Source organism: Astyanax mexicanus, chromosome 21 (genome assembly GCF_023375975.1).
Source record: "Astyanax mexicanus isolate ESR-SI-001 chromosome 21, AstMex3_surface, whole genome shotgun sequence".
Lineage (NCBI taxonomy): Eukaryota > Metazoa > Chordata > Actinopteri > Characiformes > Acestrorhamphidae > Astyanax > Astyanax mexicanus.
In genome coordinates, this window is record NC_064428.1 from 4133235 (window position 1) to 4421592 (window position 288358).

Consider the following 288358-nt stretch of genomic DNA (forward strand, 5'->3'; position numbering starts at 1 on the left):
TTTATATATAAAAAGGGTTGTTATAAATGCTGTATAGGCAGAACCAAGTTAAGTAGTAGTGAATGTGGAGGTGGGGCTTCAGATGGGAGCAAGGCTGCACCTGTGAGTAATTAAGAAGGAGCTACATGAGTGAGTAGGCCTGGTGGTTATTTAAAATACTTTTTGTGGTTTAGCACTAGTATCAGATTTTTTTAAAGTGATCTTTGTAGTGGTAATTTCTTAACCTAACGTAAATATTAATTCTGTAAGTGAGTGTGCGGGGTGTTTTTAGATTTCTGTGATTCCTGTGGGTGGGATATTTTTCTGGGCTTCAGGCTGTGCATGCCATATATACCTGAACCCTAATTTTCTAATATTAGGAAAATGAATAAAGATTCATTTATTTTATGACCATACTGGGTTTCAAAGATGGTGGCAGCATTACGCTACCGGCTCAAGCCAAGTTTTTTACAGTATATTAGTCTGGCCCTTTAAAACTGTTCCAATTTCTCATGTGGCCCCTTGGGAAAATGAATTGGCCATCCCTGCACTCATGGAGTTTCTGGAGTTTCTAAACCTGCAGAACAGTAGCCCTCTGGAGGCCACTTTGTAGGGCTCTGGCAGTGCTCCTCCTGTTCCTCTTCACACAAAGGACCAGATACTGGTGGACTGCCTTTGCCAGAAACCAGAAAGGTATACCAGTAGTGACAAGGACACTAGCAAAACCCAAAACTACAGAAGAATCAGTCACAAAGGATTAGTCTGTGATCACTGCAACATCATTTCTTTATTGGGTGGTTGTTTTTCTGTGCTGTTGTCACTATCATTTGCACCAAAGCAGCTAAACTTGATTCACAAGCATTTATGCTTCCTAAGCATTTGTGTTATACTATAATGATACAGGCTGTAAAGAAATGGCTCCTTACTCCCTCATTAATGTGGTGCTATACAGGGAGAGACTATGTTCACTAAGTAGTGATGAAACAAGTGAACTTAGACACAATTTCATAATTATCATGCACCCGCTCTGCTCGCTTAAACACGAACACCTGAACGGCTGAACTGTGTTTAAAAAACTGAGCTCTGAATTAAAGTTAGTAAAGCTCTGAGCTGATCATGGAGTAAAGATTCTGACTGTTACATTTATCCTGTTTAGAAACATTAATCACATTAATCAACTACATGGAGAAACATCTAAGATTAACAGAGCACACCGGCGGGCAATGTGGCCATATTGGGTGCTTTTATGCCAAATGTCGAGTTGTGTTTAAAATTGTCTGAAGGAAACACTGAGTTTTGAAGGGTGAACAAAACTACCAAGTGTTAAGACTCATCAGTGATGTAGATCGCTAACGCTAACCTTGCAGAGACAGCGAGCCATTTTGGAGCCATTTTGGTCACAGCCACAGTGTTCCCTTTTGTTTTTATTTTTGAGCCTGTTTTTTTATATTTAAACATAAACTAAGTGTACGCTAATTTGGTCAGAGCCTTACTTGCACACAACTGCATCATATTTTATTATAAAATCATAATAACTCAGTGTTTTGCAGAAATGACAGTGGATTGTCCTATAACAATGGGGTCTCAGAGGCCTGAATCATCATTTATTTATTGACGTCTTTGTTCTCCGCCTTCAGAAGATTGATGTGCTCTCCCAGAGGAGACAGAATTAGTAACCAGAGAAATGAGAACATGTCAGGAATGGTTCATTACTGTGCTTTATTCATAAGCAGGCAGGCTTACAGAGGCCAGGAAAAGATCATACAAGCTCCATGGAGTCTGGAAAAAATCATCTATAAATACTATATTTTATCTAAATAGAAGTTATATAAATACTACACAGTAGATTACGAAGATTCAAAAATTCATTTTTAGGCAAGTTGTTAATTATGGTATAATTCACTCACTTGACACTTTATTAGAAACTCCTACCTTGTAGCTTCATCTTAGTGCATAGTAAAGATTAGTTTGTCTGTATTTATTTTAAATATTTATTCAATCTCTGTACCTTCTTCCTCAACCTCTACCAGTGTTTCTCAGTCATAGTCCTGCCGCTACCTGCCCTGCAAATTAGTGACTTTCCATTCTTCCATTCTTGCCTTCTCTCAATACAACTTTCGCACTATAAAGCGCACTTAAAATCCTTTAATTTCCCCCAAAAAAGATAGTACGTCTTATAATCCAGTGCACCTTATGTATCATTTTATTAGTCAGGTTGTAAGGGGCCGTAAAGCTAGTTCACTGAAATGCAGCTTTATACAGGAGTTTTAGTGAAGTTTCTTCAGCACAGAGGCTAGAGCAGTATTAGCATTAGCTGCTAACAGCAGCACTAGCTCTTTCACTCTATAGAGTTGAGTATTATTGGACTGTAGTTTGCTTGTTTTCCATGTTAAAACCAAGCTACGTGGGGCGAACTGCTAGCTGTTAGCGCCCTGGGTTACCAGAAGACTCAGGATTCCTCAGTGTAGCACTGTTGGGCTGTTAGCGCTAGCGGTTAGTTGCAAATGATAATATTGCTGCACGCAGCCCTAGTGGAAATCTAAAAATCTAAACGTACTGTAATTAAACAGAAGTGCTTTACTCAGATTAACATCCAGTGCTTAGAAAGACTTTAAAAGAAAATGTTTTTTTTTAAATTACAGTTTTGTTTACTTAACTTAGCTTTACTTAACTTAGTTACCAACTGGGTGGTGCCCAGCAGTGAGACCTGCTGAATTAAAAGGAAAACATGGCGACACCCCTGTTCCTTACTAGTGTCGCATAATGCGCCTTATAATCCGGCGTGCTTTATGTATGAACATAGACCAAACACTAGACGTTTATTGATAGTGTGCTTTATAATCCGGTATGCCTTATAGTGCGTATGTTGTACTTGTGCAGTGAATTTTGGGTAATCAAAGGCTTTTAAATATCTCTCTGAATTCGACTGGGATTCACTGGTGTAGAGGGTGGCTGACAAATTATGTATTAGATGCTCTAAGATGACAATAAATACATTTGTAATTAATGTAACAGGTAAGTGTTTGTACACTGAAGAAAAAGAATATTTGAGCAAGGGAGAAATATATTTAATCTTGTAAACCTCAATATAATTTTTGGATTCATAGGATATTTTTATATTGTATGTATATTGCAGGATTGCTAAACTTCTTCCTAGATAGTTTTCTTGATTTGGGTGTTTAAGGCATAAGTTGAGATTGAAATTTAAATTGATCTTGTTTCAAGAAAAAAATAGTAATTGAATAAAGACAATTTCACTACATACAGTTACTTTAAAACATCTGGAAATATGTTAAAACATACAACTCAAAATGAGAAATTTCTGAATATGTCGACTAGATTAAAGATTACATCACATTCGCTAAAATATCATAATAAGTGTTTTAGTTTAATTAGTAAATCTAAAACCTGGACATTCCACCTTCTCTTCTAGCTTTTCTACCATCATGATTGAATGAAATGGCTTTTAAAGTCAAAGTTATATAAATTATAGATATTCTGCATTTTATGGGTCTTCTTTCTAATGTAAACAGTAATAATAACAGTAAGAGTGGTAACAGTCTGCTCTCACTGGAAGGCTTTGTTACAGTAAGATATATAAACTCTCATCGTCTAAATAATAGCTCCACACTGATGGAATAAACTGACAGGAATGAAACTTGGTGGGATTGTTTGATATTGTGAGACATGCAAACGTTTCATGATTCACGATCGGCCATGCACGTGACCCAAGCAACGAGAATCATCATCTCTGTACCTGACTGAGTATTTAAGCTCACCCAGCATGTGCAGAGTGACCCAACAGCCATGACTGCATCATTCAGACAGCAGTGTGTCTTCCACTGCCAGACGACTGCACCAATACAATGACTGCGCTCAGTGGGGTCATGCCCGACTGTCATAGAGGGACTCAAAAATGGCAGAGATGACCAATGAATCTGTGTAGGAGAAACTGTGAACGGCTTAATGCCACACGTCCATAAGTCCTGGTGTTATAGAGTGGGGTGCAATTTTTTATGATGCCAGATCACCTTTGTCCTTTATTACAGGCACTCTGCTCTGTATAGCCCACTGCTATGTTAATGAGGTCCTACAACCTTCCTTTTCTGAACACACACTCGTGTGCACTATTTAAACCAGACAATGCTCATGCCCAAGACACAGATACTACTGTATATTGTGGCCAGCTTAATATTGTCGCCAGACCCCAGATTGAACATGTGTGAGATACTGTTGGATGTGTTATCAGCACATCATCTCTACCGCACAATCTGCAGGAACGGCTCGATAAGATTTAAGATTAATGGGGTGGAGCCTGGCACAGATTGCATGGCACGCATTCAAGATGTCTACAAATCATACAGAGATGACTGATATGTTGCTTTACACATGCATGACACACTACTACTGTTCTATATATTACTCATATCAGTCTAAACCAGTCTAATTATTTATTGTGAATAATGCTTCGAATAAATAAATATTAAGGGTATTATATGAGTAATGTTAGGTGACTAAAACAACAAACATACCTGCATAGGAGGAAAATATACTATTTGAAGGACAAATACATAAGAGAAGTCTGGTCTAATAAAATGGTATTATTGCTGTAATTAAACTAATCCTATAAAAACAGTACAGCCTTGTGCATGTGACGAAAAGGTGAATGTGATGGGAAAGGTGAATAAGGGATAGTGCAATTCAGCAACATTTCAGTTGTTTGGTATGAGCCTAGATTTCAGGAAATGATATAATAAGGATACAGTAGGAGTTCTGAGTTGTAGCTCCATGCTGTGTATGACTGAATGGTAACAGTTACCTAACATGTAAATAATGTATCATGTGTGAAGGACTAAATCTGAGCAGCAGTTCCGGTGTTGGTCTTTCCAGTGTTGGGCTGAGCCTTTCCGTTGTCCTCTGCAGTTTGTGTCACCAGTGCCGGCGAAGGGCTTGAATGTCGCTGACGACGCATGAACGGGAACACACTGGATACACACATGCATAATGTAAAGGACTACATTCCTGCTTTCACCCCAGTTTAAGGCTGTAATGGAACATTTCTACGGCTTTTTCTGCACCTACCTCTTCTTTGTCTCCTGCGGAACCACAGCCCTCGCTAATAAATTCTTGTACAGTTCAGACTTCAGGTAGCGAGGATACGAGTCCTGTGGATATTAGAGATCATCAAATCAATTCTTAGAGCAGCTGTAGTCACTATACTGTTTCAGTTATACGTATAAAGTCACTCAAAACTGAATCACAGCATTAAATACAACCGAATGTCATAAGAGTGCCTCCGCCATGCTTCACATATGTGTGGTACGCTTCACATCATAAACTCTTTCTTTTTTCTTCATACTTAATAGAATTGAGATTTTATAAGTTAAAATTAGTTTTTTCTATTCGAGTTTGTTCTATAGATGTTGTAAAACTAATTGTCTTTTCACACCTCTGCTTCTCACCAGGGACATTAGAATCTTTCAACAGACAGGAGTCAGTCTGAATACAGTGAATGTACCATTTGTTAACCAAACTAAGTCTGAAGCCTGGCAACAATGAAAAATTAGCATATTTTGCTGAGAGAGGTCTCCTGAAAGAAAGGATGTTTTTAAATGTTGGATCTGAAATGTATCTTGTTCATATGAAATGTGAATGTATTCATTTTATTTTTTCTTTATGAAGAAATGTTAAAGATAACCTACTTTTCTGAACTTTGGGAGAAATGTCTTCATCCCCATGATGGTAAAAGATATCCATATGTAAATAGGGTCAAATTTTGATTTACATGTAAATACAAGATGTTCTGCTCTGCATGTAACCACTATTTTAATCACACTACATGATATTCTTAACTGTTATCTTATTTGACTTGGTCTTCAGATTACTTTAGGAATATTGTTTTATTGATTGTGTGTCTATGTAGGTCACAATAAATTGTTAACCTTTAATCTGAGATTCTTTGAGTTTCTAGACTTTTATAGTTATATAGTGAGTTTCACTGGGTGCTGTACCATGCTCTTAACCTCTGAGGGAAACAGATAAGATTGAGTGTTATGTTCTGTAACCGCTAGTATAGACTAAGTTCTGACCGCTGAACAGCTCAACCCATGTGCTGGGCTGTTTCCACATGTTATGTTGTACTGTTCTGTTGCGTTTCCGCACATATATCCCATCACTGATCTATTTAACCACACCTGGTTTTGTTAGAGAGAACCTGTTTTTTACTAGGTGTGCTACTGATGGGTATTAAAACTGTTCATTTTCACCTAGTTGGTTTTTATTAATTAGTGCCAGATGAGTAAAAAATATTATCTCACCTAAGTCTCATTTAAAGTACCGTAAAGAGCACTTTAAATGAAGTGCTCGGATTAGGAGGACAAGGCTTAGGCCTGTTGTCTCCTCTTCTGCAGTGTTGTTTATTTTTCTTACATTGTATTTCTTTAAACAGATCCTGAGCTCTCTTGATTTGGACACAGTAAAAGCTTCTTCATCTCGACTAAATTTTTTCAGCCTGTGACAACTGGAGGACTGGAATAACTTCAATCACACCTCGGCTGCTTAATTAAAACAGTGTAATTGTCCAAATTGTTACTGGCTTTTGGACCTGACTGTAGCTTTGTATAATATTTAAAGTAAACTGTAAAAGAACGTCCCCATCCCAAAAGCCCTCTTTATTCTAATAGTTTGCACAGAGCCTGACAATAAAGTTTTACAAGTATTTTTAATTTTTATGGTTTTATATTTCAAATATGTTCTAAAATTCTTTGCAACTTATTATGCGTTAGGCTTGGGTGCAGTATCCCAAACACCTTAAACAAAAATGCTTTGAGCTACGAAGACCAAATTTTACGTGTAGTTGTGATCTAAAACACAGCACAAAGCATTCCATTACACAACATGTGCAAGCTCTGTTCTCTGTGTTGCTACCATTCCAGTTCACATTTTAAAATAAACTGGTTAAAACTTCAGTTTACACTTAATGAAATCAACTTTTAAACTAAGTTCACAGTTCCAAAACTAGTTAACTAGTTCAAGTTCATTTGGGTTTTTAGGTTAGTTTTTGGGTTAGTTGCTATTTTTATTTTGGGCTTTTAGCCATTTAGCTCCATTCACCGTATTCACTTTGGACTTACTTGCGTGCTCCCTCTAGCGGTTGGCAGTATTTTTTTTTTATATAAACCGGTTTCGCTCAGTGTTCGTGCACCACAGTGGTTACAGAGGCAGCCAAGTTTCTTGTAAAGTCAAAATGCTTTTTTCCTTTTTACAGACACTATGATTCCTCCCCCACCTCAGAGTGTGTTAACTGCCACAGTAATGTAAAAACTCAGGTTGAGTTTGTACAGCAGTACCCTGCTTTGGCAGAGCATTGGCCAGACACTGGCATTTACCTTCTTCATAAGGAAGTAAATGTGCATTTGTGCATCATCCATGACAAAGCGATGAGGATGCTTGATGCCCTGTAAGGTTTTCTCCATCGTCTTACTGTCAATGTTCACCCAGCGACTGGCTCCTGGTGCGAGGAACTGCCTGTGAAAACACAATGTTCACAAGCTTTCAAACTTTCATCTGTCTGAAATTTTACATCACAAACAAACATGGACATAAACATGATAATACTGGTCTTACTTACAACACATTTCAGCCTTTACAATTATATTTAGTTATATTTAAAATTTGGTTCAATGTCCATCAGCAAGTTGCATTTCATCATTTTTTATCTTTTTTTATCTTTTATATTTGTTGGCACAGATCCGAATTCTAACCATTGTCCACATATTGATGACAGGACTTGCTATTAGTTCTGTGATTAGCTCTGCCAAATGTGGTAGCTGTTTCTCAAAAAATGTGACCTGTATAGAACATTATTGAATGAAAGGTTTATAAACATATTTCATGCATCCCTATGGAAGAGTTTTGCCACAAAACAGTTTTTGGACTCTTACAATATGAATACCACAGAACTCTTTCAAAAGCCGTCTGTAGTAGTGGTGACAAAAAGAGGGGAGTAATGAAGAGGAAAAACAAAACAAAACACAAGAAAAAAACAATGCACAATTTGTTGTTTTGTTGCACAATGACCAAAAAACTGCAACATATGTAAGTATTTATATCACTGTACATATATATATATATATATATATATATATATATATATATATAAGCTCAAAAGCTGCATGCAGAGGATTCTTTCTACATTACAATCTGAAAGCTAGGAGTTCTTACTTGTAAACCTCGTCCACTTTCTCTGCGATTTTGGAGGCTTCACCATGTCGCACCTCTTCACACGCCTGCCAGAATAACAAGTTCTCCGCTGAGAAGTAAGACAGGAATAGAAGAAAAGGGTAGAGCAGGAAAGGAGAGAGAGTAAGAGGGAGAAAGAGAGAGATTGTGAGGAGAAGAGAAAGAAAGGAATGAGGGAGTAAAGAAACACAGGGAGGTGTTACATTATTGATGATTTCAGAAAGTGCGATGGGATGAACCAAGCTCCCCTCTATCTCCCAAAAACACTGCAGTAAACGCCAAGGTTGTTTCAGGTCAAGCTATAAATTACCATATCCGTATCTTTTAAGCTTATAAAGATCTTGTTAAAACAAAATGTGTGGTGTGCAAAAGTATTCATTTTCTCTGAGTGCAACCAATTGCATTCACAAGTTGCCTGATCACTGCTAATGACTAAAACTAGTCCAGCTGTGTGTAATCTAATCTCAGTACAGTTTAAGATGCTCTGTGACGGCCTCAGAGGTTGCTTAAGAGAATATCAGGAAGGTCAGGAATACGGTTGTGGAGAAGTTTAAAGCAGGTCCCAAGCTTTAAACATCTCACAGAGCACTGTTTAATCAAAACTGTAAACCTATAAGGAAAGCACTGATCAGAGATGCAGCCAAGAGGCCCATGGTGACTCTGGACGAAATGCAGAGATCCACAGTTCAGGTGAGGGAATCTGTCCACAGGACAACTATTAGTTGTGCACTGCACAAATGTGGTCTTTATGGAAGAGTGGCAAGAAGAAAACCATTGTTAAAAGAAAACCATAAAAAGTCCTGTTTGCAGTTTGTCAGAAGCCATGTTGGGTACACAGCTAACATGTGAAACAAGGTGCTTTAGTCAGATGAGAGCGAAATTGGACATTTTGGCCAAAATTCAAAACACTATGTTTGGCGGAGAATTAAAACTGCACATCACTCTAAACACACACCATCCCCCCTGTGAAACGTGGTGCTGGTAGCATCATGCTGTAGAGATGCTTCTCTTCAGCAGGGACAGAAAAGTCGGTCAGAGTTCAGGGGAAGATGGATGGAGAGCCAAATACAGGGCAATCATTTAAGAAAACCTGTTGGAGTCTGCAAAGGATTTGAGACTGGTGTGGAGGTTCACCTTCCAGCAGGACAATGACCCTAAACATAAAGCCAGAGCTACAATATAATGGTTTAAAACAAAACATATTAATGTGTTAGAATGGCCCAGTCAAAGTCAGACTTAAACCTAATTGAGAACTTGTGGCAAGATCTGAAAACTTCTGTTCACAAATAATCTGACTGAATTGGGCATAAATGTCAGTCACTAGATGTGCAAAGCTGGTGGAGACATACCCTAAAAGACGTGCAGCTGTAATTGCAGCAAAATGGGGTTTCACTAAGTATTGACTCAGGGGGGCTGAATACTTAAGCAGTCCACACTTTTTAGTTTTTTATTTGTAAGAAATGTTTTGAATCATGCATCATTTTCTTTCCACTTCACAACTATATAACACTTTGTGTTGGTCTTTCACATTAAATTCCAATGAAAAATATTTATGTTTGTGGCTGAAATGTGACAAAATATGGAAACGTTTAAGAGGTATGAATACTTTTGCAAGCCACTGTATGTGTGTGTTTATGTGCAGAGTGTGTGTACCACTGAACTCTTTCTCCAGGTAAGTAAGGAGCTCTTTCTTTCCTAAAGGGTCGTTTAGCAGCTCCATAAAGCTGAAGGTCCAGCGCTCCACTCGCAGCTTGGTTGGCATGGGCACCCTGGTCACAAATACACACAGATCACAAATACACTGACATATAGAGCTATTTTACATTGTACAAAAGTAAAAGCAAATGGGATATATGTGTGTGTGTGTGTGTGTGTGTGTGTTTGTGTGGCACGACTCACATTTCAGCGTTCATGTTCCAGTACATGATGTCATCTGTGATCCAAGGGTTGCTGGGGAGGCATCCTTGCATTATAGGGTCATGGTCTTGGTACTGTTCGCAGTACTTAACAAAACTACACACACACACAAACACACACACACACATCTGGTTTGAAGACATCAAGCATTACAGTGCACTAAAGCCTCACTCTACTGCTCTAAGGGCTGAAGGCTATAAAGTGGTCCATTATGTAGCCAGGCACTGTGAGGTAACACACAATAGCAGGCCAGTGTAGCTATGCAATTTAAGACACACACACACACACTGACACACACACACACACACACACACACACACACACACTGACACACACACACACAAGAGATGTACAGTACCTTTCCAGACAGATTGACGACTTAATTCGATTCCGTCCAAGACTTTTTCTGTTGTGCTCAATCTAAGGTATATCATTTCACACACACACACACACACAGCGGCATAAGGCATTTGTTATTTGTTATTATTACATAACATCCTGAACACATTTCTGTACACTCTTAAACCTATAGGCCCTATCTTACACTCTGCTGAAGGCACATCACTCTGCTCATTGCTATTTTACACCCCGCCAACTCTCTATTTGCACCTTCCGCCTGCATCGTTTCAATAGCGACAGTGAATATATCTACACTGAGGTGTGTTCAGGTAAATGTCTGGCATGTTAAAGTTAAAAGTTAACATTATCAACAGTACAGCGCAGTGCGCATCCAGTTAGTAAAACAGTGGGATAAAATAGAAGATCTGGGGTCAGAGATTCATCATTATCATTTTATTTTTACATTCATTTCAGGTTCTTTATATAATACATCCTCTCACACATCTGAGGCATAAAGGCATAAAACATACGTCTCATTTTCGTTTGTCTGGTGACGTCAATGTACTGTTTATCATATTAAAAAAAATATTTATTTTATTCAATCAATCAAAAATACCAGCATTAGCATTGTGTGATCATTTTATAAGTGGACCAACAAAAAAATAAATCAAAGGCATTATTCTAAACACTGTAGTAAAATGTACTTTTATTAGTTATGATAACATTCTATTTATATTAATGGAATGAAAATACAATAATTAAATTTTTATAAAAAAGATAATAATGTGTTTTCATTTTATACATTTCCATGCATTATAAAATTAAAAAAGTAAGATGCAGTTACCTCTTTTTTGTAGAATTCGACATTCTTTACTGAAAGTCAGAAGAAAGAAAGCAGACGTTAAAATTTTACATAAAACAGTTCTGACTGTTTAAAAATGAAATTATTAAACATGAAAAGCTCTACCATGCTTTAATATAGAAAATGTAAACACTCAGTCAGAGAATAGCAGAAAATTACTTACTTTAGAATGAGCACATCAAAGAAAGGAAAAGACACAAAAAAGAGAAAAATGTTGATTTTCTTTCAGAAGTAGTGAAATTCTCAATAAATGTGCCTCACAAAACTGTGTCCTGATATTTGTCCATCTGTGAGTCCAAACAGATTCTAATAATATTAATAAAGATATAAAATTTATATACCAAAAACACTCTAAAATGAACAACCACTATGTCTGTAAGATAATGTTCACACAGCAGCTAAACCTCTGTTACTGAAATCTGAAACATATCTGAACAGCCATATCCTGACACTCTCAGTCTGCCCACTCATAATCCTAAACTTTCCCCCATGGACTCCATTTCCCAGAATGCACCCACTGATCACTTGACACTTTGTCATTCCTGTTCACCCAGTTACTGATTGCACACACCTGTTCTTGTGTGTCTGTATACCCCTTAATTCCACTTTATCCCTGCCGAGTATTGCACCTAGTTATCTAGCTCTTACAACAACGCATTTCCTTGCTTTTTCTTATTTTGGATTTGCTGTGTATGACTCTGGACTGTCTCACTCCTCCTGTTTGTACGGTGTTTGTATATGCTGACTTCACGTCAAGCATTTCTGTTTTCTGCTACTTGTTCAGACGAATAGTTCACATTAAAAAGACAGTGTGAACAGCCTAGAAAATATCAGATTTGGTGTGAAATTCTGGTTTGGGCCACTTTACCTGCTGTGAGATCTTAGACTATGACTAATATATGTACATATCTCTGATCATTATAGTATTAGAGATAATATTGGTGTGTGAATAAAAACATAACATGGCATAGACCTGTCACGATAACTGTTTTTAATGGACAATAAAATGTCCCAGGAATAATTGTAATAAATGATTTTATTGAGTGTGTGTGTGTATGTGTATGTATGTGGGTATACATATACACACACATACTGTTTTAGAATAAAGTTTGAATAAATATCAGCAACCTTGCAAACTCAGGGACCAGAATGGATCCTGATACTGGAGTCAGGGATCAGATTAAGTGTACGATGTTCCATCAACAGCAAATCTGTGCTGTGTGTGTGTGTGTGTGTGTGGGGGGGGGGGGGGGGGGGGGGCTGAGGTCTCCTCCCTCAGAGCAGATGGGAGAACAGAACAGTGTTCCTGGTTTAAAGTATTTGCTTAAAGCACAACAATAATAACAAGGTTGTCAAAAATGATGGGTTCATATGATGGGTTGATGACATATTGTGATAGACCTATAACGGCACAATGGGAGCCAGGGCATCTACAGCACAGGTTTCCAGTATTCCACTGACCAGTTGTACTCGTGTGTTCGCCCCATTCCTCCTCTCCGGCCCCTCCTCCAATATGTCCATTACACCTGGCTAAAAAATAAAGATTATTACTACCAGTAAATATTAGAACAATAGTTATACTGTTATACTCTGCTCCTCCTCCTTAAGGGATAATTAAACAAAACTTTCTCAGCTGCGTGATCATGGCAAATGAAGGCAAAACAGAGAAAAGGAAATTTGAAGAGGCGCCGTCATCTTATAAATCCACTGTTTGGGACCTTTTTGGCTTCAGCGTTGAGTTTGATGAATGTCAGTTTTTTTCAGCATCATGCAGCTGTAAGTACAGTGCTGTTAGCCTAGCATCTCCCATTTAACACTAAAGAAACACACAGTTTAGATACAGTCCCAATCAGTCTTAACTGATCTACTGTAGCAGGTTCATTAATAAATCATGTTCTTTAGATTTTTATGGACATTTTATGGACAAGTAAATAATGAAAAAATTATTCTCTTTTTTATCCCATTTTTCTCCCAACTTAGCTATTCCAATTATTTCACCTTACCAGTTTCACTCCCCCTATGACTATCAACACCTCAACACCAGGAGAGAGAAGATCTGCACACGCCTCCTCCGATACATGTGAAGTCAGACTCTACCTCTTTTTGAGCTGCTGCTGATGCAGCATTACAGAGTAGCCAGTGCGCTCGGAGGACAGCGCAGCGACTCGGTTCTGATACATCAGCTCAGATCAACATCCCCCTTTAGAGTGATGCACCATCTACCCACCCAGAGAGAGCAAGACCAGTTGTGCTCTCTCTGGACTCCAGACACTGATGGCAGGAACATTATCTAGGAGTCCATAGTAGCAACGTCTTAGTCACCTGAAGCCCAGAAATGATTTTTAATTAGAAAATCTAAAACCTTCCACCAAGAGCTAAAATGTAGCATCTACAGTGGAGGCAGATCTGAATTTATTAAACTGAATTAGATTTTGTTTAGAAGTAGACGGACATCATTTATTCTCACGCTGCTTCTATTTTACTTAGACATGTACATTTTGTCTCCTCACACATTCCACAGTGATGTCTGCCTGCTGGATTTACTGTTTATCAGACATGACCCCCCCCCCCCCCCCCCCCCCCCACACACACGTGTAAATGTGAAGGAATGAAATGGCCTCTAAATCTAGCCCAGATTAGACCCTCAGTTCCTGGATAATGTTTTCACTGTTGGTTGCGTGTGTATAGGTGCCTATTTCTCTCTTAGTCAAATACACTCAAACACACACACACACACACACTCACACACACACTCACACACACACTCACACACACACACACTCACACACACACACACACACACACACACACACACACACACACACACACACACACACACACACACTTACACACACACACACACACACACACACACACACACACACACACACACACACACACACTTACACACACACACACTCACACACACACTCACACACACACTTACACACACACACACTCACACACACACACACTCACACACACACTCACACACACACTCACACACACACTCACACACACACACACACACACACACACACACACACACACTCACACACACACACTCACACACACACACACACTCACACACACACTCACACACACACTCACACACACACACACACACACACACACTCACACACACACACACACACACACACACACACACACACACACTCACACACACACTTACACACACACACACTCACACACACACACACTCACACACACACACACACACACACTCACACACACACTCACACACACACTCACACACACACTCACACACACACTCACACACACACACACACACACACACACACACACACACACACACACACACACACTCACACACACACACACACACACACACATACACACACACAGGATATCTCAATAATGGAATCCTCTTAAGCTTTCAGGCAGAAGATGGAACCATTAGAGAGAAAGCCTTGGTCACATGACCCTGCCAGCCTAAACACACACTCGTTTACACACACTCACACAACATACACTCACTATTCTGCATGTGTGAGTGTGAATGTGAATATATGTGAGTGTATACGTTTGTGTGTGAGTATATATGTGTTTGTGTGCTTTTGTAAAGAAACTCAAGTTCCCTCCTGTTACTCCCTCCTTATGTTTCACCCCCCTATTACTCCCTCCATCCCTCTCTCTGCACTTCTCTTTCCCCCTCCTCCCATCTCTCCCATCCCCCCGGTTTTAAACACCAGCGATGCTTTTAACAGGCTGAGTGAATATTTCATACGCAGAGCTGCATGTAAACATAAGAGCATGTGTAGGATTGTGCTGAAGAGACTATACCACCGGTTAGACTGCGCTGCTCTATATATCACACTAAAGTTTACAGTTATGAAGAGTTATAACTGTGTACAAGCTATTCAGCTAGTTTTATTACAGCTGGAAGAAATCTGTAAATGAATCCTTCTTGGCCAGATATTGCATTTATAACACATAAAAGGATAAAAATATAAGATTATAATATTTGAGATTTTATAAAAGTGACTAAATCTAAAACATTAGCATTACAAAAATAAAAACATTACAATAATTATGTGGAGATTTAGAGAAAAAAAAAATTTGTTGGAGATTTTATCAAGAAACTATTAATTTTACTGTAACATAGTCTTTAAACAGTCAAATAATTATATTAATTCTGTATTTTTTCAGCTAACTACGTTAAGTAAAGCTAAGCTAAGTAAATAAAACTAAACTGTAATAAAAATAATATTTTAAAGTAAACGAGCACTGGGTGTTAATCTACACAGATTTCTCTCCTACAAACTGTTTATTTGAGTGAATTAAGCGCTTTTGTTTATTTACAGTAAGCTTTTCCAGCACTGGAGAATTAGCCGCTCCAGCAGGGCTAGCCGGGGTTAGGAGCGGGCTACGGGCTGATAATACTATAATAAAAAAACAGCAAGCACGGTTAGCTAATGCTAATGCTATGCTAATGCTGCTCCAGCCTCAGTGAGCAGGTCCTCCCGTGTAGGCTGATTCCTGATCTTTCTCAGAATCATCCATGATGTGAGAACTTGCATGGAGCCACAGACAGAGGATGATTGACAGTCATCTTGTGTTTCTTTCATTTTTTAATAATTGTTTCAACAGTTGTTTCTTCTCACTAAGCTGCTGCTAGTTAAAAAAACTTACTTAAAAATATACATATCTTAAATACTTTTTCCCCACTGTATGTGTACATGTTAGCAGTTTTCAAATAACAAAAAACTAATATAATAGGTAGAAGAAGTATGGAAATGCAAAATAATTATATTTATAGGAGTTTTTTTTTAAATAGATGTATGAATAAGTAACAAGTAATTCAAGTCATTCTATCATAATCATATTTAGATAGTGTAACAGATAAATATAAAATAAAATAATAGTAAAATACTTTATATTGGACACTATATATCATAACTATATAACAACATAAATAAAGATTTAAAAAAAACTACAAAAATATTTAGAAATAAATTCAGATTTTTGACCTGTACAGTCAGCAGAGAATTTCAACCAACTTTTAAAATCTCTAATCTGTTAACTCCATAAGATAAATAAAAAGATTTTTATTTTTTAAATATTAAAATATTATTTTACTCTACGTTATTTTGGACCATTGCTTCAGCGTGTGATGTACAGGGTAGCAGTAAAGAGCAGCTGGTGGTGGTAAATGGTGTAAAAGTGTAAACTGAACTCACAGGAGGTCTGTTGATTAGCCAGAAGGCTTGTTCCTGACACTCCAGCACAATCCGGTCAGACTTCCTCCGCTGCTTGGATGCTCTGATTGAGAAAAGAGTAACACCACATTTAAAATAATATAAAAACTACAAACAGATCTTATTTAGCCCTATTGGTACGAGATTAGATTTATGTAGCATGGTGGGGTAATGCAATTTTTACTGAGTTTCTCACAGCGCGTTCCACCAGAAGAAGTAGAACCAAAAGTTAGTAGAACCATCAAAATGTCACATCATATGTCACCAACAGAGAGCGTTGCTCCTGTATAAACAGACACGCCCACAGATCTGCAGGTTCCCACTGCAAACAATCGTTTCTGGTTCTGGAACCCACTTTTTTTAGTGTAAACCCAACAAACCAGTTCAAAATTAGGTTGTGAACCAGAACAGTGCCAGTTTCACAGGAAAAAGCGCAGTGATTTTAGTCCTGTCCCAATTCCGTAATTTTCATAATTTTTATTAAAAACTTTGAGCTCCAGTGTCAGTTAGAGGAGCTGTAAAAATGACCCCAGATTACATTAATCCTGTTTAAATTAACATGTGAGTAAATATACTGTCATATACCATGGAAACAGATGAGATCAACCACATTAAAATCCCGAAGATTAGCTCACCCTGATAGCAGGGAACACTGAATACCATTATTTTTTTGGTTGCATTACATCTTTTAATGTGGATGATGGAAAAAAAAAACTTTAAATAGCCTTAATTTAACATTATCTTAAATGCATTAGTGTTGAATTTATGATACTGAATTAACATTTATTTAAGGGTTGGGCTGAGCTCTTATAAACTCACAGTATAGGCTATAGGAATAGAATATAAACAGGACATACAGTACTGTGCAAGTTTTAGACACCAAAGCAAATTACACTAATCCATTTATCTCAGCAATATGTTTTTACCTAAAAAACCACATATACTTTAAACAGATGCAAATAAACAGAAATACAGTAAAACGTAACAGGAATTCTGATTTTTAATTATAAGTAAGTTTATATATCCCGTGAGCCTAAAGCTAAAGAACAAAGTGTAGAGATTCCAGATTTCTCCTGGATGCTCCTCAGCCAGCATGTGTATATTATGTTCAGTTCCGTCAGCAGCTCACCTGATTTACCACATTTACCAGTAATTTACCACCAAACCAGGTGTTAATTAATATAATAAGAACTAGAAATAACTCTATTAAACTCAGATGAGGAGAGATTAGGAGATGTTTTAAGGAAAACAGGGCTGTAAAAGCTGCTCTGCTTTTTGTAAAATGACTGTTTGTATTTATTGTAATGCTGTAATGTGTTTTACTGAGCTTGTAAACACTTACTGCACAGATAAGAAGCTTTTTCTTTACTGAAATGCCCACAGGTGCCTAAAACGTTTGCACAATACTGAATATATTTAACTATATTTAAGAATAAGTTTAATATAAATCATACAATACACTACAGCTCACATGTTCTCCAGTAGCAGGGCTGGATGAACCAGATAAGCTTGTTTTTTATTTTTCATATCTGAGTAATGACTTTAATATTACTGCCCTTCACCTGTCAGACCTCTAATTCTTCAACATTAGCTACAGATACAGCCATTGCCACGTGGGTCAGTCAGACCAGACTCTTCCTGCACCAGTTTTCTCCAGTTTACTAATCTTTTGAAGGTGTAGGAAACAGTGTTTACTGCTCTCTGACACACAACAGCTGTCTGTTCAAATGAAATGAAATGAAACATGTTTTTCCTTGTTGTATTATACTCACACCAAATCATTATGTTTAAACCAGAACAGAATAGTGATTTTAATGTAATGTTACACCCCTACCTAGAACTACACAAACCCAGTGTATGCTATTACCTAAAGATTGATCTTTATGTGTAATGTTTCTTCTGATGTGTGCTGGCCTGTATACATACACATGTGAATATATATCAGCGTTTGAAAGTTTGTGAACCCTTTAAAAATGTCTATAAAAATGTCTAAAAATGTCTATAAAAATGTATATATTAAATGTCTATATTTCTGCATAGATATGACCTAAAGCATAATCAGATTTTCACAAAATATTACTTGGTTCTTTATTTATTGAGGACAATGATCCAATTTAACATATTTGTGAGTGATAACAGTATGTGAACCTAGTTTGAAGTTGAAATTAGAGTCAGGGGTTTTCAATCAGTGGGATGATAATCAGGTGTGAGTGAGCAGAGCCTGTGTTGTTTAAAGAACAAGTCTGCTCTTTTCTGGAAGTGCATTCTGTTATAAACAAAAGAGATTTCTGATTTCTGAGGTGTTGATACTCATCAGGCTGGAAACGAGTTTAAACTCCACCAATCCAGTCAGCAGTGATGGGAGTTACTTTTTTCAGTAACGAGTAATATAACTAATTACTCTGACTGTAACTATAACACCGTTACCATTTCCCCATTACACCCCGTTACTGCACCTTACTTTAGCTGCTCAATGAACTGTTTTTTTTAAACTGCGCGCAAACAGACAAAGGCGCAAGTGTGTGTGTGTGAGTCACAAGGGAAGGAAGGATGGACTGATGGTGAGACGGTCGCTCTAACCCTGGAGCGTTTAGGAAGTCGTTGGCCCTGGTTAACCCCTCCTCTTTCAGGTGAACTTGACCTTCTGGCCGCTGGGCCTGTGGGTTTAGGTGTGGTTTAGCGTGGTGAGGTGAGGTGAAGTGGTGAAGTGAGGCACAGTTTTGCTGTGCTCTAATCAGTTCAGTGATTGGTGTGGTAGTGTTGTGCCGGGGTCTGAGGCCTTCATTCGGTTTCTGCTGCGCATCTCTGTAGCTTTATCTTTACTCTCTTATGTTTTTTTAATTATTAGATATGTGTAGAATTTTAGAGGTTAATGAGAGAATTGTTGTATTCTTTTCAGACTTGGACGGGCCGAGTTCCGTTTTAAGGACGTTAGGCTCTCTTTTTAGCTGCTCCACTTTCTCTTTTCCTCCTTGGTGAAGCTGTTTGATCCATCTGTTAAACTCTTATATTAATACAATTTTAATGGTCATTCGATTGTTGTTTTTGTCCATTATTTTGTTTTGTTTTTATATACATTTTTCCTTTGAGTGTGATTTGGTTTGTTAAATTTCATCCCCAGACGCTTATTTGTTTTTTCCAGGGGTATTTTTCAGTATAACAAATCTTAATAATTTTCTTTGGTCGTGTGGAATTTTTCATTTCTTTTTTTTTTTATTTGTTAGATTATATTTTTGTCAACATTGTGGGTTTATTTTTGTTTGTTATTTTTCTAATAATGATAGTAATTTTTTACGGGGGGCAAGTAACACAAAAGTAACGCAATAATTACTTTTAATGGTAACTAGTTACTTTAATAGTGGAGTAACTATAACTAATTACTTTTTTAAAGTAATGTGCCCAACACTGCTAGTCAGACAGATTGTGTACAAACGGAAGAAATTCAGCACTCTTGTTACCCTCCCCAGGAGTGGTTGACCAACAAAGTTGACTCTAAGAGCAAGACATGAAACAGTCGGAGAGTAACTTCTAAGCAACTGAAGGCCTCTCTCACACTGGCTGATGTTAATGTTCATGAGTCCACCATCAGGAGAACATGGTGCGCACGGCAGAGTTGCAAGTAGAAAGCCACTGCACTCCAAATTAAAAATTGTTGCCCAAAAAGTACACAAACAATGAATTTTAATAGAAAATGTCATGAACTGAAGCTCAATTGAAGGTAGCTCACACAGCAAGCACACAAGTTGTTCTACCAAATAATGTAAAGTTTAAGTAGAATAAAGTTAATGTTTTGGAAGTCCTGACCTTTATCCAAATGAAATATTGTGGAAGGATTTGAAAGGAGCAGATAAGCCACCAACTTTCCAGAGTTTAAGCTGTTTTGTTCGGGGGGAATAAGTTACATTTTCTCCAACCAGTGAGTTATAGTGATTAACAGTTATCAGAAACATTTAGTTATTACTGCAAGTTAATACTGAAGTCATAGCTTCACATACTTTTATCACTCACAAATATAAAATTGAATCATTTTTCTCAATAAGTAAACAACCAAGTGTAATATTGTTGTTTCATTTGTTTAACTGAGTTCTTTTATCTACTTTTAGGACTTTAGAAAAGTGGATGATGTTTTAGGTAATATTTACACAGAAATATAGAAAGGCATCACTGTACTCATGTGGATATAGTCTCTGGCTGCAGTCTGAATTTTCCCGTCTCAGGGAAAGACGAGTTCACTTCCATACATAATGAAGCAGGCCCGAGCGGGATGTGGAGTGCGTCTGGAGTGTGCTTGTGGTGGAAAATGGCAGTTCACCTAAGCTGCTCTCTCGCCTGCATCACCACGAAGTCCCAGGTGTGATTGATCCTCTTATGTAAAGCATTATAACACTCCTACCGGAAACAGAGGGAAGCAGAGGAAGAGTCATGGGACCGAGAGGAGAAGCAGGAGAGAGATATTTTCCAAAATAAACAAATGGTCCAGTAAGCATTTATCACACCTACCTTCTCATACTCTATCAGCTCCCCTTGTTTCCTAATGTTCTTCCTGGCCAGGTAAATTGCTGCGGGTGCAAAACAAGAGCAGAGCAGTAAACAACTGTGAATAGTTCATTGAGCAGAAGATGAACTAGAAAAAGAAAAGGATCACCATGAAAAAGTTTCAGTCCCCCAATAGATTCAAGTTACTAAAATATATTTTAAAGATTCCAGATGTTTTAAATGCTTGTTAAAATGTTTGTTTGTTACGAGACTAGAGATTAGATTTCCCACTACTTTCCTCAGGTCGGCTCAAGAAAATAATCAGTGATGTAGGCATCGTTTTTTTAATGCCATTTTTATTTTATAAAAAGCTATGGGGTGATAATCACAATATAGCAAAATAAAAAAAACTTTTTTAAATTACAGTTGCACAAGTGCACACTACACTTACAGTGCCCTCCATAATTATTGGCACCCCTGGTTAAGATGTGTTCTTTAGCTTCTCATAAATTGAGTTTTGTTCAAAATAATATAGGACCACGATGGAAAAAAAGAGTAAAATACAACCTTTAACTCAAGTGAATTTATTCAGTAGGAAAAAAATCCCACATTAAGAAATAATTATTTAACATCAAATCATGTGTGCCACAATTATTAGCACCCCTGATGTTAATACTTTGTACAACCCCCTTTTGCCAACAAAACAGCACCTAATCTTCTCCTGTAATGTTTCACAAGATGGGAGAATACAGAAAGAGGGATCTTTGACCATTCCTCTTTGCACATTCTCTCTAAATCATCCAACGACCTGGGTCCTCTCCTCTGCACTCTCCTCTTCAGCTCACCCCACAGGTTTTCAATGGGGTTGAGGTCTGGGGACTGAGATGGCCATGGGAGGAGCTTGATTCTGTGTGCGGTGAACCATTTCTGTGTAGATTTGGCCACATGTTTAGGGTCATTATCTTGCTGAAAGACCCAGTGACGACCCATCTTCAGCTTTCGGGCAGAAGCCACCAGATTTTGTTTTAAAATGTCCTGGTATTTTAGAGCATTCATGATGCCATGCACCCTAACAAGGTTCCCAGGGCCTTTAGAAGAGAAACAGGCCCACAGCATCACTGATCCCCCGCCGTATTTCACAGTGGGCATGAGGTGCTTTTCTGCATACTCAGCTCTTGTGTTACGCCAGACCCACTTAGAGCATTTGTTGCCAAAAAGCTCTATCTTTGTTTCATCTGACCAAAGCACACGGTCCCAGTTGAAGTCCCAGTACTGCTTAGCAAACTCCAAACGTTTGCGTTTATGATTGTGAGTGAGAAATGGTTTCTTCCGTGCATGCCTCCCAAACAGCTTGTTGGCATGTAGATAGCGCCTGATGGTTGTTTTGGAGACTTTGTGACCCCAAGAAGCTACCATTTGTTGCAATTCTGTAACAGTGAGCTTTGGAGAACTTTTTATTTCTCTTATCATCCTCCTCACTGTGCGTGGTGGCAAAATAAACTTGCGTCCTCGTCCAGGCTTGTTTACCACTGTTCCAGTTGTTTTAAACTTCTTAATAATTCCTCTGACAGTAGATATGGACAGGTGTAGGCGAGTAGCGATTTTCTTGTAGCCATTGCCTGACTTGTGAAGGTCAACACACATCTGCCTCACTTGAATGGTATGTTCCTTTGTCTTTCCCATGTTGAAGATAAATGGCCTCTGTGTCACGTCATATTTATACCCCAGGGAAACAGGAAGTTGTGAATTACTAATTAAATTTTCCTACATACTCTGATCAACTTCGTAAACTACTGTAGAAGTGACAGAAATACTTTTATTAAATTTATTTCCTAAGAATTGTTAGGGGTGCCAATAATTGTGGAACAGGTGATTTTATGAAGAATAATTATTTCTTAGTCAGGGATTTTATTTCCCCCTTAAAATTTACTTGAGTTAAAGGTTGGACTTTACTTTTTTTCCCATCGTGGTCCTATATTATTTTGAACAAAACTCAATTTATGAGAAGCTAAAGAACACATCTTAACCAGGGGTGCCAATAATTATGGAGGGCACTGTATCTGTATTATGCACTTGACATGCAGCGCAGTGCAGTGCATAGACTTATTACTGTTTTTTTGTGTTTTTGCACATTATTTTCTATTCTTAAACCATTTTAAATTATATATGATTAAAGGAAAGTCATTCAGACATCATTTTTGTAGCCTAATTTACCAATGTTTAGGCCAGTGATCATTGTTCAGATTGTTCGTGTTTTAATCTTTCAGAGATCTGTTCCTAATAAACATTTTTCATATGGGTCTTCTTGAGGCATTACTAGTGATAGGGGGAGTCCTAATGAGTGGGTTGGTAAAATTGAGGAGAAAATGGGGAAAAAAATAAAAAAAATTACATAAAAATAGGTCTTCTTTAGTGTTGCACTTTTATTAAACATCATTCCTCTGGCGGGTCGAGCTCAGGCAGAATGAGCATGGGCAGGATTTTTTTGGCCCGATCTAAGATCTACACAGGAGACAGGGCGAGGCTGTGCAAGATGGAGATTCATATTAAACACTGGGAAAATGCAGACAAACATTTTTTATTTATTTTGTTACTTGTTTTCACCATTGCATGAAACGTGTTTTGGTATAGCTTTTTAAAGAATTAAATTAATTACAATCTAAAATTTAAAGAAACAATCAGAACTAAATAAGAAATGTGTGAAAATTGGCTATAGCCAATATGACCATATTTATGAACATTTAGGTTTGCAATGATTTTTTTTATTGTTTGCACATTATACACCAGCTTGCAGTCATTGGGCTAAAGGCAGGAAACACCCTGGACAGGCCGTCAATCCATCACAGGGCAGCAACACGAAGTTCATTATCCCAAAAAACCCACTGGTTTGAAAATACACACTGAAATTACTACTCAACATAGTGTGGAACTTTTGGTTCTTTAGCTACCGTTAGGTATCTTAAATGCTACATGACTTGATAACCCAGCTGTACATGGGCCAATGCTGCACTCAATTGTTGAAACTACTTAAAATGCCCGTCCCTAATGTGCTAGTGGTGGTGTTAAATTTCAGCTATGGTTAAAAAACCCTCCTGAAGCACAGTGATTACCTGTTTCAGTAGCAAAATAGAAAAAAAAATTGTAAAGTAGCCAGCTCGACTGTTTCCATGCATGTTTGCTCAATACCTGATGATACTGAAGAAAATATAATGCTTTGAAATTATTTATTGAACACCAAACATTTTATATTCCAGCAGATTTTTATGAAGCATCATGAAACTGCAATTACAAAATGCATCTGAGAACTTTTAACATGAAATAAGCAATGCAGACACGGTAGCCGATGCTGAATGCTGAAAGACACAACGGCTAGCCTCGGCTGGGCTGGAATGGTTTAGCTGCAGTGCTGGTTATACTGATGATGGACTGAAGTCCTTGTGTGACCTCAGTCTTCACACTGCGCTGTGACTATGGGCTGTGGCCCTCCTGTCTGTTTTTAGATAACTCTAATATCTTTTTGGCTCTGTTTTGTGTTTTGGGATCCAGTAAAATGCTGCCACTGCTAAAAGAAATCCTAGATTTCTTATTGGTAATTTATTGGTAGACCAGCACAAAGTTATACACAATATATTTGTGAAGCGAAAAGATGAAATATAGGTTTAAAAAATGTTAAGAAATAAAGAATCTGAAAAGTGTGGAATTATTCTGTCTTTTTACGTTTTGAAAAATATTATTAAAAATAATATTGCCATCTTGAAATTAATTCACAATAAGATTAATGATAAATGATGAGCACAAATGAATATATTGGACAGGGGAACAGACTGCAACATTTATTCTGTGGCTATTGTGTTGGGAGCATCAGCTAAAAGCGCTGTATTTCAGGATGCTATGGGGGAACAGAGGTCCGTACTCGTTATCATGTTTACCTACATCACAAGTTCCTCTTTAGCCATATACAGAAGTGAATCAACTTCTCTGGGCTCAGATGAATTTGGGATAGACCATCACATAGTGGAAACACAGTGTATTGTGGTCAGATCAGTTAATATTCAAAAAGGAACATCCAGATATTTATCACTAGTTTTTCATGGTGTAGGGTCAGGGGGTGTCATGGTAAAGGGTCAGGGGGTGTCATGGTAAAGGGTCAGGGGGTGTCATGGTGTAGGGTCAGGGGGTGTCATGGTAAAGGGTCAGGGGGTGTCATGGTGTAGGGTCAGGGGGTGTCATGGTAAAGGGTCAGGGGGTGTCATGGTAAAGGGTCAGGGGGTGTCATGGTGTAGGGTCAGGGGGTGTCATGGTAAAGGGTCAGGGGGTGTCATGGTAAAGGGTCAGGGGGTGTCATGGTAAAGGGTCAGGGGGTGTCATGGTGTAGGGTCAGGGGGTGTCATGGTGTAGGGTCAGGGGGTGTCATGGTGTAGGGTCAGGGGGTGTCAGGGGTCAGGGGGTGTCATGGTAAAGGGTTGTGTGTGTAGATTCTGTAATGCAGCATTAATGTTCAGAATCACACAGATCGTAGGTCTTGGAGCAGAATATATCACATCTTTTCAGGAGTGTCCATTAGTTTTTCAACAAGAGAATGTAAAACCACATGCTGCACAAATCCCTGTTGCGGGATTAATAAAGGATCTTATTTTATCGTATTACACATGCATTCCTGCAGTCCTGAACTGTTCCCAGTCAGGAATGTGTGGACTCACCATAATCCAGCTCAGACGCAGGCCAGCGGGTTGAGATCCAGTAATATGGTGTCTGGAAGAAATGAATGAAGAGAGGTACATGAGATAGATTTAAAAGAAATGAGGTGTATCGCTGGATTTGACTGTGCATACACAACAAGTTTTAAAGTTACATTTCTTGCTTTATAAGATGAATTTTTAAGCAGGTAAAACAAGTCATAGGCTATGTACACACGGCAGGTACATGATATTATATGATAAAACATACTTTATTGTCAAGTTTCTCTGAAATTTGCCTTGCATCAAATTTAAATCAAATCAAATTTATTGTTTAGCGCTTTTTACAACATGGCTTTACAGAACCATGATCACAGGATACACAAGATACACATCATCATATACACTGGCATCACAGCAGCTCCAGTTAATGAGGGTGTTTTACAAAACAGACATACACAACAACAACAGACACAGCAAATCTGATGTTTATAGGCTGTACTCAATCATTTAATTATAAACTATATCCGATATTTGTCTAATAGGTCACGCAACTGATGCAGGATATGATGCAGATGCGTAACAGAGCATCACGTGAAGTTTCAGTTTCATCTTTCCCAGTATCACGAGATAGCACGGATTACTTTTACCGGCTATGTATATCGCTGATATATTGCACTGTGAATGTATACCTGAAAGCGATAGGGTGTTTCGTCTTGTTTTAAGCACAGGTTCCGAGGCTCCTTCAGCGGGTAAATGTAGCCGTATTTCACCAAGAAGTTTCCTGTATGTAAAGCCTCTAAAGAACACAAAAACAACACTGAACATTAGTTAGCGTTAGCATTTTAATAACAGTAGTGCCACTGGATTGTGTATTGTCTAACGCAGGTCCATGCTATACGCTACGCTTTCATCAGGTCATTTAACCCTTTACTCTTACACAACACCTGCATCCAACTGAACATTTTTTAAATTGTATAATTCAATATTCGACTTTTCGCTGTTCATTTTTCTTATTTAATAATAAAGCAATCAGAAAATCCCAGTGCTTGAATTTCAGTGCAGATTCCCATTATTAATAAGTTTGCAAAGTCATTGGAATGTTTTTTATGCATTTACTAAAAGATCAAAGTCTAATTTAACTACAGACATATTTAATAATGAGACAGCACACATATTTATGTATAAAGTAGCTCGTATGCCTAATATTTTTTTTATTTTACTTTAAACATAAAAAATCAATTAACAAATGAATAACAATATGACACAGTTTCGCTTTATGAAATAACTAATGTCTCTTTATAAACATGATAAGACTGCTTTTTCTTTCTCTTAAAACATAAAAATCTCACAAATACTGTAAAAAACTGGCTGTAAAATAAATGGCTGTAATTACTTAATGGTTGTTGCCAGTTTTTGTTAAACATCTTTCATTAAAATGGAAGTCTTTGACCAACCACCTGAGATACCATAGCAACCATAATCTAGAACTACATGGAATATCACAGCAACACCACTGTCTGTCATACCTCTGATACCACAGTAACCACTTAGTAACTAACCACCCAGCTACACCACTTAGAAATATCTGTGATACCTGTGATACCACATTTACCACTTACTAACTACCCAGAAACAAAAACCACCTTGCAACCACTCTAGAAAATCATTTAATAACAGTGAAATATTTTGATAAAAAATTTCCCACTATTTTACACTGAAATAATAAACCTTTTAAACAGAAACCCTGGGCCGGACTCTGAACTGCACATGCTCTCTTTTCTGGAGCGCATTAAGTCACTGTGGAACTCTCTGGAGTCTTGTTTAGGACGTGTACACCTGCGTGATGCCCTAGATGTTTACCAAAGCTTACGAAGCACAACAGGGGTGAACAAAAACACAGCTCTGAGCAAATATTCCCACTTTCATTACCCAGCATGCCCATCACATCACTCTAATGCCTCTCAACTCCTGAAAAATACAGTATTACTGCTGTATATTTAGAAGCACTATCAGATTAGAAATGAGCTCTGCTCTAATTGCTGACAGTTGCCATTACCCTAATTCCTGCTCTCTGCTCTCTCTCTCCCACAGCTCAGATAATCAGAATGCTCTGTTCTTTACAGCCCCTGTTTAATATAAGGATTAGTTTGGTCTCTGCAGTTACAGTGTAATAAGGGATGCACTGAAATGATTTTTTTGGCCATAACTAAACCTGAAGAAAATAAAACATTTAACTGAAACCCAAAAACCAAATTCTGAACAGCTGTTTTCATGTTTAAATTCAACAATTTCGTTCTTTTCTTTAGCAGTGAATACTTTAAATAGCTAAAATGTATTTTTCTCTTGCTTATAGAAGAAAATATATTATTAAACTACAATTAAAAACAGGACTACAACTAATGATTATTTTGATAATCAATTAATCTACTGGCTTACTGCCCCACATCAGGGGGGGGGGCGACAGCCTTTTTGTGTATAATAACATAGACCCAACTAATTCATTAAAGATTAAAGACTAAAAGTCTTTTAAATGATTTGGTTGCTAAATATTCTGCCCATCCCTGACAAGAGATCCGGCCCAAAGATTTCCGCAATTAAAGCAGAATTCACATATAAATACCCAGAATTAGAAAATGTACTGTAGCCTGGTGCTGGTGTTCTGATATTCATTACTAAAGACCAGAGTAATGTACAAACATTATATACATATCACTCAAATATATCAATCCATCTGTTCTCAAATATCAGCGATTAAATCAATTAGCATTGCACCTAACAACACTGTAGCAGCCACCTAATCTAGCAAACACCATAGACACCAACTCATAACTACCTAGCAACCAAATGGGATGTCACAGCAACACCATATCAAACACAAGAGATACCATAGCAACTATGTAGGAATACCACATCAGTCATTGTGGACACCATAGAAACTACCTAGCAAACACCATAGACGCCACCTCGTAACCACTTAGCAACCCCATTGCAAGCACATGGGATGCCACAGCAATCACCAAGCAACACCATAGCAACCACCTGGGATACCATAGCAACCATGTAGGAATTTCACATGAATCATATTTTAAATAGCAAAGCAACTACTTAGCATACACTTAAGAACACCATAGCAGCCACCTAATACCAACCCCATAGCAACCATGAGGGGTGTCACAGCAACCTCCAAGCAACAACATAGCAACCACCAGGGATACAACAAAAACCATGTAGAAACACTACATTAATCATATCGGATACCATAGCAACTACCTAGCAAACATGCATGCCAGGCTAACAGTACTAACAAACACGGTACTATCACCAGTTTTATTAAAGAGCTCACCTAATGAGAAAAAATAAAACACTAGAAATGACTGCAGCAATGTGTAAACAGTTTATGATAAAGGGAAAATGTAACTGCAGAACTGTACCAGGCCTAGTGGTGAGTGATTGGTGATTTAGCCTAAATGTAACCATTTAATAGCAATAAGCATAAAGAGTCATATTGTGATGTACTGTGGGTGTGTTTTCTGGACAGGGATTAGGTCTAGTCTGGGAATATAATCTTTTATTAAATGTGTAATCTCTATTGAGAATGCTGCGTCGTCCAGGACTAGGCTTAATCCCGGTCTGGGAAACTGGTCCTTAAAGTGTCCTGTTCTCCATATGACCCCGCGTCCTGACAAGGCATGAATACACGCGCGTGTGTGTGTGTACTGCAGGAGTCCCACAGGATCACCCAACAAGAATCATGATCTCCTTAGAGACTCTATCTGGAAACAAGGCACAACCAACCTGCGTGAACCCACACACACACACATACATACACACACACACACTCACACACGCACACGCACACGCACACGCAAATACACACGTGTTCCTACCTTCTTCCGTTATGGAATACTTCTGAATCAGCCAATCCACAATATCTCGACCTGGATGAGCAAAAACAGGAAAGCATCAGCAGATCGTTCACAGTAGTGATGAATGGAACAAGATGAAGCTGAACTTTATCACAGGAAGTGGTTCTGAATAAATCTAAATCTGAAACTAGTTTATACAGTCATGGTGAAGGCATGGGCCTGTAGCTTGTTTGTATTTGTTTTACTGTGAAGTTTTTAAGAGTATTTTTGTATAATTATTTAAGTGTGCAGAAGAAGAAGAAGAAGAACAAAAAAATGTTAACATATATTTTGTTGCAGCTGTAAAATCTTGAAATTAATTCAATATTTTTTTATGTTTTGCCACATAATCAAAAATACTGTTATTGCGAAACTATTCAAAACACCCTAGGTAAATGTATAAGGTGGAGCTAAAATGGACCACTTTTTTTAAATTACTTTTAAGACCATCACATAAGCATTCAGCTTTACACTTTGGCTGAAACTCCACCCTCTTTGACTAGGTCGGCCTAACAACAGAGTGATCTGTATTCTGATTGGCTCAACAAGAGTACATTATAATATACAGCCGATGGATTGGCAAGCGTGAGAAATACTTGTGTGGCGTGTGAACTCGCTGAGGTGTCAAAGCGTGAGACTTGAGAACACTGCCAATACTGAAAAATATCTCAATACTTTGTCATTAAAAACGGCACAATATCCCGTTTATTTAGTACAGGCACCATGACCCAATCGGCACCAGGATTTACTGGTTAGAAGGGGCTCTTCTCTCAGTTAACTATCAAAGAACATTTGTTCTTACTTGAAATGAAGAATAAATATCATCACATTGTTAATCTTTTCTGTGTTCTTTCTTTTATTATTCAAAATATTTTTAGTTTTATGTTTGATCTTCTATTAATATTTTTATTTCTGAAGTTTAGATTTTCCTCCTGCGCTTTTCCTGGCTACTCGGTAATGCTGCATCAGCAGCAGTTTAAAAAAAAGGAGAAGTCATGTTCTAGTGTTTACCTTCCTTGTGTTGTAGCATTACCATGACTAGCAGCTGAATGGATGGGATAAATGGCTTGGCTAAATTGGGAGAAAAATTGGAGAAATGTATAAATAAATAAATAAATAATAAAAAGTTGCAGGCACAGAGTGGGCTAATTGGCAGTGTGGCCAGTGTCACTTTTTCCTTTTTGTGCATACAATAAATACATCAGCAAGTATTGATTTGAAATTTAATCCAAAAGGGCAGATGCCAATGATCAGTTATCAATTTTCAGTCGATACCAGACAGATTCCATCATGCATCCGTACAAAATGGCCATGTGATTTGTACCAATGCCTTTTTACTATTAACACCACTGTAAATGGATGCAAGGGACCATCATCGGGAGAATATGGAAAAAAATCTCCAGACTATGAATTCCAAGAAACTCTGGGAAGAAAACAGCTACCAACATGAACTCTACCAAAAAAACACTACAAGTTGTAGATGAACTGGCTAAAGCAAATGTGATGAATGGTTTTTATAAACGATTTGATCTCATGATTTCTCTCTAGGAAGTGCTACACTGATTGACAGTATTGCTTTTGGAGATGCTGATAGGCTAGAGATTAATTTTAAGTCTGTCAATAAGATATTTAGGCAAATCAATGCTAATAAGGCTACTGGCCCGGATGGCATCTCAGCTTTTTTATTGAGAACATGTGCAGATGAACTTACACCTGCTTGGGGGCCTATTTTTCAGTGGTCCATGAATGCACATACTGTACCAGCGCTATGGAAAAAGGCAATAATAATTTCAAAGAAATCTTGCCCCCAGAGTAACAATGATTTAGACCTATTGCTTTAACATCAATTGAAAAGAAGTGTATGGAGAGGCTTGTAGTGAGTAAGCTAGAGGTGGCAGTAGGTACAACTGGATCCATACCAGTTTGCGTGTAAACATCAAAGAGGCACTGACAATGCATGTAATAGTTTAGTCCATCTATTAATTAAACACCTAGAGTATCAGAATGCCTATGCTAGATTACTTTTTGTTGACTTTAGTTCAGCATTTAATACTCTGCAGCCCCACATTCTCCTGGCAACTCTACAGAGGATGAATGTAAACCCTAACCCTAAATCTATCAGAGATCATGCACCAGTGAATATACATGGTCAAAATATAGCTCAAGTTAACTCTTATAGATATCTGGGAATACATACTGACAATAGAATGACATGGAGTGTTCAGGTAGAAGATGTTTGCACTAAAATACAGCAGAGACTGCACCTTCTTTGTAGGCTGAAGGTTTTTGGAGTTAATCAGAGAGTGCTGCTTCTTTTCTATCGCTCCGCAAATGAAAGCATCCTACGGTATGGCATCTCAACCTGGTTTGGAAACCTGAGTGTACAGTTGAGAGCCCAGATCACCAGGCTAACACAGAGAGCTATAAAATCATAGGAGTCAGGCAGCATATCTCACTTCAGTCTGTCTTTGATGAAACAGTCCTTAGGCAGGCTCAAAAAATTATCTCAGATCCATCACATATTCTTTACCCCGAGTATCAGCTTCTTCCTTCAGGTAGACGTTTTAGAGTCCCTAAGTGTAGGCGTAACCGCTTTAAGAACTCCTTCGTTCCCCTGTCCATCAAAGCCTTAAATGACAATCATATTATAGGTCATCATATGTAACTCTGTTCTGAATGTTGAGAGTTTATATTGTACTGTGAACTTAGTGTGTATATGTGTCAACTCTAAATTATATTTGTAACAGCAGATGTTTTGTGTCTGTCCAGGACAAATTTCCTTCGGGACAATAAAGTCTTATCGTCGTCATCGTCGTCGTCGTAATGTATACTAAGTGAAAGGTTTCTTTACAACTACACATTTCACACCAAATCCACTCCAAATGTACTGAATTATTAAGAAATCAAGTTCATGCATTTTAATTATTAACTTTTCTCATTATAATTAACAATATGACATTAGTTTGAGATATCAGCAAAAGCTGGATTTTTCAGCAGGGTTATGACATGCACATAGGCTGACCACCACTGTGCAGATGGGAGAAGTGAGGTCAGTGTGGGTTCATAAGGTTGTTTATCATGAACATCTGCTCTAAAGCACCTACCCACTGACTACCCATTGTGTGTGTTCTGGGGCAATAGGTTTTCTAGTCATATAATGATCATCCATGGTAATCAATAACACACTACGGCTGCAGCAGACAGGGATTAGTCTGAAACACTGGAGAGTATTCCTATAGGTCCATTAGTGAGCAGGAGAAATGCCATGTGAGCATTTCTGAAGCCAGTAGATGATGCTGCAGAAACTACAACCTGTGCTTCTGTCACATGACATTTTAGACAGAAGCAGAGGTAAAGTTTGTTGGTTTGATCTGAATGGATATAAAAATTTGAACTTTCTCATGTTAGGCTGTTGTCACACTGCATTCGATTTTAAATCAATTTCCAATCAACTGGTGTGAAGAAAAAATAAGTTGATTGGAATTCTTATTCACTATAAAATAATCTAAAGTACTGTTCACCAATTTACAAGATGTATGTTCTTGACACACTCTCTACGACGTCTACCTCCTACAAACTCAATTTACTACATTTCCCACAATCCACCTCTGAGTCTTCTGTCATGTGCCCATCTCCAATCAATAATAGACAGTTTCTATATTCTGTATAGAAAAGACTTAAACTTATTTTTAGTTACAGAGTTCTCTGTGTTTCTGTGTGAGTGTGTAAGTGTGTAAATGCTGCAGTAACATGATCTGTTCCAGCACTGCTTTACCAAAAAAGACAAAGGCTTTTTAATAAACTATTTCCAAAGCTCAGTTTATTTCCATTGACACTGACCAACTGTAAGCTGTTAGTCACCCTATCTTTTCTAAACATTATGAGATATTCTCAGTTTTATATAAGATAACAAAACGTTGGCCTCATAACTCTACAGTGACGTAAGATAAGGTAAATTAGGTGTATTTCAGCCCAACATGGCTAAATAAAAGTGAATCAGATTCTGACTCTGTTCCAGCTCTCGTTCTCTTATGCAAACCTGGCCTCCTCTGAGAGAGTAACACTGCAGACTGCTGTATAATTCATCACCGGGAAATGAACTTTGGGGCCAGAAAGCATTCAGTGCTGCCTGCTTCCAGCATACAAACACTCTTATATAGGAAGCAGTTCTCTTTTTGCAGAGCTTCAGAGATGCACATAGAAAACTGTCTGTTTTGACATGTGGAAAAATGTATTATTCAACAAGGAACAACAAAGAATTCAAATGATGTGCAATAAAAGTGAGTTATCAGAGTGATCACAGCTCTTTTGATACATTTATCATTTAAACTTCAGTAAGGCGTCTACAGATACATATTAATACGATTACTGCAATCCAAAACTGCAGATAATAAAAAAATAGCTCAATAGATCAGTAATTGGCCAGTAATCACACAAAATAAAACCTGATGTAAACATCACGTAAAACCCAAGCTTTGTTTTGTGTTTCTGTTTGATACATCAAGCTGAAATTGTTAGGGCTGCAACTAGAGAATATTTTGATGACATATTTATCTGTTCATTTAAAAGCTAAATTTAATATTCAGCATTCCAATAAACAAACCAAACTTTCTTTGTGCACATTTGCAGACTGAGAAATCCCAGAATACTTTTGTTAAGAGTATACATCATATCCAGGTGTATATTTGGATGGTTGATGTTTACATGACTACTTAATCTGTTTTAAAAGAATTAGAGCATGAAAATATCAGATATATCACCTTTAACTGAAGCAGTTGGTTTAAGGTGAACAAGCAGACTGATAAATGTAAAATAATGACTAAATAACAGGCACTCAAATTGTCAAAAGAACGTTAAAGTTAAAATGAAAGAATACCAGACATCAGTTTTTTTTGCCTTCTACTCTTATCAGTCCCAAAACCCTGATGGTCTCATGCCACACCATTCTCATACACATAGTAATCACAACAAGGAACTATTTATGCCACTCGCCACCAACACCAACGCCTGATCGTGTCATGACATGTAGCAGTAAAGAAGCTGAGTGGAACAATCCACTATAACCCCATGTGGGAATATGTAGTGGATGTAAGGGGAGCTTCCCTTAACTTCCATTAACTTTTGAATATGAGAGAGAGAGAGAGAGAGAGAGAGGGAGGGAGAGGGAGGGAGAGAGTGAGAGAGAGAGAGAGAGAGAGAGAGAGACGGAGGGAGGGAGGGAGAGAGAGTGAGATAGAGAGAGAGAGAGAGGGAGAGATAGAGAGAGAGAGAGAGAGAGAGAGGGAGAGAGAGAGAGAGAGAGAGAGAGAGAGGGAGGGAGGGAGGAAGGGGAAAGTGAGTGTCTTACCAGTCATGGCATGAGGTATAACAGTAATAAGCAGCCTCTGGTTTCGCATCTTAATGCCCATGTCAGGATCCTGCATCGACACAATCACTCGCTCCATCTACAAAACCAGAGGAGAGCAAACAGCACACTTACAGTGGGTTTGATATGCAATATATGGACAAAATATTAGGACACTTGATCATTTATTGTTTCTTCTTAAATCCAGAGTATTGATAAATAGAGTATGCAGTTTATGTTGGAGTAACTGTCTCTTCTGAACAGGGAAGACTTTCTTCTAGCTTTAATAAAGTATTGCTCTAATTACTTAACTGCATTTAGCAAAATGATTGTTAGTGAGGTCAGAATGTTGATTGTTCACAATCCCACCTCATCACCAACCTCCCATCTCACCCTATTCTAAGCTACTGGATGCAGCATCATTATTATCCTCACACCAGGAATCATTGAGCATTGTGCTAATAGTTTCACATTTATCTGCTTCAGAGAGTTCTAGTCTGTTGGCAGAACATCTCTACATGGACAATAGATAAAATGTGTGTGTCAGCAATGAGTTTATGACACTTCAGCCACAACTTGTTTATAGTACAGCTAACAGCACATTGTTTTTTTCTTTACTTTGTCAAGTGTGGACAATAAAAACTGGAGAATTACATCCTGAACAATAGAAATAGTGTCATAATTTTGTTTTCTTTAAAAAACAATGCTAAGCTATAGAGGTGTGCCAAAAAATCGATTCACATAAGAATCTTGATTCTCATTTACTACGATTCAGAATCGATTTAAAATGTCCCAAAATCGATTCTGAGGGGCGGGTTTTAGACTGATTTTGGGCTGGGTATTTTTGTTGGACCTGGCAACCCTGGGGATAGCGCTTGTCCTTTAAAACGGAGATCTTCCAGACACACACAGAGCGTAGGTGTTTGAGAATCACCGGTAAGATGGCAGAACAAGCACTATATTACATTAGATTAACGTGTAGTTTCAATGTTTTATGGCAGAATGCTTCATAACAAGCATAAAAAAGATCGCTAGTAGTTAGTTTCAGTAACTGTTAGCTAGCTAACTAGCTAACTTTCCAGTTCCACCTTAAATAACGCTACAGGTGGCAGCGGGCTGCAGCATTTAAGGCGGAACGGAAAAATACAATAAGCTAATCAGAGCTAATTTCAGCTCCTCATCACAGAGGAATTAAGGAATGGATCATATGAATTAATTTCTCCACCTCCTGCCCCCTTTCTGAAGAAATACAACGGCCTAAAATTAACTAGTTAATCAGCAGCTGCTCCTGAACTTTAGCGCTCCACTGCTATCATCACATCAGCCCAGCAGCGTCACCTACACACCACCGCTAGTAGCCTGGTAATAAAGCAGTGTTATTTATTATTTATTTATTGTTCATTAACGTCATTGTGATATCCCAGTGATTCCTCTGTCACTGAGGACCCACATTCCTGCACATTTTATTGTTTTTGTAACACATTACCTGCTCCAGGACCAGTGTATATTATGGAGGCTTTTTTTTCAATAAGATTCATAAGCCAGAAGCAGAAATTTTTATAATTCAAATCGTTTTGAATCAAAAATCGATTTTGAATCGAATCGTGGCCCCCAAAATCGGAATCGAATCGAATCGTGAGATAGTAAACGATTCCCACCCCTACTAAGCTAATGGTCTGCACCAGGCACCCAAATCTGTATTGTCTCAGCTGATGACATTGTATTAGCTTTGAGTTCATTCTGTGAGTAATAATCTATACTAAATTGATATTTTTCACTTATAGTCAGATTTTATGATAGATAGTGGCTTTATTGGTCCACTGCAGTACAGCTGCAATGATTAGTCAATATAATCAAAAACTTGTCTGCTCCACATTTCAGTCCGTATTTTTCGGACAATAAGGCACACCTAAAATACTTTATTTTTACCAAACATTTAAACAATTAAAAATAAACCAGAAAATAGATTTATTTATTGACAATGCACTTTATAATCCAGTGTACCTTAGTCCAAAAAATAATCAAGGAAATGTAATCATCAATGTAACAGCACCACATTACACAGAGTGCTGGGGACAGAAACACAGTGTGTCACAGAAATCAATTTAACTAACTGATGAATCCAAAAAATCTGAGTACTAAACTATAAAAACAATCAGCCTTATACTTCATACTATTGCCTCCCCCTGAAAATAGGGCTAAGGGCCACTAAAGAAAAACCCTGGCATCAATTAAATACTGTAGCCTGAATACATTTTTGTCAAAGAAAATGCAGTTAACATTTATTGAACATTTTAACATCTCAGCAGACATTTTAACATTAAAATTAATCACTCACTGCTCAGTATAAATTATTTTGTCTATTTGCTTATTCAGCTGAACACTGAAAGTGCTTATTTCTATTTTCGGCTGAATAATTTTGGTTGCCAAATATCGGTGCATTCCTAACCTGCACTGTTCTCAATTTCCCAGGTATATCAGAAATAAATTATATGTGCCCATTATAATATATTTTACTTCTATTTTGGTTACGTAGACTAGACATACAACATTATTAATATCATAACATTTTGTCTCATTGGCTTTTGCTGAAGAATATATAAATTTTATTGCATTGTTAGTTTTGTTTCAATACCCTGCAGACCCAGTGTAGTTAGTAAAGTTTGTTGCTCCTTCTTTATTTTTATTGTTTATATACAGTACTAGTCAAACGTTTGGGCACACCTCTTCTCATTCAATGTGTTTTATTTTGTATTATTTTTTTACATTGTAAATTTAATGTTAGACATTAAAACCAGGAACAAATTAGAAACTTTAGATTCTTCTAAGTTTCACATTTATCTTTGAGTTCAGATCTGCAGAATCTTGCTGAGATTTTAATCTCAGTATCTTCATGAGGGAGAGACCCCTGGAATAGTTTTCTCAGCATCTTGAAGGAAGGAGTTCCTGGAGGTGCTGAACAATAGCTGCTGCTTTTCCTTCACGCTGTGAAGCTCCAGCTCATCCCAATTAAATCACCTCAAATCACCATCTCAGTTCATTAGGTTTAGATCAGGAGATTAATGTGGAGGATAAAACACTTTTTTACTGTTTACTGCATAATTCTATATGTGTCCCTTAGGTGTTTTAATGTGTTTAATATTAAATTTACTATGTATAAATAAATTAAATAAAGAAAACGCTGAATGCGAATGAATGTGAGCTTTGTTTACAGGGTGTTTAGTGAGTGTTAGAGAAGTTGTGCTGGGTTGTGGTTTTAATTCTCGTACCTTGGTCAGGCAGGGCATCTGCTCTCTCTGCACTCCGGCGGGGGTCAGCGTGTTGATGGTCATGATGCTCCGCTGCTCCTCACACTCCGAGTGAAGCTCGAGCGGCTGCGGTGCGCTGTGTGTGTGAGCTGTGTGTGTGTGAGCTGTGTGTGAGCTGTGTGTGTGTGCGGAGAGGTTATAAGGAAGAGAGAGAGAGTGGAGTAAAGAGCCATTAAAATTTCCACTCGTTTTCTGACATTCTTCACTCTGATTGGCTGTTGGTTCAGGCGCACAAATATTCAGACTGCAAGTGAGCAGGTCCAGAGAGCCAATCATAATAGAGGAAGGGGCGGGGCTTGCCGGAAAACGGGTAGAAAAAATCAGATTCTAGTTTATCTTATTTTTCGTTTTTTTCATGTTTTGATATTTAAACTTTATGATTTTTTTACATTGTGTCAACATTTAATGATGGACAGATTATTAGAAACATTGTTTTTTACATTGACTAATTAACCCTTTGATGTGCAAAACATGCCCCCCCCCAGCTGGCATTTTAACTTAATCAACGATGAATTAACGTTAATTAACGTTACCTTAACTATATTTCAACCACATTTCAACATTAAAGGTCGGCTGTGTGCCAGCTGGGCCTCTAATTTACAGCATGGGTCTAACATGACCTGCATTCAATTTCCAGGTTATGGTATTAAATGCTGGCTGAGTTTTTCTTTGTTTAATATATTTACATTAATTTATTCTATGACTGATTATCCCAAGTATTCTTAATATATCTGGTATTTGAATATCACTGATCATTATTTTTATTTTTACTTTAATTTTTAAACAATTTAAACTTTTTTTTATTACTACATCAAATTTACACAAATGGGTCAAAATGATTCATTCATTCCAGTGTGATATAAAATAAAGTTAATTATTTTAATAATTGACTTATTAAATTTACTTACTATATAATAATTGACTTACTTTAATTTTAGTTTGGACTTGAAATTTAAACATTTATCAGTGGTCCGCTTTCAGCCCAGAGAACTACATCTTCTCTCATCTGTTGGCTCTAAACATGTGGCTCCTGCAATACCTGCAGTCTGAAGGGTCTGAATTACATTGAGAACTTTAATCTTTTGTGATGTAATGCACCTAAACAGATGTGGGGCAAAGGTGCTGAGAGAAAATCTTCTCATTGCCCTCTATCATCTCCCAGCTTCCTCTGCTAAAGGAGACACACAGACCTCTTTCCTCATTCTGGATGAACTAGACACTTCATCCCAGCCCCTAATCAAGACCAACCGAGGGGATGTGGTGCTACTGTCCAATAAACCTGCCCCTGCTACCCCCCAGAAAGATTCTCTATTCATCAACATCCAACAGAGGAAATACTGCCTCACACACACAATTACTGTTTATAAAATAAAGCTTCACAGATTTATTTTGTTTTTACTGAATGTTTGAAACTGTTATACTGTACAGACCAATACAATTTATTTTATTTAAGTAGTTTATTCTTTAAATTAATAAAATATTTCCTGTTTTTGTCACCATGAGTATTATCACAAAAATACCCTGCAGCTAAATAGCCTACGTAGTAAGCTAACTACAGTAAATTTAACTAATAAAGAATATGTCAACAGCTACCAGCTAATAATATGAATTACTTTATACTTTATAATAATTACTAAATAACTTTTTGACAGGTAATATAATCACTCTTAAGGTAACCTAACCTAATCAAATATTATGTACAGTTATCTTTCACTACTATCATTAAATATTTTCTAGATTAATTCTATAGTAAAGTTGTAACAGTTGAAAAACAGTACTCAGATGTGTGAGGGAGCTGTGCTGAGCTTTGAAATGGTAAATGCATATGGGGCCGTGTCTGAACTATGTGTGTAAAACTTGATGCAGAAATACAAAATACAAAAGCTGTCCTTCTTCAAAGTAATAAAGGAAAATAAAAATAAAGATTTGTGCTAACCAAAAACAAGATATTTAGTGCATACTTGGCATAGAAAACGAGTAATGATTAAATTATTTCATATAAACTATATGATAAATATATCATATAAACACTCAGCCAGACATTAGGTAACATAGAAAATGAATGTGAGTCATTTTTGACCCATGTTGTGCATTAGAGGGGAAGTGAGAGATAAAGGGATTTTATTTAAAATGTAAAAAAGGGGATATGATTATTAAAAACAACTTAATTCAATACTGAATGTTGACTATATAAAACGTAAATAAATAGCAGTGCTACATTAATCTCTGTAGTTTACTGAGAGATTTGGGATGTGGCCGCAGTGTAGGAACGAGGTGCTGTAGCGCCCCCTCTGAGTGGTTCTGTTCATTGTGGTTTACTGCAGTTCTGTAATCAAGGCGATATTTCTACATTCTTTTAATCTGGTATAAATACACACCACCATATTCATCTGAGTAAATCATAAATTACCTTATTATCCAGTTGGATCTGAAGACTCGACTGAGGTTTAAACACAACATATAACTCCACCGTTAGTCAAGTCAAGACATTATCAACCGCTTCATCCATTAAGGGTCGCGGGGGGGTGCTGGAGCCTATCCCAGCCGGCATCGGGCGGAAGGCAGGATACACCCTGGACAGGCCGCCAATCCATCGCAGGGCAGACAGACACAGACAGGCACAGACAGACACACAGACACATTCACTCACACACTCACACCTAGGGGGCAATTTTGTATCCAACTCCAGCGTTACCAACCAGTGAATGCCACTTACACTGTTAAAAACCTATCCTAAACAACAGGGCAGTCCTGATGAATGCCTTTTTCATCATACCAATTTTGATGGTCCATGAATCTGCACTTACTTTCAAAGTCCGTTAAATATTTATATATCTGATTGACTGGCCTTCATTTCTTAAAATATTTTTTTCTTTACTTAGTTAGTTCTTGCCATAATATGGATTGGAACATTATCCAAACAGGGCTAGTATTCACTGTATACCTGTAACTCTACCTCTTCACAACTCAAGTAATTAACTCTTGATGTGGCACAGCTGTTAACTGAAAGCCATTCCAGGCGACTCTACCTCATAAAGGCTTCTTTAAATTATCTAAAATATAAAACATATTTTGGTTTGTTATCCCATATATTATTCTTCGCAGTTTGGAAGAGTTTAGTATTAATCTACAATGCAGAACATCTTTTAAATATATTTATATTGGAACCATGGTCCAGAAGTGTCAGATGTGCTTGATATTAGTGATAGTAATTGAACTAGTGTGTAATGTTGGGACTTTTCTGACAGTGATGGTTTATAGGTAAATAAGATGGTGCCCTCTCTGTAACACGATAAAGATATATTATAAAAATATATTAAACATTATAGTTTATACACCATATAATGTGCCTAATTATCAACATATTAATAATAATAATAATCATAATAATAATAATAATAATAATAATAATACGCACTTTAATTACATTGTAAATGGAGATTATGAGAAACTGTCTGTGTTTTTGTGATTTTATGTTACTGAGGGAAGAAAATTCATATTTATTATGTTGATAAATTTGCCCCTTTCTTTGCTGCTTTAAACCGGATCGTACTGCAGAAGTGTGTCCTGGATGAGCCGCCGTAGTTCTTGTTTCCCGGGACGCTGGGTCTGTTGTATCTGCTGGGGAATAAACTGAATTAATGGAATAAAGCGGAGTTCCGCAGACAGGTGGGAGCTGGGTCTCTGTATATCTCTGTGTTTTAGTTTTAACTGAGTGGAACATTAACGCGTTTTCTGTCTGGAAGCTTTAGGCTCAGCTCCTCGGCGGCGGCGGCGCTAGCTTTCAGCTAAGCTAACAAACAAACTGACATAGGATAGCACAGCTAAGCTAACCTAGCGTAGCTAAAAGCTTAGTCTGCTATTAATCATAGCCAGCTGTTTTTTCTCTTTATTTTCTCGTGTTGTTGAGCGCACTGGGTTAAACTGTGTCTGAATTGTATTCCTCCTGTTTGTACATAAACATTACGGCTCAGTAGCTTCAGCTAGCTAACTGTTATAGCGTCACCTAATAGAACCTAACCGGGGTGTTCTGACGGGTTGTGCTACTCATCTATATGTGCTACCTACCTGCACTGCGCATGCGCTGATGCACATTTTTTTTTTTATTAACCTTCTTTTTTCCTTTTCTTTTCTGCAATATAACTACAATCTAGGCTCACTGTTGTTGTTTAGGTGCGTGATAAATGCTTGTAAGTTGCAATGCAAATGAAAAATGCGTATCGTCTCAGTTACTTAATTTTTTTACATTATCTGAAAGTGATTTAACCCAGCTGAGCTATTTAAATATACTCTATATATTCCGGACGGGAGCATTTTTAAAGCTATTTGTTTGCTTTTAGTTTATCGCAACAGACCACCCGCTGTTTAATTTCAGCAGCTTTAACTGTAGCTACGGTGTGGTGGCACAGTTTTACAAGGTAGCACATTTTGGCGGACACCGGCAGCTCTAGCTAACTCTAGCAGGGTGAATCGGCCCGAGCACGTATTCTGTGGGAAATATCGTATTTACGAGATGAGAGCACATAAACGCCACCACAAACTCGTATTTACCATTTATCAGAAACTCGGATTTTTAGAGTTTCCCCGTTGTTGGCGTGTCAGTAATAAGAGGTCAATACATCGATGCAGACAGTTCGTATTGTAAACTGCTTACATGTCAGTTATACCTACAACACGTGAACACTTGCAGGTTGTTATAAGATAACAAAAACCTAAAAGTCTAGTATGATTTCCGCTTCTAATGGGAAAAAACATCATTCACCTAATGCATGTCTTATTCACTTATTCTCACGGAATAGATACATTAAATAAATCTCCTGTTTTTTTATAATTATAGAACAAAATTATACAAACGTATAAAAAGTATAAACAAAAGTATATTCAATTATGCTGAGTTCGGTCTATTCTTAAGTTATGCTGTTTTGAAACCACTAATTTGTACTTAATTACTACTTGTAAACATGCACTAAATTTACACAGTGTACTGTATTTAATACAGTTTAAGTAAGTTATATTTGTGTGAGCTGTCCAACTTAACATTAAAACATATTAAAGTGTGATGCAAGTATATATTTAACATCAGGTTCATTTAGAGGATATCTCCCTGCTGCAGCATTAGCTATTAAAGTTATTTTACAGACACTAAACTAACTAAAGTAAAGTTTAAGTTTTACAGTTTTAACACACAAGAATCGTCAGCAGTTTGCTCACTAATTTGACTGAAGTACAGTTTTATTGCAGAATTATTAAAATACTTAGTAAAAGTATAGTTTTATCATGAAAAGCTGTTTTATAAAATAATTATTATATATTTGTATTAAGTACATCACCAGTACATCATTAGGACATACAAACAATGTATGTTTTATGTATACTGAAATGCATATTATTTAGGTAAAAATGAAAGTAAGGAGAAAAAGTATTCTTTAATTATTCCGCATATAGTGCAAGTACATTATTATTATATTTAAACATACAACTTTTTTACAAGGAAATGGATTGTCCTTAATGGCGTCCATTTTCACAAGGAAAGATTATTATTATTATGTTATTATATTCATTTTTCCTGAAATTCTTATTGTGAATAATATGTTCAACTAGAAAAGTGGAAAATTTGCTGAATGGAAATTTATATATATTATTATTATTCTCAGCCTCAAATGTCAGAAAACTGAACTGATAAATGTTATGTCTGAGTCAGTGTTTCTCAATCCTGGTCTAGGAGACACCCAACCCATTTTAGTGGTGTCCCTGTTTTATCATAGCCTTTGAAGTGACTGCAATGAGCTGATTGAATCAGGTGTGTTGGGAGTAGGAAGGTTGAAGGGGGCCGCCTACTATTATAATATATATTATTACTATATATAATAGTGCTGTCTGTTTACAAAAAACTAAAGTTTCCTGAAGGTTTTTTAAGAACTAAAAATCGTAATTGAGAATCGCTTGTATATTTGAAGAATATAGTTTTTTTATTTAAATAGACAATATCGCTTAGTCCTAGTTGGGAGCAGATCAAGCTGTAAACTATAAAGAACAGGGAGTCTCCAGGATAATTGTGGAAGGTTTAGTGACTGCTGTAAGCAATAATGAATCATCCATAACTGCTGTGAATTATTCAGTATAAAATAGTTAATGATCTGATTTTGATAATATCTATTTAAGAATCTGTTATAAATGATTTAGTAATTGATATGAATTATTAAATGACAAAAATTCTGATCCCAAGCCCACTTCTTTAATCTAACATTTATGCCATTTGCTTGTGCACCTTTGGCTTTCTCAATATTCACATAACCTGTCAATAAGGAAGTTTAGTATATTTTATATTTATCTGCTCATTTAGACTGGAGAAATGTACTGCAAACATTCATTCAACAACAGGTTTTTCTATTTTCCAGCAGCCATGAGTGACATTCGTCATGCCCTGCTGCGGCGGGACCCGCTGAGTGCAGCCAAGGAGGTTCTGTACCACCTGGACATATCTCTGGGCAGCGCGCTGCAGAATGCTCCAGGAGCCACACCAGGCCTGGACAAGAACACCGTGGATCTGGTGGAGGAGTTCATCTTCCAGGTGCCCAAAGACAGGAGTGTCCAGCGGAAGGTGAGGAAGGTGTAGCTGTAGAACACGAACACAGTTATTAAATCTGATATTCTTACTAACTCTATTTAACTATGCTGACTTTATTTAACTCAGTAAAAGCAGAAAAGCATTTAAGATGAAAGTTACTTCATGTTACAAATAGCTGTCTTTAGGGAAAAAATCTAAATAATTATGTCTACAGTTTTATTGTGGTAATACAACACATTAAATAACTGAAAGCTGTGCTTGAGTGTAAAAACTGGTTGAATTCTTTTGAGAAATATCCATAACCTGTTGTAACAATTTTCTGTATATGTATTATAACAGTAAAACTCTGGACTACTCTACAGCATTGTGTATTTCTAGTTGATTCCTTGTGTTGTTCTGTTTTCAGAGAATGAGCTGTGTTCAGGAGCTGCAGCTGCTGGAGATCATGTGCAGTTACTTTCAGGAGCAAAGCAAAGATGCCATCCGGCAGGTCATCTTCTCAGCTCTCTTCGGCCTTCAGGGCAACAAGGCTGACGAGAGCCGCATGGCCATGCTGGGCAAGCTGGTGTCCATGGCTGTAGCTGTGTGTCGGGTGTCCATCCTAGAGTGCGCTGCCACCTGGCTACAGGTGGGTCTGTTCAGCCAGTCCTTGTTTCAGGTTTTTTGCTGCTGTGTTGCTCCAATTCCTTTTTGTCATATCGGTTTGGGCCAAGTAATCCTGTCTCAGTATTGATTTATCACACATTACATAGTCTCAATCATTTTTGTAGACCTCAGTATTGCCCATATTGTTTTTCTTAGCAAAAAGAGCCCATAACCATGAATGAGTCGCTATGTTGGCTCTGTTTAAGACAGTCGTTTTATTTTATTTATGCTTTATTTGTTTAAGATATTTAAAAATGTTATAATATTTAATGTCTGAATTATTATTGTTGCTCTTTAAAAGTATTGTTCAATTACAATGTTTATACACAAAATGCTGTGTCTTTAAATAATAATTTTTGGAACAATATATTGTCCAGATAAAATGACTGACAAGCCAAGTAATGGCATTATTATTATTATTATTATTATTATTATTATTATTATTATTATTATTATTATTATTATTATTATTATTATACATTCTATTTTTATAGTGCTTTTCAGGAAACCCAAAGACGCTTATTATTATTATAATTATTATTATTTTTATTATTATTAAAATGGATAATTGATATTGGTATTTTTAACAATATCAATTATAACAGTTATTTATTGTTGTTATAAAAAGTAAAGCTAGTAAAATCACTGAATAGTAATATAGTGCTAATACATTGTTTTCACTTGTTCTCATGTGCAGCGCTCACATTCTGCCTGGTGTGTTCGACTGGCGAGGGTATTGGTGGATGACTACTGCACCCTGGTGCCCTGCTCCATCTCCAACCTGCAGAACATCTGCTCCGCCAGCCCTCGCTTCTGCTGTCAGCTCATCACTGCCGTCACAGCCCTCTATGATCTTTCCTCAGGTACCTGCATTTGCAGTGTGCAATTGTGTCTTAGAAACAGACATGCATAAAGTACTAGAGATCCAGACTTGAGTAAAAGTACAAGTACTTTATCAAAAAAGTGACTTAAGTTGAAGTGTTCTGAAAGCATCATACTTAAGTAGAAAGTATTCACAATTTTTTTATTCAAAGTAGTTTATCTACATTTTTTCTACTTAAAATAAAAGTATTGAGTTGTGTAGTTATTACAGAAAGAAGTCAGTAGTTTGAATATCGTTTATATTATGTAAAATGTTTTGACTACAGGACACTTACAATTCCTTTCAGTAAGTTTTTGGGATATTTTAACAAATAATGCATAAAAGGTCACTAGTTGGTCTATTACTATTGTAAAATCAGATAAAGCTGTCACAGACCAGGGGATCAGATCACCTTAAAACACTGAGCTCTTTATAAAGAACAACAGATCAACTATGTCCCTCCACCTTTAAAACCTTCTCTTTCCCACCCCAACAAATAAAACATGGACTCTAAGTAGGACCAGGGGTCTTCTTCCTTACCTTCACCACCACCAATACTCCAAGTTAAAGGTGTTTTTCCCCAGTGTTCAGAATGCAGGCAGGCAGAGGAGTAAAGGACAGAACAAGACCGGTGTGGCCTTCTTAGAAGATCAGCTTGATCACTTGATTCGCCAAGTGACACACTTGGACACACATACACACACGCCCCTTGGACGTATCAGGAGTGAGACTGTTTAATTGTATCATAGTACCCTATAATACAATAGTACCCTATATATATATATATATAGGGTACTATAATATGTTAATTGTTGTGTTAATAATGCGCAAGCTGGTGTTATTGAGTGAATATTGGTAAAAACAACAATCAAAAACATCTTTATTTCATGTGTTCACAGTCCTGCTTAGGATAAACTGCTGCTCATTAACTCTTCCCTTAACTCAACATATTTCATCATTAAAGCATCAAAACTAAAAAGGCTGTAGTCTCCCCGGCATAACACACTACACTATAATTACTGTCCCATCACAATCATACAGGAAAATATCAGAATTTAAAGAAACTGAATCATGCTTTTAATTATGATTAATCACAGAATATTGTGGTGATTACAATTTTTTTAGTGATTGACACCACTAATTATATAATTTTGGCAATCTAACACTGATTCTTTTATTTACATTTAAATACGTATTATTAGAAGCTTAAGAAAATCTGGTAGGTCATGGTTTACACATGCACACACTGTTTAAATTCAGCAGGTCCAATATCAATGTTTGTGTTTGTTTCAAGGAAATAAAAAATGCTTTAAAAATGCTTTTCCATTAATGTATTTAGCTATTTAGCTTTTTTAGCAATTGTAAATATCCTTTATAAAGAACAAGCTAACACAATATAAGACTTTTACAAACACATTTTTAAATAATGCAAAATAAAATTTATTATTTTTATTGTCAAAATTACAGAAATTATTGAGATGCCTTTTTATTGTCAGTATTGCACACCCCTGCTTATACTCTGAAATGCCAAATAACACAAGGTTGGTGTTGTGTCCCATGACTTGTGTCTTAAAGCTAAAGAGCATTGCATTAACCTGTGTGTCAAGTAGGGTTGGGCGGTATGACGGTATTTCGGTATACCACGGTATTTAAATATGGTGACGGTATTGTTAAATAGTGACGGTATATTAACCACGTGACGTGCCAAACCTGAACTTTGAAAAACAGGACGTTTAAGACATTCTGCGCATCCACAATGAAAGAGCAGTGGGAGGGGTAAGCATTTGGAGCTCCCCTTCGCGAGCAGAAACGGCACAACACCACCCGCTGTTAAGCTGCTGTAGTGGATACAGTGCTTATAAATAAATTAACAAACACAAAAATTAGGGTATTCAATCTGTAATTTCTGTTCGTTTTATTTTTTTCTTTTAATCACCGTTTTTATTAGTTTCAGTTAAGGGGAACTTTCACTTTCAGTTTTCGTTATTTCGTTCGTTTTCGTTAACAGTAATACGTTGTTATACGGTGATTATCAGCCCGTAGCTTTATATAAAATAGAAATAGTATTAAAAAACAGATGACTATTTCCTGGAGCCTGGACTGACCCGAGATTTTCCATTACTTTCCTCGGGCCGAGTCTCGTCCTGAGAAATAAAAATCAAAGTAATTTAAAAGAATTACCCGAGCGTGAACCCGAGCCTGAACCCAAGCGTGAACGCGAGCTCATCCGCGCGTTTAAAGCTCCGCAGCATTTAATAAAAACAGATTAATAGATATAAAATAGGAAAATAACTAACTAAACCTAGCTCAAAATGGTAAAAGAAATATAATCTAACGAATTCTAAAATAATGAAAAATAAATAGTGTACACACAGGTACAAAGCTAAAAAAAATACATAAAAAATAAATTAATCGTCCGCGTTTGAAGCTCCGCAGCATTTAATAAAAACAGAAAAATAGATATGAAATAGGAAGGTAACTAACTAAAGCTTAAAATGCTAAAGGAAATATAATCTAACGAATTCTAAAATATCAAAACACACAGGTACAAAAATAAAATAATATAAATCCTTCAATACCGCCCAACCCTAGTGTCAAGTCAACCTTATTAAATGGGAATTTGACACATACTGGACAATATTCAACTGCATTCACCAAATAGCACCTCACAACTTACACAGGTGTGGACATTCTCAAGCTGTTCCCTAAGAAAACACTTAATAATCAATTTCGATACTTTCCCAAAACCTTTGGCATGTCAGTCTACAGTTGCATTGTAGAGTTTGGGAACCCTGGTCCAAATTTTTGCATCCCACTGTGTGCCCCTCTACTGTGTGCCCCTCTACTGTGTGCCCCTCTACTGTGTGCCCCTCTACTGTGTGCCCCGCTACTGTGTGCCCCTCTACTGTGTGCCCCTCTACTGTGTGCCCCTCTACTGTGTGCCCCTCTACTGTGTGCCCCGCTACTGTGTGCCCCTCTACTGTGTGCCCCTCTACTGTGTGCCCCTCTACTGTGTGCCCCTCTACTGTGTGCCCCGCTACTGTGTGCCCCGCTACTGTGTGCCCCTCTACTGTGTGCCCCTCTACTGTGTGCCCCTCTACTGTGTGCCCCGCTACTGTGTGCCCCTCTACTGTGTGCCCCGCTACTGTGTGCCCCGCTACTGTGTGCCCCTCTACTGTGTGCCCCGCTACTGTGTGCCCCGCTACTGTGTGCCCCGCTACTGTGTGCCCCGCTACTGTGTGCCCCTCTACTGTGTGCCCCTCTACTGTGTGCCCCGCTACTGTGTGCCCCTCTACTGTGTGCCCCTCTACTGTGTGCCCCTCTACTGTGTGCCCCGCTACTGTGTGCCCCTCTACTGTGTGCCCCGCTACTGTGTGCCCCTCTACTGTGTGCCCCTCTACTGTGTGCCCCGCTACTGTGTGCCCCTCTACTGTGTGCCCCTCTACTGTGTGCCCCTCTACTGTGTGCCCCTCTACTGTGTGCCCCGCTACTGTGTGCCCCGCTACTGTGTGCCCCGCTACTGTGTGCCCCTCTACTGTGTGCCACTCTACTGTGTGCCACTCTACCGTGTGCCCCGCTACCGTGTGCCCCGCTACCGTGTGCCCCGCTACCGTGTGCCCCGCTACCGTGTGCCCCTCTACCGTGTGCCCCTCTACCGTGTGCCCCGCTACCGTGTGCCCCGCTACCGTGTGCCCCTCTACTGTGTGCCCCGCTACTGTGTGCCCCGCTACTGTGTGCCACTCTACTGTGTGCCACTCTACTGTGTGCCCCTCTACTGTGTGCCCCTCTACTGTGTGCCCCTCTACTGTGTGCCACTCTACTGTGTGCCACTCTACTGTGTGCCCCGCTACTGTGTGCCACTCTACAGTGTGCCACTCTACAGTGTGCCACTCTACTGTGTGCCCCTCTACTGTGTGCCCCTCTACTGTGTGCCCCTCTACTGTGTGCCCCTCTACTGTGTGCCCCGCTACTGTGTGCCCCGCTACTGTGTGCCACTCTACTGTGTGCCACTCTACTGTGTGCCACTCTACTGTGTGCCACTCTACTGTGTGCCCCTCTACTGTGTGCCCCGCTACTGTGTGCCACTCTACTGTGTGCCACTCTACAGTGTGCCACTCTACAGTGTGCCACTCTACTGTGTGCCACTCTACTGTGTGCCCCACTACTGTGTGCCCCTCTACGGTGTGCCCCACTACGGTGTGCCACTCTACGGTGTGCCACTCTACGGTGTGCCACTCTACGGTGTGCCCCTCTACGGTGTGCCCCTCTACTGTGTGCCCCGCTACTGTGTGCCCCGCTACTGTGTGCCCCGCTACTGTGTGCCCCGCTACTGTGTGCCACTCTACAGTGTGCCACTCTACTGTGTGCCACTCTACTGTGTGCCCCGCTACTGTGTGCCACTCTACTGTGTGCCACTCTACTAATATCTGTACATTTTCACTAAAGCATGTTTGTATGATGTGTGTCTGTAGATGAGCTGACTCCTCCCCCTGCTCTATTGGAGATGGTAGTTGGTTGGATCACTGAAGACCCAAGATTACTCCTGCTCACCTTCATCAACATGCCCCTGACCTCAAGCTTACCGATCGGCTGCCTTGAGGTCACGCCCCTCATGGGTCTCCTCCGATGGTGTGTGAAGGCACCACTGGCTCATCAGAGAGGCCGAAAGCAGTCACTAACCAATGGCCACGTGGAAACTGAGAAGGTGCCTGGATGTGAGGAGCTGTACTCCAAACTGCACCTGAGCGTTCTTCAGGTCTTCCTCATGTTACAGGTACAGCTCATCAGTTTTGTAATCTGATTTTAGAAAGTATTTATGTACTCTGAAGGAATCTTGGATTTAATCAAATCCTTCATTGATTCATTAATTATTAATTCATTTATTTATTAATCATTTATTTTAAAAAAGGTTCACCTTACAGAACAAAATCTGCTGGGACGACTAGGCGTGCTGCAGGCAGAGTCCGTCGCAACCCTCGTGGAGGAACTGGGCCGCTCAGTGGACGAGCTGAACCCTCTACATGCTGCCAACCAAATTCAGCTGGCTCTGGACAGACTGGCCCAAGCCCTACAAGTTGCCATGGCAACAGGAGCGCTGTTGTGTACCAGAGGTGGGTGAGATGGATGTTTTTTATGTGAATTTAATACTAAAACGCATCAGCAGATATAGGAAATGATTATTTTGTCTGTTTGTTCTTCAGAAGATCTGCGCACACTTTGCTCAAGACTGCCTCACAACAAGTAAGTTAAAAGAGGGTCAAACTGAGACTGTGACCGAAACAGCTTCCTGTTTACTATTTAGGGCACTATTGAGTACGTCCGCCATGTGATTCGTGTCTGAATCGTAAAGTGAATTTCGAACATGATTTTGAGGGCGCTATAAACTCCTATAATGCATCATAATTTATAGTAAACATCCCTGCTTACTAAGTGAGCTAAAGGTTTACCAGAATGCATTGTGAGTTTCCCTACTAAGCAACAGACAGCCGTACAAACAGAGCGGACAGCGAGCCACCAGGGTTGCCAGATTAAAAGTGAGACACAGATAAAACCAATTCACTGGGTAAAAAGTGTTTCAAATCCGCCAAAATACAGAGAAACCCGCCCAAACAGCTGATGTTCATCATATCAACAATATTACAGTTTTTATTACAACATGATCTTAAATAAAATACCTTAAATATCATGACTTTATCTGCATGTTTCTATTATGTATTTTGTGCATTGCAAAATAAGAAACACGAACCAAAGAAAAGTAATTACAGTACATAAAAATAAACTCGCAAGCAATAAAAGAAATAAATACTCAGTTACATAATAACCAACACAAACACAGCTTATTCAAATTTCCATCAGCAGGACTAAAAGCTCTGTCTCTGCCAGGTTAGCTGTCTAACTACAACTACACCCATTACCACTGACAAATAACTAGAGAATGAAGAACTGAAAGTGTGCAGCAACAGATTCAGACCTTCTGTCTCTGCAGAGCAGCAAGGTAGTGAACAGACTGTTTAAAAACCCCAGCAGCACTGCTGCTACTGATCTGATTATACCAGCACATCACAGTCTAGTAACATATATCACCATGCCATCCAGTATTGCTGCAGTGCTAAGAATGACTCACCACCTGGTCCTGTGGTGGTCCTGGTCATTAAAGGACAGGGTTAAAGAAGATTAATACTGTATGCAGAGGAAAAAAATACTACATTCTGTAATTAGAGAACTACAAAGTGCTCCTATAAGCCCAGTGGAGCTGAAAAAAAAATAGATAATAGGCTTAGAAATAAGAATATGGTAATAATGTTGTGCCTGAAATACACACAGTACCAGTCAAAAGTTTGAATACATTGTAAATTAATAGTGAAGGAACACATAAGGAATCATATAGTAAACTTAAGTGTTAAACAAACCAAACCATACTCTTTGAAGCATTTAGCTGCTTTTCTCTGGGGTGCTGTTAACTTGCTGTTTCTGAGGCTGGTAACTCTGATGAACTGATCCTGTACAACAGAGGAAACTCTTCCTCTTCCTGGTATTAGAACATATTACAATATGTATTCGAACATTACTCAAATATTCACTATTCACTGTATACCTGTAACTCTACCTCTTTACTACTTTACTTTAACTGATGCTCTCAAACACTTTAAGAGACAAAAAATTCAAGTAATTAACTCTTGATGAGTTCAGCACAGCTGTTAACTGAAAGCCTGAATTCCAGGTGACTCTACCTCATAAAACGGACTGAGAAAATCCAGCCAAGATATGAAAAGCTGTAATCTAAGCAAGAGGTGCTACTTTGAAGAATCTAATATATAAAACATATTCTGGTTTGCTTAACACTTTTTGGTTGACTTATATGTTGAATAAGTTCATGTTTCTTTCTTTATAGTGTGAATGACTATCAATTTACAATGCATAACATTTTACAATGATGAAAAAACACTGAATTTAAGGTGTTTTATAGGAAGAGCTGTCTATGTGTGTGTAATGCGTGTAGCTAATATAGGTATGAACAGGTGACTGTCAGGGTTTTAATCAGTTAGTGGCGCACCTGTGTTTTCTTCTGCCAAGATAGCAATAAGGCAGAAATGTACCTGAACACACCTCACTTCCAGAGCACCACGCCAATCAGCATAGCTATATTCACGAACTCCATCGCTATTTTAACCGTGCGGGTGCAAGACGTACTAAAAGACGTGAAGTGAGAGAGCATTGAGCAACGCGCCTTGCTCAGGGCCTTACCTGGAGTGTTCCCATTATCTGATTACACAATTTTTTGTAAATGTATTGATCAGATTCTTATTATCTGCAGTAATCTGATTTATAAAGAGCGTGTAATTTGATTTAATGATTTCTGTAAACTCACCCAGTTCATTTGTGACATTTTGTGATTTTTGTGTGTAGCTGTGTTTGTGTAGTGGCTCACAGACATTATTGTTAAGAATAGCTTGTTTGTATTTGTGTTCTTACTATTATGGTATGTCTTTTACAGTCTGTTACAGCTGGTCATGTCCGGTCCTGTCGTCCAGCCTCCGCCGCACAGCGCCCCCTTCCAGCCAAGCCTCTACCCCTACATCCACCCGGCTCGACCCTCGCCTCTCTCACCACACGCCACACACCAGGCGGCCCTGTCCTCTCCACACGCCGCCCACCCTGCTCTCTCTCCACTCCCCACACACCCGGCTCTCTCACCACACTGCCCCTTACCCCCACACACCGCACACTCCCCCCTCACCCCACACGCCTTTCACCCCGCCGCCATGGCCTTCCCCTACCGGCCCATTCGCTAACCCAGCCTGCCAACAGGCTACATGAACTTACCGCCCGCTCTGTGGTGAAAAATAAATGGCTTTTTTGAGGGGAGGATTTATATTATCGTATAAAACTTTACCTTATAAAGAACCGTAATAATAAGGATCTAACTGATAGGTTGAGAATAAACTGTGAACTTTTTAATATCAGAAAGCATTCACCATAAACATCCCCAGTTCAGTACAATATTTTTAATATCAATTTGAAGGTGTCATGAATTGAATACCCTTTTTTAATTTCAGTGTCTTTGGATAAACTTAATTATGCATACATTTGGAACATTGATCCTGTCTTTCGTTGCTGATTCTGCCATGTTTGAAAATGTTGTTTTTGTCTCAAAATGGCTCTTGTCTTTTATTCTTTGTGAAATAACAGCACTAACAGTTTTTACACATTTACTCAGACAAACTGCTATTAATATTTTTGGCAGAGACTACTGAACTGCTGCCGCTGTCTAAAACAGTTCATATTGGTCTGTACAGATGCCTAAATGGTCCACATTTTTCTCAATTTGTAGTTAAAAGTAGGCCTGCCATGATAAACAATATTATTTCATTTTAACACGATTAAATGCCACTGACATAATGATAATATAATAGCTTATCATAGTTTGGAAAATACTCTTTTGATCTACTCTTGATCTACTGCAGCCAATGCCCTCTGTGTGTATGGAGTCACAGTTATTAAAGCATTGGTCATTAGATGACTGGTTAAATACTGTTCACGGTTATGTATATGTATATGTATATTAGCTGTTTATGTAGCTTGCCATTGTTTACCGGAGCCCTGAGAGAGCACAATTGGCCTTGCTCTCTCCCCACAGGGCGTCTGTGAGCTGATGTATCAGAACCGAGTCACTGCGCTTTCCTCTGAGCGTTAGCGCTGTGATGCTACTCGGTAATGCTGCATCAGCAGCAGCATGAAAAGAGGCGGAGTCTGACTTCACATGTATTTGGAGGAGGCGTGTGCTACTCTTCACCCTCCTGGTGTTGAAGCATCACTAGTAATAGAGAATTTATTGTACAATAAGTCTTTAATGTAAATATCATGATGGGCCTAACTGAAGGTCAACATACACTCATTATGGAAATAATGAAAATTGAAAAAAAAAAACAATATCTTGCGTTTATTTGGAGAACCCAAAAATACTTTGTTTTGTCTGCTCAACTTCAGGCATTATTCTAAATCAAACAGGTAAAGTCAACAAATTATTATAATCATGACTTGGTATAAAAGCAGTATCTACAAAAGAGTCTTTACAGAGCAAAGATTAGCAGAGGATCATTAAAGAAAATACAGGTTCTGGCCAGTAAATTAGAATATCATCAAAAAGTTGAATTATTTCAGTAATTTCATTCAAAAAGTGAAACTTGTACACTGTATACTTTCCTTCCACACAGACTGATATATTTCAAGTGTTTATTCATTTTAGTTTTGATTATTATAACTGACAGCTAATGAAAACACCAAATTCAGTATCTCAGAAAATTAGAATATTTTGAAAAGGTTCAGTATAGAAGACACCTGGTGCCACACTAATCAGCTGATTAACTTAAAACTCGCCTGACCTTAACCCTCTATAGAAAAGCGGTGGGGTATTGTGAAGAGGAAGATGCAGTACACCAAACCCAACAATGCAGAGGAGCTGAAGGCGGCTATCAGAGCAACCTTGGCTCTCAGAGCACCTGAGCAGCGCCACAGACTGATCCACTTTTTTAGTTGGTCAACATTTCTAAAAATCTTTTTTTTCCCATTGGTCTTAAGTAATATTCACATTTTTTGAGATACCGAATTTGGAGTTTTCATTAGTTTTCACATATATATATATATATTAAAATTAAAAGAAATAAACATTTGAGACACATCAGTCTGTGTGCAATGCATGGATATAATGTACGTTTCACTTTTTGAATGGTAATTACTAAAATAATTCAACTTTTTGATGATATTCTATTTTACTGGCCAGCACCTGTAGTTGATTGTTTAAACTGGAAGTGCTTTGCTTATGTCTCCCATTTCAGTGCATGATAATCATTAAATGTGAGAAATGGCAGGAGCACAAGCTTAAGCTGAACATCAGTGATCCTTCAGACAGAACTGTGTCTAAGCTCCATCCATCCATCCATCCATCCATCCATCCATCCATCCATCCATCCATCACTTAAGTTTAAACAGTGATTCTGGAATTCCAGCAGCTTCCAGGTCAGGACAGTATTGTGCCTTTGCTGGTTTTTAGGTTGTTCTTGAGAAAATGAATCTACTGATATTGGAGTTCAGTATATCAGTCAGTTCAGTGAGTGCTGTCAGAGAAACACCTGTAGTCCATCATGATGACTAACAGGCCGTTACGAGGCTGTAACATTTTACAGCTTTTAGCACCAGTGAATGAATCATTTAAGAGGGGATGTGTATATATATCAGTGGCGATTGCTCTAAGACTGCAAGGGAAGCTCAGCTTCCCCTAAAATGTAAAAAAATAAGTGATTAAATATATACTGTTGTGTGTACATGTCACTGATTAAATATGAGCTACACCGCGCTGAACTTAGTTCAGAATCAGCTTCTTATCACTGGTAACGCCGCGGCTCTCCTCTCACTCATTCCCGCAGCTTCACAGCGCTGCTTTAAACAGTGCACAGACTTCAATAGCGGAGCAAAGCGCGCTGCCAAACCAGACGAGTCATTGGATAAATGCTGGGCTTTGTCCCGCCCATCGGACGCTCAGCGTCTCTGGGGGTTTATGGGGCAGTGGGCTGGCCTCGGCCGGCCCGGACGCTCAGCTTCTGCGTGATGATTGGATGATCTGTCTGAGGCGTAGTCCCTTTTTGATTGACAGCGAAATGAGCGAATCAGCGATCTTTTAGTGTAAAAATCCGTTTGATAGTCTTCCATAAGAAGAAAAACTTAAGAGATAAACAGCAGCAGGGCAGATCAACTGCTCAGATTAATTTAGTTTAAAGGGGACATGAAACATTTCAGTTTGTACAAGTTTTCTAAGGTATTAAATATAATGTAATTTATTTGGGGGGGATTTTTTTATATAAAATGTTTACACACTAAATTATAATATATTTATTTTTGTTACGTTTGAGCTAGGGCGCCGCCATGTTGCCCGTGCAGCACTGGTGACGTCACGAGGTTGGTTGGTTTAAGATCCCAGGCATATAGCTAGAGGAAAAGAGCTTGTTGTTTGTCGAGATTATGGATGAAGACGAAGCTGAACTAGGCTAACATGGAGCATTTACTCAGAGATCTTTCCTGTATAAACCTGAGCAGAACTTTTCAGATGCTTTTCTGAGAGCGAGACGTTTTGTGAGTGTTTATTCTCTCTCTACGTGGAGCCGTGCAGAAACCTGCAGCGCGTCCACAGCAGGTACTGCCATCCAGTTAACCAGCTATTTTATATACATTTAGCTATTTAACATGCAAAGTCCAGAGTTCATTAAGACTGAATGAAACGAACATGATTTAAGTGGATATTGAAACATCCAGGCGCTGTTTGGTTGATAAACCGTTCAGTTTAGAAGTTAGAATGCTTACTGGGTACTTAGCTTCATCTAGTTAGTGTTAGCTAGTTAGCTAGCGTTGGCTAGCTAGAATAAGATAGCTAGCTAAGTAGCTAACGCTAGCTATGTTATCTTTAAATTGTCAATTTATCTAGATTTTCGGTAACGGTACCTCTCGCTGCTCTGCTGGGTGGGCGTGTTGTTTGGCTGGTGCGGCTCACAGCTGCTGCTCTCATAGTAACGTTACACATTCGGACGGTCTGTACATTCCAGCTGATCAGAGGAAAAATAAAAAACGGAGGAAAAAAGCCTCGGACTGCAGCTTATTTATCCGGCTCTAATGCTCCTGACTCAAACCCCTCTCCTTCACATAGTCCTGGTCTAGAAAGTGCTCGCCACTAACCCCTAGCGTTGCAGCTAACCGGAGGATTCTCACGCTTCAGCGCTGCGAGCCCCCGCTGAAGGTATGAAAGTGAAAGTGAATATTTCTCATTCCTCACCCTATTAAAATTCACTACTCCCAGTATTACTACACACAGGGACAATACAAAAGTGCCCCCCGCTCTGCATTGAGTTTTGGTTTGGATTTTATTATCTATTGAGGAGCTAAATTACGGTATTCTTATAGATTATAGTAGTGAGGCGTGCGAGAACCAACCTCGTGACGTCACTTTCAGCGCTGGGACAAGATGGCGCTGCCCTTACTTAAAAAAATGACATTTAGATTGCTTATTATTTTAATTCCGCTTCACTGACAACTGTTAAACTTATAAAATTTGTTAGAGTGAAAATACATCTTGTGAATTAAACTAAATACTTGAAGTGTTTCATGTCCCCTTTAAAAGGTGGGAAAAGTAACAGGTATTTTCAGCTGTTCTGGGATGATAAAGTGAGCTGGGTGACTGGAAGTGCTGTAACAAATAAAATGTATTGATGGCCATTCCTCTTGATGAAACTATCTCAGGACATAAATGAACAGGGGCCAGTAGTAAGTATTGTGTTATCATTAAAAATAATTTAAATTAATAAAGGGATTATTTAAGGAAATTAAAACTGTCCAAAAAGGAAATAAATTTACCTGCATTTTTTTCTTTACCAACTTTAAAGATTTTGCATAATGTTTTTTTTACTGATTATTTTATGTTTATTCATGTCATAGCGTCTTTTTATGTAATTGTTCAATGTAAAGAATGGGTACCTTTTTGTTGTGTAGTGAAAACTTGAAAATAATGCCTTTTCGTTTACAAAAAAAAAAATCTCAGGGAGAGAAGAATTTACGTATAAATAAAACTACACATGTTAAGATGTAGGCCGAAATTGAGCTTCCCCTCCTTGAAAGACCAGCATCCGCCACTGGTGTATATATATATGTATAATATGGCAAGCCAAACAGGAAATATATAATAAAAGCTGATATATATATAATGAAAGTCGATATATATATAATAAACTCTGATATATATACAATGAAAGCCGATATATATATATATATATATATATATATATATATATATATATATATAATGAAAGCGATATATATATAATGAAAGCCGATATATATATAATGAAAGCCGATATATATATAATGAAAGCGATATATATATAATGAAAGCCGATATATATATAATGAAAGCGATATATATATAATGAAAGCGATATATATATATAATGAAAGCCGATATATATATAATGAAAGCGATATATATATAATGAAAGCCGATATATATATAATGAAAGCCGATATATATATAATGAAAGCGATATATATATAATGAAAGCGATATATATATATAATAAAAGCGATATACACTGCTCAAAAAAATAAAGGGAACACTCAAATAACACATCCTAGATCTGAATGAATGAAATATTCTCATTGAATACTTTGTTCTGTACAAAGTTGAATGTGCTGACAACAAAATCACACAAAAATCATCAATGGAAATCAAATTTATTAACCAATGGAGGCCTGGATTTGGAGCCACACACAAAATTAAAGTGAAAAAACACACTACAGGCTGATCCAACTTTAATGTAATGTCCTTAAAACAAGTCAAAATGAGGCTCAGTATTGTGTGTGGCCTCCACGTGACGTTGGTGGATGGAGCGAGACATGATGTCCCAGATGTGCTCAATCGGATTCAGGTCTGGGGAACGGGCGGGCCAGTCCATAGCTTCAATGCCTTCATCTTGCAGGAACTGCTGACACACTCCAGCCACATGAGGTCTAGCATTGTCCTGCATTAGGAGGAACCCAGGGCCAACCGCACCAGCATATGGTCTCACAAGGGGTCTGAGGATCTCATCTCGGTACCTAATGGCAGTCAGGCTACCTCTGGTGAGCACATGGAGGGCTGTGCGGCCCTCCAAAGAAATGCCACCCCACACCATTACTGACCCACTGCCAAACCGGTCATGCTGAAGGATGTTGCAGGCAGCAGACCGCTCTCCACGGCGTCTCCAGACTCTGTCACGTCTGTCATGTGCTCAGTATGAACCTGCTTTCATCTGTGAAGAGCACAAGGGGCCAGTGGCGAATTTGCCAATCCTGGTGTTCCCTGGCAAATGCCAAGCGTCCTGCACGGTGTTGGGCTGTGAGCACAACCCCCATCTGTGGACGTCGGGCCCTCATACCATCCTCATGGAGTTGGTTTCTAACCGTTTGTGCAGACACATGCACATTTGTGGCCTGCTGGAGGTCATTTTGCAGGGCTCTGGCAGTGCTCCTCCTGTTCCTTCTTGCACAAAGGCGGAGGTAGCGGTCCTGCTGCTGGGTTGTTGCCCTCCTACGGCCTCCTCCATGTCTCCTGGTGTACTGGCCTGTCCCCTGGTAGCGCCTCCAGCCTCTGGACACTACGCTGACAGACACAGCAAACCTTCTTGCCACAGCTCGCATTGATGTGCCATCCTGGATGAGCTGCACTACCTGAGCCACTTGTGTGGGTTGTAGAGTCCGTCTCATGCTACCACGAGTGTGAAAGCACCACCAACATTCAAAACTGACCAAAACATCAGCCAGACAGCATAGGTTCTGAGAAGTGGTCTGTGGTCCCCACCTGCAGAACCACTCCTTTATTGAGTGTGTCTTGCTAATTGCCAATAATTTCCACCTGTTGTCTATTCCATTTGCACAACAGCAGGTGAAATTGATTGTCAATCAGTGTTGCTTCCTAAGTGGACAGTTTAATTTCACAGAAGTTTGATTTACTTGGAGTTATATTGTGTTATTTGAGTGTTCCCTTTATTTTTTTGAGCAGTGTATATATATATAATGAAAGCCGATATATATATATATAATGAACTCTGATATATATATAATGAAAGCTGATATATATATAATAAAAGCTGATATATATATATATATATATATATATATATATATATATATATATATAATGAAAGCTGATATATATATATAATGAAAGCTGATATATATATATATATATATAATTAAAGTGATATATATAATGAAAGCGATATATATATAATGAACTCTGATATATATATATATATAATAAAAGCTGATATATATATATAATGAAAGCTGATATATATATATATATATATAATAAAAGCTGATATATATATATATATATATATAATAAAAGCTGATGTATATATAATAAAAGCTGATATATATATATATATATATATATATATATATATATATATATATATATATATATATATATATATATATATATATATATATATATAATGAAAGCTGATATATATATAATGAAAGCTGTTAAGACCCTTTAAGAGGTAAACAGGTGGTCCGCACAGTCAGCCTGAGAGACTGAAGGTGGCGTTGTGGTTCAGCCGGCCGCAGCTCCTCGCGCAGGGGAGGCCGACCACCGGCATGCAGCGCGGCGCATTCTCTCCACGGAGATGCAACGCGACCGGCCTCGGACTGGCTTTAAAGTGTCAGGGGGCGAAGGTGGCAAAAAAGCTCCGGCCCGCGAGCTGCTTTCCCCGAGCCGGGGACGGTCTACCAGCGTTCACTATATATATATCAGCTTTCATTATATATATATATATATCAGAGTTCATTATATATATATATCGGCTTTCATTATATATCAGCCTTCATTATATATATATATCAGCTTTTATTATATATATATATATATATATATATATATATCAGCTTCATGGTTACTTCCTTTTTCTGATTATTTAATTTCCTGTTTCTGTTTTTTCCCCCCAAACGAGCTGTTGTTAAAACGAGACATATGCTTCTCTTTCAGTATAATGGAAGCTGGTGATATTCAGCAGTATTTTGCAGAATTACACACCTTTCTTATTAGAGCTGAACAACAGTCTATGGATCTGAATATTTTAGAACAAAGATCAAGATATTTTGAAGATCATCTCATGATGGTCATGGCGTTCTTAACAGCCATGAACCAATTTGCTCCAGTAAATCTGTTACTGTGATGTATCTCTTGAACAATATATATGTAGTTCTTAAAGACATGCTAAATAATGTCACCAATTGAATTTGTTGCAAGGAACAGCCATCTGCAACAACACAATCTGGTAGTTGGTGTGCACCGATCAATTTACCCTGGAAGACCAAGGTAGGCATCTTTCTAACATATAAATGCCTAAAAATTTAAAAGGAACAGTATGACAGTTGTTAATTTTTTCCTGTTTGACCAAAGAGTTTAAATTAGCTATCAGTGCATTGTGTTCACTGTATTTCCAACTAATTTTGTCCAAAATATATTAGATTTTGGCCTCTTGTTAACTGAAAATTTAGCTTTTTAAAAATGTGTTTAAGGTGAAACATTTAAAAATTAAATAAAGTTATTAACTGTTTTGTGGACAGGGAAAGTGGAGACTTATGAAAATGCTGAAGTGACAAAGCATGCATAATTATAACACTTTATGCACATAAAGTGTACTTCATGCAATTTTAGATTTCCACATAATGAATAAATTAAAACTCTTTGTAGACATACAGTTAGTAATGCCATTCACAAATGAGATTAAATATGTATAATGCAATATATCTTCTAATATAAATTAAATTTCTAATATAAAAAGACCATTTACTTATCTAGACATTTGTTGCCCCATTCCCAAACGTAAAATGTCTCACTCTATGTTCTACTTAATGAAATATTAGTCCATGTTATTTGCAAATTATTTGCAACTTATTGGAGTTGCAATTGATACATTCTTAACAATGATGCAATGAATGCTAATATACAGTATTTACAGTATATATGTATTAGACTGTTGTTTATTATTATTTATTTATTTTATTTTATTTTTTTAGATTTCACATACCAGGTTACCAACTTGTAAATCTGCGGGATTTAGGATTCAGCTGGATAGCTCCATCACGGATGCTTTCTGTGAGTGTCCGCACTTTGTTTAATCACAGAAGACAGCTGGGTCTACTAGACTATGGCAGTCACAGCTCTCTGTCAAACCCTGATCTGGACACGCTAATTTCCCAAGTACTTGCAATGACGCCAAATGCTGGAGAAACTTATATCACAGGGAGTTTAAGAGGAAGAGGTATGAGAGTGCAAAGATGGAGAATTCGCGAACGCTTGCAGATTTTAGATCCTGTGGGAAGAGCAATAAGAAGAAGACGGGCAATCAGGAGGAGGGTCTACAACGTTCAGCAACCAAACCAACTATGGTAAGTAAAATTAACTGTATTATGAACTATAAATAGTGTATATGAATTCAGGTGCACTATATGTACAATTGTTTGTGAAAATCCCTCCTAATAAAGGCATTCAGCACAATTAACCCTATGATGCGCAGCATATGCACACCCCCTCTAAGGGGTTGGTGCTTAAAGTTGGACCTGGGTGCTGGTAGAATATTTCAGTGAGAACGGGGAGGTGTGCTGGTACAATATTTGTGGTAGAATAATTCAGTGAGAACGGGGGTGGGGGGGGGGGGGGGTGGGGGATGCTGGTAGAATATTTCAGTACTTTGGGGGCAGTAAGACTCAAACGGGCAGGTGTTCAAGAACGTGCCTTACAACTGACTTACAACAATTAATACTTAATCAGTACTAACAGGTTGTCAGGGTTGTGAAGCGGGTAGATGAAGACACCATGGACAGAGTTTATATAAAGCTTCTTTAATATAATGTTACAAGTAATTATGATTATTAGCTAGTTGTTGATATTAGTTAGTTAGTAAATCTACTGTAGTTAGCTAAATATAACTAAAAATTTACTTTTATTTATAACTACTTATATAACTTACACTGGTGTTTATTAAGGGAAGTAGCTAGCTTTTAAAATAGTTTTTAACCATTTTAATTTGTATTTGTTTTGCTATTTTCTGTAAAGCTTTATTATTATTATTATTATTATCATCATTTACAATCTGTGTATAAAAGTCAGAATTTTGTTATTTACAAAATCTACAAATGTTTAAAATTTTTTGGGTTTATACGTAATGTTTGAAACTGTTATAATATATAAACTTTACTATTTATTTTGTTCAATGAGTTTATTCTTTAAATTAATAAAATATCAGTTATTGTCACCAAGAATATCATTATCACAAAAATACCCTGTAGCTAAATGGCCTACCAATGTACCTATCTAAGCTAAAACATTAGTTAACTAACTACAGTAGATTTAGATCAACTAAAATAGAATGTCAATAGCTAATAATAATTATTTGTAACTTCCTGACAGGTAATGTACTCACTCTCAAGGTAACCTAAACCTAATCAAATATTATGTACAGTTATATTTCACTACTAGCATCAAATATTTACTGAGCTAATGTTACTGTAAAACAGTACTGTGTTGTGAGATGGTAAATGTGGGTCATGTCTGACCTGTGTGTGTAAACCTGATGCAGAAATACAAAATCTTATTCATAAAGTAAGAAACTAAATAAACATCACAATTTGTGCTACAGAAACATTCAGACATATATGAAGGTATATAGAAACTAGAAAAAAAAGGAAAAAGTACAACATAAGCAGACATCGAAATAAAGATTAAATCATCTTATTCACTGTGACTCCAAATAAGTAGAAAAAAAGTACAAGGTGTGTGTCTTATATTGGCTAATGAGATAAAGGCAAGTACTTAAGCGTTTATCTATTGTTATACCTTTAACTTTATTCATCATTGCAGTAGTCTGTTGTAGAGAAACTATGTCATAAAGGAATAACAGCCATTGTTTTGAGAGTCTTGTTTTGGGATTAAACCAATTAAATATTATAGTATTTTTAGCTGCTGTTAAGCCAGAAAAGATTAGTCTCTTTTGAGCATGATGAATGTGAAAGAATGCTCAATTAATAAACATAGATATGGATTTTTGTCGGTTATACTTGGAGATTATCCTAATGACATCTTATTTCTTTCCAGGCATGTGGACACCAACCACAAATTAAATGCATGGGGCTTCGTGCTTCATGGCTGTGTAGACGGCTTTAGCAGGTGTATCACTGACCTAAAATGCTGCACCAACAACAGAGCATCTACAGCCCTTGAACTTTTTAGGGATGCTATAGTACAGTTTGGACTTCCCAGTCGAGTCAGAGGAGGTGCTGGAAGTGAAAACATGGAAATTGCACACATGATTGTAAACCGAGGGCTCAACAGAGGAAGCTTCATGGTTGGCCCCAGCGTTCACAACCAACGTATTGAAAGAGTCTGGGGAGAAGTAAACAGGGTGGTCTCATTTTATTTCAAACACATTTTTCTGTTTATGGAGAGCATCGGAATTTTAGATGAAAATAACCACATCCATATTAGAGCCTTACAATATATCTTTCTGCCAAGGATTAACAGGGCACTTGACGAATTTGCTCTACAGTGGAACAATCATAGTCTGCGAACAGCTGTAGGACTGTCACCACTACAGCTATGGGCCACAGGAATGGGGCAGATTCCAAGGCCTTCACCTCACCAACGTGCACTGCCAAACATAATTCCACACATCAATCCCTTGACAGATGACGGAAATCACGGCATTGAGTATTTTCTGGCTTCATGTAACTTTTGGGGAAGTTAGATCTTCTTCCTTATCAAGGATGCACTGTGTTGATAGCCTTCCCAAATATTTTTAAGACAGGAATACTGTGCACAGGGTAACCCACACAGTCACACAGAGGAAGCAAAATTAAACAGGAGTACCCAATTAAAACCTAAATGGACATGCCCAGATTGCATTAAACTCCTCACTGGAATGGAACCCACATCCGCCGCCTTTATTTTTGTACAGTACAATTTGTAATTTGAACAGTAAGTATACATTGGCCAATCACTTGAGATCAATTGTTTTACTTGATGCAATTGTGTTCTCCATTTGTTAGCTTTGACAACAATTTGTGTTTGATTAAACTGGCTAATGCAAATAAAATAATGCAAAAGGCTGTACATGAAACGCATACATCAACAGTGGTGAGAAAACTTTATTTGATGTCAAATTGTTATTTCTAAAGACCATGGATTTTTCACCATGCAAACATGAACACCAATAGTGTATAAAAGAAATGAGGCAAATCTTTGTTTATTAATAAGACAAAGACATGTTTAAAAAAAACAAAACAAAAAAAAGCAAAATGTGTCACGTATGAACTTTGAATTCACTGAATTTTAACATCAGTAAGACATTCAACAGTATTTTTAGCCATGGGATAAAATTAGAAGTAGGATTTCCCTGCGTATGATTTTATATAAAACTAACAATTTGACAATCTTTATATATATATAAAACTTTATGCTGCCAAGTTATTAAGTGTTTTTTTTTGTTAGGAAACAAAAATACACAATTAAAATCAAATACACTGAAAATATGCACATATTGTGCATTGTATTGGAGGTCAAAGATCTTACTTATTTTTCCTGAATCCCTGCTGCATTAACAATGCTGAAAAACATGGCTATTTTAAATATTTGTATAGAATTTGAGTTTATACCTCAAAAAATTATGATTTGTACCAGTGCACTTCTCCAAAACTGTTTAAAAGCATGCATCACAAAAACAAACCAAACACGTTGCAACATAGTAGATATCTCAAACTCTGGGATCAGATATGAGGCAAAAAGATCTTGCAGAACATAGTAGATAATTATCGAGTAACAGAACAAAATAACTGTTAAAACAGCATTAAAACAATCTAACAATTCCCAATAACTAAAAACACAACATAAACCCTACTTACAATATCTAAATTGAAATGTTTTAAGGCCTAAATAATAGGTACTGCACTTCATGTGCACATTTTGGTAAATTATTTGTACTTTTATTTTACTTTGCACTGATATACAAATACATTGTAATTTTCTAAAGTGTGTTTTGTCTGCTTCTGATTTTAAATAAAAACTAAATACCAGACCTAATTTGACAATTTTTCTCTACATAAAACCTTTTACTGTTTCTTCAGTGACTTTTTTTTTTAAACAATAATAAACAATTTAGTAAAACAAACTGAAAATTTGCACCAATTGTTTTGTAGGTCACAAATTGTATTTATGCTTTCCCAAACCCTGCTGCATTTTGAATGCCGAAATCCATGGCTAACTTAAAATCATTGTATGTGCTTTTAATTGGTACCCTGAGGATGTTGTCACAAGTATTGGCTGTTGGATATGCAGAGACTTCATCAAACTCCAGTGAGGGCAGAGGGGAAAAGCCCAGGGGAGGAATGGAGTCACAGCCAGTAGTGAAGACAAGGATTTCTTCCAAGGTGACAGCCTCTAGGTCAACTAAAATATACACCAAATAAATAAATAAACCCAAATTAAAAACACAAGCCCAAAAAACGGTATAATTTAGGACCACAATGTCAATATTTAGAGAATCTCTTACCCTCTGCATCTTGGAGATAATCTACTAAATTACTAAAAAAAAAAAAAAAAGATTCTAAAAATGTTTACAGGTCTGTGTGGACTCTTTCTTGTTAATTATAACAATATCATCAGACTTACTTCAAAGTCCTGAAATTGGTCTCAGACAGGGAGCTTGCAATTGCTTCCTGAAGGCCTGCATCTTCTGGTTCGTAATCCTCTATCTCCAGCAAATTCACGTATTCACTAAAATGTAGATTAAATCATATTTGTAAAGAGTTCTGTAACAAGTCCTAGAATATATGCATAAACCTCGAGTATAAAAAGAATGGTACAGTACAAGAAGGTGTTTCTTATTTTTACTTTTATTTGACTTCAGACAGTGTGAACCCAAGATATTTATTCTTGCAACATGATTAAGTAAATAAGTAAACATAAGCATAAAGACTTATCATACCTGGCACATCTAACGTATGCACGCTGGCAGTGCTCCATGTCGTGTAGAAGGTGCCTTTTCATTTTTCTGCACCTGCACTATTTGTGGATTTGTGAATACTGATTTGCTCAAAATCATTATAACAATCACTGGTTGACATTAGGAGTGTGCTATATTGTATCATACGTGATAATATCGCCAACATTTTTGAATATTGTGAACAATATTATACCCTGAAATATGGTGCCATATCACCCACCCCTAATTATCACATCAGGGTACTACTGTTTTTTCTTGTTTTTAGCAAAAGACAAATTCACAATGTTCTCATTTCCCATTAAATATCTACTAGAGACAGATTATATCTGTGCAGTATCATTTATTTTACTTTAATCCTGAATATATGGAGATATATGGAGTCCATTATTATTAGTATCATTCTGGATCATTAACTTCAGTTACAAATTGGATAAAACTTTAAGGGTGTGATATATCATATTGTATACAATAACATAACATAACAATAACATTTAATTTTCATTTTGTTGCAGTAGTGTATTCTTGAAACATTTTTTTAATGAAATGTTTTGTCATATCGCCAAAAGTATCGTTTTCGCCAAAATACAATGAAATATCATGAAATTATTTTAGGGCCCACTACTAGTTGAAATCACATTTTTAAAATCACATCATTTTGTTTTTTATTGTACATGAACTGCCCACCTTTTTTGGAATGTTGCATTACATTCCTCATAAGTAGGAATAGATGTCTATTAATAAATTAAAGGGTTCATACTGTCTGCAATCAAGTAAAGGTTTAAGTATATGTAAGAAACACTGCATTTGTTTTTCATGCTATAAAGATTGACCAATCACAAGTTATTTCTGTACATATCAAGACATCTAACAACCTAGGTGTCAGGGTGACAAAATATCTGCATTCCCTACATTATTATTATATGTTTTGTATATGTAAGTGCAATTAACAAATGAGCTATGTAACTCTGATGAAGAAAATTGAATGTTCTTTTAATAATACTATGCTAAAACACACCTGTAGAATGTGGTGGTTCTGACTGTCTCACTTGGAGATGATGCGATCAGTATCACATCATTGTCCCCCTCTGGAGTGTCAGATGTCAAACTGCTTCCCTCTGGCTGATCCATCACATGTGGTAGATGTTGCTGAACTAGTTTTTCACACAATTACAAACACAATATGCATCATTATTGAATAATCTTACACATGAACCTGATATTGTTTATATTTTTAATGGAATTGATTTGAAAAATCCCGTTGAATCATCTTAGGGGTGTAACGGCAAGTGTATTCTTTTAAATGGTTTGGCTCACGCAATTCCACTGATAATGCACAATACAGACAGCATGCAGAAGCATGCAAAAACTAACATGAAATGAGCACCATCTGTCTATGTAAGATGCTCTTAATTGTACAATGCTTTCAGGAAACTTGGTCAAGATTGGTACACAATTTTATTGCCGGATTCCTGTTGTAGGGTAAGATGTATTTGGTGGCATCATCCAGAGACTAATATAAATTGTTTTGTTTTTTTGGAGCTAATGGGCATGTTTTATAAACTTTTTGGAAGATTATGGGCTAAGTTTTGTTTAATCTAGCCTACATTAAACTATTTATATTAAGAGCTGAATTTCAGGCAAAAATAAAATGTAATATGTAATTTTATAATTTCAGTAATAAAATGTAAATAAGTTTACATCTCAATGTTTAATTTAGTACAGGCTGTATTAACTACTTCAGGAGGGAACATATAACACATGGATCAAACTCCACCCTGTGGGGTTTATACCGTTACACCCTAAACTATGGTGACTCTTACGGTAGAAATTAACAATAAATAAATAAAACAGCAGCCAATAAAGTGCAACTACTGCTAATATATAACAGTTTAATACAATAGACTTTTAATGCAACATATCATAAGATATTGAATGTTAGGTTAGTTTACGTATGTTTAGCATGTCAAAGCCATAGTGCAGTCGTTTCTGTCATTTGACAATATAACACCTACAATGAATATGTACTTACCTACAGTCTCATTCTTTGAAGAAGCATCTGAAATTCCAGGCTCACATCCAAGACTTTCCTCCTCACTTTCACTTGACTGAAGACAAAAAAAAGACATTTTATGCAATATTTGTCTCAGACAATATTTAGATTCAAATGTAAAGACCATACAAAGAACATACTGAACAGACTTAAAAGGGTACATAAGCAGTTTAATTTAAAACCTACATCTGCACTGGTAAATAACAGTGAAATGGTACGCTTACAGATTGGTCTAGCAATACTTTGTCAGGCTGCACGTGTACAGAGCGTTGGTGGAAAACCTTCTTTAACATACGTCCCGTCATTTCTTGATGGGGAGCTAGAGATGGTTTCACAAGTTTGTTGTGGCAGCCCAGTAACAACTGCAAACTATACAGACAGGTTAATAAGACGATGTGTTTGTGAAATAATTAAGAAAAAAAAAAACGATTACAAGGTACTATTTACATGTTAATATTTTACAAACCTACCTACAACCTTCAACCTGTGGCATAAAAGCCTTCCGAATTGTGGACATCACCTCTGACTCACACCATTCAACATTAAATTCAACTGCAGATTTCACATGCCCATTTTCAAACAACCATGCTTTACTTGCTCGGCGTGGTACAAGAGTAGTCGTGTTGTCCGGAAGAAGCACAAACTCCTCTGTAAATGTCTCAAGCTGAGGAAGTCCTTTAGCAGGTCTATTTCCAAAAACAGAAGTTTTAAAAAGTTGAGGAAAGAAAAAGAAAGAAAAGAAAGAAAGAAAAAAAAACTGTTAGAGCAATGCAACACTTCCTCTAGAACGGATCACTGGTACAGTGACCTACCATATATTATTTAATATATATTCACACATAAAAACAGTTCTGATAGCCTCCTCAATAAGGTCAGCACAGTCGCAATTTGGAAATCAGAAAAAGACGTACCATATCTGTTCTGCAGCATAATTTAATTAAGTACATATTCTGTGGGGCATATAATGTACTTAGGCAAAAAAGGCTTCAGTTTCTTCTAATTAGGAAAGTCAAATGCAATGAAGTTATAGAAACATATTTGGGCTGAGATTTGTGAAGTAATTAGTCAGACAACAGCATGCACACATTTGTTTAAAATAATATGCTTGTATGGTAAATGACAACTGAGACAGTTCTATAATAATTTTAATTAAATAATGTTTCATCTTCAGTATGATGAGCCTTTTATTTCCTATTCCTTGTTTTCAGCAGGTTTATTAGGTGACTGTACTTCTCTTTAAAGGTCTCATTCCATCGTTTTTTCATTCATTTTAAAATGTCTGGTTGTGGTCTCTAATATGAATGAATGAATGTGAGCTGTTTCTTGTGGAAAAAAAAAGTGCTCTGGTGTTTCTATTTAGCCCTGCTGCTTTAGATCACTGAATTAGAGGTCTCTGAAGAAAGACAGGTTTTGGCTCTTGCTCATGAATATTCATACATAAAAACATATCGCCTCTGATTGGCTAACAGCACCGCAGTAAACAATGCCTACCTGCCTTCCCCCACAGTCAATTTTACAGCTCTAAAACTCAGGACAAAATGTTTTACACAGAGATACAGTTAACCCTTAAACTTCACTTAATGTCAGACTCGAGCGACCCCGCAACCGAGAAATGCTCTCAACACCCCGAACCGAACCCAGACTGCCTACCCCGGCCAATCTCCCTCCAATCCCCCCACATCCCCACCCTACACAGCATTCATAGCGTTTCTTTCAGCTAGACTAATGCTACTACACCCTTATATTAAACTTGGTGATTGGGTGTTTGGGCAGTTTTACCATATTGAAGCCCCAGAGTTCGCTCTATATCATAAAATCTAACGTGAACGGCACCCACGGTGTTCTGTCAAGTTGTGCTGCCTTTTTTAAAACCGTGCTTCCCTAGTGTTTATTTAAGGTCTCTGTAAAAACGTTGAATTATTCAGAGATTTGATTTAAACCTACACAAGGTAGCTAATGTTAACTAGCTCTGTAAACTCTGTGCTATGAACTCACTGGTTGACGTCGACATTTTACATCTCTCTGATCAACTCTGAGAATTTTCTTTGTCTAGCTACTGCTGACAATGGAGGCTGAGGAAGAGTTTCATGTGCAGCATGCATATACAACTCAGAGAGCGCTATAGTATTTCACAAAGAACAAGAAAAAGTGGATTTTAGCAGTAGGAGACTTTTAAAAATAAATAAATCTAAATATAAATTATTGATTAAAAACATTTGAAATTATTGTAACTAGGGCTGTTATGTGTTCTGTGCTTAATTAAGCTAAATTAAATGCATTTAATGGCATTTATCCTTTTGATAAGAAAGCATTTCCATATTTTCTGTTAAATTTAGCTTAAGAGCAAATAAATTCATGAAAGCTGGAATAAACTTGGAAGCTACCTGTAATGAACATCTGTCATTAGATGCTGTAAATACTGTATATCTTTTACAACACTAGACCATTTTTTCTAGTCTAAAGCATATATTTATTCAACATATTTTTCAGCAGTTTGAACTTCCTTTATTCTGTTAAGTATTAAACTAAGTAACAGAAGATGAGTAAAATAATAATAATTGAGATGACAGTATTTAATTTATTTGGAATTTAAGGATTTTTTGAGATTTAGATATTTCTGTTAGAATTCCATAAACGCAATGCCAGGAAAAACAACGAAAGATGTGTTTTACAGCAGCACTGAATATTTCACTTCTGCCAAGTTTTATATATATGAAGAGTTCATTGGGTAAAACAGATACAGATGTTTTTGTTTAAGAATATGAACCATTTTTGCAAAAGACCTGTTCTTTTTGTTTATAATTCTTAATTAAAATGTCTGTGCATTTTATGTGGTAATAAATATCACGACTGGAAGAATCTTAAAAACCTAAGCAAGTAAAATCATCTTACATCTAGTTTAAATATCTGAAATATCTTATTTGTGAAAAAAATTCTACCTTCCCATATTTCCCCAATATAATGCGATCTACTGAAAGTGTCTTATTCCACTGACAAATATTTTGACTTTTTAAGTATTATTTGACAAAAACTAATTAAAGCGAAATTATGCCAATATAAGATTCATTTAGCTTATGAAAACAATTAAAAGTACCAAAAAAAAAAAATATCATAATTAAAATTATCATAATTAAAATTCTAGCTAATCATACTACACTTAAGAGTCCTTGACTTCCCAATGTCCTTTTTACAGTGTATACAAATTATTTTATTATACAGATCTATTAAAATGTATTATTTTTTAAATATTTTGTTTACTCTGAAAGTAGCATTTATAGCACTTAAATGCTGTAGCATTTAAGGTGTAATAAAAAATAGCTAAATGTAAGTTACTAAATGAAATGAATCTTGTGCAGCTAGTATAACTTGAACAAAAGAAATAATTAAAATATATATATTTTAATAATATTATTATATATATATCATTATTATATATATATCAGAGTTCATTATATATATATCAGAGTTCATTATATATATATCGGCTTTCATTATATATATATCGGCTTTCATTATATATATATCTCTTTTATTATATATATATATATATATATATATATATATATATATATCAGAGTTCATTATATATATATATATCGCTTTCATTATATATATATATCGGCTTTCATTATATATATCACTTTTATTATATATATATCAGCTTTCATTATATATATATCGGCTTTCATTATATATATATCTCTTTTATTATATATATATATATATATATATATATATATATCAGAGTTCATTATATATATATATATCGCTTTCATTATATATATATATCGGCTTTCATTATATATATCACTTTTATTATATATATATCAGCTTTCATTATATATATATCAGCTTTCATTATATATATATATCAGCTTTTATTATATATATATATATCAGCTTTCATTATATATATATATCAGCTTTCATTATATATATATCAGCTTTTATTATATATATATATATCAGCTTTCATTATATATATATATCAGCTTTTATTATATATTTCCTGTTTGGCTTGCCATAATATATGTATATATATATATGTATATATATATACATATATATACATATATATATACGTATAATTCCGGCCCTGTGTTGATTTTAGAAACCACTCAAAAAGGTTTTATTTCTGTTAAATTACTGGTAATGGAATTATTGAAAGCCCATTACCATTAAAATGTAAATATCTGACTATGAGTTTATGCTGGGATTTGAGTTAACAATGTAGTAATTTGACTGCATTTGTTACTGCAAATTTACAGCTGTTTTTAATATATTGTCAGTTTCCTCTTAATCAGACAGGCCTCAAATCTGCTACTGTTTTTATCCTGAAACACATTCCAAAAAAGTTGGGACAGTAAAGAATTTACCACTTTGTAATGTTTTTATTTCTTTTCATCACATATAAAATATTTTTTGGCACTAATGATACCAAGCTAAGATGTGTTTCAGGTGATATTTTGCCACATTCTTCTGAAAGCACATTTTAAAATATACACAAGTACAGGTTTGTTGGCAGGCTGGTCCTCTACCCACGCCCTCTAGTTCTGCTCTTTTTTGTAATGTGTGCAGCATGTAAAAATGCGTCCCTGAAAAGGTGCCTCTAATCTTTATGCCCTGAAATGTATACAGTTTCTTAAACAATTAATTCATATGCATTGAAGAGGAATAAATATGCAAATCCTTTCCAATCCTTCTTATAGTTAATAAAAATATATATATTAATAATGTTTCTTAAGCATTTGCTTACAAACTGGTCTGAACATGTCACACTGAGCTCCTCGAGTTCTCATGGGGACAGAGAGTGAGCAGTTTCACAGTTTATTTAAAAAAGAAGTCATTCAACAGATTGCATATTCTGTACATTCACTGAACTGATATAACCTGTTCCTCCAACATGTAGTATATATTATTTTTTTCATAATGGTGTTAGAACAATAATAGCAGTTCTGCTGTACTTTTATGACATTTGCAAGCAAACATAAACACACAGATGTTTAAAAGAACCAGGTACATTATTAAAAATTCAGTAACAATAACTTTATACAGCATTAATTCATCCACACAAATCCCATAAACTAGTTATACCTTTACCTGTCCTCAGACCCGCAAGACTAACCTTTACTACAGTTCCATATACAGTAAACCCATAAAAATCCTCTCACTGGTGAAATATTACCGTCAAATACACCTTAATATAAACCAACTGAATTATTTACTACTGCAAAAAATCATTATAAAGACATTATAAAGTGTAAGTCAGGTTTAAGAAGTCTTAAAACACATTCAACTTTAGCATCTATGATTTCTCTTCCAAATAAAAGTACCAGTTTAGTAACAAGTGTGCTTAAATCTACTTTTATTACCCTCACTTATGTAGCATAGAATTAGTCATGTAACTGAGGATTCATCAGCACGTTATATTAACCATTTCCAGTGTGTGTGTGTACACACACTTTCCAGTTAAACGTTTGGACACGTCTTATCAATATTTAATATTTCATTTCTACACTGTAAATGAACACTAAAGTCATTCAGATTATGAAGAAACACATTAGGAATCATGTAGTAACTTCAAAAGTGTTAAACAAACCAAAACATACTCTGAAGCATTTAGCTGCTCTTATCTGGAGAGCTGCTTACTTGCAGTTTCAGAGGCTGGTAACTTCCTGATGAGAGCCAGTTTCATCATAACATTTTTTAATGGTCTTTGCAGCTGCCCTTGAGGATACGTCAAAGTTCTTGAATTTTTTTCAGATTGATTGACCTTCATTTATTAAAATAATTTATTTTAGTACTTAATTGAGTAGTTCTTGCCAAAATATGGATTAGAACATTCCCTGAAAGACATTCCAGGTGACTCTACTTCATAAAGCTGACTGAGAATCTTAGGAGGAGGAGCTACTTTAAAGAATCTAAAATATAAAACATTCTAGTTTGTTTAACACTTTTTGTTCTTTCTTAATTAATTCCATGTTTTCCTTCATAGTTTGGATGAGTTTAGCATTAATCTACAATCCAGAACATTTTAAATAATGAAAAAACACTGAAGTGTGTTTCTAACTGGGTTTCCACTGTAAACAAACCAAATACACACCTCACTTAAAATTAGGGGTCCAACAACTATTTAGCTTGTCAATAATAATCAGTGTGGTTTAGAACCACTTTTAACTCCTAAATACAGAATGTGGAAGACGCCAAATTACCCTTATTGTAGATTTTATTAGCTAATGTTCTATATAAAGAATCATTAGCTATGCTAACAAACATTCTGATTGCTGTTAAATGATGGAATAGTACTACAACTACAACTATGATAACATACTTTATCCTTTACTTTAAATGCTTGAATATGGTCTGACGTGGTTTTACTACTTGCCTTCTTAAAAACAGTTTATGTAGCTGTTTGCTTGATTTTTAAGGAATTCATTTAAAGATTTCCCTGTATTAACAGAAAACACAGTGTTTGTTAGCATAGCATAACCCGTTCTAAACTCTAAAGAAGCTGAATGTCTTGGTCGATCCGCTGCATTTTGAGTAAGAAATAAAACAGGTTAATTTTTTTTTTTAAATCTATTCCTTAATGACAACACTAAAATTTGGAAGTTTTATTACTAAAAGTAGCTTTAATGCTAAACGGCTCCTGATTGTATGGATTCAGTTTTTCAGTAACATAAAACAAACCTAAGCTGTTTTCACACATCAATGTGGAAAATGTCCTGATAATAAAGTTCTGATATTATCAGGAGTTCTCCTTTCACACAATCTAGTTATTACAGCTGGAGAATGAGGCATGAGGTGATGCTGTTAAAATAGTGCATGACCCGGACACACCATTTGTGTCCTCTTCACTATACACTGCTCTACTTTGGGTTTCTGACGTTTTGTTTTGGTGTCTGAAAATGTAGTGGCCAATTTTCCATTTACCATAATATATAACATACAGATCACATACTAAATCAAACATGGAATACCCATAATTCATTCATTCTTTACATGGTTTGGTTTGCAGATTTACACACAGCTTTTCTTCGAGACAGACGTTCAGATTGTTCATGCGATGCAGTCTGCTGTCACACGGCAATGACCTGTGGTTAATAGTGAATAAAGCACGGGTTTGTACACAGCTCTTCCAGGTATTGTTCAGGCAACTGTTCATGTCTTGTTAAAACTAGGGATGCAGTTCAACTTTTCACCCTGTATCAAACAAAAATTTAACATTAGGCTGAATAATTAATATTTAAATACCCAACATGTTTTTCTGCAGTTTACATTAATTTTGCCCCCTTTTTAACTATGCGTATATCAGTCTAAATGTATTTTTGTCTTGCTTTTTAAAAAAATATTTATTTTTAAATAATTATTTAATTATTGAACACTGAACTTTTTTTTTAATATTCGAGCAGACAGCACAGTATGTTCAGTATAATTCATTTTTTGCATTTTTGCCAAATAATTTTGTTTGCCAAATATTTGACGCATCCCTAGTTAAAACCAACCTAAACGTCCCATCACTCCCAAAGACAAATAATAAAAAACAATAACCTCACCGCTCACAGCTCTTGCCCACGTGAAAAACGCTGCCCCTTAAAACCATCTGATTCATTTGCGTTTATATTTATGCTCAGGGAACCAACCGTTGCTGTGGTCTGTGTCGCTGCAACGTCAAGTTATACTTCTGTACTTGGAGTTGTGCATCAGGATATGCCTTAGGGTATTATATGAAGATTACACATAGACTATGGCACAGATTCTCAAAACAGGCAAAAACCCTGGATTTTCCAGTTAAAAAACATGCTTTCCTTCATCCCTCTGTGCAACAGCCGACATGACACACATTAAATAAGATGCGCTTCAAAGTGAGGACATTATTAAATCAGAACTCTTGTCGGTCACTGATTGGACAAGGGTGGGACAAGGAACAAGGACAAACAAAATGAGCATGAGTTCTGATGAAGTTCTGATACTGTATCTGAAGTTCAACACTTCTCTCAGTTCCATCATCATCATCATCATCATCATCATCATCATCATCATCATCATCATCATCATCATCATCATCATCATCATCCTTATCTTCATCCTCCTCATCATCATCATAATGAGTTTAAAGTCTTAAAAGAACCAGACTTCTTGAGACTTCTTCCTAATATCCATATTTGTAGATCAACTTCTCAATTACAGGTAAAACAAACAGATATACGATCAGTAATGTGACGGCTGGAGGTCACAGAGGGTAAATCATACAGTACAGACGTGAAGATCACAGTTCTTTGGTAGAACAGGGTTGATTGTGGAGCTCAGAGGAGATGAACAGGACGTCTCAGCTGAAGAAGAGTTCCTCACAGATCCGCTGTGTGTCTTCAGGGGACGTGACTTCATGGCCGATCGTTCGGGGGTCCGCGTAAATCTCATAGTCGTTTCCTCCCTGGGTTTAAGAGAAAAGTGTGCCAGTTAAAGGTGCACTAGAACAGAAAACAGAACTTCTAACACCACTGATGCTCTTGAAGAAAACTCAAAACAGGAAATAAAAAGCTTAGGAATGAATGAGGTTTTGCCCCCTTTAAATGTCACAATGATACAAATACACTAGATAATAAACAGAAACCACATCAAACTACCCATCAACCAACAGGGAGGTGCATGAGCTTGCTGCAGTCACTGTTTGTGCTGCTATTTGTGAAGAAGCAAACAACAACAACAACAACAACATTTAAAGGTTGGGTAAAGTGGTGGGTGTTCAGCATGATCTCTTCACATTACACAGAGCTGTCTGCTTTAAGCTAAATGCTTTTGCGCACCGCTCAGAACTGGAAAAGGCTAGAGGTGGTATTAAACATGCTGTCGAGCTCTGGCCACATCACATTTTAGAGCATATTAAAGCCCAGCTGATCCAACTAATGAACAAACTGCCCTCGCAGAGGCGAGCTGGGTGTGTTACAGCCCAGAACCAGGCTTAAAAACGCTGCAGCACACTTTACCAGTGAGGCTAAGATAAGCGCTATACTTGTTTTAGTGTTTTCCTGTAGTAATGCACCTCAGATATCCTTAGCGAGGGCTTGTTAGTTCATTGGTTGTTCTGTATGGGGGGGGTTCTGTATTTTTTATGTTTAATGTTTTGTCTTTAAGTAAAACTCAAGCTAAGCTAAGTAAACAAAATATTTTCTTTTAAAGTCAAACGAGTGCTGGATGTTAATCTACACAGATTTCTCTCTTAAAAACTGTCTATTTGGGTGAGTAAAGAGCTTCAATTTATTTACAGTAAGCTCAGATTTCCACTAAGGCTGGGTGCAGCAGCATTAGCATTAGTGGATACCACTAGTAAATGCTGCCCGGCAGAGCTACACTGAGAAATCCTGAGTGTTTCAGTAAGCCAAGGCGATATTAAATAGCGGTTAGTCCTACGTAGCTTGTTTTAATACGGTAAATATACAGACTACAGGCCGCTATACTCGCCTCTGAATGGAAAAGAGCTAGCGCTTTGCGCAGTTAGCGGCTAATGCTAATACTGCTCCAACCCCGGTACTGGAGAACTAAACTGAAACTCCTGTATATTCCTGTGAGACTTTACTGCTCCTCAATACCTGACTGGTTTAATTCATACATAAGGAGAACCGGATTATAAAACACACTGAAGATCTTTGGGGAAATGAAAGGATTTTAAGTGTGACTTCTAGTGCAAAAAATACGCTACTTTAATGATCATCAGAATAATAAATCAAAACTTGATGCGACGGAGTTCAGTGAGTCTGCTCATATTCTGTGGAGCTGTGTTTGATTCCACTTAAAGATCTGACTGTAAACAACACTTGGAAAAACTGGACCTGACTTACTGGTTTAGTTTTGTCCCCAAAGAAATGAATGGTTTGATACGAGTCCTTCTCCACAATTCCCAAACAATAGCGCTTATCCCAGCCTTCCGGAAACACGTCGAAGCTGATCTGCCCTCCTACAGTAAAACACACACAAATAATCCAGTCCTCACAGGTTCCACCAATATACAGAACAAAACAAACACAGGAAGCAGTAACAACAAGAACAATACATGTCCACTGGCACTGTTCTTCACCGCACGTCACTATGCAGGATCTCTCGACTTGCCTTGTGGGCGTGTCCATGAGGTTTTAGAATTCAAATTAAGAAAAATACAGAAGATTCAATCATAAGCTTAAGATTTAATTGATGTAATCTATAGTTCTATAAATCCATATTCCCCCATTTTCAGCTTCTCTTCTGAGGTTGAAAGGCTCCTGTTCAGTGCGATGTGGAAGCTTGCTGTTCCCTGATTGGTTGGATGCGATGCGGCGGACGGATTCATTTGAATAAAGTTGAGCTCTGCTGAACTTTTTTGCCAGTGGGCGGGGGCTGCATCGGTGCTTAAGTGCCAGTGGAAACATACCATAATAACACAGTAATGAACTCACCAATAGAAAAGGCAAGACCCTTCCCAGCAAATTCTTCCTGTAGAACGGCCACAAACTTCTCCCGGATCTTTTCTTTCTGCAACGGAACCAAAATAAGATTAATAAGACCGACTCACGCAGTGCAGATTACAGATACACTCTATATGATAAAATAAAGTGTTACCTTATCAAGTTCAAAGAACTCGATTCTCTCCTGCTGACTGCAGCTTCGACCAATGGGAGAAACGTTCAGCATTCCATTCCGAAACTCAATAAATGTTCCCCTGTTCGTAAAACAACATTAATTCCAGAGACAAGCTCATATACTCATGCACATCTGTGTTTGATTTACTTATTATAATAACTAAAAATATTCTGAACTGTATATTATGTTTTATTTATTTTAAATGTGACGTATCTTCCCTTCTCTGGGGGTCTTGACTTTTTTCCACTGACCTTTTTTTGGGCAGTTTAATCTTTGCCATGTAATTTAAGCAGAAGTTGATGAAGTCCTGTAAAATCTCCTCTCCCAGATATGCCTGAATACTCTGATCAACAAAAACAAGTACTCAGTTAAAATTTACATTATTAAACAATATGCTTACATTTTTAGATGATCAAATAAACTTTAATATCAGACATAAGAGAACCTGAGTAAATATAAAAATCAGTTCTTAAATTATAATGTCGTTTATTAAGTAAAAAGCAATCCAAATCAAGTAATTGACCCTATGAATTAGCTGTGAATATTTTTTTATTTTTTTGCAGTTCAATTTCATTAGTCAGACCCAGGCCTGATTACTGCCAGACCTGTAGAATCAAGAAATCACTTAAATAGATCCTGTCTGACAACATGAAGCAGATAAAAGATCTTAAAAAAAACAACATATTATCCCTTTAATCGAAGAAATTCAAGAAGAGATGAGAAAAAGTCACTGATATCTATCAGACTGAAAAAGGTTACAGAATCATTTCTAAAGCTTTAGGACTCCAGAGAACCACAGTGATTCACTATTATTCACTAATGGAGAAAACACGGAACACTGGTGAACCTTCCTAGGAGTGACCGGTCTACTGAATTATTTTGAAAGGGCATGAAGAACTCATCCAGGAGGTCACAAAATAACCCAGAACAACATTTAAATAATTGCAGCTCTCACTTGCATCAATTAAGGTCAGTGTTAATTAGGGGTGGGAATCGTTTACTATCTCACGATTCGATTCGATTCCGATTTTGGGGGCCACGATTCGATTCAAAATCGATTTTTGATTTAAAACGATTTGAATTATAAAAATTTCTGCTTCTGGCTTATGAATCTTATTGAAAAAAAAAACCCTCCATAATATACACTGGTCCTGGAGCAGGTAATGTGTTACAAAAACAATAAAATGTGCAGGAATGTGGGTCCTCAGTGACAGAGAAATCACTGGGATATCACAATGACGTTAATGAACAATAAATAAATAATAAATAACACTGCTTTATTACCAGGCTACTAGCGGTGGTGTGTAGGTGACGCTGCTGGGCTGATGTGATGATAGCAGTGGAGCGCTAAAGTTCAGGAGCAGCTGCTGATTAACTAGTTAATTTAAGGTCGTTGTATTTCTTCAGAAAGGGGGCAGGAGGTGGAGAAATTAATTCATATGGTCCATTCCTTAATTCCTCTGTGATGAGGAGCTGAAATTAGCTCTGATTAGCTTATTGTTATTTTTCCGTTCCGCCTTAAATGCTGCAGCCCGCTGCCACCTGTAGCGTTATTTAAGGTGGAACTGGAAAGTTAGCTAGTTAGCTAGCTAACAGTTACTGAAACTAACTACTAGCGATCTTTTTTATGCTTGTTATGAAGCATTCTGCCATAAAACATTGAAACTACACGTTAATCTAATGTAATATAGTGCTTGTTCTGCCATCTTACCGGTGATTCTCAAACACCTACGCTCTGTGTGTGTCTGGAAGATCTCCGTTTGAAAGGACAAGCGCTATCCCCAGGGTTGCCAGGTCCAACAAAAATACCCAGCCCAAAATCAGTCTAAAACCCGCCCCTCAGAATCGATTTTGGGACATTTTAAATCGATTCTGAATCGTAGTAAATGAGAATCAAGATTCTTATGTGAATCGATTTTTTGGCACACCTCTAGTGTTAATGATTCAATAATAAGATACAGACTGGGTAAAAATATTTCCCTGGTAGAGTTCCAAGGCAACAAACACTTCTGATCCCCAGGGTAAATATATATAAATATTCTTTGGACTGGTGTGACAAAAGGGAAACTTTGTGTAAGGTGTGTGTCCCGTTACATCTGATGTAAAACTAACTCAAAATTTCAAAAAAAGAAAATCATACTGAACATAAAACATGGTGGCGGTAGTGTGATGGTCTGGGGCTGTTTTGCTGCTTCTGGGCCTGAACAACTTGTATTTAATGGAACTATTAATTCTTCTCTGTACCAAATCCTGAAGGACAATGTTCGGATGTGATCTGAAGCTCAGGTGTACTTGGGTTCTGCAGCAGGACAATGATCTGAAGCACACAAACAAGTTCACCTCTGAATGTCTCAATAAACTAAATGAAGGTTTTGGAGTGGCCTAGTAAAATTCTGTGAGATGCTGTGGATGATCTTAAACTGTCTGCTTATGTTCAAAAAGCCCCCAATTTGTCTGAATTAAAATAATTTTGTAAAGAAGAGTGGAACAAAACTCCTCCAGTGTGAAAAATGTAAATAACTCAATTATATTATTTTAATTTTAAGTGTCTTGAGAGAGAGTTTAATGCATTGAAAATGAACACAACACACAATACTGTAAACAGAGAGTGTTCATTATTACCTGTACAGAATGGAGTTCCCCAAATCTGTAGGCGACCAACCCGTTCTCAGCAAAAACGTAATCCGCCTGCTGGATTACTGAAACAGACGACAGGAGGATTATATCAGACACGCAGCACAGACACACCAGCGCTGTGTTCAGACTGTTTCTCAAATCAGATCTGCTGAGACGACTGTGCGTGATCAGATTGAATTTGGGTGGTGGGACATTGTTAAAGTATCTGCTGTTTGGGTTGCTGTGGTATTGAGCTCTGCATCAGTAACTAACCTTTGGGTTTGGGTTAGAGACACATTAAACCACACTGTCTGGAGCGTTTAGACAGAGGCTCTATATATCTGATTGCAATACAATTACAACCTACCTTCAAACGTGATTTGGATCCAATGTGTCCAGTAGGGGTGTAAGACATAATGTACATATCATAATATTACTATCATGATAGTATTTTATGTAATACTTCATAGACTTTCAGAAAACCAATATGCTTTTTCCCCACATTTTAGCTCTTCAGACGATCCTACCCACACAGCTATATTCCCCCCTTATCAGTATCCTTACCCTAACACCAGGAGGGTGAAACTAGGGGTGTCACGATTCTCTAAATCCTCGATTCAATTTTATTTCCGATTTTAGGGTCAAGATTGGATTCTCGATTTTCTTTTTTTCTTTTTTTTTTTTTTTTTTTTTTTACAGCAGAGAGGCCTATGCCAGTTTTAGATTAGTCTATGGTCAGTCATTGGTTTGATTCATCACATTTACAATATCTTATTTCAAAAGGTGGGCTTGATATAAGTGATGCAAAGTGATACAAGTGATCTGTAATACACCACATTAGGCACTAATGGTCAAATTTAAATAATTTAATTAAGATATATATGTAATGCCATCTAGTGGCTTTTTTCGGTAGCAGCAGTGTGCACTATTAAAACAGCAATGTGCAACATAACAAAATAAATAATAAATAAATACAGGAACAGTCATGTACAAAATAATAGAACAATTAGAGCCTTAACAAACTGAACTCTATCCTACTATAACAGCTAAACATGAAAAAATAAGACTCGGTCCCTGAGAATGAGAAGTTTTTTTCTTTAATAAAGATATATTATTAACTTTATCTGAGAGAAAGATGCTCCTTAAGGTACCAAAACTATTAACATATTTGAGGCTAGACTAAACAACTTATTTTTATATTTTGAAGTTTTTCTTTAAGAAGATGAGAATGTGCACATTCTCTGGAGAAAGAGCTGCTCTTTCAGCTACAGTGTGCTGCACCGTTTACGGGAGGAATCGTCAATCCCCTTTTTGACTTCGGGGCTCGAGACCATGACATAATTTCAATGGATTTCGGTGAAATAACAAATCGTGACACCCCTAGTGAAGACCAGCACATGCCTCCTCCGATACATGTGGAGCCTGTCTCCGGCTGCTTTCGATCTCAGCATGACTGAGATTTGAACCAGCGATCTCCTGATCATCAGTGGCAGTGCTTTAGTGCACTGGCCACTTGAAGCACTTAATAAATAGTGTACATGGTAAAGACTGTGATCAGACTGCGGGTCATTTAGTGTAATGTTTAAACCCTGAGTGCAGTGGCAGTGTTGTAGTTTTTCTTCAGAGCTCGTCACAGACTGTCAGAGTGAAAGAATTTCTACTGCTGTGGCTCAACATTGCCATAAGTGATATTAGCCCCTTTTTGTTCTTTTATGCAAATTACTTAATCTATTTTGATTTTTGTACCATAAAAAACTCTATATTTATCTTTATTATCATGCTATTATTATTTATATCATTAGTCTTTGTCTAATTAAAAACATGTATCTCCAAAAACATCAACTCTACAGAAAGAGATAAATTCTTCTTTCAATGGAAGTTAATATAAAAAGAGTTATTTCGGGTCATTTTGGACAGTTTCTACTGATCAATTCATCAATATATTTTGATAAAAGGGACAGTTTGTGCGTTCAAAATATTTTATAAACTAACAAACAACAAAAATGAAGATATCTGTTTTTCATTGGAGAGCAATGTTTTATTTTAAATGCCAATGAAGACAGTTTTAATACAAATCTAACGCTTGTTTCTTGTTAAACGTACAGCACAGTAGAGCAATAGTGCAATAAGAATGCACATATTTTCTACATTAAGCTAACAGCCACTGGGGAAATCATTTATGGAAATGAATGCTTTGCCTCAAGATAAACAATAAAGTTTTAAACGTAAAATGATATAGATCTACACTTGTGTTGACATCTCTTTGTTACTAGAAAAAGTCAGTGTGCTTATTACAACAGACCTAGTTATGAATGGATGAAAAAAAAAAATCTTTTTTTTTTTTTTTTTTTTAACTTTCATTCCTATTTTGTCCTGTTTTTACACTAATCTGTAAAAAAATCATCTTGCTAACAGTATAGCAAAATATCGCAGTTTATTCTATCTTGGGGGTTCCTTTATGATTTTATTCCCGTTCAGAATGACCATGCATGTGCCCTGCTAATTTAAAAGGCTCAAAGTAATTAGATATTTGATTGTTAAGAAGTTTTATTGTCATTTCTAGATTGTTCATTTGTTGTTTCATATCAGATTATCTGAAGTTGATTCCAAATGATAAATATGAATTCTCTATTAATAATAATTTAATAATATAAACATAGAAGCAGTTGGATGAATTTTGATGTGTATGGAGCTGTACTTTCTGCTCTGAAAAAAAAAAAAAAAACAGCTAAAAAAAAAAAAACTACTATTGCTCACCGTCTTCACCCAGCTGTTCTTTGATCTTGCTCAAGTCTGAGCCTCCGACCACCCCGACTCGTACTCTCTGTCTCAGTTTGGTTAAGAACTGCTGCATCTGTGGAGTCACTTTCTAAAACAGAGGGGAAAAAATAAAATGCAACAATGAATTCTATGTGAAGAACTTTAATCACTTAATAATAGGTAACAGTATTTTACATGTATAAGACTTCAGACTACACAGAATACATTTTCAGCATAATTGCAATTGCTTGGCTGCACTGAAAATGAGGATCACCCTTAAACCACAGAAAGATTTATTAATTGATTTAAAGTGAAAGTTAACATTTCTCTATATTTGAAATAATGTGTTCATTCTGTGTACATCTTGAACAAAATGTTAAATATAGTTTACATGAAATTTAAACAACTATACTGCTAACACAAAAGGCATGCTTTATTGATATTGACTGAATAACAAGTTACACTGCTTCCAGCTCCTGTCAGCAGACACGCCCACATTCCAGACTGACAGCTGTAGGGAGTCTGACCAGTGCGAAAGGTGGATCACTGGGATACTTTTACTAACCAGTTAAACAAGCCAGACCACAATCCCAGTCCTCAATCTGGAACAGCAGGTCTCATGTGAATGCACCCAGTTCACTTAACAATGAATATATATATATGAATAATGATATAAACTCATCCTAAACCAATGCAGTAAATCTCTTTTCACAGAACTGATACTATAATCGGGGTTTTAACTGATTTAACTGAGAGATTTAACTGAGAGAGTACAATCATCCGATATTTTATGTTAGATATTAAATGAGCTTCAGAGAACTGAAACATGTGTTACTGTGATTATGTTGCTTGGGGTACAGTTCAGAACAGCTTGAGAAGGTTCTCAGGCCAGGTCCCCCCACAGCTAGCTGATGAAGATGAGGGTGATGATGGAGTGGAGGTGGGTGCAAGGTCAAAAGTCACAAAGTGAGGAGCACCTCGGAGGTAGGACTAGGGGGAGGAGCTCAGGAAATTGAGGCGTGGTCCATATCCCAAAATGTTGTTAATTCTTAACAACACTAATACTTGAGTGCCACTTCTGATGGCATCAGCAGTTACAGCAGCTTGTGTATAAATCACTGTGTCTCCAGGTTAAACTATTTTTCTGCTGGTTTTCTTGGTTGACTAAACAGATCACAAAGGTCATGACTCTCACCATCCTCCTAAATATCTCAGCTGACTGACTGCATCTGGTGTCAATGATTAATCATGTTCTTTTCCCAAACGCAGGTTTAGACAGAAACATGCTCTACTTGGTGCACTATGTAGTCAAGAGAGGGACAACTGAGACTCACTTTGGGCTGCGTTCAAAACCACATACTGCTACACTAGTTTAACAGCATTAGGGCCATTCCAGCGAATGGGTGCCATTCGCTTGTTGTTTAAAAACAAGTCCACTTATTCCTTATGTTTTCTCTCAAGAAAGTATTTATTTTAAAGAAATGTTTGACTGCATGTTCAAATAATAAAATAAATAATAACTCCTGTTAATGCACTCATTCCTGTTACTGGAACTCGCTCCTGTTAAAGTAACAGGAATGAGTTTTTAGCATAGAATTAGCAAAAACATGAAAAAGAGCTAAATGGCAGATAAGGGCACTGGGCACATTTAAGTACAATAAAATTAAATATACAGAAAAACAAATAATCTTAATTTTGGTCTTCCCATAGTCTTCAGAAGAACCAGCTGATGTCACTTCCTGTTGTAGATGTGACTTCCTGTTGTAGAATGTTCCTGATGTTTTAGATGATCAGGGTAATGTGGTACAGTAACAGGACTGAGTGAAACCCAGCGACACAAATAAAACGTGTATATTCAATATTGTGGATTTATTATATATTAAAAAAAAATAAAGTATAGATTGGATTTGGAGTCACACAACAATGCAAAAAAAAATACATCTCCGAAGGATTTTAATAATTATAGTTAGAAAGTGGGGACAGGTAACAAATGCTATTTTTTCAATATTCTAAGTAGTTTTTTGTTAATGTTTTTATTACATCTTACTTTGCAATTAGGTCAATGACTTGAACCGGTTGCTGACTGTGATCTTTCTCAGCTGCTTGTTGTCGCGAGCAGAAGTTTTTCGGACGCCGGAACAGTTGGTGCGCTTGCTGCAGTTTTTCTTGAGAGCTTTGCAGACGGAAGACTGGCTGATGCCGAGCTGCTCAGCAGTTTTAGTTTGGGTCAAGCCTTGTTGGCGAAGGGCTTGAATTTGAGCCACTATTCCGGTTGAGAGGTCGCGCTGCTTACCCATGATTGATTTTACAACTTAGAAATTCTACTCAACCCTGACTTTATACTGCACAGTGAACACTCTTCGGAGAAAACAAAAATTCGAGCATTTATTCTAATTCAATGAAACGCTTTCTCCATTATTCTAATTCAATAAAACAACAGTGTCACAGTTAAATGGCCTAAATGGGCCTTTTGGAAAGCTCAGCTGAGCAAATTGTTTTCCAGGTAACGAGTTCTGTGATTAGTCTAACGAGTAGGACAGGTGCGGTGAACACCTGATTTGCTTTCTGCACAAAAAATGCATTCAAAGAATTTCATGATTGCACTATTTCAAATTATTCTAATTCGTTGACCAGCACCTGTATTTTGTTATTCTGTGTGCACATTTATAAATGTAGTTTACTGGGGACAGAAATGGCACCCATTTGGTGGAATGGCTCATTACAGTCTATTTACAGTCTATTTTAGTCTGAAGACCAGCTTCTGCTGGTAGCTGGTTTTGGAAGGTCTAAGTTGGTCTTTGATTGATAAGGTTTTTGAACTGCTGGTCAGTCTGGTGAAAACACCCACTATAATTGGGAAGCTAGCTGGTTAACTAGCTTTTGGTCAGTATAGTAGTTACATGTTGCATTTGATCACACTTATTTGATAATGCTGGTTTACCAAGTGGTCTTAGTTGGCCATGCTGGTCATGGTGGTTGTATACTTTGGAAAGGCTGATCATAGACCAGTTAAATCATCATATCCCATCCTAGTCTTATTCTAAAAGGTTGAATCAGCTCAATCAGCTTGAGATCTGAGCCTGCTGTTTGTTTTCAGCAGGGAAGTGCACTATATAGTGTGCACACATGGTGACAGTTGAGACTCACCCATCTGTATTCAAAACCTGATACTAAGTTACTACAGTAGCTAAAGCATTCATATACACTAGAGGTGGGTAACCCAGGTCCAGAACATAAAAATCCAATCCATGGTTTTGTACCAACTGTGTGGGCAGCTCTGATGATTAAGCTCAGCTTCAGCTGAGCAGCACGGGCAGTTGGTACAAAACCCTGGGTTGGATTTTTACTCTCTGGAGCTGGGTTACCCACCGCCAATACAGCTCCTCCGCAGATGAACACACTACAGTTAAAGTGAGTGATCTTACCTGCCGAGCTGCTGTCAGGGTCCCGTCCACGTCGAACAGACAGAGGGTGGAGGTGTCTGTTTGCGGGGGGCTCATCTTTAGATGATAAAAGGATCAGTGATACTCAGAGAGAAGTGAAAGAAGTGAGAGAACAGACAGAACAGCAGAACTCAGCAGAGCAGGAAGCAGACACGTCCTCCACATCCGCGTCACCCACTACTACAGTTCGGCCGCGGAGGAAAGGGAGGGGCCTATTTTTAGTTTTTTTATATATATATTTTTACATATTTATTTATACATTACAAATGTTACAGAATCATGTTGGTGCTTAAAAACATTACAAAAATATAATAATACAGTAATGTACAAATCATAAACTAGATACCTTTCAAGCTCACAGGGGGCGGGGCCTGAGGAATGTATGAATGGGATTTCCCTTAACGCCAATCAAGGAGCCCGTTTATGAATAAAATCCCGCCCTTCAACAAAAAAGAGCCATACAGTTTACTAAGTACTAGACACAAACCTCATAAGTAATAATAATATTAATACTGAAAAAAAAGGGAGATTATGAAAAAATAATCATTATTATAAAAAAGATAAGAAAAGAATTAAAACAGATTTAAGATTAATCAAGTTATAAAAGCACTTAAATGTAGCATGTAGCAATTTTTTACAAAGATGTTTACATTTTTTTCTCAGTCCTTTTACCAAAATTCATGTAACATTTAAAAAGCATGTCCACTAATTCCTTTCATTTTCTTTTAAGAAAGTGTTTATTCTAAAGTAATTGTTGACTGCATGTTTAAATAATTAATATTGTTGACAAACAAATACTATATATGAACGCACATTCTATTTTTCTAAAATATGCAAAGTTAATTTATTTTAGCAAGAAGACCCAACCCTGAAACTGATCAAATTTATTATCATCGCAATTTATTAACCAAACAGAATTGGACAGGGTGTTTAACATTAACCAATATTTACACTAATAAATCACTAAACGAGAGGACTCTACTCACTCCTGTTACTGGCGCTCACTCTTGTTGCTGGCGCTCACTCTTGTTGCTGGCGCTCACTCCTGTTATTGTCACTCACTCCTGTTATTGTCACTCACTAAGGGTTCTGTATTGTATGCTCAATGTTGTCTGGTTCTGTGTTCTGCGTTCACATTTATGTAAAGCTGCTCTGTGACATCAGTTCTAAAAAGCGCTTTATAAATCAATTTGATTTGATCGAAATGCTCCAGAATCTAGTAGAAAGTCTTATATGAACAGCAGAGACAGTTACTCCTAAAGAAGCAGGATAAACTATTTTACGCTTAAATTAAATGAGGCGGTGTCCCATTATTTTTGTCCTCAGAGTGAACGCCGCGTCCCGCTCGTTAGGTGGCGGACTCGGCCCGCTGTAGGGGATTATCCGCTCCGGCTGAGCATAGAGGAAGAGCAGCAGCAGCTCGGAGCTGGAAAGGAGGGAGATTCAGATTCAGAGCTGAGCTTCAGACTTCAGGCGAGCTTATCTTTTAAAGATTTAAACTTTACACGGAGAAAAGCTGGAAAATGCACCGTGTGCGATTCGGGTCGTTTTTGACCTGTCTCTGCTTCTACCAGCTGATAGAAACGATGTGGAGTCTGCTGGCTAATTTGTTGTGGCTATAAAACATGTGTATTGGTGTTGGAATTATCCGGTCCACCTTAAATATTTTATCAGTTTGGTTCAGATATATGATAGTTCACTTATACGCACTGACGGGTCATTTAAGGTGGACTGGAACGTTACAGGAAAAATAACTAGCTAAAAGGCGAATATAGTTAGTTAACCTAGTTAGCTAACTAGTGTTTCTAATTCTGTTGCGTTTTGAATTCGCTAGCTAACTATTAAACTAGCGTAATTATTTATTAGCTAACGCGAAATGCCTTCAAGTATTTCAGTTTCTTTTCTGGAAACATTAGCTAGCTAACTAGCTAAGCTGTTTTCAAGATGAAGCAAGTCAGGCTTCAGTGCGCTAACTAACTAGCTAACATTGCGGTAAGTTAGCTAGCTAGCCTAGGTTAGCTAACTACAGCTCAAACTAAAAGTTTTTACCGCGTAAATTTAGTTAAAAGTTAGGGTTAAACCGCTGTTTTGCCTGAAGTAAGTAGTTTTAGCCATACAGCTAGAGTTAACTAGCTAAATAAACTAGGTAGGTTAGCTAGCTAATTAGTTACTCAGTTAGCAACTCCGTGTGAGGCCTGTGTAAGTAGCTTAACCCCTTAACAGGCCAAAATGTTTGTAAATTTTCTGCCTGATATTACGCACCTAAATCTTGAAGATTTATATTCAGGCATTACATAATAAGGTTTCATGTTTGATAATAAACGTTACTATAATTGCTAATTGTAGCTGTAATAGAAAGTATTTAAAAAAAGTAAATATGCAACTTTACAAATATAATGAATAACCATTATACATTTGGCACTTTGTCCTCCGAATCCTTGGTTTCGTTATGTTTGTCTAGTTTTTATGTCTGTTTTTAAACCTGCAGAATTTGGGTTGATTTCTGTTACTGATGTGGAAGTGTAGAGAAAAAAGGGCAGCTTCTCCAAATGTCCTGTAGGAGATTACAAAGCCCACACATTTTCAGAATGTAAATAACGTATTTTACTATTTGAAAAGGTGGGCCATTTGGGAAGCCCACCTGGGTCCCAGTAACACTTCAAACTCACCACGTAGCCCACATTCCACCCATATAAGCCCCACAGATGCATGCAGGCTGGGAAGCTACCAACAATTTCTTTTAAAGGCAAGACTGTGTCATTTACTGTGTGAGATAGGGGTTGCCTATATTGCAATAAAATATTATCACAGTGTTTGAGGGTATTTTTGCGATAACTATTGTGCTGCCTTGTGCCGATTGATCACCCTTTGGAGTAATAAGGAGAAAGAGCATCATCTACACACCCAGAGAGAGCAAGGCCAATAGGTAGCCGATGACAAGCTACATGAACAGGATTCGAACTGGCAATCTCCTGATCACAGTGGCAGCACCTTAGCCTGCTGGACCCCTCTGAGCCCAACATTTGAAATTAATTTTAAGAATATTCTACTGCAAAACAAAATATAAAAGTTTATGTAGTATGAATTAATTTCATAAATACAGTAGAAACTAAAAAAATATATAAACAGTCTATTTTGTAAACAGTAACGAATAATATGTGTAAAATAGTAATCTGGCAAAATTAAAAATATTTAAAAAAGTAATCGAACAACAATATTCAACAAAACTAATGTGTACAGCAAATAACACAGTAATAAATACAGAAAATAGATAAATAATAGAGGTGTGCCAAAAAATCGATTCACATAAGAATCTTGATTCTCATTTACTACGATTCAGAATCGATTTAAAATGTCCCAAAATCGATTCTGAGGGGCGGGTTTTAGACTGATTTTGGGCTGGGTATTTTTGTTGGACCTGGCAACCCTGGGGATAGCGCTTGTCCTTTCAAACGGAGATCTTCCAGACACACACAGAGCGTAGGTGTTTGAGAATCACCGGTAAGATGGCAGAACAAGCACTATATTACATTAGATTAACGTGTAGTTTCAATGTTTTATGGCAGAATGCTTCATAACAAGCATAAAAAAGATCGCTAGTAGTTAGTTTCAGTAACTGTTAGCTAGCTAACTAGCTAACTTTCCAGTTCCACCTTAAATAACGCTACAGGTGGCAGCGGGCTGCAGCATTTAAGGCGGAACGGAAAAATAACAATAAGCTAATCAGAGCTAATTTCAGCTCCTCATCACAGAGGAATTAAGGAATGGACCATATGAATTAATTTCTCCACCTCCTGCCCCCTTTCTGAAGAAATACAACGACCTTAAATTAACTAGTTAATCAGCAGCTGCTCCTGAACTTTAGCGCTCCACTGCTATCATCACATCAGCCCAGCAGCGTCACCTACACACCACCGCTAGTAGCCTGGTAATAAAGCAGTGTTATTTATTATTTATTTATTGTTCATTAACGTCATTGTGATATCCCAGTGATTTCTCTGTCACTGAGGACCCACATTCCTGCACATTTTATTGTTTTTGTAACACATTACCTGCTCCAGGACCAGTGTATATTATGGAGGGTTTTTTTTTTCAATAAGATTCATAAGCCAGAAGCAGAAATTTTTATAATTCAAATCGTTTTAAATCAAAAATCGATTTTGAATCGAATCGTGGCCCCCAAAATCGGAATCGAATCGAATCGTGAGATAGTAAACGATTCCCACCCCTAATAAATAAATACAAAATAGACTGGTTTCAATAAGTTTATTGTTTTATTGTTTTAGAAATGTCTGTGATAGTTTTGAACAATACAATATGGCACACCCTTCATGTGATTATTTGCCGATTTCTAAAATGTTACAAATGGTTGGATCAAATTGAGGCTCTGTGATCTAAACATTCCACTTTAAAGCCTCTTTAAAGTAAAGAGCACTATCAAATCAAATCAAATCAAATTTATTTTTATAGCGCTTTTTACAACAGGTGTTGGCACAAAGCAGCTTTACAGAAACAAGCAGCTTTACAGAAACAGAACACTACATTGTAGAGGTATTTAAGCTCTATTTTGCTCCAGACCTCTTCTAAAGAGGTTTTCCTTAATTGGTTGGGTTGTCAGTGTTAAAATAAAATATAGATTTTGACCTAGACCTCTGGTCTCTGTTATGTCTGAGTACCAACACAACTAGGCCTTTGTGTTATTGTATTTATCTGCGTTAAAGCAGCACTAGGTATGATTTTCTTGATTTTTGATCTTGTTAAAGAAGTAAAACTACAGCTTGAAACTCACTGCAGCGCTGCATTGAGGTGTAATAGGAGGAATAGCGGTGCTCTCGTGTCTGTGCCGGAGCTCCTCTGAGCTCAAACCAGACTCGGTAAGTTTTTACGAGGCGGCCGCGACCAACGCTCGCGAGAACTGCGACCTGCTTTCCGACCTTTAGTTCTAACAGTTCTACAAGGACTACTGGTTCATTCTTTACAAACTAACATACAGACACTCTGGCAGAAGCTGGAAAGAGACTGAATATGTCTGGGAAAGCCAGAAAACGAGAAAGAGAAACTAATCCGCCTGAAACATTTATTACACTCTACAACTGTAGGGGGAGCCCACAAGCACAACATCTCAATCCTACCTAGTGGAGCTTTAACACACTGGCCGTTTCTCAATACACAAGTACACGAGTCTGTACTCCTGTACTTGGCAAGTACGGACTTGGAAAGTTCGGATCGCGAGTGCGGACTTCCGAGAACGGGAGGACTCGGGACGGTTGTTCTGTAATTGGAACAGCTGTCTACTTGACGTCACCCTCTTAGAGGAGCGGAAAGCGTTGTTCCGAAAACAGAGGAGCACGTTTTCACCCAGCCGCTTTCTTAACAAATAAACCACATATCTGAAGTCTAAACCCATATATTCTCCCCTAAAAATAACTTAAAACATTATTTTAGCACACAGCAGTACTGTTTTGAAAACGATCTTCTAAATTGGAACAGTACTTGGGCTGCGACTGATGACGTTTCCCGAGTCCACATGAACAAAAGTACAGACAAGAATGCAGATTGAGAAACAGCCATACTGTTTGAGATTTAATTCAGTTTAATGTAAAAGCACAGTCCTATATATGTTAAACATGAATTGTGCTTGTTTTTAACACATGCTTTTCCTCTCTACAGGAAAGGAAGCCTAAAAGATTTGCCAAAATGAGTGACCTAGAGGATGACACCACTATCTTTTCCACTCTAAAATCTTTTAAGAGTTTAATTGCCCGTCCAGAACGTTCTCTGCATGAGGTTGAACCTGCTTATGGGAGGAGTGACCTTCAGAAGCTCTATACCCAGAGGGTGGAAGTAAGTCCCAAAAGAGCCCCAGTGGCTCAATCTCCACAGCTCTTTTTCATAACTATATTACCTTACATTGAATTCTGTAGATTTGATTGTGACTCTTCAGGTTGATTTTACTAAGACAGTATTTGCATCAATTGTAATAGAAAGACAGATAGATAGATAGTGTCTTCATGAAGGGATGTCTAGAAAGTCAATATAATTACTTGTAGTTGATGGTTGAAGTTTGGGCCCTTGAGCAAGACCCTTAAGACTCTCTCTGTTTCAGAACTGCCATATTCTGGCTGATGGTGGGTTCTGACCTTTGCCTTTCTCAGGTGTAATATGTGAAGAGAATATATTTTAGTGTATATAAACTATAAATATAGAAACATGAATAACATTAAGAACCTTTGTTACTAAAAATCACTCCATAAGGTTATTTAGATTAAATGGCTATTTATTTTAACCTGCATTTAAAGTTTGTTTCCCTTCAATAAAAATCTGTATTGTTTTAGTAGACAGTATACTGTATGTTTGGAATTAAGTCATTTAAAATCTAAATACAGTTATTGTGTTAAACAGTCACTTTGCAATTTTCTTTTTTTCTTTACATCTAATGACATTTTCTTTACAAGGTTCTGACTGAGCTCTCTCCACTTAGAGTTACTCTACTGACTAAATGTAAAACTGTACTGATCAGAATTACCTGTTCTGAAATGAGACTGCACCACAACTCACATTTTAACAGTACTCTTCTAAATGCTCAGTACACATTTTCACCAGGTTTAGAAAGGGTTCTTAATGTTGTTGTTTTGATAGGTTGTATGTGTTTGTGTTAACACAGTTAACTTATAAACTTATAAAATGTACCTTTAAGTCAGACTGTTCGAGGCCAAATTTCCTCCCTTCATCTGATTAGCTAATGCAGTTTCTATCTTGCTCCTCTGTAGATGGAAGAAGCAGCTGAACGAATCCGTTCCCATACCAGCCTGCTTCAGCTCACTCAGGAGAAACAGCAGATGGAGCTCAGCCACAAGAGAGCTCGTATAGAGCTGGAGAAAGAGGCCCACAGCAGCTCCAGGGACTTGCAGGTGATTTACAATATGGTAGTTTTATATCTTTTGATGGGTGTGGTCAAAATGATTGTTTCTGTAAGTTAATGGATCAAACACTGTTTCAACATTTTATACAAGTTTAAAGGGGTGTCACGATTCTCTAAATCCTCGATCCGATTTTAGGGTCATGTTTCGATCCGATTCTCAATTTTCTTTTTTGTTACAGCAGAGAGGCCTATGCCAGTTTTAGATTAGTCTATGGTCAATCATTGGTTTGATTCATCAAAATTTACAATATCTTATTTCAAAAGGTGGGCTTGATATAAGTGATGCAAAGTGATACAAGTGATCTATAATACACCACATTTAAATAGTTTAATTAAGATATATATGTAACGCCATCTAGTGGCTTTTTTTGGTAGCAGCAGTGTGCACTATTAAAACAGCAATGTGCAACATAACAAAATAAATTATAAAAAAATACAGGAACAGTCATGTGCAAAATAATAGAACAAGTAGAGCCTCAACAAACTGAACTCTATCCTACTATAACAGTTAAACATGAAAAAATAAGACTTTAAGACTTTTTCAGTCCCTGAGAATGACGAGTTTTTTTCTTTAACAAACATATATTATTAACTTTATCTGAGAGAAAGATATTTGAGGCTAGACAAAACAACTGTTACTTTTAGTTTTTCTTTAGGACGATGAGAATGTCCACTTTCTCTGGAGAAAGAGCTGCTCTTTCAGCAGTCACAGTCCTGTCCGCAGTGTCGGCTACAGTGTGCTGCACCATAAGCGTAGCTTAGAGGGAGGGATCGTCGACCCTCTTTTTGACTTCGAGGCTCGAGACCATGACATCATTTTGATTGATTTCGATAAAATATTGAAATCGTGACACCCCTAGATCTTAGACAGCTTTCGGAGATCCAGTATTTTGTGCACTTTGCCGAGGCATGCCTTGTGCTTGCAGATGCTTTTTCCACCGTTGTTCAGGTTCAAAGTAGCTCCACACTTCATTGATAGAATCTGGAGATCCCTGACATTTAAAACAAGACATTTATAACTTTGAAACTGCGCAAGAAGTTTATTAAAAGCCACTGTTTACATCCCGTAGTGTAGGTAAATCTCCAGGCGCTGCCATCTTAAATTTAAGTTGCAATAAATCAACCGTTGAGCCCGAATGAATAGATAGGATAGTTGAGCAAATTGCTAAATTAATTTCTTGAAAATGCATGAATTCCAGCTTTTGCTGTTAATATCTGGTTACTGTCGATATTAGAATGCAAAGAACCAACAACAAATGACATAAACATTGCTCAAAAAGTTATACTATTTGTTCTCGATTGTTGACTTATTCTGACTTAAATTTAAGATGGTGGCGCCCAGAGAGTTTCCTACGCTATGGGATGTAAACAGTGGCTTTAAATAAACTTCTTGTGCAGTTTTAAAGTTCTCAATGCCTCGTTTTGAATGTCCGGGCTTACTGGATTTTACCAATGAAGCGTGGAACTACTTTGAGCCTAGATAACAGTGGAAAAAGCAATTTATCTGCAGGTGAAAATATGCCCTATCTCACTAATTCTAAAAGCCTGTTTGGGTAAAGTGCAGAAAATACTGGGTCTCAGAAAGCTGTGGGAGAACGGAGGAGGGCTACTCAACAAAGGTAAGTACTTTTTATCATATTTTCACAACTGAGTCCATTTCACAACTGAGTTCTCCTTTAATGTTTTGTATATTCTAAGAGCACCATGCAAACACCTCAAGAAATTTAATCTCAGATAATTACTACCAAGGTCTCAGTCTGTAATTAGTAGTGATGTGCCTGAATGGAGGTGCACTGTTCTAATATTATACTGAGAAGGGACAATCACAGTTATCTTCTGATGTTTCTGAATGGGTTATTTTAATGTTTAATCAAAGCATTAGAGATTTCCGCTTTTTAATATTGCTTTATGATTTCTCGCAGAGGCAAATGGACCTGAACCAGGACTTGCTGACTAAGCTCAGACGGCTGCAGGAAAAAGAAGGAAAAGCCAACCAAGCTCTGAATGACGAGATGGAAAACAAAAAGGCCCTAAAGCGGAGCCTTGAGGAATTTCACAAGCAGGCCAATGATAAGGATAACAGACATGCTGAGGCCAACCAGGTATCCACTTTACTCTAACAAATCCACTTTTAATAGTGTTTTATCTTCCTCTGTTTGTGTTAGAATGCCTGGTAAATTCATATCGGGTGTTTTTTGGTCGTATCATATTTATAATGAATTCAGTCTAAAGTAATCTGCTGTGGACAAGAATCTGCTTATGATAACCCAACGTTACGACATGCTGCCTAACATTTTTATAAAGATATTTACAGCATTACAGCAGCCTACTCCTTCTGCTTGTTTATGAAGCTCTGGTAAAGCAGCACATTTTTGTTGGGTGGTGGTGGTAATAAGTTATATGGTGTCCCACAGCAATGCAATCTTTTTGTGTTTTGTTTATAACACTGCTGTTGAGGGTAAATTCTACTTCTCTCTGTTATGGTGGCATCGTCTAACTGAGGATATTATCTCTGTGGTTGTAATCAATAACAACGCATTCCAATATGTTGCAGTGGAATTTCTAATGCATTGTAAACAAACATGGTACCCACGTTATCATCATAGAAATAATTATGAAGTGAATAAGAAGGGGGAAATCTATTATTATTATTATTATTCCACGTATTATAGATGAATTTACTTCCCTGTGTTTGTCTCAGATGGTGAGTGAACTCAAAGATGAGGTGAGAACACTGAACCAGAAGCTTCAGATTCAGGAGTCAAAGTTCTCCACTCAGAACCTGGAAAACCAGGCCCTTCAGGAACAGCTGGAGATGCAGCGCAAGTATGAAGAATCACAGACCTGGAGACTGTTTTAATGTTTAAACTTTATAAATAATAATCATTTTCTTACATTGTGCCAAATTTAACTCTTGTAGGAAATACCAGGAGGTCAATCAGAGGTACCAGACTCTACAGTCTTCTCAGCTGTCCAACACAGAGAGTGAACTCAAGATTAAGGTTTGTTATTAACTTGTTTCTTGTATTAAAAGGAATTTTCACAGTTACCTTGTTTGGTCCAAACTAAAACAGCAGGTGTTTAAGGTGCCACAAACCATGAACCAGAGCAAAGGACTAAAATTTGTAGTCTCTGTTTAAATTAATTTTCTTTACATTTTACTTGTTTTCTTGTTTAAATAAGTTATATTTTTAAATTCACAACAAATTGCAAATACAAATAAATAAAACACAATAAAGAAATAAATACCACAAGTAAAAAATACATTTTATTACATTACTTTCAAATTTGGATTTCTTGTAAGTATCAAATATAGGGTATTAATCAATAAAAAAGGCATAAACATTGTCTTTGTGTTGTGCTGTTCTTAGCTTCTAAACAGCAGAGACGTTGCCAGATCTGCCAGTGTTGGATAAATGTGCTGCGTTCTTTTCCACCAAGCCGGTTCTCCAAAATATATCAGGACCTGTGGAATAATTGTGATACAGAAGTATTAAAAATTTTGCTTTTTTTTCTTTATTTACTTTTTGGACTACTTGGGTCTAATAACATCACTAAGACTAATAGGTCTAATAATAAGTTCATGGCCGTGCATTTATGAACGCATTGGGGCACATTAGGCACTAATGGTAATTAATATTTTAGCCAGTGTCTGAATTTGTATTTTTATCTCACCGTCCAAATGTCTTCGTAGATGAAGAAATCATGCATTTAATGTTAGTTTCCAGCCAAAGTAACTTCAGTTTGGCTAACTTTAACATGTATTTAATGTTTATATTCTGAACTCCACAGCCCTGTGTTTACTGTTTACATAAAGCATGTATTAATCGAGAACTTGACTCTGTTCTAATAAACTAACCACACATTATAGACAGTGTTCCTATTAATTCACATTAATGTTAATAAGTCTCATTGATTTATTATAAGTTATATTTACCTTCTCTCTCGGCGTCCTTGCATCTCGGGTGTCCTCAGCTCAGACGGCGCAGCATTAAAACGCGCTGTCTTGGGAGGCAAGGACGCGCTGCACCGAATACATGTCACAGTTCGAACATAAAATTTCTCCCCAATTTACACGGCTCCGATACATCAGCTCACAGACGCCCTGTGCTGCAGACGTCACCGCAGGAGTGATGTGGGGAGAGAGCGCCATCTACCCACCCGGAGGGAGCAGGGCCAATTGTGCTTCCTCTGAGCGCCGGGGGCTTGATGGCAAAGCTGCATGAGCTGAGGTTCGAACCTGCGACCTCCCGCTCATAGTGGCAGCGCTTTAGACTGCTGGACCACTCGGCGCCCCGCTCTTGAGTTTTTTAATTAAATAAACGATTACTCGAGGCACAGAAAATTTATCGATCATTTTTTTTAATCGAGTATCTCTATTTACTCGAGTAATCGTTTCACTCCTAGTTTAAATCTCCTGAAGCATGGTTTGGTTTGTTTAAATTGTGAATTACAGAAATGTAAGCCACTCTATCCTCACTGTTTAAACAGTAGAAGAAGAAAAGAAAATTAATTTTGTTTCTGGTAGGGAGATAGAAGTTGCCGTAACACTTGAAAACGCAACTTTCCAAATAAGTTGGCGCTAGACCCACAGTCTTCCAAATAGTGTGCGTTATTGGTAGATGAAGCTAATGTACTGGAGGTGATGACAACAGGACATAGCAAGGTTTTATAGGGTATTTGCTAAACTACAGTGCAAAAATAACTGGACCAAATGTATACAATTAACTAAAACATTTAACCTTTTGTTACCTTTGGGATTTGTTTGTTTTTAAGAATATAATTTTCTGATGGTATCTTATTAGTGTACGTTGTGTATGTGTGTGCTGTAGGAGCTGAAGAGGCGGCTGGCGCTCCAGGAACAGGACTCTATAATTGTGAAGAATATGAAGACTGAGGTGGCCAGGCTGCCAGAGCTGGAGAGAGAAGTTAAACGCCTGCAGGAGGAAAATCTGTATCTCAGGTATCTTTTATTCCTTCTCTGTTCAGTAGCTTCGTCCACAGCAGTCATTAAAGGGACACTGGTTATGTGAGATTGTTTTAAGCCCAGCAGACCAGAGAACACAAAGAAAAGGGTTAAAAGTAAAATACAATCAGAAAAAAAAATCGAACCATTCTAGACAGACACACCTAGTTTTTTTTGTTTTATGTCGAGTGAAAGTGAACATCCTCACTAGACATTAAGCTATCCAGTAACAGACCACATTAATGTAAACAGTCAAATATCCATCTTTACAAACTAGAGCTAGCTCTTTGTAAAAAGCTATTCAACAATTTTTCTATAATAGGTTTGAAAATAAAGAAAACTTAAAGCTAAAAAAATAATAATAAAAATAAAAAACTGCTCTTATAATAACATTTAACAACACGGCAAAAAACTGATTTATGTAATTTACGTAAAAATAAAGTTATTTTGAAAAAGCAGCAGAAGTTGTTCATTTGTTGGAGTTCATTTGTATAATTTCTAACATATTTAGAGTGTTTTTTTACTCAATTTTTTCTCTCACAATGTTAGTCCTTTACAGCTTCAAAAACATTTTTTAACATTTTTTGTATTATGCAAACTAGGCGATGACGTCATTAAGCGACTTTTAGGAGATTTTAGTAGGGGGAAAAATCGATTTAAATAAAAAAAAAAAATCAGATTTTTTTTTTTTTTTTTTGGGCCATATCGCCCAGCTCTATTACAAACTATGAACCTTAGTGAATGCACAAACAAGCACAGAAAGAAAGAAATCCTTCCATTGTTACACTTCAGCCTCATTCTGAGAAGACTTAAATGAGGTCCACCTGTGTGCAACTCCTCTCTCTGTCAAAAGCTCTGGATACAGGTGAGACTCATGCTGGTGAAGTGTAAAACGAGACACTAAGAATTTTGAAAGTGTTTTACTACACCCCAAGTCCATTTCACACAAGAGTTCTCCTTTAACTCAGCCTAATTCACTGATGGACTTATTGTGTATATCCCACCAACATTGTGATTGAGTTTAAATGTGTGTCAGGGTCTTCATTATTGTGTTTTTTTATTCAGGGAGACTAAAGAGAACTGCAGTCTACTGAAAGAAGAGACAGAGGGGTTGAGGAAGAAGCTGGAGAGAATGGAGAAAGTGGTGGAGGAGAAGTTAAAACTGGAGTTGGAGAAAGAGGTAACGTAAACCTACAGAACACATGTTAAATTCCTTCAGGATGTTTGTGCTGACTATGATGAAGCTTAATTATAATCATATATTTGTTAATCATGGTATATGATTGTGTATATATACACACCACGTCTCATGAGACTCATAATAGTGTCATATCCCTTGACTTTTGCCATGTTCCAGGGCAGGTAATGAACACTGCAGTGAGCTGTGGGATGTAGGGTGGGAATCTCTATAAACAGATTATTGCCACAATATTAAATCCAGGTACATAGAAAACACACAACAATGTGATTTATAATGTTATGGCTGACCAGTGTAATATATACAGAGCTGTGGTTGATCTGCATATGAATAAAATATTGTGCGAAGTATATAATTAATTATACAGTTTAATAGGCTTTGTAAAGATTAGTTATATTTTTGCATATTTTATGTAGATTTTAAATATAGTGGTGTAAAACGTTTTTGCCCCCTCTCAAATGTTTGTTACTCTTCAATGTTTCAAGTTATCAAACAAATTTAAATATTAATCCAAGACAATATAAGTAAACACAAAATGCTGCTTTTAAATGAAGATTTTTTTTATTATTAAAGGAGAATAAAATTTAAAACTACATGACCCTGTGTGAAAGTGTTAGTCACAAACTGATGGTGGGACATCATTCTCCTTCAGGATCTTTTGGTAGACAACATAATTCATAGTTCCATTTATCACAGCAAGTCTTTCAGGCCCTGACGCAGCAAACCAGCCCCAGACCATCACTCTACCACCACCATGTTTTACTGTAGGTCAGTGATGTCAGTAACGCGTTACTTAGACTTCTGTTTATGCGACACACACACCACGCAGCGACACATGGAGGCAGGCGAGAGAAGCGCGTTTTGTAGCCAAGGTTTAAGAAGCTTCTGTTAATGAGGTACAACTACTGGTTTACTCACCTCACTCCAATGTTTTACTCTTAACATGTGATTATAAAATAAAACCAGTAACAAAAGTACACATGAAGTCAGCCTAGACCATATACACAGTTTTGTTTTATAAAACCACTCCTTGCTGCCCTGCTGAGAACAACAGGTTCAATGTTCAGTTTTACAGTGTTAAATATTTCAGGTCAGGAAATACTTTCTTTATTTTATATTCTTTATAAAAACAAGTATTTATGTTAAAAGAAATCAAGAAAAAAACATATTTTATTTTTTATACAAACAATTATTAATGTTATGGTCTTTTATTTTTATAAAAACTTATTTTTTTCAGGAAATAGTTAAACTTTAAATGTCTAGAGATACATTGTTGCTGTTAAAAATGCATTTTCCAATAAAGGGAGTTTTGGCAAAACTGGTTATAATGTTTATGTTAAGGCGGCGGGAGGTGGTGTCTGCAGCTGCTGAAAGTAACTAATAAAGTAACTTGTAAAGTAGCTTAGTTACTTTATGGATTACTTGATTTTAAAAGTAGCATAAGTTACTTTTTAAAGGAGTAATCAGTAATCAGTAATTACTTTTTCATAGTAACTATACCATCATTGCTGTAGGTATAATTCTATTTTTCTAAAATGCAATATTACTTTTACCCCCAATGTTATGGGGTACACAATATTTTTTGCTCAGCAGTGTTTTTTTTGCCTTTTTTTTTTTTGTTTTTGTCATAAACGCTGACCTTAACCTTAATATAGGTTTTGAATAGTTTGTTTTCTCCTTTTATATAAAAAACCCTCATTTAAGAATATATTGGCGTAACTGAGTGGGATATGTCAATAGCACAGAACCAGGCGGCATTTGGGTTGTGCCATTATCTTGTGTCTCTGTCTGAGACGCTACACTTCCTCACTTCCTGTGTCGCGTCATCATTAGTTTTTCAGTTATAACTAACATCTAGAAAATCTGATTTGGTCATTTGTAAATAGATTTAGACTTGTCCATGTCTGAACTGAGATGCATCTTAGGCCCAGTCCACACGAAGCCAGATATTTTTAAAAACTGAGGTTTTCGTTTCCGTTTTTAAGAATATGTTCGTCCACACGGAAACGCCATACCACTCAAAAACGCTGAAATGAACAGCGATTCTCTAGACATTTGGACGTTTTCTCGTCACTCCCCACCAACAACTACATAATTTTTTTAATTGTCCCACCAATTTTTTACCGTTCGTGGTAAGGGTTGTACCTCCGGACAGGAGGATCTGAAAAAACTGCACACAGCGCATTTCAGTGTTCAATGTGAGTCCCTGTTCCAGGCTTTACGCTCACTGGTTTATACTTATTACAACACACCTGATCCAACTAATTAACTAACAATTTATTAACAACTAACAAATTAACTATCTACTAACTATCTGCCCTGGCTGAGGAGAGCTGAATGATACAGCAGGAAAACTAGCATTACAGTGTTACTCCAAAACCACAGAGCTAATCCAGCTAACTGAAGAACCACAGAGTCTAAAACACTTAAAGTAAAAATGCTTAATGTGGGGTTTCTTTCCACTGAAGCCTGTTATAAGGACGAATCTTAACGTGGCTTAATGTACTAAAACAACGAAAAACAAACAAACATCTTATTTTTTCACTGCATCATAAACTTTATCAGAATCTATAAACAAATCACTATAACCCACAGTACTGACCTGCTGTAAAATCCAGAGATGGGGGAGTAAACTGGATGGATGAGGAGCTCCAGTAACAGTAAATGATGTATTTTGAGTTTGCTGGTGTAGCTGGTCTGTCAGTGTATCCAGGGTGGTGTTGGATCAGTATAATTAAAGCTCATACTGATAGAGTAGTGTGTAGAACAGTTAAACACGTCACTATCAGCGCTCTCAGCTACTCAGGTAAAACGTGTTACAGAGTTTAAAGCTGGTTCTGGGTAATTCTGCGCTGTTGGGTCAGAGAGGGCAGTTAGATCATTAGTTGGATCAGCTGGCTGTAATATGCGGCCGGAGTTCACTGGTGTTGTTGCACCGAAAAGAGTCCCCTCCCGATCGCTAAGCTAATGCTAAACAAAAAGCAGACAAGCGCAGACTCGCTGTGTGACGTCAGCGTTTGCAGAAAGATCCGTTTACCTGTCCACACGGCTCCTGTTTAAATTTTTTGTTTTTAAAAATACCCGGGCGCCTAAGAATCAGAAATTTCCCCCACCTTTAGTGGGATATGTGCGTAGGACCTCCTGCATTGAATGAGGGTTACTCGTCTGTTTAAATGAACAATTCTAGCTATTTGTTGTGAAATAACATGTAAAAGAGACACCTTGGTCATAAATAACTCCTCTCTGATCCCGTTACTCCGTAGTAACACGCTGAAATGAATGCTTATAGGGAGGTAATTACATTCATCCAGTGTAAGTTTCTCAAAAAAGATTTGTAATATTAAAATGACATTTAATGATCAAGAGTGTTGTAATGCTGAGGCTACCATTTAAAATCCATTTTTAATTAAGGTGCTAAGAATCAGCATATTAATACATAATAAAATGTTGCTAAATGCAAAAGTGGTTACAAACCACAACCCTGCAACTACAACTCTAAAATAAAAATTAAGATGAAAAGAAAAAATAACAAGGTAGGATTTTCATGATTTTTAATCTTTTTAAAGAAGTAAAACTACAGCTTGAAGCTCACTGCAGTGCTGCATTGAGGTGTAATAGGAGGAATAGCGGTGCTCTCGTGTCTGTGCCGGAGCTCCTCTGAGCTCAAACCAGACTCTGTAAGTTTTTACGAGGCGGCCGCGACCAACGCTCGCGAGAACTGCGATCTGCTTTCCGACCTTTAGTTCTAACAGTTCTACAAGGACTACTGGTTCATTCTTTACAAACTAACATACAGACACTCTGGCAGAAGCTGGAAAGAGACCGAATATGTCTGTGAAACCCAGAAAACAAGAAAGAGAAACTAATCCGCCTCAAACATTTATTACACTCTACAACTGTAGGGGGAGCCCACGAGCACAAAATCTCAATCCTACCTAGTGGAGCTTTAATGTTTTCTTTACTGAGTAAAGAAAAAAAAAGTTTTTTAATGCTTTATGTACTGTTCATAGTGATGCTTACATCATTAAACTGAATATTTTCAATACAGAAACTTCCCTTGTAACAGAGCAGTGTGGTATAAGTTATTTAATTTCATTATATAACATTATAAATATTCCATTTTAATTATATTTATAGTTGTTTTTTTAACGCTAGGGTAATACTCTGGTACTGTAATAAGTGTGATATTTTCTGACATGGTCGTCATACCTTAAAGTTATTGCCATCCTACTAATCTGATATTAACTCAACTTTATACTGGTGTGGTCATTCCAAAGGTGTCCTGAGTTAACCATCACTTCATGCTCAGTTTATATACTGCTGTTACAGGACTGCTGGCATGTTGGTGTGTATGTTGTCTCAGGATTAGGTGATGCTGATAATTGTGAGGCTGTGAAGGGCTGGAGGATCAGCAGGGGTGTTAAACTGATTTATGGAGAGAGCTCAGTCACTCATAGACCGCTCTTATTTAATGATATCACATCCATAAACATATCTCAGAGTATAATCTGACAGGGAGATGAGATGGCAGTTTGAGCGTCATCATTATAACCTCTCAGCTCATTAAAGAGTGAGTGATATAAATATCTGAGAGGCCCTGCTTCACAGGAGGTAGTCTTGCTAAAGTTTTGCGGGAATCTAAATGGCTTCTAATTCCCTTTGTACTGTAGTTGTTTTTACTTCAAAACCACAAATACAGCATGAATTATTTTGCACAGTGCCATGGCGATATATCATGCATTATTTTTGTGTACACAATTTTTTGTCAGTGAAAAAGTGCCCATATAATAGAAGCTTTTTCATAAACTCTATCCCAAAGCTCCACACTACTTCCCTTCCATCTTCCTGGAGCTGATAAAAATTGTGCAGAGGATGAGAGAAAAGTTTCTTTATGATGGTTTTGGGACGACGAAGTTCAGGCAGTAAAACGTTAAAAGCAGTTGTAAATCAGGAAACCAGTTTCCCTTTAAAATTAATGTCAACATGGCGTCTGTTTATTGATAAAGTTCAGCCCTTTAAAAAAAAAAAAAAAGATGAGGATCTAATGTGGAAGGTTCCCTAAAGTTTGAGCAACTGATTTTCAGACAAAATACACTGGTATTTCTCTAATTAGCCGATCTGAGAGCAAGTCAGATTGTATTAGTGAGTTGAGGTTTACTGCAGTGCTGTGTGCAGGAAGCTGCACTTCCTCGTTCAACCATTAGATGAGATTCTGGAGTCAAAGCTACAAACACTAGATCGGGTCCAAAAAATCCGACCCAACTCGCCCCATAAAGTGACATTATAAACCCAACGTTTAAGAAGAGCATAAACTGAGCTTTTTAAAAACATTTTCAGAATGCTTTAATGAGCGAAATCTGTTCAGAATGATGTTAGTTAACATTACAGCACTGAAGAAGCATAGGCCTGTTATTTACGGAAAATGTTTTATTAAGAACAGCTGCACACCGCGCTGCTAGTCAAGTGTGTAATGCAGACGAGCGGAGGAGCTCACGTGTGCGTGAGCCTCAGAGCTGCATGATTTTTAGCATTCTTAATTGTGCAAGTTTGATTTTAAAATACAGGCCAATTTTACTAAATTTGCACAAAAAAATTAATGAGGCATTTGGCACTGAAAGACGACCCCAAAGCACTGATGGTCATAAATATAATAATATAATAGGGTGTCGTCAAATATATATATATATTTTTTTATTATTAAAACTAAGACAGGCGCTCTAAACTCCCTAAGATTTACCCCCCAAATTTAACTTACTTTAGTGCTGTCATGTGGAGCAAAGAAGCAGTAACTAATCAAACGAATAGGGAAAACCTGCAGTGAAGAATATCGGTTGTGAAATTCTGTTTAACTAGCACCAATAAACTCATAATCCACTCTCCACCACTAGTCACAAGTATATAAAATACTCGTCATAGTCAAAGCTGGAAGCTGATAAACACAAACCTTTAAACAAAACAAAGTATTTTTATTCTTTTGAAACCTTCTGAGGTCTTCTTAAAGACTTTTGCATCAAGGCGCACTAACCATCTAGAGAAGAACCGATTTGACAATAACCAGTTAATATACATGAATGTAATGGAAAAATCACCACTGAACCCCACACTAAAAAACGTATCTCCTTCTGGCTTTTGCTCTTTAGTTCTTTAACAAGCTGCACTGTGGGGTTAACTCAACATGTGCTCAGTCAAAGACATGAACAGAGCAATAATGTCATTAGTTTAGCTGAGTTGAATTTGTCTATAATTCTGTCTTGGATTAGTATATTAATAAGTCTCATTTTAATAGCATTTAATCAAATTTTGATATGTCCTTGTAATTAATTTACTTTTTCATGCAGCTGGATAGTGTAATAGTGAATAGCGATCTACACGAAAAGCTTTTTAAGCACAGCTTAGATTAGATTGTTGAAGAGCAGGAGGGAATTGCTTACGCTTCATCTCTGAGAATATGTTGCTTGCTCTGTAGTCTTACTAGAGTTTCTTAAACAATAATATCTCTGTTACCAGATAAATAAAGTTAACTGCTGAAGGCTGCAGCTTTACAGTGATTAATGGTTTAGTGACTGAATAAAGCAGCAGCTATTTATCTTTGCTCTGTAAAAGTGTTTCTGCCTCTGACAGTAATGACACCACTGACCACAGGACAGCAGTATAGAATCACTGGAGTTTATGCTGCTAGAAAATTCAATTTAATGACAAAGTTCCCCTTTTCCCCTTTTAAACTCTCTGATCCCTGGCACAGGCTCAAAATCTGTATTTTTATTTATGTCTTTGAACAAGAACATGATGCACATTGTTTATGTTTTTTCTGTTTTTATGAAATCAAAGCAGGGGCAGAATTCTACACACAGGGTGTAAAACCTGTAAACCCCTTTTGGATTATTAATTCAGTGTTGCTGAATGTCCTGTAATCTCTAATCTTGCCATAACTAACAACTGTTAATCCTGTTAATCTAGTATCTTTTCTGTCTTCATCTAATTTATTTATTTTTTATTTGATTTAAATGTACAGTGCATCTTAAATCTTAAACAATTCTGACAGGTCTGGCCACTTTGCTAAGACCTGAAAGAAGACCCAAACTGTCTCCACAGTTTTAGAGGAAGTTGCTTTAGATGGTCAGAAAGAACCACACAAAATCATCCAATTTTCATTGTTGGGTTTTGTCTCATGCACACAGGAAGAGCTAGGCAGTATATTGACATTTCAGTGTGTTGTGATACATTTTGTTATTGTATTGGAAATCTACTTACATCCATGGAATACATTTGCATATCTGAATACCCAGAGCAGTAGAAATAAATAAAAATAAAATACATTTATACATAAAAGAATAGATCCAATCCTTATAATACCTTAAAAAAAATCAGGGTTTTAGCTCAAATTACATCTTAAATGTACATTTCTAACAAGTCATCTGGTCTAATATATACTTTGTACATTTATAGACAGAAGACAATAGTGCAATAGTGATGAGAGGTGAAAATATAATATAAAATATATAATATAAAAGAATGGGAGACACTATATGTACAATACACAAATAGACAGAAGACAATAGTGCAATAGTGATGAGGGTGATTAAGATGGAATGACAGTACAAGTATAAACAGAACTCATATAAACAGTTATATATCCTGTATATAGAATATAGCCTAAATACAACATCTTGCAATCTAAAGGGAGGGAACTCAATTCTAAATATACAGTGGTGTGAAAAAGTGTTTGCCCCCTTCACCTGCCCATTTCCTGATTTTTTGCATGTTTTATCACACTTAAATGTTTCGAAACATCAAACTAATTTAAATATTAGTCAGACAACACAGGTAAACACAAAATGCTATTTTTAAATGAAGGTGTTTATTATTAAGGGAGAAAAAAATCCAAACCTACATGACCCTGTGTGAAAAAGTGATTGCCCCCTAAACATAATAGCTGGTCGGGTCACCCTCAGCAGCAACAACTGCAACCAAGCGTTTGTGTTAACTTACAATGAGTCTTTTACAGCGTTGTGGAGGAATTCTGTCTCCACTCATCTTTGCAGAATTGTTGTAATTCAGACACACTGGAGTGTTTTTGAGCATAAACTGCCTTTTTAAGGTCATGCCACAGCATCTCAATCAGATTCAGATCAGGACTTTGACTAGGCCACTCCAAAGTCTTCATTTTGTTTTTCTTCAGCCAATCAGAGGTGGACTTGCTGGTGTGTTTTGGATCATTGTCCTGCTGCAGAACCCAAGTTCATTTCAGCTTGAGGTCACGAACTGATGGTGGGACATCATTCTCCTTCAGGATCTTTTGGTAGACAGCAGAATTCATAGTTCCATTTATCACAGCAAGTCTTCCAGACCCTGACCCAGCAAACCAGCCCCAGACCATCACACTACCACCACCATGTTTTACTGTTGCTATAATGTTCTTTTTCTGGAATGCAGTGTTTAACACCAGATGTACTGAGACACACACCTTCCAAAGAGTTCAACGTTTGTCTCATCGGTCCACAGAATGTTTTTCCAAAAGTCTTTGGGATCAGGATGTGTTCTGGAAAAATTTAGATGAGCTTTAATGTTGTTTTTGCTCAGCAGTGGTTTTCGTCTAGGAACATTTTTGCCCAGTCTTTTGAGCAGCCGGTCACTCCTGGGAAGGTTCACCACTGTTCCATGTCTACGCCATTTGTGTTCAATGGCTCTCACTGTGATTCACTGGATTCCCAAAGCTTTGGAAATGGCTTTATAACCCTTTCCAGACTGATAGATCTCAATTACCTTCTTTCTCAATTGTTCCTGAATTTCTTTGGATCTCTGCAGGATGTGTAGCTTTTAAGGATCTTTTGGTGGAGATCTTTCACTTTGTCAGACAGGTTCTATTTAAGTGAGGTCTTGATTGAGAACAGGTGTGGAAATTATCAGGCCTGGGTGTGGCTAGAAACAGTGTACTCAGGTGTCAGAAACCACAGTGACGGTATGTTTTAACAAGAGGGTAATCACTTTTTACACAGGGTCATGTAGGTTTGGATTTTTTTTCTTCCTTAATAATAAACACCTTCATTTAAAAATAGCGTTTTGTGTTTACCTGTGTTCTCTTTGACTAATATTTAATTGGTTTGATGTTCCGAAACATTTAAGTGTGAAAAACATGCAAAAAATCAGGAAATCAGAAAATCAGGAAGGGGGCAAACACTTTTTCACACCTCTGTATGTAGAAGAGCCTCCAATGTATCGTCCCAATTTTTTTTATATATTTGGACACACCCAAAATTGATTATATTGTTTTTTTCTTCTTGGCATCCACATTTACTCCAACACACAGGAGTAGAGGATTCCATGTGGACAATCTGCTTTGGTGTAATAAAAAATCGAATTAAATTTTTCCAACAAAATTCCCTCCATTTCAATGATTTGGTGCTTTTCTATTAAAATTCCCTCCTTTTCCCATTTTTGTTTGCTAAATGCTGTTGAGTGCATAGATATACTTATAAAAGATTTCTAAATCTTCATCTAACATGCTTCATCTTTAGATGGGTATGCCTGGGTCATCAGATCTATAAATGCTTGTTCCCATACTTTGTCTTTACTTTTTGATTAAAGTAACTTTTGATTTGATGGTATTTGTAAAAGTCTTGGTTCTCTTATAAATAAGAAACTTTGTTTTAGTGTTTGAAAAGTCATATTTTCCATAATATCCAGTCTATTTGATGGAAATTCTGAATCATATGCTATTCATGTCAAATTCTTTGTTCTATTATGAGTAAAATATGGGTGTTAGAATTCATTGCATTCTGTTATACTTTATATTTATTTATACTCTACACAGCGTCCCAGCTGTTTAGGAGTTAGGGTTTTATGAAATCCCTCTTAATATTTTCTTGTTATTAAATGATTTTTTTTTATGCTGTGCAGAAACTGGGGCAGGAGCTGCAGGCTTGGGAGAATATTGGCCAGACCACTGGATTGAACATTAGGTGAGTACCTGCGGGATATGTGGGAGTTTTCTTAGTTTGAACCTTTAATCTGTAGTTTGAAACCCAGTTGCTTGTGTAGTAAATGTTTCCAGGTCCTGAATACTGAAGAAGTGTAGTAGTTCTGTCCATGTTTTATGTCCTTAACAACTGAAAGACAAAACAAATTACACATACTATTCAGTATATTTGAACAATATTGTGTCTGATTGTGTAATGAGTCTATTAATGTGAATCCAAATGTTATATTTATTCTATTAGATTTTATTTATTTTAGATTTAGGCTGCCTGTCATGATAATAATTACATTAATGACAAATCGTACAATATATGGAGAAATGTGCTGAACTTGGCCAGAATATCAGCTTTGTTTTAAAAACAGCAGTTTTATTTAATTTAATATTATTACTGTTAGTGTGTGTTATAAATGTAGTTTTTTTATCTCTTTTTCTGGTGCGCACCATCTGAATTAGCCTTTCTCGCTTTATTCTCCGACTGCAAATCAGTTTGGGTCCGCATTGGACAGCGTCTGGGTCCGGACCCGGACCACGATCCGTGGTCTTCCTACCTTGGCTTAGCGCGTTTAGCGGCTAATGCTTCTTTAGCAGTGCTAGCCAGAGTTAGCAGCAGACTACAGTCCAATATACTCACCTCTGAATTGCAAAAGAGCTAGCGCTTAGCAGCTAATGCTACTTCACAGCTAGTCGTGGTCTCTGTACTGGAGAACTAAACTGAAACTCCTGTATATGGCTGCACTTATAACGCAGAACACTAGCGGAGTAGCTTTACTGCTCCTTAATACCTGACTGGCAAATTTAGGGCGCACTGACGATTTTTGGGAACACTAAAGGATTTTAAGTGAGCCTTTAGTGCAAAGAATACGGTAAATAAAAAGTAAGGAGTTTGTATATAAATTGTGATAATATAAAATTGTAAATATAAAGAATATTTAGACATTGGAATTGGTTTATAAAAATGTTCAAATATCCTAAAAAATAGGCAAATGATGATGTATAGTAACAATACAAATATGTTTTTTAGCAATGCATATCTACATACATAGAAGCAAGGTGTCAAATATGTTTAGTGTGATTGTTTCATTTTTACATTTGTATATTCATTCATGTTGAATAACTGCTTTGCATTTTATTGAAATGTTAATATTATATTATGGGGCACAGCAGTTGTTAATATAAAATCTTAAAAATGTTTTCATTTATGGAACTCTGTGAGCTGAGTCTGGCCAGAATCTATCAGAGTTGGTATCATATAGCATCATGTTGATGGAAATAAATAGTATTTGACACCATGAATTATTGAGGTTATTGATTTAGGGGTCATGTCATTTTTCTCCTGCGGTTTTGCAGAAATGGGCTTAAGCACTAGAGGGCGCTGTGGTGTAGAGAATGATCTATTGAGCGTGTGCTGCTGTTCACATTATCACACCCCTCAGTTAGTGTTGTAGGCCTTTGCTGGAGTGCTCTATTTCTCACTGATCTGAGTATTTTGAGCATCATGGCTTTTGATAAGCTCAAGGTCATCTGGTCTCCAGCAGGAAACGGCTGCCCTGTATTTGAAGCACTGACCGCTTTTCTGGGATGTGCATGAAAAAACATGGCTCTGCTGAATTCTGTGTGATGCTGATGTGCTTCAGAACTCAAGTGAGGGTCTTGCAGCCAGCAAAAAATTCTAAAGACCCCTTAGAGCTTCTAAAGCTTTTCATTACTATTCAAACAACCCAAAGATTATTTGTAATCAGATTTAGGTAATATTACTGAGTCTGAAAAAAAATCAACATTTTTAGCTTTTGCCTGAAATTAACTTGAAACACCCTGATTTTAGTGAACTGTTGTAGCCATTACAAGAGCTAGAGATAGACGTGCTCAAATGCAAAATAAACTGTTTTTTTTTTTTTACTTTTCTTACCTTTTGTTGGCTTTATCACTGTGCTGTTTGCATTACAGCATCACACCATCGAGTGCAATGCTTGTTAGAAAATAGTAATAGTAAAGTGAGAACTGGAAACAGCTTAAAATTTATAGCAATGCATTCTCCTTGTAGTTCTCTATGCAGAAAGAGTCCTGACTGAGGCTGAAGCACTAAGCACTATTATCAGTAAAGCACAAAATGAGGGGCAGAGTTTTTACACTGAGCTTATTTATAATAGCTTTGGGGGCTTAAATGCGATGATTTGGATGCAATAAAGTAAATAATTCCACAGCATTATCCATGTAACCCAGTCTGGGAGTGTTCCTGTTAATATTATATATTTTTTCTTCCAGGAACAGTGCCATGAAAATCTGCTACAGGGAGCAGATTTCTGAACTCTTTACTCTGCTCAGGAGCTGTAATGAATATTGGTTGTATCTCTAGCAGACAGACATTCAAATGCTTATTTTTTTTTATTATTCTTTGGAAGTACTTCAGTCGAATACAGCTTATTTTACAGCTTAGCAGTGCAACTATCTATTCAGCCTTGAAACTCACTGATTCTTAAAGATTTAATATCAGTATTGGACGTGTAAAGATTGACACACAGTATGATATTTAGTCTCTGCACACTATTAAAAATAAAGGTGCTATTAAACGTTTAGAGATGCCGTAGCTGAACCTTTTTAGCTTCCAAGGCATTTTGTTCGAATACAGATATGCGTGTGATGAACCTTATAAAGGTTTAAAAGACGTTTCCTTTGGCAGTGGACTGTTGGAAGTCCCTCACCTCCGATAAGTATTGAGTCATTCTGAACTTAAACCTCACTGTTTTTATCTGTCCAACGGGGGAGGGGGGGGGGGGTTGGGCGCGCAGGTTTTGTATCTGTATCTAACGGAGGGGTGGGTGCGCGCAGGTGAGAGCGTGTGAACTCGCTGAAATGCGTGTGTCAGTGTGACTTGAGAACACTGACTATAGATCACAGTGAGGTGGATTAAAAATCTTAAACTTATAATTGACTACACCTGTTGCTTTCCATTGAATTAAAAAAACATCTTTCTCTTAGATAAAGTAAACACAAGCGTGTTTCTGACTAAAATAAATGCTTTTCAGGAGAGATATAAGTTATGTGTAAATATTTATAAGACAATACCCACATCACTTATCTAACTAGCCTGTACTGATTTCTGCCCCCCAATAATGCTTTCAATAACCTCTTGTAACCCCTGGGAGCCAGGGGTTACACTCTAATAGCCTTTAATAGTCTTCAGTAGCCTTTAAAAGACTTACCTGGCGGCCGTGGTGTGTCCACTAAACTCCGTAGTTATAAACATCCTGAGGTTAGCAGCGCGCTAACTGACCTGTTTATAATGTAATCCGAGCAGTGCCTCCGTGTCGGCTGTTCTAACCTGCTGCTGTTAGCTGCTTGGGCTGAAAGATGAACTGTAGTGAGCTGTATTATCCGGTTAGTGGGGTTAAAACCTTTATTTGTTTACAGAAACAGTAAAAACGGACTGGCTGAGCCCTGTAGCCCGTGGCTGGGCTGTACTGAAGTAGTGACTGAGTGAAGAGAGCGGGGCTTGTGCTGCTGCTGCTAGTGGTTGGATGAAGAACTGCAGCTTCATGTAATGAGCAGTTTCACCAGCCATCCACACACAGCTCTGATAAACTGCTTGTTTTAATAGTGCACACTGTTGCTACCAAAAAAAATCACTAGATGGCATTACCATATATATCTTAATAAATAATAATAATAATATTTATAATATTTATAATAATAATAATAATAATAATAATAATAAATATATTATTTAAATTTTATGAGGCATAAAATAATAACAAGAAAAAAAAAAACAAGAAAATCGAGAATCGAATCGAATCGTGACCCTCAAATCGAAAATGAAATCGAATCGAGGATTTAGAGAATCGTGACACCCCTAATATATATATATATATTTTATCATTGTTTTCTGATCATTTCTTTGTGAGGTACTTCATAACATCCTTTCTTTTGAACTTTTCTCATTTCATTCTGTACAAATACTAGCTCTGTGCAGTCTGCTCCTAACACTGTTTCCGCAATAGTGGATGACCATATGGGGCAAGAAGAAAGTAAAAGTGTAAGATTAGCTTCAGCTTTTGGTTTAAAGGTCTCCTTCTGCTGAAATCCATTTTTTCTTGTTCTTTGTAAAATACAATAGACCTCTCTGAGTTGTATATGTATGCTGCATATAAAAGTGTTCAACCTCTATTGTCTGCAGGAGCTAGTAAAAGACAATAGAAAATAGTCAATCAGGAAAAGCACCGTGTCTGTCAACCAGTAAGTTAAAGCAGCACTAGGTAGGATTTCCTTGATTTTTGAACTTTTTAAAGAAGTAAAATTACAGCTTGAAGCTCACTGCAGCGCTGCATTGAGGTGTAATAGAGGAATAGAGGAATAGCGGTGCTCTCGTGTCTGTGCTGGAGCTCCTCTGAGCTCAAACCAGACTCTATGTTTTCCGAGGCGGCCGCGACCAAGGCTCGCAAGAACTGCGATCTGCTTTCCGACCTTTAGTTCTAACAGTTCTACAAGGACTACTGGTTCATTCTTTACAAACTAACATACAGACACTCTGGCAGAAGCTGGAAAGAGACCGAATATGTCTGAAAGCCAGAATACGAGAAAGAGAAACTAATCCGCCTGAAACATTTATTACACTCTACAACTGTAGGGGGAGCCCACGAGCAAAACATCTCAATCCTACCCAGTGGAACTTTAATGGCCTCGCACACCTTGGCTCGGGACCGCCCACAGACAGAGCAAAAGCTGGGCTGCAGCAGAGCCGACACTGTCTCTTTAGCTTAAGAGCTTACAGATTCTGTTTACACCAACTAGTTAACGTTAGCTATCTTGTGTAAGTAATTATAGGTTTAAAACGGATCTCCGGTTGATTACGCATTTTACAGAGACCTTAAATATAACTCGACAGAACACTGGTCAAAGCAGGCGCCGTTCGCGTCGGATTTTAAGATATAAAGCGGACTCTGGGGCTTTGACATAGTGAAACTGCCTCACCCAGTCTGAGGTAAGAGTTTAGTAGCGTTAGTTTAGCTGAAAGAAATGTTATCAATGCCGCTGGGAAAGCAGCACTGCGGGGGTTGCTGGAGTCAGAAGATTCACATCTGTTTTATAAAAACGAAGTTCTTCTGCTATGTTGTCAAATTTTCAACCAGAGTCTGGGCAGTAGAGATTAGAGGTGGAGTCAGACTCATTTGAAAGGCCTGCCCACTCCCTACAGACTAAAGCATCTCATACCATCTTCAATGAGTTTACAGTGTAGCCTAAAGAAACAGAAACAGAGAGCTTTAAACAGAGAGTCTGTTATTGGGACTAGCCCTGTGTTCACACTGGAACGCGACGAGTCGCTTGTGTCGCCCAGCGTTTGTCGCTTGTGGGCGTGTCAAGCTCAACACGCTCGTTTATCATGGTCCAGCCTCCGACAACAAAAAAGGCACAAAAACAGAATCGCTTGGCCACTTTATTCTACAGCTGTAACTCCCAAACTTGCTGGACTCTTGGGCGTTTCTGTGATCTACCTGCTCTGGAAACGCAGCCGTTCCCGCAGATCGATGTGGGTCCACCCTGTTCAAGAGAATGAACAGAGAAAGAAACCAAAAATTAGGGTAGGAGGTTGAGGACGTCGGACCGCCTTGTTTGTGATTAGTCCAAAGAAAAGCTAGGGGCAAATCGGGTTAGAATGTCGCTTCACCGTGTCATTCATTTGCATAAAGTTGAGAAAAATTCAGCTCCGTGTCACGTGTCGCTCTGTCGCTTGTCGCCTTAAATGAATGGTCGCCTGTTGCTTTGTCGCTTTTCAGTGTGAACGCAGGGTAAGAGCATGACACCACCTGATCAATAGGTATTTATAATTAGCAGTTGTGTGCAGTGAGGCCATTCTAACCCTTCAGGAAAGCGGTGACAATAAGTGCATGTAAATAATTACATCATTTTTAATCAGGAAATATATATTAGAGTTATTGTATTGGACTTATTTTATAAATGAACTAAAATAAAAACAGCAACTAATTCAAAACATTAGTCTGTGTTTTTCAATTGCTATAGAACTCTTATCTGACTGACAGCAGTACTGACCAAAAATCAAAGCTTTTTAAAATGGCTTCTGCCCCCGTGTGTCTGCTCGTGGACCCTTCTCCTGATTTTGAGAAGGATGTAGTAATGAGTCTGTTAGCAAAGTCATAGGACAATCTAACCAATCAGATTCATGATTTTCATTTCGGGGGCGGGGCTGTGGCTGCCTAACCCCTTCTGAGCGCTGTGCTGAAGGGGTACACGCTGATTAGTCGGCGGATGGTTTGCAGAAGGGGTACCCACTATATTTACTGCACACCACTGATAATTAGTATGATTAACAAGCCTTACAGCTCATCTACGACTCAGTTACTCCATGTAATAAATAAAAAGATCCTGCAGAAGTTCTGGTTCAGCCAAAGCTGTCAATCATTCCTCGAGTCCTGAGCGTAACCCACCTTATTAATAATATTAATATAGTATAGTGGAACAGCTATAGGTTAGGCACTGAAGAGAGGAAGAGTGTTTAAAGAAGAAAATGAAACATTATGAAATTAAAGCTACACATCATTCTGCCTCCAGCCATTACATTAGACCTGTAGAGCTTCACCTGTAGAGACCTGTAGAGCTTCACCTGTAGAGACCTGTAGAGCTTCACCTGTAGAGACCTGTAGAGCTTCACCTGTAGAGACCTGTAGAGCTTCACCTGTAGAGACCTGTAGAGCTTCACCTGTAGAGACATGTAGAGCTTCACCTGTAGAGACATGTAGAGCTTCACTTTTAAGAGATGGCAGTTTAGAGGCAGTTTAGAGGCAGTGTGGCTAGCTACCAAAACGAGACCATGATTAACAATGAGGTCTGTTTACAGCTTTTTTTTTTTTTTAATTACCTTTAGAATTATTTTCTACATGGAGTCAGTTTCCCCAAACAGGGATTAGGCGAAGTTATTGATTTATGTAGATTTTCTATTGCCAATAAAAATGCAGTTCAGTGTCTTGAAAGTGGGCTTATGAGGAATGTGGTGTAGATTTGCTTTGAAGGTTTAGTTTTCCTTTCTTTATCTCAGTATTGGACTATCAGGGTTAGAGATTTGTTTAGACCTGTTTTTATTAAAAGCCATCTTGTGACACAATCAGCAATATGTATACAATGGCGTAAAAAAGTATTTGCCCTCTACATAGTCCTTGTAATTTTGCATTTTTGTCATACTTGCATTTTCATATTATGCAACGAACTTTAATATCAGACAAATATAAAAAGCACTTTTTAAATAATTTCATTTATTAGGGGGAAAAAATATCCAAACCAATATAACCAACCAATAGTTTTGCCCCCTTATAAATTAACTGTAATTAATCACAGTAATTAATGTAATTAATCAGAGTTCAATTTGACTACTAACCACAACCAGGCCTGATTACTGCCAGACCTGTAGAATCAAGAATCACCTTAATATAACCTGTCTGACAACAAGAAGCAGATAAAAAAAAAGATCTCAAAAAGCAACACATTATATATATGAAGAAATACAAAAACAGATTAGAAAACAAAGTCATTGATCTTCAGTCAGTATGGAAAAGGTTATAAAGTCATCTGTAAAGTTTTGGAACCCCAGCAAACTATAGTTAAAGCTATTATTCACTAATGGATAAAACATGGAACACTGGTAAACCTTCCCAGGAGTGACTGGCCGACCAAAATTACTCCAAAAGGGATGGAGAACAGTCACAAAAAAACCCAGAACAAAATTTAAAGTACTACAGGTCTCACTTGCCTCAGTTAAGGTCAGTGTTAATGATTCAATAATATTATTTGAATCATTATTAAGTGTTATTAAGTGTTAAGTGTATTGTGAATAGTGTTTATACTGTAAAGCTATCTATATGTCTCATTTTACTTCTTGTAAATATTATTCTTTGCACATTGGTGGGAATCTGCACCCATGTTTTTCACTCATCTGTACACCTGTACTCTGTGACGTGACAATAAAAATCTTCAATCTTGAATCTTCAATAATAAGAGAGTTAACTAACTCTCCCATTGAGACCAGTTTCACCCAGTCTCTCTCTCAAGGCAAGAACACTGCTGATCAAAAAGAACACTTAGGCCCATCTCACATTTACCAAAAAAACAGTTTTTTTTATATTAGTTTTAGGGGGCAAATACTTTTTCTCACAGGGCTTAATTAGTTTGGATTTTTTTAATCAACATTTAAAAAGTGCTTTTTATAATTTCTCAGGTTATGTTTGTCTGGAAAGGTAAATGTGGCTGTGCCCTCTGTCAGTATCCACATCTGCAGTTAGTGTCATGAGTGAATCAGCTCATCTGTAGTTTTAATATTTTATCAATCAGTAATGTATCACAGCTCTCTGGAGAACTTGGTTCTACAGGAATATTCTAGATAACAGATTGATTGCTTTGTTTTTCATGCTGTGCTATACAGCATTGCTCCCATAATATCCATGTGGAGATCTGTCTTCCTGCAGAGTTCACCTCCAACCCAGGTTTAACACACCTCATTCAGTTAATCATGCTCTTCTGCAGGTCATTAGCTGGGTCAGGTGGGGTGGATTAGGGTTGGAGCCAAAATCTGCATAAAGGTAGATCACAGTGGGGTTTAAGATCTCTGCTGTACAGAAGGTGAGAAACACTTACGATAATTGTTTTTATTAGTGTTCAGACTTTTCATGAGGGGAAATGCATAGAGTTAAACCCCAAAAACTTATTAAACTAACTAAATAATGATGATTCTAGAAGTTCCTCTAAAAGTTAATACCCTGAACACAAGGTTAATCATACCTTTATAAATCTTATTGCAGAAACTGTTGCAGAATATTTGGTAACAGTTTGGATTAGACTGTTGTGGAAACACAACTATTTTAGTTATGATTTTATGGGATTAAAGAATTAAAGCATGGGGTTCAATAGACAGGGTCCAAGGGGTAAATAAATAGATAACTTAATAAAATATCTTATATCAAGCAGGTTATTAGGGTGGTTGTAGATACATTCAAAACATACAGTCCAGACACACTTTCTCATTCACTCATTTTTGTTTAGTTTTTTTCTACATTGTAAATGAATACAAAAACTCATCCAGACTATGATGGAACACATAGGGAATCATGCAGTAACAGAAAAGTGTTAAACCAAAAAGCATTTAGGTGCTCTTATCTGAAGTGCCTTTCCTGGGGTGGTCCTGATGAGAGCCAGCTTCATCATAATGTTTTTGATGGTCTTTGTGACAGCACTTGAGGAAACTTTTTAAAGGTTATTGAAATGTTTCAGATCTACTGACTTTCATTATTTTTACTAAATTGAGTACCGTATTTTTCGGGCTATAAGGCGCACTTAAAATACTTATTTTTTCCCAAAAATCGTCATTGCGCCTTATAATGCAGTGCGCCTTGTGTATGGATTTTGCTTGTGTTTACTGACCTCGATTTTATGTGGTACACGGCGCTCTGTTGTGCAGAATTCCTCACCCACGCCAGAAAAAGATCCCCCTCTTGGGCTAGCGCGCGGTTACCTTTGACTGCCATACTGCCTCTCGGCTGTGGTTCAGGGTAGCTAGTTTCCACTGTAGCTCCGTGGCCAGAACAAGGTGCCGGTAAACTTTCCTTTCCACCCGTTCTGGGGTAATAGCACAAACTGTTTCTTTTAAGCGCCCACTTCTAAGTAAAGTTAACCTCTTAACACGCGCTGGCCCACCGGCGGGCCAGAAATATTTAATATTTCATAACTGGCTGTGTTTCTGAATAGTTATGAACAGTTACAGGTTCAATATAGACATCCAATATACCATTTTAAAGCTTAGAATCTCTGCTTTTGAGCTATTTAGCCTATTTAGCGGAATATCCTTTCAGAAAATAAACATTTAGGGCGAAATATGCCTTGGTTATGATTTTAATAATTCATAACTCTCATATTTGCGTTTATCGTTCGTCCATATTTCATCGAATGCGGTCATGTCATACACCATTCGAACCGTCTGGCTCTCCGGATTCCAGAACTGTGCTTTTACTGTAGGATGTATGTTTCATGAATTAGAGCTGCGTCAGAGCGCATGTTTCCAGTAATAAAAGGCTCTCCTTTTGTCCTGGGGTAACCTCCGGTCACTGCCGCCACCCCCCGAACACACCCGCGCTCAGCCACAGGTCCTACCTTCAAAACGCGTCCAGACTAAAGAGAATCCATCAATCCAGTCTCCTGTAATCCACAGTTATATCCAAACAGCGCTGGAAATCACTTCATCCAGAAATGAAACTTATCCAATCTTTATCTCTGTTTTAAAACCGTTTTATTCACCGAATTCGGCACAACACGCTATTATAGTCAGAAGCCTCGCGGAGTAATGCGGTACTTGCTGTGCTTCAACATAATATTATGGTCTGTCGGAGCGTTGCGGCTACCGTTGTCAGGAGCCTCGCGGAGTAATGCGGTACTTGCTGTGCTTCAACATAATATTATGGTCTGTCGGAGCGTTGCGGCTACCGTTGTCAGGAGCGTCGCGGAGTAATACGTACTTGCTGTGCTTCAACATAGTAATATTATGGTCTGTCGGAGCGTTGCGGCTACCGTTGTCAGGAGCCTCGCGGAGTAATGCGGTACTTGCTGTGCTTCAACATAATATTATGGTCTGTCGGAGCGTTGCGGCTACCGTTGTCAGGAGCGTCGCGGAGTAATACATACTTGCTGTGCTTGTTGATTTATTGCTCAGAGATGTTGTTATTTTTCACAGATATTGTGAAGGATTTATTGCTCAGAGTTATTGTTACTGATATAAATAAAGTTTCATTTAGTGCTGTTAGAAATTCGGCCTTCAGGAACCAGGTGTCCGATTCAGGAGTCAGGAGACGGCTTCAGAGTTGACTTGAGTTTATTGACACACACAGAGAGTATGGGTACAGCTCACAGTCGATCAGAACCAATCTAACTAGGGATATTTTGAGGGGGCATTATATACATTGGAATCCTGCTTTGAACACTGCAGGGTGGTTACTTTAATGGGGGGTATGAGGGTCCCTGCAGTGACAAATGGTCAGATAAATTAGCATATAGACGATGAGGGTCCCTGCAGAGACAAATGGTCAGATAACAATCTGGGTCCCTGCAGAGATGAATGGTCAAGTTTTGTAGCAGACATGATGGAGCCACAATTGGGGGAATAGGAGAGGGTGAAAGAGTTAAAGTATAATAGGAGAGGGTGAAAGAGTTAAAGTATAATTTGTTATGGGCAGAATTCTATCAATTCCCCCTTTGATTCTCCCAAATGGAGAATCACACAACTACATTATTATTCAAAATTCGAAACATATGTACAATAAAAAATCGAAAACTAAAGCAAACAATAAAAATGGCTATAACTGTGCAAAGTAGAACCAAGCCTATCTCTACAATGTTATGCCATAAAGGTCCAAGAAGTCCATGTAGCCAAGTTTCAGAATTGTTCATTGTGGATACTTGGTCATGTAAATTTCGTAAGTCTGTGATTATGTTTGAGAGGTCTTCCTTAGGATTCATGACATCAGTGCAGCATTCAGGACCTACCACTGAGCAAGTTCCACCATGGCTGGATAGTAGATAGTCCAGAGCAATGCGGTTCTGCAGAATCATCATTCTGTGGGAAGCTAAGGCAAGGCTGATGTTGTTTAAGGCGAAAACAGTGTCATTAATTAATTGATCCATTTGTCTTGAGAGGGTACGGATCTGATCCAGTGATTGCATGACACCATATGATGGAATTAGAGCTCCAAGAGTGCGAGACCACAGAGTCTGTTGACAGGTTAAACCAGGAATGCAGGTATTACTCTGGTCAGTACTGCCAGCTGTGAGTTGTAACTTCTCTTGTTTACTCCTCATGGATGGATACAGGTATGCGAGTGTGCATCTGCCATTAAACCTGGAGGGCAATTCAGACCATGCAGTAGTTCCACAGAGCCAGTATGTACCTACCGGAGCAGGTAGACGACATATCTGAGTCAAAGCGAGTAGATTATGCCAGTGAGCACCTTCTTTTACGCAGTCTTCATCATCAACAGGCCCCTGGAGAGTGATTTGAGAAGGCAGTTTTTGTGATATCCTGGATGAGTGTCTGTAAGCGGTGCCCTCATCATCTAAGGCATAGATTTCAGCACATGCTTGTTTGGGAATTTCACCTAGAGAAGGTGATTCACCTGTACTCTCAATACACCAGGGAAAATGACTGGGTGTGATAAGCTCTGTGACATTGGTTTTCGGAAGTGAGGTGGTGTTGCATGTGTTTTCACCAGGGACACAGCAGCTAGTGACCACTGGAACTGTGACGTTGTGACAGGAGACAATGTTAACTGGATTGCTATTATGTGATTGTAAGACAGAACATGTGTCACATTTGGAGATTGAATGTGCAGTCCATGAGATTCCTCCAGTTACGCTGACAGGTTGGGGAACACACACAGGCTGCTCTCCGAAAAGTTGAGTCCTTGTCAGTGAGAAGAGATGGGAAAAAACATTCTCTTTTGGGTTAATGCTTGGAACTTGGTTTCCCCCTTGGTTTATTTTTATGTCAGTATCTACATAAAGCTGATGATACCGAACATGTTCGCCACATTTGCATCTGTACGAGCCTTCATTTTCATACCTTATCTTGTTAAAGAATAAGGTGCCATTCTGGTTTAGAACAAATAGGTTATTTGTTCGTTGGTTCACCAGTACAAAGCCTGCTTTTACCCTAAAGCTCACTATTAGTGAACTTGGTCCTAATGTTTCTGATTCTTCATTGGTACAGAAGTGCCAGAGACATATACTGTTTTCAGGCAAAGCTTGTTCATGAAGGGTGCAGGTCAGGGAGCTTGGGTGATTTGCTTTTGCATGGTGAAATGTCAAGTATTCAGTAGGCATGCGTGTGCAATCCCATGTATTTACACCATAGATCATTGCTATGATCATGCACATAATTGCATTCATGGTGTTCTGGTAAACTTCACAGTGTGGGTTGCTTGAAGTTGTCTTCAAGGTCTTGTCTTTGTCTTCAAAAAGCTACACAGATTTTCTTGGATTCCTCAGCTATGCAGATTTTCTTGAAGGTTCTGAAGGCTGTGCAGATCTCTTGAAGATCCTCAGCTGCGCAGACTGTCTTGAAGCTTCTCAGCTGTGCAGACTCTCTTGAAGGTTATCAGTTATGCAGATCTCTTGAAGATCCTCGGCTGTGCAGATGTCTTGAAGATCCTCCGCTGTGCAGATTTGCTGAAGATCCTCGGCTGTGCAGATTTCCTGAAGATCCTCGGCTGTGCAGATTTCCTGAAGATCCTCGGCTGTGCAGATCTCCTTGAAGATCCTCGGCTGAGCAGATGCCTTGCAGATCCTCAGCTGAGCAGATGTCTTTGCAGATCCTCGGCTACGCAGACTCTCTTGAAGATGAGCTTTCATGAAGATGCATCAAATCATCCAGAAGTCAATGTATTGTCCTAAATGGATGGAAACAAGAAGACATAGGCAGTGAACTGTTCATAATTGTCTACCTTTTGTTATTGTTTTTGTTGTTGTTGTTTTTATCCTTATACAGACAAGGTTATCACCTGCTCTTTACTGTCTGTCCCTCAGAAGAGGCTATTATGGTAATGTACAGTGTTGTAAAATCTTCATCCCAAAGGGTAACCCCCATGAAAATAGAAATCATGGTTCTTCCTCGGGACTCTGTACAATTACCCACCTCTTCTTTTACTGACCCTCAAACTTATTTTTGTGGAGCAGGCACAACCTTACAATGTGAAACATGAATCCATGTTTTCTTTCCTTCACATTTCACTGCTGAATCAGTAATCAAAAGAACCTGATATGGACCATCCCATCTGGGTTCTAGAGATTGTTTATCATGTCTTCTCACCATGACCCATTGACCTGGAATAATTGTATGTCCACCTTCAGATGGTCTGCCCCAAGCGTTACTGACTTGATTCTGAGCTGCCTGTACTGCTTGTGTTAGTGTTTGACAGTAATTGAGGAGTGCATCTGACAATAAATGCACGTCTGCTTTGCGAAGATCGATCAGCCCTGGAACCAGCATCGGCCTACCTGTCACAACCTCATAAGGACTAAGTCCAACAGTTTTGTTGCTAGTTGCCCTAATACTGCAAAGTACAGCAGGCAAGGATGCAGTCCATTTTACTCCCTGATTATGGAGTTTTGTAAGCCGTTCCTTGATGACACGGTTTGCACGCTCTACTTGCCCTGAGGCTTGTGGTCTGTACGGACAGTGAAGCTTCCAGTTCACCTGTAAAAGTTTACAAACTGCTTGTACTACCTGTCCGGTGAAATGAGTACCTTGGTCAGACTCAATTTGTTCAGGAAGTCCCCATCTGGGAATAAAATCTTGCACTAGCATTTTAGCTGTATGCGTGGCAGTACCCTTAGAAGTTGGATAGGCCTCAATCCAACGAGAAAATTTATCAATTACAATTAAAACATCTTGTTTGCCCTCGCATTTAGGCAATGTGATGTAATCTACTTGTAAATGACGAAACGGACCTGGAGGAGCCACTGTTCTATTGGCAGGAGTTCGCAATTGAGGTGCAGCGTTAACTTGATTACATGCAACACAATTCTGAACAACAGTTCTAGCCTGTTCCCTGAATTTAGGATTCCACCAAGAATGTGAGAATTGGTGAACCATTTTTTCCATCCCAATGTGACCCAAAGAATGCATCTGTGTGGCTAGGTACGGAAGTAGTGATTCTGGTGCTACAATTTTTCCCCCTTTGATCCATACACCTTCTGGATCAACTTTTGCACCTGAATCCAACCATTTCCAGAGTTCCCAACTTGGAGACTCTGACTGTAGCTTTTGAATTGAAGAAATTTTATTAGTATTGCACTCTGTGCTAGTAAGAGATGCAATGCTAGCTGGTGGTAAAAAACTTGCCCTTTTTGCCGCTTCATCTGCAATTCTATTGCCCTGTGCTTCAAAAGAAGTACCACCTGTGTGTGCTTTAACTTTTACAATGGCTAGATCTGTGGGTAATTTGACAGCTTCCAAAAGATTCTGTACCAGATCAGCATTTTTAACTGGAGTGCCAGCAGCTGTGAGGAAACCCCTGTTCCTCCACAAGTGTCCAAAGTCATTTGCCACCCCAAATGCATATCTAGAATCTGTATAAATGGTTGTACTTCTCCCTGATGCAAGTTTGCATGCTTCAGTCAAAGCCACCAACTCAGCCTGCTGGGCTGAGTAGGAGGGAGGAAGACTACCACTGGCCAAAGTTTGAAAACTGTCAGTCACTGCCCATCCAGATCTACGCTGACCATTAGTGTAAGTTGAGGAACCGTCAGTAAAAAGAATCAAATCAGGATTATCTAAAGGAATGTCTTTGAAAACAGGATGAGGAATGGACAATTCAATGCAGTCATGATCATCCCCTTCCTCATAAGCATCAGTCAATGAAGACATCATAAAGGAGGAGGGGTTGTTCATGGGTGCATTCTGAATCACCACATTAGGAGCTGTCAACACTGCAAGCCAGTTTCCCCACCTGGAGGCTGTCACTGACAATACACGGCCATTATTGAGTAATGCTGACACAGAATGAGGACATTTGACTGTGACTATTTGTTCTAACGTACGTGGCGCAAATGACAACAAAGCAAGATAAGTAGCCTGTACTGCTCTTAAACATGGACCCATTCCACATGCCACAGCATCTAACTTAGCTGAATGATAAGCTACTGGACGTTGCATACCACCATGCTCCTGAGTTAGACAGGATGTCATAAAACCACAATCTTCATGCACAAAAACAGTAAAAGGTTTGTTTGGATCACAAAGGCCAAGAGCTGGTGCAGATACCAATGCTGATTTGAGTTTAACAAAGGCAGATGTGCTATCATCTGTGTGTACAACAGGGTCATGTTGTCCAGGGTTACCCTTAAGCAGATCGTATAGTGGTTGTGAAATTGCAGCATAAGAATCAATCCAAAGTCTACAGTAATTGCATAGACCTAAGAAAGCTCGCAATTTGTGCACTGTGGTTGGTATTGACATTGCACTAATTGCTGAGCTTCTAGCAGGCAAAATGCCTCTGGAACCCTGAGAAACCCATTGACCCAAATATTGTACACCAGTACAACACAGTTGAGCTTTATCACGACTGGCTTTGTGTCCTTTGCTAGCCAAAAAATCAAGAAGCGCTTTTACATCCCTGTCATGTGTTTCCTCACTTTCACTACTCAACAAAACATCATCAACATACTGAACAATAACAGATGACTGCAAAATATGGTCTGCCTGTGAAAGATGATTTCTGAGTGCTTGATGGTAAATACTGGGACTGTTATGAAACCCCTGTGGCAGGCGTGTCCACTGATACTGCTCATCCCCCACAGTAAACGCAAGCCATGGCTGGCTTTGTGATGCTAATGGAACAGACCAAAAACCATTGGCCATGTCAACAACAGAAAAAACACTGTGTGCTGTGGGAATACCATCAAAGATGGTAGATGGGTCAGCAACTAAGGGAGTTAGTTTGTCTATATGCTGATTGGCTACTCTGTAGTCCACTGTTAACCGCCAAGTTCCATTAGCTTTGCGAACTGGCCATACAGGACTATTGGATACACTTTGTGTTTTGACCAAAATACCTCTTTTCACAAGCTGTTCAATGATGGGCACAATACCCTGCAAAGCTTCTTTGTTGATAGGATACTGTTTAGTACAAGGGGGTTGACTACCTGTGAGTATAACTGGCTCCATATCCAAAAGACCACAATCATCCTTATCATCAGACCAAATAGGGTGATCAGCTAAATCAGATTGTTTCAAAGAGGCAATGTTCCAAACACAAGAATCAGCATTAATAGACAAAGAACAGTTCAGTTTCCTCAGAAAATCCATCCCAAGAATGTTTTCAACCTTTCCCACCCAAAATTGCCATGAGATTGTTTTAGGTCCTAGATTAACATCTACTGGTGCAGATAGAGATAATGAAATACCAGCATTACCTAGTCCCTCAGCTGTGATGTGTTTGTCTGTTAAAGATAATCCTAAAGATGTGCAAATTGTTTCTGAAAGAGTAGTGACCTGAGCTCCTGTGTCTACAAGAAATGACCAATCCTGTTCCCTAATTTGAATATCAACAAAAAGACGGTTCTCAAAAACTCTACTGATAGCACACAGGTGGGCAGAAGCGGCTGGGCAAATTAGTTTAAAGAATGGGCAGATGGGACTTTTGACACCTCTGTGCATCCCTGTACGGCCTTGATTATCATAGCCAATTGGTCCTGTGAGATTCCCTGGAACACATTGTTTGATAGTCCTATGGAACTATCCTGTGAAAAGTTCCCTTGGCTATTCTGTGTATTTAACCCCCTTTTGAGATTATCGGCCTGTCTCTTACGGCAATCCCTTGCAAAATGACCAGGTTTGTGACAGTAATGACACTCATTTTTTTGACTAGTAACCTTAGGATTGTTACTTGAGTTAGAGCCATTGCCTTTTAGGACGTGTATCGATGCTGAGACATGGCCTGGCTCTAAATCAAGGTCCAATCTGTCTAGCTCAATTTTAAGTTCACCCCATTTAACCTTACGCCAGTTTGGAATCGCTGTCACTAGGGCCTGTCTAAGTTCTGGTCTTAGTGAATCGACCAGTTGTCCAAAGTGTGGACCGTCAGAGGTGCAATCTATAGTGTCACTTTTGTAGGAATCTATTCCACAATGACGAAGGAAAATCCGTTCAAACCGGTCACAGTATTCAGCAGCTGATTCCCCTTTCTTTTGCTTGCAGTTACTTATCTGCCCCCAATCAGTGGTCTTGCGGCATTTCTGGCTAATCCAGTCTTTGAACACCTCCCACCCCTTGTTAATGTCCTGCCCATTATCACCTAGACTGTCTAACACCTTGTTGGCAAGCTTTCTACTGTCAGTGATATTAAGGACTTGACTTGCTATTGCAACAGCATCATTAGGGTGTAGTGAATAAAGATGTCTCTTTTTTTCAATAAGGTCAATGAAGTCAAGGCCCATTTCTCTTGGGTGTTTAAACTCTTTGGACAGTCTGTCCAAAGTGGATGCATCCAATGGAATGTGGCCAATCTGTACCCTTGTTTCCTTGACTTCACCACCCTTATTAAGAACCTCAGCTGACCTGATTGTGACTGGTCTCATCTGAAAAACCTTGTTGTGTATGGGTTCAGAATCTTCATCAGAGAATGAAGACTCTGATCCATCTGAGTAGAATGTGTTCAAGTCAGGATACAGTCCAGCAAACATTGGAGCTTCATCCTCTGTATAGCATGGCTGACCTGGAGGAGGAGCTACAGGTGGGGGACGACACTGGGGCTTAGGTTTGCAGTTAGCATGTTGCTGTTCAACCTCAGTAAGTGATTGTTGCAGCTTTTTACACGATTTTTGAGCATTTAGCAAAGCTGTTTTGTGCTTTTTGCATTCATTGGTTAACTCTAAGACCTTCCCTTCCGCTTCTTTTAACTTTTCATCCATAGATTTCAATCTGCTTTCCCAGTGTTGATTAATAACAAAAAAGCATTCTTTAACTGAGTTATGCTTGATGCCTAGACCTAAAGCTGTTTTGCACTCATCAAGAGTCCATTCTGTATCAGCAGGGAAACCTTTGGATGAAAAGTATTGAATTCGCTTTTGTTCATTTGTCTGCTTATTTACTATGTCATTGATTAGTTTTTCAAACTCAGAGTCAGACCACTTAGGCATTTCAGACCCCCCCGTAACTAAGGTGCTGTTTTTATAGTTAAGAGGTTTCCAGGAATCTTTAGCATTTTTCTGAGTATTTTTGCCTTTAGAGATCATGGTGAGATAACTAGTGACAAACAATCCAATCAAACAAAGCCAAAAAACACCTTTAACAGTAATAAAACACCAGGTTTTATCAGTAACAAATGACAATTCAAAACGCTAGGTTTTAACAGTGACACAAACAAACTTCCCTCAAGCAGAAGATTACAGCCACAAACACTAGGTTTTATCAGTAACAAACAAAGACTACAATTCTAACAGTAACAAAACAGTACAGTTCCCTCAGAACAGAGGATTACAGCCACAAAACGCAAGGTTCCTATCAGTGACAAAACAGTACAGTTCCCTCAGAACAGAGGATTACAGCCACAGAACGCAAGGTTCCTATCAGTGACAAAACAGTACAGTTCCCTCAGAACAGAGGATTACAGCCACAGAACGCAAGGTTCCTATCAGTGACAAAACAGTAAACGTCTCTCTTTACAGAGAGGATAACAGTTACAGTAACAGTAACAACTCCTAGAGTATCAGTAACAACTCCTAATCTCTAGAGAGGCTAAACTTTACTGACTCCTTAGTCTTATAAAACCAGAATTTCTCTCCAGTTCAGGATGGCGTTTACTCACCAAGTAGGTTTCAGTATGCCATCCGGGTCACGGCACCAAGTTGTTAGAAATTCGGCCTTCAGGAACCAGGTGTCCGATTCAGGAGTCAGGAGACGGCTTCAGAGTTGACTTGAGTTTATTGACACACACAGAGAGTATGGGTACAGCTCACAGTCGATCAGAACCAATCTAACTAGGGATATTTTGAGGGGGCATTATATACATTGGAATCCTGCTTTGAACACTGCAGGGTGGTTACTTTAATGGGGGGTATGAGGGTCCCTGCAGTGACAAATGGTCAGATAAATTAGCATATAGACGATGAGGGTCCCTGCAGAGACAAATGGTCAGATAACAATCTGGGTCCCTGCAGAGATGAATGGTCAAGTTTTGTAGCAGACATGATGGAGCCACAATTGGGGGAATAGGAGAGGGTGAAAGAGTTAAAGTATAATAGGAGAGGGTGAAAGAGTTAAAGTATAATTTGTTATGGGCAGAATTCTATCAGTGCGCCTTATAATCCAGTGCGCCTTGTGTATGGACTAACACTAAAAATAGACCGTTCACTCATCGTGCGCCTTATAATACGGTGCGCCTTATAGTCCGAAAAATACGGTATTTCTTGCTTCTCATAACCTGGATTAGAACATTACTCAAATATTCACTATTCACTGTATACCTGTAACTCTACCTCTTCACTACTTTACTTTAACTGATGCTCTCAAACACTTTATTAAGAGACAAGAAATTCAAGTAATTAACTCTTGATGAGTTCAGCACAGCTGTTAACTGAAAGCCTGAATTCCAGGAGACTGAGAAAATTCCAAGATGTGTAAAACTGTCATCTGAGCTAGAGGGGCTACTTTGAAGAATTTAAAATATAAAACATTTATTCTGGTTTGTTTAACTTTTTTTTCTTTACTAAAAATTCTGTATGTTTTTTCTTCATAGTTTGGATGATTTAGTATTAATCTACAATGCAGGACATTTTAAAGTAATTTAAAACCATTGAATTAAAGGTGTGTCCAAACTCTTATCTAACAATGTAGATCCACAATACATTTCTTAAATTCAGTGTATGATTCTGAAATCAGTAAGTAGAGGCCAAAAACTACTGCCTATGATGGATGTAATCACACACTGACATTGCTGTGCTACATAAGCCTTAAACCTGGGTTAAAACTGCGATGGCTTGGAGCATGTTGGCCACAATTTTAACTGGCACATGTCAGTAGCACCGTGCTAAATAGGCCATGTCTTACTCTTTAATGATAATGATCTGATGGTGCTGGTCTGTTACTCAGTTATAAAGCTCAGAACACTGGTACGTAGCTGCTTGCTTAGTGCAGGTTTTAGGTGGCTTCTGAATTAGATTCTTCATTATTTAAAACTGTAAAACTAGTGCTGGGCAGTATACTGGTTTGTACAGTGTACCGTAGGGGAATACAGCTGGAGGCGCTGTGTAGAACAGCACCGCCAAAGAAGCACGCTAGTTAGCCAGTTAGCATAACAAGCTAATACACTTCAGTGACTGGAGTGAGAGGAATGGAATAGCCCAATCGCTCCACAGCTAGACAAACCCAGAATCCACAAGAGATAAAACTCTCTCAAACTCTGGATACGAGGAAGTAACTTTAGCCATGTTTAAATATATATATATAGCTTGAATGATAATAATGCACACTGAATTTAATTTATTTGTTTTTTTTGGAATTGTGGCTGATTTTAACACTGTAATGGCTTCAAGAATTACATATTGTAAATTGATATTAAACTTGTCTTACTTGTGCAATAGAACTATCTCCTTTAAATACTTAAACAATCAGTACTTTAAGTCCATTATAATGTTTATGGAACTATTTAAAAACTAAGTTATATAAAAATCCTTGGCTGTAATATATGGTGAAACTGTCAGAATCTTAAAAAAAAAAACAGTGATTGACGTTTTTGGTTATGGCGCCCAGCACTATGTGAAACTGAGATTGTGTTCTGAGATTGTTCAGTTTGCTTAGAGGGTCACAGACTACATAAGCACTGTGCACAACTAAGGCAATAATTTAATAAAAGCTAAACCCTCAATCTGACAAACATGAAGCTTAACTGCTCTGTATCAGGAGGTTAGCGTTAGCTGAATTAGCATGTTAACATTCTGTTCACTACATGTTTAAGTCTCTCTGACTGAAACCCTATTTTTAAACATATAGACTGAGTAAATGTTGGTGAAGGTACAGAAAGCTGGAATTAGTTTTTATCCCTGGGTGTTACTAGCTTAGTGAGGGGGCTACAGATCCCTTTGCTTAGCTAGCTCAACTACACTTCCACTTAGCATCAGACAGCTCAGTCCAGCTGCTGTTCACTAACTCACACGTTTCCAAGAGGGTAAAGCTGAGCGACTGGTGATGGAGTTCCAGAAAGATTAAATGTAAAGAGTGTTTTTGACTGTTTTAGGCACATCTTTTAATTTAGTTTATCCTGGTTTGTTTACTGTCCCTTTATTTTCAAATCAAATCAAATCAAATCAAATCAAATTTGATTTGATTTGATTTGATTTGATTTATTTTAACTTGCTCATGCTGCTAAACTTGTAACTATGATGGGTCTGTGTTCTATAGCAAGTGCTGCACCAGAAGATGGGCAGATTTGATGATTTAAGGCAGGGGTGTCCAAACTTTTTGTTTGGGGCCAGAAGGAGAAATATATTATTATACCACTTTAAATAATACATTTTCCTGATTACTTTCATTTACACACCATTTTACTTGACTTACTATCTTTATCTTTGACAGTGTTGTGTAAACTAAGATTTTTCAAATTGATGTTTAATTTCATCATGTCTCTTAATATTAAACTCCTTAATTACGGCAACTTTTAGACTCTTTGGCCTGTTTTTCTGCGCTAGATATGCGCACTCTCTCCGCTTTTAGACTCTTTGGCCCGTTTTTCTGTGCTAAAACTGCACACTCTCTCCGCTTTTAGACTCTTTGGTCTGTTTTTCTGCGCTAGAAATGCGCACTCTCTCCGCTTTTAGACTCTTTTGCCCGTTTCTGACACCTATCGTTCAAACTTTGAATCTCACATTATAAAAACCTGCTTAACAGCGGACCAACTTTCATTCTATTTCTAAAATACCTCGCGGGCCGCTCCAAAAATGGAAACGGGCCGCAAATGGCCCGCGGGCCGTAGTTTGGACACCCCTGATTTAGGGCTTTCTGTAGTCTAATCAAACACAATGCTATGATTCTCTTTTGTCTCTGTGAAACTATAAATATATATATGTTTTTCCCCATAGGAAGCCAGAGGACTTGTCCAGAGAGGTGATACAGATTCAGCAGAGGGAGCTTAATCTAAAACAGCAGAACTACACGCTCACAAGCAAGTAAGAAACCCAAGCATGTACACACACTCTCAATAAATTACTGTTATTAATTACATATTTTACATTTAGTATTCATTAAAATAAAATATTTTGATTTCAGTGCATCCATAAAAAGAACACTCCACACAGTTAAAATATCATCCAAACTGTGAAGCACGTTGGAGGGGGCATCATGCTTTAGGCTGCTATTGCTGCCTTTTTGATGCCCTGCATTTATTGAAGCAATATCATTTTTAAGGGTGCATTAAAACATTTTAACAGAAAGAAATGTAAGCATTCTGTGACCATTAAGCTGAATAGATGTTAGGTGGTGTATGAACCACAGTTAAATTATTTTAAAGGAATAGCTGAAAAGTCATATCTGTGTTCTGCTGTAGTGTGTTATTGCAGCTGTCATTGCATATTGCATATGTTATATTTCCAAATGTCTGACTGACTATAGAAGTTATAGACAGCTGAACTCCTCCAGAAAGGAGGACACTCTAAAATAAGTGTGCCGTGTCTATATGGCCTCATTACAGACATCCCGCCTCTCTCCATATGGTAGACTTTAGCCTGAGGGCTCAGACTGGTGTTCTAACTGCAGTCGCTTGTTCTATAAATGCATGATCTGTATTTACCGTGATCAGGTTTAATTAACAGTACAGTAAAGGATAGTGCGAGTGCCTATGAAGTTCTCATGCTTTTCTGTTCTGTTTCTTACCAAAACAATTAGCCATAATTATAAGCAGAGCATAAAATAATATGCGAAAGTCCAGGATCGCCCTTAAAAGTGATTAAAAAGGTAATTCATATTACATAATGCAATTTTTAGGATGTTTTTGAGGAGAAGAGTCGCCAGACCTAAACAATTTGCCACTTCCAAGTATTTGCTATGGTGTTGCTAGGCTAGGTGCTTGATATGCTGTTTTTAAGTGGTTATTATGTCAATTGTGAGGTGGCTGGTGTGGTGTTGCAGTGTGGTTGCTATGGTGTTGCTAAATAATTCTTGAAGAGTGCTATAGTGTTTCTAGGTTGTTGTTTTGATGTTGCTTAGTGGTTGTTTGGATGTAGCAAGGGGCCAGTTGTTCAAAGGTAATCTGATCGGATTTTGGTTATCGGATTGGATCAAATCTGGAAAACGGGTTGTTCAAAAGGGAAAGAAGCATTCTGAAATCGGATCAGATCATGTAATCCAATCCTAGTTTGTTAATGGATCAAACCTTCAGTTTCTGTTGTTCAAAACTTTTCAGTAGGATTTGGATAACTTTGATCCAAAAAAACAGGATTACCCTCATCCCAACAAGGGGTAGGATTTCAAGGTGGATTTCAGGAAGAAAATGTAGTAAAACTTTGAAATCAAAGTTTTAAAGTAAAAAAAAAATGTATTTGTACAATTTAGTGTATATACTTTTATTTCTATTTTGCACTTGACCTGTTTAACCGTTACAGTGATAAAGTAGACATTGGCTACCAATTAAGCCTTTTACTATAGTAACGTAAAAATAAAAACAATCTTGACCCCATTAAATAAACCCCCCCAAAAGATTTCAATAACAAACAAAAATAATACATTCATTTTTTCATCTACGTCACTGTCATTCATCACTTTATATTAATGTCAAGGAAACATTCATCAGATATGAAGCTGTCAAAAATTATTTCGAACAATTGCAAAGAACACCAGAGTTTGTTCTGGTTCTTCAACAGGCTCAGGTGCATCATGAACATCACAGAGAGGGACATTGCGTCTGGTAGCAACATTGTGCAGGACAATACATGCAAGTGTTATGTTGCATGCTCCCTGTGGTTCGACTCGCAAATAGTTAAGTCATGCAAAGCGTCTCTGCAGAACGCTCAATTGCTCGTATTGTTTTGCAATAAGCAGTATCTTGTTACTGCAAGAAAAGGAGTCATCAACCCCTGTTGGTTCTTCTATCTGTTTTTTACATAGCTGGTAATCCGGATTAGGTAATCCTGAAAACTGTGTTTCTGGATCAGGTTGATCCAATCCAATATTGCTTTGAAAAACTGGCTTAAAAGTAAGACAGATCACCTGATCCTGGATAGCAAAAAATGTGATTACCAAATCTGGATAATTTTGATCCGGATTACATTTTTTGAACAACTGGCCCAAGGTGATTATTTTGGTATCCCAAGTGGTTTGCTAAGTGGTTACCAGATGGGTGGCTGCAGTGATGCTGCAATGTGGTTGAATGATTGGTTGATTCTGTAGTGTGGCACGCACTTTGGACCTAAAGGAAACAATTGGGGTTGGTGATTTGCCATATAACAGGTCTAATGCCCGACAAATTGCCCGCATCGGATCTGAAATTCAGTGTTGTGAGCGACAAAGGTTTGTGTAGTGTGACGCAGCCAAATAGCAGTAATCTGGCTTTAGTGACGCCGTCAGAGTGTCCGACTGAAAGACCAACATGTTAGAATTTTTTTGTATTTTATCGCCTAGTTTGACGTGCTCCGTGACGTGCTCCCTGACGCTGCCCAATACGAAGACGGGGATATAAATGTCAAAAAGAAAGCGGGGCGCTGCTCCTGCAGTTCACTAGAGCAGCGCAACAGAAGAAAAGTTTCTTAAGCTGTGGCAACAATATTTTTATATTTTCAGAATAAGTCTTTATTCTGTTTATTCCTTTATTCTGTTTACATTAGGGGTGTCACGATTTTGATCGAAATTATGTCATGGTCAAAAAGAGGCTCGACAATCCCTCCCTCTAAGCTACGCAAATGGTGCAGCACACTGTAGCCGACGCGGCGGACACTGTGACTGCTCAAAGAGCAGCTCTTTCTCCAGAGAATGTGCACATTCTCATCTTCTTAAAGAAAAACTTAAAAATATAAAAATAACAGTTGTTTTGTCTAGCCTCAAATATGTTAATAGTTTTGGTACCTTAAGGAGCATCTTTCTCTCAAATAAAGTTAATAATATATCTTTGTTAAAGAAAAAGTCTTAAAGTCTTATTTTTCATGTTTAGCTGTTATAGTAGGATAGAGTTCAGTTTGTTAAGGCTCTAATTGTTCTATTATTTTGTACATGACTGTTCCTGTATTTTTTTTATTATTTATTTTATGTTGCACATTGCTGTTTTAATAGAGCACACTGCTGCTAAAAAAAGCCACTAGATGGCGTTACATATATATCTTAATTAAATCATTTAAATTTGAGCATTAGTGCCTAATGTGGTGTATTACAGATCACTTGTATCACTTTGCATCACATATCAAGCCCACCTTTTAAAATAAGACATTGTAAATTTGATTAATCAAACCAATGACTGACCATAGACTAATCTAAAACTGGCATAGGCCTCTCTGCTGTAAAAAAAAAAAAAAAAAAAAGAAAATTGAGAATTGAATCGAATCGTGACCCTCAAATCGGAAATAAAATCGATTCGAGGATTTAGAGAATCGTGACACCCCTAGTTTACATGCACTGAAACCGAGGTAAAGTAGCTACATCTTTACCTGAAGTTTTCTCTGGAGTACACACAGCCTGTGATGTCCTTTTTGGGTCACCCAGGAACGAGCCCACAGTCGCTTCTTCCTCTTTTTGCGTTTTTCTGAGCACAAAAGCGCTTCCATCACTCAAAGCGCTTCTGTATCCCTGATTGTCAGATACTATCCCCCCCTCCCCGTGATGACCTATGAACGCACGCAAGGACGTGGTCGATGATTGGTCGGTGACTAAAGTGTAGTGTTGCCAGTTCCCCGAGTACGACACAACACGAAACGAAAATAACTGCTTAATCTGACATGGTGAAAATCGTGAGGGACAAAAATGTCGTGTAGTCTCAGCTTGGCATGAAGCACTGCCACTATGATCATGAGATTGCTGGTTCGAATCCTGGTCATGCCCCTCGCATCAGCTGCCATGTTGTGAACATGTTGTGATGCTACTTGGTAATGCTGCATCAGCAGCAGTTTGAAAAGAGGCGGTATCTGACTTCACATGTTGAAGGAGGCGTGTGCTAGTGTTTGTGTCTTTGCATTGTGGCATCACCAGTGATTGGGGATATACAGCTGACCATCGGCTGAATGAGTGGGACAATTGTCCTAGCTAAATTAGGGAGAATTAACAGACTTAGAAATAAAAATGTATATTAAATAGATATTTTGTCTTTGCCTTAAAAAAGACTGTGACAAAAATATTCAGACAGCGACTGTTCACAACTTCAGTTCTGCATCTGAAAAGAAAATAACATTCTTCAGTTACAGTCGAGGCTAAAGCACAGGCAACATTAAGTGGTCTGAAGACCTCAGACCTTAAAGCATGGCACCGGCAGAGTGATATATGATAGTGCTTACCTGTAAAAGCCTTAAAAATCTAATAAAAGTCAGAGCCTGTAATGCACAGAATCCAGTGGAGTGAAACTAAAAGCAGGGTGATGTTGATCCTTTTTTGGGTGCCTTTCAACATTTCTACAGCTGCATTGTGCACAAAAATGTGCCTGTGACTTCCTGTTTATGGTCAGGTATAGTCAGTCACAGTAGTTTGTGCAAGTAACAAACAATTACAAAGATTTGACTGCTACACAGAGGTAGTAAATGCTTGTGGCTCATCATCTCCTTTATTGTGACAGTTGGGCATATGTCTTGTAGTCCTTCTGGGTTACAATTTCAAAATACTGTCACTCAGGATGCTGCACTCAGAACAAACATCTAAAAATCTGTTGTCAGGAAGACATGCAGTGGTTTTGACATCAGTTCCACTTAAATGTCAGATAAATCTATAAAAAAAATCATGTTTAAATGGGATTAAATGTTTAAATTCCTGAGACATTTGATTCCGTCTCATCGGAAGTTTCTTAAATCATCATGAAGTTTAAAGAAGGATGCTGAGGCTTCAGTCTGCTGTGTTTGGGCAGTGGGTGAATCAAAAATACCAATCAGATTTCTTTTAATTCAGCAGGTCTCACCACTGGGTGGTGGTGGTTGGGTAACTAAATAAAATTGGATTTTCAGATATTCACTAAGGCTGGGTGCAGCAGCATTAATATTAATGGCGAATGGCTAGCCGTGATTAGAATACACATACCTAGGCCTGTTGTGATAGCTAGGTTATCGACTTATTGTCCGATTTTTTTTTTTTTAACCGCGATCATTTTTTTGTCGATATTAGCCATTGGGATTCTGCGTGGGTTTGTTTACATGAGAATAAACGAGAGGTAGATTTCAGCGAGTCCCACTGTGCTGCTCTCTCTCCGACTCTCTGTCTAGGCGAAGACCAATCTGTCCGACAGCGACATCTATCGGTTAATGAGTGTAGTGCACGCAGAGCTTATGCACCAGTGACTGTGCCTGCGCACACACACACACACACACACACACACACACACACACATCCACACAGTGGAGTCTGAGTGTGTGAAGATGTGTTAGCTGGTAAATGTATTCAAGGCTAAGGGCTTTCTCAAAACTAAACAGCTTTAGAGAAGGTTTTAAAAGTTTAGAGTAGTCCAGAGTCCGGACGGACTAAGTTCTCTGGTGTGGGAGTATTTTGGGAGTATTTTGGGAGTATTTTGGGAGTATTTTGTCTTTAAGCCAAATGAGCGAGGAAAACCATCAGTGCGAATGAGCTGGTATGTTGACTTTGTTTCAAAACAGTGGCAACAAAGCTAAAACCTCATTTAAAGCACAACCATCCAGCACAATTTTCCAAGCTGAATATTGAATATGTATATAGTTCCCCAGAGAGATCCTGCCTCAAACCCCAAAAGGTAAACATGTTGGTGTTCGTTGCTCTGAATTTGTCAGATAGATACATTAAAAAATACATTTATAGCAAGAGCTATGACCTACTGAGCCATCTGTGTTTTTCAGTTAATGTGTGTTTTACAGCACATATACATATATGATCAGAAAAGAGATTCTGCAAGCGCCTTTGTGTCCAGAGTTTTAAAAAAAGGTAGTAATTTAGGATATTATAAATATTTTAATATTGGAAGCCCAGTGTGTGTTCTTAACAATAAAACTTTTTTTTTTTTTTTTTTAATGGCAAAATAAAATTATTTAATAAAAGTATTTTATTACTGTGCCACATTTTCTTAAAGCTCTTTTGGTAGCGCAGAAGCAGGAAAAAAGCATTTTCTATAGTGCCCTTTTAAAATGACTATTATAGTTTATCGCAATCATTTCTGGGACAATATATCGTCTATCTATTTAGTCTATGACTATTTTTAATATCAGACTATCCAGTGTCTCCTGATGACGTATGGAATATGCAGCTATTGGCGTCAGAAGCTCTGGGTTGATCTGTTGCATTGCTGTGGAAATCTCATCTTTAAATAACTGAAAACTTGTGTTTGGACTCTGTCGGAGTTGTGTGAGAGCTCCGTTTGTCTGTTAGAGAGACTGCAGCTGTGCTAGCTTCTTCAGAGGGTTGAGGGATGACCTCAGTTGATCTCTCAGACTAGCGCTCGCTCTCTCGTTCTCTCTCTATCCTTTGCTCTCCCAATTCACACAGTAATTGGTGGATGGAAGCTGGTGCGCGCTAGTGGTGCGTATCTTGTTGCTTGAGTGGTTGAAGTCAAACGGAGCTCTGATGTCGGATCTCTTTAATGAGCTTCAAACTCTCCTGGCGCTAAGATTTAGCTAATTACGAATCATGATGTCGTCTCGGAGAGCCTCACGCTGTAATGAGGCCACGGCGATTACCTTCTCAGGCACTTAAGAAATTTGGTTTGTCGTCTTCCACCTTTCGGGGCTCGTTCTTCTCTTTCTCTCTTTTCCCTTCCTCTTTTGTGTTTTCTCATGAAATCAGTCTCCAAACTGGTGTTGTCATGGTGACTGCTGCTTTCTGCCGAGCCACTTTCACTGATTTTTTTCTCAGTGCTTTTGATCTGAACACCTCACACAGCCTAGTTTATATTGTTGATCTTTTTTTTTGTACTTGCTAAGCAGAAAGATTTTGAAACTGGCATGCCAAAACTAGCAGTGTCCTATGACTTCTTGCCATGTCTAGTGGAAACCAAGGACAGTAAGGATGTGAGGCCTTCTGCTGTTCACAATCATTAACACTCACTGCACTGTCCACTGCTAGTGATAATACCTTTTATGATGCATCCTGGTACATTGTAAAGACAGGTGACACTGTGTGGATCGAGGAATGTCTGCACAACTTAAGAAATGGAAAATGTCCCATCCATCTGCATCCTTTATCAGGCCTTGCTCCAACTTTAATCCTTTACATTTGCCTTGCCATGAGCATGCTGGCCAGTGTTTAGCCTTACTCACAAGACAATACCTCACAACTTATACAGATGTGTAAATTCCCAAGCTGTAGTGGTGTCACTTCATTAAAATTTTACTTACTGTGGTCCTGTGACTTTTGGCATGTCAGTGTACATACCTGGATTTTTCAAAAATGATCAGTCAAACCCGATTTCTTTCAGAAGCTTTTCTGTGCTAAAAATTTCAGTGCTGACGCAGCATCTTGGACTATACATTACACAACAAGCTGCTGCACTGGTAGTTCAGGCAATCATTACTAAAACTAAATAAAATGAGAAAAGGATGAGCTGCACCCTGGCTGAGACACCTCCTCGTTGGATGTTGAATTGGCCTCGTCCACAGAAAGCCGGGTGCTCCACTAGAAATATATTGCAGTAGCCCTGTGCACATGAGGGATTTATTTATTGTCGCTATAAGAGCACTTTCTCAGTTCACCCATTATGACCCGTACTGCGCCTCTCCCCAAAAGTTCAGTTCATTTCAACGCCGTTCAATGCTTTGCACAAAAATGTGCTTGCTGGAGAAAAAACACTATTGCATTGCACTGAATGTAAGAAGTGTGAACAAGGGCCTTCAGATTTGCTTATTAATCATAACATGATTTTCAAACACAGAAACTAACTGCATTGAATTATGTTTACATTTTTGCATCCGCAAAGCAGTTAGTATGCAGTGATGAGAAGAACTCATTATGATGTGTTTAACATCAAGATTAGTCAAGATTATTTCAGTTAAAAAGGCCTCTGCTTTGTTTTACCCTTGGTGTAATTCATTTGGGCTGGGATGAATACAGTAATTATATTTGGATGTGAAGCAAAAAACAGAGGAGGTGATCTGGGTTTGATGTCGTCTGGTCTGATCCCAAACTAACGATGGAGCTGTTTTCACCTGGTTTGTGATGAGAACATGCTCTGATACACCACAAGTTTAATCTAAACTGATGTGCAGGTGTAGTTTATCCTTGTATATTAAGTAGATAATTACTATAGTTATTAACAAAACCTGTCTCTGCCATTAATCCAAGTTAAACAACATACAAATGAGTACTAGTCCAGAACACAGGACCTTCTTTTCGTATTTACTTTCAGTTAACTGATTCAGACTAGAGCAAATGAATTATAGATTTAAAATGCCATAAAGCTAAATGAAACGATTGAAAATCCACTTCAGAAGAATGTTATTCTTGAATGCATCAGATCACCATGGGACAGTGAGTGGACACAGTGTTTAAAAACTTCAGCAGCACTGCTGTGTCTGATCCACTCATACCAGCGCAATAGTGTAGAAACAAAGATAAGGCCAGTCGGTGTACGTTGGTGTTTTGTATAAAATTAATATCTTTATCAATACTGAAATAGGGCTGAACGATATAGGCAGAATTTGTATCACAGTATTTTTCCTAATTTTGGTCGATTTACTATAATTCCCATATTGATATGAAAATGTAGTCACTGCCCTATTTAATGTAATCACCTGCTGTAATCACATTCATGTATGTGATATGGTAAACATATTATATCACTATATTTAAAGTTATTTTCCCAATACACAGAATTTATAGTGTTTTGACAGGCAGACAAAATGCTTTAGCAGCAGCAGATTCTGCTATTCAGATACTCTATCAATCAATCAATCTTTATTAAACTCTAGTGCATTGAGTATGGCCCTCATGTACAATGTAGCCAAACCAATACATAGAGAAGGAATAGTCAAAGAACAAAAAAGACGCATAAGAAATTATAAATAAGACAAATTAGATCAAAATAAGGGTCGAAAATGAACTAAAAATTAAAAATGACCAAAAACAACTAAAAACCATAGCAAAAATATACAAAAACTAAAAAGAGTTTAAAATGATTTAGTGACACCAGTGAGCTGAGCTTTAGCGTTTCCTTCATGAACAGTACAGTGGTGATTTTTTTTTTATGTGCAATTTTGTGGCGACATGTAATAAAAACAGGATTTTTTTACACTCCCTGTAAGAAATGGGTCAGTTTGGTCAGTGTTCTTTAAACACTGATGATAATCTCGATATTTTTAAAGAATCACGATATGATAAAATATTGATATCTTGCCTAGATCTAAACTGAAATATGAAGAGCGTGATTCACCTTCTCTGTTTATGTTGTTTGATTGTTTGCCCTGAGCTGCCTTTCCTCCTCTCCCGCTCTCTCTCCTGAGCGTGGGCAGTCGCTGCAGACCGATATGGAGTCGATAATTAGGTTGTCAGGACTGCATCACTCTGTGTGTATTGTTGAGGCCTGCGTTGCGTGTATGTCTGCGCTTGTGTTTCGTGTCAGTGATTTAATAATGCTATGGTCCACTCGCTTTAGTCATTCCATTAATCTGCATGCAGGCCGGAGCGGCTCCCCGAATCAATTCTCCATCTGAATGAATTTACTAACAAATGAAGCCAATTTGCATGATAGGCTTACGTACGGAACGCAGTCAGATTGATGGCCGATGAGGAAGGTTCCAGGATTAGATTATGTATTATTGTCTGATTGACCCCCATAGCCCACTGTGATGATTTCATCACCGCTCAATTTAGCCCGAATGGCCAGCATCTGGAGGAGATGAGGTGTTAATCAATCTAGTTATCATAACGCTCCTGCAGAACTCATTCTCCTCCTCACCGCCGTCCGCAGCAGAAGCATGCATAGCGCTATGTGTTCCACTGCAGCGTATACATGCATACTCACACACACACACACACACACACACTCACACACGTTTGATGGGGTTGAACCCTTGCTGTGAGTAATTTCGCAAGGTCAAGTGGAAGAGTCTTCTCCCAGTCAGAATCTATCTGAATCAAACCCTCCTCTCTCTGGCTGTTGCTTACTTGCTCACACACACATCTCAACATGTGACAGCGTACACTACAACTCCTGTTGATCCATTCCTGCTGCTCTGACGGGGCAGAGACACCTGTTCCTTTCCTTTCTGTACTTTTCTCACATTTGGATAAGTTTTACTTTCCTCTAGGGCTGGACGATATGGCCAAAAGTAGATATATATTATCACAATATATTTCTTAATTCTGGTCGATACAGTATAATTCAAATATCAATATGAACAGTATAGCCACCGGCCTTGATCCATAATCCCACACTGATGGTGCTGGTGATAGTGTAAAAATAAGAAAATGGTTTTAACACCATTTAACTGGATAATACAACTCTCTACAGTTCATCTATCAGCCCGGTCAGTGAGTCATGGAACTAGTTAGCTCACAAGCTAACAGCAGCAGGGGACTATAGTCAGTGTTTTTAGAGCTGGATATGCATTAGTTTTTGCTCCTCACTGCAGTTTCTGCAGCTCTCACTCCAGCTCCTCCACTCTGTATCGGTTTATACTGGACTCGCTGAGGAAGCCACAGTTCCGCTCAGATAAAATTAAAGGCACGTTGGTCATTTTGCCCTTTGCTCACCTCAGAATGTTTATAACTGCGCGGTTTAGTGAACACGGCTGCCAGGTTAGACTGTAGAAGGCTATTGAAGACTATTAAAGTCTATTAGAGGTTATTAAAAGGGTTATTGGGGACAGAAATCAGTACAGGCTGGTTAGATAAGTGATTGACAGCGCTGTGTAGTCTCCGCAGCAAGGACGTGACAGTTTCGTACTGTTTATTAACATCATTAAAACAGATTTCGCTCATTCCAACTATTTGGGAATTTAGTTAACAGCTCCGTTTTATTGCTGTAATGTTACTTACTAAAAAAATGTGGAGTTTAAATCAGGTCCGCGCTCGTAATAACTATGAGGACGGGCAGAGTCAGGCTGGCTTTTTGTCCAATTTAAGCTCCAGCTGGAGCGATAGATTACTGTTCTTAACAAAATAATATATTATTAGTTATATATTAATAGTAAATATGAGCTGTTTTAAGCAGTAAGCTGACTCTAAAAAAAAAACAGGCTGCGGCGGCTGATGTTGTTCCCTCAGTATTGGCATATAAATATACAAATTCTGGTGTCTCATAAATATTTACACATAACTTATATCTTTCCTGAAAAGCGTTTTTTTTGGTCAGTAACAGTCTTCTGTTTATTTACTATCAGTGTAAATTACCAGTGTTTGCTTTGGCGTGTTTTAATTAGAGGAATCTGTATCAGGTTTGTCAGGCACCTGTGTGGCATTAATGTGGCATTTGGCCCCGCCCAATATCAGTATCTGTGATCGGCCGATCGAGATGAAAGACGATCGGCGATCGGAATTGGCCCCAAAAACACTGATCGGTCCATCTCTAGTGCTCAGTATATCTCATGTTTACAAAAGAAGAAAAATGCATCAGCAGTGGCAGATTCTTAAAAACTGCTTTTTAAATACTCTTTCATGAATAGAACAGTGATTTTTTATTATTATTTTTATATCATGTCATTAAACAGGATTTTTACACTCTCTATAATGAAATGCTCAGTTGGATCAGTGTTCTCTCAGCACTGATGATATCCTCAATATATATATAAAAAAGGATAAGAACATTTATTACAGTATGATAAAATATCTATATATTGCCCAGCTCTGTTTCTTCTTTCTTTTTATTTTTTTCCCCCTAATTTTCTCCTCGAGTTACATGGCCAAATACCCATCCCACTCATATGGACTCTGCAACTAATGATTATCTTAGTAGTCGACTAATCAGTCTTATTTTTTCTACTGTCAATGTCAGTGATTATATGTTCTGCTTCCTGTCAGCGAGTCAGTGTCCTGATGCAGGTTTTATTACTCCTTAACAGCTAATCTGATATTATATTATATTTCAGGATGTTGTAATAATTGGATGTACCTTTTCACCGAAAAATTACTTAGTATAGAAGACCTTCACATTTGCCAGACATCGTTATTTTCCAGAGATCCATGCATACTCACATTTGTCTTCATTTGAGAGACTAATGAACAGAACGTAATATAATTTGATTGTGTTTTGAACATAAAATGGTGTGGGTATTTTTAATTGAGTTGGCAGGGATATATTCATAATAAATAGAGATTAAATGAGAACAAACTGATTGATTATTAAGGTATGTTTTATAAAAAATTTACTCTCCACACTTTCAGTGCTAAGCCAGGAGGTGACCTTGGCTTAATACAGTTGTAATTTAACATGTCTAATGGACGTTCCTATTATCCTGATGCTGCCACCACCATGTTTGACAGTAGGGGTGGCTTTATTCAGGTATTGTGGTCACAAGGCTACTTGCTACTAGGGACTTCTTCTAAAAATGTTTTAAAATGAATAGTGCTTGCTTAAACTTTATTTTCTCCCCTCTCTCTTTCTCTCTCTCTCTCTCTTTCTGTATCTCTCCCTCTCTCTCTATGCACTGTCAGTATTCGCTCTTTAGAGAAGACCCGTACTCAGCTGCAGTCTGAAGCAGCTGAACTTCGCTCTAAAGCTCAGGAGGAACAGAAGAAGCGTGAAAACCAGGATGCACTCGTCCGCCGCCTACAGAAGAGAGTCCTCCTCCTCACGAAGGTGTGTTAGTAGACAGACACACACACACGTTTTCCAGACTATTTTAAAAATAAACTGGATTAAGAAAGGAGCATTTAAAACACACAGGGAAGTAAATCACAAACAACCTCAAAACACACTGCTGATTTTCTTTTTTTCAGTTAAATCAGAGCTGATTTTTTACATTACATTCTGAAAATGACTGAGATGTTTGTCTTTTAAAAAGGAAACAGAGGTTTATTCTCCAGGCGTGAGATTTACTCCAAGTATTACTAATAATTAAAAGCTCTGCATGTGCTTATTGAAAATAAATTCATAATATAAACATGGATTCATCTTCTCCTGATATTTTAAAATGAAGGTGTTTATTATTAAGGGAGAAAAAAATCCAAACCTACATGACCCTGTGTGAAAAAGTGATTACCCTCTTGTTAAAACATACCGTCACTGTGGTTTCTGACTCCTGAGTACACTGTCTGTGGCCACACCCAGGCCTGATCGTTGTCACACCTGTTCTCAATCAAGACCTCACTTAAATAGAACCTGTCTGAGAAAGTGAAAGATCTCCACCAAAAGATCCTAAAAGCTACACATCCTGCAGAGATCCAAAGAAATTCAGGAACAATTGAGAAAGAAGGTAATTGAGATCTATCAGTCTGGAAAGGGTTATAAAGCCATTTCCAAAGCTTTGGGAATCCAGTGAACCACAGTGAGAGCCATTGAACACAAATGGAGAAGACATGGAACAGTGGTGAACCTCCCCAGGAGTGACCGGCTGCTCAAAATTACAGCAAGAGTGCAGCGACGACTCATCCAAGAGATCACAATAAACCTACAACAACAATCCAGAGAACTGCAGGCCTCACTTAACTCAGTTAGGGTCAGTGTTCATTTTGTGAGCAAGTGGAAATAGATGTTCTTCTGATCTATGGAAATTAAATCTTGCACTTACACCAGCCCTCTTTGGGTAAGATTGGTTACCCATGGTTTAGAACGTTAACAATGCAAAAAAAAAAAAAAAAAAAGGGAATCACTGATAAGAATTTTCTGTGTATTTACAGTTTTTCACATTGTTAGGGCGCCTGAAGAGCACTTGTTCTCCTGGGCACTTTTAGGCACTCACCTGTAGGCCAACAGTATACAGCACTGCATTCTAACTGACTACTGACAGAAAACAAGATCAGTAGCAGGTTGTAGAACATCATATGCTGCGTGTTTCGCACTAAAAGACGCACCTAAAATCCTTTAATTTTACCAGTCAGGTATTAAGGAGCAGTAAAGCCACTCTGCTGAAGTACAGAGTTATACAGGAGTTTAGTTCTCCAGCACAGAGACTGGAGCAGTATTTTACCATTCAGAGGTGAGTATGTTGGACTGTAGCCTGTGTGTTTATCGTGTTAAAACAAGCCACGCAGGACAAAATGCTAGCTGATATCACCCTGACCTTCTGCAACACTCAGGGTTCCTCAGTGTAGTCCTATGAGGTGGCATTTTACTAACGCTAAGTGCTGCTAAATGTGGCTATTGCTGCTCCAAACCCTGGCTAGCACTGCTGCTTACTTCGCTGTTGAAAAATTTGGAAATCTAAGCTTACTGTAAATAAACGCAAACACTTTACTCACCCAGAAAAAAAATCTTTTTTTTTCAGAAAAAAAATCTGTAGATTAACATCCAGCACTCGTTTGACTTTGAAACTAAATGGTTTTATCTGCTTCCCCATTGGATAGGAAACATGGCGACACCCTTATTTCTTGGTAGTGTTGTTAAAATGCGCCTTATAATCCAGGGCGACTTCTTATGTATGAAAATGGACTAGAAAATAGATGTTTATTGATGGTGCACCATATTATATAATAACACAGATATCCTATACCCTTTAAAGAAAGTCAGTGGGCTCATATCGTGGAATCCTTCTTTAAGACTGCTGGCATGATGGACATAAGGTCCCAATCAATCTTATTATTTCTTATTAATATTTTGATAAGCGTGCTCATTTCTGTCATGTTGATTTTACTTTAATGTATATGCAATGTTTCTGCAACGTTCTAAATATAAAACCCCCAGAATATTAGACTGTACTTACTGATTTAACTAAACAAAATATTTTTAGGTATAATCTTCTCATTTTAGTTTAATGGCTCATGAGTCGTTGGCCAAAGAACCGAATTAGAACCTTGTACTGATCTCTTGTTTGCATAATGAAGTAGAACAATGGACTGTGTTAGTAATCTATATGAATCTAATGATCTGAGTTTGCTAAATGAGTTTAGTTCTGTAAAAGTGCCCTGTTCTGATCTGAAACTGTGCAGCCTGTGTTATTTCCTGCTTTATTATCTCCCTGTGTTTGGGCTTACAGGAAGTAAACATGGTCAGTTGCTCGAGTTTTTTTTTCAGGGGTGGGGGGGGCTCCTCTATCTTTTCCTTTGCCACAAATTGACACTGCCCCTGATAGATGTTCTTCACACTGCAGCATTATCACCCCCCCACCACAGGCCTCTAAATGTATTTTCTGTGAGGATACCCACAGCAGAGCAGCGTGTGATAGCAAGACCAAGAAATATAAACTCTGTCAAATGATCCATGAATTTTCTCTCATTTGGTATCTAGGCAAGTTGCTCCGTGGTTTCTGTCTCACTGGAACTTGAGTGTTGGTTACTTGGGGCAGCACTGTAATCTGCAGCTTAAAAAAAAGTATGCTCTTCAGGGTGCCGATGTTTCTTTGTGCTGTTAACAAGAGAAGTTTAACCCTTCTTATTTGGTACTTTTTAGATATTTTTGGTAGTGAAGTGTTCAGCCAATTGAAATATTAATTAATTGAATATTAACAGTTAATCCTGTTAACTGTTAATATTAACCCAACAAAATCTATACTAAATTCAGTTTTACCTTAAATGCCACTTTTTTCACCATGGAAAAATTAAGTAGCCTAAAGGTATTTTGGTATCTACAAAACATTTTAAAAATACATCAGCACTGCTACTCTAGTCACTGTTATACCTCAGCAGTGTAATTTTATTTACGAATATACCCCAGTAGTTCTATTCTAATAAAAATAAATCATTAGGACTGCAAATTTAGCCATAAATTTACCTCAGCAATGCATTTTGGGTCACATGTGAGCTGAAATGTACATGGAGAACGTCAGTCAGTCTTTTTGTAACAAAACTAATTCTAAAGCTGCTTTAACTTGTGAGAATTTTGACTGATACAATTAGTGCAGGAAGGGATGCTTAATGTCTCATTTAATTTAATTAACCAAATTAGAGCGTAAAAATTAACTTTAACTTACAGTTTGCTGACTCTTCCTGCCTGCTCTCGAGCTCTCAAGTTCAAACAAATAAACAATAAAGCAAAACAAGATGAATCTAAGATGTGTGTGATTTCTCAGAGGCTGTTAGAGATCATTAAGCTGAGTGGAATCAAAAAGCTGGACGTTAACAGAGCTCAGATTGCAGAGGCTCATAAACCCCATTCAGGCGGCTCCAGTGACTCGCTAGCTTTGGTTTACTCTGGCGTGAGTGCGTGTAAACAAGAGATAGTCCAGCCTTTTGTGTCTTCCAACACGTGTTGAGGTTTATTTGCTGTTTGCGCACCCTGTTCATTCAGCTCTTCTCTGGATAATGAAACACAAGGTGTTATCGATCTTTCTGCCGCTGCTTTAAAGACTAGATTTGATTTCTGTTTAATCGACTTGAAAATGAGATCTTTACGCCACTCGACTCAAACCGGGGGGGTTTGGGGGAAGGGTGGCGGCTGCATTCATTCGCCCCATTAGTTTTCTTTCAGTGTTTGTTTGTTTTCACAAGCTTGTATAATAGTTAAGCTGAAATTAAAACCGCAGCATTTAGTGGTGTGTTGACTGGATTCAGGTGCAATACCCAAAGAATAATTCTATAATTGTAAAACAAGACTTTTCTGAAATATGCACTAACATTGTGTTCACATTCAGAGTTTCAAAAGGTTTTGCTTTGTAACTAGAACTAGAGGATTTCGGTTTAATACACTTGAGATCTTAAGGATTCACTGTATAAATAAGTACACAGAGTCATGGGATAGCTGTAGGTTAACTGATAATGAAGTGTTATCTCAGGGAATAGCACATCTGTATAATTTGTTAGGTGTTATCTTGTGAGGTTAAAACACTGGCCAGCATGCACATGGCAAGGGGATTTGAATTATCAGAGTTTGAGCAGGCATTTAACTTTCCTTCATCCACAGTGTCCGGTGTGTACTGGGAATAAGTAGATGGCATTACTACACACAGTGGACAGTGCAGTGGTTGGTCCATCTTTCCATTAAAATAGACTCTGAAAGAAATCACATTCATTTAACTGTGACTACAGTCTTTTGCTGCATTGTGAGCATCAGTTATTTGTATATTTAGAATTGTCTGCAGTCGCTAGTAAAAGAAAATATTCAGAAAAATGAGCAGATCAGGGAGATAGGAGCTAACAGCTCTAGGAACAACATGGCAGTTTGTTCCTGTGTTTTCTGTGCGAATAACACATCAGTATTATTTGTTTTGCCCAGTAATTCCGAGCTAAAGAACAAACGGCTAAAATATGTCTATAGAACACCACCAGTGAAGTACAATTGAGATAGGTAGGTGTATGTTTTAAAATAGTTCTGTTTACACTAGTTAAAAGTAAAAATCCACCCCAGGGTTTTGTTCCAATCCCACTCCACCCCTTCCCACTCCTCTACTGGACTAAAGCAGCGCTATATCACATTTTTTTCTTCACAAAAAACAGCTCACATGGCATTTATTTATTCTAGAGTCCACAACTAGACATAATGAATGGAATGAGATCTTCAAGTAGCTACTTCGAGAATCCCAGATTTCTGATTTGGGACATGATTTGAGGAGTAAGACTATTCATAAAGCTATATTTACATCATCTGACCTAACCAAATGATAACTGACAACAAAACATATTCATCTTACAAGCCAATTGAGGTCTGGGACCTTGATAAAATCTTTATTATTTTACTTTAAAATTGTAAAAAAAAAAAAAAGAAAAAATCTATATAAAAGAACAAAAACACATGAATAATAATAATGGTGTCTTGCAACACGAACTGCCAGACTGCCAGTCTGAAATGTTAAATTAGAACATTTGGGTTGTACGGATAGGTTAAAATCAGACTGACCAATCAGAGATCTGTTATTATAGTTGCAGATGGCAGTAGAACATCCGATTTTATTTGGTGTAGAGAACAAAAGCTGATTTGTCGATCAACACACTAATGAAAAAAATGGTTAAAGAAAATATATGGTGAGTTCTTTTTAGCAACTTATTGGAGCATTTTAAAGTTTGATGTGCATTCTAGTCTGTTCATGTACACAAAGATCTGTGGAATTTGGTGTCCCTGGCTTGAGAGCAGTTGTGTGGAAAAGGGAAGTAAAGAGAGCCATAGTGGACAGAGAAGAGAGAAAAGAAAGAGTGGCAATTTGTGAGAGCTAAAGTTAGACTTCTTACGAAGGTTCTTCTCTTATATTCTGGTATTCATTATATACTGGTATTCATTCTCAGTGCTCCGTGAGCAGCTTCTTAAACAAGTGGTGGCTGTCATGTTGCAACATGACAGAAATATGCAAAAGAAACACTAGTTTTTTTTATTTGATTGGTGTAGACATGATTGCTGCAGTTTAGTGCATATTGTTTCTTTAAAACATTAATTATCAGTTGTTGTATCCACAAATAAGCTTTTTGTATAGCAGTTATGCTGTTAAATGCTTTCTAAAAGCCTACGAGTCTAGTTGTCTCTCTGTAGCTGACTGTGGGAGCGTGAGCTGACATTTCAGAAACATCACTGTCACCAGTAAACGGCTCTAACTCCATGTTTCCTTCATCTGAAGCCATGTTGACAAGTAATTCCCAAGCGTCCAGATACTGTACATGCTGAAAGCTTGACGGTGCAGAGGAATTCTTCTGCGTGAAGTTGGTGTATTAGCTTGTCAGTGTGGCCTGCATGGTCCATTGTTCATTTTCCAACAAGCACAAAGGGCAATCATTACGATAGTCCACAACAGCAGCGGTCCACTTAACAGAATGTAGGTCAGCACACAGAGGACTCAGCAGTGGCTGTATTGCTTTAGGCCTGAATATCATATCATATCATATAAATGTAAGGAAAAGAGATGATGTCCAGTTTCAAATCTGTACATATGCAATTTTCACAAGGTCACTTGTTATAAAATTGAGGTATTTTATTCGAACTTAATTTAGATTTTAATGAGTGCATTGAATTGTTTACTTCTGAAGACTGGTGGCAGACAGAGCTTTATTTAAAAAAGATTATTAGGGCTGCAACGATTAGTCGGCATAATCAGCAACATAAAATATAAAAAAATGTCAAAGCAGAGTTTCATTGTTGACATGTTGTTAATGTTTGATGGAGCGCGAAAGAGAGGGCACGCAAAAGAAAAAAAAGAGAACGAAAGAGAAATACACACATAGTGAGAGAGTGATAAATCCTTAGCATCCTGATTGGCCTCTCCTCATGCTTAGTTGACCAATGAGGTTTCAGTGTGGGAGGGACTTTGAGCATGGGAGAGAGTGGGAGAGCAGTGCATACAGTGTAATGGCAGCGCTGTGTCCATTAAACACAAACGCACACATTTAACTCCACTATACTCTACAGTCTGTCTTTACTAGTTCTGTACAGTTTAAACACTGACCCTAAATTACGCGTGGTGAGTAAAATTACTGCAGAGAGCTGCTGAGGAGAGTTTAATAAGGCTTCTTTAATATTACTAACATTAGTTAAACGTTAGCTGAATAAGTGTTGTACGCTGACCACTCCGTTAAAATTAAGTTAAAGTAACTACAGACTCTTAATAAAAAAAAAAAATGTAGGGAAATATCTGCTTGGAAAAAAATAAGAATCCATACAAGTATTCTGAAATCTCCTGAAAAAAAAGATCCAGCCTGTGTGTGTGTTTCCTAAAATATACTTTGTAATTTTGTACTCGAAAATTGATCTTGGAGCCCAAGTGTTTAGCTGTCCTCACCAGTAGAAAGTACAAATAGAGAGCATGACAAAAAATAATTGCGACTAATCAAACAAATAATTGGCAGATTATTCGACTACTAGAATAGTCAGTTAGTTGCAGCACAGATGGCCACGCCTTTAACTCAAACACACAAATATACACTAGTGAGCATACAGAGTATACATTCATACATACTGTGGTGAGCAACCATCGCTGCAGTGGCCAGAGACAATTACGTGATTTCATTCTGACGACGACAATACTGGAGCATTCTGGAGCCGAGCCGGATCTCTGCCGTACCGACGTGCCTATGAAAAAAAGCATGAATCAGGTTGGCCCAGTGATTTGACAGATCTTTGAATCTAAGCGAAGCTGCTCAACCACACCGCGACCCAGTCCCATTTCACCCCTTGGCCCTACCTCTTAGTTTTCTGTGTGCTTGCTTAGGAGTAAGGTGTAGGCTGGAGGGGTAGGAAGAAGTGTTAGGGCTACATGATCCTTCAAACAGAGATTTTTAAGATACACACTCAAAACAGAGGGTGTGAGAATCACTGACAAGATGGCGGCACAAGCAACCAAACACAAATTTAACACAAAGATCCACTATATTACCATATCGAATACCATGATCGAGCACAAGGGTGTCTTAAATCCAGAGACTCTAGGCCGCAGTTCAATGATTGACTTTGCAGATTGGTGAGGCCGTGGAAAATGATTATCGGTTGGCTCTGAAAAGGTTCTGCAAACTGTCAGGCAGCTCAGGAAGGAAAAGCAGTTCCCAACCGACAATATGTCATTAGGATGTCATTGGGCACGGAAGGAATACTTGGAGGATCTTCTCAACTCAGCTCGTCTTCCACAGAGGAAGCAGAGCTTGTCTACTTGGATAGGGACTCGTCCATCACTGAGCTTGAGGTAAACAAGGTAGTCAGAAAACTCCTTGGTGGGAGAGCTCCGGGGGTGGATGAGGTCCGACCTGAGTTTCTCAAGTCTCTGGATGTTGAGATTGTGCTGGTAACACAATCTTTAGACCATTGCATGGACATTGGGGGTGGTCCCCCTTGATTGTCTGAACGGGGGGGATGGTTCACATTTTTAAGAAAGGGGACCATAAGGTGTGTTTAAACTACAGGCAGATAACAGATAACCAGCCTCCCTGGTAAGGTCCATGCAGGGGTACTGGAGAGGAGAGTCTGACAGATCAAATCTCAGATACAGGAGGAATAATGTGGGTTCTGTCCTGGTGGTGGACCACTGGAGCAGCTCTTTACCCTTGCAAGGGCCCTGGAGGGGGCCGGGAGTTTGCTCAACTGGTCCATTTGTTTCGTGGATTTGTAGTATGCATTCAACTGTGTCCCTCTGGGTATCCTGTGCGGGGTGCTCCAGTACTATGGGTTATAGGGCTTGAACTATTTAATCCCTGTATAAACGGAGCAGGAGAGTGGGGCGCATGGCCGGCAGTAAGTCAGACTGGTTTTTAGGGGGGGTTGGACTTCACCAAGGCTGTCCTTTCTCATCGAATTTCTCGATGTAGCCAACTGGCGGAGGGAGTCTGGCTTGGCGATCTCAGGATTTCACATTTGCTTTTTGCAGATGACATGGTCCTGTTGGTCTTATCTAGCCAAGACCTTCAGCTCCCTCTGCGGCTGGGATCAAAATCAGTACCTCTAAATCTGAGACCATGGTTCCCCAGTTGGAAAAGGGTGAAGTGCCCTTACCGGTTTGGGGATGAGTTGCTGCCCCAAGTGGAGAAGTTCAAGTATCTAAAGATCTTGTTCACAAGTGAGGGAAGGATGGAGCGGGAGGTCGACAGGCAGATCAACCAAGCATCTGCTGTGTTGCAGACTCTGAGTCGGTCCGCTGTAGGTATGAGAGCTGAACCGGAAGGCAAAGCTCTTTGTTTACTGGTTGATCTAGGTTCCAACCCTCACCTATGGCTTTGGCCATAAGAATCACTTTTGACCAAAAAAATGAGATTAGGAATACAAGCAACAGAAATAAGTTTCCTCCGCAGGGTGTTTGGACTTTCCATTAGGGATAGGGTAAGGAATTTGGTTATCCAGGAGGGGATTGGAGTAGAGCCGCTGCTCCTCAACGTTGAGCAATGAGTTCAGATTATATCTCTCTGTGTCTCAGCAGAAGAGCTGGTAAAGTTAGCTGGGGAGAGAGAGTTCTGGGCCTCTTTGCTGAGGCTGCTGCCCCCGCAACTCGGACGCCTGGATAAGCAGTAGATGATGGATGGATGAATGAATGGATGGATGGATGGGTGGATGATATAACCAAAGTTTAATTAGTTAAAGTTCAGGTGGAAAGTCAAAAACTCTGCTATTCTGAGCTAACCGTGACGACAAAGCGTCTGTGGGGAAAAAGTCTGTTACCTCCTACTGATCTTTCTTGGTAGTAGTCTAGTAGTAGTGTAGTCTTAGTTTGCTATACAGCAATAGTTAGGCAGGTAAGTGACTAGTTAAAAGCAGGAATGGATAATTGAACAAGACCACCAGATCCAGGGTCCAAGAGCTCTGGAGTTTTGCACAAAGATTGTAAGATTATTGATCTGTTGTTCGATTTTTGTATCAAATGTGCTACGTCATAAAGAAAAAAAGAGATTCCTCTGATTTCATCTGATTTATTCAAAGAATCTTCTGAGCAAAACAGTTTTGCGTACATTAAAAATTGAGTAAAAAGATGATTGGAAAACGATTTGAAATAAAAAGGTGAAAATAGGAGAAAAATTGGGGCTTTCGGCTGCCTATGTATTAGGAAGAGTATCTCTCTCTGGAGAGAGAGAAGTGCCTAGCAGGAAGTTACTCCGCCCAACTCTTTTATAATTTTATTTCAAATTTTTCCCATTTTCTCCTTAATTTACACGGCCAATTACCCAACCACACTCATTAGGACTCCTCCTATCACTAGTAATGCCCCAACGCACCAGGAGGGTGAAGACTAACACATGCCTCCTCCGATACATGTGAAGTCAGACTCCGCCTCTTTTTGAACTGCTGCTGATGCAGCATTACCGAGCAGCATCACAGCGCTAACACTTGGAGGAAAGCGCAGCGACTCGGTTTTGATACATCAGCTCACAGACGCCCTGTGTTGTGGACATCACCCTAGGAATGATGTGGGGAGAGAGCGCCATCTACCCACCAATAGGGAGCAGGGCCAATTTTGCTCCCATCAAGCGCGGGCAGCTTGATGGCAAAGCTGCATAAGCTGGGTTCGAACCTGCGACCTCCACCCAACTCCAACTTTCTCTGGCTACCTTCCAGCCCAATTATACAGAAACTCGCCTGTCTTTGACCCAATGGTGTGTGAGGAAGCGCATCTTGATCTCCGAGTAGGCACTTCTTCACCATTAGCGTCAGCTGAGAAGCCTGTCAGCCCAACCTTATCTGACATAGTTAACTAGTCTATGGATTACATGTACGAAAAACCTCATGAGTTTGCAGAAAAACACAGTTTTACCTATGTCACACCTGTGGAAAAAATACTCAATCTTGCAAGAGAACTAGCCTTGTGTTTTAAGTTTTAGGGCACGGTTTACATAAGTAGAACAAAATGAATCATCATGAATCATGCTAAATGCTTCAACAACATACTGATTATATTAAATGTTGATTTAATAACACACAGATTAACCCTTTAATTAATGAAACATCATCGCAAAACTCCATATTCTTACAAAGATGATGCACTAAAATGTGCTTATATTGGGTTTCTTCATCTCATGTCTGAATCTATTTATTGCAACAAAATTCCCCAGAATCTATAGTTTAAGGGCCTTAAAAATACTCAGGTGAGCATATACACTTATGATGATCAGAGTTATACACGGGCTGTTTATATATCTGGGCCCAGGGTTAACAAGTTATGTGTTAACAGTGTCTCGCATACATAGCAACCCCACCCCAGCCCTTCTCCCAGGCAAGTTTTTTCCACTACCAGCCCTGTAACAGTGCTAAACATACCAGTTCGGTCTTGTTGAAATTCCCTGAGAGACTGACTTTTGGGTTTTAATAAGCTATAAGCCATAATCATCAATTTATATAAAAAAAAATATATATATATATATATATATATATATATATATATATATAATAAATGCTTGAAGTGGATCACTGTGTGAAATTAATTGTTAGAAAAAGTAAGTTTCACTTTTTAATCTAAATTACCGTATTTTTCGGACTATAAGGCGCACTTAAAAACTTTTAATTTTCACAAAAATTGACAGTGCGTCTTATAATACGGTGCGCCTTTTGTATGGATTTTACTCGTCAGGTTGTAAGGAGCAGTAAACACACACTCCGTGCAGCGTTATAGAGAGTTTCAGTGCTATACAGAGTCCAGAGCCGTGCAGCTCCGAGGCTGAGCAGCAATAGCATTAGCTAGATGCTAACCGCTAAGCTAGCTAGCTTATTCACTGAGATCAGTATTATCTAAATTTAACTCGTCAGATTGTAAGGAGCAGTAAACACACACTCCGTGCAGCGTTATACAGAGTTTCAGTGCTATACAGAGTCCAGAGCCGTGCAGCTCCGAGGCTGGAGCAGCAAATAGCATTAGCTAGCTTATTCACTGTTCAGAGATCAGTATTATCTAAATTTTACCCGTCAGGTGTAAGGAGCAGTAAACACACACTCCGTGCAGAGCCGTGCCGCTCCGAGGCTGGAGCAGCAATAGCATTAGCTAGATGCTAACCGCTTAGCTAGCTAGCTTTTTCACTGTTCAGAGATCAGTATTTTCTAAATTTAGCACTTTTAATACTGCTGGAGCAGTATTATTAGAGTTAGATGCTAATCGCTAAGCGTTCACCGTTCAGAGGTGAGTTATCGGCCTGTAAGTCTGTGCTGCTTTGCCTGGCTAGCATTAGCTAGATGCTAAGCGCTAACTCTCTCAGAGGTGAGTTTTATCAGCCTGTAATCTGCTTGTTTACCGTGTTAAAACAAGCTACGGGGGACGAATCGCTAGCTAATATCTCACTGTCTTACCAGAACACGCAGGATTACTCAGTGTAACGCTGTCGTTTAAGTTTGGGTTAACTTTACTAGTTTAGGTGACTAGCTAGCGTGCTTGCGGATAGCTATGCTAACGCTGGTGCAGCAAGCCTTAGTGGACATCTGGAAATCTAAGCTTACTGTAAATAAACTGAAGCACGTTACTCACCCAAATAAACAGTTTTCAGGAGAGGAATCTGTGTAGATTAATATCCAGCACTCGTTTGACTTTGAAAGAGCTAGATTTGTATACTGAGACGCTCCACCGGCAAGCGACCACCCCCGGTGGGGGAAGGGAAACATGGCGCCACCCCTGTTCACTTTGATATAGGCACCCTTTCTAGTGTCACTTAACGCGTCTTATAATGCGATGCGCCCTATGTATGGAAAAATAGCAGAAAATAGGCGTTCTTTGATAGTGCGTCTTATAATACGGTGCACCTTATAGTCCGAAAAATACGGTACTGAGAAAAAAAAAATTACTTTTTAGTATTTTTCGAGATGCAGCTGTATATCACTATTATCTGCCAGTTATCATTGTTGTTTTGCTTCGGAGCCCCCGTTAGACCTGGGTTCTCTAACCTTTGTGATTGTGTGTGGGGTCTTTTCAGGAGCGGGACGGTATGAGGGCCATACTGGAGTCGTATGATAGTGAGTTGGCTGCCAGCGAGTACTCGCCCCAGCTCACTCGCAGAGTTAAAGAAGCTGAGGAGATGCTGCAGAAAATCCAGACTCACAACACTGAGATGGAGGTAAAGACTTCAATTCCCATAATACACCCATCAGCCCACTAATTGAGTTCACTATAAATAGTGTATGTTAGACTGCTCTTTTCTCTCTCTCTCTCTCTCTCTCTCTCTTTCTCTTTCTCTCTCTCTCTCTCTTGTTCTATATCTCACTCACTCTTCTCTCTCTGTTGTTCTTGTAGGCTCAGCTTTTTAAAGCCCAGGAGGAAGCTGGAACATTCAAACTGCAGGCTCAGGCAGTGAGTAACGTTCTCTAACCAAGAAGCGCTTAGCTCTTGCTATTTTTCTCACTCTGTGATGTGTTCATGTGTTCACACACTCATTACACGCACATTTTGGCCTATTTTACATTTTCTCTAGTACTCAGGATTAGAATAGAAATTTCTTATGTATATCTTTTGTGTATTTTTAATTATGAGAATAGCTGATTTATCCATAATTAAGTGTAATGTAGAACTAATATATCATTTCAAGTCAAAATGGACAGCAGCAACTCCAACACATTACAGCAGCAGCATAGGTGCCACTTGTAACAGTTTGGCAAGGATACCAAATTAGTTATCTAGGAACACCATAGCAATAATCTAGAATATCTTAGCTACCACATACTAAGCATTTAGCAATCACATAGGAACCCTGCAGCAAATAGATGATTTACCATAAAGAGAAATAGTATAGAAAAAGTACTGAACTGGGATACCATAGCACAACAGGGATACCATAGCAACCAGTAGGCCATGCCTGCATAACTACATAGCAACACCATAAAAGCAAAGGAACCACACCTGGGATATCAAATCAACCACATAATAGCACAGGATCCCTAACCATCTTATTCTCTGTGATGACTAAGAGGCAGCCATGTTTGTTTACTTTATTTTAGATTTTCCATTGAAGCAACAGACCATTTATATTAATTGTGTGTTTATAGTGATAGTGTATAGCGATGATAGGCTTACAGAATAAGTGTGCTCAGTACAGTATGCTCAGTTAGTTATAAAGTGTCACACTAATTAAAAGATTAATTAGTAGGAGAATTTTACTTAGAAAACAGTGTTTTAAAGGCAACACAAAATATTGGGGTCTGGAGCAGTTCAGTTTAACTTCTATCCGACACTTCCACAGAAGATGAGCTGTGTCTGTATTTGACGGCTAAATTTAACACGTTTAACAGAGTGCTCGGTAAAGCAGTTGTGCTGTGAGGTTGACCTTCTACACAACCCCGTGCTCCTGCAGTCGTAGATTAGCTCTAAAGCTAACTTCTAGTCCCAAAGACACAGCATCGACCCATCTGCTTCACCAGCGCTTCAGATACCAGTTTCCCTCCAAAAAAAGTGCAGACATATGAATGCTTGATTAGATGTAATAAATTTAGATCCTTCAACCACAGCTGCAGCTCCTCTTTTTTTTTTAAAAGGCAGTGGATAGAAGTCAGCAGGCTAGTAAACTAGCCACACAGCTCTCCTATTGTTTTGGGTGTTTTGTGATTAGCAAACATAGAAACAACTTAGTAATTGAAATAGCACAGTAACTGCCTAGCACCACACGAGTACCACAGCACCTACCATGTGATGTGATATAGATGTCACATATAGTCATGTAAAAAAATGGGAGCACCCCCAAAAAACCTTTAACATTTTCAAATATAGGAACAATTTAGCTTTTTTTATAAATGGTATTGAGAGACCAAGCTTTATATATGTAAACAAATAAAACTGAAAACATTACTTTTGAACATGTAAAACCTGTAAAATGTAATGAACAAAAAAGGACATATTTTGAGGTGGGGGGAAGGTAAGACACCATATGCCCTAAGAGGGTTTTTTTGTCATTTTGGCTGACAAAAATATCAGTTAGATGTTTTCTATTCCCATATTATAGTTTCTGACATTGACAGTGAGTACATTTTTCCTACTCCTCCATGCAGAATTCTTTCAGCTGTTTAAGGGGTTTCTCGCTGTACAGTCAAGCAGTTTAGAGAATCAGCAAACAGCATCTCAATAAGATTAAGATTGATTTGGCCGTTATAGATCTCTCCCATTTCTTTCTTTTGAGCCATTTCTTGGTGGATTTGCTGTTTTGGGTCAGTGTCGTGCTGCATGTTTCACCTCCAGCCTTTATACCATGAACATTTTCAACTTCTTTTCTTCAGTTTGTATGAGGTTCTTGTGCATAATACAGCTTTAAAAATATTTTGAGCCACAGTTAATTTGAACCTAAATTTTAATAGGGTAGATTAGGCTCTTCTCTACTAGTAGGTGGGAGTTTTTATTTTAGCAGAGTGGATACACACCTTCAAACAAAGCTGGAGATTGAACACCAAAATCCAATCTCCAAAAGCTGTGAAACTGGGAGCGTCCTCGTACCCCTCCAGCCTACAGTTCATAAGACCGAGCTGCACCTTTATGAGGCCTGGTTTCCTGAAAGTGTCAGAGTTAAGTATTAGAGGGAACATTCAAAGTGGCACTTGCTCGGCCAGTGTTGTATTATAGTGCTTTTGGGAATTGCAGCCCAGATTGTTGCTTGGGTTTGTCCTATTTCTCGGAGAGAGCCCGCTTGTTTTCTTCTGTGGATCATTTTATCTTCGCAGCAAGCTGTCATAATTCTGGTATTTTTTTCCTTCTCTTTTGTGCCAGTTTTGCTTGCGGTCAGACTGTAACTTGTCTGCACTAACGTTCTGGAAGCATCTGATGTGTAGATAAACACAGTGTCTTCGATGTCAGCACTAAACCAATTGTTATGCTTTTTATGTATCATCTGCTTTGCTTCAGTTTCTTCCCTCATATGAATTGTCATATTGATGCTAGTACACTAGAAAGACACTTGCATCCACTTTGAAAACCCCTGGTAACCACCTAGATATACCAGAGCAATCACCTAGCATCACCATATTGATATACTAGCTGCCACCTTGGATTAGAATCTTCTTGAATAACAGAATAATTACACAGCAACACTTTAACAGCCTGGTGCACCATAAACACCAAAAGGTGACATCCTAGCGATTAGTGATGCGCCGCTCAGTGTTTTTGGGGCCAATTTCGATCTGTCAGTCACCGATACCTTGGCTGGGGCCAAAAGCAACATTAATGCCTAATAGCTCCCAGGCAAACTTGGTACAGCTCCTTGGTACGGCCAACTCAAACCAATCACTCAATCTAAACTGGCTGTAAATAAAGTGGTGCATCTTAAAGTAGAATCAATGGATGGTGTGTGTAGCTAGCACAGATCTGTGTGTGTGTAGCTAGCACAGATTGTGTGTGTACAGCTAGCACAGATCTGTGTTTGTGTGTAGCTAGCACAGATCTGTGTGTGTGTGTGTGTGTATAGGTAGCACAGAGCTTTGTGTGTGTATAGCTAGCACAGATCTGTGTGTGTGTAGCTAGCACAGATCTGTGTGTGTGTGTGTGTGTGTGTGTGTTTAGCTAGCACATATCCGTTTGTGTATAGCTAGCACAGATCTGTGTGTGTGTATAGCTAGCACAGCGCTGGATTTTAGTGTGCAGCCAGCACAGAGCTGTGTGTGTGTGTACAGCTAGCACAGAGCTGTGTGTGTGTGTGTGTACAGCTAGCATAGAGCTGTGTGTGTGTACAGCTAGCACAGAGCTGGGTGTGTGTGTGTACAGCTAGCATAGAGCTGGGTGTGTGTACAGCTAGCACAGAGCTGGGTGTGTGTACAGCTAGCACAGAGCTGGGTGTGTGTACAGCTAGCACAGAGCTGGGTGTGTGTACAGCTAGCACAGAGCTGGGTGTGTGTACAGCTAGCACAGAGCTGGGTGTGTGTACAGCTAGCACAGAGCTGGGTGTGTGTACAGCTAGCACAGAGCTGGGTGTGTGTACAGCTAGTATAGAGCTGGGTGTGTGTACAGCTAGCACAGAGCTGGGTGTGTGTACAGCTAGCACAGAGCTGGGTGTGTGTACAGCTAGCACAGAGCTGGGTGTGTGTACAGCTAGCACAGAGCTGGGTGTGTGTACAGCTAGCACAGAGCTGTGTGTGTGTATAGCCAGCACAGAGCTGTGTGTGTGTATAGCTGTGCTGCTAAATCTGTACAGATTTCTCTCCTGACAACTGTTTATTTGAGTAAAGTGTAGCTCGGTTAGCAGCGCTAGCCAGAAGTGGGTAGCACTAATAAAGGCTGCTCGATAGCAATAGACTGAGTAACCCTGAGTGTTGTGGTAAGCCAGGGCGATATCAGCTAGCGGTTCACCCTATGTAGCCTGTAGTTTTAACACGGTAAGTGTGCAGACTACAGTCCAAATATACTTACCTCTGAACAATGAAAGAGCTAGCGCTGCAGTTAGCAGCTAATGCTAATGCTGCTGCACTTAGCCTTAGCTTTATACTTCAGGTAAACTGCAGATTTTTGGTAAAATTAAAGAATTTATATCCCCCTTATAGTCCAAAAAATACAGTACTATATTTTGGTAATCAGTTACATTTAGTACTTTGTGGGTTGTGTGATATTTGTCCGCTATGAAACACTGCCTCAGTGGAATTGTTTTTTTTGTAAGCTGACCTTTAGAAAACATATTTGAGTGCCCGGGTTTTAGTGCCTTTTAAAGGACCACCAATCAGCTCAGGAGCTTGATCAGAAGGTTTAGCATTGATATTTTGCTAATCTCTCTATTGCAAACACTTAAAGACCTTAGCAAACATCAGGAATACCATAGTAACCACTTAATGATAACATAGCAACCATTTGTAAGAGCATATTGCAAATTTAAAATTTCCCCACTGTGGGATTAATAAAGGACTATCTTAATAGAAATCGCCATGGATTCACTTGGAACGTCTACCTAGGAACACTAACATTTTCCAGGCAGCACCAGAAACGTACCTACTAACTATTTGGGAATTGCATGATTACTTCACCCTGTACAATTACTAAATTATCCAAAAAACACAATTTAAATCTCAAATCATCCCATACTGGTGAGAGACCATAGCAACCTTAAAGCAACAAAACCTTACAAAATTTTAAACACCTGAACCATATATTGGCCACCTGTGATGCCACAGTAACCACTTAAGAACACAGTGGCAACAGCCTAGTAACTGCGACTAGCGCTGTTTCTTCAAAAAAGGGAAACATGGCGACACCCTTGTTCCTTACTATTGTCGCTTAAAATGTGCCTTATTGTCTGGTGCACCTAATATATGAAAATAGACCAGAAAATAGATGTTCATTGATAGTGCGCCTTATAGTCCGTAAAAAACGGTAATGACCGCACTTTTGCAAATTACAATTACATGCATTTTTTTGTATAGTTTCTGAAACTGAAATGTGTTTTGTGTTCACTCTGATTGGTCAGGTTACACTGGAACTTGAAGCTGTGAAGGAACAGCTGTCATCAGTGTCTGAAAACAGTTCTAAAGCAACAGACGAGGAGCTGAACTCCCTAAGGTAAGAAACCAGTACATATTTACTTGAGTTTAAATAGAAAATAGTTCTCTTTTTTTTATCTTTCTTTTTCTATGCCTGTGGTTACACACACACACACACACACCCCCACACACAGAGTTCCCTGAAATGGCCTCCAGAATCAATAGGGCTAAAGCAGTGTTTCTGGAGATTAAGTATTTCAGTGTTTAGTAAAACCCTGATCTGCTCCACTTGATCCAATGATCAGTCTGTTATTAGATATGGGCTGAAACTGCATTCTGTGGGTAGATTAGAAGGACCCAGACGCTTTTGATCGTTTGGCTAATAAATTCAGTTAAGAGGTTCCACAGATTTGATGAAGAGTGGGAAAACTTATTAATAAAGCCCATTTACTCTTGTTTGAGAGATCAGTGTTATAAGATATTCACATAAGTTTTTCGTTGTTTAAAAATCTGGAGTCAGGTGGCAACAGAAAAGGAGAAGGGGATCTTTCCTTAGACCATCTGCCAGGTCAAACACAGAACAGTGACAATAAACTGATTCATAAAACTAAAAATACAAATGAAGTAAACCTTAAAAATCCATGTTTCCATATAACAAGACCAAAAAAGACACTCACCCCCTGTTTCCTCAGAAATAATAGTTTGGTGAAATATCACAAAGCGTGCAAGAAAACCGAGCTGAGGTATTGACCTGCTCTTCCAGGTCATCAATATCTCTTTTTGATCATTCTCCTTCATTACCTTTTATTATATACTGTCACAGAATTACAGTTACAGCAATGCCCAAACAAAAAATACAAATTCCACACATTTACAATCGGAGTTGGGTCTGGTGATGCCCATGTATGTCTTCAAGGCAAGCTGCTGAACCACAGCAGAATGTGGATAAGCATTGTCCTTTTGGATACTGAAACGGGCCCTATATTCAGGACCTCATTTTACGCAACATTGGCCAGTCAGAGTGTCTGTGGTGAAGACTAGAGGTGATTTGGCGTTAGTGCTGGGCACTGTACTGGATCATGCAGTATACCGCAAGGAAAATTAGAACTGGTGTGCATTTTTCACATGCTGCCACACCACTAAAGGCACTGCAGAGCGCTGTTTAGAACAGTGTCGCCAAAGAAGCACACTGGCACAGCTCTGTAGCTAATGCTAGCCAGTTAGCATAACAAGCTAACACTCTGGAGTTGACTGTAGCTCAGCTTTATGGAGCCTAAACACTCAACCCTCGCTTCATCCTGCCTGAGGAAAGCACTTTATCCCACAGACAAGCCCAGAAACGGTCCTGAGTACAGAATCATTTGTTCAGAGAGTGATAAAACAACATAAAACTAGTAGTGATATGAGGTGAGCAGTTGCTATATATAAAAGCACAGTCGTACAGAAAATATAATAATAAAAATACTGTGATATAATGTGAAACAGTCAGAATCTTAACAAATACAGTGATATAGATTTTTGGTCATACCTCCCAGCACTATCTGGATGTGATTAACTGCATTAACACAACAGTTGATCCTGGCGGTGATCACAGTGCTTTTACACACAGATGCGTTGGTTATTTTCCACAAAAAACAAAAGCAAGATTTATTACTAAAGATGACCAATTGCCAGTCTAGCAAGGCAGTCTCAATACAGTCTGGCAAGATTACCCATTAAAGTGCATTCCTGTGTGCAGGTATCTTTGTTTGATGATGATTTTTAAATATTTACCTATTCATATTTTTTGGAATATATATTTGCCTGAATGGCAGAAATGAGTGCCTCAGGTTTGGTCATGTAAAACTGAATGCTAAAAGTTATTATAAAAGCATATAGACATTAGAAGTGGACCTCAGGGGGATGTGAAAATAAATGAAATGTGGAAAAAGTATAAGAAACAAGCCCTTTAGTGTAAAGTTACTGTGACTGGTGGCACGGCCTGGCTGCTGTGGAAAGCAGATTATTCCACGTTAGCATGTGTGTCTTTTGTGTTTTCTGCCTGTTCTTCTCTCCCTCTCCTCTCTTCCTTTGATCATGCAAGTCGTCACATTCTGTAAATCGTCCTTTAATCCCTCCTGAACTTCTGCCCCTGAGGAGCTGGCGGTTAATTGGGGAATCCCCACATTGCCTGCCGTCACGTCCCACATGATTGAGAGTTTGTCCTTCTGTACAAAAAGTTAAAGAAGAAGAAAAAGGGAAGAAAATCCTAACGAAATTGCATACTTTATTTAACTAAAGTCATTAGTAAGGAATAAATGAAGTCAACAGCGTTAACATCTGTTTCAGAAGGAAAATAAGTCAAATAAGTAAACTATAGAGAGCCGTCCGAAGTGCTTAGAAAATGTATTTGTCTTCTTATTTCTGATTTCTCTGCTGTTTCACGTTTACACAGTGAAATCTTAAGTTTTTTACTCTTCGGAAACCAAAAAAAAAATCATAATTATCCAGTGCTGAAAAGGTGATCTTTGACTCAGAACAGGAGGAGAACCCTACATAAAATATTTGTCATATAAAGCATTATTTACAGCAAGTTGATTTTATTCCAGTCGCAGTTCTTTTGCTGTGTTCGATTTAAACTCGGATGTCGGAAATTGTATTATATAATTATATACTTTTTTTTATATTTATAATTTTGACCACATTATACCAGAAGTATATATTTTCTCATCTGATCAATGACTTCAGCTGTCAGATCTCTAATTTTTCTCTTCACTGCTGAAACTGAGACTTAGTCCAGTGTTGGGCTGAGCTAAAGGTGTTGCCAGTTATTATGCTAGTTATTATGATGAAAGTGTCAGTTTACTGTATTTTTTTTACTCTGGATTTTGTACCTTTTCAGTTATTGAGTGGCCATAAAGAGCTTAAATGTCAAAAATAAAGGGAAAAAATGGGGGTGTTCTAAACAATAGTGTATGTACATACTCTGTTTATGGAATATTGTAAAATAATAAATGAAACTGTATAACAGGAGTATTAACAGTAGGTAAAAGCAGGAGTATTATACAGATTAATACACCATCTATTGTGTCTCATTAAATACACACAGTACACACAGTACTGTCCAACCTAAAACTATAAATGTTCGATTATCTAAATGTTTAACTGGAACAAGGTCAGCTGGATTGATATCAGCTTGAACTCTGACATTCGATCGAGTTTAGTGATGATGCAGCATTGCAGAGTAATCAGCGCGCTCTGAGGAAAGTGCAAAGACTCAGTTCTGAAACATCAGCTCACAGACGCCTTGGGCTGAACAACATCAATCACCCTTTTGGAGTGATGTGGGGAAAGAGCGCCATCTACCCACCCAGAAAGATCAAGGCCAAATTGTGCTCTCTCAGGGCTCTGGTAGCCAATGGCAAGCTACATGAACAGGATTCATACTGCCTTAGCCTGCTGGACCACTCACAGCCCCAGAGACGTCTTTCTTATAGGATCAATAATGATTATATTTTTAGTAGTAAATGCTAAAATCAGGATGTGTCATCAGATTTTATTGAAATTGTCATCTCTTGTCAGTAGAGCTCTAAAGACAGTTATTTTATTACTAAAACTAGGCAGTATGTGCTGGAAATCTGTGTGGTGTCACCTTTTCTTTGCTTATTTTTAGAGCCAAAGCCAAGTGTGCTTGACCTTTCGTTTGACTTTTACATGATTAGGAATAAATATGATTAAGCAGAGTCTGCTATAAATGATTCAGTACCTGCTGTAAATTATTTAGAATCTACCATAGATGATTCGTTATCTACTACAAATTATTCAGAAACTACTGCACAATATTCAGTGTCTGCTATAGATTAAGTGAATGCTATACATGATTCAGTAACTACTACAATGATTTTAGTGTCTGCTAATAATCTTCATGTACTACAGATTTTTTTTTACTGAAATTACTAAAGATTACTAAATTACTAAAGTATCTACTGCATCATTCAGGTATTTAGAACTCTTCTGAAACCAATTTAAATCGTGATTTAGAGCCGAGGAATAAAAAAATGGATCCATATTCAATACTTTTTAAACAGCATTCAAATTTGTAATCTAACATCAGTTTTACATAGATTACATTGATATTTTTGATGTGTTAATCTGAATATCTGTTTTTTGTGGTGTGTAAAGCACGAGTCCTTTATCCCCGTTAAATATCTCTTATTACAGGGCATCACGCTTTAGACAGTGAGAGCGTTCTTTAGCTGTCAGTGGCTTTAAAAGCAACCATACAGTTAAAGTCTTTGTTTTGCTAAGATGTGAAGATTAGATCTACATGCCGAGGGAATGAAAAGATGGCCTATTTATTCTGTAAGGCATGGATTGTATCTTTGCCAGCCCGTCATTTTAACAGAGGGTTTATTTTCAAATGCATTTTTTTTAAATGCTTGAATAAAATCTCAGGACTGAGCTTTTCATGATCAGAGTGCATGATGATAAAAATCTTTCTTTGTCAAAAATGTTTGCAACCACTGCTTTGGATTAATGCATCAATTGTTCTGGACCAGCATGTTTATTTATATATATATATATATATATACACACACACACAGTGGTGTGAAAGTGTTTGCCCCCTTCCTGATTTTCTGATTTTTTACGTTTGTCACACTTAAATGTTTCAGAACATCAAACCAATTTAAATATTAGTCAAAGAGAACACAGGTAAACACAAAATGCTATTTTTAAATGAAGGTGTTTATTATAAAGGGAAAAAAATCCAAACCTACATGACCCTGTGTGAAAAAGTGATTGCTCCCTAAACCTAATAGCTGGTTGGGCCGCCCTTATCAGCCACAACTGCAGCCAAGCATTTGTGATAACCTGAGACAATGAGTCTTTTACAGCGTTGTGGAGGAATTCTGTCTCCACTCATCTTTGCAGAATTGTTGTAATTCAGACACACTGGAGGATTTTCCAGCATGAACGGCCTTTTTAAGATCACGCCACAGCATCTCAATCAGATTCACACTCCAAAGTCTTCATTTTGTTTTTCTTCAAAGGGCAATCACTTTTTCACACAGGGCCATGTTTTTTTTCCCTTAATAATAAACACCTTCATTTAAAACAGCATTTTGTGTTTACCTGTGTTCTCTTTGACTAATATTTAAATTGGTTTGATGTTCTGAAACATTTAAATGTGACAAACATGCAGAAAATCAGGAAGTGGGCAAACACTTTTTCACACCACTGTATATGTATTTATATAGGTGTGTGTGTATTGTATTGTATTGTATGTATTGTAAATGTTGTACCTAGTATAGTTATGTATGTACATTAGCCAGTTGAGCATTTATGGGATGCCATCTTAGACAACAGGGATTTTGTTGGCTGAGCCACAGCAGAGCCACCCGGGGGTGGATTTTCACTTTTAACTAGTGTAAACACAACTGTTTTAAACGTACACCTACCTCAATTGTACTTCACTAATTTTAACTGTTTGTTTCTTATCTCTATGTTACTGGGCAAAGCTATTTTCACAAATAAACAGGAATTAACTTGGTGTCCCTAGTGCTGTTAGCAAGGCCATGAATTCACAAGTCTACGGACCGACTCGTTTTTCTAAATATTTTCTTTTACTAGCTACTGTAGACAATGGAGGTTGAACAGTTTCATGCAGCATGTATATACAACTATTTATATATATATGTGTATGTGTGTGTATATATATATATTCACAAATATGGAGACCTCTATTATTTCACAAAGAAAAAAAAAGTGCATTTTAGCTGAAGGAGACCTTTAAGTGTTTCTGTTGATCTTAAACATTCCAGGCTGGGAAAAAGTTCCAGAACACACTTCCTACAAGTGTTTGTGAATTCCCTAAACAGTCAGAAACTGCAGTATGTTTTTCTTTGTTAAACAGAAAGACATTCTCCATTATCCACATAATTTTATCCAGGCGAGCTCCTGCCCAGCGGGAGCTCTGTAAGGAGGCCTCGGAGGAGATGAATCCCCTGTTGGGATGGGTTGTGTTAAAGTTTAATGGCGTGATTGTGTGTGTGTCGACAGGCAGAAGATAGAGGAGCTGGAGACGGAGCGCCAGAGGCTGGAAGAGCAAAACAATATTCTGGAGATGAGACTGGAAAGGCACAACCTTCAGGTAACACATACATTACACACAAGCTTCGGAGACATCGCTCACCCAGGATGCAGCACCTATTCAGCTTGATGCATGACTGTACTTGTTTCTAATGCAGTTTGTTCTTCCTGTGACCCATTTCTCACCATAAAATGCCATAAAAGTAGGATGAATATACGCTATATTTCAGAAAGTTTGTGTACACGCCTACTTTTATCGCTGACACAGATGTGCAAATGCATACACACAGTGTGATTACTCCCTGTATTGAGCAAGATGGGTGTAAAGCCCCCCAGCATTGAGCTCTGGAGCAGTGGAACAGTGTTTGGAATGGTGGTGGATCATGAGGCCTGTCGTGATAATTACGCTATTGACTCGCCTGTGTCACTCCAGTCTCTTGTGGATGTGTCATGAGTAAGCATGTATCGTTTAGCACAGTTAGCATACCAACATGCTACTTATTCTCCAAACTGGCCATATATTTGATTAAAACTGTATCATTAACAGAAAAGGCTGAAACAGCAGTTATAATCCTCTGTGTTGTGTACAGACCCATGCTGCTGGATATATGAAGCTGCCGACATCGGGCCCCCATGTCTGTGATTGGTCAGAAGAATTGTGTAGAATGTCGCTTCACATATAATTAATTTGCTTGTAGTTGAGAAAATCTCATCTGTGTTTGTTGCTCTGTTTGCTTGCACCCATCTCATAGGAAATGAATGGTGGCCTGAATGGCTTCAATACATTTTCCCAGTCTATATTGCCCTTTTTGTTTACTTCCATGTATATTAAAATACCTTAAAGGACGCCACTTTCTCCTTTTCTTGTAAAGCTTGAGAGAAGTGGCATGAAAAGTATTTTACCCTCACTGTTCGTCAGGCCGGAGAAGCAGAGTGAACTCAGAGTTAGCACTTCATCTTTATATTGTAAAAATAATCCAGTTCATGACTCCAAAACCAGGATTCTTTCATGAGTTTTTTAGGTGATTTTGTTAAAGTGCTAGAGCTGGAATATTGTCTATTTACGAAAAATATATGTATATTTTATTTATTTGCACAGAATATAAGTTGTTAATTCAAATCTAGTTTCTGGGTGCGCTTTTCTAGTTTCTGAATCCGTGCCCTTTTGGAATAATTTTGTTCGGCCGGCCACTCCTGTGAAGGTTCACCAGTGTTTTATGTTTTCTCCATTTGATAATAATAGCTCTCACTGTGGTTCGCTGAAGTCCCAAAGCCTTGAAATGACTTTGTAACCTTTTCCAGACTGACAGATCTCAGTGACTCAATGACAGATGTTTTCTCATCAGCGAACCACAGTGAGAGCTATTATTATCAAATGAAGAAAACATAAAACACTGGTGAACCTTCACAGGAGTGGCTGTTTTTGAATGTTTTCACAAAGGAATATTTTTTTCCCTTGAAATCATCATTTAAAGCTGATGTCTGTAAGTTTTAGGATTTAGAGCCCTCTCTGGTGCGAATAGGAAATTGCACCGAGCATAAGGAAGAATCATTTCAATCCTTTCAGAGCGAATAAATCTGATTCCAGGTTATGTTCAGTCAGAGAGAGAGACAGATAGAGCGCTCAGTCAGAAACTTCACTCCTTCGTTTCTTTGGTTTTACTATGAGTGAATGAGCTCCTGAGCTCTGAGTTTCCTCTTCTGAAGTCTCCATTGCTCCACCAGCTGCTCGCGTTCAGAAAAACTGAGCCAGATCCTCTTTTAGAGGCTGTACGTGTGACGTAAGTACGTAAAGACGCAAGACGTGGCCAGAAGAAGAACTCCTGCGAAAAGTGACCGACACCCCAGTTAGTCTTAGCAGGGATGGTTGTTTCAGCACACTGCTACCATTAAACACAGTATTTTATCCACTCAGATAAAATTGCTTTCAGTTTAGAAACTAAAATATATGGACTGCTATTTAAGAAGTGTTTTTTTTACTTAGATTATCAAACAAACTTTAATATCGATCAAATATAATCTGAAAATGTAAGTATGAAAAATGCAAAAACAAAAGAAATCTGTAAGTGAGTAAAAACTCTTTATTTGCTCATTAAGTGGGTCCCTATTTACAGTAAGCATAGGCTGAAAATTGCTGCTGCAAGATATTGGGTTGGTTACCCCATGTTAACCCAGTTTTCCTGTTATCTGATTACATACGTGCATGTGAACACACTCAATGTCTATCTGATCATTAAAAACTAAAATAGTTTGAAGGATACTTCATTTACTCCCGTTGTTCTTGAGCTGGTTCAGGGAGAGTAATCTTTGTCCCAAAGGCACAAATGTATCCTCCTCTTTTATTATGAGAAAAATAAGAAAGGACATCAAGGGACAATAATTTGTGCTCAGCTGAATAAATGCTTCAGCAAGACAGCATTTGATAAGAACTTGGTTCATCACAAAGTCTTTCAAACAGTGTTAATTTCGTTGACGAATAATTTTTCGTCATAGTTTTCGTCAACGAAGCTTCTTTTTAAGACGAAAACGAGACGATAACTAAATAAAAACAGCATTAAAAAAATAAAAACGAGAAGAAATTAACTGACATTTTCGTCAACGAATAAAAACGAGACGAAAATGTTTGGCAGGGACGAAATCCAATCAGAACTGATTTAGTTTTGTGAAAGGTAGGGACCAGTTAGGAAGAGATCCAATCACTACTACTTTAACGGAGGTGAAGAGGTGGGAAAAGCCTAAAAAGGCGGGACCAAAAACATTTCAGATTACTAAATTATGACAAAAACTAAATGCTATTTTCTTCCCAAGACTATGACTAAAACTAAATCAAAATTTGTTGTCAAAGTGTCTGAGTGGACTGGGGTTTTTAGGCTTTGTTTGGTTCTTTTAACGAATTTCGCTGCTGCTTTATTATTAAGAGCTGTACAGTAGCTGAACACACAGTGCTTGACCTGGATGGTGCTGCGTTTGTCTATATTCTGTACTTTCATACATAGAGAGAAGCTAATTATCCCTCTAGCGATGGAGAATAATGATGTTTAAAGGAAGATAAGACTGACCGTTTGCTAACCCCCAACTTTAAAATGACTGTTCAAACTTGTGAAACTTACTTACTTACTTAGTTCTGAAGTCCCAGCAGTCCACAGACAGAAGTTCTCCATAACTGCCTGTCCTGTGCCTGTCTCTCTATGTAGTTCTGGGTAAAGTCTGTCTTTTTAATGGCTTGTTTCAGATTGGTGTCTTAGTACTTGTACGAATCAGTGTTGTTTATCTTGTCTGGTCAGCAGATCTGAGAAGAGTGTGGTCTTGTTAGTTTTCCATATTGGTTTTTTGGTAGTTCTCCAGATCACTGTCCTAGTCAGTGGATTCAGACGATTCCTGTCTGGTAGCTGTTAATAAAGGTCTGCACCTTTCTAAGGGTGGTCTTTGTAGATCTCCAGATCAGTTTTGAAAGTTCTCCAGACTGGTGTTTCTGATCTTTCCTGGTGAGTGTATGTGGAAGAATTATTTTAAATAAAGGTCTGCACCTTTTGGGAGGTAGTCTTGATAATTCTCTAGATTGGTGTCTTGGTCTCCAGTTCAGTGTCGCTGGTCACTAGGGGTGTGTTGAGACACTAATATCACGAGACGAGACACGATATTGGGTTCACGAGAATGAGATGAGATTTAAAAATGTCAAAAATGGCTTGAAAACTTGAGTTTTATTTGACAGAATCATATAACGCAAACTTAACAGACTGGTTTCTCTCACACATTGGTTCTATAAGAAATAGAAATAAGAATAAAAAATAAAAATAAAACTTTTCTAGGTCTTATATAGTGCAAACAATAAGCGCAATTTTTTTCTCCTAAATCTCTTATAATTTAACTATGTATAACCATAACCAGTCATATTAAGACTATGCTTGAAGTGAAACAGAGACAGATCATGTTTTTTAATACAGTACAGAGTTAAGGGATTAGTACAGCTGTCTATGAAACCGTCAGGTGTAGGATTTACTTACAGTATTTATATATGGTTTGTGTCTTGTTGGTCACTCTGTTAGCGTTTATTGTTTCCACTGGAGCCAAAATGCAGCCAGACATACAACTTAAAAGCAGCAGAAGCATCTTCTATACAAATTCCTGAATTTTCCTCTTCTGCTGAGAGCTGCTCTCACTGCTCAGACACCACACTCGCTGCTATCACTACTGGGTTGCCAGATCCATCTTAAAAAGTCCACACTTAACTGTTTTTTTTCCCCGCGAGACAGGTTTAAACCTGACAAGAAATATCTTCACGTTTTAATCTCGCGAGATATCGTGCCATGAGATCTGGTCACACTCCTACTGGTCTCGCCTGGTCAACAGATGCTGAGCACTCTTCTCAAGCAGCCTTCAATAAAGGACACATCCTTTCTGAGGGTGTTCCTGATAGTTCTCCATATTGGTTTCTTGGCAGTTCTTCAGAGCACTGTCAATTATCTTGTCGGGCAACTGGTTGTTGAGGATTCTTTTCAAGCAGCTGCAAGTAAAGGTCTGCACCTTTCAGAAGGAAGTCTTGATAGTTCTCCAAATCAATGTTGTGATATTTCTCCACATTATTATTGCGGATCTTGTGTCATTAGTGACTGTGAAGGATCCTTCTCCAGCAGCTGTTAAAGGTCTGCAACTCTCTAGGTATTTTTCTAGATCAGTGTTTCTGATCTTGTCTGTGAAGCTGATGGGTAGAATTCTTCTCGAGCAGCTGTTAATAAAAGACTCAGTCATTCCAAATGGAAGTCTTGGAATTTTTCCAGATCTTTGTTTCTGATCTTTCCTGATCAGTGTTGGGTGTTCCTCTGAGGCAGCTGTTAATAAAGGTCTGCACCTTTCTGAAGGTGATCCTGGCAGTTCCTCCATATTGGTGTCTTGGGAAGTTTCCAGACGTGTGTTGCTAATCTTGTTTGTCCAGTGGTTGCAGAGAATTCTTCTGAGGCAGCTGATAATAACGTCTGCACCTGTCTCAGGATGGTCTTGGTTAGTGCTGGACGATATGGCCAAAATTTATATCACGATATATTCCTTAATTTCGGTCGATACGATATAATTTCGATATCGATATAAATACTTTGAAGGCCTCAGAAAAACTGCTAAGAATCCCTGCAATGGAAATCTGTACACTAATGTCTGAAATTATAAATTTAATTCTTTAAAGCCTCCTCTCACAAAAAACTGTATAATACTTTATAAATAAAAAATGATCAGAATAAATCAATGCTCACTTTTATTTGCATTTAGCAAAATAAAAACATGACATCCCTGTCAAACATAAACCTATAACCTATATACAAATTACCAATATAAATAACTTTACATTACAACAGAGGCAGAGCTTCTTATTCTTTTGTAAACATATTTAACAGATCAAAACAAAAGTGCTTCAACCAGGATAGGGAATACAAAAAGCCTTCATATATAAAGGGAACATGATATCCCTGTCAAATAAACAAACCTATATAAACTTTAAATAACTTAGATACATAAACACAAACTACAAAAGTGTTTTAGTCAGAATAAGGAAGATGTTGTGTGTAGTGAATCTGCTTGAGGTGGAGGAACGGATGTATTACTGTTGCTGGTCGGCTCCACTCTCCAGAACAATTTGGAGCAAGCTGACACCTGAAGTTTATCAAACCTTTGAACGCCGAACCACTGAATTAGACCTGCCTCCCTCAACTATGCGCTCATTCTTAATCTAAAATGTCCTGCGATGAAAACGAGCGGGTTAGGGTCGGTTTCGTTTAATCGCGTGCGGGTTTTAGGTGCGGAGCTGAGATCCGCTCGGTTAGAGTCGGTTTTGTTTCATCGCGGGCGGGTTTTAGGTGCGGAGCGGAGCTGAGATCCGCTCGGTTAGGGTCGGTTTCGTTTCATCGCGGGCGGGTTTTAGGTGCGGAGCGGAGCTGAGATCCGCTCGGTTAGGGTCGGTTTCGTTTCATCGCGGGCGGGTTTTAGGTGCGGAGCTGAGATCCGCTTGGTTAGGGTCGGTTTCGTTTCATCGCGGGCGGGTTTTGGGTGCGGAGCGGAGCTGAGATTCGCTCGGTTAGAGTCGGTTTTGTTTCATCGCGGGCGGGTTTTAGGTGCGGAGCTAGGGTTGCAGCGGTAACCGGTTTCACGGTATACCATGGTATTAAAATGCACGGTTATCATACCGTGTGTGTTTGCTTATTACCGGTAAAACACAAGCCAGCGGAGAAACTCACCCGCGCATGCGCAACTCTGCTCCGCTTCAGCTGCTCAGCACAGCGGTGAGAACGGCAGAAAGTGCATCAGACTAAACAAATCTCCGTCCGTCTAAAAAAAGGCTGAACTAAAATCAGCAGTGTGGGACTATTTCAGAGACCCGCCGAACGCACCCGAGGATGGTTATCCGATTTGTAATCAATGTGGCCGTAAAGTCACAGCTAAAGGTGGACATCCGTCAAACCTGTTCTCCCATCTCCGAGAACACCACCCCGCCGTGCAGCGCAAAGTATGTGTTTAGTTTATAATTTTAATCTGAACATAAATAAAACCTCTATGTAGTCGTGCACAACCCCTGCGGTAAGCGCCCGCAAAAGCGCTGAGTTATCCGAAATTCGGGCACGCAGGTACAGGCGTGAAGTGCGTGCTACGATGGATTCACGTGTCCGTGTAAAGGTCCTGGCCGGACTGGATGTGAAAGACGCCATTCATTTACATGCGTTCATTTTTTAATTCTGACGTGCCTGTTTTTCATGTGTTAAAACCAGACTCAGAAATAAATCCCCTCTTTCTGCAGTATCTGGTTATATACCAACTTGGCAGTAAAACGGACGTTTACAACAGTTGTTGATCAGACACTGACCCAGGCTCAGTTTATCAGATATTAAATAATTTAAACTTAAATAATTGTACTGAATATTTTAAATACAGGATCTTTACTTCTTAGAGGACATGTAATGTGTGACACGTGTGTGTGTGTGTGTGTGTGTGTGTGTGTGTGTGTGTATATATATATATATATATATATATATAATTATATACACCCTTAATGACCTTAAGAGTAGTGGAAAAACCTGGTTTCCTTCGCCTAATGGTGTACAGTTTATTTTTTTTTAAGGAGACATTATCTATATAGTTGTTCCAGGTTTCTACAATAAATAGTTAATTGAACAAAAAACCTTTGTTGTAATTTCTTTAAGGGTCAGTTTAATAATATATGTAACAAACTGTGATACCGTGATAACCGTGATACCGCGGTATTTTCTGAGACGGTTATCATACCGTGAAAATCTCATACCGTTGCAACCCTATGCGGAGCGGAGCTGAGATCCGCTCGGTTAGAGTCGGTTTTGTTTCATCGCGGGTGGGTTTTAGGTGCGGAGCGGAGCTGAGATCCGCTCGGTTAGAGTCGGTTTTGTTTCATCGCGGGCGGGTTTTAGGTGCGGAGCGGAGCTGAGATCCGCTCGGTTAGAGTCGGTTTTGTTTCATCGCGGGTGGGTTTTAGGTGCGGAGCGGAGCTGAGATCCGCTCGGTTAGGGTCGGTTTCGTTTCATCGCGGGCGGGTTTTAGGTGCGGAGCGGAGCTGAGATCCGCTCGGTTAGGGTCGGTTTCGTTTCATCGCGGGCGGGTTTTAGGTGCGGAGCGGAGCTGAGATCCGCTCGGTTAGGGTCGGTTTCGTTTCATCGCGGGTGGGTTTTAGGTGCGGAGCGGAGCTGAGATCCGCTCGGTTAGGGTCGGTTTCGTTTCATCGCGGGCGGGTTTTAGGTGCGGAGCTGAGATCCGCTCGGTTAGGGTCGGTTTCGCTTCATCGGGGGTGGGTTTTAGATGCGGAGCGGAGCTGAGATCCGCTCGGTTAGGGTCGGTTTCGCTTCATCGCGGGTGGGTTTCAGGTGCGGAGAGGAGCGAAGCCGAGATCCGCGTGGTTAGGGTCGGTTTTGCTTCATCGCGGGAGATTTTAGGTGCGGAGCAGAGAGGAGGCGACCCAGGTCTATCCTAGCCTAGCCTAGCCTATCTGGCTACGTGCCTGTATAATTGCGTCATCACGCACTGACGTAGCCCGGCTATGTTCAGGGCTGCAGTGAACTGACGCCGCTAAAAAACGCCTGTCTGTAAATAATACATATCGATAAATCACAAAAATGATATCACCGTTATTGAAACATTTCTTATCGCGATAAATACCGATATCGAAATATTGTCCAGGCCTAGTCTTGGTATTTCTCCAGATTGGTGTTGGTGATCTGGTCTGGAATCAGGATGCAGAGGATTCTTCTGAGGCAGCTGTTAATAAAGGACTGCACCTTTCTAAGTTCTTTAGAGCGTTGCTCCATAAAGTTAGACTTCCTATCTTCCACACCTAGCAACCAGTGATGGTATAGTTACTTTGAAAAAGTAATCCGATTACTGATTACTACTTTAAAAAGTAACTTAGTTACTTTATGGATTACTTGATTTTAAAAGTAACTAAGTTACTTTACAAGTTACTTTATTAGTTTATTAGTGTGTTGTTACTTTCAGCAGCTGCAGACACATCACCTCCCGCCACGGCGCCGCCTTAACATAAACATTATAACCAGTTTTGCCAAAACTCCCTTTATTGGAAAATGCATTTTTAACTGCAACGATGTATCTCTAGACATTTAAAGTTTAACTATTTCCTGAAAAAAAAAAGAACTTTTTATAAAAATAAAAGACCATTTCTCTTGAATTAACTTAACAAATATAATAGTTTTTATTGTTGGGGGGGATGAGGAAGGGAGGTGGACTTGGACTTGGATAAGTAACTTTATTCTGATTACTGGATTGGAAATAGTAACACGTTAGATTACTTAAGCAACGCGTTACTGACATCACTGCTAGCAACACCATTTCCTGGGGTCCATTCAGTCACTAATCTGTCTGTTTTTTTAGTTTTTTTTTTCTTGCTTTTAGTCTCATGTTTTTGATCTTTGTTTTTTATCTGAACATACAGTGAATGATATCAGGAGAAAGTAATTGATACAACTCTCAGGAAAAATCACTAATACTCCAGAGTGCTTGTTAGAGAGACTCGCTTGCTCTTTCACTCTTTTCTACTCTTCTCCTCTATCCCACATTTCTCAGTTTTAAGCAGAGACGATTTTCACATCTCTGTTTCTCTAGAACTGAATAAAACCGTTCTTTTTGTTGGTAAATTGTTGATTGTTATACAGTTGGCTCATTGTAGATGGTTTTATTTTGAAATGGTAACTATTAAATCATCCCTCCACATTACTGTTTATAGTCAGCCAGCTGTTTAAATGCTTTCAGGTCTGACAAACCTGACCAAACCCATAATATGACAAATCTTACAGACTACCTTGTTTGGTCCAAACTGGTGTGAAAGGGGCAATGAGTTTGAAATGGTCCAGAGTTTGTTTGCATAAACGCTTACACTGTTTATTCATTTATTTACCATAACAGTAAATTAACCCTTATTTAGAAACAGAAATAAAAATAATCTGAGGATATTTTTTTACACTCATTCTGCTGGGAGGAGCACATTTACAGTCAGATTCTGAGAGAAAGCTAGAATTCATAACTACACCTGGAAAAGCAGTTCACTGAAAACAGTTTAACATGAAATATAGAGAGACTCCGCCCCCAAAGCTGATGACAACAGAATGTAGTATAGTTATTTAGTCGGCTCACTAAACTGAAGTGTGAAACCGAAACTTACCGGACCAAATACTGCATACACAATGTAACAAAGACATGAATCCTAGTGTGGACTTCTTAAAACTGTTTAATGCATACCATAACAACCAGCTAGCAACAACTTCGCGGCAGTAGTTGACTGTCTGGAATACTACAACAACCACCGTGCACCACTACAACAACCAGTTTAATTCTTCAACAAAATGAGCCAATCAGCGTAATGCACTAGTTGTGAGGGAAGGATATACATATAAACTATAACTACAATAAATACAAAAGACAAAATAATATAACAGACAGGACAGTGCAGTACCGATACGGTATAATAAAATGTTTTAGTGAGGATAAGGTGCAGAGATGTGTAACATACTGTAACATATAGAACATACATGATAACAGCAGTTACTGAGGTAGAGAGTTTATAGTTCTTTTAGAATTAAGCGACAGGGGGTTCATCTCTGTCTCTGTGTGTTGAGGAGTCTGACTGCCTGGTGGATGAAGCTGTTGCAGAGTCTAGTAGTGGAGGCTCGGATGCTCCTGTATCTTCTGCAGGATGGCATCAGAGTGAAGAGTCCGTGTCAGGGATGGGCGGGGTCGTCCACAATGCTGGTGGCTGTGCGGATGCAGCGTGTGGTGTGGATCTCGGTGATGGAGGGTAGAGAGATTCTGATGATCTTCTCAGCTGTCCTCACTATCCGCTGTAGGGTCTTGCGGTTCCCAAACCAGACGGTAATGCAGGTGCTCAAGATGCTTTCACCATCCGCAAATAGAACCTCCAGCAAAACGTTCGAGAGCTACTGCCCTAGCAGACTTGTAGCAACACCATAGCAACCACCTATCAGTTCAGTAATGAAAAACAATTAAAATAGATTGGTACTCCTTCAGTCTCTTTAAAGGTACTTTCAGTAGGAAATAAGAGCGAATGTGTGGAATTGCAGTCCAATTTCAAAACACCACAGATACCGTGACACACTGCACACTACAAATAGGAACATACTGCCTGAAGCCCTGCTGACAAGAGCTGCCAGTGCTTTAACTCAACATGTTTCCTTAATATCTGATGATACATCCTGGTCATTTTATCATTTACTACTGAAAATAAGTTACATGTTGGTCCTTTAAGTATTTTCTTTGTTTTCTTATGCCATGTTAAATAATCAGAATCACTGTGTGGCAGTTTGTTTTAGTGGATTTTAAAGGCGAGTCTATTTTGTAGAATATCTGAAATGCATAGATAAAAGTCTCTTGTTGCAGTTTGCTGCTGTTGGGCTTGCCATAATATTGGAGTGGGGGTATTTCCAAAACAACTTCTGAGCTATGAACTCAGCTATGAGTATTAAACCCACAGTGTAGAAGGGAGGCTGGAGGGTAGATGCTGTTGGCTTGTTTTGTAAGTGACTCTAAAAATATTTTGTTGCAATAGTGTCTTTATTTATTTTTATTGGCATCTTATAAATAAGTAATATTGCAGAGGAGGCACTTAAAGTCAACCAAGACTATAACACAGTCTTAAAATATTGATGATATTTACGATTGGAGTTTGTTTCTATGCAGACATGGTGTTGTTTATTGACCTGTTGTTCTTTTCCTGATAAAAACGAAGCCAATATAGTTGCCTCAACTAAGATTCCGTGTACAAATCAGCACAACCATGCATATAACATGAAGTCTCCTTTAAGTTGTGTACGTGCCTGGTATGAACATTTTTCATCAAAAACTAGTTGCAGCCAGAAGAAAGTGTTGGATGCAGTGCTATTTGTATGGAAGATTAAGGTTGCCAGGAGCAGTGTAATCTAACCTAATGTACAAATGTAGACATTGCAAATATTCCTGCAGACCTTAGCAGATGTATGGGTGGAATGTTAAATAAGTCAAATAGCATCTCATATTCAGGTGCTGATAGAACTGGCAATGTGGCTGACCATCATATAGCACCTGTATTTTAATGGAAAGCTCCTGAGACAGCAGCAGTATGTGGATAAGTGTAGGGCTGGGGCGACGCGTCGACATAATCAACGTCATCGATTACGAAAATACATCGATTTGCATAACGCGCGTTGGCGCGTCGTAAACATGGCGGTGCCTGTGGAGAGCATGGACTCCGGAGAGCGATCTCCAGCTACAAAAAAACGCCAGCGGGCATCTAAAGTTTGGGAGCATTTCACGCAAAAGGGCAACAATGTGGTCCTCTGCCATATGTGCAAAATGGGGATGGTCTATCACAGTAGCACAACTGCTATGCAGGAGCACTTGAAGCGCAAACATCCAGGAGCACTATGTCAACAGGGTCACACAGTAAGTTACCGTTTACATCAGGGTCTCCGCGGGTGTCCTTAAAAAGACTTAAGGCTGTCTACCAAAGGTTTTAAACCTGCCACAGGCAGAAATTATACATTTTTGGTTTATATTTGTGCATGGCATTTCGCAGTTTCCAGAAACAGTAGCATTATTCATAAGTTCAGGTGTTTAGCTAAGCTAGCTGCGTTAAGTTATTTTAGCTAGAGCCGTCGGCGCTGCGGTGTTACACCGTTTTCTGTCACCGTCGGAATTTTGTGACCAGTGCTCACGGTTATGAGCGTTCATTGGCAAAACAGAAGCTTTCTATACCTACACCTTACCCTCAGCCCTAAACTGAACCGTTTTGGCCAGTCGGGGTAAACATTAGAAACGAACACGTTTCGAATCGGCCAGTGCACCGGTCTGCTGAGAACTACTTGCCAGTGGTCACAAAATCTAGCGGTCACAGAAAACAGTGCAACACACGGTTGTGGTGTATGGGAGCTTATCCATTTTTAGCGTAATAGATCTAAACAACGTGCTGTACATGTAAGTGATTATAAGTGTGGGGTTTGGTTTAGTAGGCTTGTGTTGTTGTTGTTGTTGTTGTTGTTGTTATTATATATAAATATAGTAATTTATCGTTTGCTTTAAAACGTAAAATAATAGTTATTTAAATATGTTTCTCAATAAATAGATTAGTCGACTAATCGAAAAAAATAATCGTTAGAATAATCGTTTAAAAAATAATCGTTAGGGACAGCCCTAGATAAGTGTTGTGTTAAAATAGTGTTGGTTCAATAAAGGTGGGCTGACAAAGTGCCTGTAAAAAAAAAAAAACACACACACAGTATCGTATTTTTCACACTGTAAGGCACACTATCAACGAACGTTTCACACACTAGGCGCACCAGATTAAAAGGCATATTATGTGACACTAGTAAGGAACAGGTTTTTTTTTTTCTTTTCTAATTCACCAGGTCTAATTTATTGTAGTTTATTTAGTTAAGCTAAGCTAAATAAACAAAACTGTAATTACTAAAAAAAATATATATTAAGTCAAATGAGTGCTGGTTGTTATACAGTTTTATGGATAGAAATCTGTGTAGATTATTTGGGTGAATAAAGCGCGTCCGTTTATTTACAGTAAGCTTAGATTTCCAGATTTCCACTAGGGCTAGATGCAGCAGCATTAGCAGCTAGTCAGGGTTAGTGCTAGTAAATTCCGCCCGACAGCGCTACATTGAAGAACCCTAAGTGTTCTGGTAAACCAGGGTGATATTAGCTATTTATTAATTGGATTAAAAGGTGCACTGATAGGTTGTTATTGGTTGTGAATAAATAGGTTGTTGAATTTGGAGGAAAGAGATTAATTTAATACAATTTGGAATAAGCCTGTAACGTAACAAAATGTGGAAAAAGTGAAGTGCTGTGAATACTACTGCATGTGTATGTGTACCCCCCCCCCCCCCCATTCTCACATTTACAGTAATGTGCATAGATGTCAGCTTATGCCTTAGTGTTACATCGTCCTCTGTCATTCCCTCCCTCATTTCAGTCTTTCTGTCACTGATGTGATTAGCTAGTCGAAACACAAAAACGCTTGGAGCCAGAAAAAGATGAACAAGTGAAGAAAGAGTAAAAAAACAAGGCAGGAAAGTGAGAGATGCATCTCTCCCCCCATCGCTCCATCTTAAAGATAGCCTTCATCTGTAATATTTATAGATCCTCCTGTCTGGCGTTTATTAGGGAAGTGATGCACATCTGTGACGCTTTAGGCGAAGCAAATTGGTTTTGCAGTTGAAACAGGGAGAGTTCATGCATAAGCAAACACACCAGTCCTGTGCCATCACTTCAGCTTTTTTAAATATTCAGCTGTGGGTTTGATGTTCTGATCTTGTCTGTGTTTTGTTGGATTCTTAATGTTTTCTTTTCCTCTCCATCTCTCAGAGTGCGCTGATTAAACTGCTATTTTACCTCGTGGTGTTTTCCCCTCTTCTTCTCTGTAATTTGCTTCGTAATGAGGTGCTCAGATGTGGGCATTACTCTTTTGATAGGCCCCTTAATTCAGCACAAGTCTCATTAATGGCTTTTAAAGCCCTGAAGTTTTCCCACTCAAAGATGAATTGTTTCTTAGCTCTGAATAGGAATGAGCTGTCAATTCTTGTGCAGAGCCATTAGCTTGCTCAGGAAGATGAACCTGGGTGTCTTCTGGTTGGCTGAGGGGCTTGTGTTTGATTAAAAATGAGCCATCGCACTTCTAAGTGCTTTTAAAAAAATCTTAGTGATTTAGTGAGTCTTTCTCTGCATCATAGGAGGAGTTGCAGCTGCTAACACAATTAATGAATTAAAGTGTGATTAAATAAATCCAACAACAGCAGAAAATCTGATTTTTAAGTGATATGATCACTTGTGTTGACATGCATTTGAGTTCACACGAATCAGGCAGTAACTACTTTTTGCTACTTTGCAATTAGCCAATAATCTCTCAGCTACTCAGCATAACATCAGCTGATGTTGAGTCTCCTGGTAAAACTGTGGAATATTATAATATTATACAGGAATTGCCCAAAAAAACAAATCACTAAAACTACCTGAATTGTAAGAAAACTCTGCTTTAGTTCTATTTGGGCAGATCTGTAAGTGATTACAGGTGTGCTCTGATTAGACGCTGGGTTTTGCCACAAGAGGGCGTAAACTTGCTTCCTCCTCTGCCCTACAAAGGGTCTATAGTGGACCTCTTGGTGAGAGATTGCTGATGGCTAAACTGCCTCTACAATGTACTTGGAGTCATTTTGCTCAGTGGTGTATCATTGTATTGGCAGTAAGAGGATGGTCCTTTAATTTCCAGGCCGTCTCTCAGCCAGCCACCGCTGCCTTCATTTGTTTCTGTGAGTGAGAAACCTGGACTTCTAAAGACTGGAACTGTACTGTCTTTATCACCAATTCAAGTTCTGTTTAAGATCTGAGAATGGTCCAGTTTGACTGTGATTAGTGCTTTAATCCTGCCTTTGCTGTGGAATAATAAGCTATCAATTTTTAATTCATCTAATTAATAATGATTGCCTGTAAATTTACAGTAGTTTAATGTTTTGGACTCTTTCCCAGGGAGATTACAACCCAGTGAAAACAAAGGTGGTGCACTTCCGGATGAACCCCACCTGTGTTGCTAAGCAGCAGCGTGCTGAAGATGTGGAGCAGTTGAGGGTGGAGTGCGAGCGCCTGAGGGACCGCCTGAGGAAGATGGAGGCAGGAGGCGCTGTTACTACTGATGACACTACGCTCGTCATACCGCCTTCACAGGAAATACTAGGTACTGAACATGTTCAGTTATTCACTACAGCCAGAGATTAGTAGGGGCAGCAGTTTAGGCCCTGCTGGGAATTTGCACTTGCATTTAAATTTCTCAATGATTGAGCCAGGAGTTAGACGGCTGCTCCACTTGGGAGTAGGGTGGGCGATATGGCTCTAAAATAATACCACAATATTTCATGGTATTTTCACGATAACGATACTTTTGGCGATATGACAAAACACTTAATTTTAAAAGTTATTTAGATTTTTTTCTATTGCATGCAATATGATATGGCTAACAGATATAAAAAAAAAATCAGATTTGTAACAATGATCAATGTATCAATGATCCAGAATGTCATGATTAGGGTTGCAGCGGTAACCGGTTTCACGGTATACCATGGTATTATTATCATACCGTGTGTGTTTGCTTATTACCGGTAAAACGCAAGCCAGCGGAGAAACTCACCCGCGCATGCGCAACTCTGCTCCGCTTCAGCTACTCAGCACACAGCGGTGAGAACAGCAGAAAGTGCATCAGACTAAACAAATCTCCGTCCGCCTAAAAAAGGCTAAACTAAAATCAGCAGTGTGGGACTATTTCGGATACCCGCCGAACGCACCCGAGGATGGTTATCCGATTTGTAATAAGGTAAAGGTGGACATACGTCAAACCTGTTCTCCATCTCCGAGAACACCACCCCGCTGTGCAGCGCAAAGTATGTGTTTAGTTTATAATTTTAATCTGAACATAAATAAAACCTCTTTGTAGTCGTGCACAACCCATGCGGTAAGCGCCCGCAATCGCGCTGAGTTATCCTGAATTTGGGCACGCAGGTACAGGCGTGAAGTGCGTGCTACGACGGATTCACGTGTCCGTGTAAAGGTCCTGGCCGGACTGGATGTGAAAGACGCCATTCATTTACATGCGTTCATTTTCTAATTCTGACGTGCCTGTTTTTCATATGTTAAAACCAGACTCTGTGTGAAAGCCTTAAAATAGAAATCTCTATTGTGAGGATCATGTCAGAAATAAATCCCCTCTTTCTGCAGTATCTGCTTATATACCAACTCGGCAGTAAAACGGACGTTTACAACAGTTGTTGATCAGACACTGACCCAGGCTCAGTTTATCAGATATTAAATAATTTAAACCTAAATAATTGTACTGAATATTTTAAATACAGGATCTTTACTTCTTAGAGGACATGTAATGTGTGTGTGTGTGTGTGTATATATATATATTTATATACATATTTATATACATATATATTTTTATATACACTCTTAATGCCCTTAAGAGTAGTGGAAAAACCTGGTTTCCTTCACCTGATGGTGTACACCTTATTTTTTTAAAGGAGACATTAAAATTATAATTGTTTCAGGTTTCTACAATAAATAGTTAATTGAACAAAAACACCTTTGTTGTAATTTCTTTAAGGGTCAGTTTAATAATATATTTTACAAACCGTGATACCGTGGTATTTTCTGAGACGGTTATCATACTGTGAAAATCTCATACCGTTGCAACCCTAGTCATGATACTAGTAATGCACTTAAAGTAAAGACATGTTTCTCCAAACCATCACTGATCATCAGTAAATTTTACATTTCATTTAAAGTAAATGAAGGGATCAGAGTCTGGAGGAAGAGTGGAGAGACACACAGTCCAAACTGCTCGAGGTCTAGTGTGAAGTTTCCACCAATCAGTGATGGTTTGGAGAGACATGTCATCTGCTGGTGTTGATCCACTGTGTTTTATTATCAAGTCTAAAGTCAGTGCAGTTTTATTTTCCCACAAAATCTTAAATCTTTCCTCTGCTGATAACAAATGTAGATGTGTTGTTTAACTACTCTAGCAGGCTTTGGGAACATTGAGTGAGAGAAAAAAAAACTAAATAAACAGTAACTTACTATAAACTTGTAGTGAACATGACTCCAATATGCTTCCACTTTAGGTGCTCATGTTAACATGTTGGATTACTGACGAACTCTGGTAATCTACAGTAATCAGATTATGAAAGCATGTAAATGCACTCAATAATTACTGAAGTGTGCATAGAGGTGCCACCATCCACTTATCTCCAAGGCAACTGTTCTCATCATGTCCTTGAATTTGACCTTACTTACCTTTTGTTCTCTGTTAGCTGAAATGTGTGTGTCCAGCGTGGCGTGCGTACACACTGCAGGTGCGCTGTGGATATATACAGCATTACTGTGATTTCCTCTCTGTGCTGTTTGGAGTCTCACAGATGGATTGGAACAAAGTGCTCGTGCAAAGAAAATGAGGCTTAGTGAAATTGTAGTGTCAAACTAAATTGTTGAGTTCTCATGAGCATGCAGTTTGCTTTCTGTCGTTGCCAGCTGTGTCTCATCGGCCTGGTTAAACAATTTTGCACACTTTACCATCTAGACCAATAATACACACAACTCAATCTCCTGTGGAGATTTTACACACACATGCAGGAATAGATGCAGGAATGAAACACTGTAATTGTGTTCAGTGTGTGCCTGTCCCATTGCTATTATTTGTGCTCTCTGTGTTCTTTTTAAAGGAAAAATTTAGGGCTGCGGCTATCGATTATTTTAATAATCGGATACTCTACTGGATAAAACTTATTTGTTTGCTTAAAAATAATTAAAAATACACAAGAGACAACAAGACTTAATAATGAATGACCAATTGATTTCCTTTTTTAGATAAGTTATATTTTTAAATTCACAACATACATTTTCAAACTGCAAACACAAATAGAAATAAATAAGGGAATAATAATAATTTAATAATTAGTACTTTAATAAATTTAAGTCGTTATGTTATTAAGTTACATTAATGTTAATCTCACTGATTTTTTAACAAGTTATATTAACCTTCTCTCGGCTCCACCGCTAACGTGTTCTTGGCTGAGATGGTGCAGCATTAAGACGTGAATGCTGTCCAGCCTAAAATACTCCGTTATTATTGCCCTTTTTTCTCTCGTAAGTTGTCGTTCTTTTCCCTTCTTCCTGTGTGCGGGTGACGTAACGCTGAGCACGTTGTCACATTAAAAGCGCTTAAAATAAGTGAAATGTTTAGGATTATAATGTCTAAAATCCCTGTCTCTGTTAGACTAGTGTTTGTGGTCAGTTACCTAGCTATGGTTAGCAACCTTGCTAAAGCTCGGTGATTACCTGTTCAGCAGAAATATAGCTAGCTCACCTGATGCCAAGGCTGCAGCACACTGATTGTGTGCTCCGTAAAGGGACTGGTAGGCCAAGGAAGTCCTTCTGAGCTCCAACAGACAACTTCTCACTGTAATAAAGAAACATTAAATCAGTGGCAGCACAGTGTATAGTGAAATAGAAGTGAATTTTGGCTTCAAAAAAGGCTGTTAAATGCTGTCTTGCTCTTTCTATGTATTATTCAGTCCATATATGGGTATATAGTCATTCACACATTAACACACACCAGGGCAATTTAAAGTATTGGATTTGACCTGATCTTCCCTGGAGGAAACTCTAACCCTAAACCCAGCGCTGGGAGATGAACCACTAATCCACTGTGCCGCCCAATTGCTGTTCTTCTCAGGCATGTTCCAAATAAAGAAAAGACTCTCAGAAATCACCACAGCTTCACATCATCTTACATTCTACTTTCAGGTTTTCTTTTCCATATTGTTGCACTGGGATTACTGTGTGTCTCTGTTTCTGCAGTTTCAGGGCTTTAATGCCTATTCAATGTGGCATCTATTTACAGTAGCTCTGTATATATGGATGTGTAGCTTTGAAGTGAATGGATTGGAGCGTCTGATCAATTCCATAACATTTATTAATCGTGTTTTAGTGGTCTGAAAGGAGGTGGGAGCTGACTACACATGTATGGGTGTGTGTTGTCCACAGACTCCCACTGTTGGGGGCGTTTACGGGTCTTTTGAAGAAGTCCTAGTGAATCATGTCGTGTAAATTTCCTATGGAACAAAAGAGCTTTATTATATTTAAAAGTAAAGTGAAAGCATAAAGTTCCGATGAGCTCTGCTTCATTGGTTAAATCACATTTTTACCCCCTTGAACTGATCACATTACCTTTTAGGTTAATATGCGTACACACAAGAAAAACAAAAAGGAGAAGTTGCCGAACTTCTCTTTAACTTTAACGCCACTCAATGACAGGAAACAGTCCGTCGGCCAGACTTCCTGTGGCTAAAACAAGTTTTACAGAAGCACTTATTATATTATTGCATTTACAGAAACACAGAATTATTAAAGGATAAATATATAATAGAATATAATAATATGATATGAATAACATAATAATATGCTTTTCTCAATAACCAGGGCCGGCAATTTAAAATTCGTCACCACAATCAGAAGTGTTGAGTTCATTGGTAAAAAAAAAAATTGGAGAATATTGGAAAAACAAAAGAAGAAGAATGGTCTTCCCATCGTTTGGTTCGGTTTAATCGTTCGGATTGCCCCCAGGTGAATTCAGCCAGATGCTTGATTTCTTTCTTCATTTTGTTAGTGTTGTTCTAGGAAGAGTGGATTTATAGTCTGCAGAAGGTTTCTTATGAGACCCCCATTGATTTATTTTCTGTTTAAAGTGTCCATTTAAAGTCCTGTTCTTCTTTACCGTCTTCTTGGCAGACCTGCGTAAGCAGATGGAGAGTGCCGAGCTAAAGAACCAACGCTTAAAGGAGGTTTTCCAGAAGAAGATCCAGGAGTTCCGCACAGTCTGCTATGTTCTAACTGGGTACCAGATCGACATTACGGTGGAGAACCAGTACCGCCTCACTTCTGTCTATGCTGAACGCATGGAGGATTCACTGCTTTTCAAGGTAAGAAAAATGTTTCCTTAATGAATTGAAGCTGTCACTCTTGATTACATTAATCTACCTGATTAAGGAAGTAATCAGTCTAGAAAAAATCATCCTAATTAAGCAGCGACTTTTAAATATATCCTGAAAAAGATACTATTAATGCAGTACTTGTATTTAATAGCAGTATGTTATAGTAGGAACCTTCATTCTATAATAAATAGTTGTTTTTTTTAATTAATTTTATCGGGTGCATTAGCATTAGCAGCTCACCTCAAGCACTAGCTGTGGTTAGGCTAATGCCACCTGACAGCGCTACACTGAGGAACCCTGAGTGGTTCAGTAATCCAGGGCATCGTTAGCTAGCGGTTTGTCCCAACGTGCAGACTACAGTCTGATATACTTCCCTCTGAACGGCAAAAAAGTTGCCAATTTGCGCAGCTTGCGGCTAATGCTCATTCTGCTTCAGCAGTGCTAGCCAGGGTTAGCAGCAGGCTACAGGCCAATAATATTCATCTCTAAGTGGCAAAAGAGCTAGCATTGTTAGTGGCTAATGCTGCTTCAACAGTGCTAGCGAAGTTAGCAACAGGCTACAAGCCTATTATACTCACCTCTTAATGGCTTAAGAGCTAGCGCTTAATGCTGGAGAACTGAACTGAACCTCCTGTATAACTCTGTACCTTAGTTCAGAGTTGCTTTACTCCTCCTTAATACCTGACTGGTAGAATTCATACATAAGGAGCACCGGATTTTAAGACGCTCTGACGATTTTTGGGAAAATTATAGGATTTTATAGTTCCAAAAACACGGTACCTTTAAAAATACAAGAAATCCAAAAGTAAAGTGAGCAGATATGTTACATAATAAAGTAATCCACTGGATTATGTTACAGGTATGTTTTTAATCAGGTAATCAATAATCTGTAATGGAATACATTTTAAAGTAACCCTCAAAACCCTGACTTTGAACACGGGGCTGGATGTTCCTGTGTTTGGAGTGACAGCTCCAGGGGCACTTTGAACTTATTTACACGTTTTAAAAGCTGTTCCCAAGCTGATAATTGGGAGATCTCAGCAGGCCTGGCACAGGTACAGTATTCCCTACTGACTGTGATCCTAATCTTTGTTGTATTTATGTAAATGAGGCAAATATACAGTCTCGTTTTAATTAGGTTCATGCATGTGAATGCAGAGTGTGGGGTTTGTGTGCACCTTTGTTGTTATGCTGCTTCAGCTAACGAACAGGCCAGCGATATTCTTCATAATTAATGATTTTCTTTCGATGTTCGTAACCGTTGGGAATATAGTCCACTACATAATGCTGTAGGTGCAAACATGTGCACAGGCTGCACTGAGTGTAATACACATTGCCCCTGATTCTGTGCTGATTCTTTAGTGTGTAACAGTGCTTTATATAGACTGTTAGAGTTTAGACCCAGCCTCGAGCACAGCGGGCTGCTGTCTCATGTTCGGATGTGTTTTTAGTGTTTTTTTAGTGGTCTGCTGAACACATGACTGTTGATGACAGTTTTAAAGGTTAATCGAGGCACATTCATATTGCATATTCAATACCAAAGTGCTGGTGGATCTATCACCCTGGAGAATACATATGGCTTTAGTACTTTGCTGCTCCTGAAGCTCTTTTATTACCTGGATCAGCTGCTTCTGGATTGTAATTGAGTTAAAGGCCTCCTGAGTAGAGAGAGTGTTCACACCCCGACTCTGTGTGTGTTCTTTATTACTATTAGTCCTTCCCCCAAACCAGCCCAGAATCAGTTCTAAAAACAAGATGGATTTCACATCATACTTACGCTCCCAACATGTTTTAAGTTTAAGTTTCTTCTCCACTATATTATAAGAAGTCTGTCGTTCCTCTTGACTTGTGATTGTTGGAGGTCTGACCAGGGGCATGATTACAGCAAGTTGTCCAGGCCCTGAAGCAGTAAAGCAGCTCCAGACCGTCACACTACCTCCACCATGTTTTACATTCATATATGATGTATATGATGTTCTTTTTCTGAAAGGATGTATTAGTTTTATACCAGATGAAACGGGACACACACCTTCCAAACAGTTACACTTTTGTCACGTCAGTCCAAAGAATATTTACCCCAAAGTCCTGGAGATCATCAGGATGTTTCTTGTTTTTTTGCCTCATTAACACTGATCTCTGATTCAAGTGATAGCTGCAGTTCTTTAAATTATGTTCTGTGTTCTTTTGTGACCTCCTGGATGAGTTCTCCATGCCCTTTTGGAGTAATTTCAATTAGTCGGTCACTCCTGGGAAGGTTCACCAGTGTTCCATGTTTTTTTTCCCATTATTGAATAATAGTGAATCACTGCGGTTCTCTGGAGTCCTAAAGATTTAGAAATGATTTTGTAACCTTTTCCAGACTGATAGATGATCAATGACATTTTTATTTCTTCATAATGTGGTGCTTTTTGAGATCTTTTATCTGCTTCATGTTGTCAGACAGGTTTTATTTGAGTAATTCTGTGATTCTACAGGTCTGGCAGTAATCAGGCCTGGTTGTGGTTAGCAGTGAAATTGAACTCATCTTTCCAAAAAGTGTTTTTTTTCCTTAATAAAAAGAAATGATCATTTAAAAAGTGTTTTATATTTACTCAGGTTAAATATGTCTGATATTAAAGTTTGTTTGATAATCTAAAAAATGTAAGTATGAGAAATATGCAAAAACAAAAGAAATCTATTTAAGCAATAGAACACGAGAGGGAGTGTGTTATCACGGAAATCATCACAGCTGTGGTGTTATTCATGATAACACACAACCTCGAGTGTTCTATTGCTTTTATACAACAGATTATTTTTACAAAATGAATAAAGAAAATAAATCAAAGAACTTTAAGAAATTCAGTTTGAATATGCTTTAATATGGACTGTGCCTTCCGCCAAAAAGTAGTTCCACCACAACTGTTACAGAACTGAAACTTAACTACAAAACGGTGTATGGTTTATACAGACCAACACCACGAAAGTTAGCCTAAAATCAGAATTGTGAATAAGTGAAGATGGTAACGTTAGGAGGGTGAAATAACGCTATTACTCTCCTCTCCTGCTCCGTGGAGTCGTCTTCAGGTGAACGCTGCACATTTTTTGAGAATTTTTGCCTGTTTTGCTGGGTGGTGTTGGTTTTAGCTAGCCGGCTGGACTGTGTTTAGGTTAGCGTAGCTTGCTTCAGCTCAGCATTAGCGTAGCTTAGCCTAGCCTGGCTGGTTAGCGTTCTGGCTGTCAGACGGCATTAACCGAGCGATTTTCTTTCCCTTTTTTCCACAAAAGACGAGTCAGCGCTGTGGGCCAGCGTGCCGCGGCTGGGTGCTAGCCTGTGCTAAGCTAACACTGCCGCTGATGCCGTTGATGATTCAAAGCTGTCCTGTATATATATGCGGTTACTCGGCAACACGTCGGCGGAGTGATACAAGTTTAGTGTGAGAAGGCCGTGATGTTATCACAAATATAATCACGGCTAGAACACTTCTCAACCAATCAGATTGTGAGGTCGGAACTAACTGTTGTATAAAAGGAGGTGATCCACACAGCAGCGCTGCTGAGGTAAATGTTGCTCCTATATCAAACTGACCAAAGTAAAGAAATATCAGCTGATCACGTATTTTGGCTAAAACTGCTTACCATCTCTAATTGCATCCTCTGGTGCTTAAACAATACAACTGCATGAATAAATCTGTACTGAAGGCTTATTAAAGTGATCTGTGGATTCCTGACTTAAATGATCTGCTGCTAATGTCCTGCTGCCAAACACTAAAAGACTCCAGTAGTCTTGTGGAGTCCTGCTCTTGTCAGTTCAGAGCTGTTGTGGCAGAAGAAGGGAGATTGACATTGCACTACACAGACCAGTTCAATCTACTTCATCCCCATTGCTCCAGTGGAAAGCTAATGAAGCAGACTGCAGACCGCAGACACGTCGCCTGCATTTCCACTTTAATCTCTTCTTTCATTCTCTCAGATAAGAGCTTATAGCATGCCCATGTGACCTTCACTCACTTTGACTTTAATTTACAGAAATTGTACTCGTATTTCTTTTTCTTCTTGGTGTTAAAAGTCTACAGTACTCTTTTCACAGAGAGTGAAGGAGTCGGGCGTGCTGCTCGGCGCTGACGCTGTTTGTGTGTGTTTTTGATGTGTGAGTGTGTCAAATCAGGCCCGTTGGGACCACCTGCGACCCCGCTGCTAAAGATAATTTACTGTCAATATTTATTAACCTTGAGTTTTGCACACACCCCAACACATACAAACACAGCATTCATTCAGCATCCACCTTTTCACACATTTTACACTAAAGAGCTAACACTGGCTATTCCCCAACCGGCTAACAGAATGCAGTTTTCATTTTCTTTATATATGTTTTAAATGCTTCTAAAATATATGAATAAAAAGATCCCAATTTGGGTCACAAACCTATATAGCAGAACACCTGATAGTAACCTGACCCAGCATCACTAGTTTATAAGAAAGAAACACAGTACATATTTGCATTGATCCAGTATGAGTTTTTCTTTCTTTCTTTCTTTCTTTTTTTATTATATACACTGCCTGGCCAAAAAACAGGTTAGTTGCAGTTGGTCTGCGGGTTTAGGTTCAGCAACAGTATGTGCTGAAAGAATGAGGTCAGCTGACTACCTGAAAATACTGAATATAGACCAGATTATTCCATCAATGGATTTTTTCTCACACATGGATTGAGAGAGAGTTCACCACAGAGTCCAGATCTTAACCTCATTGAGAATCTTTGGGATGTGCTGGATGGAGAAGAGCTGCTTTGTGCAGCGGTCAGACTCTACCATCATCAATGCTGCTGCAAGATCTAAAACCTATATAAGATCTAGACCATTCTCAGATCTATGACCTAAGGATCATATGAGCTTCTTTGAACCTCACTTTTTTGGGGGTTATGGCTGTACATAAATCAAGTAGCCACTCCCATGTTTATTATTTATGCTAGATTTTCTACTCCTGTTTGGATCGGTCATAAATTTTAGCTGTACTGTAGTAAAATAACATTACTCTACCTCCTCAGGTAAATGAATTCTGTCTAAAATCAGTCTTAATCAGACAAGCACATGACATATAGTTGTTGGAGATATCAGCCTTGATCTTCTCTTTTGTAAATATTAAGAAAATACGCAAACGCTGCTCATCTATCGATCGCCCCCCCACCTTAAAAATTGATATTTTTTACACCTCCTCTTTTTTTCCAGTGCTCATTGGTAGTCTACATGGTGCCTTGACTCTGTGAGTGCTGCCTTTGACTGTTTTCTATTTTACTTGCAATCAACAGAAGCTTCTGGAATGCAATCAAACCCCTGCCCCTGCTGAGCTTATCCCTATAGGGTGCAAGGTAATCAATAGTCACAATTAAACAGAGTAATAATTAAACAGGGTGGTGGTTTCTTCTGTCTGCTCCACTGCATCTTTCCACTCTGACTTTCTTCTGCTGTTCTTCTTCTTTACTCTCTAGCTTAGTGTCTTTTTCATACGTTTGGATGTCATTTCCATCATCCTCAACGTTTTTTTGGCAAAGCGTAGAATAAACTCGAGCTAAATAGGACTTTATACACCGCGAGATATTACATGTGATCATTATATCTTGTTTGGTCTCCTTCTATTAATTTGGTAATATTCCTCTATTTTCATTTTGAACTGTTACAAAGTGGACGTGTGTATTGTGATCAGTTATAAGAATTGGAAGCTGTATGCTCTGAACCAAAGATGAAAAGGATCAGTCAGACTGTTCATAGCAACAAGTCCAAAAGCTGGGGTCTGTTAGAGTAGGGGGGGGGGGGGGGTGTCAGTACACATCTGTGATAAAACTTTAGTGCAGAAATGTACTTTTAGATCTTGAGATCTTACAGCAACATATGCTACCTTCACATTTACATGCTACATCTTTTCCTGGGACATCCATGTATTTTTTTAAAAGACAATGCAAAATCACAAGCTGCACACACACAACACACATTGCTGAACTGATCAAGCCCTACTAAACAATGCATGGAGAATTTCAACACAAACAAATGACCCACATTTTTGAGCACAGTATGAGTTGTTTGCAAAAAAAATGGAACTACATAACATCATGTGCTAAATGTCTTGAAATGTGATAAAGAAGGAATAGTCACCTTTTAAATTGGTACATTCTTTACCGTCTCAACTTTTATTGGCATGTGTTGCAGGGCTGAAATGAATGAATTGATGTTTATTAACAAATGAAGTGAGATTAAGCAGACAAACAGAAAATTGTTGGTTCATATGGTTTTCAATCAAAGGAAATGTTAGAAGCAGTACCATTTTACTGCTTTAAAGAAGACTTTGATTTTTAAATTTGAATCAGTAGTATTCCTATGTTGTGAGGAGAAAAAGTAATGCTTTCAGTGTCTTGCTCTACCATCTCTACAATGTATTATATATTCATTCTAAAATTGGAGTGTTTTTTTTTTTATTTTTTACATTTGGTTAGAATTTCATATGTAAATGAAGAAAACAGTATAATCAGAAACACAAATCTATTTACCTGGATTAAGAGTACCATATTTTTTGCACTATAAGGCGCATTATGCGACACTAGTAAGGAACAGGGATGTCGGCATATTTTCTTTCTGAAACTTAATTTATATTTCTGTGTCGAACCTATGCTGCAACCTGTGCGTATCCAGCAGGGCCTGGCGGACCAATCGCAGCTGCAACTGTCTGCGTTGCGTAGTTACATTCCCAGAGAAGTGCACGTCAAGCTACGGAGTAGGGAAAATGAAGTGTAATAGGATGGAGTGCTACAGATTAGTAATAAACCCCCCCCCCCCCTCACGCAGGATTGAACCCGTGTTGTCAGAGTCGTGGCCCAATATAGTATTGCTGCCCCGCCTGGTGAATTGGGACGAGAACATGTTCGGATGTTTGAAACGAGAACAGGCAGAAACTAAAGTCCCGCCGAGCGCGACAGACAGGGGAGAAGTGTAAACAAAAGCTCGCCAGAGAAGCATTTTATTAAATTTTTTTTATCATCATTTATTATAGTTTAAACAACCTCACAGGCCAAATGCTTCATGCCTTGGCTACGGCTTAGGTTCAAAACAGAAGTATAAATTTGGCTTAGTTTAGTAGATCTCGTTTGACGTTTAACATGGTAAACGTGCAGGCTACAGGCCGATAATCACCTCTGAACGGACGCAGAGCTAGCGCTTAGTACGGTTAGCAAAAAAGAGCTAGCACTTAGTACGGTTAGCAGCTAATGTTTATACTACTTTAGCAGTGCTAGCCGGGGTTAGAAGCAGGCTACAGTCCGATAATACTCATCTCTAAATGGTGAAAGAACTAGTGCTTAGCTTGATTAGCAGCTAATGCTAATGCTGCTCCAGCAGTGCTAGTCAGTGTTAGCAGCAGGCTACAAGCTAATAATACTCACCTTTAAATGCCAAAAGAGCTAGCGATTTGCAAGTTTAGAGAGTTATATTGTTCCTTAACTGAAACTCTTGTATAACTCTGACTGATAAAATTAATACATAAGGAGCACCGGATTATTAGCTGCGTCTTATGGTGCAAAAAATACAGTACTCTTACACCTGCTCTGTGCAATTCCACATTCTCACCAGTAGAGTTCTCTAAATCCTCAGTCTACGGAGTGCTGCTTTAATTTACTTTCCACTAATATCTTCACTCCACCACCTGTCCCTGCTTTCAGTCGATCTCATGCAGTGCCTCCGAATGGACTCCTTGAGCAGCTCTTTGCTCTGTGTCTCTTATTGAGCTCTGCAGGGTTTAGAACAGGTTTTCTATACAGAAAAAAAGCTCTTTGTTACCTGCATGATTTAGCAGAAGATTACTGGAACAGCTCTGTACTATTCATGACGATGTATGCATGGGTGGGATCTCATGCAGATAGGCTAGATTGCTACATAATGGATGGAAATGAAGAATGGCGTGGGGGAAAATAGAATAAATGAAGGCTAAAATGGACCTAAAAGCCGACCCTAATCAAACATACCTGGTCCTAGTAATGGAGGCGTTAAGTGGGTTTCAGTTTCATGCAGTAGCACCTGCTGACTGAGTAAAATCAGAGGACAGTGGATTTCTTTTCTTGAGTTTTAAAAACATTTATTTAAAGTAGGCTCTGTTTCGCTAGAACAGATCAATGTAACCCGGGAGTTTTGTTTATACATGTTCATTCTGAATAATAAAGCTGATGGCTGTTGAATTTACTATTAAAATGCCCTAAATTCTATGATTTTTTTTACTTTCAATAACACACAAAAATCAACAATAAATGAAAGAATTTGTTCAAATTGTAAAAACAATTTAAAAATATCTTTTAATAAACACTTCATGGATACCATATATTTTCAAGTAAGATAAAATAAGCCTTTATTAATACCACTTAGCCACACAGCGGGGAAATTTGCAATACTCCAGCAGCGCCTGACAATGAAAGCGCTCCTGTCTCTCCCAATCTCCAGAGATCTCCAATCTCTGGACTACGATACCCAGTATGCATCACACACTGACTCTCACGATCACATGATACTGCACACAGCACCTCTGGGAATCAAATCATCTGAATTCTATCTGCTCTCTGGTCTAACCCCTCACTCCTCTTCACCAGTTGCTAACTATTGTCGGTTTATACCGTATTTTTCGGACTATAAGGCGCACCGCATTATAAGACGCACTATCAAAGAACGCCTATTTTCTGCTATTTTTCCATACATAGGGCGCATCGCATTATAAGGCGCATTAAGTGACACTAGAAAGGGTGCCTATATCAAAGTGAACAGGGGTGGCGCCATGTTTCCCTTCCCCCACCGGGGGTGGTCGCTTGCCGGTGGAGCGTCTCAGTATACAAAATGTAGCTCTTTCAAAGTCAAACGAGTGCTGGATATTAATCTACACAGATTCCTCTCCTGAAAACTGTTTATTTGGGTGAGTAACGTGCTTCAGTTTATTTACAGTAAGCTTAGATTTCCAGATGTCCACTAAGGCTTGCTGCACCAGCGTTAGCATAGCTATCCGCTAGCAAGCTAGCTAGTCACCTAAACTAGTAAAGTTAACCCAAACTTAAACGACAGCGTTACACTGAGTAATCCTGCGTGTTCTGGTAAGACAGTGAGATATTAGCTAGCGATTCGTCCCCCGTAGCTTGTTTTAACACGGTAAACAAGCAGATTACAGGCTGATAAAACTCACCTCTGAGAGAGTTAGCGCTTAGCATCTAGCTAATGCTAGCCAGGCAAAGCAGCACAGACTTACAGGCCGATAACTCACCTCTGAACGGTGAACGCTTAGCGATTAGCATCTAACTCTAATAATACTGCTCCAGCAGTATTAAAAGTGCTAAATTTAGAAAATACTGATCTCTGAACAGTGAAAAAGCTAGCTAGCTAAGCGGTTAGCATCTAGCTAATGCTATTGCTGCTCTGCACGGAGTGTGTGTTTACTGCTCCTTACACCTGACGGGTAAAATTTAGATAATACTGATCTCTGAACAGTGAATAAGCTAGCTAATGCTATTTGCTGCTCCAGCCTCGGAGCTGCACGGCTCTGGACTCTGTATAGCACTGAAACTCTGTATAACGCTGCACGGAGTGTGTGTTTACTGCTCCTTACAACCTGACGAGTAAAATTTAGATAATACTGATCTCAGTGAATAAGCTAGCTAGCTTAGCGGTTAGCATCTAGCTAATGCTATTGCTGCTCAGCCTCGGAGCTGCACGGCTCTGGACTCTGTATAGCACTGAAACTCTCTATAACGCTGCACGGAGTGTGTGTTTACTGCTCCTTACAACCTGACGAGTAAAATCCATACAAAAGGCGCACCGTATTATAAGACGCACTGTCAATTTTTGTGAAAATTAAAAGTTTTTAAGTGCGCCTTATAGTCCGAAAAATACGGTACACATTACAACACATTTATTTATTTTATTATCTGTTATTTTCACTTGGTGTGTTTTGATTTTGGTCCTGATTTTTTGCCTGCTGTCTGATGCCTCCTTGCCTGTATATGACCCTCAAACTGTCATTAGTTAATGGTTCTCTGTCTTGCTGCTGTTCTCTGGTTTTGACCCTGCTTGTTTTGACTACTCCTTCTACTGCCCGTTTTGTCAATAAACGTGTTTTATTGTATGTGCACGTGTCTGAAACCTGCCTCAGTGTGTGGTGCATTCTGGGTATCGTAGTCTGAAGACTGGAGATCGCAGGTAGAGCTGCGTATGGGAGAGACGGGAGCACTTTTAGCACCAGATGTGTAAGCAGGACAAAACAGAAGTGTCAGCAATAAAAGATTTCAATCTATATGTACCATAGGATTAAGAGAACGTTATAATTAAAATATCGATCTAGAAAAACTAAGATAAGGTATTTTCCCCCCAGTGTGAATATCTTACTGTAAGCAGTGACCAGTGTTACTGCACATTAATAATTGTTATTGCTAGCAGTAACCAGTAGAAAATAAATAGTAAAGAAGTGGTGATAATACACACATTGTGTTACTCAGTCTGACAGGGCCAGGAAGGAAAGACTGTTTAAACCAGAGACTGTAAAAAAAGATGGACGCCGTGTCGCCGTTCCCATTCATTCAGTGAAAATGAAGCCAAAATCTTCCTCCATGTTGGCGATCCTGATACCCGAGTCTGTAGAGCGCGGTAGAGACCAGAGGAGGGAGAAAGACTGGAGAGACAGCCTACTCATTTAAATAACCCCGCCCCTGAGGGCTGCCTCCACAGAGCTATACACAGTCTATGGTCCGGCCATACAGCAGCCGAGGAGAGTGTTTGTACCTGTGGGAGTCCACCACCAGCTCTGTTCATTTCTGGGTTGATCTGCCTACAGTTCTTAAGTCAGTTTTCTGTACTTCTGGTCATCTCCCTACAGCAGAGAAGGAAAAAAAATCCAAACAAATCAAATGTGTATTGTAGGGGTGTCACAATTTCGATATTTTATTGAAATCGATTGAAATTATGTCATGGTCTCGAGCCTCGAAGACAAAAAGAGGATCGCCGATCCCTCCCTCTAAGCTACGCAAATGGTGCAGCACACTGTAGCTCAAAGAGCCGCCCTTTCTCCAGAGAATGTGCACATTCTCATCTTCTTAAAGAAAAACTTCAAAATATAAAAATAACAGTTGCTTAGTCTAGCCTCAAATATGTTAATAGTTTTGGTACCTTAAGGAGCATCTTTCTCTCAGATAAAGTTAATAATATATCTTTATTAAAGAAAAAAACTTCTCATTCTCAGGGACCGAGTCTTATTTTTTCATGTTTAACTGTTATAGTAGGATAGAGTTCAGTTTGTTAAGGCTCTAATTGTTCTATTATTTTGTACATGACTGTTCCTGTATTTATTTATTATTTATTTTGTTATGTTGCACATTGCTGTTTTAATAGTGCACACTGCTGCTACCGAAAAAAGCCACTAGATTGCATTACATATATATGTTAATTAAATTATTTAAATTGGACCATTAGTGCCTAATGTGGTGTATTACAGATCACTTGTATCACTTTGCATCACTTATATCAAGCCCACCTTTTGAAATAAGATATTGTAAATTTTGATGAATCAAACCAATGACTGACCATAGACTAATCTAAAACTGGCATAGCCCTCTCTGCTGTAAAGAAAAAAGAAAATCGAGAATCGAATCGAATCTTGACCCTAAAATCGGAAATAAAATAAAATCGAGGATTTAGAGAATCGTGACACCCCTAGTGAATATAGACCAGGTTATTCCATCAATCATCAATGCTCATAGATGATAAAACCTGCTCAGTTGTCTGTGAGCAGAATGTGTTGGTTGTTGATTCTGCTGCACACAAGGTGATTGAGTATTCTGAGCTTTGGCTTTTTCCGCCGCCCAATCAGCAAATGATTACTACATCTAATGGAGCTGCTGATTACACCCTGAAAGTAACCGGGGATCATGCAGAGAGAAAAAGAGCAAATGATCTAATTACTACTAATGCAGTCTATCATATTTCTGCAAGGTTCCCAAGCTAACAAAATGTGAGAGAATTGAGGGGGTTTTTAGCCGGTTATTTAAAAACACAGTTTTACTGAAGTATAAAGGAGTTAAGTCTGCTCAGAGGGGAACCCTCAAAGCCTTCTGAGCCCTCAGGGGAAGCCTGATGATGTCTGTAATTTCAGTTCATTTGCATTAAATAGAATCAAGCTTGCATTTAAACTTGAGTCATATTGTAGTACTAATCTTATCTTACTTAATTTTTTATTGCAAACTTTTTTGTTTAAATGTTGTTTGTTTAGATAGAGCCAGTTTACCTTAATGCAGTTTGCATCTTAAAATATTTAGCATATAAAAAACAGTTTGCTTTAAAAACTGAGCCAATCAAAACTAAGATACCATCACCAAGACAGTAGAAGAAACCCTGTTTTGTGAGCTCTGTTTCATTCATATTTTATTGAAGTTTGATTAGATTTTTTTAAAAACTAACATATTTTATCAGAGAAAATAAAGGTTAAATTATTTTTAAATAATAATTGCAAACAAGGTAAACAGCTAATATAAACTTCAACAGGACATCCCTAATCACGTTCTTCAGATTTCTTTTAAAGTAATGGTTAATTTGAAATGTCCCATCATCCCTGTGTTTAGATACGTGTGTTATGTGTTTCAGTTGATATTCTTAAAACTGATAGATCTTTGATGTAATCTCTAGAGACTACTGCCAAAGCAGTCTGCAGCACGAGTCCACTGAAAACAAAATGCCTCGATGAGAAATGAGAAGACATCGTCTGTCTGGCACATCAGCCGTATTAGAGAGAGAGAGAGAGAGAGAGGCTTCCTTCACAAAGTTTGAGTGTTATAGTCGATGACATTTCTGTCCTTTGCTTCTTGTATTCCCTCTCGCACGCTCTCCATTCAGCTAAGCATATGTCAGCCGTCATATCGAAGTAAGAAGTGTGTGTGTGTGAGAGAGAGTTAACTTGTAAGGACAGAAGGCCTTTTTGTATTGATAAATATTAATTTTGAAGAATATCACTGGCACAATAATATTGTTTGTCACAATTATTTCTTGGACAATATCTTGTTCAAAACTTTGAGTGTGAGCCTTTTGCTGCTACTGAAAAAAAATACTAATGTTGGAGGAAACACTGTGATATTAATTAAAATAAATGACTTTTCGGTTTAAATGTTTTTTACGTAATTGGTCAAACACCAAAAGGGCTATCCAGCTTTGGATACAGCCGTGACCTCTTGAGGCATAGACCTGAATGTCATTTGAGCATGCTCATTGTGACGTCCACGTGCACAGTGCGTGCGTTCATTGCAAGACGTGCAGTTTCACTTAAGGCAAATTGACCACTTTACTTAACGCTACAACTCTTTATTTTAACTGCTGGACACAAAAGGTAAATGAACTCTGTTCTATGTAATATTTGTCTGCTTTTTCTGATCACAGTTGATATAAGTTGTCTAATTGCATGGGAGTCTCTTGCTATTTGATGTGACATGCAGTTTCTGGCAGGGTGTGCCACGTTAAAGGGTGGATCAGTCGAACGCCTTCTCTAGGTCCAGAAATGCCGTATCGATGGGCTTGTTGTTCTTTTCCCAGTACTATTCCATAAGTAGTCTGGCAGCATGGAAAGGCGTTGGTGGTGCGTCATCCTTTCACAAATCCGCACTAAGCAGGATGATCTGGTGTTGCTTGTGCTTGACTTGGCTGATGTTCAGTGTAGCCTGGTGGCGAGTGTTGGTCAGTCAGTAGATCTTATTTGTTCTATTGTGTTCAGCTCATCGTAGAGGTGTTGGTAGTGAGTGGCTTTGGCCTCCGCAACTGCTCAGTTCACCACCAATTTAAGGACCCTATACTGCTGAAAGTAGGCATCGTTTCAGGAGGCCCTTCTGGCTTTCAGGGCATTGCAGATATATGGTCTTATTTTGGCCGCAAACAGGAGGGTATTGCCCAACTTAGTGGTTATACACATTCACCTCCCAGCACTGGGGTCTTGGGCTCAAGTCCCTATCTGGGTGGAGTTTCTATTTTCTCCTTGTGTACTTGCACAGTTTTCCTCCGGGGAACTTCTGGTGAAATCTAGTGAACACTCCTGCATTTTAAATGTTTAAATATACATCACAGATAACAAAACAGTTGCAATTTAATTTATTTTCAATATCATGTGGAATCTGGCACAGAGATATTAGCAGCAGAAACGTTCAGCTGATTATGAGGCGGGGCCTCTATGGATATAATCTGGTTCTCTAAAGCCCATAAGGGCTCTGTTGCTGTTTCACTGGTTGTCCCCTCTGGTTTTGTTCACTGTAAAATAGGAACACCCCACAGCCCTGCCTGATGTTCTGGAGACGTTCTGACTCTCACAGTTGGACTCGTTTCTAATACTGAACGGAATGTGTTTCTTCACTTTCTTTATAACTGTTTTAATCTCATTGGTAATTGTTGTATGTGTTAATGTTTTCTCTTCTCTGTAAAAGATGCAGATTTCCTCGTTTTTTAAAACAATATTTATGCACTCACTATTACACCCTCCTCCCCTCCCACCCGAAGACAAAATGTCAAAATCTGCATTTAAATGGTAGCCTTCTTGTTTTGCATTTCCATATTTCTGATTATTTAATTATACTCTTATTTTGTCCAGTAAAGTGATCTATATATAGTTTTTTGCAGTTGTTATTTTGGATGTATTGTAGCTGGAGTTGAATATGGAAAATGTTATGAGAGCATTCTCTTCACACAGCATGCGTTCTGTAACGAGACAGGAAAGCACAAGCTGTTTATGTTGTGTTTATTGAAATGGAACAGAAGTTTAGTTTAGATTGGTTTCAGGCACACTGTTTACAGGATTATTGCCCTTTTTTATTTCCTGCATAACAACATAAAAAGGCTATTTAAGAGCAGTTTTGGTGCATATTGGAAAAGTTCCAAGTTTGAGGATTAGAGGGCTGAGGGTGTAAATCAGTGTTTCTCAACCAGGGTGCCGCGGCACCCTGGGGTGCCGTCTGGCTTCATCGGGGGTGCCGTCAAAATATTGCGCCTCACGTGTATATTTCCTTTCCAGAGTCAGCTCGTCTCGGGGTGTGTCCCAATTCACAGGCAGCATACTCTGAAGGATGCGACCCACAGAGGCGGTGTATTACTGCGCAGCTGTGACGCAATCTGTCTTCTAATACAGCCTCTGAAGGATGCAGCCCCTAAATTGGGACACACTGTAAAGTTTTTGTCCCCCCACGCGATGCACGCGCTATTTTATTTCATATTCCGCCAGCAACACCCCTCGTTCTCACCTGAAGTCCTGCGCCAGCACCCCCCCCCCCCCCCCCCCCCCCCGTCCGTAAACTGGGGTGCCTTGACATCTCGCATATATTTAAAGGGTGCCGTGATAGAAAAAAGGTTGAGAAACGCTGGTGTAAATGATATGGGGATTAGATTTATCTGTTTTACAGTTACCTTGGATTTTTCTGGTAATGTCAAAAATAATGAGGAATAATGGGTTTGAAGTCATACCCATGTACACAAGAAAACCCACCTTCACACACACACACACACACACACACACACACACACACACACACACACACAGGTTTAACCCACTGAGATAATAAAAACAATGTTTACCAGTGTCAGGCCTGGTAATGATTATATTGATTGATTGTGATTTGTGAGGTTTTGAGAGTTTACCATTGAGAGTCAGACGTAACACATCTGGAAGCATTATAGCCTTCTGTGGTACAAGCAGTTAACCCATCTAAAGAGCTGAAATAACAGTGAATTACAGCACATTTAAACTGAATTACCTGCGTGGAGCAACAGAGGGAGCTCTTCATGCTGGAGGTAGAGTGAGGTAGAGGTCCACTGTGTACCACACACCAACTACTTCAATTTAACAATTAATTGATCATTTTTCACATCAATATCAGGATATCCCACAGCATTATCACACATCAACCAGATAGCAGAGAGCACAAACAGCATCTATTCTACTGTAGTCTGACTGGCTTTATTTGCTGAAGAGTTGAATTCATTGCTTGGCAGATTAATCCTACTTAATCTTTCTATCTCTCTTTCTCTCTTTCTTTCTCTTTTGGCTCAACCTTGGACATGACTAGGAATGAGGAATGGTACAGAATGCTATTAAAACATACTAAGCCTCTACTGGAGTTCAGTGTATTAAAAACTCAAACAGTACAGTTGTACATGCCACAGATATTCCAATAAACTGATACCTAGATACGTTAGTCATGAAGACAGCTTGAGCTTTTTTTTATAACCTAAAAGAAAATCCTTTAGCTTATTCCTTTTGAGTATAGGCCTTTCACAATGTCATTCTCTGTTGATCAGCTTTGCTTTTTTATGACTGATATATGATATTTTATATTCCAGTTCTAATAATTTTTTTAATTGTCATTAAATTAGTGGCAGAAATGACAATATTGTTTATGTAATTTTTTTCTGGGACAGTATATTGCCTGACAGGCCTTCTGCTCTTTTATATTTTGCACTGATGCTTTAACCACCACAGCACAGAGTAAATAAGCAGAAGGGATATGTGATCTGTGATCTGTGCTGTGTGCGCTAGCGGTCATTAAATATCTCATTCATGGAACAAGAGGAACACTGGTATTAAATTATTCTAAAGGTAATAAATATTTAAAACACTTGTTCCAGCATCTGTTAAGTGAACTGAGCGGAATCTTGTATTTGCTTTGTTATTAATTATCTGTTTAGTTACGTTTATTTTTGTGAAGATATGTACGGGTGCTTTGTTAAACATTTTTAAACAGGCTCATTTTAGCTGCACATATTACTAATTAGCTACTTAACAGAGCGTGCAAACCCAGGACTCTGAGAAGAACCTGGATTAAACGTCTGATTTGACGGCTGTAGGGCTGCAGTTCACCGTTAAACTTAACCGTATTCCATTAATCTGGCTATAGGGGAGTTTAATATAGCGGTGTTAAATTCATGGAAACTTCTTGTAGTCTGATTGATGTTTTCCACAGGATTTTACATCCTGGACTGATGTGAAAATCACATTCAGTTCAGGACTTTTTTTTTTAACTGAATCTCATTGATTATCAGATTTATTTGATTTTATTTCATTACTGCGTATAAAAGTGGCCAAATTCAGAGGTGAAAACTTCTGATTCTGAGTGTTTGAGTTGCTGTTCACACTCCCACAGATAACACATCACATCACCTGTGATGAAGATATCTGAAGGTTTGAAATCTGAATATCTGAAAGTTTGTTTTTTGTTCAGGCTACACAGATCTCACTCCTGTTCTTTAATTAGTCTGTTCTCACTCGTTTCACACGTCCAGCTCAAGACCCTCGGGCTCCTTGTCACTTCTGTCCTCTTGTGTTGACTGGAGGAAGATTTCATTGTCAACAAAAACCTGGTGTTAACCAAAAGGTCAAATACTGTTCATAACCTGTTCTGAAGTGGTGAATATGCAAACAAACACTGATAAGGTCACAATTTGAATAAGTCGCTCTCTAATGAGCAGAAAAAACACTCGTTTGACCTTTCTTTGAATGTAATTTACGGGAGAAAAAACAGAGAAAAACAAACCCACTCGTCCTCTAACAGAGTGGCAGGAATTACAGTCTTTTATACAAAGGACACAAGACTTTCATCAATATTGACTCGGTATTAAAGAGCTAGGAGCTAGAGTTTAAACCTTTTTCAGTGCTGAATTTGTAATCTCCATTTGGTAATTTATTATTTTTTTTTTTTACAGAAAATCCATATAGTGATGATAACAGTATTCTGTATTGAAGGCAGTCTGATTGTCTGTTTTGTTTTTGATTTGCTATTTAAATTCAAGCTTTAAAGGTATTTTGGATAATTGCTTATATTTGCTTTTTATATGCAAGCACTAAATAATATTCTGCATTTTAATTCTATGCTAATTTTTTTGGTATATGACATTATTTATTTTACATTATTGATTTAGTAACATTATTATTTAATACAAAATTCATGGCTCCTGTTATATATATTTATATTTGTATAAAAACATCATAAGGAAGATATAAAATGTGAGGTTGGTGTTTCTCTCTGCAGGCCAGTGGTGCGGTGGGCAGTGGAAGTATGCAGCTGCTGGAGACGGATTTCTCCCGCACGCTCTCAGAGCTGGTGGATCTGCACCTCTTCCATCAGAAGAGCATCCCGGTCTTCCTCAGCGCCGTCACGCTCGACCTGTTCAGCCGGCAAACTGTTGTCTGACCTTCTCCTGACCCTGAGATCTCCACCGAGACCGACATGCGCTCGTACATCACCACATCAAAAAACACCACGTGCACTGTCCATGCCTGTACATGTTCAGTGAGTGAAAACACACACGTACTGAATACTAAACCTGCAGCATCACAAAACATCTGCATATCTTCTGTACACAGACACGCACAGAAAATATCCTTTTCTCCAGTGTTACTCAGTGTATCTGTCTTTCATCAGATATAACTGGATGGTTTGGTATTAATAAAAGGATGAGTAATATTGCATAAATATGCTGATGTCCATTTCCATTTTTAATGTTATTTGCCTAATAGGATATATTTCCTTATTTTTTCTTCTTTATTTTTTCTCTTAAATAAAATGGCATGAGATCATTTTAAAGTGATGCTCAAACACATTTTAAGCTCTTAGGTTAAATCGGCTCCAGCATACTTTTTATGTTTTCATGGTTTTTTACATGATTTTGTTTGTTTTTGTTCTCTTGTATCATTAAATTGAGTGACTTAATAAATAAAGTGAATTCTGAAATTGACATTGATGAATAAAAGATTGTAATAAAAATAATCTTTGTGTTGTATAATGGTGTGTCTGTTATTCTGTCTAGGTAAAGTTTTGATACAGATAAGTATTTTATTTTATATATTTTGCATCTAATTGGTCAAAGATTAATTGATTTGGGTAATTCCATGATTTGGGATTTAGCTCTAGGAAAAAAAAATAAAACTTAATTTTTTTACATTTTTCCCAGGCAGTGGCTGAACAGTAGCTCAGGTAAGATACCTTAGTATTATCACAGTATTACTGAAGTAACAAAATTAAAATTACGCAAAAGAAAAATATTTGTTTTTGCATTAATTTAATACACTCATTATCAAATAAATAGTTGCACCCAGAGGTTCTGAGATGAGGCCAACACTGAGCAGCTTACCAGTGTTCAACTTTAATTATTTGTATGTTTTATAACTTCAAATTTACCAACCAGGCTTCATTCCTGTACATGTGTTTTGGTGCAGGCTGAACTAAAACTGTGAAAAAGACAAAACGTCATATTTTTCATTACCTGCAGTGCCCGACTCAGAAAACTGTTTCAAGCTGGAGATGTTTGGCTCCAAAAATGATGTGGACTGAGACACAAAACATTTCCTTAGTACTGTAGATGTCTAAATAAGTCAAAAGTTTGGACACTTTCTCATTTAATTTTTTATTTTTTTTGATATTTTGTAAATGAACATGACTATATGACTATAAAGGAACACATAGTGAATCATGTAGTCACTTAAAAACAGTGTTAAACAAACCAAACCATACTCTGTAAAACATTTAAATGCTCTTATCTTGTGGTATCTGAATCTGATGAACTAATATTTGCCTTTCCTGGGGCGGTCCTGATGAGAGACAGTTTTATCACACCAATTTTGATGGTCTTTGCAACTGAACTTGGGGATACTTTTAAAATTCTTACATTTTATTTTATTTTTTCTAATTTAGTCGAGTAGTTCTTGCTCCTCATAACCTGGATTAGAACATTACTCAAATATTCACTATTCACTGTATACCTGTAACTCTACCTCTTCTCTACTTTACTTTAACTGATGCTCTCAAACACTTTATTAAGAGACAAGAAATTCAAGTAATTAACTCTTGATGAGTTCAGCACAGCTGTTAACTGAAAGCCATTTCAGGTAAGTCTATCTCACAAAATGTGTAAAACTTTCATCTCAGCAGGAGGTGCTATTTTGATTAATCTAAAATATAAAACATCCTGATTTGTATAATTATTTTGTATTTACTAAATGTTCTTATTCATAGTTTAGATTGGTTTAATATTAATCTACAATGGAGAAATAAAAAAATGAACATTTGACTGGTACTATATATATAAAAGAACACTGATTGATTTTTTTAATGCATACTTACAAATGTTTGATTTAATCATGTCACTGTAATAAGTGCAGATATTACAGTCAGGGTTAGTTAAAAATGCAAGGTTGCTCTTAATTATAGACTAGAGTTCTATTAAACTCAGAGACTGTAAATAAAGATGGACGCCGTGTCCCCGTTTCCATTCATTTAATGAAAAAGAAACCAAAATCTTGCTGATACCTGAGTCTGCGCAGTAGAGACTCATTTAAATAACCCCGCCCTGAGGGCTGCCTCCACAGAGCTCACTCAATCTATGGCTCCGCTCATACAGTCATTGATCCCACCCCGGCTATAGGTGTAACCCCGCCCTTTTACAATAACCACACCTTTTTTAATGTAGAGCTGAATAACGTTTTAAAAATGAATTCTGTGGGGATATAAAAATGTAACAATATAAGCAGAGGTTACACTAGCTGCTGCATTTAAATAATGGAGGTAGAATTACAGTATATTATGCCAGTATGTTTTGCCATTGAAACCTATGGGGATGGGTGGAGTTACACAGCTTTCTGCAACCGAACAGCAGGGGGCGCCCGACCTGTGGTGGCTTCACTTTTGAGAGACGATGCTCTGTCCAGCTATATACAGTCTATAATTAAACTAGTTCAACTAATAAATTCACACACTCATACTCTGAACTCTAAAGCTCGGTTCAAGTAAGGTCAGAATTTAGATTTTTGATGAACTGTTTGTAGAGATCTCCTGAAATACACAATGTGCCCCACCGGACAGAGCTGCCAGCTTTTAAAACTTCCACATCAAACCTGAGAAAGCATGTGGTGGTAAATATTTTTATCATTAAACATTAATCTGATTAAATGTAAAAAAAAAACAAAAACATTTAAATAGCAGTTAAAGCACAGCTATTGAGAAATAAAAAACATTACAATGAACTGTAAAACTATAAAATTACAGTTTATAGTTGCCAATATGACCATAACTTTTTAACAGTAAAGAAAAAAAATGGATGATAGAAACCTATACTACTGGTTCTTGAAAATGTTTTATGGGGGGGTCTGAACAAAAACTGCCTTAAAGATCCAAATTATTATGTGGAATAAATAGTTAATTAAAAACAATTTGATTTATGATTTGTTTTTATTTTTTAATTTAAAAAAAAATAAAAGTAACTATGTAACTTTTACTCAAAGTACATTTTAAATTGAGTACTTTTTTACTTTTACTCGAGTAGATTTTTAGATGGGTACTTTTACTTTTACTTGAGTAGAATTTTAGCAAAGTAAAGGTACTTTTACTTAATTACAATTTTTCAGTGCTTTTTCCACCTCTGGATGTAATAAAAAACAGGATTTTGAGGCTCATTTGAGCTTTTTTATTGCTCTAAGGTGAGACATTCCTCCTCTCCATGTGGGATATATTCATCACTGCCCTCACACATCAGTGACCCCTGGGTACCCGGGGCTCTGTGCTGCTGTTAATGGTTTGTTCTTCCTCAGACTACAGGTCTGTACTCACAACTGCTGAGCAGAGGCTCCAAAACACTTTAGCATTTCTTAAGTGCATTTCAGGACCACCTGCTTTCAAACCTATAGTTTAATTGGTTTGTTCTGACTTAGTTAATAATGAGTTAACCTAAATATTTTCCCCATAATTCAGTTCTTTTTCACCGATGTGGAACCAGCACCATTCTGGTTTACAAACCATATATTTAACCAGTTCACTTTAACCAGTGAACTAGGTTCCGGAACCAGGAACGCTCATTCACAGTGGCAACCGAAGAAAACATGACTCTTCAGCGAGAACCGTAACTGCTTTTGTTAACGCCACTGTGCAGTGCCCTCTGTTGATGATGTATGATGTGAGGTTTTGACGGTTCCACTAAAACTGGTGGAAACGTGGGCTGGTTTACTCTTATAAGCCAGAACAGAATGGTTATTTTGGTGGAAAAGTGCTAACAGAGAAAAATTCCCCAGATTGCACCAAGTGCACGAAAAACACGGCAAAGCTGAGCCACTAAAGATTTTTTTTTTTCGCTCATTAGTCAGACCTGGCTGGAGCGAGAACAAGACTGTAAATACAGGAAGGTCCTAAGTTCTGAATTAGTGCAAATTTCTATACAGTTTAAAGCAGCACTAGGTAGGATTTCCTATTTCCAAAGATTTTTGATCTTTTTAAAGAAGTAAAATTACAGCTTGAAACTCACTGCAGCGCTGCATTGAGGTGTAATAGGAGGAATAGCGGTGCTCTCGTCTCTGTGCCGGAGCTCCTCTGAGCTCAAACCAGACTCTGTATGTTTTCCGAGGCGGCCGCGACCAACGCTCGTGAGAACTGCAACCTGCTTTCCGACCTTCAGTTCTAACAGTTCTACAAGGACTACTGGTTCATTCTTTACAAACTAACATACAGACACTCTGGCAGAAGCTGGAAAGAGACCGAATATGTCAGAAAATGAGAAAGAGAAACTAATCCGCCTGAAACATTTATTAAACACAGCACAGCTGTTTAACTCGAACGTGTAAAGAACATCTGATAGTTGGGTTAGGATTGAGGTCGGATTCTCATCCAGATCACACTCTCACCACAAACGAACCTCTCTAGGGTTTGTTTCTGACCTGTAGATGTTTTGGTCCATTATTGAGAGTAATTTCTATATTCACACCTGCCCAAACGTTTCACATCAAGGATAAAAACGCACTAGAGTCTGATTTAACTGGAATAAAGTGCAGCTGTTAAATTTTACTTTATATCTTCCAGGATCAGCTGTCCAGTGACCAACTAAGCCCACTAGCTGAAGCTTTTTGAAGATCAACACAAGAGTTTTAGCATATGGAAGTGAAATTGGAGAAGGATAAAAGGGTAGCCATGGTAGGTATCAGCACCAGACACATGAGGCTGTTTGGGGACATCACTACTAAGGAGCAGTAAAGCCACTCCACTGAAGTACAGCGTTATTATAAGGGTGAGTTTTCAGTAAAGTTTCTCCAGCACTAAGGCTGGGTGCAGCAGCATTAGCATTAGCCGCTAACCACAGTGTTAGCTCTTTTGCTGTTCAGAGGCAAGTATATCGGACTGTAGTCTGTGTGTTTGCCATGTTAACACAAGCTACATGGAACAAACTGCTAGCTGATAGCTTCCTGGTTACTGGAAGCTAGTGCTGTGGATGCGGCTAATGCTAATATTGCTGCTCCCAGCCTTAGTGATGGAGAAACTTCACTGAAAACTCACCCTTAGACAAAATATTGGAAATCTACGCTTTGGATTTAGCACTTTACTCAACAAAATGTACAGTTTTCAGGAGAGAAATCTGTGTAGATTAACATCCAGCACTCATTTGACTTTGAGTTATTATAATTTCTTTAAGAATTACAGTTTTGTTTACTCAATAAAAGGGAAACATGGCGACACCCCTGTTACTTACTAGTGTCGTTTGTGCCTTATAATGTGTCGTATGATACGATGCACCTTACGTATAAAAATAGACCAGAAAATAGCCGTTTATTGACAGTGAGCCTCATAATCTCTCTGGAGCAGCTACTGATGAACCTACTGACACCATGCCTAATGCCAGAGGTGAGCTAGAGGGGTATAACCCCCAGCATAGGCGTAGGAACCGGGGGGGATGGGTGGGACATGTCCCACCCAATATTAGAAACAGGTGGATTTGTCCCCCCCAAAAATGATATCAGTTCGCTCAGGTCAGCTGTACTATTAATGAGGAGACAGACCGGACCAATCACGGAGCCGGTTCAGGTATTAAGTCACGCCTCTCAGTAGAAACAGCCAATCAGCTTGCTGGTTTTGCGGCGCGCGGAGCAGAGGCAGTTTGCTGTTGGGGAAGCCCCGCCCCCTCGCTGTGAGATTTAGCAGCGGGATCGGGACGCAGCAGCTTCAGCTGATTTTAAAACAGATATGGATATACGGAGATTTTACTAAAAGAAAGGTAACGATAGGCTAACCACTTCAACTGTGATGATATGTTTCTGATAGCTGGTTAAAAATACACGTCTCTGAATCAGCACACAGTTTAAACCCACTGTGATTAATAAACTGCAGCTGTGTTAGTGTGTAAGCTTATTTTTGGAATTAGCTAGATTGGGAGTCAGGGTTAAAGGAAAAAAAAAATATATATATGTAATGTTTCCCTGTACCTGATCAGCTAATCACTTTAATTTTAGAAGCTGGATGTAGATGATCGCCAGAATTTCGTACAGTACTTTAAGTTGGTAGTTTAAAGCAGTTACTTAACCCCGATCACTGCCCTAAACTAGTGTTTTCCACCTGATCAGCTAATAAACAGTCATTTACTGAGTTTACCTGTTAAAAACCTTTAGCCCCCTATGGAGCCTAAATTAATCATGTATATCCACCAGAGGAAGCTCTAGAATATGCAGAACAGTTTTAATATGCAGTAGAATATATAAGAACTGGGTTGAGAAACACTGCTGTAACGTGACTTCTGTTCATTTGTATTTCACAGTAAGACCACATATCCTGACGTTTATAAAAATCTCTATGAAACGTAAAGTTACATTCTTTTACATAAAAGGACAGCATCTTAAGAAGAGCTCTCAGTAGAAAAAAATAAAAGTGCAGGAGAAAATGTAAATATACAACAGAATTGACATGCCAATACATAATAATAATAATAATAATAATAATAATAATAATAATAATAATAATAATAATAATAACAATAATAATAATAATCTGTTATATTATTTTAAATATTAGGTGATAACTGAAAATTTTTGTCATATGTACATAATTCAGACATTGCTTGCATAATTTTTCTAACAACAGTAGCTGTAATGTGGAGTAACCTGTTTAGGTTGTAAAATCACCTTATAATAATAATTTACTTTTAATTAAAAGTAATTTCCACAAATGTTGTTCTAGGAAACTATTGGGTGGGCTTGGGTTCATATTGGCAAATGTGTCCCCCCCAATATCAAGCCCGCTCCTACGCCCTTGACCCCCAGTATTGGGCTCTGCTGCAGTGAAACTTCTCTGGAAGGATGATTGGTGCATCATCCAGTACAATTGGGATGAGATTGGGATGATTAACATGATCAACATCCTGACCTCAATAACACTGTCTACAATCAGATTCACACAGAAATGTTCCAAGATTTAGTAGAATGCCTATCCTGTACAAAAGAGATGATAGTTACTCCAAAAACATACCCTTTAATACCCTTGATTCGGGAGGAAACAATGAAACTGTCCATATAATTTAGTAATTCTGTATGTGTACATGTGATCTGGATAATTCTGCAGACTTTAATTGTCCAAATGCACGTTATCTTGTGGCCATTTAATGAATACCTTCATTAAAGCAGTTTGGAGCGTATCCTCACAGATTCACACTCTCTCTTTGTGTCTTTCAGCCCCACGTTGTCATTTGTATTCCGAGACGTCCAGGATGAGTCAGGCTGCTCTCAAATTAATTTTGCTCCACACTGTCAATGCAAAGTGCTGTTCTGCCAAAGCAATTAGTAGATAATGCTACCCATGTGCGAATTCCTCTTCTGCAGTACGTGAGCTCGCTCTCGCAGCCTCTCCCTGCGCTCCCATGAAGCTCGCTCAGTTCAGAGCCAGCGCGAGAGCCTCGCATAAGCCCCAGAACATGCAGAGGACACAGTGTCAGTGTTTCTCTTTTCCCACTCACTCCCAGCCTGGCATGGCGCCATTTCCTGATGTCTGCTGGCAGTGCCAGTGAACTCGCGATACACATACTCGCAAGCTGCCGCTGGCAACCGACTGACTCGGGCTACATTTAGACAGCAGGACGCTGCGCTCAAATCGCTTTGCTTCTTTCTGTTCGTGTTAGAGGGGTTTGTCAGACTATAGGGGCTCAAGATAACCTGAGCTCTTTAAATAAAAAAAAACATATTACCACAAAAAAACTTAAAATGTGCTTTATTTAGAATTAATAAAGAAAATAAATTAACTATATTAAAGATTAGAATAGGTCTGTGGGCTACAATACAAAACATGTTCATAAAGTTATTTGAAAAAAATTACTCTCACATAAAGAGATCTCACCAGCTCTATTCTTACTGGCTGCAGTCTCTAACTGTTGCCTAAACATAAATAACCTTGTTCTTAACTGCAATAGAAACACAAAACATAGATACAGCAGGTACAGATCCCTCCTTCAGACAAAGTCTGCTGGCTAATCCTGCAGTATAGTGTCTGAGGATCTCAACCAGCAGACTGAATTTGCTTTTCTTCAACTGATCTAGTGGGTGGGGCTCTGGTGGGGGTTGAAGGGTGAGGGGGTGGTGCCAGGGTGGTTCAAATGATTCCTGACACCAAACTCACTCAGCTGATTCACAGAAACCTCAGAGCTAGTTTAGAGTGTTTATAGGGGAAGTCGAGACCCAAGTGAAAGAAAAAAGCACACAAAAAAGTGAGTTTTGCATAACATGTCCCCTTCAATATTAGCCTGCTGTACAGAACAGGTTACTGAAATGTAAAAATTCTTCCTCTAGTGAACGTTTACCCACACAAAGAGAGGGAGGCCAGTTCTGCGCATAGACTAAACCTGTGCTGAGGTCAACAATTAGCTTAGCCAAAACATTATGATAACTAACATGATCATTTTAAGATGAAAGGGCTGTGTCTCAGTTGACTGTTCAGGCCAGATCAATGGAACGCAGCTGAATGAGCCCAATCACATCAAATATTCAAACTCTTTATTCATTTATCTCTTTTCATTAGCATACAGCATACATACCCACTCATAAATTAAACAGCAAGTTATCACTAATAACGAAAAGATTGATTCACACCTATGAACTATCAACGTGTTCAACATAAAGAGAAAAGATCTAAAGTTATTTCAATTCAAAATGTTGTTTTATGTTTGCTGTCGTGCTCTCGCAGGGCAGCTTCAAGGCATTTGGGGGCCTAAAGCAAAATGAATAAAGTGCAAAATCTCTCCTCGTGGGGTCTTTTTGATCATAAGCAAGGTAAGAGATTAAAACTCATCCTTAACAAAAATGAAAAGAGATTAAAAATCAGCCTAAAACTACTCGGTGGAAACTTGTTAATGATCTCAAGGCAGCTGGAACCACAGTCACCAAGAAAACCACTGGTAACACATTACGGCATAATGGATTAAAAACCTGCTCAAGAAGGTACATGTGCAGACTCGTCTAATGTTAACTAATAAACACCTGGATGATTCTGATGGAGATTGGGAGAAGGTGCTGTGATCAGATGAGACAAAAGTTCTGCTCTTTGGTATTAACTCAACTCGCTGTGTTTGGAGGAAGAGAAATGCTGACTAACACCCAAAGAACACGTGCCCACAGTATGTTTCTCTGCTAAGAGCACAGGACTACATCACTGCGTTAATGAGAGAATGGATGGAGCCATGTACCATAAAATACTGAATGACAACCTCCTTCCCTCCACCAGGACATTAAAAATGATTCACCCAGGCCTAATTTCTCCAGTGTAAATCACTTGTAATCTTAATAAATAAATAAAGTAAAATATTTTTGTCTCATTTGCTTTATCTTTTTTAAGTTCTTATGTGAAAATCTGATGATGTTTTAGCTAATATTTATTTATAAATATAGAAAATTCTAATGGAATGCAACACTGTATGTGGAATGGTTTTGGTGGAATTGAAAGTTTCCTGCAGGCATCGTCCTGACGTGAAATTTTTAAGTTCATGACCAACATTCAACCTGAAATTAACGTTTTATTGACATTGGTCAATTGCTAAGAAACAAACAAACAAAAAAATCTATTATTTCATAGCTTTTTCTTTGATTTAAAAACGTTAAAGGGTTAAACACGGTTGGTGTCACTCTGAAAGTAGTGTGCTCGCCTGGATAAAAGTCCCTGTGTTTTTTGTTCTTTTCGTAAACTCCTCATGTAGGATAAATCTGAATGGGAATATCTGTTGAAAGCTGCTCTCTGGGAGAAAGGCTTCAGTGCTCTCTGGTCAGAGTCGCTCTGTCTGGACGGCCGATGTGTCAAAATCAAAGCAGAGTTAGGTTAGAGTGAAGCATCACTCTGGGGCTAATGGCCGGACAGTCTTCAGACCATGGAGGGTGGCATGAGCAAGAAAAATTTGCCACCTTATCGCCGGCTGACAGCACACGGTGGACATCGTGTCAGAGCATCAGTGCTTTTCCCCACAGGAGCAGCGTGACTGCACTGAAGATGAGACGGGAGATAGCGCTCGCTCTCACTCTCTCTTTATTCTGCATTTCTTTGTGTTTCCAGCCCAGCCTGGCATTTTAAAATAGAGAATAATGGAGCCGGCGCTGTTCCCTTAAGAATAAACGCAGAGGCTTAGCAATAAGAATGATAGAGACAGAGGTCATCTCAAGCAGCATGACTTCTGTCATTCAGACTGAGAGTGTGAGGCAGAGTTAAGCTGCTCATGTGGGCAGAGGCTATGTTTATATCTTTGCTTTTTCTGCTCGGGTTCTTGAGTGTTGAGGAGAGAATTCACCAGTTTGTGCAGCCAGAAGACACAGAATCATGGTGTGGATCTGGTGCAGTTTCATACCAGATCTCCTTTGTAATTTTTACAGGCACTTTAGTAGCCCAGTGTTATGTTAATGAGATCCTGCAAGCTAGCAAGGGGGCCTTTCATTTCTAAATATACTCTATTCTGGAGCGCTATTTCAACAGGACAATACTCGTCCACATACTGCTGCCATCTCAAATCTCTGGACACCAGACTTGTGAACCCTCACTAACATTCTGTCACCTCCACTAAAAGGCTTCTCAAATCTTATATATATGAGGTCACAAGGCAGCAAGTGTACAAAACCAAAAGCACTAATTATGAGGTACTTTAGTTTTACTGGCTAAATTCATGCTGACTACAACCAGGCTTAAGTTCAGAAGGTCTGTGTTTAGACCTGAGTTTAGAGCTCTGTCTGCCAGAGCTGGCTGAACATCTCTGACGAGCATGACCATACTCATGACCATACTCTTATCCTCTATGGTCCAGTCCTTATTGTCTTTTGCAAACTTTATCCTGGCTTCTTTGCTTCTGGTTGTTAAAAGGCTTTTTTTCTAGCTTTACGTGAATCAAGCCCGGCTTCTAGGAGTCTGTTTCTGACCTTGATTTCTTTCTGCAAATAAAAAAATAAAAGTCAATCTTCAGATCTGAACCCATTAAAAACTTCTGGACTGTAAGGAGAATGAATGGACACAAGTGATTAAACAAAGCTGAAATAATCGATTTTTTTTGCACCAGGAGTAAAGCAGCAAAAGAAGTTATCCAAAAGAAGTGTGTAAGACTGGTGGAGGAGAACATGCCAAGACACATTAAAAACCAGGGTTACTCTACCAAATAGTGATTTCTGAAATCAATGATTTCTGAGTTAAAGCATACTAGTACTGGTGTTTCTAAATGAATCTGAGCTTGTTTTCTTTGCATTATTTGAGGTTTGATCTATTCCCATCCTGAGGATCCTGAGGATTCTGAGGACTCGTCACAGGATAAGAAGTGAAGAAGGAAGGAACTCTTTGTGTCGAGGCCTGGAGCAGCGTTCGGCAGAGCTGTAGCGTTTCCCCTGGTTGAACATCCCTGATGAGTTGGGCCAGGTGTGTTAGAGCGGGGGATAACGTGCTAAACTGAGTGGAGAAGTGGTTCTTGGAGACGGGATTTGAGAAGGCCCTCTATATATGATCCCTATGAGGCACCCTAGAAATGTCTTCCAACTTGATAACAATACCTCTGATCGCATTAACTCTCATAAACCCAACACCCCCTGCCCCCTCACTCTCTCTCTCTCTCTCTCTCTCTCTCTCTCTCTCTCTCTCTCCCGCCACCTACACCCCCCGGCCCAACACACTCAGACTCGTGTGGGTGTATCACTGTTCGGCAGACCGTGTGCATGTGTGTGTGTGTGTGTGCGAGCGTTATCACATTAGTTCTCATAAGCTAGCCTATCACTGTTGCTCAGAATGTTCCAGAAGGAGTTTGGAGCAGAGTTAGAGGCCCGCTAAAAAGATTAGAGAAGCCCAGGAGGAGTTTCGCTCATCCTTCACTCTTCTCTTCCATCCTGTCATTTCTTTTGATCTGTTTTTCCTCCTTCCTTCGTTCCCCTGCTGCGGGCTTTATTGCTCCGCTGTATTGAATCTCTCTCAGCCTTTTCCGTTCCGTCCAAAGAAATGTGGGCTTTTCTTCATGAGCAGTCTTCTGTGGCTTTTCTAGACTTGCTTCCTGCTTCTACACTGGTGCAGCCATGCATGCTGTAGCCTGATTAATACCATGCTGTTGGAGGGAAGACCAGAGAAAGTCATGTGACATGAGGGTTGTCGAATGGAAGCTAACTAATGCTACCACCCTGACCTGTGGGATATAAGTGTATAAGTTTTTCTCATGAACAGGGGGCTCAAATATGATTTATGATTTATGAAAATAAGATATGATTTTATGGTGATCTGTTCAATATTAACAGCTATAGACAATAGTCTAACTGCGCTGTGTGTGAGTGAATCTGCTAGTTAATTTGACATTGTCATCCTGCATTACACTAGTAACTAGTTTCTTTCTTTCTTTTTTAAATCACAGGGAATCGATTTAACCCGAGAAGAGATGGTACTGTGGGGAGCACCACACGCTGCTGGTATAAGATAATCCGAGGCAGGACTGGCTGTCCAGAACAGTCACAGCAGTTCATCACTGGTTAAATGTGCTCGGGCACCACCCAATCTCCCTAATAAAAACACCACTGCTCATGAGTGTGTTATTTGGGATGGGTATTCCTCTGAAATACGCAGCCTATGAAACTAGGCTTCAGTGAAGATACAGCTCACAGCAGAATACATTTTACAGAAAGGTCCACGGGACGAAAGACTCATCTGCTCAGGTCCGACCAAATGCCTGAAAGCTTCATCATGTTCCAGAGCACTTACCCAAATACAGTCCCTGAGAAACACAGCATTTATAACAGTGAAAAACTGGGCCATATCAGTCAGCAGCTGTGAATTCTAATGATACAGTGTTGGCAAACAGTCTTTTTGGGTCAGTTTTGTGAATACCAGAGAAACTGAGACTGGGATCATGAGGAATTTTACAAGTGTTGGGTAGTTTTGTGACACTGAGGTTCACCTGTGGGATCTGTGTGGTTTTATTTGCAGTGAACTAAGTTTGTGACTAAGTTACAAGTAGCAGCTAAATCTCAAGTCTCAAGTCTAGACTGAGCATGGGCCAGTTTCAGGCTGAATCCCTTATTACAAACAGCAAACATATATTTATTTTAACTATTATATATTTTAAATGTTAGATTTTCGTATGTATACTCTTTTTCTTTTTTTATTGCACTTTACATATTTTCTAGACTAAGCTAATAACTGGATAGACCAATCCCCTACCTTTGACTCCAAGACCAAGCGTCTCAGACTGCCTTCATTGAACTTGAACCTGTTGACATCCTGTCTATAATGGCGTATATAAAGGCGTGGGCTACAGGGATATAAAAGCCCTCAGAGCTGTGGAGCAGCAGAACTGTGTTCTCTGGAATGATGGTTTCCTATCCAATGCTTTTAGGATTAGCTGGGGAGTTCAGACAACATCCTGTCCTCACTGTCACTAATAGTGCAGAATATGGTTAAATCCTCACAGAAATGCTCCAAAATGTAGTAGAAAGGAGTTTCTGGACAGTGGAAACAAACGAAGCTTTTAATGCACCTGATTGTTGAGCAGTATGTTTGTTAATATAGTGTGCGCATTACTGGTGTTTAAATACCACGCCTAACATTGCTTATATGATTTATTTTCCTATAATATGGGTTTTTTATATAAAAATGTTTGAGGAGCTGTTGCTAGAAATGGTAAAATTCTGTCATTCTGTTCTTGTTGTGTAATATCAGTGTAATATTGGACTGCAGTCAGTAATAAAGCGCATATTGATAAGACACCTGGTGCAGGACTGAACTGGAGCAAATCATTATCCTTCATTTCTGAAGTTAAAGAGAATGAATCTCTGCAGGGCCTCTCAGAGGTATTATTTGTGTGTTTGAGAAGCAGATGAAACAGCGCGTGCCGGGATGACGATGCCGTGAATATCTGGAGCGTTATGTGAAATGTGGAGCATTTGATGTGATTTCTGTAGATGGGGTTAATTCCACGTGTTTTCATCTAGAGAAGATGAGTTGGCACTGAATTGGTTTTCTGCGCTCAGTGATGAGCTCAATCAGCTCTGCCAATTTTCATGAATATTGAGAGAACATTGACGTAAAAAAAAAGAAAAATTCATAGATGCTCAACAACCTTGGCCCAATAATTATGCTAATTCTGCAGCTGACTTCATCTCACTGCTCTTTCATCTTTCACCGTCTTTCTACTTTCTCTGTTTAGAGTCCAGAGATTAGTAAAGATCACACATTCTGCATGTTTCTTGTATTATAAAGCAGCACATATGAAAAATGCAGAGAATTAATTTGCTCACAGTCATGAAGGAAGCGCTGCTCCACATAACCTCCTCTCTCAAACCACCACAACCATTTACTTTACAAATGTATTCACCAGAATTCCCTCCTCTTACCTACTGTATAGCGGTCAGTAAGTAAAGGATTAAAGCCCTTTACATTGGAATTAAAAGGTATTTTTTCCTTTACAGATGTATTTTGCTTTTTTTAAATTAAAATTACATTTCTCACATTAACAAACATTTTAATATCAGATAAAGGTAACCTGAGAAAATAGAAAACAAAGTTGTCAAATGATAATTAATGAAATGAAGGGAAAGAAACTAATCAAGCCAACCTGACCCTGTGTAAAAACATATTTACCCCACTAAACCTAATAACTTTGCTGTAGTAAAGTTTAAATAAGCAATAATACACGAGAGGGAGTGATATAACATGTAATATTGACACGGCTGTGATGCGGTCGTAGGCACGAGGCTGCAGGCAGAGTACTGTAGATCAGCACAGAGATCAAGTCCAGAGCTCACTGACTGAAAGAAAATATTTTTTTAAGAATTAAAGTAAAATAGCCTATTTTAACTGGAAAATATATACACTTATGCATTTATTTTAATAATAACAACGCTTAACCTGATACTGGTGGCTGTTAATGTGTGTAATAATGAGTATTTTTGAATCGCTGGGCTTATTTATTTATTTGTGGGACCGCGTCTTTGTCTGTGCTGCCTATTAGAGACATGGCATTTCTGCACTGTGTCTATAGATCCAGCGGCTCCCAGTGGTGTATAATGACATCGCATTTGGTTTGTATTTGGTTTGTAAGTGCTGCATTGTTGCTAGGTTACCTGTATGTGGTGAAGTAACACATGGAGAGCTTCGGTTACAGTGCATTGATGGCTGATAATGTCACTCGTAAAGTGCCTCTCAGCAGGGTTGCAGGGTCGGAACTAACTGTGGTACAATCAGAAATTAAGCCGGGTGTGAAAAAAGTGATTCAGTCACGATTTTGTCATGTATTTCAAATTATGTAGTGTATGATTACAATGATGAATTTATGTTTTTTTCCAGTGTTGTAAGACCTCTCCGGCTGAAGCTACCGATAGCTTAGCATGTTAGCAATGCGCTAGCCGTGATGACATATGTTGACTCCCGAGCGTGTCCAGAATGCGCAGCCTCATAATGTTTTTTATGGGTTAAAATGCTGCCAAACGAGAGAGCTGCCTTTGAAGGCAATGACTACTGTTGTTGTGCTTTTAAATGCACCAGAGAATACTATTAATAATACATTAATAAATATATTTAGTTTGATGTCTGAATATTAGGTATGTGTGTATTGGTTGGGGTAAAATACGCTCAGGTAATGCTTTACATGCTTGTTCACCATCCTGTTATTTAAACTGATTTTTTTTTTAATTATGAGCTCAAACTTGCTTAGTATGATATGGTTTCAGTCCATAAAAAACAGGTTTCTCATTAATTAGACATGTGATTAATGTGCCTCCTTCAAACATCAGCTGAGCAAAATGTCTTTGAGGTGGTCATATAGCAAATCTAGTAGCCAATGTCTAATCTGATCACACCTGGGACATACCTGAAGCATCACTGAACTGAAAATGTACAGTTTTATATTAAATTATTTGGTGGAGCTCGGCAGTTTCACTCTGAAAATCTTCTAAATGAATTTCCTGTGTTCAGTATGAGGCAGATGTGAGGTTGTGAGGTTTGTCCTTCAGCTGAATGATTGATCTGCTCTGTCTGGACCATTAACTCCATCTGTGAAACATCCCGCAGATCACCATGATTTAATCATGCTTATAAACCTACTGAGCCATATGTACACGTACCTGAGCAACGCTAACTGTTTTACAGATTTCCCAGACTGTAGTTAATTATGCAAACTGCACCATCACCTGCTTACTAATCACCTGTGCTTGTGAGATGCAGAGTAAAAAGGTTCAGAAGATATGAGCCATCCACAGGCACAGTTCACACTGTGAAACCAAATCACATCAAATTGCTTTATTGTCACCTCACAGTAACACAGCTGGACAGGTGAGGGAAAAACGTAGATGGCGGGTCCTTCACAGGAGCAGAAACACAATAAATACAGATATAAATATCACATTTCTAGAACTTCACGGGACTGTAAAGTAAGTAAAGAACAGTACAGGGTGCATAGTGAGTTAGTAAAGGTGGATATGTGGTAACTAGTTGTGAGATAGATGAGTCTATGGAGTTTATATTGGACAGTAGACTAAACACTGCTTTTGGCTGTTCAGCAGCCTGATGACCTCAGGGAAGAAGCTGTTTCTGTATCTCCTGCTTGGACGGTTTGGAAGGGCCTTTATAATCCTTCGTTATACAGCGGCTGGTGTATAAATCCAGAGTTTTTCACTCGAGGGCAGTACCGTTTCTGTGCCAGGTGGTGAGGCAGCCCATCAGGATACTCTCCACAGAGCAGGCGTAGAAAAACCTGATGATTCAGGAAATTCATATTAAACCTCCTCAGCCACCTAAAGAAGTACAGGCACTGAGAGTGTTAAACTAACACTGATAGTGTTACATTAAAATACAGTGTTGATTTAACAATGACGCATTTACTGTGTACAACAGTTGAGGAGATGTTCCTTTCATAAATTCTTCAAACTTCAAACACCAAAAGAAAAATACACACCAAAATCATATCCTGGGATAAATGTAGTAGCCAATCCAAATGGCAAAAGTTTAAGCTAATTTAGAACTATTTTACCATCATCAGTCCACAAGCTTGTTTTATGTTCTTTTGAAAACTCTTGAGTTTATGATTAAGAGACTCTTAAAGACAATGCTGGTACTGAGTATGGAGTGCACAAGATTGGTCTCCTGTACTCAGCCAGTACAGATTTGGTAAGTGGAAATCGTGAGTGCGTACTCCTGTGGCTGGAGGATGCAGGACTCTTATTCTGTAATTGGAACAGCTGCGTACTTGATGACATCACCCTCTCAGCATTGTTCCATAAATGTGGGAGCTCATTTTTACACAACAAATAAACCACATATCTGAGGTCTAAACACTACATTCTTACCTAAAAATAACTTCAAATTTTATTTTACTATTTTGAAAACTATAGCTTACAGGTAGGTACTTTCTCCTCCTCTGATGCTGCTGCAAGGTGCATTCTGGGATATCGGACTGTAAAAATTCCACGCAAGTCACCTTCCATGCATCCTCAATAAAGTGGGAGGAGCAAGAACTCATCTCAGTGTTTGTTGTGAACTGTGATCTTCTGAATGGAACAGTGTTTGGGCTGCGACTCAAGAACGCAGATTGAGAAACGGCTCATATTGGTACAGGTGACTCTTCACAGTAGAACAGTGCACCACCATATCAGAGTCTGATAAATATTTCTGAAGGTTCTTTTAAAGGTCTCATTCCATCGTTTTTTTCATTCATTTTAAACAGTCTATTTGGGTCTTATTATTGTGTAGTTGTATAGTAGTATGAATGAATACCATGTGAGCCGTTTTTTATGAAACAAAGTTCTCTGGTGTTTCTATTTAGCCCTGCTTTAAATCACTGAATTAGTGGTCTCTGAAGAAAGACAGGTTTTTGCTCTTGCCCATGAATATTCATACATGCAAACATATTGCCTCTGATTGGCTAACAGCACTGCTGCAGAGAACGCCTACCTGCCTCCCCTCGCAGTCAAATTTACAGCTAAATTTTACCATTTTCTCCCCAATTTAGCACAGTCAATTATCCAATGCACTCATTAGGACTCCCCCTATCACTAGTAATGCCCCAACACACCAGGAGGGTGAAGACTAACACATGCCTCCTCTGATACATGTGAAGCCAGCCACCGCTTCTTTTTGAGCTGCTGCTGATGCAGCATTGCCAAGCAGCATCACAGCGCGCTTGGAGGAAAGCGCAGCGGCTCGGCTCCGGTACATCAGCTCACAGATGCCTTGTGCTGCAGACATCAACCTTTAGTGATGTGGGGAGAGAGCGCCGTCTTCCCACCTAGAGGGAGCAGGGCCAATTGTGCTTCCTCTAAGTGCCTGCAGCTTGAACCTGCGACCTCCCGCATCAACTCGTATTTCTGAGGATTTTCTTTTACTAGCTACTGCAGACAATGGAGGTGGAGAATGTTAAGAACTTTAAAAATGTCCTCAAGTGCAGTCGCAATGACCATCCAAAATATTTTGATAAAACTGGCTCTCATCAGCACCACTCCAGGAAAGAAAGAGCAAGAGCTCTCAAGATAAGAGCTACATAAATGCTTCATGAAGTATTGTGGTTTGTTTAAGACTTTGTAGTGAGACACCAGTCTCTAATCAGGTATGTCTCATACTGACATCGGATCATTAGATCTGTAATCAGGTCAGAAATGCTCAAACTCATCTTAAAAGTGTTCTTAAATTATTGGTCAGAGCAGATGCATCACAATGTGCCGAACAGTCTATTCTCTCAGCGTCTGTATGCTAACCTCGGCCATCTGTGGGCTGACGGTGCTCGTGCTCTCCTCCAGCACCTCCACCAGTACCTGTGAAGGATAATAATGTAATCAGACCATCTATTTGCGTACAGAATCAATCATGTGTCAATTATATGGAGCAGTGGCCCATTTACTGTAACGTGTCACCTATTTCAGGACAGGACTAAATGTATGCCAGACACTGTCCTAGTATGATGGCATCACAGAGACTCATGTGCAGTACACAGTACATAGTGAAAGTCATAAGACTTTTTAAAACCATGTGTTCAGTTTTTATTATTTTATCCTAGTTGAAAACAATGCCTGCCTTTAATGTTGCATTAATAATGAATAAAAAATGAATCTGCAAATATGTTTATGATTAACAATTCATAAAGTGGCAGTCTTTATTATTTTGTATCTGAACTGAGAGCAGAAGCATTTCTGAGTGGAGAGGAATATATGGATATAATATAGTGTTTAATGATACCGGTGTGCTGGAACCACCATCCCTGCTGAGCCTAATAATATATTCATTCTAAAAACCGGGGTGTCGGAGTTCTTCTTCTGGTCACGCGTCTTTACATACTTAAATCACACGTACAGCCTCTAAAAGAGGATCCAGCTCAGTTTTACTGAACACGAGCGGCTGGTGGAGCAATGGAGACTTCAGAAGAGGAAACTCAGAGCTCAGTAGCTCCTCCATTCACTCATAGTAAAACCAAAGAAACCAAGGAGTGAAGTTTCTGACTGAGCTCTCTCTCTCTCTCTCTCTTTTTCTGACTGAACATAACCTGGAATCGGATTCATCCACTCTGATCACACCCTCCCAGTTTAAAATGATTCTTCCGCATGCTCTGTGTAATTACTCATTCTCACCAGAGAGGCACTAAATCCTAAACTTACGCACATCAGCTTTAAACAAAGAATGTTTCATTTTTATTTCATAGAGTTAAAATAAAAACATGAGCTACAAACTCTACAAAACGCTACGCTGGATGATAATGAGGAATAATTTTTTCAGTGAAAACTGTAAAAACATGTTGGCTTATCTATAAAATACATTCTGTTAAAAGTGAACTAATTTTTAGTCTCTCAGTTATTTTCTTTGTTATAAACACAGAGAAGAACTTAAGCATGGTGTTCCTCTCGAACATGCTCCACTTGACTGCACACAATGCGTCATTACGTCACATGCTGTATCACATAAGTGTATTGATTGGCTGTTGAACCATATACACATAACATTCCCTATCATAATAAGAGCGTTACATCATATTCAACACATTCCCACTGTTTCTGACTCTTTGGTGTAGGGCTGTGTCTGTAAGGAAAAAGTAAACCCCTCACGTTTTAGTTAATATTTTATTATATATTTTCATGGGACAACACTGACACTTTGATACAATGTACAGTAGTCAGTGTACAACTTATACTATACTATACTATAACAGTGTAAATGTAACAAAACCCACAGCCATTAATGTCTGTGAATACACCTCTATGTGAAAATGGCCAAATTGTAAGGAAGTTGTCAGTATTTTGTGTGCTGTGCTGGTGGATATTAGAGACCTTCTGCTCTTCCACCTTCTGTTTGAGGATGCCCCACAGATGCTCAGTAGTGTTTAGATCTGGAGACATACTTAGCCAGTCCATTACCTTTATCTTTAGCTTCCTTAATTGTTATATTGGAGATGTGTTTTGGGTCATTATTGTGTTTCAGAAGGGAAGGGGTCGTGCTCTGCTTTAGAGTGTCACAGTATTACAGTGTTATACAACCTGAACACTGACTGCTTTACATTGTGTGAAAGAGTCATATTCTCAGTGTAATCCTATTCAAAGATAAAGTGGAGTTATGTGTCATAACTAAGTTTTGGGAGTGATCCACGCCCTCACTCCTCCCACTTCCATCCCTATTTAAACCGTCACTTCCTCTCTACCTACTCATTGAACAAACCTCGCATGTGGTGTTGCCGACCGCTCCTTACCTGGTACACGATGGTTCTGCACCTGTCTGTCTCCTGCGACCAGCTGCTCCCGTCCACCCTGACTCCTCCACTGCCACTGCTCCAGGCTGCCTTCCCTGGTAGTGGTTTTATCTTGTCTCGGCTGCTGTGGCTGTCGTCTCCTCTACCTGGTCTGGCAGCTCCCGTATGGTCTTCTCGGTCCTTGAGCGGTCTCTCTTGCCGCTGCTGCTAAACCCTTCCTCCTGCCCCTGCGGGGCCTCCACGCGTTCTCCGCGTTCTCTCTCTTTCCGCCATCTCTCCAGCGACGCTGCCGCTGTTTATCCTCTCCTGCTGCCACTGCGGGGCCTCCACGCGATCTCCGCGTCCTCGGCGGTCTCTCTCCCTCTCTCTTCGCCGCTGCTGCTTCCTTCACGAGGCCTCCCCGCGACCCTGTCATCCGCGGCGGTCTCTCTCTCTCTCTCTCTCTCTCTCTCAGCGCTTCCGCTGAACCACTCCTGCTACACTCGCAGGGCTTCCTCGCGTCTTCGCCGGACTCCTCTTCAACCCTTTTCGGCGCTGCACGCGCCCCTCCGGCGGCTCTCTGCACTGTTTGGAGCCGTCTGTTTTGCATTTCCTCCTACTACTGCCTCTCTGGGCGATACTCGAGCTTCGAGCGTGGGAAGTGTCTCTCCCGTGCGAGTGTCGGCGTGCCTTCATATCCATGGACCGGCGGTATTTCTGCACATGTGTTTAGCGCCCTTCTCTTTCTCTGTCTTTCTCTCTCTGCCGCTACCGTGGCCCGCTCCGACCTGCGTTTCTTTTCCACCTGACCCGCTGGCCGGGTATGGCTCCGCCTTCCTACAGCCTCACTGGGCCGTTCTTGAGCGTAGCCACGCCTCCTCTCTCTCTCTCTCTCTCTCTCTCTCCTAAGCGAGTGTCGGCGTGCCTTCATATCCATGGATCAGCGGTATTTCTGCAGATGTGTTCAGCGCCCTTCTCTTTCTCTCTCTCTCTCTCTCTCTCTCTCTCTCTCTGCCGCTACCGGCGCCCACGCCGGTGCCGCTACCGCGGCCCGCTCTTCCTTTTTCCCCTTCCGGCCTGTGTTTCTTTTCCACCCGACCCGCTGGCTGGGTGTGGCTCCGCCTTCCTACAGCCTCACTGGGCCGTTCTAGAGCGTAGCCACGCCTCCTCTCTCTCTCTCCTGAGCGTGTGTAGTTGTCCCTTCAAAAAAAAAAAAAACATAGTTCAGTGACATTCCTGCATATGAGTTCAGCGCCCCTCTCTCTCTCTCTCTCTCTCTCTCTCTGCCTCTACCGGCGCCCACGCCATTACCACTGCCGCTGCCGGCGCCCGCGCCGCTCCCGTGGCCCGCCCTTTCCTGTTTCCCCTTCCAACATGCTTTTCCGCCTGACCCGCTGGCTTGGTGTGGCTCCGCCTCCCTGCAGCCTCACTGGGCGGTACTCGAGGATGGCCACTGTGACATTCCTGCTGCTGATTTGGCGCCGCCTGCTGGTCACATGCTGCTAATTTCAGTGTAGACGGCTGCATGTCGGGAGACCCCCAGCTGCCTGTGATATCCCTGCCGTGGGCCGGCTTGCTGGTGGCCCGGAACTGGCGTTCCTTTGAATGCTGACCTCATTTCGGAACGTGGTGTCTATCCTTTGAGCTGGACAGAGTGTGTGGGTCGCATATGCTCCCTGCTTCCATCATAACCCTCCTCACCATGGTCGTAATCATTTTCGCCATCATTATAATTATCTTACCATCGTATTCATCTTTGCCATCAGCATCTTCACCCTTGTAGTCGTTGCCTCCATATCTCTGCCACCATCGCTGCTCTGTCTATTGTATTGTGCCATTGTCGTCACCATGATCCTTGGCACCCTCATCATACTCACCTCCATCACCATCGCATGGCCATCTTCACCATCGTCGTCATCACCACCATCTTTGCATCACCATCGTCACCACCGTAGTCGTCATCTTCGTGGCAGTCTTCACCGTCATAATCACCTCCATCTTTGCCCACATCACCATCATCGCCGCAATCTTCTCGCCGGCATCTTCATCACTTTCACCTGCTTCGCCTGCATCATTGCCTTCGTCATCGCCATGGTCTTGAGCGTAATCTCGCTCTCGTCATTGCCCTCTTTATCGCCATCGTCATCACCACCATCTCCGCCTGCATCGCCTTCATCGCCACCATAGTCTTCATCACCATTGCTATTGTCTCTGCCTACATCACCGCCTTCATCTCCGTTGCCGCCATCTTCTGGCCTGCATATTCGTTGCTTTCACCTTCTTCGCTCTCATCAACGACATGCTGAGCATCGTCTCATCCTTATCGTGGCCATTTTCACCTTAATCGTCTCCGCCTCCTTCTTTGTCTGCATCGCCTTCATCGTCGCTGCCATAGTTTTCGTCATGGCTATCATCGTCATTGTAGTAGCCATCTTCATCCTCATCATTGCCGCAATCTCTGCCTACATCACCATCAGCGCGATCTTCTCACCTACATCTTCATCTTCCTCGTCTTTATTGCCATCGTCTTGGGCATCACCTTGCCCTCGCTATGGCCATCTTCGCCACCATCTCTGCCTGCATCACCTTCATCTCTGCCACTGTTGTCATGGCCATCCTCATTGTCCTTGTCTCTGTCATCGCCATCATCGCTGCGATCTTCTCGCCTTCGTCTTCATCTTCCTCATCTTCATCGCCATCGTCTTGGGCATCACCTTGCCCTCGCTTTGGCCATCTTCGCCACCATGGTCACCATCGCCACCATCTCTGCCTGCATCACCTTCATCATCTCTGCCACAGTTGTCATGGCCATCCTCATTGTCATCGTCTCTGTCTGTCATCGACATCATCGTCGCTGCGATCTTCTCGCCTTCGTCTTCATCTTCATCGCCATCGTCGTGGGCATCACCTTGCCCTCGCTGTGGCCATCTTCGCCGCCATGGTCACCATCGCCACCATCTCTGCCTGCATCACCTTCTTCATCTCTGCCACAGTTGTCATGGCCATCCTCATTGTCGTTGTCTCTGTCTGTCATCGCCATCATCATTGCTGCGATCTTCTCGCCTTCGTCTTCATCTTCCTCGTCTTCGTCGCCATCGTCTTGGGCATCACCTTGCCCTCGCTATGGCCATCTTCATCACCATGGTCATCATCGCCACCATCTCTGCCTGCATCACCTTCATCACCTCTGCCACAGTTTTCATGGCCATCCTCATTGTCTCCATCTCTGTCTGTCATCGCCATCTTCGCTGCAATCTTCCCGCCTTCGTCTTTATCTTCTTTGCCTTCGCCACCATCGTCTTGGGCATCATCTTGCCCTCACTTTGGCCATCTTCACCACCATCGGCATCATTGCCACCATCTCTGCCTATGTCATCGCCATCATCGCCGCAACTTCATAGCTTGCACCTTCACCGCCCGCATAATCGCCACCATCTGGGACATAATCTCGCCCTCTTCATTCCAATCTTTCGTTGCCGTTGTAACAATCACCCTGACCATACTAACCTTTGTCACCGCCACCCTCGTCTTCGCCTCCTTACCCATCTTCGCTACACCAGTCTGTCTGTCCTCCCTGCCCATCCTCCATCATCCCAACACCAGTCCATCTGTCCTCCCTTCCCATCCTCCATCTTCCCACTGCCATTCCAACTGTCCTCATTCTGTCTGTCCTCCCTACTCTTTTTCCATCTCCCGTTGCTGCCATCTTCCCACTCCTTCTTCCATTCCATCGCCTCGGTCTTCCCACTCCGTCTTCCCACGACATCGCCCCATCTTCCCACTCCGTCTTCCCACTCCATCTTCCCACTACATCGCCCCGTCTTCCACTCCATCGCCCCGTCTTCCCTCTCCTTCTTCCCACACCATCGCCCCGTCTTCCCTCTCCGTCTTCCCTCTCCTTCTTCCCACTACATTGCCCCGTCTTCCACTCCATCGCCTCATCTTCCCACTCCGTGTTCCCACTCCATCGCCTCATCTTCCCACTCCGTGTTCCCACTCCATCGCCCCGTCTTCCCACACTGTCTTCCCACTCCATCGCCCCATCTTCCCACACAGTCTTCCCACTCCATCGCCCCGTCTTCCCACACCGTCTTCCCACCCCATCTTCCCACTCCGTCTTCCCACTCCATCTTCCCACTACACTGCCCCGTCTTCCACTCCATCGCCTCATCTTCCCACTCCGTGTTCCCACTCCATCGCCCCGTCTTCCCACACCGTCTTCCCACTCCATCGCCGCGTCTTCCCACACCGTCTTCCCACTCCATCAGGAGCACCCCTTCTACCTTACCAGGTCGCTCCTGCTGCGCATGCGGGTCGGTGGCTGCTTTTGGGGCCTTTAAACTATATGTACAACACGTGCATCATTCCATTAAGTCGCTCAACACTACCTTTCCACTTCAACCGATTTCTGCCACCAAGGACCTCATACATTCCTATACTCGAATAGGCTGGCAGCACCTTCAAATACCTTACTTAATTATTCCCTACCTTTCTTTCCTTTGACTTCCACACTGCCTTCCCCATGCATCGGTTCATCCTCTGGCTTTCTCAAAGACTACAAGGTCGGACTTCCAACACTCAGTTGCTTCTTAAATCCTAGCAGTGGTCGAAAGTTCTGATTTAATTTTTGGGGCTTCGGCTTCACGCTTTACAGCGAAGCTGCCCCGAACTCCATCCCAAATACTCTGAGTTCGCTCCCCCTCTTTCTTCTTCTCTGCCCAGTCAAGGGCGTGGGTCAATACTAGCAAAGTGGAGTTATGTGTCATAACTAAGTTTTGGGAGTGATCCACGCCCTCACTCCTCCCACTTCCATCCCTATTTAAACCGTCACTTCCTCTCTACCTACTCATTGAACAAACCTCGCACCCACCTCCTCCCCATCTTCCTCCTTCTTTAATTTTATTCTCTTCTCATGTTTCTCTTCATGAGAGGGGGGGCTTCGGCTTCACGCTTTACAGCGAAGCTGCCCCGAACTCCATCCCAAATACTCTGAGTTCGCTCCCCCTCTTTTCTTCTTCTCTGCCCAGACAAGGGCGTGGGTCAATACTAGCAAAATAAAATATTTACAAAAATTGGAGGGTGATGCTGTAGTAAATAATGACAGCATTAATGCAGAAAAGTACAATGAGATATTAGAACTAGGTATACTGCGCTGTGAAAGAAACTACTGGACTGGCCTGCCTGCAGTTCTGACCTGTCCCCTATAGAGAATATGTGTAATGTTTATAAGAAGGAACATATTTGAACAGATCTGGGCTCAGTTCACTGTAATCTTTGGAGTATTATGATCATCTTATCTGGAAAAGAATGTGCTTAATGTGATTTTTGCTGAACCATGTACCATGATGTAGAGCTAAATTCACTGTGAGAACGCTGAGCTGTGGAAGTGCTGAAGAGCTTTCTGCTCCTGTGCTTAAAGCACCAGTCTGTAAAGTTTGTGAATTTGTGAATTTAGTGAGCTCTCTGTGAGAATGTATAATTGCACCAAGCATGTAGAAGAGTAGTTTTGATATATTGGGACCTATCTAACATCCAAGGTGTTTTATAATGCTTATTTCTATCTCACACCCCTTATTCAATTTTCACAGCTTCCGTCCGGGCCGGTAAAATAGCATAAGAGTTTAGGAATATATCTACACTGTTGGGCGTGGTGGTCTGGAAGTGAGGTGTGTTCAGGTACATTTCTGGCAGTTCTCTCGATCCCAACACTAAAGACTTCTTTTGGCACATTTTATGCATCACTGTCAGAAAGTTGTGGAAAACTCGGTGTAAGATGACCATAAATCAAATACAATTGTAATTTTTAAACAAATAATTTTTAAACAAATAATTATTTTTAAACAAATAATCATAAAAGATATGAATATGAATGGATATGGATATGGATATGAATAAGAATATGGAATATGGATAAAAAAAACAAATATTCTTGGACACTTTTAAACTTTTAACTAGATGTTCTTTGTTTTGGAAATAATTGAATTAATGTAAAATCGATGGTGAGGACTTTTCGTAAATGATGATTGTGATGAAAAATGTTTAAATTGTAATAACTTTGTAATGTGCTTTTTCATTATTAATAAAGTTTATTTAAATAGTACATTGCTGGTGTGTTTCATTGACACACTAATATTTTATAGTGGGTCATGTATGTGTCATTGGCATCATGAGGGCAGAAAAAAGATGCCCTGTGCAGCACGAAAGGCACAGAAGGCATCATTAGGCAATCAGCATGTCACTCGCCATTCCCTTTAAAAGCCAGGAGTGCAGTTGATGTCTCGCCTATAGATCACTAAAGTAGAGCCCATTTTAGTGATGTGCTCTTTTAGAGTGGAAAATCTGATCCCTACAAGTTTACTCTCAGTCATTCAGTCAGGTGGTGCTGAAGGAAATATTTTCAGAAGAGAATTAAAAATAAAACTTACAATACATTTACATTCATCAACAGAATGTCTAAGCTAATTAATAATTTACACCAGTTTTAAACTTTAAATGAATTTTTACTTCACATTTTCTAACATTCCTAGTTTATTAATGTTGAATAATATTAATATTATTTAATAACAAAATAACAAAAATATAAAAACAGGGACTGATGCTTTAGTGTGCTGTTGCCACACATTTGAGAATTTTGCTTCTGATACAGGGAAGACTTAATGTTTCAGTCTGTAAACTGTAAATTGTTTTTGGAGTTTCAGTCAGAACTCCTGAACCATAAGGAGCAGAAATAACTCCAGAGCTTCAACAAACCAACACCATATGCTTCTGTAAGAATTAGATGCAGTTAGTTTACACGGCCAAGCAGCTCCAATCTAATCAACCCTGTTCCTGTTCACTGATCTCCTTCTCTTAAATAAATCCATGTACAAAATAATCAGTGTATCATTTGCATTCACTTACAGTACCGGTCAAAAGTTTAAACACACCTTTAATTCAGTGTGTTTTCATTATTTGTGTTCTAGATTGTAAATTTATACTAAAGTCATCCGAACTATGAAGAAAAACATATGGAACAAACCAGAATATGTGTTTTATATTTTAGATTCTTCAAAGTATCACATCTTGCTTAAATAGAGACAGCTTTACACATCTCTGCTGTATTTTCTCAGTCAGCTTTAAGAGGCAGAGTTACCTGGAATTCAGCTTTCAGTCAGAGACTGTAATAAAGATGGACGCTGCGTCGTCGTTCCCATTCATTCAGTGAAAATGAAACCAAAATCTTCCTCCATGTTGGCGATCCTGATACCCGAGTCTGTAGAGCGCGGTAGAGACCAGCGGAGGGAGAAAGACTGTGGAGAGACCGCCTACTCATTTAAATAACCCCGCCCCTGAGGGCTGCCTCCACAGAGCTATACACAGTCTATGGTCCCGCCCATACAGTCATTGGTCCCACCCCTGCTAGGTGTAACCCCGCCCTTTTCCTGTTTCATACAGCAATTTGGAGAATCCCAATAGAGGTAGGATTTTACCCCTTCCCTTTAAAACAGAGTTACACATGAAAACAAGGGTTAGGGGTACAAAAGAGAAATGGGATTGGGCCAAGGACCTTTTTTATTCAGCACATAAAAGTACAAATCTCTAATTAGTCACTAGTTAATAGAGTATTCACACTGATCACTACAGCTGTAAAGGAATCTGACTGGAAGCAGGCAGCATGTCCATCCAGAATTACCATAACAAGGTGACACTGAAATACACACACACACACACACACACACAGTGCTTTCACAGCAGGTAGAGTGACAGTCAGGCTAATTAGAGAGGTTTGAATGTGCTGTGGGTTGATGGGGCTCATGATCTGGTTCTAAACTGTGGGGCAGGGGTGTGTTTGTGTCTGCTGGTGAGAAGTGGAGGAAGTGAAAGAGCACGGAGGTGAAGTGTCTCACTGACAGTCGCAGTCTATTTCCAGGACAGCAACAAGTCTGTCTCAAGGACAGAGAGAAGAAGAATGGAACTTTAAAAGCATGAAGCTGCAGCAACAAATCCCAGTGTTTATCTTTAAAGATCACTATCTGATCTCTGAAGCTAGCAGATTATTCCAGTCATTATATAAACACCACACTATCATATCAGATTAATGCTGTTATCAGATTACAAGGGATTGAACTGAGATATTAGATCTGAATTTTAGAGGATTTAGTAAGAAATCGTATTACTCATTCGCTCATGAAGACCTGGACGTAGTGATGAACCATGACTGTTAGATTTACACATTTAGATCAGGCCATGAATCAGGTTAAAACTCTTTAAACTATCAGCAGACTGAGCACACTCTCTCCCTCATCATTCCCAGAGTGATGTTGATCAGCACATGCGTCTGTTAGCTATTGTATCTGAGCTGGATCACTGTTCAGTGTGAAAAGGTTGGATAATATCTTAATATCCACCCTGTTAGTGTTGAGCATTATTAGTAGACACATTTGTCATTTGTGGACACATAAAATCTGGTAAAATTGGGTAAAATCTGAAAGCTGATTTTTGTATATTAAATAATTGATCATCTGTAAAAACGTGGTGCACCATTTTTCATGATTTATTAAAAATTGTTATTGGCTGGTGAAAATGTAAGTAATCATCTAATAATGTAAATGCTTGCAGATATTTATAGAAATAAAGTGTTGCATATTGATATTAATCAGTTTTTTACCTTGTTAAATTATTATTGATAATAATTGTAAGAAATCATTAACATGATCCGTGTCTTCACATAGATAAGTATCATTAATTATTAATAATAACATATAATTAAAGATAATTTGATCAAATTCGTGATTTTATAAGTGTTAGCTTTCGCATTCATTCGTACCCAAGAAGTAGCTCTCAGTTTCAGAAAAGGTTGGTGACCCTGCTGTAGAGAATAGTGGTAGAAAGAGCGGTAGGAATCAGAAGCTCAGACTTCAGTTTCCTGTGTTTTAAATGGTACAAAGAATCTGTTTGACAAATGGTTTAGAATGTCACTTAACTGCATCATAATCAACTTTTTATAATCAAATTGTTGCTTGTTGCACTGGTGCTACAGTAAATTGCGTCTGATTTAAATTACTGGTCGCTTGTTGCTCTGTCATCTGCCAGTGTGAACACAGAAACACTAGATGTCTGGGTGAAAATATCAGGCAGATACTGTGTCACATTGTTAGTATGTACCTGACGAAAATATTAGGGTGCCTAAGGACATTTTTACACCTGTAGTTGTTTTTATGGTCTGAATCAGTTGATGACTTGGTTTACTTGAAGTGTTTCTCCCTCTGTTTGGTTTGTTTTTACACAGACAAAAACCTAAATGGGCACAAAATGTGCAAATTGCCTCCTCTGATTGGTCAGAGCTGTCTGACATGGGAGCAAGAAAATTCTGTGTTCCAGCGTGTATATTTGTGCAGTGTAAGCTGATTTAACTTAACCTTTTTTAATGGGATGTGCGGCTGCGGGTAGTGAACGCAGCACAGACCATTTGAGTAGCATTGAGCAGCAGAGACAGCATTTGTGTATAGCTGTGGTAATTACAGTCATCTGGCTCATATATCAGATTAAACTGTGCCTTATCAGCAGTTTAGCTCAAATAAATGGACTATATTTAATAACTGGGTCAGAATGAGACCGGATCACGTTCTCACCACAAGTACAACCGCTCCAGAGTTTATTTGGAACCGGACCGAGACCACCTCCTCTTTATTTTTATCTGAACTCGAGTGCGATTACTGTTTTCACACCTGCTCAATTCAACCGCACTAAAGTTACAAACAAACCAAACAAACAAATAAATCCATTTAAACCGGACCAAATAGTGCTGGTGTGAAAACACCGTAAGGCTGCTGCTATCATCATACTGCCAGAGACCACAGGTCACCTTTGGAATTATCAAAGTCAAAGTCAAAGTCAAGGTGGTTTTTATTGTCATTTCAGCTATATACAGAGTACACAGTGAAACAAAACAACGTTCCTCCAGGGACCATGGTGCACATAAACACAGTGTAGACAGAACAATAGTGCAACAGTACAAAAGTGCAGACAGACAATAAAACACAATACAGACAAAGAATAATAAATAACAAGACAGTGTGCAAATTTTGCAGTGTGCAAAAAAGACCAGGTGAGGTAGTAATTACCTCTATTACACAGTGTGCAATAGAGTCCAGTGAGGTAGTAGGGTTTTTAGTGCTTTCCATTTTCTGGGGTAAGTGGGGTAAGAGTGTGTGTGCATGTACAGAAATTATGCAGTATTATGCAGGTTGTTTTTAATGTTATGGCTGATGTGTGTGTGTGCAGACTAATAACTTGCCTAATAACAGCAGCAGTGATTTTATATCAGGAAAGTGTCATCATACTACGACCTTAACAAGATTAAAACTTTCTGATCTACAGTGTTATACTGCAGCAACTACAGAATAAACCACTATCCAAACCTCATTCTGCATTACTTTTAAAGTCGGATGTTGAAATTTCTAACTTCCAAGTGGCCATTATAACTGAAACACCCTCACAAGTCAAATTCTGTACTCAGAAAATAGGGAGAGCCTCACCAGAACCTCACCAAGCCTGAGTACAGGATCCCACTAATTATAAAATTAACATAAGTAAAATAGCAGTATTATACCGTCTATTACCACCTCTATCTACCTGTGTCTCATTTAACCAGTTGTGTATACAGTACTGTCTAACTCCTCTCTGTGAACATGTTTCCATGGTGTTCGGATGAGAAAAATACCCTACTGAATAATATGTCCTCAATGCTAGCATGGCACAATTCTAATTAAGATAACCTGAGACATTTTCTGTTAGATTCACCATAAGACCATGGGTAAATGATTGTCAGCTCATCTGTGGTAAAGTTCAAAGTCTTTGTCTCACTGTTTTTTGGGCATGTTTTGAAGTTGAGTGTAAAATGATCTGAATGTTTGAAATGGATGCGGTCAAACTGGATTGTCATTCTCAGCTTTGATATCTGACTTCTGAAGGAAATGGAAAGCCCATTTAGGCTACAGATACTGTATATTTACTATGTATTATGTATTTGTGTGCACATGATAGCTGCTCTACATATCCTGCTTCTGTTTGTTGTGTTGGTTGTGCACATTTTTAGAAATGAATGCAACACATGCATGAGGAGCAGAACACAGAAAACAGGGTTATTGGAGAAACACAGCAGCATAGACATGATGGAAAGTGTAAAAGGGTACATATATATATATATTTTGCAAGCTAGAATAGATCTATGGTCTATACAAAACATGTTGATAAGGTTCTTTGCATAAAATCACTCTCACATAAAGAGATCTCACCAGCTTTATTCTTTCCAGTTTATTCCCTTTCAGAATGAGTGCTTTAAGAAGTTTGTCACTTTTATGCAAATAAGCTGTTACTGGCCATGCCTCATGGTAATGCTTAGTGTTAACGTTAGATGATGTGCTTAAACTTGATAGAAAAAACAACTCATTACTAAAGTACTTACATCTCCCTTATCTGCTGACTTGCCACAGACAGTAGGTACAGATCCCTCCTTCAGACGAAGCATGTTGCTTGTATAACCAGCAGGCGTAGGCCAGGGTGGTTTTTATGCATGTTTTCTTATTGCGACACTAGAATAAGGAAGCCATATGAATCCTGACACCAAACTCTTTCAATTAATTTACAAAAAACAGATGGATGAATATTTTGGGTTCTTTAAACGTTTATAGTCGCAGTCCAGACCCAAGTGGAAACACAAAAGCACAGAAAAATGATACTTGTCTACACCTGTATGATGTGTTATACATTCACAGCACAGCTGGTTGTCTACACGAACGCATGATCAAACAGCAAGTATATCTCCAGCCTTAAAGCATCTCTATATGCCATCCAGCCTCTAATAACCACAGTGCTCCTCCTCCTCCTTCCCTGCATGCTCCAGAGATTATCAGGTTGATGAGTCTGACAGATATTAAAGCTCTTCCTTAATGGTGCCACCCAGTGCTCCAGTTCTGCAGTCAACCTGAATGGCTCTCAGGCTCTCAGGATGGATAGTGATGGTGCTGGGTCACGCCCAGAGGGCAACAGTCACCAGAGAGCTTTCCTCCCTTCCAGTCATAAACATGGCCGACTTTAATAGACCTTCCTGTTCCGTGTGAGGGCTGGTGTTCCATACTTGTTCTGGCACTTCCATTAATCACTGCAGACACGTGAACATGTTGCCTGGCCGCAGTAAGAGCTCCTGTCAGGCACCTCCTGCACACTGCTGAGACCTGTGGCCCTGATATGCAACAAAACACCAGATATTTCTGTAATAAAGCTACTTAACTAGTGATGATCACATTCTTCCAAATTAGTTTAACTGTACAAATACTAACTTGTTGATTGCTTTCTCAAAGTTTAAATAATGTCAGTTGCAGTTTTAACATTGACAAAATGTTTAAACTATGTTTAATGTGTTAAATGATTGTGAAAAAGTTAACAAAACACTAAAACATCAATGTTGAAATTGAAACTTGAAAATTGTACTGTAATCTGTACATCCTTTTTAAAAAACGTTAGAAACTCATTCTGAAAAATCACATAATTCTGTATAGTTTACATCATATTATATCTGTCCTATAACTATAACCTTCCAACAGGAGTGTCAAGTCATTTTGTTATTTTACCTAAGTATAAATATTTGTTTTTAATTATCAAAAAAAAGTGTAGTCAAAAATACAACAAGTAAAAAAAACAAAAAGAACAGGTCGGTGACAAAGGCAATAAACAAAAGAAACACCTTCTAGAAGAGGTAGCTGATTAGATTGAAATCGGGGGGTATTTATATAAGACAGACCAGGTGCAAGCAATCAGTAACTGGGAGAGCGGGAACACTGTAGCATCTTGTGATCAGTGTGAGTTAGGTGTGAGTGCATGTTGGGAATTGTAGTCTTAGGACTGACACCCACTATGCCTATGGAATGTAATTTATATTTTAGTAAATGTTGAAAAATAAAATCGTAATATCATCATTGATTCATCTTCCATAGTCAAAACATAATTAAACGTTCATTTAATCTCATGCTGAGATTATGTTCTAATTATGTCCTTACCCCTCACTGGCCTAAATGAGATAAGTGGAGTTCAGATTTAAGTCACATTTGTATTTTTAACTAGAAATGCTGTATCTAAACAGAATGTTTTTAATTATGAAAGGTTATTATTTATTGTTGTGTGAATATATGTAATATTTTTATTATATTTATGTTGACCTTTCAACAAACAGACAACCTGTAATCTGAAATATTGCTTATAAACAATCTATAAGCCTTAAAAGCGAACAGTAACACATTAATTATGTAGTTATATTTTAGTTCAGCTATCATTTTATCTTTTGTATGAGTTAATATGATCTTTATCACAGTTGTCTAATCATTAGTGGGAGGTAGCCATTCTTAGATATTATAATTACACTGATACAGTCTTATCACACTTATTGTGAACATGTCATGCTAATCATTTACCTTACAGACTGAAATTACTCACAATTCTTTAATCAGTTTAATGATATTATTCACTTTAAAGGTGAAAAATATGCAATTCCTTCTAATCTTTCCTTAAGGAACTTAACAAACTGAGATGCTCTCTCCTGCTTTGTCCTCAGGGCTCATTTGTGGATAACGCTTTTGTACCAAATCATGATTACTGCTTGGGTGTGTGCTGTGTGCAATGATACAAAATTCAAAGTAAATATAAGAAACTTATTTTGCATTTCCCTACTGTTAAACCTTCTGATTTGGGGAGGTCTAGAGATGTAGAGTTGATTGATGCCTATGTGCAGATTAAGGTCAATATCTTTTTTCATTTCTCACACTTTTTAAAAACACCTCATTTCCCTATAGAACAAACTGAATAAATAAGGTAGGGTGGTGTGTTTGGGCAACTTACTGCACTAGATGTTTGCGTTTTGATTCCAACTCAAACCTTTAAGATTTAAAGAAAAACACCACCACTGGTTGTGCCAACTAAAATATTCAGTTTAGATCATTTCCATTTAGATAAGGCTGCAGATTCAGGGGTTCATGGACAGAGGGAATTGTGGTAAACTGAGATGCTGGTGCTGTTGTTCTCCCACTGCACACGGTCACTCAGGTTTGTGGACGGTGGAGTGGGTGGATGCTGGTGTTTCAGGGTGCCTCCATGTCTATGTTACCTTCTGGCTCTCTGCCTTTAGTTAGGCTGTTTTATTCAGATCTGCCGGAGTCATTAGCCACACTCTGATAATGTTTTATATTCTCTATTTTACATAAATCCAGTCAAAACTAATTCCATCTCTCTGCCTTCCTCCGAGTTACTGACTGCCCACCTGTCTGACCCCTGATACTGATGGATGTTGGACCCTCAGGCTCTCGCGTCTCCTGTCCGGCCAGACTGATGGAAGTTTCTGAAGTCAGCTCTTCTCCACCACCACAGATCAGCTGCTCATCATCCAGTTTATTCACCTGCCTCGGACTAGCTGTTCACTCTCCACTACTGATTACATGAATCTGAATATATAAAACCGATGTGGATGTATGAAATAATTTAAAAGCTGTTTGATCAGTGGTAGAATGGTCCCCCCTTAAATGTGAGTCTTGGTCCTCCCAAGGTTTCTTCCTCCTCCTGCAGCTCTGAGGGAGTTTTTCACTGGGGGTTCTGTATTCTGTATTTTCATGTTTCTGTAAAGCTGCTTTGTGAAAACATCAGTTGTAAAAAACACTACACAAATAAATTTGATTTGATTTGATTTTGCTGACTGTCCTTTAGGATCAACAAAAAATTAAGTTGTGTCAATGACAGGTTTTTACATTAATAAAACAACACTAAAGTATTGTTCATTTAAGTTTTAATTTAAGTGGGAATTTATGATTATCCCATATCTGTTTTTATTATCAGTCATATAAGTTTGCAGTAATGCAAATTTGACCATCTGGACCCAGCCAGCATATAGTCTATATGTGTTGTTAAGAATTAACAAAAAATTGGGATATGAACCACGCCTCAATTTCCCGAGCTCCTCCCCCTGGTCCTATATATATACCTTCCAGGTGCTCACCTACGTGACTTTCGACCTCGCACCCGCCTCCACCCCATCACCACCCTCATCTTCACCCTCATCTTCATCACTCATCTTCATTACTCCTAGCTGCGGGGGGGGGGGGACCTGGCTTGAGAACCGTCTCAAGCTGTTCTGAACTGTACCCCAAGCAACATCACAGTTCCCCTCCCCGCATCGCGTAGGCTGGGTTCATTATAGCAAAACACCCAGTAACACAAAACATAGTGATTTTTTTCTCTTACAGCCTATAACACTGAGGCCAGACAGTTTTATATTACGTAACACACATATAAATCCCAAGAGAAGCAGCCTATGGAGAATGACCACACACTGATAGTGAGTGAACGATGGGAGGACACGCCCAATATGCAAATAGTGTGATCAACATTCGATGAAAACCCTGCAGAATCCCTCAGTGGACCCGGTTCCACTAAAGAGTCTAACTGAGCATGTGCAGAGGAGTTGGCTTGGCCTGAATTCAGACTCAAACTTTTAACCAGAAACTTAATAATGTAAGTTCAGGCAATCAGTTTGCTATTGTTTATGATGCAATTCAATATTTTTTATTCAGCTGAAGTTTTGATTTTTAGAGTGATAGGCTCAGAATCCCTGGCGGTGTCCCGGTCCCTGGCTACCCTGCTCAGCTCATTCAGGACTGGATCAACTGTCAAGATAATCTTAATCCAGGAAAATAGTTTGTTTTTTGCAGTTGTTCACCTGAATAATGATCACGTTGGGAAATGTTTGCAGCAGTTCTGCTGTGGAGTTAGTAAACCTCCCTGTTCAGCGTCAAGGCCAATCTAGCATGAAGCATGAAGCCGTCCGTCCACCAGAGTTTCTTTAAGTCCTTGGACTTGGACAGACCTGGCTTGACGAGGAAGAGCATTATTGCTTAATGAGGAAGCACATCATCTGAAATCCTGCCAGATTAATTATTCTCCACTGGAAGCACATTCGCCCACTGCAGGTACGGGCTGTCAGCGCTGCTGTATCCTGACAGTTCCCTTATCTGAGGGCTTTCAAGAGGTCATGCCCCCTGGGCTAAACAGGAACGGCTCCATCAGGCCTTCAGTGGCAGTTTTGAAAAGGTCCATTTCACATCAAAACATGTAAAAAAACACAGACTTTGACGTCATCTCATGCAGACATTAACCCAATAATGTCAAGCCCACCATTTCTGCCTGTTTCCATTTAAACTTTATCTTTAAATGCCATGCTTGAATGAAAATTCTATTAATCATGACATGTTAAATGTGTTAAATACGATTTTTTTTGTAAATGGACGTGACAAGCTGTGAATTTCAAACAAGTTAGACAACCTGTTTGACAAAAACTGTCCGTGCTGGTTTACCAATATGTTCAAACTGGTCATGCAGCATGACCAGCACAACAAAACTGGTTAACTAGAATAACCAGCTAGACCAAGTAGAGCAAATAGCCATTTCCACAGAATTCATTTTGCAATCTGTTTACTTTTACTGATCATTTATCAGTTTTAAAATCCATTATTTTACTTGTCTGAATTTTTTTAACACAGCATAAATTCAAATTCAAATTCAAACTATTAAGCAGAATTTCAACACACATTTAACCTAAATATCTAAAATGCTATGATGCAGCCTTAACCAGACACTTAGTGCTCATCCAACACTTCTTCACCTTGATTGTTATTTTATCAGAATAAGGATCTGTGGCTTCCAGATATTGGGAAGTAATATTGATATTAATCGATTGCCATTGATCATCATTCTCATGTAACAAGACAACTTATGAATTAAAGTTAAAGTGTTTATACATCAACATAGGTCTGATATATTTAAGTGAATAGCCACACCAGAAGTAGAAGCAGTTAGAAAATTCCTAGTTAGAGATATCAGTAGTAATCGGTAGTGAAGAGTGAGCAACTAGTCTGAGGCAGGTGGCAAAAACTGAGCAGTGGGCAGATGATCTCTGGTGGGTGACAGGGACGCCAGACCTCGAGAGTGTGGCTGATGACTCCAGCAGATCTAACTAAGGAGCCAGAAGGTAACATAGACACGGAGGCTCCCTAAAACACTGACATCCACCCACTCCACCCTCCACAAACCTGAGTGACCGTGTGCAGTGGGAGAACAACAGCACCAGCATCTCAGTTTACCCACAATTCCCTCTGTCCATGAACCTGATCTGCAGCCTTATCTAAAGGAAAAAACATTAATTACCAAAAGCTAAACTAAACAAGTAAGTTTTCAGTCTAGACTTAAAGATTGAGACTGTGTCTGAGTCCCGAACATATTCGGGGAGATTATTCCAGAGTTGAGGCGCTTTATAAGAGAAAGCTCTTCCTCCTGCAGAGCTCCTCTGAATTTTAGGAACTACTAAGAAACCAGAACCCTGAGATCTAAGTAATCGCGGTGGTTCATAATAGCAGATGAGGTCTCTCACATAGTAAGGAGCGAGCCCGTTAAAAGCCTGTATCTCCGTTAAAAGCCTGTATCTCCGTTAAAAGCCTGTTTCTCTGGCTGCTCGTGTCCCTGTTTGCTGCTGGAGAACTGCAGTCACAGAGGACGTGAGGCTACAGCAGTGAACACACACTTTCTACACACTTCCTTTCTTTCACTTTGGTTTCTTCATGTTCCCACTCCTTTAACACACTCTCAGTAATAAGCAGAACTGTGAAACTAGTGAGGGTTACAGGGGACAGTGCAGGGAAGGGGCAGGGTCACTTTTTATACTATGCTGTGATTAGTTCAGATCACTGTCTATACTTCTTAAACCATATCTAAGCATTTTTGCCTAGATCACAGTTAAATACCTATTAATTATACATTGTATTATTAAAATGTATGTTGGTACCTTCAATACACAGTGTATTGATACAGTTGCAGGAAAAAGTATGTGAACCCTTCTGGATTTCTGCATAAATTGGTGATTAAATGTGTTCTGATCTTCATCTAAGTCACAACAATAGACAAACACAGTCTGCTTCAACTAAAACCACACATGTTAGCCTTCACAGTGAGGGAGAAAAAGTATGTGAACCCCTAAACTAATGACTTTTCTAAGAACTAATTGGAGGCAGGATGTGATGAGATGTGATTGGATGTGTTGGTTAAAGCTGCCCTGCCCTATAAAAAATATGGCAGTTTTGAGTTTGCTGTTCTTAAAAGCTTCTTGATTGCTTGATGTGAATCATGCCTCACACAAAAGATCAAGCTCTCAGAAGACCTACGTTCAAGAACTGTTGACTTGCATGAAGCTGGAAAGGGTGTCACAAAAGTATCTCTAAAAGCCTTGATGTTCATGTGTCCATGGTAAGACAGACGCTCTACAAATGAAGAAAGTTCAGCAGTGTTAATACTCTCCCTAGGCGTGGTCCTGTAAAGTCCTGTAAAGATGACTGCAAGAGCACAGCACAGAATGATCAATGAGGTGAGGAAGAATCCTAGAGTGTCAGCTGAAGACTTATAGTAATCTCTGTTTTTTCCCTACAATAAGGAAACCATTAAACAAGAATGACAAGAGTTAATGGGAGGACACCATGGAGGAAGCCACTGCTGTCCAAAAAACATTGCTGCTCTTTTGAAGTTTGCAAAAAAGCACCTGGATGTTCCACAGCAGTCCTGGATAAATATACTGTGGACAGATGAAATCTAAATTGAGTTGTTTGAAAGGAAAACACACAACGCAATGTGTGTAGGAAAAAGGCACAGCACACCATCATCAAAACCTCATCCAAACTGTGAAACATGGTGGAGGGGGCAACAAGGTTTGGGGCTGCTTGGCTGCCTCAGGGTCTGGATGGATTGCCCTCATCAACAGAAAAATTAATTCCCGAATTAACCAAGACATTTTCCTCCTGACAGGAAACGTTTGATTGAGGTTTTTGCTGCCAAAGGAGGATCAATCAGTTATTAAATACAAAGGTTCAAAAACTTTTTCCACTCTCACTGTGAATATTAACATGTTGTGTTTAGTAAAAACATGCAAACATATATTTTTCCATGTGGTTTTAGTTTAAGCAGACTGTGTTTGTCTATTGTTGTGACTTAGATGAAGATCAGAACACATTTAATCACCAATTTATGCAGAAATCCAAGTATAATCCCAAAGGATTCACATACTTTTTCTTGCAACTGTATATCAGTGTGCTGAACAGACAGTTACTGTAGATCCACAGTAAAGACATAAAAGCCCCCAGTTTTAACAGTTTAAGTGGCCTATTAGTGAAATATTTTGCCTCATTATCTCAAGTATATTCAGTTCACCTCTAAAAATGACAGATGGGGTCCAATTTCCTTTAGCATGAAATTAAACTCAAGCCAACTCAGGAAATAGTGCTGTCAATTCAATGATATAATAATATAACTTTAGAAGCAGATCAAATAAATCACATTTTCAACATCCAAAACTGTCTATCATTCTTCCACTAATATTTGAAGAACGAGACCATAAAATAGTTTTAGTCAAATAATGATGTTAGGTTCTGTTTTTATTGGATTTCAGAGCCTCTGGGCTTTAAATGAAAAAACAAACTCTGCTTTTATTAATAACATGTTTCTTTATGCCTGAAACCGAATGAATATTTGAACAAGAGAATGCTGAAACATCACTTCTCATATCACGTTTTACCTTCTGATAAAATCTCTTCAAACTTCCAGACTTTTTAAATCCAACTACAGAAGTGAAAACTGAGATGCACAGAAATAGTATGATGGTATTGAGTAGAGAACTTAGATCCAAGCACTTAACACTCCAGTACCTACAGAATATACACATCAGAAAATGGAAAAACTCTGGATCCACCTTTGGATATGGATTAGTGTTTTTATGGTTTCTAATAGTATGCAAATCTGCCCTTCATAAAGGTTTCTTTAATTCATATCATTTGATTCCTGATGGAAATAAATGAAAGAGATTAGAGTAAGTGTATACATGTGCTGAAATAAATCTGATTACATTTCTATAAAACAGCTCTCTTATCCAGCTCTCAATCTTTTAGCCTTAATCTTATATAAGACATTGACGTTTGAGGTTAACTAAGTTGAGCAGTCAGGCTGTTTTAATTAGCAGGGTCTATTTCTCCTTCTCATTACAACACATACACAACCCTGGAACAAATAATTTTTAAAAGCCCATTCTTCTCCACAGTCCAGTCTTATTTAGAAAGAGTCAGTGTGGCTGCAGTATTTTACTATAAACTACCTGAAGCTCACCTGATTCCACTTGTTTAATCTCTTGGCCAGTCTATAAACAGCAGATAATGTGCTTATGCTTGGCAGGAGTGAAAACCTGCAGCCACACCGGCTCAATTCAATACCTCTGCTGTAGAGGTTCAGTTCTGTAGTAAAAACAGTGCTGTGAAAAAGTATGTGCCCCTTACAGATTTCTTTGTTTTTTTTGTCATTCTTACATTGCATTGTTTTAGATTATGAAGCAAACTTTAATTTTAGACAAAGTAGATATAAAAAACAAATTTTAAATGATGATTTATTAAAGGAAATTGTCTATAAACCAATCTAGCCATTTTGCTTCAAAAGGGCATGGAAACTCATCCAGGAGATCATCAAAGAACAACATCAAAGAACTGCAGGCCACACCCACCTCTGTTAAAGTTGGCGTTCATGATTCAATAGTAAGAAAGAGACTGGGTGAAAGTTGTCTCCATAGAAGTGAGTTCCAAGGCAAAAACACTGCTGACCAAAAACAACACAACAGCCCATCTCACATTTACCAACAAACACCTTAATCATCCTCAGAACTTTGGGTAAATATTCTTTGGACCCACGAGACAAACCTGGAACTTTTTGAAAGGTGTGTGTCCCATTACATCACATTATTTCAGAAAAAATATAATACCAATAAGTCAAACATGGTGGTGGTAGTGTCTGGGTAACTTGCTGTAATAGATGGAACCATTAATTCTGCTGTTTACCAGACAATCCTGAAGGAGAATGACCAGACATCAGTTTGTGACCTTAAGCTCAGGTCTACTTCTGCAGCAGGACAATGACCCGAAGCACAACCACTGATGATCTGCATGATCTTAAACAGGCTGTTCTTGCTCTAAAACCCTTCAATGTGGCTAAATTAAAATATTTCTGTAAAGAAGAGTGGGCCAAAATTCCTCCACAGAGATGTGAAAGACTCATTGCCAGTTATCATAAACACTTGATTGCAGTTGGTGCGTTCAAGGGTGGCCCAAACAAGTTGTTAGGTTTAGGGGGCAAATACTTTTTTTTACACAGTTCCGGGTAGGTTTGAATAGATTTTTCCCTTAAAATGTTAAGAAATTGTTATTAAAAGTGTCATTAAAATGTTATTTAAAACAGTTTTTTATATTTACACAGGTTATATTTGTCTAATATTAACATATGTTTGTTAAACTGAAAAATGTACTTTTTTAGGTGTTTTAGGTGTGAAATACTTTTTCACAGCACTGTACAGGTCTGAATATAAAGAAAGGCATTAGGTAGATAATGTTACTCATACTCATATAAATGAAATTCTTCCTCTATTTGTATTGAAACACAGCTACAGTCGTCTGGCAGGAAGTGTAAGGATTAAGGAAGTGTGAATATATCTGAATCTGTGTCAGTTTGCTCTGCTCTTCTTAATATTCAGATTCAGCCTTTAGCGAGAAAGCGCTCCGTTGTGTTTGGCCTGGAGGAGTCCTTATAAGACCTCACCACTATAAATCAAAAGTGAACCCCGAGGTTCATGTTGCCTTAGCTGTCCCTGCAAATGCCAAGCTAAAATTGAGATGCGTTGCAGCTCCATTTCCCCAGGCTGTTATGAGCGCAGGCGGCTTTAAAAGAAGGTGTTTTTGTTCTCTTTTCCCCTCTTTCTTCTTTCTTTCTTTCTTCCTTTCTCCCACTCCGCTGTCTGGCTCATCTCGTCTGTTTGATAAGGCCACTCTTTTAAAGGTCAGCCTAAATACTTAAACTGTTGTAAATGTTGTGGATATGGGCTGGAAGTGCCACGGGGGAATATATCACCCCCCCTTCTTTTCTTCCTTAGTTCAGAGGAACTGTTTCCTCACACTGGGCTGATGTTTGCTGGACTGACCTATACTTTTATACTTAAAAATTCAGTGCTTTGTCATTATTTTCCAATTCTCTGTATTTTAGATTAATATTAAAATCATCCAAACTATGAAAATAACTGTTAAACAAACTGAACATGTTTTAGATTCTTCAAAGTAGAAACGTTTTGTACATCTCTGCTGGATTATTTTCAGTCAGTTTTATGAGGTAGAGTCACCTGGAATTCAGGCTTTCAGTTAACAGCTGTGCTGAACTCATCAAGAGTTAATTACTTGAATTTCTTGTCTCTTAATAAAGTGTTTGAGAGCATCAGTTAAAGTAAAGTAGTGAAGAGGTAGAGTTACAGGTATACAGTGAATAGTGAATATTTGAGTAATGGGTACCACTTTAAAATAAGGCTACCTTTATAAAGGGCTTATAAATGGTTTATAAATGAGCTTATTAATTATTATTGATTAGGTTGCAAATGCTTGAAAAACATCAATTGAAAAGGAAACAGTGATCCGTTGTTTGCTTAGTCATTTATTTCAACTTGGTCATTTAATTTATAGTAAATAGTTAAACATACTTACAAATATACAATATTAATATGACAGTTTTATAGAAAACACAAAGTAAGATCAGTATTTAGGAAGATCTGAGGATTGACAGTATGAGTATTAGTGTGGACTAAAATTTGCAATTTTTTTTGCTCACTGTTGACATTTCTATTTATTGTGTTGTTACTGTTACTTTTTTTTAAGTATTTGCAACCTAATTAATAACCATTAATAAACTCATTAATAAGCCATTCATAAACCCTTTATAAAGGTAGCCTTTATAAACTCAACTAACTTCCTTTACTCAACTAAGTAAAGGAAAAATCTATACTTTAAGAAATGAAGGTCAGTCCATCCGAAAAGTTCCTCAGGTGCAGTCGCTACGACCATCAAAAGCACTACGATGAAACTGGCACTCATCAGGATTTTTATGCCCTCTTGTGGTATGTATGATCTTTGCTAACAGAAGTATTATTTAGCATTTTAAATAACATTTTAGTATTATCAATTACACATCAGAAACATCGAGAATATCACGTGCATTTAATTATTATTAAAAATCCAAAACTCCTTTCATAACTACTCTAAACGTAGTCTTGTACTACACAGAAAAATGTCAAACACATGAATAAATAAGCATGGAGCTGTTTTATATAACGGACTCTGCTGGGTTCTGATGAGGCTGATGTAACAGATGCTGGCTCCAGAGTAACTTGATGAAACAGTTCACACAGAGGAAAACAAACAAGGACGATTTGAGTTGGAAGGTTTTTTTTATGTTCATTTTTTTTGTACCCTGATTTAACAGTGAGTCGCAGAGAGCAGATGATTCCTGAAATGAAGATTTAATTTTATTTTATTTCAAATTTTTCCCATTTTCCCCCCAATTTACAAAGCCAATTACCCAACCCACTCATTAGGACTCCCCCTATCACTAGTGATGCCCCAACACACCAGGAGGGTGAAGACTAGCATACGCCTCCTCCGATACATGTGAAGTCAGACACCGCTTCTTTTCGAGCTGCAGCTGATGCAGCATTACCGAGCAGCATCACAGCGTCACCCTGTGCTGCAGACATCACCCTAGGAGTGATGTGGAGAGAGAGCGCCATCTACCCACCCGGAGGGAGCAGGGCCGATTGTGCTCCCTCTGAGCGCTGGCAGCTTGATGGTAAAGCTGCATGAGCGTGGGTTCAAACCTGCGACCTCCCGCTCATAGTGGCAGCGCTTTAGACCACTGGACCACTCGGTGCCCCGAAATGAAGATTAAAAAAAAAAAATAAATGATAATGGATTACCTGAATAGTGTCTTAAATACAGTGATTTGTACTCAGTTAACCCTTTTATTAATTAAATTTTTTTTCCCATTTTCTCCCTAATTTACATGCCCAATTACACAAACCACTCATTAGAACTTCCCCCATCACTAGTGATGCCCCAACACACCAGGAGGGTGAAGAGTAGCACTGTGAAGTACTGTGAAGACAGTAAAATCACAAGTACAAACACACTTAGATCCCATCCCCACCTCAAACCCTCTTAGCCCTATTTTAACTCATGTGAACCCCAAATAAAGATGTTTTCTGAATTTACACTTTTGACTTTCTGCTTCATCTCTGCTTCTGTCTAATCTCCACCTAAACATCTTCTGAAAATGAAAAGTTTGAACTTAATGGGAGTAATGGGCTGTAAAATAAATCAATGACGGTTAGTCTCCAACATTTGCAGAGTGCTTTAAAATGACTGAAAAAAGGAAAAGCTAATATTGGGAACAGAAACAAAAATCCATTGACATTCTCTAAATGAGAAATCACGAGCTTCTGAGGCTCTGAGAGATCGTCAGCAAGTAATGCTCTAATTTCTCTTCTTTTTGAGCTCACTGAATTGGATGAAAATATTGTTCTGCAAAATTGGAGCTCTGATTATCTATAAATTGACTTTGCAATTCCAGCAGAAATAAAGTAAATAAGAAAAGAGACGCTTAAAGAGAAAGCAGCTAGACTGTGAAATGAGCTAATACAGCAGATACTGTATCCACAGCCCTTTTCAATAAACAAGTACAAGTGATGAGTGTTCAAACTATTGTGTCCTAATGCTGATATTGGTCAGCATGTGATATTATCAGCTCTCTGTGGTGTATGCTACTCACTGACTGCACTTTATCATGTGTCTGTCTATCGGCTCAGAGTCTGTTTAATTCCAGCAATATTAGAGTTCATTGTGAAGCAGGACGGCTTGGTGAAGTATGTGCCCTTATTTGATTCTGGAGTAAAGCCAGGAGACAGTCAGGCCCCTGTTGTAGGGCAGACTTTAGTACCTGGTCCAATCACATCCCTTCTCCACACAGCATCAGCCTGTGCTGATCTTTTAGAACAGGATCTTTAACTTTCAATGGATTTTGGATTTGAAGGGTATTCACTCCCAGTCCTGGAGGACTAAAGTTCAGCACGGTTCAGATACTGGCGGGAGCATACCTATTTCACTCCATCTGTGAGATCTCACCAGGTTTAATAGGTCATATCATCCCAGGAATTCACTCACTGTTCGAGAAATGATTGGAAAAATAGTTGTACCCAGAAGGAAAGTGTCAGGAGGAAAGATAAAGGTTACTATAAATTATTAGGAATAGAGACTGACATGGGTCATATAGGTCTGGAGAGTGTTGATGTCCATGGCATTGTACCTGTGTCTTAAAGGCTATGGAGTGAATTTTGTGCCAAAAGTTTTACGTAAAAAAATAAAATCCACAATCAAAATTTTAAGAATCAAAAGTAAAACATGTATGTTGCAAATTCAAAAGAGAAAAAATATATATCAAATATATATATTTAAATATACTTGGTTATTTTATTATTCTTTGCACTTATTTGAAAATTATTTTAGTTTGGATTTTGCCAGTCTTTGCTTTCAATTTTGGATTTTTTTGGATTTTCTGTGGATTTTCTGTGGATTTTGCTGCTAAAGACTTTTGCTTCTGGAATCTCTCCTTTGCTTCTGCTTCATTTTTTTGGTTCTGATTTTCGGCACACTTTTCACGGGTGGGCGGGGCTTAGAAGAAGGCGTTCCCCTTTAATCTCTATTGCTCACCTACCCTGAACCCTCGTCTGAGACAGACCACGCCCACCCCGCCAGCTTCAAGCGCTCTTCCAAACATGGCGGAGTGAACGGGGTTCAGCTCACAGCAGCACCAGCAGGTACTTTTCCAATTAAATTTCATACAGACGTTATGTTTAATGTTATATTTCTTTTTTAAGTAAGTGTTTAACTCTATTAAGATGCTCATGTTAGCGGGGTGTGCTAAATATCCATGCTTAAATTATACTAGTTAGTTAGTGAACACTAACCTACCTAGTCAGTGAGTTAGCTAGTTTACCTAGGTCATCTGGTCAGTGAGTTAGTGGGTTAGCTAAGCTAGTTAGGTTACCTAGTCAGTGAGTTAGCTAGTTAACCTTGGTTATCTGGTCAGCGAGTTAGCTAGCTACTTAACCTAGGTCATCTGGTCAGTGAGTTAGTGGGTTAGCTAAGCTAGTTAGGTTACCTAGTCAGTGAGTTAGCTACTTAACCTAGGTCATCTGGTCAGTGAGTTAGCTAGCTACTTAACCTAGGTCATCTGGTCAGTGAGTTAGTGGGTTAGCTAAGCTAGTTTGGTTACCTAGTCAGTCAGCTAGTGGGTTAGCTAAGCTAGTTATTATGCCCCAGGGTAAAGCCAAGTAAGTGCTGGTTAAGGTAAACTAGCTAACTCACTGACTAGGTAACCTAACTAGCTTAGCTAACCCACTAACTCACTGACCAGATGACCTAGGTAAACTAGCTAACTCACTGACTAGGTAGGTTAGTGTTCACTAACTAACTAGTATAATTTAAGCATGGATATTTAGCACACCCCGCTAACATGAGCATCTTAATAGAGTTAAACACTTACTTAAAAAAGAAATATAACATTAAACATAACGTCTGTATGAAATTTAATTGGAAAAGTACCTGCTGGTGCTGCTGTGAGCTGAACCCCGTTCACTCCGCCATGTTTGGAAGAGCGCTTGAAGCTGGCGGGGTGGGCGTGGTCTGTCTCAGACGAGGGTTCAGGGTAGGTGACCAATAGAGATTAAAGGGGAACGCCTTCTTCTAAGCCCCGCCCACCCGTGAAAAGTGTGCCGAAAATCAGAACCAAAAAAATGAAGCAGAAGCAGCAAAAAAAAAAAGTCTTTAGCAGCAAAATCCACAAAAATCCACAGAAAATCCAAAAATCCAAAATTGAAAGTAAAGACTGGCAAAATGCAAACTAAAATAATTTTCAAATAAGTGCAAAGAATAATAAAATAACCAAGTATATTTAAATATATATATTTGATATATATTTTTTCTCTTTTGAATTTGCAACATACATGTTTTACTTTTGATTCTTAAAATTTTGATTGTGGATTTTATTTTTTTACGTAAAACTTTTGGCACAAAATTCACTCCATAAAAGGCAAGCCTGATGTGATAGAGCACTGGAGTGTGCATTCAGAAAAGGTAGGACCTCATTAACTTTATCTTGGGCTGTGGATGTGCCTATAATGTACATGGTTTGGACAATGAAACTGAAACACCTGTCATCATTTTAGTGTGGGAGGTTTCATGGCTAAATTGGAGCAGCCTGGTGTTCAATCTTCATTAATTGCACATTGCACCAGTAAGAGCAGAGTGTGAAGGTTCAATTAGCAGGGTAAGAGCACAGTTCTGCTCTAAATATTACAATGCACACAACATTATGGGAGACATACCAGAGTTCAAAAGAGGACAAATTGTTGGTGCACGTCTTGCTGGAGCATCTGTGACGAAGACAGCAAGTCTTTGTGATGCATCAAGAGCCACGGTATCCAGGGTAATGTCAGCATACCACCAAGAAGGACCAACCACATCCAACAGGATTAACTGTGGACGCTGTAAGAGGAAGCTGTCTGAAAGGGATGTTCGGGTGCTAACCCCGATTGTATCCAAAAAACATAAAACCACGGCTGATCAAATCACGCAGAATTCAATGTGCACCTCAACTCTCCTGTTTCCACCAGAACTGTCCGTCACCACAATCAATTACTGTGCTCTAAAACCAGGTGCTTCAGTTTCATTCTCCAACCCCTGTAGACTAAAAGTGATCTGGATCATAGGACAGTGTATTCCGCACGATGACATCACACCGTGACAGTCTGGTACGACCACCCACTGAAGTTTTACTCCTGTCAATTGATTCTATCTGGGTGTAACTGTTTTTTGATAATAAGTGTACAGTATTTGAGAACTAATGGATCTCTAAAAAGAAAAATTGGGGAAAATCACACACAACAATTGAAAGATTTTAGATACTAAGTTTCTGCCTTGTCTACTGTCAAGCATGGTGGTGGTAGCATCATGATCTGGGGCTTTATGAGAGCTTTATGAGAGTTTACCCAAACAGTTACGACTGCTTTAGCAAAAAAAAAATCAACTACACGACCTAAACGATTTAAACAACTAAATTTGTTCCAAAGGGGGTGATACTACATAATACTACAACAGCAGGTAAAGTGACCAAAATCCAGTATTTATTTACAATTTCTGCCTGATGTTATGCATTCAAATGCTGAGGAGTTCTACTCATGCATTACAAACAGGTTTCATGTTTGGCATGAAATTTTACTGAAAATCTTAATTGTAATAAGAAATATATATTTAATAAATGACCCAGAGAAAGTTGGGCACCGTCTGAAGACATCAACTTCAGGAGAGTGACTGCATAATTAGAATCCTTAGATGTATTAAGCAAGTTAATACAATCAAACAGTTAAAGCTCCACTGGGTAGGATTGAGATTTTGTGCTCGTGGGCTCCCCCTACAGTTGTAGAGTGTAATAAATGTTTCAGGCGGATTAGTTTCTCTTTCTGGTTTTCTGGCTTTCACAGACATATTCAGTCTCTTTCCAGCTTCTGCCAGAGTGTCTGTATGTTAGTTTGTAAAGAATGAACCAGTAGTCCTTGTAGAACTGTTAGAACTAAAGGTCGGAAAGCAGATCGCAGTTCTCGCGAGCGTTGGTCGCGGCCGCCTCAGTAAACTTACAGAGTCTGGTTTGAGCTCAGAGGAGCTCCGGCACAGACACGAGAGCACCGCTATTCCTCCTATTACACCTCAATGCAGCGCTGCAGTGAGTTTCAAGCTGTAGTTTTACTTCTTTAAAAAGATCAAAAATCAAGGAAATCCTACCTAGTGCTGCTTTAATGTCCAACAGATCTTTCAATTTGTTACAGTTGTGTAGTGATACTCCTGATGCTGTCAGTCTGCCTGCTCTGCACTCTAAAATACTGTACCACGACTTCCCTGACTGTGCTGATCACATGACGGTAGGGCGTTCTCTCTTAATTGTTTTCACCTGGCCTGTCTTGTATAAATACCCCTCAGTTTTCTCTGTTCCCTGCTGAGGAACTGGATCTAGTTAGCTAGCTCTTCTACAATGTGTTTACTTTGTTTATTGCCTTTTTTATCAACTTGTTTTTGTTTCCGACTCTCGATTTTTGCCTTGCTCTCTAAATTGTTTATTTAATTGCCAACCATTTTTGTATTTTGACTTCTCTTTTGTCTTTGCCCTTTCTCTGCTGGATTTACTGCACATGACTCTGTTTTGCCTGACTAATATTTGGCATGTTGTTAATATTTGCTGCCTTATTGTTACTGACCCTGCCTGCCTGATGATTTACTGTATCCTGTTTGTTACCAGGAGTGAGAGTGATTTTAACAGCTTATCTTATCTTAATATAAGAAAATAGGCTAATGTGGGTAAAAAGTTGATAGGACACTCTATTCATATGTTTAATTTAGAATAATAAGTATCTTACCTTCACATGTTCTTTCTAATGAAGATGACAGGTTGTTGAGTTTATGCTCTCCAGTTGAATCATTAGTGTCTTTCTGATAAAAAAAAATACGTAGCAACAAGTGATAGATGGTGCAGTAACATATTTTACCAACAGATGCCCCTATTTGGTCTCATTTTACTGTCTATGCTGTGTGTATGCTGCCCCCCCCCCCCCATTTTTTTGAGTGGTTGGGGGTGGAGGTGTAGTCAAGGCAGCCACCCTAATGATAAAGTGCTGTGGAAAATTCTGTAGTGACTGACAGTTCGGCTTATTCCCCAATGCATCCAAACGTACTGTAAAAAGGGGACATTATTTGACCACACCCACTTCTTGGGTTTGCATTTTTAGCATTTTGTAAATGTAAATGTAGCAGTTACAGTAGATAAGGGACATTCCAGGATTTTGGTACATTTCAGGGGTGGTCACTTCTGAAAATTTGATCTTCAATTTGATCATTTTTAGTCATATATTTATTAAATACAGGTAATAGACTATCAAAAAGTTTAATTCGTCAAGCTCAGGTATCAAAGCAGTTTTTTAAATTAGATTATGTAATATATTTGGTAACTTACAGTAACAGGGTTGCGAGTAACAGGGTTGCAAATCTAGGCTAAGTTGTGGTTTACCCCAGGAACAGATGCTAACTGTAAAATTTAGCTATGTTTACAAGATCAAGCACAAACATGGTTATATAAGTATATAAAGTAAATTTTGACTCTACTCATTATTAGTCTTACAATATGAGTAACAGGGTTGAGTTCACTGAGTGACACACACAACTTGGACAAACTTATTTGGAAAAAAAATCTTGAAAATTGTTAGAGCACTTACTCTTGGTCTTGCCATGTGGGCAGAAAATGTCCTTGTGATGTCACTTCCTTTGTGCCAGTAGACAAATATTTTTAACTCTTTCTCTGCAGGTAAAATTCCTTATGGTAACAGGGTTGAGCGCATGTTGTGGGACACAACTTAATAGCATAAAAACTGTAACATGCAAAACAATGTAGACCAAAGAAGTTGTTTTCATAAGTAAAGGAGATGCAGATCAACAATATACAAGAGGAAGTCATTTATTTACAGCTTATTTTAATTGTTAAATTTGCCAAAGGAGTTGCTCACCCAATGTGTGGGACAAGAGAAAACGGCCATTTTTTGAGGCGGTCTATAGACATTCAGTCTTTTGAATAATATCTAAGGAGCTTATTTTTCCACCATATTTTACAGTTTGTCTTATAACAAGTACATTTTTCACAAAAAATAGTCATTTAGATATTTTGGATATGTACATTTGAAATTTAAGTGGTGGGACAGGAAATGTACCAAAATCCTGGAATGTCCCAAATACCTTCTCATGTATATATATTGTGTATCCCAACACTTATATTAAAAAACTCTCTTACTGCTGCTGTTCATTTTCCCTCCTCAGCACACTATCAAATTTCAATACCAAGGAACACATAATGAATCATGTAGTAACTTAACAGTGTTAAACAAACCAAACCATACTCTGTGGAAAAGTATCTAGATGCTCTTATCTGGGGAGCTGTTTGTTAACTTGTGGTTTCTGAGGCTGGAAACTCTGATGAACTCTGATGATCCTATACAACAGAGGAAACTCTTGATCTTCCTTTCCTGGGGCGGTCCTGATGAGAGCCAGTTTTATTTTAACGTGATTTTTTTAATGGTTTTTGTGACTGAACTTGAGGAAACTTTCAAAGTTCTGAATGTGAATTCAGCACAGCTGTTAACTGAAACAATTACAGGTGACTCTACCTCATAAAACTGACTGAGAAAATAATAGATAAGCAAACCTGTCATCTAGGCAAGAGGTGAAACTGAAACTTTGAAGAATCTAAAATATAAAACATATTCTGGTTTATAATAATATAAAGTATATAATCTTGTTTTCTTCATAGTTTGGATGAATTTAATATTAAACTACACAAACTGAACTTAACATAAGTCCAAACCTTTGACTGACACTTTTTTCTTTCTTGCCATAAAATCCATAGACAATGAACTGTTACACTTACCTCAAATTGTTTCCCATCCCTCCAACAAGTGTCCAGCATAATGTTATAAATGTACATTATCTGACACCAGAAAAATGTAGAAATATATATTCCTTTTAATTGTCCATGCATGCCACAACAGTGCAGTCAGTTGAAAACTGCTGTAAGACCCCAAGACTGGTGGCTGCTTGACTTCGGAAAATGTATCCTGTTTAAAACCTTAAACCTTAATATAACATTTTTTTTAATATAAAAATATGTGAGCACAATATATAAAATAATTTTGATACATAACAATATTGTCAGTGATTTTCTGACAGTAGCTGCACATTCTTAACATTACTAATCAAATTTCTTTTCTGTTTCTACTTGCTAAACTGGTTCTAATTTAAATTCTGCTGCACTTTATATAGCTAAATAGCATTAATTACACTCTTATTAAGGAAACGTGCTGCTGGTGTGTGTTTGTGTTCTTTTAGCACTGATGAATGACGTATGAATAATCTATAACATTCTCAGAAAAGTGTATCATATATCATGATAAAATGCAATTACTACAAAACTCATCATATATGTATTAAATCATATATGTAAATGTTTACAGGTACGATCTGAGGCCACACCCTAAAAAAAGACCCTGAGAGGGTGTGTTTAGGTAGTGTACCTCCTGGTGAGAGATCATTGGCTGCTACACATGTTTATTTTTTTATTCTTTGGACTGACGTGACAAAAGTGGAACTTGGAAGGTGTGCTTCTCACTACATCTGGTGTAAAATTAACACATACTTTCAGAAAAAGAACATCATACTAAATGTAAAACATGGTGGTGGTAGTGTGATGGTCTGGGCCTGCTGGACAACTTGCTGAAATTGATGGAACCATGAATTCTTCTCTCTGCCACAAAACCCTGAAGGAGAATGTCCGGACATCTGTTCATGACCTTAAGCTCGGGTGTACTTGGGTTCTGCAGCAGGACAATGACCCAAAGCACACCAACAAGTTCAACCCTGAATGGGTTAAAAAAACAAAGTCTGATTGAGATGCTGTGAATGATTATAAACAGGATGTTTATGCTGGAAAATCATAAACAATTCTGTAAATAAGAGTGGAACCAAAATTCCTCCACAGAGATCCTGTTTATAGTTATTGTCAGTTATCTGTAAAACAAACAATCAAGTCATTAGGGGGGAAATACTTTTTTACACAGGGCTAGATCAGTTTAAAAATATTTTTTCCCTTAATAAATGAAATTATCATTTAAAAACTGCTTTTTATATTTGTCTGATATTAAAATTGTTTTTTTTTTATGGAAAAAAAACTGGGAAGTACTGTATGGGAAGTGTAAATGTAAAGTACTGTATGGGAAGTGTAAATGGGAAGTACTGTATGGGAAGTAGAAATGGGAAGTACTGTATGGGAAGTAGAAATGGGAAGTACTGTATAGAAAGTGGAAATGGGAAGTACTGTTTGGGAAGTAGAAATGGGAAGTACTGTATAGAAAGTGGAAATGGGAAGTACTGTATGGGAAATAGAAATGGGAAGTACTGTATGGGAAGTGGAAATGGGAAGTGGAAATGGGAAGTACTGTATGTTTATCTTGTTAAACAATACAAGTTTGGTGCATGAAACTCCCAACACTGTGGTCTCCTTCTAAAAGGTTCTCATAGTTTGTGAAAACGAGACTTTTATTTTGAAGGACCACGGAGTTACTGGGTAAAGCGGGAACAGGAAGCAACACCAGAGCCTGTTTGTTGAGGCACTTACTCTGGTTTTACATTTTTTTTGTTGTTGTTTCTTCAAGTTGTCTACAAGATTGTCCGCAATAAATTGTCACTGAGTAAAGACTCACGCTATTATTCTAATGGAAATGCTACAGAGACTCATATATATATTTGGCAGTATTTCATCAGTTATAAAGAGGGAATTGTTCATGACTTTACTTTAGGGTCCACATGATATATTACTCATGAAGTATCAGTAATAAATGCTTAACATATAATGCATTAACAGTCACTTTCAGTCATGTTTATATAACTTATTAATTATTACAAATACACTGGTTAAAATAACATAATACACTTATATATAAAAACAAGTTAATGGATGTGCTATTTTCCCTTTTACCAATGTAACAGCCTCAGATGTCTTGTTGCTTTTACAAATAAATATGACATTACAATAAAACAATAAAGAGTATTAAACTCTCCTGCCAAATAATCTTATTGGAATTAGCAGTAAGTCATCTACAGGTATGTGTGCACTGTAGTAATAGAGGGGCCAGCATTCTGGAGAAGATGACAGGGTGGACATGAATGTCTGTGTTGTATACTCAAAAATATAAGTGTATTTTTGTTAATATGATTTTAATTATCATTCTATAAAATGTGAAAGGGTGGAACTAAAAAAAAAACAAACCATGTGCATTAAGAAGACACATGGCACAGAATTATATGAGAAAGGGAATGTGGGATGTCAAATGGAAACCACATGCTTAATTAACATATTAATTACTGGTATATTCATATAGTGTACAAAGCCTTCATTACCCTCATATTCAATCATTCATTCATACACATATTAGTTAATGGTGAGGAATTTAACCTTGCAGTTATTAATATGTTTGTTCCTGCTTAATTCATCCTTACTTACTGATGAGTTCATCCTTAACGAATCCCTTAATTCATGTCAGATAATGGTATTTTGTAGCAAAATGTTCATACAAAAAGCCAGTTATTTGAAACCACTGAATGATTTTTTGTAAATAGAAATTACTTTTATTTACTAAGAAAGAAACAGTTTTTTTATTGTGCTCATTGAAATTTCCATCAGACCTCAAAGCCCTTTTGGGATCCATCTATTGCACTTTTACAAGCAACCCATTACAACCACCCCCCAGCTCTTTGAGATTCACGTCCAGGTCAAACAAATTCAACATCTGGTTAAAGTCCATGGAAATCAGTAGTGCTACAGTTTGCAGATTTTAGACTCAAAAGTTACAGAGCATGAAATTATCAACCACTTCTTAGAAATGCAGAGAGATGAGTGCATTAGAGGACACTGGTCTCCATTTGAGAATGATTGAAGGTTTACATTGATAAGCTACACATCAAGAAAAGAAACACAACAAAACCCAGTTCAATCTTTAAGGCTGTTTAAAGAAAAAAACATGATTTAAACACATTATCCAGATATTGGATTTAAATGTTTCCTCATGCTGTAGTCTTTTCCTGAAGACCTCTCTCTGAAATGCTGTATTGTACAGTTGTTCCCGCTGCAGCACTAAAGCAGAGAAATGTCCTTCGTATTCACAAGAAGGTCCATAATAGAGAGGTCAGGGTCAGCACAATGTAGAAATAAGAGTCTGAAATCCAGAATTCCAGATAAAAAAAGCATCACAGTTATAAGGCCTGCCACCCACGGTATGACAATGGTAAATATGTCATCACAGAAACGTTTTAAAGAGAAATGAACCTGATTAAACTGTAAGTTATGGTCTTTTTTAGTGTCAGCCTTGAAACAGAAGTGGCAATATGGTTCCCGTAAGTCACAGATGCAGTATTGCCAGAGTTCAGTTCAGTTTAATGGGGAAAAACAATGACATTCAGTTCAGTCACAGAGGCTGTGTTCAGACTGCAGGCGAATCGGATTAGTTTCTGAGTTCTAATATCTGTGGAGATGAGTGTCCACACTGTTATTCACAAGTGATCAGATCAGATTTGCGTGTCCAGTTATCAGAAATGTGTTTTTTGGGTTTTCTCTGGTAACGAGGTTTTGTTTTGTGTGAGCGTGATTGAGATCACATCTCAAACCAACTCCAAATGTGATTAGGTCCAATTTGCAAAAATCTGGTTTTATTTGGTTTTTGTCTGACTGTGAAAATTCAATCTGGAAACAGAGTAGACATGTCAAAACTCAGATGTGGGTGGGCAGTCTCAACATAGCCTCAACAAAGTCTTTGCTCTAAATAAGTGTTCATCAATCCTTACGGGATATCCTCCAGTGTTCATTGTCAGCTCAAATTACACATTTATACAGCTTTATACTGATGACCAATTCACAACACATTTTCACATTTTCTCATCCTTACAACCACAAACATATACATATTTTATTGAGATTTTTGTAAGTGACACGAAATAGCACATTAAAGTGAAGTGGAATAAAAATGATAGGTTTTATTTCATTGAGCCACCATTCGCTGCAATTACACCTGTAAGTGCTTTGGGGTTTGTCTCTACCAGCTTTGTTTAGCTAGAGACTGTATAGATTTTTCCTCCATGCTTCTTTATAAAACAGCTGAAGATCAGTCAGGTTGGATGGAGAGCGTTGGTCTGGAGAGCAGTTTTCATGTCTCTCCATAGAAGATTAATGAGATTTAGGTCTTTAGGACTTTAACTGGATCATTCTAACACATGAATATTCTCTGATCTAAATCATTATAGCTCCACTGTAGCTCTGGCTGTAAGTTTAGGGTCATCGTCTTGCTGGAAGGTTTTGTAGCCTCCAACCGGTTTTCTTACAGGATTTCAGCCCTGTATTTATCTTCAGCTCCATCTCCATCCATCTTCCCATTAACTCTGACCAGCTTCCATGTCCCTGCTGAAGAAAAGCATCCCTACAGCATGATGCTGCCACCACCATGTTTCACAGTGGCGATGGTGTATTTAGGGGTTTGAGAGTAAATACTTTTGCACATCACAAAATCATAGCATTTTCAGGTTTGTATTTGATCAAATAATCTTGAACAATGTATCATTTTTGTTCCACGTCACAATTGTATGCAACTTTGTGTTGATCTATCACTTAAAATCTCAATAAAATACAAATACAAGTTTGTGGTAAAATTTGAGGGGGATGAATACTTGTTGCTTAGTTTACAATTAAACCATTTACTGTACAGTGAAGGCATTTATCTGATGCTCTACAGCAAATTAAGTGTATTATAGAGGTGGACCAATGCAGTGTTTGGAGTCTTGCTGAAGGACACCAGTTTAGGGCTCTAGTTTGTTGATGGAAATGTACTTAAAGAGTAAGATATATTTAGAGTCACTTTTTACTGCTGTAGTCCAGTCTAATTTAATTGGCTTTGGGTAATTAACTAAAATAACTGTTTTAATGGATTTTGGTCAGACCAATCAGCTTTGAATATCTGGAAACCTGATTAAGGTCAGATCACATTTTCAACATAAACAATGCACCCGAAACTCAAGAGTTCATGTGAGACCATAGACCACCTTCTCCACAGATATGAGTGGATCAGACACAGCAGTGCTGCTGGAGTTTATAAACAACATGTCACATCTCCTGTTTTGGCTGGGAAACTACCACATTTTACCCCTCTTTACTGTTGTCCTCCTGTATTAATATTTTCCTGTAATTTTCCCATATTATATTATAATAATTAAATTAAAATGACACTTTAAAAAAAAAGAAAAAAAAATGTTAAATTGCGATTATACCACAGTTCCATTATTGCTGTTTATTAAAATATTTTGAGTTAAAAGGACGAGAAAATACTATCTGACTGTTTGACTGAAAGAATTTTTTTTTTTCTTTAGAATTAAAGTATTGGTTACTTCGGCCCCCCCCCCCCAGCAGCAAGACCTGCGGAATTACAAGAGTCCACCTTACATTCAGCTTAAAATATCCTATATCAACTCGACAATGCATACACTAATGCTTTTATTTTATATACAACTCTTAATCTGATATTAGTGGCTGATAATGTGTGTAATAATGAGTTTTTCGAATCGCTGGGCTTATTTATTTGTGGGGCCGCTTCTTTGCCTGCGCTGCCTACAGGATCCAGCACCCCCCAGTGGTGTTTAATGATATCACATTTGGTTTGTAGTTGGTTTGTAAGCGCTGCATCGTTGCTGAGAACCTGTATGTGGTGGAGAAGTACATGAAAAGATTTGGTTACAGTGCATTACCGGCTGATAATGTCACTCATAAAACTCATCTCAGCCAATCACATTACAGGGTCGGTATAACATCATACATATTCCTTCTTACACTTCCCATTCCTAATATTAATATAAAATAACTATGTATTAATGTAAATAATAATAATAATAATAATAATAATAATAATTACTACATACTACATCATGATACTATGATACTGAACCTCGGTTGGTGCTGGTGGGACGGCTCGAAGCGGGTGGCGGAATATTTCCCTTATATTTAAATCCAAAACTTGACAGGTGTGCCTCACTTTCCAATAGCATCTGTTGTAGCACAGTATGTGTTGTTCATTCACTAATCCTTCCCCAGTGCTGCCCACAGTGTCACTGAGGTGATTAAAAACTCCAGCAGCACTGCTGTACCTGATTCACTCATCCCAGAAAACACAGATTAGCAAACCACCACCATGTCAGTTCAGTTACTGCAGTACCTGCTCTGTGGTGGTCTATTCTGTGGGGTCCTGACCACTGAAGAAATAGCAGGATAATAAAGTATGCAGAGAAACAGATAGAGGACTACAGTCTCTAATTATAGAACTACAAAGTGCTTCTGTATATAAGATCTACTCTAGTTGGTGGTTACAGTTGCCCACTAGCTCAAGTACGACTATAAAAGACGTATACTGCTCCACCAGATGGGTGGGAGTAGGTATGGCAAGACAAAGGAATCTTCTCAACAGTTCATCCATTAATCATCTAGATACAATACAACTGACAACAACCTTCATATATACCTGCCAGTTTTACCATTGCAGTATAATATAATGTATAACAGGGGGAATATGTATGTCCTTAGAGTTACTGAACATATTTTATTCAATTCCTCTAATTAAACTGTCTAGGGAAAAAAATGAGTTCTACTATGTTTCCAGGGCTCTGTGTTCCTCTATCTGTATGTTACATTTTTTTTATATTTCCAATATGCAGAGTTCATTCAGCTGCATATTCTTCTGTCAATTTAGCTGCATATTTATATTTTCTTCTAAAACTGAGAATATTGAAAGTGTTCTGCTTTTGTTGTAGTAACTGTCTCTAATGTCCAGAAAAAGCTTTTAGAGCCCAGATTATAGAGCATTGGATTTGATGGTCAGTGTTCACATGACAAGATGGTGGGAATCCCTGTCAACAGTTTCTACAGCCAGTCCAGAGAGAATTTATAGTTTGAAACTAGTTTATTTAATTACTGTAGAAATCTAACATTTAGTTATTGGTCTAATTGGGTCCTTTTGATACCAAAGGGCAAGGAGAGTTTTTTAAAAATATTTAAACTAACTACTGTCCCTATATGTAGGCATTGTTTTTTTTTTTTACCACAAACAGTTTGTCCACATTATCACAGTGTCCTTGAGAACAACTCAAAACACTGCCTACCTATTTATTATAATTTAAATGAAAGGTGCATATATAGTAGCAATTGGATTACAGCTAAATGATATAAATATAAACATATCCTTCCATTTCTTCCAAAACATCATTAAGTAGATCTTTTACAAAGGGACTGTCAAATCTAAAGAAATCTGAGAAAGTGTGACTGTAAAGAGAGAGACTTATTGCAAATTCTTTAATATAACCTTTAATGATCCTAAAACCCTTATTATAATTATTAGGGCCCATCATTGTGAGCATGATGTTATTAACAAAGATTTAAGAAGAACCAGATTTGTGCTACAACTGGTTCTTTGAGCATTTTCATATAAAATAAGCACTTTTAGTTACATTTAGAACCACTTTCTACAGTTTTTATATGACTTTAAAAACCATCTTCATGTAGGTTCGTTCACAAATTCCTTTGACACATGTGTCTCTTTATAAAACTGAAATTATTTTTCTATGATGTTGCTCAAAGAATCATTTGTAGAGTGTAGAGCCCTGGGAACACAGCAGTAAGAACTGTAGACCTGTAGAAGACCATTGAATCTTACAGCCTAAGAACATCGTTACGCCCCTGTTTATGAATAAATCCTTCCAGCTTTCCTGGAACAATAATATCCTTTCTTACCAGCAGTTCTACACTATTTCAACAACTCACATGATCGTTATTTTGACTCTGCAGTTTTTTCCATCATCACACTGGAGCCCATGGAGACAAATCAAATCGAATCCATAAACAAAGACACTGTGCAAGCCACCAGCGTGGCAGAAGTCTGTAATGACATTCGCCTCTTTGTAGAGAGTAGTTCTTCAGAATTTATAGCACAATTCCAGCAGTGGAGTCTAAACGGTCTATCAGCATTGCTGTCTGTGAGAAAAGATTGCTCTCTTCAGGAATGGCCTGGGTCAGCAGTTTAGAGCAGTTCAATAGCTAAAAGAGAGAAGACACATCTCTGTAAACTCGTCTTTCTGCAGAGCTGATCTTGCAGGAACACGGTCTGGAGGTCATACGGATTTAGACCTCTCGCATACAGGAAGAGTTGGCTGGGCGTTGCACTTGTCCCTTTGTCTTGGTAACTTGGGAAAAAAACGAAATAAGAATTGGGGTCTAGAAAAATGACCCTGCGCTCATGCTGACAGGCGACTGAGCAACAAGCCATCCGTCATTTGAGGAACGAGATTCGTAGCAACAATTTAGGTACACGACACGTCAAACAAGTGACAGCTCAAGCTGAGATTTTCTTAACTTAATACAAAGAAATATGATGCAGTGAATCGACTGTCTCTAATGTCCAGAGAAAGCTTTTAGAGCCCAGATTATAGAGCATTGGATTTGATGGTCAGTGATCACATGACAAGATGGTGGGAATCCCAGTCAAAAGTTTCTACAGCCAGTCCAGAGAGAATTTATAGTTTGAAACTAGTTAATTTAATTACTGTAGAAATATAAAGTTTAGTTATTGGTTTAATTGGGTCCTTTTGATACCAAATGGCGAGGACAGTTTTGAACGCAGGGTAATTTTTCCAGACCCCAATTCTTCTTTTGTTTTAAGTTACCAAGACAAAGGGGCAAGTGCAATACCCAGCCAACTCCTCCTTTATGAGAGAGGTCTAAATTCCAAACTCTTTAAACCAATCGTAGACCAATTGGGTTCAAGATCCCAAACTTCTGCTCTCTGAACTTTTGATTTACAACAGTTGCTTCTGTTTTTTCTGTTTTATATGATACGCCTTTGCAGATTTACAGGGAAAGGAGCAGATAGTTTGATAGATAGCTTGCTAGATTAGCCAGCATGCTAACTGGTCACGCCAAAACATACCCACCTGTGTGGCCTCAAATGACCTGATGCCTGCCAGTGTGAACACAGAGTAACACTGAAGGATGAGGTGTGAATCAAAGACACAGATGACTGGTTTCTGAGAAAGCTAAAATATCCATTGTACATTCATTCTCCTATGTGTATGATCTGTATGATCTGTGTACACTGAGGTCTTGTATGTGTGTGAGTCTGTGTGTGTCTATAAAGACAGTTTCCCCTGTGGCACTGTTTAAAAGTTTAAATTACTTTTGAAACTCAACCTGTGGGAAGAAAAATTCCAAAAGAGTGTGTGTGTGTGTGTGTGTGTTCCTGTGTGTAATTGAACAGTGCAGATTTAATCCTTAAGGACTTAAGACATTCATTGCAAATTTCTGAACATAAACTTTACAAAAAAGAGCGAAGAAAGCGCCAACAGAAGCTGTTTCCCAAAAGTCACCCCTTTTAAAAGCCAACACAGATGTTTCCTGTGGGAACTTTTAGAACATTTCTCTACTCAGGTTCTCTTGAATAGATGAGAATTCTGCAGTAGTCCCTTTGAACAGTCTTTAAAGGTGGGAAATAAAGTATTTAGAAAGTAGCACGGTTCATTTTGAAACCGTAAAATTGTGGCAAACAGTGTTCGGCAGATGTTTTTGAGTCGTTTGAGTTCTTTGCTCCAAGTGCACAACAGTCAATATACTGTCACAGGACACGGCCATGCGATAACCAAAGATTAATTATAGAATCAATAAGAATAATCAATCTTAATAATAATAATACTTATAAGTAACAATGAAGATAGTGGCAATAATAATAATCATAATAATAATAATGACAGTAATGATAGTAATAATAAGTAATACAATAATATCCTATTGTTACTTCATCTTCATATAATATAAAAAGTGTTCTGATTTGAGGTTAATATTGTTAAAAGTTATCTATTATTATTTGGCACATACACACTGCGAGATCTACCGTACTTTGTCTGTTTCATTGTCAAATAGTAAAAATAGCTAGTTAAATGAAGTCAGAATTATAATCTAAGTTTTTAACTCTCTAAAAATGAGTGAATTTTTTATTTTATTTAATTATCAAGACTGGCTTTGTTTGGTCCAGAAAAAATGAAGTGTGGCTTGTGTCGGCCACACTTGAGTACGCTATAAAACGAGTGATCATAATTTCTGTTGAGCAGAAACACCCTTCCAGTAGTCAAGGATGTCATGTAGGTCCTCGTCTTTGGCAAACTGTACTTTTCTCCGTAACGCGTGACCGGCAGCCATGTACTCCTCCTCGTCCCTGTGGCGTTTGCGGTGGAGTTTGAACCGCTCCCACAGGCTGAGCGATGGCCGGCAGCTGTACTCTGGGCTGGAGTACCCGCTGAGGTTGTGGTATTGGGGAGAAAGCTGCGAATAGGAGAGCTCACGTGGCCTCGACCGGGTTAACGGCTCCAAGATGGACGATTTCCGACTTCCCGAAACTTCTATGGATTCCTCCATGTGGTGGGGGCCGGGATAGGAGTGCCTGTGCTCGCTGTAGTGTCGTATCCTCTCCGCCTCTGCTCGAAGTATTGCTGCCGCCGGGGTGACTGTCAGAATTCCAGACTCGTCCATAGAAGACTTCTCGATGTACTTGGACTCAGAGCGGTAGGCGCCCTCTGAACGGAAGGATCGAGGACTGCGCATTGAACCGCTTGAGGACGTGCTGGCACGCTTCGCTTGAGCTTCCATGCTGTGGTGCCTCTGCAGGGGGTGGTGGTAGCCTCCTTTGTACACAGGTGAGAGAAGACCGGACTTGCCTGGTGGGTGCTCTGAAATGAGAACCAGTTGAGGCTCGGCCGTGGACACGGCACCGGACTTCACAGCCTGGAAGGAGGCGGACTCAGATTTGAGCGCATCGATGCAGTTGTTGATGATCTGATTTACTTTGTCCACTTCTTTAGCAATTGTTGATATCTCTGCCACAGAGCTCTGGCTGTTTTCTGACAGGGGAACATTGCATTCCATTCGATCTGACTGCTCTGACCTCACTTCCATGTAATTTCCTTTTGTGGTTTTTGGAGTGCCTGATATCTCCTGCACCTTGTACTGGTCTGATTCGCTGGACGCCGGTAAATACGGCATTCTCTGAACGGACTCCCCAGGGGACATCATTTGTTTTTGAGATAGTTGTGAGATAGTCCCGCTTTCCAGTTCTGATCCGTACTTCATCTCAATCAAATTCCTTTTCATCTTCTCAAGTTTCTTGATCTTTGTCTCATCTGCCTGCTTGCGCTTCCTCACGCAGTGATACACCACACCTAACACGATGATCATTCCGAAAAAGCAGCCCAGTATAGTCATAATATTGTGAGTAGTAGATGCATCGTTTGGCACACGCTCTCGCATGGTCTTAGGACTGGTGGAGATTGTCAAGCAGGTGTGGTTATAGCGCAAAGAATTGCGTATTGATGCCACGCAGTATGTGTAGTCTGTGTGTGATTTAAGGTTCTCCAACTCGATCTCCTCACTGTGGCGTTTGAGGTTCTGAATGTCTGTGAAGAAGCTGTTATTGTAAAGGACGAGGATGTACATTTTGTTGTATGGGTATGGGATGTCAACTGTTATTACTGCACTCGTGTGGGTCATCTCTTTAAGCCTAATGACTGGACGGGAGTGAGCCGGACCTAAGAACGTTGGGATGATGTTGAAAGCTTCGTTTGTAAATGCCCCTGAAGCGCAGTCATCTGAACCACAGGGACTCAAATCTGGCAGGATTGTGGGTGTGCCCCCATCTGAAGATCCAAGCAAGTTCGGGGTCACATACTCATCTGTGCAGACAGTGGAGAGGGCGTGGAAAGCGTTGCGATATGCTGGCATCCTAGGATTCTGGCTTAGGAGGCTGTACCCAGAAAAGCCAGCCGGCGTATCACATATCATCCTCTCGCTCGTTCGATTAGGGAATGACGCTAGCCAGCGCAAGAATCCCAGCAGTTCACAGGAGCAAGCAAATGGGTTGGAGTAGAGCTCGCATGTGGTTAGTTTAGCTAGGTCTCGGAAAGTACTTCCATCCAGCTGCTGGATCCTGTTCATGGACAGGTCAATGTTCTCGATGGCCGGGCACTCCCAGAAGGCATTAGGTGAGACGGTCTCAATCAGGTTAGCCTGAAGGTACAGGTACTGCAGCCTCCCCAAGCCTCTCAGCATGCCTTCGGTCAAGTTCCTCAGCTTGTTGAAACCGATCTGCAGCACCTGCAGATTAAACTGAGCAGAGAAAGCCCCATCCTCTATGTAGGAAATATCGTTCTTGGTCAAGTTCAGGTAAGTGAGGTTGCTGAAACGGCTCAAGGCAGATAAGTGGATGCTCCGAATTTTGTTTTCATTGAGTCGCAGGTCAACGATGGTGCTGTTAATGTGTAATGGGATTGCTTCATACGGTGGTTGGTTCTGGCTACAGATGGCTAGCCATACGAAACCCTTCTCACCTTCAATCAGCCAACAATCAGCCTGAACAGCAGGCACCCACGAAAATGAAAAAATGGCAACAGCCACAGTCCCCCAGAGTAAGGCACTTCTCACCATACCTCCTCCTTCACTCCTTGATCGAGCTGAACTGGATTCATGTGCTTCATCCATGGTTCCTCCGCTCACCCAGGTGGTAGCTCAGGTAGGGAGCTGAGATGTAACCCACAGGGAGTAGAGTGAACAAGGCTTTCACTGGTGTTGGAGATTAGGTGGAGTTGTCACTGTCACTGCTGGATTGTCTACTGATAAACACTGACTCTGGCTTATCAGTGCTTTTTAGTGATGCCTTATTTTAGTGGAAGCTGGAAGCGTCAGTTGGGCTGGAAGTCCAGTTACTCTGCTTGATAAGGTTGTGCACAACTTCTCTTTAGATTGAATGTCCGAGCCACTCCATGGAGCACCCCTAAAGAGCTGGTGGGGAGGTTCCAGTTCACAAGCCTCATTTCTGACCTTTTTTATTCTGCAAAGAAAGATAAAGATAAACAAGAGTAAATAACATTAAATAAATAGTGTAAAAAAAGAACAACTAAACAAAAAGTACATCAATAGCAGTAACGGTCAGTGCTAATATATTGTGCGGTTTGTGTCTGTAGCATAAATCAAGTTTACATTCCATATAAACACTTTGTACAACTAATTTTTCAAGATTTACTCTGAATAAATACATTATTACAGAATTTATTCATCCTTACATCAAATACTCTTTGTACATTTTATTCCATTTTTCTTCAATGTTGGAGGTGGCTTTAGTGCTGCCTGTTTATTCTGAATGATGGTTAAATAACACATTTAAAAATGTTTTTAATGATTTAAACTATTCATTTTCCTATTTTAATTCATAAGAGCCCACACTCTTTTCTGGATATCGATACCCAATTTAAACAATTTAAACTGAATAAATTCAGTGAGCAGCTCATTAATATTTCCCCAGGGCACATGACAAATATAAATATTTTAAGGCTAAAGTCCTGAGTAACATAAATGGCACAACAACAATTTTATAACTTAAACTAAAAATCAGGTCAGAACTAGTTTTATGGAATATAAAACATTAATTTAAGTGGTTAATTTTGTAGAAATACAAAATACACCTTTAAAAGGAGCTAGTTTTATCTCCACACTAACCCAGTACAATATAAAACAAATATAAATTGTGTGGTCTAAAGTCTTATAAGCCAAAAGTTAGTTTTTTGACAATTATAAGAAAATGCTAAGTATTATGATAAAGATCCAGAAACATTCAATGTAAAACCAATCTAGACTTGGGCACAATTTCTCAGACCCAGATTAAAGGAGAACTATGGTGTGAAATTGTCTTGCCGTGTAGTGAAACATAGTAATGAGCACAAACTATTGTAGAAATCTCCATTTACCACCAGAATTCCCAAATATAGCACTTTTAGCTGATGCTCCCAAAAGACTTAGAGTGCAATTGATAGGGGCATAGAGTTACCCATGCGAAGAAATCACTATTTTACTCCATGAACTAGCTCAAAGTAGCTCCACATGTCTTTGGTAGGATTCTGAGGGCCATGATATTTGAAATGGTGCACTAAGAACTTAAAAAAGTGTACAGATAGATTAAAAATACTGTTTATACACATTCATGCATTATTTTGCCTTTATTTTGCAATCTCTTCCCTTTTCTACCTATTTGTTAATGCTTGTCAGTCGACTTATTTTAAAAGGGCAGCACCTGTGCACTTTCAAAGTTCTTAGTGCCTGATGATTTTGACACTGACTTTGCAGTATTATATTTTAATATTTTTTGTACTATAAGGCACACTTAAAATCCTTAAGTTAAAATTCACTCTCTGCTGAAGCACAGGGTAATAAAGGGGTTTCAGTAAGTTTCTCTAGCACCGAGGCTGGAGCAGCATTAGCATTAGCCGCTAACTGCAATGCTAGCTCTTTCGGCGTTCAGAGGTGAGTATATCAGACTGTAGTCTGTGTGTTTACTGTGTTAAAACAAGCTATGTGGGATGAACCGCTAGCTGATAGCACCCTGTGTTATCGTAACACTGAGGGTAGCGCTGTCGGGCATCATTTACTAGCGCTCAGTGCTGCTAATTGAGGCAAATGCTGGTGCCTAACTGCACTAAAATATTGTAAATCTACGCTTACTGTAAAAAGACGAAAGTGCATTACTCACCCAAATAAACAGTTTTCAGGAGAGAAATCTGTGTAGATTAACATTTAGCGCTTTTTGACTTAGAATTATAGTTTTGTTTGCTTGGGCATACCCAGTGGCAAGACCTTCTGATTAAATATAGATGTTCAATGATAATCTGCGCCTTATAATCCGCTGCGCCTTATAGTCCATAAAATACAATACCGTACTTAACGAATAGCAGTTTATCTGCCACCAGCAAGAATGTGTAGAGTTGTAGTTCAGTGCTGTGTATGAACTAGACGCTGTTTTTTTTATCGCCCAGTGAACCCAGCTAAAACATCCAGTTCACGCCTTGTGTTGCTGCAGTGTGTGTGATATAAGATCACCAAACGCTCTCCTCTGCCAATTCAATCTGTGAAAACCCTTTCCCTCAGCCAGTAAATTGGGATGCGACGGGAAAAAACGCCTTTGTAAAGGCGAGATAGGGAGCCCGAGAACTGGTGGAAAAACGAGAACGGGCAGAAACTAAAGACACATCGAGCGCGAGAGAGAGAGACAGGGGAGGAATGTACAAAAAATCTGTCCAGAGAGGCATTTTATTATTATTATATATATTTTTCATCATAGTTCAAACAACCTTACGGGTCAGATGTATGTACACAGTCATTATAGATGCTCCTCTGCTCTAAACTAAAAAGAGCAAAGATCAAGCTCACCACAACACACACACACACACACACACACACACACACGCACACACACACGCACACACACACACACACACACACACACACACACACACACACACACACACAAACACACACACACACACACACACACACACACAGCCCAATTACTGTCTGACAGCACACAGGAAACAGCTTAGCCACTCATCCTGATAACATGCACACACTTCACAGAAGACTTTGCGCGTACATCTTGGCACCCTATTAGCTCTGAAGGCCTTTCTGAATCAGCTAATGAAGGCAAACTCTCAAATACTTTTATCTAATTAATTAATCAGTGACCCAAATCAAAACAGGGCTGGAGAGAAGCAGCCATGCTAAGTTCCTTAACTAGCGAATAGAAATGAGGCGCTGAACACAGTTTGACACTCTTTAGCATTTTTTCTATAGTTTACAGTTTTTATTGATTGCTTTGACCTGTTTGAAGAAACTGGGAACCTCTCAGTCTTCATCATCACCATCTCAGCAGAGCAGAAGACACCTCTTGTAAATGTGTTAACCCATTCTCATTGGATTAACACAGTTTTCACACCCTTTTGCAAAACAGTTAACGCAGATGTCATTCAAGAAGTCCAAACTTCAGGAGTTTAACTTTGGTTACAGAACAGAAACCATAAGCTCCAAACTCTTAGACACTCCCTGATCATTATTACATCACTGAAAGCACCTGGTTGACACTTCTTCACAGAATATTTAAATTTGCAATCAGTCTGCAGGCCTGTGTTGTTCTTTGCAAGCATGGATCGAGGAGGTCTAATGCAGATGAGAGGAAGAGTGAGAGTAAGAGGTAGAGGGGTCAGAGGAAGAGGAGTCCGTGTGCGAGGTAGAGGTATAGCTGGAAGGGCTCAAGTTACCGATGAAATTCGGGCAACTGTGATTGATCATGTTGTAAACCATGGCCTTTCATTGAGAGAAGCTGGACAGAGAGTCCAACCTGTTCTCAACAGAAACACTGTTGCATCCATTGTTAGAGTTTTTCAACAGGAGAACAGGTAATGTTGCTATACAGTATATACAGAAATCCAGTATCTGCAGTGATATACATTACTTCGTGTAATTTTGTCCACATTTCATGTATTCTTTATAGAATCGAAAGACTACCAGTCGGTGGTGGTAGAGGGAGAATTTTTAATGCTGAACAGGAGGCAGCCGTTGTCAACATGGTTCTGGCAAATAATGCCATTAGGCTGCGTGAAATCAAGGCAGCAGTGATTGCTGATCAGGGAGTATTTAGGAACATCCATACTGTGAGTGAGGCCACAATTGACCGCGTCCTCCGAAGGAATCATATGGCCATGAAACAGCTCTATAGAGTTCCTTTTCAGAGGAACTCTGAAGCTGTGAAGGAGGCCAGATGCCAATATGTGGAGGTAAGGAAACACAACAGTACTATCCTCGTAATCCTTGTTATATCATGCAGTTACTGTAGAGTGAACTGGAGTCACTTTGACATAATTGTAATTTTGTCTTTGTATTATTTAGCGAATAATGGAGCTTGAAGCTGAGGGGGCACATCATATCTTCATTTATGTCGACGAAGCCGGCTTCAATCTTTGTAAAGTAAGGAGACGAGGAAGGAACCTCATTGGGAATAGGGCCACTATTACTGTTCCAGGGCAGAGGGGTGCCAATATAACTATGTGTGCTGCCATCTCCAATGATGGCGTCCTGTGCCATATTCCTACCATTGGCCCATACAACACTGAGCGTCTCATAGCATTCCTGAATGCCCTTTATGACATCCTGATCCCACCTCAGGAGCGAGGCCTGTTGAGGCCTGGCATGCCACGGTTCGTGATTATCTGGGACAATGTGGCGTTCCACCACTCTCGTATTGTGAATGAGTGGTTTGCAGTGCACTGTCGGATGATGGTACAATTTCTTCCTCCATACTCTCCGTTTTTAAATCCCATAGAGGAATTCTTTAGTGCATGGAGATGGAAGGTATATAATCACCGACCCTATGAACAGATGCCCTTGCTCAATGCAATGACTGCTGCTGCCCAAGATATAGATGCAGAGGCATGTCAAGGATGGATCAGGCATGCTAGACGATTTTTCCCTCGGTGCATTGCACGAGAGAATATTGAATGCGATGTGGATGAGGCCTTGTGGCCCAGGCTTCAAGAAAGAGGAGACTAGAAGAGACAGAAGAGTATCACTTGTGGCTATCGCTTATACTCTTATAGTATAGACCTACTATAGTTTTTCATTGTTTACTGTAAAATTCTGTGTTTTTTCATAATTTCTTACACAGTAATGGATTTTATTTTTATTTCCATGTATTTTCAGTTGGAATATTTCATTTGTCAGCCACAGTCTAAACAAATTAAGCATTTAATTAATAAAATTTGCATCAAAGCATATCTGATTCTGGATGCATTTTTTTTTGCTAGAGGGTAAATTTGACTACATACAGTCACATATAGACTACAATGACAAGCAATGGTCACTGATTCACACATGAGTGCTGTATTTTGTATTTTGTTGCCCAATGTGTAATGATTGATTGGAGGTGTTCATACACTTGTGTCAAATGTGAGTTGTTTGAAGGCTAAATTTGCTTTTGTTGCATATTTTAAAGGTTTTGACACTGGTTTGGCCTTTTGCAAACAAAATGTGTAATTTTGAACACTGTGTCACTGTTTAGGTCTCAGTGTTAACTGTTTTGAAAAATGTGAATTTGAGTCGACGGCAGCGTCAAAACAACCAATAAAAACTGTAACTTAAAATAAAGTTATATACAACTCCAAAGGGTTGGAAGAGTATGCAAATTTTAATAAAAAAATGCAGTGTTTTTTAACAGTCATTTAATATTCTGTCAGGTCAACTTATTTGTTAATATACGTTACCCTTTCCTGCATTTCAGGCAACTCTATATGCACTACACATGCACCAATTTAGGCAACTCTATATGCACTACGAATGCTACATAGGCCCATAAAAATAATGAAAGCCTCTCGGTCCTCCCTCAAATCAGTGCCCCACATTTATTAGAAGATGAAGAGAAATTTTCCTGGACAAGAAAAGTGGAAAAAAGACTCCATAAGTAAAGTGAGGAAACAGCAGTCAGGTAAACCTGTGATCGTTCTACTCCAGTTTGGTTTGTTAATAAATACAGTGTAGGAACCATAGCCATGGGAAGATGTTTAGAGCCTTAAAAGCTTCCCTGCACCACCCAGTAAACATACAAACAAACAAACATAAAGATAGGGCTGCCTTGTTCGCTATAATCAGTTTAATTACTAATTAAATGAATTGATTTTAATCGATTTGTTTCCTCTAATCATGATTTAAAACAAAAGCAGTATGGATACAATTCTGGGTAGACAAATGAGTGAGAAAATGATTAAAAAATGAATTCAATATTTAAAAAATAATAACATCAATATATCATTAAACAATTGGTTTAATTATATCAGGAGGAATGTCAGCATCCAGACCTTTCCTTTAATAAATGCTGAAATAACCACATGGCCAAGAGTTTACTTTAGAGGACTTTAGAGCATTCAAAAATAACACTGAAAACTTTAACAGGCAAAACAGAAGTCAGCACCAGTTAAAAAAGGGGCGGAGTCTGACTTCACATGTATTGGAGGAGGCATGTGTTAGTCTTTATACGGAGGAGGCATGTGCTTGTGTTGTGGCATCACTTGTAATGGGTGGGATAATTGGCCTAGCTAAATTGGGGAGAAAAAATTAAAATGGGAGAAATTTTGAAATAAACCTTTAAAAAAGAGATGTCCATGCATTTTTCAACAAGACAAAACCTAATGCTACACACATCACTGTTTGTGTGCTTACTGGTGTGTGTTTATGTTGTCTAAAAAACAAAAACACCTGAAACACTCCATTGGTTGGTATCCTCAGTGCTAAAATGTATTTCAAGTATGCAGAAATGAATGGGTATTAACAAGTGAAATGGTGCATGTAAGCTGAGCAAACAAAACATTAAATAATTTTGTACTGTCTGCAATCAAATAAAAATCAAAAGTAAAATCTCAGTTTTTTTTTTTTATTTCAAATTTTTAGCCTATTTTTTCCAGGAAAGGGCTAATTACCCAATCCACTAATTAGGACTCCGCCTATCACTAGTGATGCCCCAACACACCAGGAGGGTGAAGATCAGCACACTCCTCCTCTGATAAATGTGAAGTCCGCCACCGCCTCTTTTTGAACTGCTGCTGATACTGTAGCATTACCGAGTAGCATCACAGCGCTAACGCTCGGAGGAAAGTGAAGGGACTCGGTTCTGATACATCAGCTCACAGATGCAGACTTGTGATTTGGAATGATGAGGGAAGAGAGCGCCACCTACCCACCCAGAGAGAGAACTTGTGCTCTCTCAGGGCTTCAGCAGCTGATGGCAAGCTACATGAACAGCCTCCACCAACCTTTTCTGATTTTATCTTGAGTTTATAAGTTGCTAATGCGGTCATATTTCTGCATGTGTGTGAGATTTCGTAGTTTGGAGTGTGTGTAAGAACAGACAGATGGATAGTTCTGCCTCGTGTAAGAGAGCGTTTTGTAAAGGCTTTGTAGACAGCAGTGAGTAGACGCAGGGGGGCGGGGTAAAGAACAAGAGGAGTGTTCCAGTGTAAATCATTCATAATGTGCACCTGACAGTGTGTTTTCACTTCACAGCATGAGCAGAACACACACACACACACATAAAGAGTGTGTGCTGCTGCCAGAGAGGAGTGGTGTGTACACTAAACGCAGACCATCTACACAATCATTCTGCTTCAGTAGCTGAACTTGCTCCCTGGTAACCTTCCAAAAGCCCAGAACTCTCAAACCCTACTTCCTGAAATATTATCAATACGCTGAATTTACTGTAGATAAAGCAGTAAATTATTGTATGAATATATTTATAGTGACATGCAATTAACACATCATCTGTGGCATTACAGTAAACTATAAAATACAGTATATAAACAAAATGCTAAATTATCTGTACTTCTGTTTAATATTAGATCAATCAAATTAAATGTGAATTAACAAACTAAACATGTTACTTTATTTTTTATATGATACTGATTTCTGTTGTCAGAAAACTTTGAAATAAAAAAATTATTAGTGCAATGTCTGATTTATATTCATATACAGTACAAATTGAAATTTGGACCCACCTTAAATTTAGTGTTTTTTTATTATTATTTATTTATTATTATTATTATTTATTTATTTTTTTCCTATTTCCTATTATTTTAAGAAGTCATTTAAACTATGAAGAAACTAAAAAGCTCTTTACTCACCCAAATAAACAATTTTGAGGAGATAAATGTGTAGATTAACATCCAGCACTCGTTTGAAAATGTTTTTATTACAGTTTTGTTTACTTAGGCCTTTCCCCTAGCTTCCCCATTAGAAGGAAAACATGGTGACACCCTCGCTCACTTTGATGTAGCATTCTTACTAGTGTCGCTTATTGTGCCTTATAGTCCAGTGCACCTTGTGTATAAAAATAGACATGTATTGATAGTGACACTTATAGTCCAAAAAATACAGTAAAATGATAAATCCTCCTAAAAAAGCTCATTTAAAAAAGTTTTTAGAATTATGCATGCAATACAGAAACATTTGATATTGTTCTGTATTGAAAACATGTTTCAGTGTGAATTTTTTATAAACATTTATACACTTAAAATAACTTAATATGAACACATTCCTTTTGGACTGTTTTCCTGGTGATAAAACAAATCCTGAAGAAATTCTCAAGTTGGTATTCTTCTCTCTGTATTAGAGATTCTCTGACTGAACAACAAGGTGAAGGCTGTTAAAGGTTTAAAAATCTATTTTTTAGGGGTGTGTTAGAAATCTACATGTTTCTCATAGGTTTCTACACACATGGTGCAGCCTGTTCTCTTATATCAAGGCAGATTATGGAAATAAGAGGTCTGAAGTTGATGGTTTGGGTGTTAAATTTGCCTCTGGATGTCGTTCATGGGAACCCAGTTAGCATACAGATATGGGGCAAAGATATAACACTGCTGACCCACTTTTGGAGCTGGCAATCGGCACACGAGCCAAAAGTGGCCCATATATTGCCTGGATTGACGGTACCTGGGTGGACCACACCTGGGGGTAAGATGTGGGGCACATACACTCCATATTACTCCATCAGACTCTCTACAACAAAATCATTCAGGCTCAGGACCACATTTTTATCTGTCCACTGACTGCAGGCATAGATGGAGATGAACCTAAATAAGCTATTCATTAGTTTTATTGCTTTACTGATTTTATTTTATTTTATTTGTTTTGAGATATTTGGGACATTTTAGGATTTTGGTACATTTCCTGTCCCACCACTTAAATTTCAAATGTATGTATCCAAAATATCTAAATGACTATTTTTTTTTGTGAAAAAATGTACTTGAAAAATAAGCTCCTTAGATATTATTCAAAAGACAGAATGTCTTTAGACCACCTCAAAAAATGGCCGTTTTCTCTTGTCCCACTCATTGGGTGACCAACTCCTTTGGCAAATTTATCAATTAAAATAAGCTGTAAATAAATGACTTCCTCTTGTATATTGTTGATCTGCATCTCCTTTACTTATAAAAACAACTTCTTTGGTCTACATTGTTTTGCATGTTACAGTTTTTATGCTATTAAGTCGTGTCCCACAACATGCGCGCAACCCTGTTACCATAAGGAATTTTACCTGCAGAGAAAGAGTTAAAAATATTTGTCTACTGGCACAAAGGAAGTGACATCACAAGGACATTTTCTGCCCACATGGCAAGACCAAGAGTAAGTGCTCTAACAATTTTTATTCAAGTTTTTTTTCGAATGAATAGAGTCAAAATTTACTTTATATACTTATATAACCATGTTTGTCCTTGATCTTGTGTACATAGCTAAATTTTACAGTTAGCATCTGTTCCTGGGGTAAACCACAACTTAGCCTAGATTTGCAACCCTGTTACTCGCAACCCTCTTACTCACAACCCTGTTACTGTAAGTTACCAAATATATTACATAATCTAATATAAAAAACTGCTTTGATACCTGAGCTTGACGACTCAAACTTTTTGATAGTCTATTACCTGTATTTAATAAATATATTACTAAAAATGATCAAATTAAGATCAAATTTTCAGAAGTGACCACCCCTGAAATGTACCAAAATCCTGGAATGTCCCACTCCCCAGTCACAACAACCCAACCACGATAGGTATCCATGTGTCCTTGGTGTCCTCATTTGGAAATAAATATAAATTAACCTAACTTTAAAAAACAACTAAAACATGTAGAAATACATTTAATAATAGTATAAAGTTCCTATAGCAAACTCAGAATAGGAAATGTTTTGTTAATTGACTAGGTTTAGAGTTTTTGCAACATCGGCGCTATTTTTTAACAAACATAATGAAAACATATAACGTAAAGGATTAAGAAGAACATGTCTGAGGACTGTATAAGTTGTCCTCAGTGTCCCTTACAATCTGGTGCACTTTATGTATGAATTTTACCAGTTACAGTTTAGTTTTATAGTTTAGTTCTCCAGCACAGAGACTTGATACTGGAGCAGTATTAGCTAGCTAATAGCGCCCTGGATTACTGGAGCACTCAGGGTTCCTCTGTGTAGCGCTATCTGCCTTAGCCTGCCTAAACTTACTGTAAATAAACAGAAGTGCTTTACTCACTCAATTAAACAGCTTTCAGGAGAGATCATCCAGCACTCGTTTGACTATAAAAATAATTCACCTTATAATCTGGTGCGCCTTGTGTATGAAAATAGACCAGAAACTAGACGTTTATTGACAGTGCGTTTTATAATCCAGTGCATCTTATAGGACCTATTTTAGGCCTGGATTGCTATATATTGTAGTTTTAGGTTTTATTCCTTGTTTTAAGCTTTAAATTATAAACCTAATAGTATAGTTTAGTTGTTTAAGTTGTGTAAAGTTCACTTTTATTTAGGTTCAGCTTTATAAAACATTACTTATTACCTTTAATGTAGTTTAGCTTCAACACTTCACACTAAGTTTTTCTTTAATAAGCCCAACAAACAAACCCAGTACGTTCGAACAGCAATCTCAGAATGGGAAGTGTTTGGTAAATTGACCAGATTGAAGTTTTTTGCAGCGTTGGTGGCATTTTCTCAGCTTTTCTTGGCAGATTTGCTGTATAGTTTGGTTTATGAGAGCAGCAGGATAATTAGCGTGGAAGGATACGGTTGGCCCAGTGGGAGCTTCCACTGAGGAAGAAAGCAGTCCAAGCTTAGAGTTTTAAAGAAGGCAAAGATGGTAAAAGAGGAACTGACATCATAAACTCTCTTCCACCAAATCCCATAATGCAACTCTGTGTGGACTTCAGTGACAAAACCAAATAGCTCTGAGTGGTTAAACTGCATTTAAAATCAGGGTCTGTTGGGAGACCATTGAGTTGCCATTGTGGAATGTGGGGGTGTTTAGTGACACATAACTGGACCAATCCAACAAACTGAGACACACACACACACACACACACACACACACACACACACACACACACACACACAAGGATTTACACATAAACCAAGTAAATTTGTTCCTGGCAAGCTTTAGAAACACCAAAGGGGGGAATGAGTTTTAGTGCCATCTCTCTCACTCTTCATCTGATTGAGACAGAGAGCGAGAGAGGGATATTGTAATAATATCCATCACTCCATTTCCCACAGAAGCTGGAGAGCGACGTGAAACAGAGCTGGTTCAGAGGGACCTCCAAGTCCATAGAGACAGTCTCCATGGTGACTGTGGTGCCAGCCATAGGCCCGCTACCCGGAGCAGCCTTTGATTCACACACTTAAGGTATTCAGGACTAGCTGTATTATAAAACATCCTGTTTTAACAGCAAAGCAAAGACTTGTTCCACATTAGAAACTGGATGATTCTGACATACGGTGAGAACAATCCACAGACCAGATACTGTACCAACACCAAACATATATTTACAGATGAACCCACAACCTCTGAATGACTGAACAGTGCCTGCACTCTAAAAAACAGAGGTACGATATGAGTACTTTTTTGTACTCAAAGGTACACTCTTCATAATTGTACCCTCAAAGGTACAATATTGGTCTTTACAGGGTCAGATTTGTTCCCTCTGAAGTACAAAGTCATTTCTATCAGCAATAAGTACAGATTTGTACCATTCAACCTGCAGCCAAAGGTACATTCAGTATTCTGTATCACTGTACTGATAAACAATATATATTTGAATTGCACATTCCATATTTAGTTGATGATAATGTTTATAATCTTTATAATCTTTACTGGCACAAAAACCATGGGTACAAACAAGGACTTTTACTGAAAGGTACTTTTTTTGTACCTCAATATCAGGTACAGCCCCAGAGACAAGCTTTATACTCTTATTTAAGTACAAATCTATACTTACTTTTCTTAGTGTGTAGTCTTTTCTGTACCCTCAACTGCCTGCTTGGATTGACTTTAAACTTGTTTAAAATGTCCACACTCAGGTATTGTTCAGGATATGTGGGGTAAAATGTACTGTATTTTTTGCACTACAAGGTACACCACATTATAAGGTGCACTATTAATAAATGTCTATTTCTGGTCTATTTTCTATTTCAAACGAGCTCTGGATGTTAATCTACACAGATTTCACTCCTGAAAACTGTTTATTTGGCTGAGTAAAGCACTTTCGTTTATTTATAATAATCTTAGATTCCAGATTTTCACTAAGGCTGGGTGCAGCAGCGTTAGCAGCTAACCGCTAGCTCTAGCCGCAATTAGCAGCTAAAGCTGCCCAACAGCGCTACACTGAGGAACCCTGAGAATTCTAGAAAGCCAGGCCAATTTGGTTTAAAAATTCTCCACACATTCTCTATGAGGGACAGGTTAGTCCGAATGCTGTAATCTTTGTAATTTGTGCAGTGTATGGTTTTGCATTGTCTGGATGTCTCTGTAATAGATGTGGTCCTAAAGGCTGCATATGTGCACTGGCTCATTCCAACCCCTCTGAGCCAAGCAAAGTCAATTCTGCTTCTGGACAATCTTAAAATAAGGCTTCTGTTTTTATTGTAGGGCTTGATAAAGGTTTGCCAAAGTAATCTCTTGCTAACATGGTTTCATCAGCTTCCTGATGCAGTGCTTCTAATATGTGTATAGTACACATATGGGTTTTAGTCAGCTGTAAAAGGTTAGTTAATCTGTGCTTAATGATGTTAAATCAGGAGAACTGCTGATGACAGGATGGTAGTTAGGATTAGGATTTGGGTTGAACTTGAGGTAGATATTAGGGACAGGATGATGATTAGGATTAGGGTTAGGATTATGGTTGTGGTTAGGATTAGGGCCAGGGACATTACCATCGTAATGTAAATCTACTTAATGTAAGCAATGCATCAACAGAACATCTTTAAGATATGGTTTGTAACCCAATGTTT

General features: G+C 38.6%; 7 protein-coding genes across 11 annotated transcripts in view; 3 read left to right on the forward strand and 4 right to left on the reverse strand.

Annotated features, from left to right (window-relative positions):
* Positions 1-1679: 1679 nt before the first annotated feature.
* rgs11 (regulator of G protein signaling 11) lies at positions 1680-38397 on the reverse strand. Its single transcript, XM_022668631.2, has 17 exons — positions 38252-38397; positions 34986-35082; positions 29621-29671; positions 26423-26529; positions 25755-25806; positions 21079-21137; positions 20891-20967; positions 16561-16642; positions 12800-12868; positions 11321-11344; positions 10496-10557; positions 10120-10233; positions 9874-9989; positions 8203-8290; positions 7368-7506; positions 5062-5144; positions 1680-4964 (listed from the first exon to the last, which is right to left on the reverse strand). The coding sequence occupies exons 1-17, from the start codon at positions 38312-38314 to the stop codon at positions 4832-4834; spliced, it is 1416 nt and encodes a 471-aa protein (XP_022524352.1). The 5' UTR covers positions 38315-38397; the 3' UTR covers positions 1680-4831.
* Positions 38398-41823: 3426 nt separating this feature from the next.
* ints15 (integrator complex subunit 15) lies at positions 41824-54521 on the forward strand. Of its 4 annotated transcripts, none has more exons than XM_022668629.2 (8): positions 41824-41959; positions 44692-44891; positions 45265-45486; positions 46201-46366; positions 50838-51139; positions 51275-51476; positions 51567-51606; positions 53861-54521. In XM_022668629.2, the coding sequence occupies exons 2-8, from the start codon at positions 44694-44696 to the stop codon at positions 54156-54158; spliced, it is 1428 nt and encodes a 475-aa protein (XP_022524350.1). In that variant the 5' UTR covers positions 41824-41959; positions 44692-44693; the 3' UTR covers positions 54159-54521. The 4 variants fall into 4 exon arrangements, with proteins under 4 accessions (XP_022524350.1, XP_022524349.1, XP_022524351.1 ...); XM_022668628.2 differs by having other exon boundaries at positions 41846-41959; positions 44689-44891; XM_022668630.2 differs by having other exon boundaries at positions 41846-41959; positions 44689-44891; positions 51570-51606.
* A 20292-nt stretch (positions 54522-74813) lies between these two features.
* On the reverse strand, positions 74814-89616 carry pmm2 (phosphomannomutase 2). The gene is made up of 8 exons (XM_022668626.2): positions 89418-89616; positions 85990-86101; positions 83239-83315; positions 80868-80959; positions 80596-80695; positions 80433-80508; positions 79842-79957; positions 74814-78436 (listed from the first exon to the last, which is right to left on the reverse strand). Exons 1-8 carry the CDS (start codon positions 89490-89492, stop codon positions 78332-78334), a joined length of 753 nt encoding a protein of 250 aa, XP_022524347.1. The 5' UTR covers positions 89493-89616; the 3' UTR covers positions 74814-78331.
* A 1144-nt stretch (positions 89617-90760) lies between these two features.
* On the forward strand, positions 90761-210849 carry mad1l1 (mitotic arrest deficient 1 like 1). Of its 2 annotated transcripts, XM_022668627.2 has the most exons (18): positions 90761-90908; positions 95106-95279; positions 96206-96346; positions 98280-98459; positions 99059-99183; positions 99278-99359; positions 101190-101320; positions 102389-102503; positions 112419-112480; positions 135112-135198; positions 147758-147902; positions 160484-160624; positions 160801-160857; positions 165932-166023; positions 171984-172074; positions 187056-187260; positions 191865-192055; positions 210096-210849. In XM_022668627.2, the coding sequence occupies exons 2-18, from the start codon at positions 95133-95135 to the stop codon at positions 210255-210257; spliced, it is 2154 nt and encodes a 717-aa protein (XP_022524348.2). In that variant the 5' UTR covers positions 90761-90908; positions 95106-95132; the 3' UTR covers positions 210258-210849. The 2 variants fall into 2 exon arrangements, with proteins under 2 accessions (XP_022524348.2, XP_049325743.1); XM_049469786.1 differs by lacking the exons at positions 90761-90908; positions 95106-95279; positions 96206-96346; ... (8 more) ...; positions 160484-160624; positions 160801-160857 and adding an exon at positions 164834-164852.
* On the reverse strand, positions 123338-132323 carry LOC125785731 (syncytin-A-like). The gene is made up of 2 exons (XM_049469790.1): positions 131844-132323; positions 123338-125924 (listed from the first exon to the last, which is right to left on the reverse strand). The coding sequence occupies exon 2, from the start codon at positions 125422-125424 to the stop codon at positions 123757-123759; it is 1668 nt and encodes a 555-aa protein (XP_049325747.1). The 5' UTR covers positions 125425-125924; positions 131844-132323; the 3' UTR covers positions 123338-123756.
* A 59050-nt stretch (positions 210850-269899) lies between the features above and the next one.
* Positions 269900-288358, reverse strand: part of elfn1b (extracellular leucine-rich repeat and fibronectin type III domain containing 1b) — a 214009-nt gene continuing 195550 nt past the window's right edge. The window contains exon 3 of the mRNA XM_022668633.2: positions 269900-275554. Within this exon, the coding sequence (XP_022524354.2) occupies positions 272767-275205 (2439 nt within the window). The 5' untranslated portion in view covers positions 275206-275554 and the 3' untranslated portion in view covers positions 269900-272766. The remainder of the gene's footprint in view (positions 275555-288358) is intronic.
* On the forward strand, positions 278478-280674 carry LOC125785732 (uncharacterized). The gene is made up of 2 exons (XM_049469795.1): positions 278478-279323; positions 279436-280674. The coding sequence occupies exons 1-2, from the start codon at positions 278949-278951 to the stop codon at positions 280093-280095; spliced, it is 1035 nt and encodes a 344-aa protein (XP_049325752.1). The 5' UTR covers positions 278478-278948; the 3' UTR covers positions 280096-280674.

Bases quoted from the DNA above. Each gene is read 5' to 3' on its own strand.
- rgs11 (XM_022668631.2), bottom strand. From the start codon at position 38,314: ATGACCATCAACACGCTGACCCCCGCCGGAGTGCAGAGAGAGCAGATG. The intron at 25,807-26,422 runs GTATACATTCAC...CATTTCTTCCAG, and splicing joins AAACACCCTATCGCTTTCAG to ACACCATATTACTGGATCTC. The intron at 9,990-10,119 runs GTGAGTCGTGCC...ATTTGTGACCAG, and splicing joins TGGAACATGAACGCTGAAAT to GGTGCCCATGCCAACCAAGC.
- ints15 (XM_022668629.2), top strand. From the start codon at position 44,694: ATGAGTGACATTCGTCATGCCCTGCTGCGGCGGGACCCGCTGAGTGCA. The intron at 44,892-45,264 runs GTGAGGAAGGTG...TTCTGTTTTCAG, and splicing joins ACAGGAGTGTCCAGCGGAAG to AGAATGAGCTGTGTTCAGGA. The intron at 51,607-53,860 runs GTAAGTTAAAAG...TGTCTTTTACAG, and splicing joins TCAAGACTGCCTCACAACAA to TCTGTTACAGCTGGTCATGT.
- pmm2 (XM_022668626.2), bottom strand. From the start codon at position 89,492: ATGAGCCCCCCGCAAACAGACACCTCCACCCTCTGTCTGTTCGACGTG. The intron at 80,509-80,595 runs GTAACACTTTAT...GTTCCGTTGCAG, and splicing joins AGTTCTTTGAACTTGATAAG to AAAGAAAAGATCCGGGAGAA. The intron at 79,958-80,432 runs GTGAGTTCATTA...GTTTTACTGTAG, and splicing joins GGGTCTTGCCTTTTCTATTG to GAGGGCAGATCAGCTTCGAC.
- mad1l1 (XM_022668627.2), top strand. From the start codon at position 95,133: ATGAGTGACCTAGAGGATGACACCACTATCTTTTCCACTCTAAAATCT. The intron at 96,347-98,279 runs GTGATTTACAAT...GATTTCTCGCAG, and splicing joins GCAGCTCCAGGGACTTGCAG to AGGCAAATGGACCTGAACCA. The intron at 135,199-147,757 runs GTAAGAAACCCA...ATGCACTGTCAG, and splicing joins AACTACACGCTCACAAGCAA to TATTCGCTCTTTAGAGAAGA.
- LOC125785731 (XM_049469790.1), bottom strand. From the start codon at position 125,424: ATGAATGCAATTATGTGCATGATCATAGCAATGATCTATGGTGTAAAT.
- LOC125785732 (XM_049469795.1), top strand. From the start codon at position 278,949: ATGTTGCTATACAGTATATACAGAAATCCAGTATCTGCAGTGATATAC. The intron at 279,324-279,435 runs GTAAGGAAACAC...TGTATTATTTAG, and splicing joins CCAGATGCCAATATGTGGAG to CGAATAATGGAGCTTGAAGC.